This window comes from Betta splendens, chromosome 9 (assembly GCF_900634795.4).
Source record: "Betta splendens chromosome 9, fBetSpl5.4, whole genome shotgun sequence".
NCBI classification, from domain to species: domain Eukaryota; kingdom Metazoa; phylum Chordata; class Actinopteri; order Anabantiformes; family Osphronemidae; genus Betta; species Betta splendens.
The window spans coordinates 2508890-2724433 of NC_040889.2; the positions used below are offsets into that span (position 1 = coordinate 2508890).

At 43.7% G+C, this 215544-nt stretch overlaps 2 protein-coding genes and 1 long non-coding RNA gene across 16 annotated transcripts; all 3 read left to right on the plus strand.

Moving 5' to 3' along the window:
* Positions 1–404: 404 nt before the first annotated feature.
* LOC114861387 (uncharacterized) lies at positions 405–35593 on the plus strand. The gene is made up of 7 exons (XR_008695568.1): positions 405–7185; positions 7474–7511; positions 7590–7643; positions 13760–13827; positions 25384–25487; positions 25772–25842; positions 32212–35593. It is a non-coding gene; the product is annotated as an uncharacterized LOC114861387 (long non-coding RNA).
* Positions 35594–81391: 45798 nt separating this feature from the next.
* On the plus strand, positions 81392–210134 carry nav3 (neuron navigator 3). Of its 14 annotated transcripts, none has more exons than XM_055511339.1 (41): positions 81392–81534; positions 131641–131758; positions 133081–133133; positions 143203–143275; positions 146406–146574; positions 150212–150280; positions 153848–153990; positions 157944–159036; positions 161132–161247; positions 167239–167347; positions 171379–171612; positions 172572–172691; positions 180595–180718; positions 181382–181694; positions 181772–182498; positions 183634–184059; positions 184708–184749; positions 186166–186323; positions 186413–186610; positions 187025–187077; positions 187708–187731; positions 188855–188878; positions 189084–189161; positions 193354–193437; positions 194475–194586; positions 194875–194999; positions 196372–196395; positions 196800–196966; positions 197878–198031; positions 199203–199389; positions 201031–201128; positions 201209–201301; positions 201383–201551; positions 201686–201921; positions 202461–202615; positions 202756–202827; positions 203324–203520; positions 203656–203774; positions 203881–204084; positions 204693–208872; positions 209558–210134. In XM_055511339.1, exons 3-40 carry the CDS (start codon positions 133131–133133, stop codon positions 204810–204812), a joined length of 6612 nt encoding a protein of 2203 aa, XP_055367314.1. In that variant the 5' UTR covers positions 81392–81534; positions 131641–131758; positions 133081–133130; the 3' UTR covers positions 204813–208872; positions 209558–210134. The 14 variants fall into 14 exon arrangements, with proteins under 14 accessions (XP_055367314.1, XP_029016149.1, XP_029016150.1 ...); XM_029160316.3 differs by lacking the exon at positions 81392–81534 and adding an exon at positions 94944–95408; XM_029160323.3 differs by lacking the exon at positions 81392–81534 and adding an exon at positions 128505–128726.
* A 1280-nt stretch (positions 210135–211414) lies between these two features.
* On the plus strand, positions 211415–213552 carry LOC114861318 (zinc finger protein ZFP2-like). The gene is made up of 3 exons (XM_029160401.3): positions 211415–211602; positions 211692–211815; positions 211989–213552. The coding sequence occupies exons 1-3, from the start codon at positions 211534–211536 to the stop codon at positions 213464–213466; spliced, it is 1671 nt and encodes a 556-aa protein (XP_029016234.2). The 5' UTR covers positions 211415–211533; the 3' UTR covers positions 213467–213552.
* Positions 213553–215544: the final 1992 nt, after the last annotated feature.

A 215544-nucleotide genomic window follows, 5' to 3' on the forward strand; every position in this document is an offset into this window, starting at 1 on the left:
GTTTAGATTGTTTTGTCACTTTCAAGCTTTTACAGTACATACTGGTGTAAGCATAGTTGCACGGAACATGAGCCAAAGTGAAGGTAATGCAAACAAAAATAATAAAAATATTTTATCATCTGGATCTAAAGATCACTAGTGATTCATCCATCAGACTAATACAGTAACTGTCGTCTAAAAGAAAGAAAACCCCATTGAGAAAAACAAGACTGTCCTGCTGTATCTTACTTGTCATTTGTACTACAGGACTACTTGACTACTACTCGACTACTATAAGAAAAGCACCAGTCACACCACTCTTTTTGATTTAGGAAGCCTGGTGAAGCAGAGGCATCACCCTGTTGCCGGGCAACAGCAAAGCCAGCTACAGTACTGTCGATCTCCAGGTAATGGCATTAGATTTATTAGACACATGAAAGGCCACAGTTGCATGGTATATGAGTGGATGGGTAGAAATGCACTGTGATACACAATTTGTCTCTGTCAATAAAGGTCCTCTTCATTTTGTTCATGCCTTGAACAAACTGCGGCAGCTTAGAATGAAATTGGTCTTATTCTCGTTATTGCTGAAGATCTTTGATTGCTGATTTCATCCACTCGTTCCTCAGCACTTTTCCATATCCATTTAAACGGTAGAAGTATCCTATTACACGTCTTCGAGAGCAGCTCCTGTCATATCTCAGCGCGTTCCGCTCCGTTGCATCAGCAGATTTGGTCTTGCTTTTGTCGGAATGACAAGACAATGCACAACGTAAAAAAAAGATCATCCGTCTGTCTTTACAACAACTCGCTATTTAGCTGTGGCTGTTTGCTTTTATTCACTGTTGGCTCAGGAAGAGAAAAAGAAAAAGTCATTCTTTTTCTGTAACTGTGCGTTTTAGGCCCGTAATGACACGCTTTGACGTGACCGTTTTAAAACAGCTGTTTAAAGCAGAATGGCCTTTTGATTCCTCTAATTGCACGTTCTCGTTTGTACTCTGGCACACCGTTATTTCATAATTGACCTAATTGTAGGAGGGAAGAAACTAAAGAGCATTGCTGTTAATTAGAGTGATTACACATGAAAGTAAATGTCAAAAACATTGGCAATGAAATAGATAGAGATACAATACACAAAAACTGTGTTTTCTTGTTTGTGGTTACTTGTCAGCAGTCAGAGGTGGTGACTCAGACACTTTGTGCTGCTGTAGCACTGCACAGTGGTTCATTACAAATGTCACTTCTATTCAGCTTCGCTTTTGCTTTTTTGTGTTTCTGCCTCGCTGTCAGCCAGTCACGTCTAGTAAAGGTGGGCTGATTGCCACTGATGCAGAGCAGCGCAATTATTTTCCTTTTTTGCTGCAGGTATTGATGTTTTCCCCCATAGCAGCCAAGTCAGGTTAAGATGGATTAGCCGTCAGAATAAGTCCAGGGGTCTTTGGGAGGGTCGTTGAGGGAGTGAACATTTCTTTGTCTGTTTTCACTTCTGATTTTTGAAGTTGCCTTTTCCCCTAAAGAAAGCAAACATGTAAAAGGTTCTCAGAAAATTGACTTTATCTACAATTTTATCATCACCTGTAGTTTGTGGTCAGTCACTGGAGAGTTCTTTTTCAGTTTGAACATTTAAAATTGATAGAAGCGTAGTTTAGCAGTGTTTACTGCTTTTGTCTTTAAATGTGGGCAGAGGACGAGCTCCAGAATTCATCCAGATGTCGCCCTGTGAGTCAAGCGCTGGTGTCAAATCAAACAGTGTTTTAGTCATCAGTCTAGAGCAACAGGTAGATCCAACATATCAGCTGACTGTAGTTCCACTGAACTCAAGTTATAAAAAATCTATTACTTGCAATTTGAAGTTACAAAAGGAAAAAAAAAAACATTTTAACAGCTGCAGTACAAGTCTGTGGCATGTCCAGTCGACTCCCATATTAAGTCAGCACTCACATCTCCAGTTGTACCCTCATGCTGTACTTTTCAAGGACAAAATAAAGCCTGCGGCCTGGAGACACGCCCCCTCGTGTTCCCAGCTGTAGCTGTGATCAATGGGGATCAATTGGGATGTCCCTCCTCCAGCAATGACGTTTGCTTTACAGTCAGTGTAACTGACTTCCTTTATTAGATGCCTCTAATGTAATCCAATACACAGCTCAACATCAGTTCTAATTTGGTTGTACTGTAAAGTCAAAAATATGGGAACAAGTGCTTTTCTCGTTTCACTGTGTTAATGGGTTTTTTACTAGTTTAGTTTAAACTTTAACTTCCTCATTATAGCAAATGTCATCAGTATTGCTGGATTTGTTTTTGAAGCAAAAAGATCTTTGATCAGTGCCATGAAATATATTTTAGAGGCTTTAATGTAATGGCAGGATTCAATATTAACCTGGGCAAATTAAATGAAAAATGTAAAATGATTAGCTCTTAAATGAAATAGGACAAGCGCCATGAAGGACACGACAGAGAGACCTGTGGGTCTTAATGACACTATGCAGGAGTCAAAATGTCAGTTTGTCCGGAGAAATTAGCAACGGCTTCTCCACTATCTATTAACTGAGTTAACATTTCTTCTGCACCGGTGACCTTGAAACAGCCTAATGAATAGATATTTGCCTGGTTATCTCACTCTCGCAAACACCCCTGGTTTGAAATATCACAGACTCCCTCCATATGTTGCCTGTGACATTTCTCCGGCGCCAGCATTCACGGCCATGTCAGTTCATTTGTTCATTCAGAGGCCATTAGGTTTGATGGTGTTCGTCGCAATGTGGGCGTGCACATTTCAGCGAGCATGCTGCTGATTTGCGCCGCTGTCTCTCCAAGTAATTAAAAACCACAAGGAGAGGTGGAGCGTCTAATTGAGTTCTTTAACTGCATTCATGCTGAAAAAAGGCCAGAGCCGGATTCTTTTTGACATCAGTCCCACTCACCCACACACACACACAGACACACGCATGAACTTACGCACACCAGCTGCTCTCTGACCAGTCAAGAGGCTGTCAAACCATTAGTAGCTCTTGAGCTGGGGCCAGCTTCCACCTTTCCGTTCGAATCAAAGACAAGAAATTGTGAGAGCACCGAAAAATCTAAACCACCACCACCGCCGTCACGTAAAAGAGCCCATTCAACCGCCTAAGGCTCACACGCGTCCACTATCCTTACGTCTGTTGTGTCTCCCCGGCTTCTTTCTGGTGGAATTTGAAATGGTGCAAGACAGTCACCAGGGAACCAATTACTGTTTCAAAGATTGCCTGCTTTCATTTATTTTTTATAGGAGGTATAGTGAGAGGAAGTCCTCCACCAAAGCTGCTCTCAAGCTCCCAGAACATCCATTCAGAGTAAGCCTTGTTCTGTATCTAGTGCCATGTGGTACTTTAATAGTAAACACAATATTGTGAGTGTGCATCATTTTTCATCAGAATCTTTCAGATGTTACACTGCTGCATACAGTTTATGCATTCTCAAAACTATTTGCAGTTTTCAGTTTGTCACGTTTATTCTGCCTTTTCTTTTTGGGAGGGGGTTGTTTGTCAGACACCAGAATCAATTTGAAGAGCATCACACTCGACTCCCTAAAATCACGAAGGCCACTTATTTACAGATTATTTCCCAAATGACAACCCAAACAAATACAATCAAGAAAAGTAAGACTCCATCAACCGAAATCTAAACTGAAATATTATAATAGTCATATAATTCTATTACTGTAGGGAAATCCTCTAGGTACAGGGGGAAGTATAATGTTTGGTAATTCAATGAAATGCAGCTTTGCCACGCTGCAAACTCGGAACTAGCGCTGAGCAAGGGGAGGGAGAAGAAACACATGTCAGCAAAATGTTAATGCTGTTCCTCATTACTGCTGTGCTGCTGGAAATGGCACATGACATAAACCATCTCCCTCTATTGTCAACGCATTATGTATGAAGCACTGTTGTTGCAGAGCACAAGGGTGGGGAGTGGGAGGTGAGGGTGAGTTATGGGAATAATCCGGTGGTGCCGTACCGTAGGTAGTTGTGCTCAAGGCTCATGTCCCTTTGCTATATATTTCTGCCTCTTTCATCACAGTTTCACTGTGTGTGCCTCATACATGTAAAGCAGAATTTTGGACGGCGAGAGGGCGAAAGAGTCAAAAGAACGGAGGAAGGGCAGATGAGCGACGGTAGTGAAGGCAGTGAAACAGAAAGACTGTTTTTATTCTATTAAATCTTTATTTATTCTGTGAATGTTGACCAAGTGGGTGTGTGGGGCGCTTTTTCTCCAGCGTCCCTGTTCTTTTGTTGCTCCTTGACCAGTATGCAGCTCACTGGAACAACTGGAGCTTAACTGCTCTACAGCATCACCTTGACGACAGTATCTAAGGCAGCAGGTAGCGAATAATTCAAACCACATTTTTTGATTATTCGGTAACATTCATGTCACAGAGCAGCTTCATTCGACCATCACAACATCAGGTATCAGAAGAATGTTTGCACATTATGTTTCTAATGTTGAGAGATGTCAATTAAGTGGAACGTGTCTTCCTGAGTTGCCCCAAATGAACACATGCTGGGGTCAAACAGAAAATGGCTGCTTAGAATGTTTTCCTAATGCTTGCTTGTGATGGGTGAATGGGGGAAGATGGAGTCAGGCTGAGGGCGCCGGACACTGGTTATAATAATGGCTCAAACAAAGGTCACAGCCATATATGCCCGCTTCTAATGTGAGTGGAGGTGTGTAATTGAGATGTTAATGGGGAGGATAATGATCCACTGCACTGTTTCCATCGTTGTGCCCTCCCCCTATACACACACACGCACACCGCTACTCTCCCGTAAAGCCGCTACCGACAGACGCAGAAAAGTGAGACCATTATTACATGCAGAGTTAACAGGACCCCAAGCATATCATTATGGTGCGAGTGAAGGGAGTTATTACTATTTGTAGGCAGCAGCTGACAGGGCTCTTGGCCTGTGCTGTCAGACCACCAATTTACATTCAGGCGCTGGCCACCGCTCCCAGTGGCGCTGGTCTCAATTCTACGCTTTGTTGCATACGCATTTCCAGAAAAAAAGAGGGTCAAATATCCACGCTAGAATACAAAGTTTAGTCTTCTTGCTCATTGTCAAAACGTATGCTCTGGGGTAAAGGTCGAGGTTACTTCATAACCTGTTTAACATTAAAGCCAGCAGTTGTTGTCTCTTTAATTGATCACATTTTTAAAAATGTAGGTTTGGAATGAGAATCATGAATGTTTGTGAAAGTTAAATGTTTAATACTTTTTGTCCAAAACTTGATCTTTTTGTGTTCTTATTTCAATGTTATATAAATGCAAATGCTTTGAATATATTTGGCAGGTCTGGTTCTTTTTTTTTTTTTTTTTTTTTTGCAACCGATGCCATGACATAACCCGTAGACACTGCAGTTTCCTCCCATGAAATTGTGTGTAACAACATGTTGGCAGAAATGTGTTTGAATCAGATTATGGCCAAAGACCTTTACCTGTTCCTAACAGGCTCAGGTGAAGGAGGTGTGAACAGCCTACTGTTGTGGCCTCCTGTTAGCTGCGTCACACCACTCGGCTGGTCTCTTTCCAAGATATACTGTGCGTATTTTAGTAGTCTCTGTGCCGTGACTCATGTACATGATGATAACGGTGCACACTTTTATTGTCTCTTATGCATTCAGGGTCTTGTGTTTTTAAAACGAAGTAGTTGTGTGAGGGATGAAGCTTTATTTATTTAATTCTCAGAAATGTTATTATTTAATTTTGATATATCATAACTAGAGATATTGTTCAAAAAGACTAATCTGCTGTATGAATAGACATGAGATCCCTTGTAGACAGACCACCGAAGCAGCAAATGCATCATTCATAATGAGCTTTGACAGCCCCTTTCTAGTCAGAGGAAGTTCATGTCTTACTGGGACTACTGGTGCCTTGATCCACAACATGAGCGAGAAAGGAGGCGAAAAGTGTGCCACACACTGTTCGAATTAGCCCCTACCATCCTCCTGAAACCTGCTGGGTATGACAGCATGACACTATTTTTAAAAATGCCGTCATCTAGATCACACGCAAGTAAGCCCCCTCCCCCCAAACCCCCACTCCTCAGTGATCTCTGCGATCTGTGCCCCACCCTTCTACACTCAGTGGGGAGCCTCGCTTACGGTTGCATCAGAAAAGTAACTCTTCATGAATATTGAAAAGGCTTTTTAGCATGCAGTGTGTATTTTGCAGTTTGTCTTGAGATTTGGGCTGTTGAGAGACTCAGCTTCTATCCTTCAACTGCATCTAAATGCAAAATCTATAAAGGTGCTCACAATATACAAGGGTCAAAGTAATGTGATTCATCTGAAGGCGCCAAAATACTGCATGATGATGTATAATTAAATGAAATCAAATCTAGAAATGTATTTACTTTTTAATTATTTTTACTTCGTCCAAGTCAAAATATTCAGAAACAGTCCTCATTAGCTCTTGTTCCAGTTGATCAAGGATAAGAAACAGTGTGATAACTAATAAGCTATTTTCAGCATGAATGCACAAAGGGTAGTTTATGCAATAAATGGTAAATGGTCTGTACTTATTTACCGCTTTAACCACCATTCCAGGATCCAAAGCATTGTACACTACTTCTCATTCACCCATTAGCATTCACACACAGATGCCAGTGGCTGCCATGCACCGGCGCTCGTTTGAAACATCAGGGGCAAGGTAGGGTTCAGTTTCTTGCCCAAGGACCACTGCGAGGGCTCGAACTGCCAACCTTGCAGTTAGAGGACAAACTCCCTACTGACAATAATTTGGGTGTGTAATCCAGGATTAAAAATTGAACAGCAACTGCCATCCTAAATGCAAATAAGGTTTTGCTGTAGCGGAGGGTTTTATTGGCAAATAAATAACTTTCCTTTTGCTCAACAGACGTCGATCTGCCTATATGTATGATAACTGCTCTAATTATTACTTTTCAGTCTGATCAGTTCATGCTATGAGGAATGAACAGATGCAGTAGCAATAATGAAGCAGGAATAACTTATTAGAGTCGTCAGTATAGTTTTAGTATTCATCTTTGCTTGTGCTTTATATAATACTATTATCTTAATAACGTGGCGTCCATTTTGAAACGATCCTGAATCAAGTTACATTGTCTTCTTCTATGGTGTCTATGGCAGGCAGCAAAGGCGAAATCATGCTGGGTCACGAAGAAGAACAAGAAGACTGTGTGCGTTACGCAAGTACGTTTTCAGAACTATAATAATACCGGGGATGTTCTGAAAAACGCATATCAGCTCAGAATTATTTTACATTATACTATGTAATAGAGTGTTTTAGAAAGTTTGTGATTATTGCTCAATTTAACGTCGAAGAAGTTGTTTGCTAGCTTATTTGTTTATATTAGCTTGCTAACCCTACAAAACTATATTTAAATGTTGCATGTTCGCTTTTTTTAATTAGGTGAAAATGGGACAAGAATAAGTTCCTTTTAACTGTTCCAGTCTATTTCATGTCTGCGTTACTCTCAGGTCTCCGGCAGTTATTCAAGTGAATCTCTGAATTTACGGTACATCTGACAATTAACATAGTAATGAGTTTTATTAGATTATAAATTGGTAGTAAATGTTTGCCTTTTGGTTGACAGCACTGACAGGGAGAGATGAGACAAGGCAAGATAGAGTCAGAGAGCAGGAACCAGGTGAGAAACTGAAAGGAGGTGAAACACAAATGTGTACACACTATACTGCTTGTTAAAAAAATATCAATGTTTTAGAACATTCTGCTGATCAAATTTATAGGAACTATGGCTTTTGAAGCTTACAGAAATTCCCCAGTACAGTATTTATCAAGTCATATAACTGCAAGCTGCAAAAGAGCTTTGGAAAGAATTGTTATTTTGAGGTAAACAACAAGTGAAAAAGGCTGTGACTCCAGAGAAACAATCTGCCTCCTGGTGAAGCTTGGCTTTATTACAAAATGAAAGGCTTACAGTGATATAGTTGTTAGTCTTAAAGCTGCTGATTCATGTTTTGCTTGTTGAGCCAGTGAAGTTACTTGTCTCAGGGCCGATGCTTGTTTTCGTTGTCATTTCATTCATTTGTTTGCGGCGCCTGCAGAGATCTGCATGTGCTTTGAAATTCTTTTTAGTATCTAAACTATAGGAACTATAAGAAAGTGGCACTGCAAAGTAATGACATGATTCCCCTTGGAAACAGCACTTCTCTCCATTTATTTGTTTACGTTAAACCTGAAGCGATTAATAATGACTCGAAGAAAACTTATGAAATTCATCAAGTCAAGCGCATGCTGTAAAATCACCCAGTGAAAAACGACTTCAGTGGCCTACAGTACACTTTAACACACACACATGCATTGCAATAGATGGTGTTTCCATGGCAGGTGTGTATGAGCTTGTAATGATAGCCTGGCAGGCTAGCTCTGTTACAGGCATGGATGTGACTCCTTTCTCTATGACCTTCTACCAGAGCTGACGCAGCTGGTGCACAGGTGAGCTGCCTGATGGCTTCACACAAGAAGGAAGCTGAGTGTTGCTTCAAGTCTAGGGTTCAGAGCAGCATTTCCACAACAGCAACATTTTGGTCTTTGTGTGCACTTGTTTTCCTGGCAAGGGTTTTAAAGGCCACTGGATCATCTTATCATAAAATCCTTCATACTTTGCTGCTAAAATAAGACAAATCAAAACAGTTTACTTGATCTAACAGTAATCTGCATCTGATGTAGCCGGTGAGCCAGTGGAAACCTCTCATCCCGCTTCAGCCCAAACATAATGCCCCCCATCTCTGCTGTGTTCCTATTCACCTTCACCTCACTGCACAGATTAAGCTGTGTGCACAGTGTGGCCTCTCGTAATTCAATTCCAAATCAGCCCCCGATCCAGCAGAATTTACAGCTTCTGTGCGTCATCGGTTCAAATCATCAAAGGGTTCCCCTCCTACCTCTGTTCTTTTACTCCTCCTTCTCCTGAGGTTGAAGGCAATTGCAAAAACTCCTAGAGAAATTACATTTGGTTTTGGATCATCTGGGGGTATTGAGGGTTACAATGCAGTATCCACAAAGTGATGGACATGCTTCAATCAAAGGCAGCGCAGGGAGAGTAAAATTACTCTCCTGGATTTCAGTTTTAATCTCATTTACTATAAACATGTTCAGGAGGTGATCATCACTGTTTTGCTTTTTTCAAACACCCCTTCAGCAGTATGCTTGAAGTCTGCGTGTGGTGGAATGCCTATTTGTGGCATTTGCATGGTGTTGGCATGTAATTTAAGATACATGACCGTGGCCATGGCAATTTAATTAGATAGCTTTTTTTTAAATAATGTGAATGCACCCCTCGCTGGAATTTAATTTGCACCAAACAGCCCCTGGGTGGTTTAGGCTTTTTGTGTGACAGGCGAACTGACACACATTAGGTGTAGTTCCATGTAATACGCAATTCACGTCTGGCTTTTTCCCCATTGTGCATCGGCATCCTGATTTAATTTACCACCACTACACTGGCAATACCTTTTTAATGCAAGCATTAAATTTCAATTTCTCAGCACCACTGTTGTCGGCAAGTGCTTCAAATTGGGGGGTACTGTTTACAGTCTTCAATAATTTTTGTCTCATGCTGTTGTTCTTTCTTTCTCCGTACAGTTTTTTTATACCACTACAGTGCTAAATCTTCCTTTAGTGTGTTTGAATGCAACATACAACAGCTGCCTGCTTAATTTCACCTACAGTACATGTATTTAAGGCTCATTGACCAGGATCTCCCAAAGGAGCCAAAGATATTTCTTTTAGAATACTGATGTCTCTATGCCAGGCCTATAGCATCCACTGCTTTAAAATGATGCTACACGGAAAGCAACAGAATCCATCTTGCTTTCCTTCTGGCAGTTGATAGGTTTGGTTCATTTTTTAGTTACTGCTGTTTATCCATTTCTATGTTGGAACTAATCCTTGGAAATAATGATGGAATTACTGCAATATAACAGCTCACTCTCAAAATGCTTCGGTTGCTATTTATTACAGCACAAGTGAGCTTGAAAAAGAGAAAGAAGCTGCAAGGCTGAGATATTTTTACCTTCAGCTTTCAAGCACCAAAAAACACCAACATTTATTTGAATAAAATATTTATTTTTCAAATTAAACCTGTGCATTTTGTGGACATAAAATTTATATAACAAATTTGGACAGTCACCACATAATATGACCGATTTGCTAATCCTTTGGTATTTGTAATTAGGCTTCTCCCATTTTAACTGTTTTAGTGATAATTATGATAAACACATTTGGTTTCCACCTCCCTCGTTAATTAAGCTTTGAGTGACAGAGGAATCTGTGCGGATGATAAAGGGTGTTGTAGTGCCTTGTGAAATAGGTTCAGTAGTAGGGTGTGTTGTTTGTGTCACACACCTACAGTAAGACATGAACTTTCATACAGATTTGGAATATTGTAAAAACAGACTAACTAGAACCTGCGTGATAAACCAACCCTTAATATGCATTTAAAGTCCTGAGGTCAAAAACTGTTCCTAGATGCTTTTGAATTAAAATACACAGTGGTGAATTATGGTTCATGGTTATGTTCTACTGGAGAGGCCAATACACCCCCCCCCTTCCGGTATTTACACTGTGTCTTAAATTATTTATAGTAGCATTAATCCTCTTGATGTAGCATTTATTAGCTTGTCTTATTTATTGTTGTTTCGCTATGACTCCAGGGGAGGATTAGAAAAGATCCCTTTGTCATGCATCTACTGTACCGGATGATAGGTCCTGTGTAATTAGCTTTTCTTGTCTTTTCTACCTGTTTTCCAACAGTAGAGTAATTAACAATCAACTTCATTCCCCCCTGTTATTAGAGGCTTTTACACACATGGCTAAAGTTGACGCAACAGGAAATTGCTTGTATTTTTTTTAAATGTGTTCTGATGCTTACAGCAAAACAACCCTGATACAGTATGTAGCCCAGCCCAGTTTTCATTACCAGTTAACTGTAAAAAAACATAATTTTAATACAAAGGCAGTTTTCCATTTTCCTCTTCATTAAGTAAAGGGTGTAATACTTACACAACTGCTGAAGGAATTAACACAAATCCTATAATATCCCACTTTTTATTCTTTGTGTTGCATCACGTTAACCTTGCAATCCCACTGAAACACCAACTGGTCACCAGGGTGGTGAATATACCTCATGCATATGCATTCATGCACAAGGAAACTTGCTAGTGTTCTTATGCACAATAGTGACATCAAGGTTTTTGGAGAGGGGAGAGATGAGATGCTGGGCTGACTGGGAATTCTCCCTGTGTAGCAGACTGGCCATTCACTGGTCCTTACAGCTACTCAACATCTCTCTTCCCCCACGAACTACATCGCTCAGTCTTGTAATGTTTTCAAATATGCTATACAGTAGTAGTAAAAATGAATACACTTCATTATTTCCAATTGCATTTCAGTATTTCTTTATATAAGCAAAGCTGCTTAAACCCCAACTTTACATTAAACTTCCAGCACTTTTTTTCATCTTCAGTCAGCACTGTCTATTTCTAGCTGTGCTTCTGTTCTCAGGACCAACTTCACAGGTCCCTAACACTCTCGACAAGCTGTCTAATATGAAAATGGTGTCTACCACGTTGCTGATATAACGAACATATGTGATTGTCAGCAGAGTCGTGAAAAAGCAGATGGCAAACATAATCATTCTCCAGTTAGCAGCAAATATCCTCAACGTCAGAACAGGTCTTCTGCGTTGCGTATCTTCATCCATCTTGTAGACGTTAGATGTTGTACATACTGTATTTCCCCTCTGGTGGTGCTGAAATGCTTGGAAATCCAGCTTCATCATTTGGGGCCATGAACATCTGCATTACAGTCCATCCAGTAAACGTTGATTGAAAGAAGGCATTAGAATGACAGGCTAATACAACTGACTGACATTAGCATTTAAATAAAATCAACATTCTTGATTCATTTTGCAGGGCCCATTTATGGGAATCACTTACCTGCCCTTACACTGTTGACAGTAAGACGAGCAATCCATCGTCCTCGAGACGCTAATTCCATCATGTGCCCCTGACCTCGACCTGAGCGCATACTCACCAGTGTCGCCAAGATGGATTGGGAGAAAATGAGATGTAACAATACCCCAGGGAGGAAGGGGAGGGGCCATAAGGGACAGCAAGGGAGGTTGATGAGGTAGAAGATGGCTTGGTGTGGCTCAAGCTCAGTCGCCAGTCTCACCCTGCTATTGTAGCTTGCTTCAACTCCATGTTGTAGTTATTAATGCCCATCTAAAACCCGTTTTTTTAAAAAATGTTTGCATTTGACGTGGTTACATGCTTTATATATATTTGTCCCAGGAGAGCTGTGCCTCACACGGGTAGAAATCTGCCTATAAACCACATGGGCTGTGGTTCAAGTCGAATTCCTCCTTGTCACAAGTACACACCCTCCATTTAAGGTAACGAGGGACTCCTGAACCCTGCCCTCAATGTGAAAGTATTGCAAGACGGATTGTTTTATAGCATAATTAAGCTTTGTATGATTTTTGCATCTCTGAAATTTTATGGTTTGTCATTTGCCAAAAAGGCCATTAAGAATCTGTCACAATGCTGCATCAGCTATCATTTTAAATATTTATACGAAACCTAAATCCTCATCTTAACCCTCAAGTTGTCAATTGCCTAAGAGCAGCTTTACTGTAGTTTTACTAACTTTTAAGCGTGTGACAGCACTAATTTTGGAATTCGATATGCTATTTGTACATACTACTTCACTCTGCTGATTCATACCTGTTGTTTACAGGATCAACATCTAACCTAAATGTAGCACAATTTACCTCTGCACATAGCACATTTTGAAGTTACTGTTGTGTTTTGTCTCCCTGGAGGTTTACTAGCACTTACATACCAGACAGTACATAATAAATGTTCCATCATACCTCTGTCTAACTCAACTCCAAGGAATTTTGTTTTTAATAGCATAACTCTTGCATTGGAAGTAAAGCATGTTTGCGCTCAAGACAGTTTTAACCTTGTACACTGTTGTTTTTGCATGCTAGGATAGAGCCCGACTCACATGTCACACATCTAGACTATTCCCAATAAACCCCACTTGCCTTTTAAGTGCCTTTAAAGCTATGTCCCACTGGTATTCCCATCATTATTGACAGCTTTTTTAAGACTTGACTTTATTGTTTTCAGTCTTGTTTCAATTTTTTTAGTGCCGACTGAGAGCACACGGCACATACTGAACATTGTGTCTTCTTGACATTGTGTGTAAACATGGCCTTTTGGGAGTTGCTGGAAATGAAAGTGACTTAAAATATAACGTCTTCTGTTTTTCAGCGGTTGGAGGTGTACAATTTTCATAGGTAAATGACTTTCAAGAACTGTGCAGAGGTAGGATGGAACATCTTTGTGGGGAATATCGAGGATGAGGAAAAAATTCCACAGACCAAGAGAGTTGACTCAGAGTTTATGCCACTTTGTTATTCACAAGGAAAACCTTTCCAAAAACCTTCACAGCAACTTCGTGCACAAAGTTGCTTTAGTGTCCCGCTGCATGAGGTAAACTGTAGGTCACACCGTTTTAAAGGGATTTTATTGGAAGATGCAGTGAATTGCAGGTTGTAGCAGTCAGCATAAAAGAGAATGTAGCTGAACAAATCACTGGCAGGATCTGCTGTATGAGGCATCTTTAAGTTTATGCATGTATGGCAAATTGCAAGTGAGTTCATAACGTTTGCATTCCTAAAGTAGCTTTGGTGTGTCTGATTATAACAAACCTTTGTTGTCTTCTTTTTAGAATTGTTTTGGCAATGCTGATGTGGTGAGTGCAAATCCATGGTGGCGCCAGAGGACACCTGGTCTCATGTAGGTTTAAGATTATTTTACCCATTATCTCAAAATTGCCCCCCCTTGCTAGAGTGTTCTGTTAAGTTCCAGGCAGATTGCTGTCGTCTTGTAAAAATTTATAGTAAATATAGAAAGGTAAATCGTAGTTAGCTGCCACTGGAAGCCAACCTGAGTAGGTTCATGAAACCTGAAGTTACATACTATTACAGTACAGAGATTTTGTCAGGTTTCATAGTCATATTAAATACATGATTGGATTGTGTTGCTGCTCACATCAAGACTAAGTCTTATAATTAGTGCTGAAAAGAAAGAAAAGACACTCATTAAGTGATTAGTTAATTTGAATGAAAATTAATCAGGCGCAATTTCACAAATTGATTGCCTTGGTTACTGGTTTTTAAGCAAAGTTAACACAATATTCTGGTTTAAGCAAATAAAAGGTGCCACATCTGGGACTAAGAATAAATACTTTAGTCTTAACACTTAATTGATAATATTTTGATTTATTTTTGATCATAATTCAGCATTTTTCTATAATGTAAATAGATATGTTTAACTATATCAACCGGTGATTACTTATGTAGTTCAGAACTAACAGGAATGTAGATTTTGAAGCTGCTAAACATGTGGAAGTAGTTTCTTTCATAGTTGTGGGAGAATGAGAGCTATGTACAATGTGTCATCCGGTGGAAAGGACAGCAGGAACTGTGTTGTCATTGGTTGAGCAATGCTAGGAAATGGTGTTGGTGTGAGGGGATGATAGAAGTGATATGGTGTTGAAGAAGAGAAGAGGGGGGGGGGGACAAAGCCCAGAGTTGCACCTGTTGGGAGGTGAAAAACACTTTTAATATGTTCCTGGATAAGTATGATTGTCAACTGTTCTTGAGACGCAAGAGAACAGAAGGAGAAGGTCAAAGAGGTTATACAGAGATAGAAAATCCAACATATTTCAAGTCGTGATAGCACAGACACAGGCCTGTAATTGTACTAATGCTATATGTAAATTTATTTTCTCTTAATTTTGTTATTCCTTTTTCTCTACTACACCCCACAAAGCCATCGTAGAATCATGGTGTTTTCAAAGGTAGTGTCACGCTTCGAGTCTTCTCCTCCCATTGCGGTTTTCCTACTGATGTCTCCTCATTCTTTGTTCCAGTTCAGTGGGGTGTGTGCCCATGCGCTTTCGAATGCGAGCATGCACTGAGAGAGAGTGAAGGGTGGGTTGGATCTCTGTGTGTGCTCCCCCCACCCTATTTTTGTATGACAGGAGGAGTGTGTGTGTGTGTGTGTGTGTGTGTGTGTGTGTGTGTGTGTGTGTGTGTGTGTCAGCAGCAGTATTTGATGTTGCTAAGTGCAAGTCTGCATGGTATCTGTACGTCTTGTGTGCGTTTCTGCGTGGGGCATGCCAATGAAGAAAGAGGGGGCTATGTAAGTGAATCTGCAGGGTTGTTGTGCATGTGAGTAGGCATGTACTCAGGTGAATGTGTGTTAAGGAGAGAACAAGATCCAACGGAAAAAAAACACTTTGCGTGCCTCCTTAGGAGTGTGGGAGCAGCCCCTTACACACACTGTACACTCCTGGGACTAGCATGTTCATTATTCTTCCTAAAAGAACCATTAAAATTTCATCAGTGCAATGCAATCTGTAGCAGGGCGGGGGGTAGGATTGCGAGTGTAAGAGTAGGGGAGAGCGAGAGAGAGGGAGAGGAGGGAGCCTGCACACTCCACTCATTTGCGGCCGTCTGCCTCCTCGTGGCTCAATTTACCAACCGAGAGCATGCCGACGCACAGATTAGGACTTCCCTTGTGATGTGCCACCAGCATCCCTTCCCTCCCGCTTCCTCCATTCACCCCACCTTTCTCCACCGCTACACTAAGGGAGACTTTCCTCAGGCTACAGGAGGAAAGAGTTAGCATCAGGACGAAAGGAGTTAAAAAGGCGCTGCTGGATTTTTTTTCTTCTCGCTGCTGGCAGGTTTGGATTCTTGATCTACGGACTGCTGGATGGGTCACATTGAAAGCATTGATGGCTAAATCCTAAGTGGAATGTTATTTTAATTGGAACCCTACTTTAAACTTGTGTGGGAGTGGGGGATTTAAAGGTGAGCCATGGATTTGATGCCTACTAACTTGTTGAGTAGCATGGAAAAATAATGTATTGCCTTTTTTGATCAACTTTTCTGTTTTTATGTTGCATGTCATACTAGCATTTTTTTAAACGAGTGGTGCTTGTTGATGCTCTTGTTTGTCAGCTCTCATTAGAAACACAGGAAAATCAAAAGCAGCTTTTAACGACGTGTGGAATACCTTAAACTACAAACCTCCTTCACCCTACCCAACCTTCACCAATACTGCCACCCGCCCCAGCGTGTCACTTTGTTTTGCCAACATCGCCATCACTCAGGTAGAACTGATGGCGCTAATTGTGTTCTAATTAGGTTTCTCCCAAGCTGCGAATGGTTTTACCTTCCAAGCACATGAGAGAGTTTTTAGGGTGGAGCATGTGGTTTTGTATGAAAGAGAGATGATGCGTGTATGTGAATGAACAGAAAGGAATAGACTGTTACATTGAAAAGCTGTTTTCGATGTCTGTACGGTCTAGAGAGCGAGTTTAAACAGAAAGTGGGGGGCTGTGTGTGTGTGTGTGTGTGTGTGTGTGTGTGTGTGTGTGTGTGTGTGTGTGTGTGTGTGTGTGTGTGTGTGTGTGTGTGTGCGCCTGGTAGAGCTGAGGATGGATTGAATGGATGTTCTTTGCAGGCCCATCTGTGGAGGTCTTGATGGATAGTGACTTGCGGAGGGTGTGAGGCGTGTGAATTAGTAGGCGGAAGATGAAGAGGCACAGCGGAATGGGGGAGGGTGTCTGCAAGGGACTACGAAACAGATCTCCCATGAGTGTGTGTGCGCATGGGTTTGTGTGTGTGTGAATGTAAGTGGTGGAGGTGTGCTAGGATTCTGTGTAGTGTGAAATGCGTGATAGAGACTGACTTGGATTTGGAAGTTTTTTGTCCAGACTTTATCCAAACGTGTTTGCAAATAAATGCACTGATTTGCATTTGGCTAGAAGTTGGTTTTGGTGCCATTGGATTCAGTATTGATGGGTGGAAAGATATATCTGATTGCTTATTTATTTGTGCAGTCAATTGCACAGCAGCTCCTCTCAAATGTACAGTACATGATCTGCATGAGCCTGCATGCGTTCTACTCCGTAGATGCTCAACTGAGTGACATGTCTTATACAAAATACTGTAACAGCATTATTCAGGTCCTAATATTATGTGTGACTTTGACAGCATATAGCAGGGCTGCATTATTACCCACACCTACAGAACAGTATATACAGTACATGGGTGGCCCAACCAAGGCAACAAGGAAATTAGCTATACATGCAGGGCTGGCTCTAGCTAATTTCAGCTACACTGCATTAAAACCATGTCTTTTAAAATGCTTTTTAGATTACTTCTACTCGGTACATGAATTTCATACATTTTGCAAAATGTAGTGTATGTCTTACTTATTGTTCTTCTTGTTTTTACTATATATATCCTGTCCTTAGTAAGCCATTAGTGTTTTTAGCATTGCAATGCATTACACATTACAACACACACTACAAGGATGTCATGAAAGTGGACGGAAGGCAGAAAGGAGAGCAAAATAGAGAAGCTCAGTGTATTATGGAGCGTCTCCCAGCATTTAAATCTAAAGCAGCTAACTAAGAAATGGTTCTGAGTGACATGATCCTGCACTAACTGTAAGCTTTATCAGTAACTACACAAATGTAAGTACATGTAAAGGACTCTGTCACAAAGAAGTATTGGGACAAACACATTCAGTATTTTGATTTCAGAACAATGGAATCAAGACCATGTTTCTACATGGTATAATAAGCTTCAGTTTGTATGCATGTATGCATAATGTCCCTTATTCTCTCCCATCCCATGTAACCCTCTGGGAATTTGGGTGTATGTGTTGAAATATGATTTTGCCCTCCCAATCTGTTTTATTAAACAGGGCGAGGCAGTCCCCCAAACATCGCTTTGCAATGGCAGCGTTTCCAATGCAGCAAAATCGAGCCACATCCTGACGCCAGCTGTATATCACTGAGGCAATTACAACCGTTGCAGATCTGTTGGTAATAAAAGAAAGGTTTATGAAGCGGAGGGGTTGCCAGGCTGGGGGAAAAAGCTAATAGAGTGGAGATGTTTGGTGTGAGCGTTTGAGGCACGCTGAGCTAAAGGAGAGGACTGTTTAATCGGTGTTGTTTATTTTACAGTATGTCGACCTGACAGTTTATGTCGACTGTGTGCAGATTACATCGCCTGACTTCTAAAAAACAACACAAATACATATGTAACCTCAACTTCTAATCTTGCCTCCCTCATACCTCCCTTTTTTGTGATCCATGGCAGACATAATGAGATTTGATGTTAATCCCGGCACAATATCACAAGATTACATGCTGCAATAATGCTCCATGCAATGCAGGCACAGCTGAGGGTGGAGAATGGGCTTGGCACGTGCAGGGGACGCTTGGCGTCGAGAAAGCACATTAATGTAATCTATGTGTAATTGAGCAGTAATGCCGTTTGTATGTGGATGAATAGGGACAGTAGAAGACTCTTTTTTAACATTGTTCCGGAGAGACCGGCCAAAGAAGAGCAGGGACAATGTTATGCTAATGAAGCGAGAGCGTGAGTTATGCTGGAGTTGCCTTAGGTAGATTGAAGAAGAGACTGATCCTGTGAGGGTGAGGAATTGCCTTTGGAAGGAGGGGGAGAGGCGATTATTTATCTGTAAACCAGCGTCAAAGTCATAAAGTAACAGAATGTGATTAATGAACAGAGGCAGGCATGGTAGTGGGGCTTGCAGTAGTCCAGAGAATCTCTAGATGGGAAAGCGGCTTTGCAGTGTCATTGTGTGACTGCTGTGGTTTGAAATTAATTTAGTAAATGTTCTGATGCTAGAATAAAAGTGGTCATCCATCTGAAGTGATGAAGTGATGAAATATTCTAGATCTTGTGTGTATAGAAAAAGTTCTCCCAGAACAGTCCTTCCATAAATTTGCATTGAAATCTTAAAAAGTCGAGAAACACATTGTCCCTGCTCTTCTTTGGCCGGAGAGACCGGCCAAAGAAGAGCAGGGACAATGTTATGCTAATGAAGCGAGAGCGTGAGTTATGCTGGAGTTGCCTTAGGTAGATTGAAGAAGAGACTGATCCTGCGAGGGTGAGGAATTGCCTTTGGAAGGAGGGGGAGAGGCGATTATTTATCTGTAAACCAGCGTCAAAGTCATAAAGTAACAGAATGTGATTAATGAACAGAGGCAGGCATGGTAGTGGGGCTTGCAGTAGTCCAGAGAATCTCTAGATGGGAAAGCGGCTTTGCAGTGTCATTGTGTGACTGCTGTGGTTTGAAATTAATTTAGTAAATGTTCTGAGGCTAGAATAAAAGTGGTCATCCATCTGAAGTGATGAAGTGATGAAATATTCTAGATCTTGTGTGTATAGAAAAAGTTCTCCTAGAACAGTCCTTCCATAAATTTGCATTGAAATCTTAAAAAGTCGAGAAACACACACTGATCAGTCAATCACCCGGTGGTTTTAATGTGGTGGTATTGCAGGTGGGTGGTCAGCTTGGGAGGACTGCATTGAGAAATGGAAAGGCTTCTTATTATACAGTATAGTAGACAGTTCCCACAAACATTGGGCCAACTGACATCTACTTTATATACACAGTATCCCAACTAAACAAGACTTGCAGAGCTTCGTCATTATAATATGGCTTTCTCTCATAAGGGTTACAGGGGTGGTGGAGCAATCCTAGCTGTCATTGGGCAACAGGCGGAGTAAGACCCCAGACAGGTCGCCACACTCTCTAATGCTTTATAATCTACTGTTAATGCCAAAGCTCATACATTCATGCAGTGTCAAACTGGCAGTGCTTTGGTTCTGCTGCTACCAGCTGTGTCAATAGAGTATTTAATCAGGGGTATTGATCAGCCACACTGGATCATGAAACAGAGCGATTACATGCCAGCTTCATTCGCTGGGAAAACTAACCATGACATTGTGACACATATTTCATCCAAATCAATAATTCTGCTCCTGAGCTGTCACAGAATCAGAGCTGAATGTATAAAACTTCAAAACCTTGTGGCTGTCTTGCCACAATGAGGTTTTAGAAATGTGTTTATTTAATTTTTTTTCTTACGTGTAACTGAGTGTGAAATTTAATATCCTATGTTATTTTAAAGTACGATGTTATGCTTGAATCATTATTTGATGTCAGCAGGAAACACTGTGTCATGTCTCGTAAACGTGCGCACATTTAGGCTTTCCGCCGCCTCTCGGCCCTCGGTTACCATGGTAACAGAGAAAGCTCAGGTCACATTTGACACAGATTGTTTTCAACAGCAATTAAACATAAAGCTACCTGCAGCTGGCTGCTTGTTGCTCCAGTGATTCTTGATATGGAACATCATGTGAACGCTTGATGTAGTTTACAGAGCTACAAACAACACCATCCACGACGATCCTATAGATGAATAAACAGTTCTTACATCAAATGGTCATAGTTTCTTTTCCTAACAAATATCCAACAGTTTTGTTTTTTTTTCTATTAGTCTGATTTGCCTTTTGCAAACCCTGCTGTAAACAGTGAAGTATGAGGCTGATGAGAACTCAAACCCTTTGCTGACGCCTAGCTGACACTTAGCTAGTGCGCGTTTACCTGTGCCTGTCCCTGTATATAGTAAACAGGTTGCCGGAGGCTATTTTCCACCTTATTTGCCAAATTGGTTCAGCAGGGAATAGTATGTCTTTGAGCTGCACCAACAAAAGCCAAAGCAACAAGAAAGCACCAATAGTGACTCTCATTGTTTGATAATAATGATCTCTGTGACAGTACTTACTTTGTACTTAGTTGTCTTACTCAGCTGTAGTGTCAGCAATATTACAGGAAAAGTAGTGTTCAGAGTATTCAGTGGTCGATTTTAGCTTAGCTGAGGCAGCAAACTTGTCAGGAAACGGCATAGAGCGGACCCAAATGCACAGTGCCAGGACACGAGGTAGGTGGTGAAAAAATTAGGTTTATTCCAGTAATCGTTGTCACAAGCAGTCCAGGTCATACAAGATAGAGCGTAGGATTAACGTACAAATGGAGCAGGCTTAATCGGGTCAGAGACAGGCGTGGGTCAAAGGCTCAGATTTCCTAGTTTGAATCAGCAGGCTTAGACAGGTCCGGTAACAGGCAGAGTTCAGCAACAGAAACAAGAGTTTACAATACCGGTCGGGATAAGGCAAGAATCGGTGGTCAGGAATATGGAACTGGATAAGCTGAACGGGAAACTGCTGGAACGCGTAGACATAGATTCACTAACGATCTGGCGGCTTACTGTGGTTACTGGTGGGCGTTAAATACCCAGGTGACTAATGATTAATGCAGGACAGGTGCGAGTAATGACAACCGGAACGTGAAGCGGGAAATAACCAGATGAAAACAGAAACCGAAAGTACTACAAAATAAAACAGGAAATCAAAACATGACAAGTGAAACAGAGTCCTTCAGAATAAAACGGGAAATAAAATGTTGTAAACATCCTCACCTGCATAAGGACCTGCAGGCTTGTCTTAACCTTTTCATTCATAGTGGTCTATTAGCTATTCAAAAGCTGCAATTGCATTGGATTGTATTAGGCATGGAATAAGCCCAAAAGGAAATAAAAGCATTTTGTTCTTGCATGAAAGTGCTTATGTGACAAAAAACATTTTGCACATCGTTAATATTTACCATGGCATCTGGTTTCTTTTGTCCCCCATATGGTTCTCATACCAGAGCTGTGAATTTAATACACTGTTTAACAGTTATTGATCATTTTAAGCTTCCACTTTACTTTATGATGCATTTGTTTAGATTAGGCTGCATTTTATTTTAGGTGTTCTGCATATTTTGCTACTTCTTCGCCTGTCACATAATAGCCCTTTTGTCTAGCCCTCTAACTACATCCTTGTGGAAGCTTAATCGCAGCTATTTATTTTCACTAATTACTACAACTACTACAAGTGTCGAATATAAATTAATCACAAACAAAAATGGTATCTGATGAGCTGGTGAGGTGTCCTCTAAGTGATACAATATATAGCAATGGGTTCCTGTTGAATTTTTTTATTATTATTAATGAGCCACTGTGGAACCAAGTGATGTATAGTAGGACTTTTACAAATGTCCTAAAACCTAGGCCCTAACACCCTGTTGTTCTTTGACCAACACCACACAGTGGACACTTACTCACTGTTGTATGGACATAGCATTTTATTATTAGTTGTAGGAATTTAATAAAGTTTTCTATGTGATAACTTAATTGTTACACTTTGTGGTATATACAGTATCACTATCACTTTTAGTTCTTGTTTTGAAAACATAAAAGACCATTTGTGTTTTGTATAGCTGCAATTTTCTGATACTTATGTAGGGCTGCAACAACGAATTGAGCAATCTATAATAATCGATGACGAAAATTTATCGATAATGATTTGCCGTTATGGATTCGGGCTGTTCACTTTTATTGCTTAGCACTGCCTACGTATTTAGTTAGCCTATGTTAGACAGTGCTGTAGATTACTTCCTGGTTGTCTCATGTGAATGTCTTGTGTTAAATGTTTAGGTTTGTGTGCCCGTAGTCCTGCCTTGCAGTGAGTTTGTTTGTATTTAATAAATCATTAAACTGTAAATCCTGTGTTGGGTCGTGCATTTAGGGTCTCCCCTCTTCCCTGTTCCCCTGCGACCTGGTCAGCGGATGGTTGTAACAGGGTCCTGTCAAGTCCCGACGGTTCGGAACCGTACGGGGGGAGTTTGTAACACTACCTACCTACCTACCTATCTACCTTCCTTCCTTCCTTCCTTCCTTCCTTCCTTCCTTAAACAGCGCAGGCACTAAATGTAACAGCAGCATTAAAATATGACGACATTGTTTTTAGTGGTTGTCACTGTTGCCTCAGATCCAGAAGGAGCCCAGGAGTCTCTGTGGAGTTTACATATTCTCCCGCGAATTTGTGGGTTTTCTCTCACAGTCAGGTTGACTGGATCTGTTGACTGGAACATTGGAATAAAACTCTTGCTTCGTTTATTTATATCTTTGTTTGAGAAGAGTCAAAATCAAAATTTAGATTTAGTTTAGTTAGTCTAATAAGGAACTTCTAATAAGCAAAAAATAAAATAATAATTTTTATTTTTGTTCATCCGATTAATCGAAAAAATAATCAACAGATTAATTGATTAATCGAGAAAATAATCGACATATTAATTGATTAATCGAGAAAATAATCGACAGATTAATTGATTAGTTAGTTAGTTGCAGCCCTAGATTTACGTTACAATAATATCATTAGGGCTTTATCATGTTTTAATGCGATGGTGGGGCATTGTTTATGTCTGACCTCTGACCCAGTGAGGTGATAACTTATCCCCCCCGCCTGATACGCTTCCTACTAATATCACGCTGGATCAATGACCATCATTTACATCTCCTTGAATTAAAGCAGCAGTGTGTCGCAACGGCTTTGGGTCCCATGAATCACACTTTATTGACCATTTGGTGAGTTACAGACAACCGTTGAATACCAAGTGCTGGTGAAAGGCCAGTGGGTGGGGAAAAGTGTTGAAAAGCTGAGGCGAATGAAGGCGGCACTGTCAGCTCTAAACACCAAGCTGTGATAAAACTGCCACAGCTGCTGCTGCTCATAAAAATATGGATTCTGCCTTCAGTTGGATTTATTAGAACTGAGAGAGATTAAAGCACACACTCATCATCCATTTAAACTATTTTGTTTATCGAAGAAATGTTTCCTGATGTATTTAGGTATTTTCCCAAAGAGATGCTTTCATCAGCAGTAAATATTTTAATGCATGTTTGGTAAATTATGCACCATCCTTGCATCATTATCAAAAATGTTTGTTGTGTTTTTATGTATTAACGTAAAACACACCTCAATTGCTTTATCCACTTTTAATCAATTTATCATTTGGACAGCACAAGATTCTGTGCAATGCTCCTATCAGACAAGTTGTTTTACTTGAGGACAGTATGATGATCTTTCTTTCTTTATGAGGCTGCTCTTTACCTGTCAGACAAAACAGATGGAGGATGCCCTTTGATCCCGGTGGCCTACATCAGAGGCCGTCCTGTCACCCTTGACAGCAGGTGCCAGCTACCCTCCTCCTTATATCACAGGGAAAGCATGCCAAGACTTTCTTGGAATATTCAAGAAGAAAGAAGTGGGAAAATTAGCATTCATAAAGAATGCATGAGTTTAGAATACGCTTCATAAAATTACACTGCTGAGAGAAATGAGGAGGTCTTGGAGCAATACAGCTGTGCTTTTAGCAAGTTTAGCATTTACTGAGATCCAGTGTTATTGCTTGTACCAGCATGTGCGAAGTCTTGGGAGAGTGCTGGCTCCATTTTCTTTATCAGCTATTGCTGCTTGTTTGAGGCTACTACATAAAGTAATGGAACAACATCCCTATGGTACTTGAAAGAGCACCAGCTTATTGCTTGCAGCCTACACTTACTTTACAGTATGAATGCTTGAATCACAATCTCCCCTAAGAAGTAATCCTACATTTTTTAATTTTACATACATGTGAAAGTGTTTGTACGCAAAACTGGCCAGATCTGAAGTCACGTTCTGGTGGCCTGGTGGAGGTCGGTTAAGGAGGTGCCTTACCTAGAGCCGTCATCTGAGTATTTGACTGGTCACGTTGTGCTGATGGATGGTTGGTGGCTTGCAGTGAAATAATGATTTTAAGGATCAGTGAAGTCTTGCTTCTGCATGTGGAAAAACTATATAGGATTGCACCCAAAACAAAATTTTTAACTAGTTACCCACAATAAACTGTGATGCCTATAGCAAAGGCAAATTATGACAGTTTTTTTATAAAGACTAATAATAACAAAAGCATGTTTTACAGTATGAATTGCGTGTGGCAATTTGTATTCTAATGTACAGGTAAGCCTTTTAGACTTTTATACATTGGTAAAGCAGGGAACTCTCCCTTGCAGGTCAGAGATCCAAGCTACAATTATGCTCTTACTGCAGTGGTAAGACCTTTTGAATGGCAGAGGCTGTGTTATGCAAGATGCTAGTAAACCAAACAGACAAGTTGAACCCTTGTCAAGTCCGCAGAGGGGCCAGCTACTGAACCTGTGGCTATCTTTGCATGCTTGGAGTCTTCCTAGGTGGCACGTTTACCTAACCTGAGCGTGACTCAGTCTTTCCCCTGCTAGTTGTTGGAGTAAAATAGGTTTGGAAAAAACAGACAACAAGCAAAAACAATCACTTAGCGTGGCACAAGATGCATGTAGTATAAGCTTCTCCTTTCCTCTCCCTCTCAAAGCACCATGGCAACATTTACTTTGATATGCAGATACCCTTGCCATTTGTACGGTGCAGCACCAAGGGGAATATTGACTTTTCAGAGAAGCAGAGAGCTTTTGCATTAATTTTGAAGACCACTCTCTTGTTTGCCTTTTTGTTTATTTTAATCATGCATGCACATCTTTCTCTCTTCTTTCTCAAGATGTGGATGGAAGACAGCGTGCAGAAGCCAGGGGGTTCACTCTGAGGAGAAAGCTAGTGGCCCTGTTACCTTCATGTAGCGCCACACAACCTGCAAGCTCGGAGGTCAGCTTCACTGTTTTTGATTGCACCAGTCATCATAATGTCTCTTTTTTACTAAGGTTTTTCTAATGTGTTTGGAATTTGTCCACGTCCACCAACTCGTCTCATTGCTGACTGAGGAGAAAAATCTTACTTTAACTGAACTAAATGGCACCCACCATGGACTGCCTATGTCCTGGTCGAGGCGTGAGCCGGACACAGGGCCGTGTTGGCAAGCTGTAGATTTCTGGATCCTCTTCAGCTAATTTCCTGTGTTTTTATTCTGGAGTAATTCTTATTTGTACCAGGGATGGATGTACCAGACACCAGCAAACATGGCAAGAAGTCGACAAGTCAAAAACTGGAGGACCAAAAGAAGGTAGGACTGCCCCGTCTTTTGTTTACTTTCTTTCATTCTCTTCGATGAGTGTTGCCTTCTTAAAAGCTTGTTCTGTTTTCCAGTTCATTTTTGGCAAATTTTTGGTCCTCTTTACAACACAGGGGACGTGTTGATTTATTTGCTGCTGCTGTCTGAGTTCCGGGTAATTGTTTGGGCTTTTTATCTTCTAATGTCTATTTATAAAAGGGGGGTGGGTAGGTTTTCAAATTGTTTTGTCTTTGAGGTGCGTTGTATTATAACCTCATTGGGAATGAAGATAAATAAAGACAAATAGTTTTCTCTGAAGCAATATGATGTCGAATACAAGCTTTTCATTCTATTATGCAAAAAACTGAGATGGGTTAGATGTGATGAAGTTAACTGAGGGCATCTTTGAGTCTTACTTTCAGCACACTATTGTGAACTCAACTCAGGTTTGTCTTGGGGGCTGCATTGGCTGGATCGATTTAAATTAACTCAGGTTTCAGGCATAGCTCACACTGACTGCAGAATGTGAGATTTGACCAAAGCAATGCTAGCCTCTGCCTTTTTGGTCAGTTAAAAGTAATGAGCTCTCACCGGCAGGTCAGTGACCCTGGGTTCCAGGGTATATTGTATATGTAGAGTACATGTATTGAAAGCAAACATGTCTGTATATTGTACAGGAAGGCCTGAACTTAGTATACTAGGACTAGAAGACTATTAATACACAAATACAAGGACTTTTTTCTGTATAGCCACCTGCATACACTGTAGATATACACAGCAAAACAGGCTAAAACTCAGTTTAGATACATAGTCTCTTGCCTTTTGTCTGCCTCTGACCTGATTTCTCTAATGAAGTGCTTTCGATAAGTGTAATGATTGTCCAGGCGAAGCCCGGGGAACATCGGAGTGCAGTAAACACATAAGCATTTATCAAGTCTGACATTTGCGGCACTATTAGGATCTCATGAAAAAGATGATTGTACTGTATTATGCTCCTTGTAGACCTGAGAGTCATGGAAATGCTTTTTTTATTCTTTAAAGCCACATTGAGATGTGTTGCTGCTTGGGCTACCAGGCGACAGCATTCAATATTATTTTAGAGGCGGTAAAAGGATGGGTGGATGTGTTCTCAGTGATTCCAAAAGTCTGCAGCTACAGTTAGAACTAAAACCAGATATTTATAGTCCATAGATTTAAAAAATGTTGTGTATTATCTACGATTGTCGCTAAGCAAAGAGTGTCAAATTATCAAGTGGGAGGAGAATTGATTCTCTGTACTTCCACTACCTTTTTTTTATCTGCGTGACATGCCAAAAGATAATGTCTTCTTCTGAATCATCTGGAGTATTGCCTTCACCTGCAGAAGCAAATGGGATGTTTCTGGTGATATATTCGTGTTATAACTGGCTGACTTGATGGATGGTCCATCTGGGTTCCCACAGTTTATTTGATGTCAAGAGCAAAGTAGAGGCTGCGTGATGTGAAATTTGTGCACAAGAGGAAGTTGCAACTGAAGTTAAATTTCAGTAATATATAATAGTGTTTATTCTTTAGTTTCACTAAACTGTGAAAGGAAGGTGATATAACATGTCACTGTGTGTCAGAGGTCACACCTATACATGTAACTGCTCAACTCAAAGAAACCAAAGCCAGACTCTTTCAGACTAACATGGGTAAAGGCTTTGTCATCTGTGAAGGGTATCTAAATTCAACTCACACAATTCAAATTAAAATTGTAAAGTAAAGCAGTAGAATGCTGTATTTTGGCAGTACTGCTCCTTTCATCACAGTTGGAGTCTTTTTCTTTCCCTTCCTCTCTCTTGCTTTCCTCCCACTCCTTTCTCACTTTTCCTCCCGCTCCTATTTACAGCTGTCCCAGATGGAAGGTCCTACATTTTCATCTGCCTGCCTGTAAATGAGGAAGCCGTGATTACGACCACACTGTTCATCTGACCTCGAGGGAGAATTCAAACGTAGTGATTGGTTGAGTAAGGTCAGGCAGGGGCAGTGTTGCGAGGCCCTCTCTATAAAGCCTTTTTTATCATCAATTTTTTCATGCTTCGGGGAGGCTAGCTGGCAAAAAAACAAGCAAATAAAGCAAATAATGTAATATCTTGTTGGTTTGCGTTGCAGAGGTTCCCTGCGTAGCATCGTGTCATTGCTCTGATGTCAGGCCAGAGGCTACAGTAGCAGTTAGATTGTACACAGCATATGCTGATTAAAGAATTGACCATGCAAGTTTTTTTATAGATGTGCTCCACGCTGTTTAGAAATGTAAAAGGTCGCATTTGACAGCCTATAGATCTTCCTGAACACTTACTATTAATGTTGAATTGATTTGTCAAACATTTACAGTACATGTTTCAGTTAAGCTGTAGGTCTACAGTAGGTCTGTGTGCCATGTGAGTAACAATCAGGTTCATATTAAATCTTTAACAGGTGCTTTTATAAATGTTTGCTCCCTGTGTTGGAAAAACCTGACTGTCAAATCTAGTATATTTCTGTATAGATAATGTCTCCATGTGGCATGACTACTGTACATGATGAACAAACTTTGGGTGCAATTCAACAGTAACATTCTTGTAGAAAAAGGGATTATACTTTACTAAATTTGAAAATGATTTTTAACTGGGATGTGAATTGTTAAACCTGTAAAGCCACAGAAAGAAACAAAGTTGTTGATAATATGAATAATAGACAATTCGATTGTTATTCATTCTTTATAACATTGAGTTGACATTCTTACCTAAGTCCAGCCATTATATACAGTACAGTACATGTACAGATACTGTAACACAAGTAGCCAGTAATCAATAGCCTAATAAAGCATTATTGGGTTGAGGTTGAGGAGTTTTGAAGTCCCATAAAAAGTCCTCAGAGGCAGAGGGATGAGAGTAATGATGTCCAGGTCAGAGAAGGATTGGGGCATGGCATGGTTAAAGACAATAACAAAAAGGGGGAGGAAACGTTGAAAAAACAAATTGTCATCCAAGACTGAGGGAGACGACGGGGAAGGGACTGGAGTGGTAAACCCAAAGTCTGCAGTGGAATGCGATAGTCCAGGCAAAGGGTGAAATGAACCCAGTGACACTGTTAGAAAGCTGCTCCGTCTGCAGCTGACATCACTACAGGGTAAAGATATCTAGCCACACAATTACATCTGGGTGGAGAAGCCACATGTCTCCTTACAGCCTGCTGTCTGATGGTTCCTAAATACTTGCATCACAGTTGCCTTGCAGTGTAAACTATTCCTCTGTTCCTCATCTGCCTTCCTCCAAACTGTTCGTTAAACCTTATGGAAGTTGTTTAAGTCATCATAGAGCATACCAGTAATCTCAGAAATACTTGGCCTCCATCAGGGCTGCAATTCCCCAGTGTCTAGTAAAAGGCACGCTCTCCTAAACTGCATGCTACTGAGATTAGATTGCTACCCCTTGTTGACATTGCATCACTTTGACTTTTTTTGTGCAGGTACAAAGATCAGTCTGCTATATATTTATTAGGACCCTGTCTCCTATGATGACATGTTGGATGTGGTTACAGCCAGACAGGGAAATCGGATGGATTGCCTTCACTTACATGCAGCATATTTAAGCACGTTCGTGTCCGCTGTGAACGAATGTGGCATTCCTCTTTTCGCAGGGGCACATACAGTATCATTGTGTCGTAAAGAGGAGGGGAGGCCACAGAATCATGTGGGGTGTTCAAATGGATCCCTCTTATCCTGCTACAATGGGCAGCTCCCTTACAGTATCATTGTGTCGTAAAGAGGAGGGGAGGCCACAGAATCATGTGGGGTGTTCAAATGGATCCCTCTTATCCTGCTACAATGGGCAGCTCCCTTAATGTATACATCTTGTAAAGGATCCGGCTGTAAAAATGACAATCATCTCAGGACCTGGGATCTACTGTTAAGAATGGTTGGATTGTAACTCAAAACATGTTATGAAATGGACGTGACAGCTTGAAATTATTCAAATTTATTCAAAATACAACTCAGAGTACTCAAGCTGGGGCACAGGTAGGAGCTGATCTCCCAGCAGTTGCAAAGCGAAGCGTTTGACATGACGGCGGGTTTGTCTCGAACAGTGTTGTCGCGTGATAGCTCAGCTTGCTGGAATTGTTTTTACGTTGTAATCACGTGGGTGCATGCAGACCGTATGTTGATGGGAGATGTCTCATGCATTATTCATCCTGTATTCGCAGCATGTTGTCATGTGATGATGTTCCCTCCCCCCCCCCCCCCCTCCCTTCCCATGTCTGGATTGTGATCTCCGGAAGAAGCAATCTTTCAGCGATAACAATACCTGCGTGAGCACACCTGTATACACACAAGGTCGTGTAGAGAACATGCAAATGGGTTTGCTTAGATCTAATACTTATGTACAGTAACTGTGAGCATTAAACATGCAGGTGGGCTGTGCTGTGTTACCATGATGCTTTAGGTTGCCTGCGTCAACCATTTGGATCCTCCAACAAATTCTGCACTGTGTGAAGCCTTTAGCCCTTTTTCTAATCTTATTACACACGCTTTGTCTGTGTGATATGTTAGTTGGTGAGCACTGAACTGAATTCACTGAGCCAGTTCCTCTTCTGCCAAATGTGATCATACTAACAAAATTCCATTAAAGTGACATGTGCTCATAAAGACTTAAGTGAGAGGCAAGCACTGTTGATCACACGTAATCATGTCACCGTATAATGTGGTTAGGTTCTGAAACATGCATGGGTATGACCATTGCACTGTCTGTTTACAGCGCAAACGGCCTCTGTAGGCACAGCAAACCAACTTTTTCCTGTTTAACCTACTAGCATTTATTCCAAATCTAACTTTTTAGTCACGCATCAGGTTCAATTCCTGGAGGCGGACCTGTGTGGAGTTTGCATGTTCTCCACATGTTCGCGTGGGTTCTTCCCACGGTCCAAAAACATGTGTTAGGTGGATTGGTCACTCTAAATTGCCCATATGGGTGTGAATGGTTGTTTTTATATGTGTGGCCCTGTGATGGACTGATGACCTGTCCAAGGTGTACCCCGCTTCTTGCCCCCCGCAACCCCACGTACAGGATTAAGCGGAATAATAGAAAATGCTACATGAGCATTGAAATCACAAAGTCTCACTAGTTTGTATTCATTTCCAAAGGCAAGTCAGCAGACACTGTGCCAAACATCATGTCTCTCCTCACCTTCTCAGTCATATCTAATTAACAGCGATGGAGCAAACTTTATTAGAACTGTTATGAGGCTTTATAGATGCCTCAGTTGCTCTTGAACCGGTGACCTGTCTAGGTTGTACACTCCCGCATCAGATGACAGCTGCGATCGGCTACAGCATCCCGGTCCTCATGATAGTGGATTACTGTGTATTTTTTCTGACTTTTATGGTTGTTGGCTTATTTTTGTATTTTGCTATTTTGTGATCAATAGCATGCTTTAAATCATCATATTCATCCTGCATATTCATTAACACAGTGGTTTGTTTGCCTACAGTGTGTAAACTACACTAACTTTCACTACAAGTTTAGTGTCTTTAAATAAAATGCAAGTCTAAATACTGTAGCAGCCCATTTTGTTTGTTACAGTAGGTAAATCCTTATTTTCTTCCCCGCTTATATATTCTCAAACTTACTTCTACTTGAACATTGAACAAACATGCTAAAGACATGTCGGGGGAATGCATCAGCTCCATTTGACAGGCTGGCAGGTGGGGAATAGCTTTAATACCGACTTTGAGGGGCTCATTGTAAGAAGTTAGGCTGCGTGAAGCCAAGAGAGTGTTGCAGATGCTTTGAAAAGCAAATCTGTGTGTTATGACATTATAGGTAATGTTTTTTATTCAGCATCTGGGGTGCTGGCTCTTGTCTAACATTACAGAAGTACAGAATTAATACTAATAATAGTAGATGAACCTAGACACCCTCACTTCATTATAGGATATTTAAAGTCTATTCTCGTAAAGTCTCATACAGTATCTGTTCCAAACCTTGATTGCCCAATTACTTGCAGGAAGAAATTGTGTGATTTCATGTCTTTGGGTTATGTATGGATATAATAGAGTGTACACACACTTTTTACAATGTACATATTGTGACTAATAGCTTGCATAGGCCTCCTTGGCATTGCAGTGCTTTGTGGCAGCGTGAAAACAGAAAGTCTGCGCCACAGAAATGTTGTGGTGCTACAGAAAAAGCTGAGATGCACAGGATGAGATGAAAAAAAACAAAGATGAAAACGCAGGCTGGCAGAGCTAGACGTGATGTACAGTAACATAAGTAAGAATCCTACAGTATAACTCTGGTGAAGTGTTTGTATAAGCTGGACCAGAAGATGGGAGAAAATGCACACTTTGACAGTCTGGCTCCATTTCTTTTCCTTATCCAGGGTGGTTCCTGTGGTCATGCTTCTCATTTCGAGGACTCCCATTGCGCCATGGGAAGAGCCCTCAAGGTCACAACAAACAAGGCTTGTGTGCGACCACATAATGAGAGTTTCTTCCGCATCATGGCCCGACGGATCACAAAGACCATAGCTTGGCCTTGGATGGAAACGCTCTATCTGCCCCTTCAGATAAACATACTGTCTGGACGGAAAACAGTGTTTCTCATTTCTAATTTTGTTCCTATTTGTGGGACTGTTGCCTGAGGGGCCATATTACTCTGTTCTAGTCAGTTTAACAAGAATTTAATATAGAATACTTTATTTTTAATGATTGAGACCTCAGAGAATAATTCAAAAATCATTACAGAAAGGCAAGTTTGAATCTAATTTGTACCTTAACTCAGATTGAAATGGGGTCACCCTAGGATTAGGAGGTTCCTGTATGGACTTAGGTTAACCCCCTAACCCCTAATGGACCCACTCCTATTAGTCTTTACAGTATGATATTTTGCCCTGAGACTTGAATGTAGCTGAGTGGAATTTGGAGCACAAAATACTAATTTTCCTTCTTGATGACGTGACAAACCAGATTTTTTTCATTCCTTTTTAGTCAGAATACTGAAAGATACTTTTACTATAACAGGCTGTTAAAGGCCCTCTTGTGTTTTTATTTCAGAAAAAAATTGGATCCGTTAAACAATTTACTGAAGTGGTATTGTTGATTTGATCTTGAGACCCTGTCACTATGTGCAACCTGATGCTGCAGTGTTAACAAGATGGATTTTCTATTGTACGGTCTGAACCTTGCTGTCAGCCTCTTAACATCATTATTATTTTCATACTGCGAGGACGGCCTGGGAACTTAAACTTTAGCATCACTTATCTTAAGGTGGACTGTTGTCATTTACATGTACACTATTTGCACTTACGGAAGGAAGTAGCTGGCCTGTAGATACTCCAGGTTGTATTAAACACTCTCTGTTGCAGTAAGAGTAGTACACACTTCAAAAAACTGGGTAGACAGAAAACACAGAGGTTGAATAGTTGTTAAGGGATAGTGGGATTTAACTTTTTCTGCAGTGTGTCAAGAGGAAGGGCATTTTGGGGGTGAGGGAGGGAGGTGTTAATGAAAACTGCAAGAGTCAAATTCTGTGTACTGGAAATGAGAACTAAATCAGTAATGTACAAGTCTACCAGTCTCTACCAGTCTTAAAGGTACTGTACAGTATTTCATGGCAAGTTTGTACGATAATTGCTATGTGTATTAGAGCACTCCACCGCCACTAAAACCTGGTTGTTGTGACTTAATTGAACCACTTCCCTTCAACATGGAATGTGCCAGTTTGAAGTATGGTTGAACGGCACCTCAGACAATTCCAACATCTAGCTGCACTTGAGTGGTCATTTGCATCTGTACGAGAAGTGAGAGGAAAGTAAAGAGGCAGTGCATCACACTGACAACATACTGTAGACAGGATGAGATCAGCATGATTAAGTGTCACTGAGAACCGGGTTAACCTTCAAGTACAATTGCAGAAACTTGGAATCCACAGAAACTGTTCTTTGCCAAATCAAAGCAACACTAAGAAAAAGCTGATGAAGACTTAATTTCTAAGTGATAGCAATAACCATTTATTACTTGGCAAAGGCTAACAACAAGTTTGCCAAGGGCATGTGTTAAGGTATGTATTATAATGAATAAAAGGGTATCAGGCCTGCATGGTGTATTCCACATGGTAAACAGTACCTCACTATCTTAGCACCTCTTTGAAAACCACAGTACAGCGGCAACACAGAGCGCACGTGGTGGCAATAACAGAATAATCTCTGCTGAAGAACCAAAGCACTGAATTATTCAACAGATTCAGAACAAAATGTGTGCTGAACTGGCCAATTTACCTCAGCTCTGAATTTAAAGCTTTTTTTTCCTATAAACATAACAACAATGGATTTTTTAGATTACTGTTTGAGGCACTGTCCTGCCTACTTTGCACAAACTTTACATATATTATCAAAGAAACATCAGATATCTGTCACTTTAGAAGTTGTCAAGCATATCAGTGTAAATATAACATAACTGCTCTTGGGGATAGCGGAAGGATGTTTTCAGGTTCCTTTTATTTGCTGCACCATTACTGCGGTTAGTTCTTTAGCAGCGTCAGCTGTGTAAACCACTTTAGTTTTTGGCTGCAATATATATATATATTGAGGCAATAGGCCGTGAAATAACTGCAGTTTGGGTGGAAAGCGGCGCTTTGAGGGCTGGTTTAAGTGCCTTGTACGGGTTGGATCTCGATTTTGTGCTGCATTGTCGGCTGGATAACAAGAAGGTAAATGTTATTTGCTGAGGGCATGAGGTGAAATTGTCAAATACAATTTGCACCAGTGTTGCCAGGTGTTACCAGGTCACTGATACCAGGTCCAAAATACCAGGTCACTGATTACCATTGATTTTTATCAGCCCCTTTGCTCAAATCCAAAAGGCAGCTTGAGCGAAGAGTACGATGTGCCTTTTAATCTACGATGTTTCCTCTGCAGCCAAGTAGCCCACAAAGAACACAGACATTGATCCTGGGAGTATTTTTCTCTTTTCTGTTTTTTAAAAACAGAATGCCTCATTTTTGTTTTATCACCTGAATATTGACTTTGCTGGATCAACTGTCACCCAGCTGGCCTCACTCACCAGCCTCTGGATCGTCAGAGCTGTTTCCTACTTACTTCTGGAGCAGTCTGTCATGGGGGGGACCCATGGTAAAATGTCACCCGTGCCACCTTTCTGCACCTCGGCTCAGCTAAACAACCGCTGTGATATTTGTGGCAAGGTTGCATACTTTGACACCGTCTCCTTGGTTCACTGTCGGGATGTCGTTCCTTTCCTTGTGGTGTACGCGGTGCTGGCAGCGCATATGTGTGGGAGACAGACGTTGTTGACAGTGACCCACTTCCCAGCATGCTCTCCTGTGGTGGGTGACAGAGCAGCAGTTGGCTCGAAGAGTGAATAACGCTCACCTGCTGTCAGGGAGTGTGAGTGGGACTTGCTAAGGCTAAAACTACAGCACACAAAACCTTCTGTAACTCGCGTTCTGACTCGCAAAGTCCTTGTCCTTGTGTTCAGTTTCATTTGTGGTTTTGGTGATTGACAGGTCTGACATTTAGAAGTATGATCTATGATTTGATTTTATGATACATAAAATCTATCTAATAATAATTAATCTTAACTCAAGTTGTTAAAAGGCCTAAAATTATCAGAATAGTGGATATAGGGTAGTTTAAGCAATTAGAAAACTTTAAGCAAGTTAAAGCAAGAATGAATACACTACAGATAAAATATATTTATATAAGAGGGAATATTAGTGCACGGTTAGATGTCAGCAGTCAGCAACAGTTGTTTTTTGACAGTTATTTCCTCCTCTGTGGTCCCCTGCTGCAGGAGCCAGATGAGGAGCCAGGTTTTGGACTGGCAGGACACCTCATTAGTCTTTTCCTGCAGGTATTCGCTGTGTCACCTGTGTTTTGGCAAGCGAGGCTCACAAAGCTACTTGACTTCAGTGAAGACAGGCTGGAGGAGAAAGAAAACAAAGGACAATAAGAAGAGCTGGAGGAGAAAGACAACAGGACAAGTGCTGAGGGAGTCGTGTGTCCAATGTTTGTGGATGAATCTGGCTTACATGTACCTGTATGTTCAAGTGATGCACTTACACCAGCAAATGGTTTTATTTACTGTGAAAAAGAGAGACTAGAAACATTCACAGTGGTATTTTCTTGCGAAACCACCGTCTTACAACAAAACTCTCATCTAACCATGTGTCAAACAAATGTTGTAATAGTACTGTTTGCTTTCTATTCTCTAGTTAGCTGTGATTGTTTAGACAGTCATGGTGCAACAGTTAAAAACACACAAGCGACTGGAAATGCAGTCCTTTTTTTGTGTTTAACATGAGGTGCTGCTGAGAATATGAAATGTCCACATCTGTCTCCTTATTGTTTATTGGACTCATTTCCTGTAGTCATGTCGAATAAGTTTCCATGTGGTCGCAGTTCGCAGCAGATTTCTATCTGTGGTATCTTGGTGCTGCTATTTGAGGGTCCAGGCAACCAGTTAGAGCAATTGAACCAGGATGTCTGTGCTGTGTGACAGCAAAAACGCTACTGAGGCTGGATTTGACTAGTCTGAGTTGTTACTATACTGGAAGCTAGTAAACAGTAAAATAACGTGTTAACATGTCCTGGTAATCCAGCAGATAGGAAGTTGATTGAACAGTGTGCTGTGTGGCTAATTGAAAACTTTTAATGAACAGCACTCAGATGAAAAGCATCCAGTTATTAGAGCAGACAACCTGGCAGGCACGATGGAAATCATTTGGTATCTGCCAAAAATTTTACACCCCACAGGAAACCTTTGGAGGGCAGCAAAATTTACGCCAGCACACCTTTGCAATTTCACACTGCTCTCTTAACTGTGGAGAGATGCTAATCCTTCCTGTATAGGATCCAGGAGACACACGCTCGTTCCGTTGCTCTCAACCTGAGCCTCAGCCTCTTGTGAGAATAATCCCCGTCGACCCGTTTGGACTCGATCTTACCTTCGCCAGTCAACCTTCCTTGTCCTTTGCGTTTCTTCCCATTTAAAACAAGTGAATAAATTTAGAAGTTAATTATGCTTCAAAAGGCCATGGAGATGCACAGGAACCGTGTGTGGTCGGTGTATTAAAGCAGGTTGGTCATGCTCAAATAAATTGAATGTTCCACCTGACTTTCATGTCAGTAATATCAGAGTTTTAGATTTACATTGTACGTTTAATATATTCCGGGTCATGGGGTATTAGACTGTGTTCATATTTAAAGTCCTGGGCTCATCAACAATAAGCTGCTATTTTGTACTAATCCATCAATCCACTCTGCACGATCCCTCTGAATTAGTGTAGGATCTCTGTAAAATTACTGAAACTGTCTGCAAGAGTTCATATCACATGAAGTACAGTATCTACCTGTGGATTTTTGTTGGCCTTCTCTGTTAGTTGCTAAAAGAGAGCATATTCATATGACAGGCTTGTTGGCTTGTTGGCTGTTTAACCTGTTCAACAGCTCTCAAACGTGGGTCAGGGTGAAGGGAGCACCTCAGTTCTGGGATCTGGATCACAGATTGGAGTGCAGCAGGACAGATGGTCGGTGAGAGATGTGCCTTCATCTTGGCAGCTGGATTTACTTCATCCTCTTCTTTTCACTCAATGTAGAGACAGGGTTTCATTTTATTTTATCTCTCTCCTCAGTCTGTAGCACAGTCATACTGAAGGAATATTCCACAGCATTGTGCGTTCATAGCATCATGTACAGTATGTCCCAACCCTCATAATCTCAGTTGAGGGGGCGGGGATGTTATAATCTAAGCCAAGTAATTTTATGTTGAATGACTGCACCAGGCTGGGCTTGACCTTTCCCACTGATCCTGTTTTTAACGAGTTTCCAATGTGCTCCACAAGATGCCTCTCTGTTCATTGCGTGAGAGCCAATTCATTTTTCATCCGCTTTGTCCAGCAAAAAGCTGCACCCCCACCCTCCTGTCCTGCTGTTCGCAACATGATTGGAAGGGTTTGAGAGGTTTGTGCTACAGCTGCTGTCAAAAAATGGCTCTTAAATGCCATATTGTAGTACCTGAAGTCAACGTTGTCCGACAGAAGCAAATAACAGCTATATGATGTGACTTGTAAAGGTTAACGGTCATACAAATACTTAAAATTTGTTGTAATGGCTTGTCCTGAAAGCATTTCAGGTTACAGTACTTGCTTAATGTAATGATGTTTGTACATAATACTGAAGATGTTATGTGATAAACTATAAACTATTTTGTCCAACCTACATTCAGCCTTTCACATCCAATCTCTGGTAAAAAAAAAGGCCTCCCAAGAATGAGAAGTAGTTAATTTGACTTCTCAGTGAGGAATCTTGATCGTGGGTCGCTCCCAAAGTGAACATTTCCTATCATGCCACTTAAGTTGTGGAAATGCCTCCAAGATAAGTAGCATGATTCATTTCTCTTTCTTATTACTTCCATCCGTTTGCAATCAATTTTCCAGCAAGACTAAGAGCAGACTAATGGTTTGAACATCTCCGCCTCCCACCCGTCAGGTTCAGGGGTAGAGAAAAAAGCTGTGTGAAGACAAAGACAGAAAAAAATGTAGCTACAATAATATTATTTTTTCTGATGCTGATCTCTAGATGTGGTAGGTTTTCCAGAGAAGTGGGCGGAGAGATATAGAAGGCAGATTTCACCTATCGCAGAACAGTTTCAGACATTTTTTCATTGCAGCTGAAAGCTCAAATCATATTGAGAACAGAGGGGCAGTCACTGTTATGCTTCTTGCTTTCTTAATATGCAGCCATTGGTGAATGGCTAGGCTCCGTGTTCATTTAAGTATCGTCTCTCGCAATAGAAACTTAAACAATAGCAGTACTTCCATGTGTGAAACATCACTCAGTCTCTATTAAACCTAGGATATATAGTATGATCTTAATTGCTAGCTTATGCCAAGGCTTGTACAGTTTTCAAGTAGCCAACAAGTGTCTCTGCTGCTTTAATTGTAATCTGTGTGGCTCTGTACCTCCTCCGAAAGTAAACCTGTTTAAAAAATCTGTCACGCTTTCTGTGATTGTGAAGATAAAAATATATTTTTTTAAAAGGTGATGCTTAATTTCACGAAGCTTAATTTCACGTGATGATTACAAACCTATCTTGTTAAGCTGGTCGCTATTGATTGATGACAATATCATACCAGTGAACGAGTAGGCTATTGGTGCCCTCCCACTTATTGTTCTACATTTTGGGCTGGGAGCAATGTCACAAGCTCTGGGGCCCTACCATTAACGACTTTGAAACATGCCGGCTATTAAGATTCGCGCTAAATAACTGAATAAATAAAGACACTTCTCGTTTCCCTCTTTCTGCACTTTCCCACTCAACCGCATCCAACGGCAATTAATCACAACCTGCACCAGATTGTGTGGCAGATACACCACAAAGTCGAGGCTGCTGCTACTGTGAATATTGATAGTTGTTTTATACAGTACAGTAGTTTCTGGTATTACAGTAATAGGGGTTTTTTAACATGACAGTCTGGGAACTAGCTCCGTCAGTGAAATCGCTGTAGGTCAGCCACTTGAGGTGCTGCAATGACATTGTACCTCACTCATGTGCTGACAAGCTGGGAAATGGATCAGCAAATGGGCTGTCAGTCAGTCAGGCTGTTCCCACTGAAGTCAGACTTCAGCACACCCATGGTCTTTTCTTGCTACAGTACAGACATCGGCTCAGTCAGTGTTTATTGCTTATCGCCCTGTTTCCTACTTTGTTCTGACCAGTTTGCCAGAGCCTCCATAACCCACCTCAGCTCTTACTGTACCGTCCAGGATAATCAATGAGTGATACAGGTATCGGTTTCTTGGTATGTCAATTGTCTTATGGACCAGTGAATCAAAAGTCTGAATTTGCTCAGGGGTGTTAGTAAATCGCATTGAGTGTAAGACTCAAACTCTTACACAGTCTGAAACAACTCTGATGAAATTTTTAATGCAATGTATTAAAAATGTATTTTTTTGAAAAAAGTCTTGCACATTCTCTTCGTGTTTGCGTGGGTTCTCTCCGGGTTCTCCGGCTTCCTCCCACAGTCCAAAGACGTGCATTAGGTTAATTGGCCTCTCTCCATTGCCCATAGTGTGTGACTGTGTGTCTGAATGGTTGTATGTCCAGGGTGTACCCTGCCTCTCGCCCATAGCCAGCTGGGTTAGGCTCCAGCACCCCCGTGACCCCGCATCTTAAATATATATAACTATATGACAAATGTCTATAGTTTGGCAAGTGAAACACTTACTATTATTGATTTAATAATTATTAATTGAATTAATAATTACTTAATTTACGGGGCACCACCCTGTTTCCAGGGACCAATAACCGATTTGGAATAGCCAATACAGTCTCATTTGTATTTAAGTTAGTTGAAGGGTGAACTCCGTACCATAGCCGACTCAATTCACTAGTGCTGCAAAACCATATACAAATAATCACAAACAACGACCAATCAAATTATGAACTCTTTATTAAACAGTTAATATTAACTCTAGTGTCAACACTATCTTGAATAACTCAGCAAATCACAACTTAATCTTATGGTGTGTTCGTCTAGCGTTCTGTATGTGTATGCGCGTTACCTGAGATAAGAGGGGTGTGTGTGTGTGTGTGTGTGAGAGAGAGAGAGAGAGAAAGAGAGAAGAGGAGGAGAGCGCCCCCCTTTAGGGGCGTGGTGAGGTGGCACAGCTGCGCGCGTGTGCCGGTGAGCCCTTTGAATGGAGCGCGCGTGTCTGGCGCTCACAGGGAAAGAAGCGTGTAAAGGAGTGTGAAGTGGGACTAGCGTGGATAAGGCTTGTGGTCACACAAACACGTGGGACTATATTCTGCGATATAGTCACGTGATCGCGGAAGCGTGCAGTGGTTGAAACGTGCGCTTGGCGTGGTCGCAGCCGAAACAGAGCACTACACAGTAACACACTAAAGCACTTAAGCTAGTAAAATCACAGATTACAACACTTAAATGTGCACCTCTTAGATTCACGTAGATCTGTAACAGCGTTACAGTCACGTGATTGCGGAAATACACAGCGGTCAGATCGTGCGTGCAGGAAAAGAAACAACACAACAATAAAACAATTACTGATACCCTAAGAGTTCTACTCTGCTCAGACTTAAGAATGCCTCTGCCTTACTGCTCAATCCTGGTGAAAAGCTCCGGCGTTGCGTGCGTGCTTGCGCTGTTGCGGTCCGGTCCGGTCCAGGTGTGCGTCGCGGTGATCGCGTCGCGATCAGCTGATGCGGCGGCGAGTGAGGCGGTTACGCTGGCGGTTTCCTGCCGTGTGACTGGAAGTAGATGGGTGATCAGGCCCGTTCTCGGTGACGACGTCTCCGTTGGTTCAGCTGTTGGCTGCGGTGGAGGCTCCAGGCGGACGGAGAGAAGAAAGGTCTGCAGTGGTCTCGTGTGCGAGGAGAGAAGGGTCCGGGACGAAGTCGGAGAGAAGAAAGGAAGGAGAGATCGAAGAGAACAAGGGGAAACGGGACAGGGTCGGAAAGAACAAGGGAGGACGAGATCGAAGAGAACAAGGGAAACGGGACAGGGTCGGAAAGAACAAGGGGAAACGGGACAGGGTCGGAAAGAACAAGGGAGGACGAGATCGAAGAGAACAAGGGAAACGGGACAGGGTCGGAAAGAACAAGGGGAAACGGGACAGGGTCGGAAAGAACAAGGGAGGACGAGATCGAAGAGAACAAGGGAAACGGGACAGGGTCGGAAAGAACAAGGGGAAACGGGACAGGGTCGGAAAGAACAAGGGAGAGAACAAGGGACGAGTCTTGGGTCACGGCGACTTTTATAACCGTGTTTTTGGTCACGCCCGTCCTATTGTTTGGTCCAATCAGGACGGCTGACGTCCAAGTTCTTATGGCTGACCTCCACGTTTCTTCTCCGTTTGTCGCTTGTGCCAGCGGGAGTTGGATGTCAGCGGGGGAGCCAGGTATGGGTCCCCAGCCTGGCGCCTGGTTTTGGCGCTGAGATTTGAAATCTCTTTGTTCTCACTCACTACTATCAGGATGAAGACATTACATGCAGGCCGCAGTGCCTCCTTTGTCTGAGCATGTGGGACCTTAATAATAATTCTGTTAATAACAGATTATACATATGAGGTCCCCCAAGAATATACATACACACACATCTATACATACATACAACACACATGAATTTAATATTCCAAACTTTCAGTAGCATGTGCACATTCCACCTCACATCATGAACCAGTAACAGCATTTTACTCACCAGAGGCCCACGCATCGAACAAACACACACACTTTGGCACAACCACCGGTCACACAGCCCCTTAGCAATCCAGGTTTCGCTTTTAGAAGAAACAGGAACACAGGGGTTCAGCAATACATAGTGTCAAGCTATCGTTAGCAAAACCCATGTGGCTGCTAGTCCAAGCTAGCGCCATAGCAGCTAATAAGCGCAACTTACTTCTTTCCTCGTATCTTTAGCAGAACCCTTTGTCCACCAACACACTCGCAAGAGGCTTTATTCCCCACGCTGATTATGACTACAACCGGGAAGTGGAAACATTGTGCTCTCTTGAATGAAAAAACTAATACTGTCTGCAGCAAAAATTAATGCGCAGCCACCTTGATTTTGTCTTGGCAATGACCCGTATGTCATGACAACATCCAATCGCTCACACGATTTACGATCAAGTGAACCCCTCGTATTCCCGTTTCAAGTACACCCATTTAAAGTTGCCAACATGTCCGTTCTAAGAGACATAACAACCTTACATATTTGTGCATAAATATTGACTTATTTATTCACAAGTATTCACTAGTTATTACTTTTTCCATAAGTTTTTTTTTCCTAATTAACCTTATTGATCTATTTATTCCCCCCACCAATTAATTGGTAAACTTAACTGCTATTAAACCTGGTAACTTGGGTTACACCTCTCTCTTACCTTTGTAGCCATTATGCGAATAGTCAAGCCTCATGAGTCACCGCTTCCCCCAGCATGGTGGAAATGAGCTTGAGCCCCTGGTCTTTCATTATACGGACACCTGCCAAGCTTGGCTTCAATTTAATTAGGAAAGATACCAAGTGCTGAGCCAACCGGCATGATAAGGGCCCATCACAAGGGCATTGTAGCTCTGATGAGGTGACTGCCAAGCAACCCGAAGAAACTTGTTACAGGAACTTACAAGACTTTGACCACTGTTGAGGAATTTGCAACAGATGTCTGTATAAAACTGGGCGTGACTAAAGATAACCTGTCTCTTCTGACTATTTATTGCTTCTCCTGCAAGTCACTTTGAAGGACTTCGAATTAGATCAAGAGTGAGTGCTACAGTATCAAAAGAAAACTAGTTGGGGAACTGCTCTGATTAGCTCTTAATCTTTGTGTGGTATTCGGGTCAAATTAAAATTTTTACAAGAATAAAAACGGTACTAGGATAAATTTTGGCTACACGAAACTCCATGGTCTTAGCTTATTTTCTGTGAAAACATGTACTGTACAAACAAAATTATTTATTTTTAACACACTTGCTACTTAAGTTTGGACTTTAAGTTTGGATTAAAAACAATCAAACTTCCATTGTAAATTATATTCTAATAGGGGCTTGTTACAATAATATAACATATGTATTCTCTCTATTGTTTGTAATTGAGATAAAAGTCATAAATGTTAATGGTTTATGAAGTATATTTTTTACTTAATTGATTTTACACCCCAAAATGACCCAAGGGATACCAGAGGGTCTCAAAAGTGATTACCACACAAGGGTTAAGTAAGCAAGGCTCTTAACAGCACTGTCTCAACTGATGGAGGCTGGAAACTTGCTTTGCTCAAGGGCACGTCACTGACAATGGAGTACTAAAGAAGGGGAACGTTTTTCCCTTGTTAATGCTCCCCATTTGTCCAATCTTGTTTAATCATCACATTACAGTACAGGCCTCTGTCACTCCAGTGTTCATATGGGGGGTAAAGCGATTGCCACAGGGTTGTTAAGTCGCCAGTGTGTTGAGCAGTTATTAATCCTGTGCTATTTAAATTTAGTTAACCAATCGACAAATATCCGCTGTCTCTGCTTCGTTTTGCTGCCAAAAGGGCATCGGATGATTAGATCTTTTTTGCAATCTGTAACTCGAGCTATTGCCTTGTGTCGCAATGTGCTGACCTTTTGTGTTATTTTTTGTCGTTTTGAATTTATTGTCATGACGAATGAGCCAGTGGCATTGTGGTTGTATCTCCACAAAATGCTCTGGTATCACAGCCACATGGAACAACAACATCGGTCCTTTAATTTTGTCTCTCACAGTTCGTGTAAGCACACTTACATTGGTGCTGATTTCCTCCATGGTAAACATCAGGGAACATATTAGCATGCAACGTTATTACCTGGCTCACTGAGTATCACTGCTTCCACATGAGCTGATGTCATAATTTTAGCTCAGATGAAGTGATGCAATATGTTAAGTGGTCCTTTTACGCTGGCAATTTTCAGGCTTATGATTTTAATTAATTTAGAGTAGTTTGTGTTGTAGAGCCACTTGTAGTCATTTGCATTTATTCAGTCTACTATATTATGCCTTTTTACAGATAAACTATATTAAATATGCATATGTATGTGTATATATACGTAGATGCAACCAGAATACTGGAACAGACCAGAAACGTGCACAGCACGAGATTGGACTCGAGTAATTGTCTGTTTAATAATGACTGCTCCAAAAAGCGTCACGCAAAACTCAGGGTCAGGCAGGCAATGGTCAAAACAGTAAATTCGTAGTACGGGCTGAGGTACCGAAAAGGACTGGGCAAAAGCAAGATCAGGACAGGCAAAAACAGAACCGGTAGGACTTACTGAAACACTGGAATGTTTGCTGACAAAAAGTACTGGCTGACGTAAAAGTAAAGGCTGACGAAGTACAACAAATGAACACAGGAAGTGACTACAAAATAAAACAGGAAACAAGTAAGAAAACCGTTCATGAGTTCCAAGTTGTGACAATACTAAACAATTATCTAAAAGCTAAATCTTATTGTTTTGCACTGCAACTTGTTTTGTAACACTTTTTAGAACGGTTAAAAGTTAGTTTATTACTGCTTCCTGTACACAGCTATATACAAGTTAAGCATAAGGTAGACTGGGACCTTTCTGGAAAGGTTTAGCCTTGATCTTGGTTCATTTCCTTGCTTGGCCTGCAGCATAAGGTTCTAGGGCTTAATATGAGAAGAGCAGGACTAGCAGATACGCCTTTCCACTTAAGCTAATGCATTTCCATCGCTTTGGGGTAAAGAATGAAACCTTCGTGGCATAACTGTATGTCCGAAATTACTCCCACGAATCTATTTGGGGAGGGAAATGCTCATGTCGGCCGACGTCGGTGTACATTACACTTTCTGTGAGGAGGTGCCCAAGACGATTGAAGTCCACACTTCAGCACAACATAGGAAGGTGGAGGTTACCAGGACCCAGTCTGGGCTGCTGAGTAACAGATGTTTCTGGTCACGCATCGTTTCTGCTAACACTTCCAGTGGTTTCTGTAAAATGCACTGCTACTCTGCCAATTCCCCGAGAGGTTGGAGATAAAGAGTGTCTCTATTGCTCAGCCTCCTATCTTTCTCACCTGCATCTCTTACATGTAGGGCAAGTCAGTAGTTCCCTAGGAGACTCCTGTACGTGTGTTAGAACTTTAGTTTAATAATGCATAATAATGCCTATTTATGCACTTTCAGACAACTGTAATGGATCATGCACACGCAAGGCTACTCTTAGGCAGGTGACCTTGCACAATGAAAGTTGAAATATATTCCCTGCATGTTAATCCAAAGGGTTTACAGTATGTTCTCTTCTTAGGCCGGTTTGATCAAAGGTGCACGGTGTTTATGAAGTCATGTCTGCAAGGTCGGTAAGAGTTTCTCCCGCAACTGCTTAGGGATGATGATATCTGTGGATGTGGTGGAGCAGACTTTTTCACGTTTGTCTCAATGTAGATTAACCTGGCAACCAGCTTTTATGAATCTACACTAGATAATTTGGTGATCTGCGTCTGAACACTGGACCAGGTCCAATATTAGAGATTAGTTTACATTTAGATAGATAGATAAATAGATAGATAGATAGATGAAGGTCCAATTGTGCAATCAAAAAAATAACAATGTTGTGGTGGAGGCAGTGCAAATTTAAGAGAAGCAGAGTTCGGTAGAGAGACAGCTTTAGGGAAAAAGCTTTTCCTTAGTCTACTGGTTTGGTCCGGTGGTTCCTGAAGCGCCTGCCAGAAGGCAGGAGAGAAAACAGTCTATGGGCGGGTTGGTAGGACTCTGTGGAGATGCTGCGCGCACAGTGTTTCTTCTGGATGTCTTCAATAGCTGGAAGTGGTGACCTTATGACGTGTTGGGTGATTTTTACCACGTGCCACAGAACAGCTGCCGTACCAGACTATAACAAATTTGGTGAGGATGCTTTTTATAGTGCAGCGGTAGAAGTTCACCAGGATAGCTTAGGACAGCTGGTTCTTCAGAGTTCTTAGAGGCACTGGTGAGCTGGTGAAGTACACAATGACCTCCTTACAGTATATATGATATACAGTATATCCCAATATGAGAACAGCTCTAGAGTAAATTAATGACATTTTGCAATTTCATTCATGAGGTACCGTGATTATGATGTGACTGTGGCAGCTTATGCTGTAACTGCAGTGTGCACTAGAAAATGTTTATTTGGTATTTACTGTACTTTGTTTAGTGGCTTAGTCAACATTTCATTTCAAAAAGTCGCTATTACAGTACAACATCTGGAGTTTAACAATATGGGTTTAAACACAATACAAATGTATCACGCCAGGAATTCTGCTTAATGTTGGTGCTGTTCAGTCATAGAGTAACTCACAAAATCACCAATTTGACCAGTTGAGTTTTTGATCAGAGTGAGACACCTTGCTGCTTGCATACTTACGAAAACTGGGGATCGACTAGCAGCTGGAAGGAGGTTAAACGCACCATGTGCACCAGATGGTTGCTACTTGCGTTGTTGGTGATCATTCAAATTTTACCATTCTGAAACTAGTGTCTGAAACCAGCTTAGTGTGACAGTGCTCGCTACACCTGTGACATTGAGACAAAAAGAACTTTCCACCATTTTAGTTAAACTGAAATGGTGCAGACCGAACCCTGAAACTGTCTGAGCAGATAAGTAGTTATGTACATCCTTGACTTCCTACAGTAGCAAAATAGTTATTAGTACAAGTAATAGTTAAGTTATTTCAAGAAGCGGGGCAAGAGTGTAGTTCTAACAGAAGAACAATTCATTGGTTTCTAGGCATTTTTTGCATCTATAGTATATCACCTTAAGTCTGTGAATTGATTACTCCACGTCATTGCAACCCCTGTTTGTGTGTGGATGCAATAAACAAGCTTTGTTTTTTTTTTGTCCTTCTCTAGCGGGTGTAAATGTTTTGTTTAGTTTAGTTTAGTTTAGTTGGCTCCTGTGTGCAGTAACCTGTGAGGATTAACCTATCTGAACCTTCGCTCTAGTTGATGCTGTTGCTGTTATTGTCTTGTCTTGTCCTTCTCTTGGTGTTACACAGTAAATATGTTTTTCCAGATAAGCTCATTTGCAGAATTGACTTGGTGCTCACTTCAGATTACAGTCAAGGCCTGCAGCCGTCTTTGAACAGCTATGGAAGTTAGGAGACCACAGATGATGCAGAATACATAACAACAGGTATTTGGAGCTGAGTGTGGGTCTTCTTAAGGTAACCCTCTGCTTTCTGTTTGGACTTTGCCTCAACGCTTAATTTCCAGGTGGGCTTCATGCCTCTTTGTTCACCCAGCACCCCCAGCAGGGGACCACCCTCTGCCACCACGAATTAACCAGCGGCAGGATAAATCACAGGTCACACACGAGTGTATGTGACGGCTGCGTGCTGTAAAAAAGGTTAATGTCATGCTTGTAAGGTGATTAAAATGCTGATGGGGATGCAGAGACCAGAGGGAACGCGTAGGGTCACGGTGCCACGGATTTCGCACTAGCTGCTTTGCCGACATCCTGTTCCTTACAGTGCTACAAACTCAGAGACGCCAGAGTTTCCCTACGAATCACGTGGCAGAACTGGTGGAGAAGAAATGTTCCGCTTGTAAGCAGAGTTGGCAGGTGAAACGTTTTGATGTCGATTGGGAGGTGAAGGGGTCATGTTTAGCACAGCAGCATGCCCCAGGCAGAAAGTCATTCATGTGAGTAATCAGGAGACCTTTCACGCTGTTCAGTGCAGCTCACCTGGAAAATGGGCCTACTTTGGCACTTGGGGGGGGGATTACATGCCTCTACCTCAGCAGTCAATCTTGTGTCAAGTGTTGTGATTTGATCTCGTGTACCTGTACCAGTGGTGGACACCATAATAGCAACGTGTAATGCACTCCAATGAACCTGCTCTGCAATGTACAGAACCAGTAGCATTTGCATTGCCACAGATTGTCGTTGCTGTTGTTCTGTTTTGATGTATTTCTAGAGATTAGATTAGAGCAGTTGTAGTTGATTGTGTCGGCAAATCAAAAATCTGAATGTACTGTATTATAAAGAGACAAACAGACAATAAAAGCCACCTTTATCCATCTAAGGTTCCACTCAGTAGCACTAAAGTTGCAGGATTTGAGAAACATAGCTGAGTAATTTCACTGCGCTATACCACTTAAAGGAAATGATGAAACTCCTCTGCTGGGCTTCATATGCGTCTTGTATTAAATAAATCAGGGACCTCTGGCAGGGATGTAGCTATATTTCACATTCTTTTTTTTTTTTTTTTAACAGGCTTACCAACGTACGTGACACCAACTGACCTGTAAATGAACCTTCCACAAATCAATAAGCATACATACATCCACAGGTTTAACTTTCTTTACTTCACCAATCGTAATCTGTCCTTATTCCAGCATGTCTCTCTCTTTTAATGTCCAGGGTCAGTCAAAGATCTGCCAGGTTAAAGACTTTCAAGTGATCCCGACGCTGTCTGCAGGTCGTTAGTCACATCCTCCGTGCAGTTCATTAACGGCAGAGCTCATCAAGGTTATAGCGCACTGTGGCAGTGAATAGAGCTCCATCCTTGCCTTTAATTAACTTGTCACATATATTAGACCATCCACTAAAGTAGTTAGTCCACTGTGGGACATATAATTAGTCCTAGTTCTGAACAGTTCATCTGCCAATGCGTGTATACTGTATGTTTATTGTACTGAACATCTCCAAATGTCTCAGCAAATTACAGGTTAATTATCACAGCACTGGAAGCAGATATCAGTACTGTATGTACTGTACTGTAAGGGATTTGGTGCACATACTGTATAAACAATTACAAGATATCACATTTGAGTATATTGAATTATTCCCACTGCATCAAACATTTGTTGTATTGCTGTGTTAAATTTTATAATACTCCACAGGAGATAATTACACGTGTTTTTGAAACGGTCTTCGGTTTGTCTCATTGCTGGTAGCATGTTTCTCATCCTCGTAAGCTATACCAAAGCCTGGAACCGTTTTGATTTAGCATGTCTGCATGCAACGTGTTTTTCAGCAAAGCAGCACTTTGCAGGGGCTTTGGTGCAGTCACAAAGGGAAGGGCCTGGCAGACTGACAGCCATAGGAAATTGCGATGTGTTTCGGGCGCGGCGTATCGAATGGCGAGCCACGGGACTGTCTGCGTCTGTCGGAAAAGGTTTAAGGCGGCCCTCTTGAGCTGTCATTCCCCACAAAATGCCAAACAGGCGTCACCTGTGGGCCGCGTGGAGGTGAGCTGCCTTGGCATTTACTTCTGAGCATGTGTATGAGCGTCAGTGACACAAAGAGGCAAAAAAGACATGGACAAGGAAAGTAAACCAATTCTCAATCAATTTTCATTTTAAATCATGACAGCTTTATATATCCATTTCATGCAGTGCTTCATTATTCCATTGCCCATTTGTTTATATAGAGGGTAAAACAGTTGATTCAGACTATTCCTTCATCCAGTGTACCTTTGTTGTCTCACATCTTTACTTCGTGTTTTACACAAAGTAAAGATGTGAAGTAAAGATGTGAAAGAAGTAACACTTGCTTGCGAAGTAAAGAAGTAACACTTGCTTCGTTTGGCATTCACAGTTGACAGATTGACCGTAACTTCCATCTTTCAAGGTGTTTGCTGTACATTCATACGCATGTCTCCATCACCAAGGTTTTCACTTTCCAAATGATACCAAGTGGTTCCTTTTTTTCTACCCTTTTGCTAGCCTTTCACCCAGATGAGAGTTAGTGGTTCTGACAATGTTATTGCTTCCACCAGTCGTCCCGCTGTCTGCAACTCATATTATCAGGCATCAGCAACTGTCCAGCCTTGTCCTTTTCTCTAAATGTTTCATTATCCCCCACCTTTTTTAGTCATTTCCTCTTTTCTAGCCATATTGTCCTGAGCTTTTTGAAGCTGCTCACACTGACACTGGAAGAAGATTAGCTCTTTGTGATACACATGCAATTACATAGTTCTGTTTTCACTGTTACCATCTCATCAGAACAACAGGAAACACAAGCCTTTTCACATGAGCAGCATTGCACTCTCGCTGCCGTTCTCAAAGCTTATTTTTATTGCTTTAAGAGTTAATAGAAGTGATGTTTTTCCATCTCTAAATCTAGCCTGCGTGTGGTGCTCACTCTGCCAGGGCTCTTGGTTTGATTCGTCTTGGGAAGCCTCAATGGAGAAATTCATTTATTTCAACATTTAGATGTCAATCCAAACCAGACATCTGTTATGTGATCATATAATATATTATAATATATATGACTTGTGTTTTTTTCCAGTCCATCATCTTGCCGTGGACTCATGTATAGAATAATAAGAATAAGAATAAGAAAACCTTTAATAGTCCCGCAGTGGGGAAATTACCTCTCACAACAGCAGTACAGATTAGAGAGAATACAGCTACAGAACAGTTTGTGTTGGCACAGTACAAAGCAGTACAGTACAGTTAGAGTGAGCATGAGGTCATTGCAGGGTTATTGCACAGTAATGGGTATAAGATTTGTACCGGTAACAATATACTTGTTACAACAATATGATTGTTCACAGATTTACACAAATATTGTGCAGAGCAGGTTGCTATATAACCACTGATGCAGTGGGTGAGTGACTGTGGTGGGATGTGGTCAACAGTTCTGATTGTACAGTCTGACAGCAGCAGGTAGGAAGGATCTACGATATCTCTCCTTCACACAGCGAGGGTGGATCAGTCTGCTACTGAAGCTGCTCTCCAGAGCAGACAGTGAGTCCTCCAGTGGGTGAGAGACCTGGTCCATGATGGATGTCAGTTTAGCCAGGACCCTTCTCTCACCCACCTCCTGCACCGTGTCCAGAGTGCAGCCCAGGACAGAGCTGGACTTCTTGATGATCCTGTCCAGTCTCTTCCTGTCCCTCCCTGTGATGCTGCTGCCCCAGCAGACCACACCGTACAGGATGGCTGATGCCACCACAGAATCATAGAAGGTCTTCAGGAGTGGCCCCCTCACTCCAAAAGACCGCAGTCTCCTCAGCAGGTAGAGTCTGCTCTGACCCTTCCTGTACAGTGCATCCGTGTTATGAGTCCAGTCCAGTTTATTGTTCAGATGCACTCCCAGGTACTTGTAAGAGCCCACTCTCTCTATTTCCCTTCCCTGGATGTGCATCGGTGGTATGACAGCAGGCTGCTGTCTGCGGAAATCCACCACCATCTCCTTCGTTTTCCCTGCATTGATCAGGAGGTGGTTCCGCTGGCACCAGTCCACAAAGTTCTGCGTGAGTCCTCTGTACTTTGCATCGTATGGTGTTACACTTGAGCATCAAACAAGAATAAACCTACAGTAACAGTTCTGTAGTACATAAAAGAAGAGTGAGGGAGAGCTGCTAATTTTCTCACTGCTGTGCTTTAGGTGTAAACACTAGATTGTCAGTTTCAGAAGGTTATAGAGATTGCTAAGTCGGTTTTAGACAGAAATGTCAAAAATGATCTAAACAGGCCACAGAGAATAAACTGAACTATCTCTTGATCCCTTCGTCACCCAGCAGGTGTTGACAGTGTTGGTTCTGGATGCCAATAGAATTCAAATAGCAGCACCGCATCAGGGTGTTAATTTGTGTGTGCTTGTGTAGTTACCCAGAGGCAGCACCATAAGATAAAAAAGTGCATGATTTGTGCTGACACATCTGGTTGACCCTCAGATAGGACCAATGGCGCCCCCAAAACCTGGTGAGAACCATCTAAACAAGACTACGAAGTCTCATACTAACGAAAAAAAATAGGTAGTCCTTGTGGAGGTAAAGCCAATAATACATTGTTAAGAATCACATTTACCCATATATCTAACCTACACACACACACACACACACACACACACACACACACACACACACACACACACACACACACACACACACACACACACACACATACGTGCAATGTCTCTTGACAGCTTCATATTTCATCTAATGCTGCTTCAATGGGCTATTTCGCCATGGTCATGGACTGCACAAAGGGCTTTGCTTCTGCAGTTATGCTATAGCTGTCTGGGGACACAGGTGGCGCAAGGCCACATTGTGTTTAATAAAACCATATGAAAACATTGTCTCACCTTTAACAGCCCTGCAGGAAGTACTATAGACAGGGATAAATCAGAGAGAGGACTTTCTGGCAGCGCTATCTGCCTGGCCTAATGCTTCTTTATGCTTCTTTTCCCTCGAAAAAGGATCAACGGGCAAAGTGATGATGTTTAATTAATACGTTTCAATTGGGCTTGATTTACAGAGCTTCTTCTTTGTCAGTATCCACCCCTCGTACTTCTCACATCATCTGTTTCTTTTTCAAAATCTATTTTTTGGGAAACTGAGAAGCTTCATCCTGCTCTGGCTCCCAGCAGGTTTGTGCAACATGAACTCAGGCACCGCGTGTGTGAGAAATGTCCACATCCCAAAAATAACTGCATCAGTTACACTCTATCCTGTACAGTATGTGACGTAAAGAAGATCTGGAATCGATTCCAACCCCCCCGCAGCAACGAGGAGCCGCAGCACTGTGGTTTCCTTAAATGCGTCTATCCTGTTATACAGCGTTTGTTCTACAGGTACAGTGTCGCATGGCAGCAGTAACCAAAGTATAGAAAAAAAAATTATGAATGAATTACACTTGCATTCCCTCTCTATTATGAAAATACAGAGGGGCCAGCATGAATCAATGAACTAAAGAAGTGTGCCAGTGCGATAGCATCCCATCTGTGCCACACAGCGGACTGCTTCTTTCTCGGGGTGTCTCCCATGACGGGGTCCAGATTGGTAGTGCCAGTCGCCAAAAGACTGGGCCAAGCTTCACACGAGGCGGCAGTCTGTCACTTTCACCTAGGGCTGCCTTTTTTTGTTAGTTTTTTAGGAAAGCGGAAGCAAGCAAATTGGCTTGAACACAGAAAAAATGTTGAATTTAAATTATGGGTGCCCTTACCGCTAACCAGGAGACGTAATCGACTTGCAAAAAGTAAATAACTGAAACTTGTTGCAAGGCTGAAATCACACTGTAATGTCTGCCCCAACTCTCATACATCCTTAGAAGATACACAAGCAAATTTAAAGACGCACACACCCCGGAACGCAAACAAACAGGCAGCGGGGCAAGTCTCAATTAAGAAATGCAGGAAGGGAAGCAGCGCTGCGCAGCGAAACCGGAGAGTTAAGTGGTCAGAAGGATCTCCATGGCCTTGGTCAGAGGAGGTTTTCCGGCACCTCCTCTATTCTTAAAGACCAAGGAAAATAACCCAATGGATCTGCTATTTGAGTTTTTTTCCCAGTGGCATACAGCCGCTGTAAATTACACACTCTTATTTTCCCCTTATTTCTTTGATAGCCTTAATGAAACTGCCCTTGGAAACTGTTCTTTTTTTCTTGTAATTGCAACAAGTTTACTATGTGCTTTGTGGCATCTCAGTGTGACTGAAATAACAGAAAAGAAAAGCTCAAAGAGCAGTCAAACATATGCCTGCCAAATTAGAGGCAACACAAAGACCCTCTTGTTGAGAAGGCGGTGGGGTGGGGGGGGTCATGAACTTGGGATTAGAAGGAGACCACAGTGTTAATTTACTCACGCAGCCCCCCTTTTTGCTCTCCATCCACCACCTTCCAAAAACTCCAAGACGTCAAGGCAACCGAAAGAAATACATGCAGGTCTTTCTTCAGCCTGTCAGCGACCATCCGTCTCTCTTATGTGTCCTTAATAGCATGTGACCACAGCAGCCAGAGGAGGGAGCAGCGGTGCAGCCGCAGGCTCACATCTGACCAGGCTGGAAAACTCTTTATTACGTCTAACTCAATTTGCCCTGTTCTTATTTTGCCCCGTGTCTCTGCATTACCTTCAAGGATGATGGGGAATTCAAAGCTTTAGCGATCAGTATTGAGGCCCTTTCAAATCACCCAATTTGTTGGTTGTCATAACCTCTGACCTCTGAGTCTACATGTGGGGACGAGACATTATGCACATTCGGATGGCTCCCTTCAACCAGTTCACCTCTCAGTGGTCCGTTCTGCCTTTTTCATCAGGGGTGTGCGTGCACTGATTTGTATTCATAAATCATCTGAATTTTTTTGCTTGTGCATCTGACAAAGTGTCATTGCAGTACAGGAAGTGTATTCAGGAAGTGTTTTGCTTCAGATTAAGACATCTAAGTACTGTATGAAGTTTCTGGATATGTCGCAGCGAGTACGAGGACTGGCCTGGTTTTGTTTAAGACTCTAAGTGAAGGTCTTGTTATTACTCCTTTCACAATAATTGCTTTTCAGGCGGGAAGGTAGTGATTCACATCTTGCCCTACGAAGCAGAAGGGAGACAGGGTGGAGAGGAGAAACAATAAAAGGTTTTGATTCATTTTGGGAGCAAGCTGCTCTCAGATTTGTCAGGCAATACTGTGCTTCAGTACAGTATGTAGTGATACAGGGCAAGTTAAGGGTGTTAAGTCTACTGTAGACTACTGTAAAAACACACTGTATTTGACTAAGAGTTAAGAGTTAAAAAAAGTCAGTTTGAATTTAATGCAGATCTTAGATGAGGTTGTTTATCAATTATAACTGCAGTTAGGAGTTGACTACTAATGAGTCTGTTGAATGTGCTTTGGACTGGTGAGGTTTTTTGTTGACCCACATCCTTTATTACAAGCAGTCACAGCTCAGATGAGGGGGAAGTGTCTCCCCCTCGGGCCCTTTCTCTCACCTTTTCCAGTAGTTGACAGTTATGAAACTGTTGAAGAATGGGACGTCAGCAGAAAAGCTCTGTGAAAGCTTAGCGTGAGCTGCATTTTTTTTTTCTTTTTCTCTCTGTGGCAGAGTTTGAGAATGTGGTTTTGGCATTGGGTGGCTGAACCACTAGAAGACCCTATCATAAGCAGTTTTCAGCATTATGTTATCGTACTAGGGGGGATAGGACTGTGGTTACTGCTGGAATAACCCAAATATTTACTATCGGCTTTCAGTGTGTGGCGAGCGGGTACTGCTGATAGTGGGTTTAATGCTGGTGCGAGGGCACAGCAGGAGAGGTGGTGGGATGCAAGGGAGGATAAGGGAGCGCACTCAGATGTCCAAACAGTAATCGACTGCAGTGCTTCCAAACTAGTACTAAGATCTGAAATTAGTAATTACCTTCTGTAAATACTACTGAACCTCAGTAAATAAAGACAAAGGAGGATTGATCCAGGCATCTCTTCTGCAGTAGTTAATCAAGGAGAAGTGCTGAAGAGGTAGTTGACCTTTTCTCTGGCGTTCCCAATCTGCAGAACTCTCACTTCCTACTTCTTGTCCCACTCCTGCCTCATCCTACCAGCCTTTTTTCTCCTCTCTTCTCTTTTGTTCGCTGTAGTCTTTCTGTGATAGCAGGCACATATGTTCTTGAGGTCACTTCACACACGAAATACGAGATGACTTCAGTGGCTCAACACTTGTTGGAGGTCGACTGTGTCTAACTACCGACTGAAACTCACGCATTGCTACTGCATTGGTGCTGTAAATAGCAGTAATGACAGCATAAAACAATGATAATCTTCATCTCATCAGGGAAGTGGGGGGTGCATCTCCCAGTCTCTGCCTCTCGCTACTGACGCTTGCACATTGGCAGCCTCGTGTTAGTCTCTCAAGGTTAGATCTGTCATTAAAGCTGCCGCCCTCTTTGCAGGGGTCTGCTTTGCCTCGCCTCGCCTACCTCCCCATCACAGACAGAACACTGCCATCTGTTGACGGGTGGGGCAGTCACACGTCTAGGGTTTATTTTAGGCTGATGAACTGTACTGTAAAAGGTGCCAGTTCTCAACTGGTTGAAACGTAGCATTCAGTTTTCAACATTTAACCTAGTTTTATTTAAAAATAATAGTAGCATTAGTGGGCCGTTTAGCATTTTTGTCAACGAAAGCAGGTTTAAGTACAAGCCGCAAACTTGTACAAACTTGATACCTTGTTTATATTGCAGATCGAGGTGTGGAGGAGATACAGTACTTTTGAGGCCAATCGATCACCCAGCAACACACAGCAGCATTAGCACCATTCATTCCCTGTGGTGTTTGTTATAATAATCTCTTTTCTCAACGCTTATACAGTGCAGTTCTTTCCACGTCCCTCTGTTCAAACGCCACGAATGTGTGTTGCATATGTTTTTTGTCAACGCGATTTACAACTCCTACTCTTCACTTAACTTCTCTTGCTTTTTCTCCTCCTCTAAGGTTCTCTGCAAGTGGCTGAGAATACATTAGGCACGTTGGCCAAATCCTTTTGTGTAAAACACAGGCTGCCGATATTAAGAGGTTTTGGCAGGAGACAAGTGTTCTGATTCCAGGCCGACAATGGGCTGTGAGCAGCTTTGGCACAGCCCGGCGTCCTTTTCTTTTTTCCTCTTCTCGGCTCGTGCTGGGTGCTGCTTGGGCCACACACAGGTCGGATGGGCGTACCAGCTTTGACCGATCAGCCCAACACCTCGTTAAAGACGTGGCTTCCAAAAACCCACATGTCTTCCTTCGCTGAGCTTGCTGCTTTAGCTCCTGATCTGGTTTCGCCACAGTACGAAGGGCGCAAACATCCAGGGGTTGTTTTTAATACAACCACCAAAAGAGTAAAGCGCCAGGGAGGCTTGAGTCACAAGTTGTGTTATTCATCTCAAGTTATGAAGGCATTCAATTCAGTCTTTCTATTCTGCCACCCTCCTTGTGTTAACAGGATGTGGACCTGAGCACGTAAACTGTGGTACAGTATGTACACAGACTTCTCTGTCTGGCTTTGACCTACAGTTGTTCTGCTCTGGTTAACTTCTGTCCCACTGGACATGGCTTCCATCCATCTTTCTGTCCTTTTCCCACCCAGAACCTTTAGCTGCCATCTCCCTCTCTCTGCGCCTCGCCTGCATTGCCCCAAGCCCAGACAGTGGCCCCGCGTTGGCCCCAGATCTGTTCAGGGTTGTTTCGGGGTCACCCTCGGCGTCATAGGCCAGCACTTTGCCAAGTCTGTGATAGACTGTACCTATGAGCTACAGGGGGAAACCTGCACTTTACATCTGTCTCTCTTCTATTATAAACGAGCTGCTGTGTGTATATAAGCTGCAGTTTTAGCAAAAGGGCCAGCCAGACACATTTATCATTTTATTGTCTTTTTGGAAAGTATATGATATTAGTTAATCAATCACAGTTTTTTTTTTCACGAAGCCAGTTACGTCCCTTCAGGTTTTAGGGGATTATATTTTTAGTGACACATGTCTGTCTGTTTCTGTTCCCCCCTTGCCTCTCCTCTCCTCCTCGTGCACCTCCTAACACTTATCCTGTCACTCTTCTCATAGAACAAAACGCATGCCTGATGATGCTCTTCTCTCTCCTTTGTGCATTTCTCTCTTTGTTCTTCTGTTCTAGTCTGCAGTGTTTTTTTTATTGCCGCCAGAGAGCTACTGCGTTTGAGTGCCGAACGCTTTTAATTCCGTTTGGTTACGTGAGGACCAGAGTAGTCGCTTTGCTCCTTGATCCCGACTGTTTTAGCCTTGATGCAATTGATGCAATTTCATGCATCGAACACCTTTTTTTGAGCAATCAAGATTGTTGTAGTTGCCTCTCACCTCCACTTTCATGTTGTTTTATGTTATATGATATTTGATTTTAATTAAATAAACTTCAACATCCTTTTAATGTACATTCAGTTTTGCTCATTTATCAGGTTGTTCAATCAGTCAAATGTGACTAGAACCTCACTATGAATTCCAGAGAACACCAATAAGAGTGATATTTTACCTATTCTATTTTACCTATTGATTCTGTGGCCAAACATAATATAAAAGCTGTTATAGTTGAGTGTGGGAACCGTTCATTCATAAAAAAACGCTTTTGCTAAAATTGGCCAATGAACATACAAGTTGTCCAGTTAATACAATCTGTCAGAGATGCGTCATTGCACTGTGAAGGAAAGAAAGAGGAAACGGTTTGGGCCACATGTAACGCAATGCTAAAAAAACATTTTCCTCAACAAAGTGCTGTGTGAGTAATACAGGGAGGTGTTGAAGTGGACAACAATCACAAGGATCTTGGAGAACAGGAGAAATAGGTGTTGCACTGCCAAGTGTTATAACAGGAGGATTTGAACTGGAGGGAGACCAGAACAAAGAGCCTGAGGCAGCAAGATGAGGAGGAGAACTCCTGCTTTTCTTGAATTTTAACTGCCAAAAAGTTGAAAAACTTTACAGTAAGTTCACAGGCCAAGATGATAATCATGTGGTTAAAGCACAACATTTTAGCATTAACTTTGTTGTAATCATTTGCAATTAATCAGATTTAAGTCTGTGTGTGACAAACCGCCAGTTTGTTTCCCACTGAGCAGCCCCGGACTGTGCGCACACACAAACACACACACACGCACCAGCTGATTGGCCGCAGAGAGCGGGTGCACACGCAATCGTGCGGCCATTTGGACATTTCACCACCATTACATCTTGTTACGCCGTTAGACTAACCACATACACTTGTCACTTTTGTTGGTTTTGGTTTCTTGTGTCAGTACTTACGTGTCGGGAGTAGTCGGACTCCCGCGTCGCGCCGGCAAAACCGGACAGCTGGGCGACGCTCACTTTTGACGTCATTGCAGTGTCGCCTCGGTGCGAGGCGCGGGTCCGACGAAACCACTTTTGTTTGTTGTTATTATTTGGTCCTAGTCATTATTTGTGGGGTATTCTTGTGTTATGAATCTGAGAATTATTGTGGGAATATGGGTGATTGATTTATACTTGTTTAAAGGTGAATATTGGGATTATAAATGTTTAGTTTCCAGAACGTTCTGGAGAATGGTTCCACCCAGTTGAAGGGGGCGGGGCCAGGCCTTTAAGAAGAGTGGCCAAACTCCCTTGTGGGGGAGAGTGGACTGGACGGAGAGCGAGTTGGTTGGTGAGAGAGTGTTGACGAAGAGAAGAGACATTCCTTTTATCTGAGCAGGTTTTTTTTTCAGGTTGATTTCCTCATCCATAGTTGTCCTTATCATTCTGTTTTTCTTTTTTTTTGTCTGTTGCACCCGCGGGGTTTTTGGAGCAACTGTAAATACTGCACCTGATTCTTTTCTGCACTATACTTTTGGACTGAATAAACTCACCATCTGCGAGCAAGCCATCTTTTTTTTGGTTGTTTTTTGCACGGCGTTCCACGTCTCGAGTGAGCAGCAGAGCTCACTCACCACAGTTGGTGTCAGAAGTGGGATGGCTACTCGCAAGACAGCACCGAAAGGCAGAAAACCTGGACCTAGGCTGCGGTCGCAGGGGAAGGTGACAGCTGTGATGCAGGATGATGAGGACTGGAAGTCGGACGGGAGTGCAGAGTCGGTGATTCCCGGTGCCAAACCTGAGGAGGGAATGGTCTCTTTGATGCAACACTTCTTGAACGCACAGCAGCGCAGAGAAGAGCGGTTTCTGCTGGAGCTCCGGGGCCTACGGGAGTCCATTGTGGAGGCAGCTAGGCCGGACTCAGATGGAGAGAGTCCACGTTTGGAGCTGCCAACGCCAGCTGCTTCGAGGGTAGCTAGTCAGCGCAGAGCGGGCTACCACAGAGACTCCCCAGGTGTGCCAGTGCTGAGAGGGCCGCCCCAGCGGATGGAACGATGCCATCTCTCCAACCTGGCGATGACATCGAGAACTACCTTCGACGGTTTGAGCGCCTAGCCAGGACCTGGAGGTGGCCTGAGGAGGAGTGGAGTTGTCGGCTAGTTCCACTGCTAACAGGACGAGCATTGGAGGCTTACCTGGCGATGGACGAGGAGCAGGCAAAGGTGTACGATGAGCTGAAGAAGGCTTTACTTGAGAAGTACGACATTTCACCTGAGACGTACCGACAGAGGTTCCGATCAGCCACAGTTCCGGCAGGGGAATCGCCGACGGAGACCTACCACCGCCTGAAGAACCTGTACGAGCGTTGGGTTCGACCGAGGGAACACTCCAAGGAGGAGATTGGAGAGGCCATAATCCTGGAGCAGCTCCTAAGGGTTCTTCCGGTTGAGACACGCACCTGGGTTCGCGAGCATGAGCCAACGGCAGGAGTGGCGGCAGCGAAACTGGCTCAACAGTACCTGAACGCTCATCGCGGGACTCTTCGCACTCAACCACCATCAGGTACTGGGCGCACCCACCCGGGGGTGGAACGGAGAGGTGCGATGCCAGCAGACTCTGCACCAGGCTGGAATCCGCCAGGAGGAAGGCCCAAAGAACTGGTGTGCTTTTACTGTCAGCAGACAGGGCATAAAGCATCTGTGTGTCCAGCGCGCAAAGCTAAACTGTCGGGGTACTGCTATGTCCCAAGAGAAGGGGATGTCGAGCTGCGCAGGGGCCGTGAGAGTCTCTCAGCATGTCATGTGACTGTGAATGGATGCTGCCTACAGGCTTTATTGGACACGGGGAGTGCATTATCAATGGTCAAATCAGGTTTTGGGTCAAATGTAGACTATGTGAATACAGTTGGGGTGCAGTGTGTTCACGGGGATGTGAAGCGGTATCCGCAGGCCGAAGTACTATTAGAAGTACAAGGGCAGACATACCTGCTAATGGTGGCTGTAGTGGCTAGTCTACCGACAGACATGATTTTGGGCCGTGATTTGCCAGTGTTGTGTGACTTATTACAAAGCACCGAGAGGAGCACGGGAAATGTTGACTCTGTGTTACCAGGTCATCTGTCATGTCCGGCCTTTACGCGGGCACAAGCCAGGGCAGGACTCCAACCTCTACCAGACATGGATGAAAGTCTGTTGCAGGGTGGAGACAGAGGCCCAAAAAAATCGCGCAGACTGAAACGTCTGGAGAAGTACCTGGGCACACCAACCTCGGAGGTTGCTGCAGAGCACCCGGAGGGTATTGGTTGGCAAGAACCAGAAAATATAGCGGAGCTACAGAAAGGGGATGTGACGTTAAAAGCTATGTTTGAAAAAGCAATGTCTGATCAACCCTCTAACCTGTGTGAAGAAAAATGTGTGGTTAAGAATGACATTTTGTATGTACAAGCTGGGGATAAATCTCGCCTTGTTGTCCCGGCTAGCTGCCGCCCACTCGTTTTACACCTAGCACACTCTGTCCCGTGGGCTGGTCACCTGGGCCAACAGAAAACATTTGCACGTGTTAGCTCTCGGTTTCATTGGCCAACATTGTATGCTGATGTTCGCACCTACTGCAACTCTTGCCCAACCTGTCAGAAGACCAGTGCTGTGCCGCGGCAGCACAGGGCCCCATTGCACCCTCTCCCTGTGCTCTCTGAGCCCTTTAGGCGGATCGCCATGGACATTGTGGGACCGCTGGAGAAAAGCAGTGCGGGACATCGCTACATCCTGGTCATCAGTGATTACGCAACAAGATATCCGGAAGCTTTTCCACTGCGCACAGCAACTTCATCAAACATCGTCCGTGCCCTGGTACAACTTTTCTCCCGAGTGGGAATACCTGAAGAGATCCTGACAGACCAAGGCACCAACTTTACATCGCGGCTGATGGGGCAGTTGTACCGGCAACTGGGCATCACTGCCATCAAGACAACCCCATACCATCCACAGACAGACGGACTAGTAGAAAGGTTCAACCAGACACTGAAAAACATGCTACGGAAATTTGTGGTGGATACTGGAAAAGACTGGGACAAACGGCTGCCATTTGTCCTTTTCGCTTACCGAGAAGTCCCCCAAGCATCCACCGGGTTCTCACCATTCGAGCTTCTCTATGGTTGGCAGGTACGGGGACCGCTGGATCTGCTGAGGGAAAGCTGGGAAGAGGGTACGACAGCCAAGCCAGAGGAGAGAGGCATCGTGCAATATGTACTGGAGATGAGGGAGCGACTCGAGCAGTACAGAGACCAGGCAAGGGAGAACCTGCAGGCAACACAACGATACCAGAAGCGGTGGTATGATCAGCATGCACGACTACGGCAATACCAACCAGGCCAGAGAGTGCTACTTTTGCTACCTACCTCAACGAGCAAACTTCTGGCAAAATGGCAAGGCCCATATACCGTGGTACGCAAGATGGGGCCAGTAACATACGAGGTCCATCACCCAGACAAGGGAAAGGCAAAGCAGACATATCATGTCAATCTTTTGAAGGAGTGGAAGGAGTCACCGGAGAAGAAACCTGCGTCAGCCATGCTGGTACGGAAGGTGACGGGTGAAGAGGAAGAGGACGGTGTGGAAGGTGCGGAAAGAAAGATGTCTGTGTTGGATTTGAATCACCTAGACGACATCAAGCGCCAGGAGTTGCAGGGTCTATTAGACCAGTTTCCAGCGTTGCTTCGTCAGAGGCCGGGGCGAACAGCGCTGATCCACCATGCCATCCACCTCACAGATAACACGCCGTCCAGGCAGAGGCCGTATCGGGTGCCGGAACGTTTGGTGGCTCCATTGAAGGAAGAAATTAGGATGATGAAGGAGCTGGGAGTGATTGAGCCATCTACAAGCGAGTGGTGCAGCCCAGTGGTGATTGTCCCGAAGAAAGACGGGTCTATCCGTGTCTGCATCGACTTTCGGAAGCTCAACGCCCAATCCCAGTTCGACGCCTACCCGATGCCACGGGTAGATGACCTCTTGGAAAGAGTGGGAAGGGCAAAATTTATAACTACCTTGGACCTCTGCAAGGGCTACTGGCAGGTTCCCTTGGATACAGCATCGAGGCCTTACACAGCTTTCAGGACTCCGGCGGGCCTTTACCAATTCACGGTCCTACCGTTTGGGCTGCACGGGGCCCCAGCCACGTTCCAGAGGCTGATGGACAGGGTCCTACAAGGATGTGAGGAGTGGGCCGCTGCCTATCTGGACGACGTTGTCGTCCACAGTAGCTCATGGGAGGAGCATCTGTCCCACCTGCAACAAGTGCTGCAGAAGATTGCTGAGGCTGACCTGACCCTAAACATGGGGAAATGTGAATGGGCAAAACAGGAGGCACAATACCTGGGGTACCATCTGGGCAATGGACAGCTACGACCCCAGGTCAATAAGGTGGAATCCATCTGCCAGAGCCCAAGGCCGAAGACCAAGGAGGTGAGGTCATTTCTGGGCCTGGTGGGATGGTACCGGAGGTTCATCCCAGACTTCGCCTCCATAGCAGCACCCCTAACAGATCTGCTGGGTAAGGGGGTACCAAACCCCATTCGGTGGACTGAGAACTGCGAGGCAGCATTTAGGGCCCTGAAGGAGAAGATGTGTTCCAGGCCAGTGTTGCAGAGCCCGGACTTCTCCCAAGGTTTCCTGGTCCAAGTAGACGCGTCAGCGGTGGGTCTAGGAGCCGTGTTGGTCCAGGGGCCCAAGGGAGAAGAAAAACCGATAGCTTACCTCAGTCGTAAGCTATTACAGAGAGAGACCCGCTATTCAGCGGTAGAGAAGGAGTGCCTGGCCATCAAGTGGGCCTTGGAAAGCTTGAGGTACTACCTCTTGGGAAGGACATTCGACCTTGAAACGGACCACAGAGCGTTGACTTGGCTGCATTCCACAAAGGACCACAATGCCAGGGTCATGAGATGGTACCTGTCGTTGCAGCCGTTCAACTTTAAAATTCGGCACAGACCTGGACGCCTGAATGTGGTAGCAGACTACCTGTCAAGGAACCCGACAGGCACTCTGCTAGGAGAGGGGGAAGGTGGTGTGACAAACCGCCAGTTTGTTTCCCACTGAGCAGCCCCGGACTGTGCGCACACACAAACACACACACACGCACCAGCTGATTGGCCGCAGAGAGCGGGTGCACACGCAATCGTGCGGCCATTTGGACATTTCACCACCATTACATCTTGTTACGCCGTTAGACTAACCACATACACTTGTCACTTTTGTTGGTTTTGGTTTCTTGTGTCAGTACTTACGTGTCGGGAGTAGTCGGACTCCCGCGTCGCGCCGGCAAAACCGGACAGCTGGGCGACGCTCACTTTTGACGTCATTGCAGTGTCGCCTCGGCGCGAGGCGCGGGTCCGACGAAACCACTTTTGTTTGTTGTTATTATTTGGTCCTAGTCATTATTTGTGGGGTATTCTTGTGTTATGAATCTGAGAATTATTGTGGGAATATGGGTGATTGATTTATACTTGTTTAAAGGTGAATATTGGGATTATAAATGTTTAGTTTCCAGAACGTTCTGGAGAATGGTTCCACCCAGTTGAAGGGGGCGGGGCCAGGCCTTTAAGAAGAGTGGCCAAACTCCCTTGTGGGGGAGAGTGGACTGGACGGAGAGCGAGTTGGTTGGTGAGAGAGTGTTGACGAAGAGAAGAGACATTCCTTTTATTTGAGCAGGGTTTTTTTTTCAGGTTGATTTCCTCATCCATAGTTGTCCTTATCATTCTGTTTTTCTTTTTTTTTTGTCTGTTGCACCCGCGGGGTTTTTGGAGCAACTGTAAATACTGCACCTGATTTTTTTCTGCACTATACTTTTGGACTGAATAAACTCACCATCTGCGAGCAAGCCATCTTTTTTTTGGTTGTTTTTTGCACGGCGTTCCACGTCTCGAGTGAGCAGCAGAGCTCACTCACCACACTGTGTTGAATTTAAACCTCAGCTTAATCCAGACAGCGCCAACTTGCTGTAACTGTACAGTGCATTCGGTTAGGTCACAAATACAGACAGTATCCCCCGCTGCAATCTCATTGTCTGTTTTTTATGATTTACTGTAAGTGCAGCTAGACCATAGATTGTATAGACCATTCAAAGAAGCGGACAGGGATAAATAGCTTAGTACTTACAGTATGGGATTTTTTTGCCATTCAATAAATCAAACGTTATTCCACCGTTTACAGTGCATTTGGTTCCTTGGCTTTAAACTCTGTATTTGTTTCCAGAAAGCTTGGCGTAGTTTTTGAAATCCTGTAAAACTTTCAGAAACATCTGACGTTGGTGATTCAAGTCCTGTTATTTTTAATGATGGAGCACGGCTAAATCGTGTTCTCCTCCTGTAATTGCCAGCAGCTTGGACCACTGTTTCTGTTTGTGTTAGTGAGGCAACTTCACAAATTTTGACCAAATTGCTCAAATACCTTTGGAGGTATTTCCAATGTTTTTTTTTAATATTACTTTATTGTTTACAGCTTTGAACCACTTTGTGTAACACTTCATGTTGTGGTTGTATACTTTCTTTATTTCTTAGATGAGTCGTCCTTTTGACCTACAGTAAACTAGCTGCTGTCCTAAAACAGACCTGATAACAATTCCAATAATGCAGCATTATTCACAAAGTAGCAGCGGTTTTACAAGCCCTCTTCATCCATTTCTTTTGCTTGCTTTTCACTTTAATGCTGTTGACAGTTTTAATGCTTTTCATTAGGTCACAAACTACTAAACTGTTACTGCCATAATATAAAACTAATAGGCTGAAATGGCTAATGTGAAAAATAAACACCACGGTCGAGTAGTTTCCTCAGATTAAGATCCACTGGAGTAGCAACTGAGTACAGTATGTCTGTACCTTATCTATCATCTTATCTAGTATCTAAACATGGATCCAGCATCATTAGATTTGTTATCCTATGTACAAGCTTATCATTCTTCTCTTCTATTGCTAAGATATTGTCAGAGTTACTGACTGCTTTAGGCGCACTTGCTTCCAAAGCACAGAGTCTGAAAGTCGTCTGCTACGAGCATCAGCCGTAATTTGCATGGAGGATGTGCGCATTGACGCAATGTCCAACCGACCAGGCGACCACAATTTATGAACTGCTTCTCTGTGGCAGCGAGCTGCACTGCCAAAGGAAAAAAAGGGAGAGCTTCTTAATCTGAAAATAACCACGTACATAAACTGAAGAAGTAAAACATAAACCTTGCAGCCCACAGGAGCCGAACCCCCTTCAAATTAGGGCCATACTGTCAGGAGGCTTTCTTAAACCTGTGACCTGCACCTTCCAAGGAGGTGAGAGCACAGTGCTTGAGCTGCTATCTCTGCATGCGAATTGATTTGCTTTTATTTTTCCACGTTTTCTTGTCCACACAGGTTTGCCTGCTTGTCCCTATTGAATGGTGTCAACAAAGCCCCCAGAGGCAAATGCAACACCCACTTTTTCCATTACTCTGTCCTTCATTGGCCGCTATAACACCTCCCCGTCCCCTAATCCCAACCTTGTGGAATTCTATCCTATACAAACAGTGTGTCCTTCTCTATCTACATGTTTATGATCTCATCACCATTCAATGCAAACATGCAGGTGTGTGAAAGACTCTTTGTTCGCTGTGTGTTAAGCCATTGTCCTCCCATCAAGCACACTCTCAGAAGAAGAAAGAGGCCACCTCTCCCAGATCTCTACAAATCTTCCTCTCATTTTTATCACTTTGGCTTTTAGACTCCTCTCCATCTGGCCACACTGAATCCTCATGCGTGGCGGCTCAGGAGGAAATCCCGCCTTGACATTGGCCTTGCTGTCGAAGTTCACCCGTGAATCACTGTTGTAAATTCAATCAGCGCTGAACTATGCCAGACATTAACGTTTTTAATCAGGATATCTTTGAACGACAGGCCTAGTCTCTAATTTCTGCAGTGCAATTGCTACATATTGGAAATTGTAAAGTCATGGTCATTCTGTTCAACTGCTAAACACATGCATTAGATGAGCAAAACATAGTTATTAGTGGGCTGCTGCAGCTGTCACGATGACACTTTTATTTGCATGTAGGTGTATTTTACAAGTTGTTGCTATTCTCTCAAATATTCAAGTGTGCACTGGAAAGAGATCTTGTTACGGTTGTACAGAACCAGGAGGCTGGCTGATTTTTATCAGTCAGTCTTGTGTAGAAATGAGACATGGCTACATGTTGCTGTGCTCAGTGTGTCTAAAGGGTTGAGATAACACAAAGTACACCACATGCACACACACATCGACATTCTCCCCCTGCTGAGGTGTCTGGTCCAGCTTTAGCTTTCATCTGCTCCAAATGAACACGGCGGACAATGATGACGAGCTTTGTTTGCTTATCAAAATCAAACGGTTTCTTGCTTTAGCTGCGTTCGTCTTGGGCTCCTACTTGGCAAATCGAATTGGAAGCAGGACAAAGGACAGGAGATGCGCACGGAACAAAACATGAAGACAACTAGGAAATTAAATGGTAGATTGTGGTTTATTATCTCTAGTGGAATGGGATAGGAAGTGTGCCAGACTGATCACGCATATTAAACATGCCAATCAGCGATTCATGTGTCTAACACAGTGAGGCTGCCCGGGACCCTTTTGAATGGAGGATTACTGTATCTCCCTCAACACATTTGTTATGCACACCGACCTCGGCGATGGAAGAGTACAACATTTGATCTGACAGTTTTTATGAGATAATCCAGATGATCCTTGAACCTGCTAATAAAAGAAAAAAGAAAAGACAGAAACATCACCCATGTGAAATGAATAGTGCATTCCCTCTAATAAAGGCCCAGAGACGTGTGCAATCTACTGTATCTATATCAAAATCACAGCCGAAATGTTTTACTTTTGTAAAGTTTACTGTCAGAGTTGGAGGATGTTCCTCTTATCTCCTACTAGCTTGCCCCGAAGCTTCGGGGTTAAACATTAATTCTGTTTTGACACTTCCTCTTCACCTGCCCCCAGTTAATTTTCCTGGCTGTTCCTCACCACCAAACAAATATTCTCCCTCTGCACTTCGGGCTGCACTTTTTTATTATTTTTTTGGACTGATATGAAGGGGTAAGCTGAGCTGGAAGAGCCCATCAGCCTAGGAGCTTTTTCTCTGGTGTTCATGTGTCTGTTTGCTTCTCCTCTCTTTTTTTTTTCGTTATTTTATTTCCAGCAAAACGCAGAAATCATACACTGTTTAAATTGAGATAATGAACCAGTTGCAATAATTACAGTTGACATCCACAGTGGACACAGTCTGCAGTTTGTCAAAAAAGCAAGGTTCACAACAATAAGAACATGATTCAGACATGTTGACATCTTCATTAGGCCAAAATTAATTTAGTATGATCTGTAGTAAAAACTGTTCTATGGTCAGACAAATGAGAATTTGCCCTTTTTTTCTATTTAGAAACCTCCCTTTGGTGACCTGATTTTAAACAGGCAGCCACAAGAGGGGGACCTGGGCAGGTGAAAGGCTACTGACCATTAGCAGTGGAAACAGTAGACACTCATGTCTACTTATGGATACATACTGGTTTTTAAATGAATTACATGTTTGCTGAAGTCAACCAACATTAGTGCAGTCGTTCAGATGCAGGGGGTGATGTGAGAAAGAGAGAAACACAGAGTTGCATGTTACCAATACATTTGTTTTCCTGTTTCCTGGATATATTTCTCTGTGATCGCAGCCCCTGGACCACTGCCTAAGCTTTGATTTCTTTTGCTTTAACATTGAGCCAGCTAAGCTTTGCTTCATGTTTCTATATCATTTTACACATACATGTATTCTTTATCCTGTTTTTTACAGTGTAAAGGTTTGGGGACCTCGGAATGGGAGTAAGCTAAATAATAGAACCTGCAACCGAAATACCCTCCAAACGCTGTTGCTGTCATCAACAGAATCACTGAACCATGCATGTGTTTTAAATAGGTGACCATCCACCTGCAGTGGCGTGTTTGCTCTGCTCCCATTCATCAAACAGCTTCGTTCAGGCAGCTCTCAGTTCCCTCTTTTCTCCCTGATCCCGTTAATCTGCCACCTGTCCGATCCCAGGAGCAGGCAGCTGCACTGGCCCTGAGTAATGTCGGTGCTTAATGACAGTGTAGAGAGAACAGTCAGAGGAAGTGACAACCATGAGCATCTTGGTGTCAGCAGGCTTCCCACTCAGGAGGTAAAATGACAGTTCAAGTGCATCGCTTACAAGGATCCTGTCTGCCTTTGGATGGGCGAGAGCCCACTGACAGCTCTGAGCAGACATGATGGTATTCTTTGAGCGTAGTGTATAACTAAGAACATGGTGACAGGTGTAAAGAAGAGCAGTTAAAGCAGTGAGAGCAAGCACATCTTGGCCAACCTTACAGATGTGTTTGGCAAGGTGAGATCAGACTTCACTATAAAGAAACTTTACAGTATGTAGGCTGATTATCACAGTAATCAGCTAGTAGTTAATGATGCAGTAAGAATAGTTTTTCACTCCTGCTGGATATGTTGCTGATAGGACACTAGGCTACACTTCTACTGTATCTACCCTGCGCATATTATACCTTACTTATTGTAGATGGCAGTGAATTACAGTAGAGGAAACGACATCCACTCTTGCAGGTCTGAGCCTCGCCCAGTGACAATTGGGAGCAGTTACTGCAGGATAATGAATGGACAGATTAATTTCCCATTGTATGCAAATTAATCAACTTTTGTTTACTGCTCTGCGTCATGGCTTTTTTTGGCTCGTCCTAAACATTGACGCATAAAAAAAACAAACAACAAAAAAAAACTAAGTTGTCTGTTCAAGCAGCTTATGATGACTTACAGCGGCATCATACTGCGGGCCAGCCTCCAGCCGTTATAGTAATGACGACAGACACAAGGCCAGGCAGAGAGTGTTCTTCCAAGGGCAAAGCTTATAAACATTTGTCACAGTGTGTAGTTGGATGGGAAGCTGTGATGTGATGATGAGGAAAAAGTGAGATTTGTGAGATGGTTATAGAAAAAAAACACATTATACATAAGTACTTACTGTTTTCAGTTCTTACTGTCTTATTGTCTGGACAATTACTTTTTTGTTCAAATGATCAGAGACGTTGTTCTGTGGTTTTCCAGAGGCATTGCAGGGAGATGGGCAGCGACACGTTTAGAAAAATAAAATAAACAAGGCAGTTGCACAGTTTCACACAAAAGTTAAGTACCTGGGGTTTGAACATAATTCCCATGCTTGTAAAAATTTATAGCACTTCAATTAAGGGATTTTAAAAATGACTCCAAAAAGCCTCAGGGACTAATAAAACACTGTTTTTGAATTCAGAGAAGAAGAAGGAAAAAAAACAACAACTTTCAATTTATTTTCCAGGAGAGAGTCCTATTACTCCTGTCAGCATCGCCTCCCCGCTCTTGCACAACCAACCATCAGGAATGACTCTGCTCAGTGTTTTGTCCATGGTCCCCCCCCCTTCTTTTTTTTAACGAAACCAAAGCTGATCGGGTCCAAACGATGCATTAGCAAAGCAGTGCGGTGACCTCCAGCCACAAAATGAGCGAGTAACAAACCACGGATAAGTGCTGACAAAAGAAGTGGAGGAAGCCGGAGGGGAGGAAAGCACGGCTGAAATCATCCTTTGCCGGACAGAAGCCTCCTTGCCATATGTCAGGCTGCTGGCAGAGCACTATAAACATTTAGGCTCCCAGATGGTTTTTCCATCTTTGTTTGTATGTTGCTGAATTAGTGTTTTGGGCGTGCAGTTTAAGTATTTCTTCGAGGAATCCAGTGCGTGTGATTTTTGGCATGCAGAAGGCCCAGATGGGCTGTTTCCATGTCACTTCAGGGTCAGCATCCACTTTCCCTTGCTCCCTGACGATTAAGCAAACGTGGGTTAGAGTACACTGGAGTACACAGGGGCGGCACAGGGCAGTGGGCAAATCTGTGTGTGTGTGTGTATGGTTATAACAGGTGTTAATATCAACATACTGTACCTCACTGGTGAGTGTCACTCCACAAAAAATACTGAAATACATGCAAGGAATTAGCTTCAATGCAACAACCCTGGAGCGCTAAAAATTCCTCCTGGCCGGCGAACTAAGACGCAAGTATCGCTGCATCAATAATGTACTTGTTCTTCCTTTTTCCTCACACACAACCTGGCAAGATGAGCGTTTCTCCTGGGACTCAGCAGGTACTGACGGTACCTGCTGAATTATTGAACTTGTTTACTGGAGTTAGTAGGAAAAGAATCGAGGAGGAAGGATGCATCGGGCCTCTAAGGTACTGTGTATCGAGACGTTTTTAAAGCAACACCAAATGCAAGTGCGGATCTACGTATGTGTGAAGAAAGCATCTTATTATAATAATTTACAGCGTGGGGGCTGGAATCTACTCCCGCTAAACGCAGGAGGTGGTAGTTTGCCCACTGAGGCTGTGAGCTGTCATCAACTGCCAAACAGCATTGTTTTGGCGAATTACTCAAACCAAATGTTTATATGACTTTCTTGTTTCGACTTGTACTTTATACCCAGATTAGTTCCAACTGTTGATTGTTCTCACAAAGCCCAATTAGTCATGCTTCTATATTACTTAGAATAAAACACTATTTGCAGTGAACTATAACATAAACATCTACGACATAGTCTGTCTCATACATAAATGATGTTTAGTCCATTTCTGGATGATTTCAAGATTCACAGGTCTGTTTGTGGCATTTTAATTTTGGCACACGTGTTGGAGGCAGTTTAGGTTCAGTCTTGCCCTCAGGTTGAGAACAGCCCATCTAACCACAAGGCAGTAAACCACAGTGGACCTATTCTGGCACATCCTGCTTCCACTGCCACATTAACTGCACCGGCGTCTTCATTGGCATGTGATGGATGGAACCTCGCCTTCCTCCCCAGCCCAAACCAAAGCTGCTTAGCTCTCCCCCCATAGTTTAGCTGTGATACCAACGTTTGACCTCAGCATTGTGCTCAGCATGAAATATATGATGCTATGTCAAGTCAAGAAGTGGCTCACATTGTGACAGAGTAACACATTGGTTTGTTACAGTATCGCACTTGGACAGGTTTTAGATGGTTTAGGAGATTGAAGGCTACAGTATTTCAGTCTCTGATCTCCTTATCCAACTAACCGAGAAATGTGTTTTCATGCTAGTATTGATCCACAAATTTCACCCCTTACACGATGGGAACATTGTGTTAGAATTTTCAAGCTTTTCCGAGAGCCAAGCCCCCACGTCTTCTTTGGGACAGACTCATCCCTTGATATCTGTTTGACACGTTGCGGTGCTTTCGGATGCCAAGTGTGTGTTTAGTTTGCATGTAGTCCTCCTTCCCGGAGCTGCAGATTCGACAGATATAATGATGGTGTCCGGTTTCCTCAGTTGGAAGAATTATGAGCGGTAGGTTCCCGTGGATCAGCCCTGCTGATAGTTGTCCTCTACTTGCCTCCAACTTTCCGTTTGAGTGTGTTTCTGTACAGGCAAGCAGATTTTGTTTATCCAGATTATAATTATGATTTTTTTTGTTTTCTATCTCGGCACCGAGTACGACCATTTACGGTTGCTATAAAAGGTTGGGAGTTTGCTTTGAGGGCCGACTCGGTGCTCCTTTGCCAAAACCACAGCAGATGTGCCGCTTTTGTTCCTTATTACCGATTGGCAGCAACCCGACGCTCAGGGCCGGCCCGAAACATTGCAGGCACACAATGCACAAGTGAAAGGTCACCCCATCAATTGTGTAAATGATGAAAATTTCATTCCTTGTGTCAGAAAAAAACTGAAAATTTATGTTTTTGAATAAAATGAATCTGTTCCTGATGTCCTGGTGATATAAGGGGAAAAACCTGATGACTGATTTAGGAACAATGGGCTAATTAGATCTTTGGTGCGTTCACATTGCCAAGGACTGAAACGCGAAACATGGAAGCACAGTCTGACTCAGACGCTCTGTCATTGAGTCAAATTCCTGCTGCGACTGATGAGCTTTACTGTGGTTTTCGGCAGTGGCACGGGACCTTGTTGCCTGTTTGTCTCACAGACCTTTGCAGGAACACGGCAACACAGAAAGTGAACCAGGGACCACACGTGCTCCGATCTGCCCGTTAAATGTTTCAGAAGACGGGTAAACCACTAGGTTGGGTCAGAATGAATGATACTGGCTCTTTTCTGGCTCTAGGTTATTTGCGTTTAGTTTAAAATTGTCACTTGATTTGTTAAAAACTGTACATGACACAGCTGGGGTGAAAACCTATAGTAAAACTGCCTGTTGTTCATAATACTCTAAAAAGTAATAGGCATGATTAATGCTGAGAAATCTGCAGCATCCATGCTTTTAAACACTGCACATCTTTAAAGTTACCACAAACGTGTTCTTCTCTTGTCATCCTTTGTTGACAATGCTTCTTGTACAGGACTTCTTGTAAGAGAAACACAAATTTTTGTTGCAGGATAATATAAGAATAAACCAGACAAAATGCCAATTTTGGGCAAACAAGCCTTTCGCCTTGCTTTTCCTGAGGTAAGCAGTGATTTTACCCGGAGCGGACAATGCCTAAATCTGTTTAAACCAAGTTTAAACTTTGGCAGGGGATTTCGTTTCCTCTTCCGCCACCTCCTCCAGGCCAGGGGTTAAACAGAAAACTTTTTGCCGAACGTGAACTGACGTGACTGAAACTCAGTTTGGTTCTCACTCTTATCACGTTGCAAATGGGCAGGATGCAGTATTGTGCCTTTACACCGCCGCAGATTCCAGTAGAATCTTGTAATGCATTCTCTGCGATGCGACGAGGAGACGGACCTGTTCGGCAACACGTCAAAGCTTTATAAGCGGACGAGATTTACAATTGAGTGTTAATGGGAGTGATGGAACCAGTCCAGTTGGCAGTGAAACAATGCAGTAGTGTTGTTCACCTTCTGTTTTGACACATCTCCTGCTGTTGCCACTCACCGAGTTGCCTGCAGCTCAAACTGTGATGTTCTGTGGTTTCATAGGTTGCTTCAGTACACACACACGTTCTGATGTTAAAGTTCTGGTATGTGTCCTTCATCTCTAGCTGCCTTTTAGCTTCTCCAGGCACACACCTACTGCCGAGAACAAAGCATGCAATGGTCATCATTTTGCATGTGCGCACTTGTCATGCCTGTTGTCCCTTGCTGGACCTCATGACCGTTTTGTTCAAGCTTTCCCTGCCCTATTGTGTTATAATGCGGCCAGGCAGCATTTCTACCCTATAATGCCCCATCTGTTTTTTTTATAACACACACATTCGAAGGAGCTCCTGTTTACTAGAGATTTTGTATTTGGCATCAACTTCCCTGCCTGATTTTAGAGGGGGAAGCATGGATAAATTATTCAGTGTGGAGATTCATTACCCAAAATCTATTCCGGGAGTGCGTTGTGCTCAGTAGCCACTTAAGGAGATGAAAGAACTTCCTTTTTTTGTTTTTTTATAACCTCTGTATATTTAGGGAATGTTGACCGCATACAGTATGTACAAAAAAAGCGAGGCACTTACTTGATTTCACAGCTATGGTGAACTGCTCTGGGCAATCATAGTGTTTGTTTAACTTTTAGGTTTGCTTGGATCCCAAGTCAAATTGCTGAATGAACTGGATTTACACCTAGATGTGTTTTTATAACTAAAAAATGCCTGCTTCCCTTGTAACACCTGATTCTCATGACTCGTACTGTAATTCCTTCTTTCTTTGAGGTTTGATGTTGTGACATTTTTAACCTCCTCAGTTCTCTATTTTTCTCATTTCTTCAAATTTCAAATTTCTTTTGTCTCATTTCTTTTCCCTTCTGAGTTAACAGAAACCCCCACGTGAGGAGAAATCACAGATTCTGACTGTTTTCACTGGGACATGTCAAAGCGCACAAGTACTCCTGAGTCAGACTACTGAAAATGTGACACTCTAAAAACATTTCTGCCTTTTCATTCCTTCTAACAAATTTCAAAACTCTGGAGATGAATTTCGGCTAATCCTTCTCAGTTCCCTCTCCGTCATAAGCGTTTTGCTTTAATTATTGTTTACATGTGTCTCATTCCAAAAAAAGCTAGTGCTGCTGCAGAAATAAATAAATAAAAGGAAAAACGCTCCAAAAAGCGCCTCGTGTCCCTGCTGGCCCCTGGATCATTTGGCTGAGGATAAGAGAAGCTGTCCAGAGCTCCAGCCAAGCAGCGCTGCACTGCAGCAACACAAGGACTCATACTTGAAATGAAGCGGCCTCATCAAGGTCATTACTTGCTTTTTAAAGACTATAACTGGCATCCAGACACACAACATATAACTCTCCGTTTAGATCCACCTGCTGAGGGCGTTTTATCACTTTGTCTCTGCCATAAATAAACAGTGGGTACTGTAGGAAAGTTAAGGACTTTACTCAAGGTGACGTGGTTGATTTATAGCCCATTAGGTTAACTGGGGAACTGGAGAACGCTGCTGTTCACGCTCAGATAGAGAAGTTGAATGTCTCTAAAAGCATCAACTCCAGACACGAGTGTGGTTGTTTCGGGAAATGTGTGGACAAACACGAATGTCATAGCACAATGTTGAGTAATGCGTCACACCAACATGGCCTGTGTAACCACACCGCATATTACCAGTGAACGCACTTGGATAACTCTCCTTTTCCCAGCACCCGCTTGTATTTCTCATCTTCCTGTTGCTCTTTCATCCCTTGTTTTTTCAGCTCCTTAGTCCTTGAGTGTGGCTGCACCACAGCCTGATACTGTAGGTACCGTCAGCCGCAAAGAGGCTAAAGAAACAACCCCTAGTCTCAGTCTCATGGCTATTTTGATGATTGTAATAAAAAAAAGGATGGTTAGGACATTTAGAGATATTTTAACCTTGTGCAAACTTGTCATCAACGCAGTGTGTGACGGTGGAGTTCCTGGTGTTCTTTGCCGCTTTGGAAAAGCCCTCCTCTGTCTTCAGGGAGTTAGTTTTAATGCCTCCCTCACACCCAGACATTTATAGGCCTCTTGATTTTCTCCCGGGCCGCTTGGAACCGGATAAAAGCAGCCATCTCCACTGGGGCAATTCAGCATGGAGCGAGCGCTCGAAACATGGGAGGGATGTGGGAGCGAGATGGAATGTGGAGGAGTTCCAACGCTCGCCTTTTTCGAACTGTTGGGACTCCTCCCCTCTCAGTATCAATTAAATCTGCTGTCCCTCTTTGGCAGAACTCTAAAGCTTAAACCGATGTGTTGCCTGTCCTTAACTCAATATCTTCTCATTCTCCATCCTTATCCTCTTGTGGTTTACCTTGAAAACAAGGAATGTTTGGAACAAAATCTTGTGTCTCTCTGTCTGGAGTCCAGTGTGTTAGTTGTTAAAACTTTTTTTCCAAGATAAAATGCATCTTTGAGTCACTTGTAGACAGCCTTGTAGCTATAAACTGCTTTTTTCATACCACAGCTACTTTGGCTTACCTTTGCTGACACCTGTGTCAAAGCTGTCCATCAAATCGTCAATTAGTTCCCATCTGTTTGTCCTCTGTATTTGTTTATTCTTCTAGTGAAAGTATAACTTGACTGCTGTCGATATTTCTCTGTTGCCTCCACACATTTTATAATGTCTTCATTCACAAACCACAGCTGACACCATGCTGTTATTTCCCGCTCTTCCGCCCAATCACCAAAACAGTTACTAGCTCTGCCTTGCGGTTGTGTTAGTTGCTGGGGCCATTGTTGGGTTTTGCTTCATCTGAAGTCTAATTGTACCCTTCCCTGTGTGTAATATTGAACTCATTACAGCAACAGGGAATTTTCATTACAAATCAAAGCGTGAAAGCCGAGTGCCTTGCAGAGGAGCCCTGCTCAGTGACACGCTTTGCATGATTCAGTGTTTGTTGCTCGAAATATCTACAGAGTCGATGTCTCCCTGAAGGGAAAGTTCCTTGTTTGGAGAGAGACACATGCACACACAGAGATGAATAAACACACACTCAGCCGTGATTCACCAGCCTTCAGAAGTAGGCTACGCTTGTCACTTCAGATTCCTGAGCTGCTCAGATGCATTAGTTCTCCTTCCTCTGTCACAAAGCTCGCTTTTGTCTGAATGACAGTCGAAACTGAAGGTGCGGCCGATTGCACAGCACCATGTGTAATGCCACACTGAGACGGGGGGGATTAAGAGATGAGTTAAGTTGGCGCTTTAGCCATATCCGCACTGGCATTGAGCAGACACCAGCAGCGATGGACACCCGGCCTCCTCATATGGTCGCGATCCTCCCAGCCAGGGTGCGAGGCCCAGCTGGACACACACCAGCACAAATCTGCAATTGGATTAACACACTTTCAACCTGTGTGTTTAGTCTGGTGGGCGTCTTCCAGCCAGCAATAACACCATCCAACCCCTGCTAAAGCCCTGCGAGGGATTATCCTCCTTCAAATTGTACAACACGGTGACATTTATTACCCTGCCCTGCTACTCTGATCTGTAGGATTGTCGCTTCAAAAGCATGAAGGGCTGTCATGTGGGCTCACACCGCGTTTTTCATACAGTACCAGCCCAGTTGTACGGACTTAAATATGTGCATGAATGACGCCACAGCCTCATAGCCTGTGAAGTAATTTCACATCTTTCTCTCTCTCTCTCTCTCTCTCTCTCTCTCTCTCTCTCTCTCTCTCTCTCTCTCTCTCTCTCTTACGTATCTCTTTCAGTCTTCATCATTCGATGCCACGTGTTGTGCAGCGGGCGAAGGCCTTGCTCCAGGTCTGGGTCTGGGCTTTGATGTGTTTCTCTCTGTCATTAATACAGTTTGAGTTAAATCCTCGAACATCTTTTGTTTGCTTGGAGTTCTCCTCCTGTTCCCAGTGCTAGTGCGACTGTACAGTAGATAAAAGCCATTTGTCATAATTCAATCAAACACTGTACATGTAAAAAAGTCTATACTACTGCGTGTTACTTTACAACCAGGTGACTGTTTTTTGGCAGGAATTCCATGTATTCATACAGTATATCCCTACATCTGTCTGTCACTCCTTCCATCACAGATGGATGTACATCTCAGCCTGTAAAGCACTAATGATGGACTAATACCAGCTGCCCATTACTTGATTTGTCTGATAGCCTGGCAACACAGCAGGAGGTGTGTTGGGGCTAAAGCGCTGTATCCGGGCAGCATGGGGATAGAGGGAAAGTGACAGATGGTGACAGAGAGATTGGGGGGTTAGGGTTGTCCCTTAGGTAGTAGTGTGTAAGGGGGGGGGGGGGGGGGGGGGGGGGGGGTGGGTTTGGGGGGGGGGGGGGGGGGGGGGGGGTTCTCGGTTAGATTAGTGTTATAGTGTTTGTGTGACATGTTCGGTGATGATGCCAGGGGATAAATGGGACAGAGCGAGGTATGGTATGTGGAGCAGGAGTTGGTCACACCGTCGCCAGGGAACTGAAGCACCAGTTGTACCACCAGGCTTTGTCGATTTACCTTGATCTCCTCACGGAATACTTTTTCTGGAGCACATCCAAGCAAAGCCCTCGTGGTTTGCCATGAAGTGGCTGGCGTCCATGCGGGCAGTGTTTGCCGGGGGCAGCCGCAGCGCCCCTGTGACCCCTGCCGCCAGCCCCAACACGCCCTCCAAGACAGATCTGCTCAGCAAACAGGTACCGTAAGCTGCACACAGCAACGAGGACAGGTATTCAATCAATAACCTTTGCTTCGTTTTCCTCCTGGCTTGGTGAACAGTTCCATCATGCATCAGTTAGAGTTTGTGTTTTTGGGACCCATTTAATTGCTCTTGGATGTTAATCAGATGAAAATAAATGCTGTGTGTGTGGTGGGTGGTGTTCGTGCGCAACCTGCGCAAAATCACTGTCCAGGAATGTGCTCAAGAAGCCATGAATGAGATTGAATTTATTTTGCTTGGATCTGCCGCTTTCCTGTACCAAATCTCCCGTTATGTCCAAGCATAATAATAATACAATCATTGACATGTTCTTGAGGTGAACTATACGACTTGTGCTGGGGAGGAAGTGCGAGGCAACTTTAGAGAAAATTGGATCACTGGTGTTTTCGTTGGTTATACTAATCCCTCACCCTGACCTCATGCCGCTCTGATCCTGAAACTGTGCTTCGGTATCAGATCCACTCGAGTTGAGTTGAACATTGAAAAATAAATATTACAAGCTTCAAACTTGATCTTGCCCAGCAGGGGTGGAGCAGTTCAGAGAAGGTGCAACAAGACTCGACATGGGGGGGTCAACCACAGACTGTACACAGCTGGAGGTGAGACTACACTCAGTTTGTTATGAATATTAATGAGCGAGGGCCCTCCATTCAGAATGCACCGGGGGGCAGCAAACTCATTACACAGCAATGACTGGCTGCTAAGGTTGTCCCCACTGTGTGTGTGTGTGTGTGTGTGTGTGTGTGTGTGTGTGTGTGTGTGTGTGTGTGTGTGTGTGTGTGTGTGTGTGTGTGTGTGTGTGAGTGTGTGTGAGTGTGTGTGTGTGTGTGTGTGTGGGGCTACAGGCTGAGTTGTAGTACTGTACATCTGGTTCATACCACCCACATCCATTTTGGTTACTTATTACATCTCCATCCTTAGTTTCACTGCTGCTGCTTCTGAGACAACCCAAACTAAACTCGGCATCTTTTCAGGTGGCACTAAATTACCTGATAGTCTTGACCTTTAAAGAAAAACGCAAAGACGAAAAAGAGAGGAGCGACTCTAACTAAAGACCCTTAAATATAAGCATTTATGTGCTTAGGTCTGTTTACTAGTAATCCAGTAGTTCATATCTGGCTCATTTAAACAAAGCAAACTGAACATACAAAGCATACAAAGCAGACTGCTCATACTGTACAAATGCAATTTTTTTCAAACAGTTGCATTGATGTTGTAGCTAATCATCCTCAAACATTGAAGCAGGAAAATTATAATTAAAACCTTTTGGGCTCTGGAGCACCAACCTTGGTACTGGTTGTTCAGGTGTGAATGGCTTAATACAATAGACTACACAATAGAATTGAATAGGATTGAGCCTCACCTGTTTAGACCACATCCCAAGTGCTGGGGCAATTAATTAATCATTAATATTCACACAAAGCTAAAAAACAGTGAATTAAAAGCAGCAGGTGAAGAAGTTTTAGGTGAGAAGATCTGGGAGAGGAGGAAACAGCATCTCGACCTTCAGCCGCCCCTTTGATTTTCTTATCAGGTTAGCGGCTGATAAGGCAGGAAGTGTTTGCAGCAACTATGAGCTGGTGACAGAGAGAGAGCAGGTCTCTTTACCACCGTAAGCCTCTTCGTCTTCATCATTCTTGAAATAATTACTCAAATACCCATGAGCTAATGTTTGTCCGCTCTGTGTCCAGTCAGGTGATACAGTACAAACTCCAACACTCTTTGGTGTCTCTCTTGCCCTTCGCTGTTTCCTCTTTATTGATAAGCTCATCTGTCTCCTCTTGTGTCCACTTACTGTATGTCGCTCGGCTACCAACACAGCAGAATGCTAACAAGGATCAGGCTTAACATGGTCTTCTAGGCACAAAGGTTTACTTCATCGGGTGACTCCCGTTCTCGTGCGCTCATCATCTCCCTGTGAATCCTCATTACTCGCACATTGTGACTGCCCCATCGCTGTACTGGATTAACACTGTCTCTCTTAAATTCCTCTCATCACCCTTCTGTGAAAGTCTGTTACAGCTGCATCGTGTTGGCCGCTCTCTGTCAGTCTGACTTCCTCTGTGCTAATCAGTGGCGCTGGTGTGAGTTCTCAACACTTTAAAGACACATGAATGCACAGTAGAAGCAGAAAACACAGCTGTATCATTTTTGCTTCACTTGCACACCTCCTACAACCAGGGCTTTGTTACAGTCATTTTGTTGCTACCTTATCATGTCAGACATCTCCCAGAGGAAATGCTGGATTTTCTTTCTGGCATGAACCTGTGTGAAATTGTTGGCATTTGAGGCCTGTCTTGATAAAGAGCCAGGTTCTTCTAGCCACAGTGTCCCTGGAGGTTCTGTGTACTGGTGTTGTTCTGTAGGATATAAACTGTGTGTGTGTGTGTGTGTGTGTGTGTGTGTGTGTGTGTGTGTGTGTGTGTGTGTGTGTGTGTGTGTGTGTGTGTGTGTGTGTGAGACAGCTGTTGAAAACTAGATGCAAACTCCTAATGTCACCTTGTCACTACTGAATTATATCTCTCCTCTCCACATTCCTCTGCTTTAATTTCCTCCTCACCTTGAAAAACCTTCTCTCTCATAGCTGAACTTGTGACTCTTGTGAGAAACTTCCCGAAGAAGTGTGTCTGTAATTCCTATCACTTTCATTGTTATCATTGCAGTACAGTTCTCTTGAGTGAGATCAGTGCAAGCCTGAATCAACCCACATATAAGGAAGGGGCCTTTCAGCAGAGGAACGTGTGCTCACGTGCTGCGTTTTCCTACAAAGATGACATTGTGCTGTGTCACTGAGGCAAAGGTTTCAACAGGTCTAACTGGTCTACCATACATTTTTTGCCGCATGCCTCTTTGGTAGCCTCTTACCTCATTGAGCCAACATAGCAGATGCATTTTGTGTTTCTTTCTGAGGACTAGTGCCTGTGTATAGAAACCTGTCACTAAACATTGGCTCTATTGAATCCATTTACAAAACAACAAAAATGAAACCAAAGATGATCCGGATTCTTTAATTTAGGAGCATCTAAGGCACCAATATTTTCCAAGTAAGTCTCTAAATGTAATTTTAAGAAGAAAGGGGGGGGGGCACATCAGTTATAGGCTAAAACACAACGTTCTCGTGCCGCATTATTCAACCAGAATGGACATTATTTAAGCTGGCAAATGCAGTATTGGCTGGGATGAACATCAAAAACACAGAGCAGCATCCAAACGCCATAATCTGGATCATATACGAGTCGGCCAACGTGTCATTATAAAATACTTACAGCTTGAGCGTTCCAGGGCAAAGCCAAAGAACAAGAAGAATCACTTAAAGTTGTGTCTCCTGCTCTGACAGCAGAGGATTTGTCGAGCAGGACGGATAGACGGGCTTTATGAGCAAACTGTAGCCCATGTCCTGCTCCTGACCCCTTGATCTTAAAAAATCAGAGCAGGGCATTTGGAAAATGTCATTTTTTGGACGTCACAAGTCTTTTTGTTTGATAAAGGAAGTGTCAGGTCCTTTAACCTTCAGCTGTCTTTGACTGCGTGCGTGCGTGCGTGCGTGCCGGCGGGCAGGAAGAACTTTTTGACTCAGGAATTCATCAGTCGCCTGCAATAATGAGTTTCATGGCTGAGTGATTTATGCATTTAAAGTGTGGTCCTGTTATGCTTTAAGAATATACAATACAGCCCTGCTCTGCACAGAGGACAGTCCCTCTCACCCACTGGTGATTACGCCACATCTTCAGGTGTCGAACCAACTTGTTCAGATGGGATTGTGAATGTAAAAGAAAGGAGTCGCAGATGCAGCAAGACATTGTTTGTTTTTAGGTTCGTAAACATAGATCCGACACCAGAGTGGAGGCAGCATACATGACATACATTCTGTCTTTTTTATTCTATAACAGTAGCCTCTATAATGAATTCCAGGCTGATCCAAAATCATCCAACTGAGACTAATCCATTTATTCCGTCCTCATCTCTAGGTTTGTCTGCTACAGCATAAGGAAACAGCATGTTTTAATGACCAGTTGTTTAGTCTCATAAAATAAGTTGTACGTTGCCCAACCCAATTTGCTGATATGAATTTATTGTAAGCAACTAAAAGGCACAGAGATCCTTTACAGTACATACAAATCATGCTTATGGAGGAAATAGTTGGAAGCTACTTCTGATGCATCTTTACCTTTTGTTGTTACCTTATATACTTTGACTTCTCTGGAGTGAAACCATCTGAGGGAAGAATAAAAGGCAGTAGCAAGGAGCAAAATCCACTCTGTGCAAAGAATAGCAGGACAGTCTATGCACACAGTGACTTTACAAAAAAAGAAGCTTAGGGCGGCACTGTTTTGATGTGCCGGGCTTCGCCGCGGGTCCCTCTGGACGGCCCCTGGCTACGACTCTCCGAACCGGCTTTTCTGCGACACCTCTGCTGGCCACTGAGAGCAGCTAACATGGACCCAGGGGAGTTTAGCTCCCATTGCAGCCAATAGTGACAGTTCATTCTGCTCTGCTGAGGCTGCGCTAGAGTTTTTAAGAGTGTCCCAGTCAGTTTTGATTTTCAGCAGGGGGGTGAGAATTTCATTACATACATCCTCACATTATTGCCATATTAATTGTTTTCCTTAACATATCCTAGTGAAAAATATCTGTAATCATTTTCCTTTTGTACAATTCTAAAATTTGATTTAAAACTTTGAAATTAATGATTTGAGAAGTCAGTCAAAAGAAAGACGAACTTCGTGACCTTTGCTTTCCCCTCGGCTCTACTCCACCGCAGACATTTGTCCATTCATCCGCTTTTAAACGCTGGGAATTACTATAATGAGTAGGTGTGCTCCATGCCCATTTGAAGAAAGCTTCGGGAGCTTATCGCCTGCCGCCTCGGGCCAACGGCGCTCGTTCCTCTCACCCCCTCCAATCCTCATCTTGGGGCTGTCGGGGCCCATTTCACAGAGTGGCTCCAATGGGTATTAACCATAAAGAGAGAAATGGTTTTCCACCGTCCCCACAGCGAAACACTCGGCCAAACCTGGCCTCTTTCACTGCCTGACCTCACGCTCAAGTGGGCGTGCAGAGAATATGTCTTGGAGCAGGACGAAAAAACAACAAGATTTTAAACCCCCCCAGAAGGGCAAATAAAAAAAAATATATTGGACATGCATTTAATTACAGCTCGTGTGTTAGTTTGAGCCTCCTGGCTGTCCAACATGTACAGTACTCCACAAGCTCTGTCTAATGACAAACCCTCTTTGTTTATTTATTCTCTTTGTCTATTAATTCTGATTGTCAGCTCCTGACTCAGCCGCATATGCCCCCCTCACACTTTTCCCCCTCTGTTATCTCCATCAAGCCCCGGCTGTGTTTTACAATTGCCCTCTTTAAATCCATCTTTTTAAGGGCATGAGGTTAATTTATTTGTTTTGTGTCCCTGCGCAGAAACCACAGAAAGGCCAGCGCTCCAATCTCAGTACTGCAGAATCTGAGAGAGAGAGAGAGAGAGAGAGAGAGAGAGAGAGTTTTGTTGGTGAAATAAACATTCCTGGCCCTCAGTATAGAGGCAGTGAAATATGCGACTACAGTTTAGTAGTCGTGGGAGCACTTTCTAGTTTGCTTGCTTTCCATAGCGGGGTGTACTGTACTTTTTTTCCCAACCAATCAGATTGAGGGAACACAAAGGAAGGAGAGAGCTCATTAACTCCGCCCAGTAAGTTTTTTTCTAAATTTTTCCAGAGCGTAAGACACATTAAATTAAATCTGACAAACCTAGTGATGAATGTTCACCCTGGTTTTCAAACTGGTTTTGCTGAATTGAGGTAGGAATGTAATTCCCTCTCTTCATCCTCCATGCACAGAGTTATTACCAAGCCATTAAAGCTTATGAACTGGTACTGTGCAGCAAGTGGCAGCGCCCAAGACAAGAAAACATAGATATAAATGCATATGATCCACAACTCTAATAAACCCCCCAACCACTCACCCTCACAGAAGCACCGTTTTTTCAAGTCATTGAGCAGTAGCTCAGGCCTAAATGTGACTCAGCTAGGCCGATGTTCAGTGTCATAAAGTCTTTCATTCCACTCCGAAAAACTCCATAATCAACTTGTCGCCAACTCAGGTGCTTATCTACATTCAGCCTTGGCTTTAATTTTATGCTATTACAGTCTGGATGCTTCAGTAGCTGCCTTTGCGTTGCTTGAATTTCAAGCATTTACTGCACCTTCAAGTGTTTAGCAGCACTACTTGAACATGTTCTCCCTAAGTAATGTTTCTGCATCTGCAGGGGTCTTCCTGTCTGTCTAAAAGCAGGATGAGCTGGTATAAATAACAGATGAAGGGATAAACGTGCTCAGCGCTTCTTGCTATTGATGAGTCCCTATTTATATTTGTGTAAACCGTCATGATTTGCGTTTGATTATTAACTTTGCTCTTTATACTCTCCTGGCTCTCCTTGATGGACATCATAGGGCCACTCTGCTCCCTCACTCTGTGCTTCAGTATTTGTTCTGACAGGTGTTGTGACATGTGGCTAGAAAAATGGATCTTGGGCTACTAGTGTGATCTAGTCTCTTGTCTTCCCTCCGTACTCTGCCACGAAAGCCTGATTCACCCCTGCTTATGAAACGATAAAATCACAAGCAGGCTACGCTTAGAGGCTTGGTAATGACTTCTTCAGGCCATGTTGAGCTCTAGACTCTACATTTGAGGTTAGGGGAAAATTCATGCATGTACTGTATTCATTCAGGCACACTCGAATTCTTGTCATCTCTGCTGTTAATCTAATTACAGTGACTGCAGGAAACTGTAGCACTAGACTGTAACTTACCCCTGTCACTGTTGGGAAGTTCTTTGCCTGCATTGCCCTGCAGTTTCCCCTCGATAAATATGAAAGGACGTTGGTGGCTGAGAACTTAGCCGTGACTCGGTCTTGCCCTGTGCTTTTTGGTTATTGGCTGATCTAGTCTGTTTCCTGGTTTTCACAGTTTTGGGAAAATTCAAATTAAAAAAAGGCCGACATGGATCAGTGTGGGGTCTGACGGTATCATCGAGTCAACAGCATCGACTTGAGCTCAGACAGAATGATTCTGAAGCTTCCATGCGGGGCTTGTATTGGTCTCGCTGGAACTGCCACTGTGCATCACGACAACCATCCAACCAAGCCAATGGGCTTCCTTCTGTTTTATCCTAAACAGGTCAGGATGTCAATAATAAGAACTCATATAAAGTCTAAATCTATTTTTGGAACACAAGGTAATCTAGGCCCTCCACATGTCTTTAAATTACAGTTGCATTGTGCATTTTTGCTGGGCTCTTGCCCACAGATGTTAAAGGTAGCCGGTGTCAGGTCTGGTAAAAAAATGGAGCAGAAATTTACTCCGGTCACCTCAATCCAACGTCAGTCTCACTGAGGGGCACAAAGAATATTTGCATATTCTTTGTTATCGTGAGGAGATGCGGTAATAAACACAATTAAAAAAAAATATAGATTCACATCAACAGTGTAATGCCTCAGTTGATGCTTCTCATTTCTAAATATCTACAACGTGATCGTAAACTTTAGCATCTGCTTATTGTGGTCCCACAGTACGCCAGGGCCACACTGTCATACTGTACAGGGAATAACCGAGATTTGCAGTCCTGTGCATTTTAGGTTTGAGCTTTGTGAATGTTTTATTACCATTTTATATTGTTTTGATTAATTTTCATTTGGACTTTATAGTCAAATAACTGGCGGAGACATTTTATGATGAATGCCATATAAACAGATCCACAAACATATTGTTGATTACCATAACTGTCAGACCTAATCATTTTACATCTGTGACAGTACTGATGGGTTGACTTGCCGGTGAGCTGCTTAATGGCTCTTTGCTCTTTGTGTAATGTGAAATAGTTCAGGAGCAGCCTTATCCATGCACTATTATACATCAGACTTTAGCAGGCTGGAAACACTGCTACTTTACGCCGGCACGACATTTCATCTAAAGTGAAGTTATGCCCAGTGTTATGGTTCACTGCCAGGAATCTGCTATACAGTACAGTACTCCATTGCAGCCGGTGTAAAGTCTAGACTCTAGGGCACACATACAGTACAAACACCTTCACACACACTCATCAGGCTGTCACTTGGTCCAAACACGGTGGTGGGACGGGTGGGGGGTAGGGGATCGGGCTCCACCAAGCCTTTTATAGCCTTGTGCCCACGCGCCACTGCCCACCCACTGATGATGAAGTGTCAGAGCAGAGCAGGAATCACACACCGTGGTGTGTCGGGGCCCAGAGAACAAGATTAACATCCCCGGCCAGACTGTTTGGAGGATTGGCAGCGGGTGGCAGTCTGCCTGGGCACAGCGCTGAGAGTAGAAGACCTTAATTGGACAATGCGCATGTTGTGGCCAGGGAGGTGGGCGGTGGGGAGCAAGGAGACTATACTGGCAGGCTGGCCTTTCTTAGCCTGCTGTTTGGTTTTCATCAGAACTGTTTGAGGAAGACAAATAAGCTTCGTTCTCAAAGCTCTCAGCACTTACAGTAACCACATGTTTAGCTCTTTAATAAAGCCCAAATGCAGCCAGAGAGGCCAAAAGCTTCTCCACTGCATAACGACTGGTTAAAATGATTTGCCTGTGGGACATGCACTGCGTGTGCATGTGTCTGCTTCAAAACGTCCCCTTGCATCCTCTGAGAACTATTTTAGAGCCGAGTTACTGTAGTTGTAACACAGCCACAATATACTGTACAGACACACTGGGAACTGTTAGATGTGGCAGTGATCCCACAATAATCCACCTTTGGCATATGCTGAGGACTGTGTCTGCTTTAGAAGGCTGAAAGAAGCCCAGCACCCACAGCTGTTGAGTCAACTTACAGAAAATGCTGTGAGTGAATCACATTTCTCTAATGTTTGATAAGGTGTGCTAGCAACCTGAAAAGGGGGATCGTGAATCTCACAAGTCACATGAGTCAGATGCCCACTGAACTCCCAGCGTAATCAGGAGTCTAATCTTTGACGGAGCCAAACCGACGGATCTGCACATGGCGATTTTTGCTCCGACTGTTTGTCTGGAGGCAAGGAGCCAATAAAAGGCAAGTAGGAAGGAATTAGACGGTTTTTGGCAGTGCTGCAATTCGCTCTTTCCCTCCTCAGTTTGATTTACTTCCACTCCCACAAGACGAAAACAACGTCTGTGTTACTCTGGGCTAGGATTTCGCTTTAAGGCACTTCAATCACATGACAACAAAATGACTCTTACGTGTACAGTAAGTGCCTGTGTGAAGGACTATTGGCTGCGACACTGAAGGTGATCTGCAAAGCGTGGCCTTGATTGTAGCGTCAGCTGTTCCACCACAGTTTTATCGCTTCAGCTAAAGACTCGACTCAAAGACATTCGATTTAACATTGCAGTACTTTGGCCCTGCTCTAAAACCTGCAATGAAGACAAAATGTGCAGTAAGAATATTGTGTGTAATATAATATAATAATATACTGTAATATAATAATAATAATATACTGAATACACATCCAATACCGAAGGGTGAGACTCTTGGGCTTAACACTAACTAACTAACTTAGTTTTGATCTTCAAACGCACACACACACTTTTTGCACCATATTGCCATCAAGGCTTTCGTAGCATCTCCCTTAGCGATTGAGACAGCAGGTGAAGGAAGAGCAGCGACATAGTGTCGGGACTCTTTTTGCAGCTTTTGTTAGCATCAGTAATAGTTTTGCTTACTTTCTAATATATTCACCTCATATTTTGGATGCTTCAGCTTGACTTTAGTAGTAACAGACAGCTATCAAGTCATACATGCAAGATGCTGTCGATAAAAGATGTCCAAATATCATTAAAATGTTTTTTTAGGTGCATTAAAAAATGTATATCTTTAGTAAAGTAGCCGTGAAGCACAGGCCCAAGCCATCTAACAGGATGTACAGTCAATGTGTTTGTGCCATTGGAGTTGGTTCTCTCAACACCAACAGTGTCTTGTCACGCACACGCGGTCGTATGTACTGTAGACAAACTTCCTGTTCATCCTCACTCAGTCTAGGATGGGGGGGGCGGGTTGAGTCTCTCAGAAAGCCCCTAAGTTGTTTCTCTGCGGGTCAGAGTGCACCAATTACACATCTGTCCTCACTCTCCTCTCCTCCTCCTTTCTCATCGCGTCGTAAATCAAAACAGAGCAGGAACGCCTGCCAGCTGCCGCTTTTTTGTCCAGCCTTGTGTAATGACTGTACGCAGCTTACAAGACAGCGAACAAGTCCAGCGTCAGAGCCAAGGGAAGTGTTTAGGGGCATCCTTAAAAAGCTACGGCTGTCACATATACATGCACATTAAATATAATGAGACGTTGTGCAGAGAATGCAGCTTAGATCACTCAGCAGATCAGCGTCCACAATTTCAGGATGTGCTTTAAAGGCCGAGGGCCCGTCACGTCACACCTGGGCCTACTGACAGCGCGCCAGCTTCCAGAGGCACACAGCTGAAGGCAAGCGGGGCGTTTTTAAGTCACTTCTTTAATCAGGCGCCGCTCTCAAAAGATGAGCCTCAGCACTAATGAGGCTGACTCAGAGCAACCCTGGGCCAGCCACACATGACACCAATATGTGTTTATCAGATGAATAAACAAGAAGCCTTCCCCTCATTAATGCTAAGAGGGTGGAGGTTAAAAGCCGCCTGTGCCCGAGCACGAGGTTGAAAGCAATGAGGCTTAAAGGAGTTGCGGAAGGGATACAGAATATATTGCCTGTTGTTTGGGAAGCTTTGGCTGAAACAGGCCATCTTTGTTGACGTTATAAAGGTGTTAACAGCAGCTCACTACTGTTGTTTGGCTACGCTGTGATGTCCCTTGTGAGGTACAGTAATTGCGGCAGAGGTGCTGAGATGACATCCCGTTTCCTGTAGTCTGTTAACACACCTGACTTTTGACTCCTAACTTCTGATTAAGCATTGTAGTAAAAGAAAATTCCAAAATACAAAACCATGTATATGATTGTCAGTGTTGGACTGACTGCACTCTGATTTCTATGTGACGATTGTTGTGCACTCTTAACTCTCGGTACAGCATGACATATTCTCACCAACTTGATGTTTGGGGGTGGGCTGGGGGTGCAGTACACTTCCAGATTTTATCAGCTCCAGCTGTGAAGTCCTCGAATCACCAAGGACGCAAGGCTTTTGCAAAGAAGGAAAACCTGGATGCGCTGCACAGGGTACATGCGGGGGGAAAAAGGAATTTGACGGTCGTAAATGGGATTGATTTATAGCAACCCCGCTGCAGGGAGCGAAAGTCATATGCTTCGTAATTTGTCGAGTGTAAAATCCGATGGAAGTGAGAAAAGTTTCGACAGCTGGGCAAAGCGACGGCTTTATGATGGAAGGGTAGCTGGGTGCGTTGATGGGACAAAGAGGTACATAATAGGGGAAGTGCTCACTTCTTCTGCTAAAAATGTCACCCAGAAGATTTTTCTGTATGGCAGATATAGTGTATGCTCTATAATAGAAACCCGTTACTGAAGGACTGGAGAGCAGTGGCCTGCAGTTATATGTAAGAGAACCTACATTAAAATGATGTATCATTATAGCTTTCTGGTCCCTCATTCCCATAGTGCTGTAACATCCTTTACATCCTTGTGTCATACAGAAATTATGTGGGATTTGTTTGGTTTTCACTGCTTCAGCACAATTGGCTGACACTTAAATATGCGTGTTGAACATGCTCACCATAAATCGGATGCACAGTACACATAATCGGGGGTGTTGTTTCAGCTGGCCTGTAACTTAGACTGGGGAACTATGATAAGATTGTCGGGCAGGAAGATAAAGCAACAGAGGAGGAAGCTATCCAAGTGAAAGGATAAACGGTGGGAGGGAGTTACTGTAAGATGTGAATGCAATAGGAAGCATACAAGTTAGCCACTGAGAATAAATATCCTCATTATCAAAATGATGGCGGAAGCAACAACTAGACAAGGACAGCTTTCGCTAAACAAAAACTTGGGCTTAGAACATGCTGATCATTTAACAGAGGGAGCACTAAAGGAACAGGAAGAGCTTGAATTGAGCGCTGGGGAAATCCTGCAGCCGGAGTCCAAATTCCTTCTTTTGATTCATTGTAGTAGAGCTATTAGCCCACCGCATGGTGTTTCCACAGGCACGACAGAGCCAGTAATACAGCAAGCTTTAATTACTCTTAATTAATCAATCTTGGAATCAGTGTTTTGTTGGTGAGTATAGTCACAGTGGAACTGAACATGTTTCAGATTCCTTTCATCCCTGAAACGTGCCCACTCCCAAAACCTTAAGCTTTTACCAATGAGCTGCTGAAGTACGGACACGCAGAGGAACCGAGGTGCCACAGTGATTAGTTAAAGTACTTCTACTTATCTTGCTTAAATCATCTCAGACTAATACATGTGGGTTGTATGCGACTATGTCCTACAGTGTTTGAGTCGAATTAAGAACTCTAAACAAGTACTTACAAAATAAAATCCCAATAAAGTGATCCATAACAGTAAAATGAATAAGTCTTGTAGTATGTTTAGTTAGAATCTTTCGCAGAAAAACTTAAAATAAAAATAACAATACTTTTTAGTACTTACCTGTACTATGCCGAATTCCATTCATCCACCCATGTTACAGAATACATACAGTAACTTCCTCACAGTAGTTTACCAATCACGATGATGAAATACTACTTTAATATGATACCACTTGGTTTACTGCAGTAAAGAAAGCAGAATGGAATAAAGTGGCAACATTTTGATTAGTAAATTTTGATCTAATACGTTTGAGGTGCATGTTGCTGCTTTAAGGTCAGATTAGATGTCTGTTAAAACCAAGCTAAAGGTTGACTGAGGAGCAGGAATCTTTGTGAAGCGGAGAAGCAGCGGCATGATAACAGTGAAAGTGTGTTTACATCCTCCCAGGTCGCGCTCAGTGCATGTTATTGCTTGTGTTTACCGAACCACTGCGTGTACCTCTATATACTTGGACACCTCTTTGTTGCCTATGCTAGAAGGACTGAGCGTGTGTTTGTTTTATTTTCCCCTATTGTGTGACGTGCGGTTGAATGATAGCGTGCTCAGTGATGGCAGGGCCAGGTGCATGACTATCTATCCAGCCTCCCAGGAGACTAAAGGGAGGGGAATTGTGTGTTTAGACCCTGTGTGTGTGCAGGGGTGGAAGTTGTTTGACCCCGCTTATCTTCAGCACCCCGGCGTGTTTGTTTTCACAGCCCCACAGAGCAAACGGCGTCCTGACGTCATGCAAGCCACATGCACCACACATCACCCGGAGCAGGTTACGGGCCGTCCACTTACTGACTGGAACAGATAATAAACATGTTATTACCCATTCCCTAAATCTCTTACATTGGTGTTATTTTTACTCCCTGAAGCTGTGTCAGACTTGTTTTGTTTTCCAACAGCGAATCACAGAACACGGACATGAGTTCATTTTCAGGCGATGCATACTCTTACTTGGTCATAGGAACCTGAGGCTTGAGGTCAAAAGAAGCCACATTGTGCTTGATGCTCAATAACACAACACGTTGCTTTAAGGTGAAGCTCGTGCGTGGACAGAGCTTGTACAGTTAGCCTCACCAGCTTTCATCCTTCCCTCTCCACCAGATATTTAGTGGTAGCTTTGCTGGAAGCCAAGAACGGGGGACGCTAGGCAGCCTGAACGCAAATAGTCACCGGAGCTTAAATTTAGATGCGGTGGAAATGTTTTTTATGTCTGTGTCAAAATAGAATGAAGGCATTTTAACGACACTTTATGTTCAGTTGTGCAAATGTCTTTGTATTTAGTTTTTACAACTGAACTTCAAGACAGAGGACAGTGCAATAAATCCTATTGCTACTTAGATTGTTTATGCTTGATATGCATATAACTTTCTATCCGCTTTACTTTCACGCTTCTTTGATTGTGACCAGTTGTTCCAGCTGAGGAGACTCACCCGTGGTGGTTGTTACTTTAACTCCATTGATGACTTCGCAGTCTGGCTCCCATTAACTTTGAAATATGACTCAAAGGTGACAACAGAAGTTGATGGATTCAACATGCTGTATGAACATCTATTCCTCCTTTGTGATCCATTCCATCCTTCACCTCAGCCCGTCCCTCACATCTCAACCGTCACACAGTTGGCTGTCGAGCTATTTTTAGAGAAGCGGTCGGCTCTGGTAGCCAAACATGAGGGTGTTGACCTGCCCGAGTCGGTTCCTGTGGGTGGAAATGAACCTGAGATCTTCTTTGGTCAGGTTGACTTTGGAACGTTTTGCTGTTTTTATAACGAGGAACTTCCAGGACTGTATTACAGCGGTGGCCTTTTCACCTGCAGGCACCGCAGACACTCTCATTCCCACAAAGCAATCACCCTGCAGCATAAGATGATTATCTCCAAGAAACAGGAGGGAGTGAAAAGGTTCTTTGAGGTTTTGGTGTAAGCTTGCTTCGACTCGACACCTCCGGGACCAGACCTAGTGAGAGATGGGTTTCCCAGCATTTCCAAGCAGATCTGGGAAGCTGGTCACCGGCCAAGTCTACTCCAATTCGTGCAACTCGGCAGGCAGTCGAAGTGGTTGGACTCGCGCCGTTCATTCACGTGGTATCCTGTTGTTTTAGGCGGTGCTTTTGATTGAGAATGTGCTGGGAGTCGCTGGTGCTATTCTGGGGCAGAGGGAAGCGGCGTCCATATTAGGGCAATTGACTGTCAAACACACTTAGGCAGCATGAAAGTGAGTAAGTAAAATATTCAAGTCGTACTTAACAGATGAAGGAAGCAAAAAAAAAGAAAGAACAAACTCTACAGGTGTTTTGGACAAAAGTATGTTTTGAAGTATGTTCTATTTGCCTGTCTTCCTTTATTGGATAGTAGCGTGTTAAAAGGTTCCGGTTCTGCCATGACACCCCATTGTGCCCCTCTCACTCCTGCACATCTTCTCGCCTCTCTAAATGAAGCCAGATGAAGTCTTTCCATATAAAACTTTCTCTCTCCTTCATGTGTCGCACGGAGCGGCGAGCCCCTAAGGGAACAATGCATTATATTCCTGTAAAAAATGCCACTGCTTGATATCTGCTCCGGCGTCCGAGCTGTTTTGTCTCTGAGTCTTACCTGCGGCCAGTCGCTGTAACACCGAAGTATGGCTGCAGTCAAAATCTCGGGGTCAAGGGTCACAAGCAAAAAGCGCAGAGCTGGTTGTCATGTTGAGCAATTCACTTCGATGCAGCTTCTGTATTTTGTCACAGATAAGCTGCCTCAAACCAAGTTTTAGTCCTGTAGCATTTCTCCTGTGTCGTCACTGCAACTACTGTAGTTGTAACCTCAACTTTCACACTCCAACATCAACTGTCCATAATATACATATTAATAACTTCATCTCTAACCTTGTCTTAATTAAGACAAAAGTATATGTCTGATTTTTACCCTAAAGGAAACAGCACCATAAACTAAATCCAATCAATGAGTATTTAAAGTACTATACACTGTCTGTACTCAACTCCATCAAGGTGGTGCTATTGTTACGTGAATATGAATATGAAGAATGTGTGAATCAGCAAGAATCTAATTGTCCCATTTTGGTTTCTGGTTAACTTGTTTCATGTGCATCCAGCACAATAAGTGAGCTTTTCAAGACCCAGTTTATGTTCCGTAACTTTTCATTTCTCAGCAGCCCGGCTGAAGGCCAGCAATTGACTCAACCATGCCACGTGGTTTAAAAATTTATGGACTCTCCGAAAAAAATCATTGTGATGTTAATACTCAGGTCAAAACATTGTCTTTGTTATGGGATTGGGGATCAACAGTATGATGGCGTTAAATTCTGGCACCTGGCATTAATTTGCAAAGTCGTTGAAGGTTGTTATGATCAATACACTGTGTCTGTGGCTTCCGGTTAGGAAGAGTCATAACCAGAGGGAAAGCTCAGCCACCAGTTTAGCAGTAGGAACAAACAACACCAAAAACCAGCTGTCTTCACCGGAAACCCTATTTCTCTTCCTCCCAATTAGACTTTTTTGATCATTATGGTAAACTCTTAGGACTTTTTTTCCCCCTTCTCACATTTTAACAATTTCAGGAAGGGCAGTTCCAGATGTAGACCAAGAGAGTGCGTCTATTTGCAGAGTTCAGCGTTAGCGTGTGAGAAGAAAAAAAGAGGGACGCTGAAAGGAAGCTGTTTTGACAGTTGTGTGTGTTTGTGTGTGTGTGCTATATGCGTGCATGCGTGTTGGGGGGGCGCACACGGTCCGTCTGTGTAATCACAGTTTCATCAAAACAGTGGTTATACCTTCCAAAAAAGAGTTCACACCCCCTTCAATTGCTTTGGCCGACTTGAATACAGTAGATGTTACTCCGGTGGTGAGAAGGCAAGAGAGAGAGACACAGAGAGAGAGGAAAGGGGAGGGAGCAGTGTCAGAGGAGTAGGAGGAGGGATTGAAAGAGAGGAAGGAGACTTCTCTGTTTCTGAGTCCTGCTTGCTGTAGGCAACAGAATGAGCGCAGTTGCGTTCCTCTCAGTTTGAGAGCCAATTGCTGTTGGCTTCTTTTTTTATATATATATACATATATATATTTGAAGTTTTTCCTTCAGTTCAGCTGCTAGACAACAGCAGGAGTCTCCCTTTCCTCACAGGGCTTACAACTTTTCTCCAACTCCTGTGGCATTATTGCTCTGGTGCCTGAAAAGTGTCATGCCGGTGGTCGGCGTGGCCTCCAAGCTGAGGCAGCCCTCCACGGTGGGCACCAGGCCGGTGCACACGGCCCTCCCCATCCCCAGCGCGGTCAGGGCGGCCGCCTCGCAGGGCTACACGGCCCGGCAGCAGGAGCTAAAGGCGCAAGAGGGCTGTCAGCTGTCAATCAAAGCCGGGTACCAGCGGGAGAGGACACCCGAGGAGAAAGCCAGGGCTGACACGGAGGAAAGCAAGATCTGCAAGGTTGGTGGAGACGCACAGACTGTCTCATGTATAGCGCGTCTTAGCGAAGGTGGCGTGGCAGCTTGACTTGCTACAGGTGTCTGTCCTGCTGATGAGTCATGGGCTGCATGATGTGGCTGCTCTGTAGTCATCACCTAAGTTGGATTAGATGAGTAATGTGGCATTGCATTACCTCATGCTTTTGCTCAGTCAGCCTTTGCATTATTTACTAACCCGTGTATATGTGTGTGTGTGCCCAGCATTTTGACTTTGTCTGTTGAAATTTTATTAATATTAAGTAAGTAAGTAAGTAAGATTACAGAAACCTGCAGCTCCTTTCAGTCAGGATGCACAGATTATCCTTCACTTTACAAAACTTTGTACTCTACGATAAGCTTTTTGCCATTTGGAATAATGTTCGGGTCACGTTGCTCAGGCCAGAACAGAGGAGGTGGGGTTGGGGTTGTTTCCCAAGGAGAAAGGAGTTTTCAAATGTACCCGCCAATAGTTCCCTGTGCCAGTCCCAGTTCCAGAGCACAAACTAAACCGGTTGATCCCCCTCCTGCTCTCTTCCCCCCCACCTGTGATGCTTTTAACCATTATAAAAGCAGACAAAAAAAGATTCCACAGTCCAGAAAGTTTCACTTTCCTCACACTGAACAAAGCCGCCGCTTTTCCTCATGACCTGGAGGAAACGCAGGCAGCGGACATCAAAGCCCAGGTCAATGTTCTCCTGCCTGTAAATCCTCCCAGCTTGTCTGCTCCTCGGTCGCCTGCAGGGTGACTCTGTGTGTGTGTGTGTGTGTGTGTGTGTGTGTGTGTGTGTGTGTGTGTGTGTGTGTGTGTGTGTGTGTGTGTGTGTGTGTGTGTGTGTGGTGCTGGGGAGGGCCAGTGTATTTCATCCAAAACCTGCCTCTGATCTGGCAACAGCAGCTTGATGTTTAGCTTGTGACCACAACCATTTAAAGGCTTTTGTAACAGCTGAATGATGCAGCTACAGTTTGACTCTGATGGTGGTTAAGCCATGCTCTCATTTCCCTGTTCTTTAGGAATAGAAATGTCTTGCCTGCCCCAGCTTGTCAGTGTGGGTGAGGAAAGGGTGGTATGAAGGGGGGGTAATTAGCCTGTCTAATTTTGCTGTGTAGTTCCCTAAGAGCTTCACTTTAAGGGGTATAAAGGGAAAAAAGGTGGGGTAAAAACTGCACACCGTGCATTGCTCCATGGCTGTACATACAATAGTGGCAGCAAGTGTTGGCTTGTTTTCCCAGGGTCACCTACATCTTGAAGCGTGTTGTGTTTTTTATTAGTATTTGAACGAGATAGTAAGAGATAGTACATGTACTTTAACTGTACGCTGTATGATAGACATGCAAGAATCAGCCACATTGCACATTCCTTGAGCTGAAGAGTTTTGGGGTTTGCAGAAGACAGCAGGCCTGATGTTGTTTTGGTGCAAAGATAACGAGGAAGTAATTCTGAGCGGATCCTGCGCCAAAGCTTCCAGTAAAACAAATCTGATCTGCAGCTCAGCCCGGAGCTAGAGGCCCTCTGCTGTGTTTGGATTCAGACGCCTTGTACTGTACTGGACGATGTGTAACCTCTTACTAGGTAACTCATGCAAGAGGACGGGTGTGCAAAGAACGCAATTAAGCAGCATAAACAAGATTCATTTTGGACACAAGTTGTGCTTAGTCTCTGAATGTGTTGCACAATAGATAATCCCACTATATAATACACTACAGTACTGTAAGTCTGGTTTCATAGAAGTCAGGCTTGTGTAGTGTTACTTACTGTACAATGTGGAGCTGAAAGCACCTCTTGTGATGATCTTTGTTCGCCTTTACTTCAGACCGGTGTTCTTACCTGCATCTGTTTACGCCGTGAAATGCATTAGTGGTGTTGTGCAACACCTGCACCCCTTCAGAGGCCTCTCTTCCTAATCCATTCATGATACCGGGCTGTCAGAGGCTCCCGCTCCCCCCACTGCGACGGAGATGAGAACTAGGCGAGACACTCACTCTTCCTGCTGCACTCCCTGCACTGACAGCTCCCATCAGTCACCGCCTTCAGCTCCGCAGGAGTGACGGGCTGGAATGAAGAGCTCCTCGGAGTCAACCGGACTTCGGCGCCGCAGCCAATTGAGGATCAATTCGCGTGTTCAGACTTTTCACATCCGTCCAAATCACATGGGAGTTTGTTCCTGGGCTGTTTCTTGAAAACTGCACCACAGCTGTCATTAAACCTGCAGCATGGCTGAACAAATGATGCTGATTAGTTTCATCGCTATTCATGCTCGGATAACAGGTTTATCTCAAGTTACACGCATCCATCCATTCCCTTATGTTCCATGGCCCTCATGTGCAGTGGCCTGTCTCCTCTGATTGAACCAGATTTATTTAATAACCTGTGTTGCATTCACATTCCAGATACAGTATTTAGGTGCTAAGCTAACAGGGTCCAGCAGATCTGACGTTTTGTTCAGCTCACTAATTAGTTTATTTGAACAGGCCAGCCTTTTATTGTGACTTGCCTGTAGTTTTTGTTCTGGAAAAAAAAAACTGTAAATGACTGTAAATTAGTTGGGAAACTCAGGTTGCACCTTTCCTTTAAAGGTACTGCAAACAGCTTGTATGAACAGTATAATGGCTACATACTGTGGCTGTACAGCCTTTAGCAATTAAGTGCTGTAAGTACAATTATTGGGAGCAGGATAAATACAAAATCTTCCATACTATAAACTCAATATAGTTGACTTTATCTGCCCCAGAGCACACTATCCATGATGTCACGGAGCAGATATCCTGGAATGTTGTTCCTCGTGTATAAGTGTTTGCCGGAAGTGCAGACGAGTGCCAGGCACGCTCGGCCACTTTGAAAAACAACAACACATCCTGTTGATCCCGTCTCTCTGCGGCGACTGCATGTGGCGTGTGCGACAAGGGCTGAGGGGAATAATTAGGATGCGTTGTTGTTGTTGTTGCTGCTGCTGCTGCTGTCGCTGGATTGACACAGCTCTTGCGCTGGTTTGATGTCGCTCTGAGTAACAACATAGGTGGTTAGTGGTCAGTTATATTCTTGCTTAATGAACCAATGTTGGATTTTGAGTGATGTGTGTGTGAATGAAATATGTTTCTCTTTAAGAAGTGACGCGTACAGTATATGGGCATACAGCACATTGGTGGCATCAGGCTTTCTGGCATTCGTACTTCGCCCTCTCGTGGGTCTCACGCTGCTAAAACAACACAGGGAACACGAGGAGTGAGACAGAGGTGATAGGGGGGTGGGGAGGGGTTGATTTGTTCCAGGAGAGGGACGGGAGATGAATAGAACAGACTGTGGAAGGTGTTTCTGAACACGTCCTGGTCATGGGTGGTCTGCCTTGCTGTTCGTCTCCATATCTGGAAGTGTTCGCTGTAAGGACGGTGTGACAGTTAATGAGCATTGTCAATGAACTTGAGAACTACATGCATATTGGTCCCAGTTTTTAGTAGAATCAAATGTTGTCGCAGCTTATTACGCAGCAGTTTTTTCTAGTACTGTAGTTGAAGGTCACAACCAGGCTGTGATAAGGAATAATAGGTTGACAGATGCCACCCAAGTTAGAGACTGTACATGTGCTGCAGGTAATGACTACATGCGATGTTTTGCTTTCCAGTTGGCTTGTGGCCTCCTGCCCCTTGCACCTATTTGTTTCACTCAAAGTGTTTCATTGCCTCTGCGTGCGATGGGGAGTCTGCCGTCGGCCGTGGCGTTGGAACGTTGGAGAGCGAACACACAGGGTGGCTGGTGTTTACAGTACAGTCACACTGGTTAGAAACAAAAAAACCCAGCTGGAAGTGCAGAAACTACACTTGTTCCCGAACACAAAGGTCTCTGCTGAAGAACATAAATTACGTTGAGAAACCTACAGTACTGTATGTGTGGAAGAAATAAGAATTCTTATTGAAAAGAACTGTTGAATTAGCAAATACCTGCTTGTTTTTGCCAGGTTTCCCTCATATAAATGAAAAGATCAACCGTTATGACATTTCACTGAAATAGACAATAAAGATATTCGGTGCCTTTGTAAGATAATTGAACAAAAAAAAAAAGATTAAAGGGAAACAGTGTCCCACTGCCATGTTAGTATCTTATCATATCCCCAGCTCCCTCTCTGATGCTTAAACTGATGTTTCGTGTGTACAGCCAGGCATCGTGGCACTGATTAGACACAGGCGAAAAGAAAAGAAGAAAAAGTGTGAGCATGTGTACGCGCGGGAACGAGAGGAACCCTGCTGTCATGCAGAGGCAGGCGTGGCGCATACAAACGCACGCTCCAGGCCTCCAGCTAGTCCAAAGATTGGCTTTTGTGTTGTTTAGGGCCATAAAAGATGAAACATGTTTAACTCTTACATGTTGTGTGCTTCGCTGCATCTGATGCTGTGGGGAATGGTTAGCGGGGTGTTTGAAGTGCAGCCGAACCAATTTGATGTATGCTACAGTACAGTAACCTGCACCGCGGGTCACTGTGAGGTCAGTAGAGTGAGACATATACACCTACATAAACACACGTTTAGGATCCAGGGAGGCGTGAGTGTAGTCGACTCACATTCCCCTCATTTGTCTCCTTTCAGCCGTCTGTCAGCCATGTTTTCTTAATACCCTCTTCTCTCCTCTTCTCTATTCTCCCTTCATCTTCTTTCTTTTCATCCCCCCCCCCCTTCGTCTCCTGTCACTGTCTTTTCTGCTCTCTCTCCCATTCCCAGCATTCCTCCTAGAGTCCTGGCCTCGTTTGTCTGTCTCTCCTTACCCTTATTCCACTCCCTGCGACTCACTTACTGGTATTTTCCTCTGACCTTTACCCCTCCGCTCCCCCCACCGCCACCCCCAAGCCTCTTCTGTCGTTATTCTCTTTCCATCGCTTTTTAGCGTCAAAGCCTTTTTTATTTTTTCTACCTCTCTCTACCGCTCTTCCTTTTACTCCGTGTTATATTAATAAAATATATATAATGAGAAAAGCAGCAGGACGGAGTTAATTAACCACACCTGGCCCAGCTCTGTCTCACCAGCTGTCACTGATAACCTTTTCCTGTAATGATCATATAGGTCACATTCTCTACTCCTCGCTCCCACTTTGGCAGCCATCATTTGGCAAAGCCACAACAGTCGCTCCGATAGATGTCAGGCACAAATATGCTTACACCAGTTATCCTGTGTCCCCTGTTTTTAGACAAACAAAGGTTTTGTGAGACAGATGTAAGGTCGCTGTGGTGTTATACTTACTACTTGACATGTTCAGAAATAGAAATAAACACTGTTTTTATTTTTTGAAACTACATGACGTCAGTGGTGTCCTCATCGTTGAGAATAGTGATATGTCAGGCCTGTTCAAAAACTTGAAGCCTTTGGATTTTAGGCCCCGTGTGGAAAGTGCTATTAAAGACGAGACACTCATCTTCCAGCACATTTTTCCTGCTTTTTTTTTTCCTGAAAGCTGCTGAAAAAATGGCATCAATAATTCCACCTCGGGTTACGTTTAAGGGACTGCCCTGGGATGGTTGTGGCAAAGAAACAGAAGACGCAAATCAGTGTTCAGATGCACATGCTAAGAGGTCGGTTCTAGTGGGATACTGGGTGGCGGTTTGTTGCTGTACACTCCCTTTGGCTCAAGCTTTTATAGACCACTTAACTAAGCGAGCGCACATGTTTATTTAGTTTTAGTTTTTTGGAGGGTATGGAGCGGTTAGCCCCCACATTTGGACTCATCGTTACCCATGCACCACTTTTTTTTTTTGCAATTGAGACATGTAGTAATTTCTCTGTGTGACTTTTCATTAAGGCTTTTATTGAAATATTATATTCATATGGCCTTATGGAACAAGAACGGCACGCATAGACAAAGGTAGCCACCGTGGGATCCAAGCATTGACCTTTGCTCAAAAGCATTTAGATGCTGACAGTTGCAGAAAGCCCTGCAGGTTTAGGCAGCCTCAGTCAGTCGTGACCCTTCCAGTTTTTGGACAGGCCATTACGCACTGTGGCATATCGTAGTACAGTATGTCGTTCTCCTGGCCTGCTGTTTGCCCCCATATTGCCCTTCTTTTGCAGGTGGGTCTCTTTCCCACAAAGCGGCAGAAGACTTAAAAGGCAATTTTCTGCCTGACATTAGCCTTATTGCCGCACCAGTTACACTGTATTAAGTTTGCCCATAAAGTGTGTTAACTCTGCCATTAATGAGTGTTGAACATGAACCACTGGCCCTTGACAGCATCTCTAGAAGTCTTAATTCTGCCCTACCTGTTCTTTTTTGTTTTAATCTTTTTTTCCCCTCACGGCCAACACAGCTCACTGTCTGGTGAGAGAGTATGGTTTCTCACAGTGTAAGTCTCCAGTGAGGAGAGTGGCATTGCCATGCTCAGTACAAGGTCAGCTAATCTGCGATTGCCTTACCCACCTCATAAGAAATACATGTTAAACACTTCTCTCTAATAATCCCTTTATGATGAGAAAGGGGCGTGTCGTCAGAGCCAAAGTCAGCTGCCCTTCAAGGTATCAACTGGCTTTTGTACTGTAATATGCTCACTACAGCACATGTAATGTATTCACAGTTTGACCTGAAGCCTTTTTACAAAGCGCCTGATGATTTTTTTTTTCTTTTTTGTGCACTTTTTTCATAGTGACTCTCTATTACATTTAGCAGTTTTGAGCGTCTGAAGATACCAACAATTTTAAAATACACTTATTTTGAAAAGCTTAGCGATTATTGAATGGAATGATTCCGAAGCTGGTGCAGTCAAGGTTGGAGAAGCCATGTTTTGCAAAGTAGAACCTAAATGACAAGAATGGTACTGTAGGCGTTCAGGGCAGCATGGTGGTGCGGTGGGTAGCACCGTCGCCTCACAGCAAGAAGGTTCTGGGTTTGATTCCTGGAGGCGGCCCTGGTGCCTGGTGTTTGCAAAATACAAACCCCCGTGTTTGCGTGGGTTCTCTTCTCTTGGAAAATGGATGGATGGATGGTAGGTGTTTACTTGCTGAAGGACTGAACACAGATGCAGGCAATTCAAGCTTAATTGCTATCTGTATCTGCTTTTGAGTGTGGGCTGAGCACAGTAACATGCACAATGACGACTCGATCGCAAATTCCCCCCACCTGGCAATTCATCTATCTCCCCTTGGAGAGTTAAGTGTATAGACATTTCTTGAGCATAAGTAGGTTTATGGGAGTAGAAGGACCAGCAAACACTGGCCCCGCTTCCCTTGCTGTCGTCAGAATGGCGCTGGCTGATATTAATTTCCAGGAGCTTGACAGGGGCCATTAGTCTTGCAGAAGGAAGCTTAAGTTACAGCATTTAGAGGCTAAGGATTCTCTAGCACATGCAGCAAACATATACAGTATGTGTTATAGAATAGCTCAGACCACAGTGGGTGAGGAGAGGGAGAAGGTTCAGTGAAGGAACAACTGGAGTGTGAAAAAGACGAGTATGAGTCTCCAAAGAGTATGATTTTGTAACCTGCCACCAGATGCAGCTATATTAGCTTTAAAAATAATGGTCATTAGGATGTACAGTAGTTAAGAATAGTATGATGATACATTTATACATACAGTAACTGAAACTAACTGCATAGTGTAGGGATCCATCATTCTCAAACCCTTTAAAGATATTTGGACACTTTTTAATTTGAGTTACACCAAATCCCGGAACATCACTGACACAACTCTGTAAACTTGTGAATTCTGCACGTGTAATCAAAGCCTGTATTTGCCCTTTTGTGTGTGTGTGTGTGTGTGTGTGTGTGTGTGTGTGTGTGTGTGTGTGTGTGTGTGTGTGTGTGTGTGTGTGTGTGTGTGTGTGTGTGTGTGTGTGTGTATTTAAGCATTTCATGAGTGTGAGAGCTTCATTTTCCCAGCCCTCCTCTCCAGAGTAGCACTTGGCGCCATAACACTTTTAACAGCCGAGCTGTTTACTCTTTATCCCTCTTCAACATCATTTTGGGAGGGTTCCTTTGAGCTTGCCGTACGCAGCATGTGGACGTTTTTTTTTTTTTTTTTACAGCTTAGCATGCTCAACACCACCTTCCTAACAGATTTTACAGCCCAGTAGTTCAGAGCAAGCATGTGTGTGTGTCTGTAGGTTATGCAATCAAAGTCTGAAAAAAGACTTGCCAAAGGCCTGATTATAATGATTTGCATCCTTCTATGCTTTGCCACAGTATTTTATAGTGGTAAGTCACTTTCTGATGTCAATTAAAATTATAAATAAAAATCATGACCAGTGATTCACTCGGTAGCTACAGTCATTTCTTGTCATAATATTCATCCCCACAAAACCACAAAGTGCAAGTGGTCACAGCGGTATATAATGACCAGCTTGCTGCATATTAGCCATGTATACACATGTATACTCCGAGTGTCCGCTGGAACCGCAAGTATACTTCGAAAGCCTTAGTCCAAAAACTGAGACAGATCTGAAGATTATCCTGTTCAATGTCATTTTCACAGGTGCTCCAGAGAAAAGGGCTTGTGTGTCCTGAAACGTCCTGCCCTGCCTGATCCTTATCCTGGTCTGGTTTTTAGAAAACATTTATTCGGATGTATTGAAGCATCTTTCATTTTTATTTCGCTTCAACATTATTGAAGCTGTTGTTACTGCTAAGAGACGTGCACTGATAGAAGTAAAAAGAGGCACTTTAGCTTAAATGAGTCATTTTGTCAGCAGACAGTCAGTTTATCAAGAGGTGGGGTGGGGGGGGATTGTGTTAGGAGGGCAATATGGGTACTTTTTCCACCACTGTCCTTAAAACTCGGAGATGCAATGGCAGCCGGCTTTACGTAGCGGCTGTGAGTGTGTTTGCCTTGGATGTGGCGGCAGAGCCCCGGTCGAGAGCTGCCGTCCAACCTGAAGGCCCTGCGGTCGTTTCAACGCGAGCTGGTGGCGGTCGACCGAGTGGCAGGGGTCAACAATTATAGGAAAGGTCTGTTTAAATACATTCATTGATGGGCTGTGACATGTGGAAGGATACCCCTCTCATGTCACGTCTGCTCAGCTCAGGCTTTCGATTCGCTTCCTATTTGTCCTCCACTCCACCTTCGCTTTCCACTGCTCCTCAGTCACACGCACACACTTTCCACAGTCAGTCTGTTCACACACTCACTCAGGCCCAGGAGGAAAAGCCAATTCATGTGTCACGGACGTACTGTGGCTTTAAGTGGGGCTAGAGAATTCAAATAAGAGAGCTCTCAAATCTGTCCAGTACACCTTTCTTTGAGCAAGGCACTAGACCTCTTGCAGAAAGTGCTCTTCAGTGGCCTAGCAACTCTCTGAATCAAATTTTAAAAATTCTACATTTATTTCCTTTAGTGTCCAAAAGCCACTGTTTGTGGTGTAACAACGTCTTTGCTCTCACATTCTCTCAAAACAGCTCAGGGGTGGTCGCCTGCCCTCTGCTGTGACAGGCCGGGGTCAGCTGACGGGGGATGCTTACATCAGTCAGCTGCCGGGAGAACCCCAAGTGGCGCAGCGTTGCAAACATAGCACGGATTATCTGGAAGTCGTCCGTTTGGCTGTCTTTCACACTGACCCAGGACCGCCACTGACTCATCCATTATCCCTGCTTCAGTTGCTCAGAGGACTCTCTCTGGTTTGTGTCCCTGTTGGAGACAGACACTGGAAATATTTAGCCAGGAGCTCATAATTACAGCTTCTTGATGTAAACGAGCAGGGAAAAAACAGACATCTGCAGGAATTCCTTTAAATGAAAAAGAAAAGCACTTTATTCCAGGGATATTTAGGAAACACTTGCTGGCTTGACTAAACTGAGTTTGGAATTAGGCTACATTTATTAATATAAACATGTAATAAATAATGGTGGCCTTTGCAGGCGTTGACAAGCGATTTGAGGAAAGTTGGGGTGGAGAAACTTTCCTGGGCTCCTTCTCTGTGTTATTCATTACAGGGCGTCAGAATTTCCGAGATCCTCTCCTATCGATTACACAGGCTCAAATAGGACGCGACAGTGAGATGCTGCACATGAAGAGGGGAAAATCAATTGTTTTGTTGTTTACTTCATGCTCGGCACTCCTGCTCTGGTTCTGCCAACGCTGTAAGGTCACTGGAAGTTTCCTCCGGACCGGACGGGGACAGTGCAGTGTTTGGACGCGCCCTTACTCTTCACCACTTCAGGTTTCAGACAGAGGCACATTTTACACAGTGCAGCACTTGGAGACAGTTTCATAGCAGCATAATAAACAGCAACAGTTGACTGAGCACATATCATAAAGCGTACAAGCGCCTACAGCATCGCTCATACAGTACATCAGGCTGCAGAGTTCTTCATTGGACTGTTTCACTTTGATTTGTGTCATTTAAATTGGAATATTTTGGGAGGACATGTACTGCATGGGCAAATGTGGGAAGATTGCACAAAGCAAAGCGATGTCTGAGGAAACACAGGATGCAGCTCTGCCTTTGCGTTTCTTGATGGGCTGTGTTTTTTTTCAGAGAGGCTCATTTAAACACAGTCGTAATTGTTTTAGTTTTTATGGTCGGAATATACTGTAAGAGAGCTTTGTTGCCCATTAACGCATTGTTGGCATGTAAAGAACTTCCCACATCACTTCTTTGATCAAGTTGACAGATCGGTTCAACCGCGAACGAGGATCATTAGTCGTCAGATTCGATAAAAAGCAAGGCCGTAAAAACCTCAATAAAGTCAGATGACAAAACGCAAGTTGATGAGAGCAGATGGAGGATAAAAAAGGGGTTATAGTGCAATAAAACATTTGCCTGTGAGTAGTGTTAATATTCACACACAAAAACAAGCGGTGTGACTTTATGTGCAAGCAGCAAAGCAATCACACATTCATTATCGCTGCAGAGACCAAGAGTCCCAGATTTGACTTTAAAAACCTGGCTACAGACGACAATAACTGTAGTTATGATCCAAACAAGTCATTTAAGTGTAGTACAGGTTCCCTGCTACAGTACAACTTTCATCTGCTTACAGTATACTGTAATTGTGATTATAATAAGTATCATGGTACAGTATAATCAAATCTAGCATTTACATTCTGATCAGCCCACCCCTTAAGACTTCATCCAAGTTAAACTAACATAGGTATTCATCAACTACTGGTTGTCTAACTGTTTGTCTCTGTTCTTGGCCAAAGGTTCTGGCCAGCACTATCTTTATGACAACAATTCCCCCTCTACGAGGGAAGAAGGTACAATTACAGTAAAATAGGTAATCTGAAGCCCTTGTCTTAGTTTAAGTTGCTTTATCAGTGGTAATGATTTAAGGAAGTGAAACTGGGGGTTGTTTATTTGCTCTTCTGTAAGGTTAATCCTTTGAACAGTTAATATCAAGTGGGTGCCTGTGGGCGGCTTTAGTGGTGGTTGACTGTTTTTGGCACGCGTGAAGGGAATAACTTCCCTGTGGAGAGGACCTCATCTGGCTGACGGAGAACGAGAAGTAGACACTCCTAGAAGTGACCTGTATCGGTTCATCTTCTTACGTCAGATATGGCTCAAAGATAATATTCTACATACTCTTATGTCTGAGGAGGGCAACAGGAGGTATAATTTTATGTTTTAATTATGCAGTTGTTAAAGTTCTGCACAGTTTAGTTAAAAAAGAAAGAAGAGAGCTGCCTAATGCATGTGTTTGAAGTGACACTGTGATGCTACCTACGTTTACAGGCAGATGGTCCCAAACCCTTAAAAAAAAGTCTTTTTTCATTTTCTGTCAAGAGTCTCCGGTGTGTGTGTGTGTGTGTGTGTGTGTGTGTGTGTGTGTGTGTGTGTGTGTGTGTGTGTGTGTGTGTGTGTGTGTGTGTGTGTGTGTGTGTGTGTGTGTGTGTATGAGACCTAAGACAAGAAATAGGATATGTTACTAAGGCAAATGCAACAGCTGAAGCCATCCATGTGCTAACAGGCGAAATGAGATATTCTACAAAGGCGATGGTGTCTGATTGTACGCGTGTCACAAGGGGGCCATGTGCTGCGCTCGCAGACAAAATAAGATACACCTCAAAGACAATGCAGGCACTTGGAGTCATTGTTGGGGTCCGAGTCTGCTGACAGCGACGGAACCCTGTTAAACATCAAAGGCCGGAGTAGGACTGCTTGCATGTATGTGTGTGTGTTTCTGGGAAGAGTTTGGAGTCTTCTGCTCGGGTTCCTCAGAATCCCACCTGCGCGTTGCTTCAGCAATACCTGACTTATCCATACTTGCCCACGTCTGCAGGCGCTGTGCGGTCTGTGTCCTGGCCGTCTTTATACCGTCCCGACTTTATATTTATGTGTAGCGGTGCTCTCAAAGCCCCTATGATCCAGCAAAAGTGATGTCATCAAAGAAAACATCCAGCATTGTCACGTTACCATCCTGATGCCAGCGTTTACAGTACCGTAGCTCAAACCTCGCTTGCTTACACAGAGCTGCCGAGTATCAGGTGTTGCAGAATGTTGCTGCAACTGCCCGATTTGACTCCAGATGGGAATTCCTCGTGCATGTCACTGCCATCTCTGTCAACAAACAGTAGCAGCTGTCAAAACACCGGCTCCATGTGGCTCATGTAAATACAGAGGAAACAGAAATGATGCTGGCAATAAACTACACCGATTCATGACTGAGTCAGGCTTTTGCCTCCAACCTAGACAGTAGCTGATTTTTGTATTTCGATCTTTTTCTTCCATTACATTTCATCCAATTGTTATTGTTAGTAGGCCACATTTATCTTTGTAACTCTGGACCCCCCCCCCCCCCCCCCCCCCCCCCCAGCAGGAAGCAGAAGATGAGGGCCAGCTCCCAGGAGGATAAGATAATACAATAACCAATAACCCCCACCCCCCCAGTAGACACACACACACACACACACACACACACACACACACACACACACACACACACACACACACACACACACACACACACACACACACACGCCTGCCTCACCTCACCTGCAGTACGGCAATGTACAACCTTCCGCTGGGCTGCCGGCAGTAGCAGCACCTGTTTGGATCCGCTCCAACTCGTGTCTCTCTTCAAATCGCCTCACGTACTGTTGCCTTTTCGTAGGTTTGCACAGGCTTGCATCCAGCTCAGTGCTGGCCAAACCGGACACAGTACAGCACCTGCTTATACCTGGTTAGGGTTGTTTTGTTTAAAAGATGATTCACTGAAAGCACATGCGGCACACGCTTTTACAATAAAACAACGCAGCATGCTTTTTTGGACATTAACAGAAGGAAATAAGCACAGAGCGAGTATCAGTGTCACATGCTTTGAAGAGGTTGCGTTAAAAGCTCCTTGTGGCTTAAAGGCTACAAATCAGCCAGATACAGTATCCTTTGCATGGAGCACATCCCCGTCAGGCCTCCAGATTCGGCCGTTAAGCACATTCCCAAGGTAGGCTTTCAGCATCGGCGTCTCACTAGTGCTGAGATTAATTCCAGGAGGGACTGGTTTGGTCAGCACAGTTTGCTGTGTTGCAACTGTTCATGCAAAAGCCAATTTTTCACAAGGAAGAGGAGGAGGGGGAGGCTCCGGGGAGAGGCAATGGTTGACACTGTCGGAGTTCATGAGAAAGGAAACGTGGGGAATGGACTGGCAAAGATCAGTGTGTTAGTGATGCGAGTCCTTTTTATTCTAGTGAAAGTAAAGAAAAAAAGGAAGAAGAAGAAAAATCCTTACACAGTTGGTCTGTAACATGATTTACTACATTGTTCCACTTTGCCATTAGTGTCCTTGTCTTCAAGATTGCACAACAATTAAATGCATTAACACCAATTTTCTTAGACATACAGTGAACATGTTTTGTAATAGAGGCGGATTTGAGAAGCAATTTTCCCTATATAGAAGCGTTCATGCCGACAGTCCCTCCGACCGCACGTTGTTGTTCTGGTCAGTGGATGGCGACGCTCCAGGCAGCCGCCCCGGCTTTAGATCGGAGACCTTCAGGAGCGGTCGTGTTGCGTGTCACCGCAGTGGCCCGATCTTTACAGTGCTGATCTCAGCGGGCCACATAATTGTGCGTCAAAGGCACCGTTGCCACGTTTTCAATGTCTTTGGCAAAAGAGAAGCTGCCAGAAGCCACTGCAGAGAAGTGGATGCTTACTGTATGTGCGCTGGAACGGGAAACAACATCCGTATGAAAGCTTCACACAGACGAGCAAAACTGGTTGTTTTTGTACCCAATTAAAAGTTCAAGTCCAAGCTAAAAATGACCTGGCTCATGAGTCGCTGCTTCAGGTCTCGCTTCCTGTTTGATGCCAACAGGGAGTTGAACAAAGATCTCAGGAAGGAAACATTATTAGGCTGATATTGAGCGATGGAGCGTCAGAGTCACTTGGAAACAAGAACACCCCCCCTCCAATAAAGCACCTTCCGCTGTCCTCCTGCGTTACTACAGCGACGGGCCCTACTAATCTACTGACACGCTCACTAGATGACTATCGGCTATGGATTCAATTAGCCGAGCCTAGTTGGGAGCAGAAGAACCGCCTTTATTAAGGCTTCAGTATTGTAACGAGAGAGGGATCGGACGTGCATGTCGAGATGAGAGATACAGTGGAGGGAACTTATCAGTGACGCTGAGGAAAGGAGATTAGTCTCGGAGCATTAGTGTAACATGATACAGTGTTTAATGATGTGTAACCAACATGCTTACGCTTACATTACTTGCTGTATTTCCTGTGAAGGAAGAAAACAGAGAAAACTGGCAGATTTTTGCACACATTTCTCCATTTTGCTCCGAGGACATTATTCCTTTTGTCAGCTACACAGACATACAGACACATCTTTGTGGCACGCTACAGTAATTGTGTTTGCCTGTTTTGTCTTGTTTATCAGTGTTCTGCTGTCACTGCACCCACAATGAGACCGGTCGTTCAATCCTTGTGGTGTCCTGAGGTACATGGGGTGAAAGGGGTAAAAGGTCTAGTTAAACTGCAGCTATAGAGGAATCATTTCCTCTAGAGGAATCATTATAAACTACTAGCCAGCCAGAATTGCTTTTCAAACATTCCTGTACAAATGCCGGCAAGACAAGTTGTCCTCTTTTCATTCCCCTCACTTTTGGGAGAGCAAAGTGATTCTGACAGAGGCCAAACGTTTAAGACGTCTTTTACAGACACCTGTACTTTCATGTTTTTTCTCCTTTCTTGTCTCTTCACTGTGACCGAGTCATCGGTTCATCGATTACCTCTAGCTAGAAATGCTGTTTCGCGGTTGACTTGTGCCAGTGGAGCGATCAGGCGTAAAAACACACTGGAAAATTCTGAGAATTCTGCTTCATTAATCAGCCTGTTACACAATTCTCTTTGTCGCCGGATGGTTGCATGACAGTAACTAATTTCCCACGGAATCCACTGAAATGCCACCAAACCCCTGTGTGCAACAACCAGCAGCTTCGTTCCCCCTCTAAGCCTTTCGAGGCTTTGCAGGTGTATTTGACCCTGTCGGCGTTTGATGTTCTTCACTGTTGCACGGCCTTCCGACATGCTGGCCGCCGCATTCCTCCGGGGTGCTGAGTCAACCAGATACCTTTCCACTCCCACAAATGCTCTACTGCTAGTTTGTTTGACAAATGGTTCGGGGTCAGGGTTGACCCCTCAGGACTGGCTTCAGACATGGTTTTGTCTGAGTGTGTCTGAAAGTGTGTGTCAGACAAAACCGTTGACTGACAGCTCAGCCCTGACAGGGCGACGGATGAGGGGCTTGATTCATACCAAACTGACAGCTTATTCCCTTATATATTCCCTTATTCCTTATAGATGTCTGTGGGAGTCTGGTTTTACCTTTCTTTAAGATTGCTCAGAACTTCCATTATTCCTCCTCTGTGTTTATCACACCCACCCTTTCAGCCAAAGGTGCATTTCAAAGGTGTGTGCATATGCATTAGGACTCCCATGTATAGGAAGGGTGTGTTTTCTAAGGGATGGGGTCTGGAGATAAGGACGGAACCTGAAGAGACTTGTGTTCACCAAACAGCCACCTTTGTTTGCTCAAAGGTCACTTGGTGTTTACCTGCCCACAGCAAGGTCATTCCAACTGTGGGAACCACCTCCAGCAACCGGTTACACATTGCATGACCTGGAGGTGATGCACATTCCTGGCAGCGTCGGCATCCAGAGGCATAAAACCACCATCTAGCTGTTATACCTTTACAGCGAAGACCTGCATGTATTGGTGCCCGATGTGGACACAAATACAGCATTGCGTGCAGTGCGCTGATGCTGCGAGCCACATGTGTGGACTTAAGAGTGTAAATGCGGTGTAAGAGCCGGTATGGCAGTGAGGTTTTTGCATAACAGGCGTATAGTTACAGTTCTATTAGGTTTCTCGTCGGCTGGAGTCTGAATGGTTTGCAGATGCAGCGTAGCGGCCGCACATTTAAGCACTTGGATGTGGAGTACTTGCTCAGGAGTGGTACGAACAGCGGTAGCTGTCAGAGTAAATGCACTGTACAGCATAGTGATTCCAAAAGTGTTGTTTTAGCACAGGGCAGAACCAGTCCGGCCTGAGGTCACTTCCCTGGACTCTACTGTCACCGGGTGGAGCAGCCAATTGATCTGTGACCCGTCATAAAAGATGTCTTTTATAATTCCACATCTTTCTGCACTGCCCTTCTGGAAAATATTTTTTGTAATAGAGATGGGGACAGTTGCCCTGTGGCTATAAAATATCACTTTCTCCCTGTGGGGGGAGGGGGGTTGCTAAGCCGCACCACACACACCAAGTGGCTCAGGGTCTAAGGTTTCAGGGCCCTGCGCGTTTCAGAACCATCTCGGAGAAGAGCGGATCGTTTACAAAGCACTTTTTTATTGGTGAAAATGACTCACTGTTTCTTGATGATTTAGGCTCATTTTAAACAGTGAGACGTCTCAATGTAATCCGGCCTCAAAGCCATGTGGAACATTGAGGGTTTCAGTGATAATTAGGGGGTTGCCCACTTTTTTTTTCTTCAAAAAAAAAAGATCATCACGGTTTTGCTAAAGCAGACTTTTTCCTCATTTATAGTCCCATCAAAGCCAGTTCAGTACAGCCCACATGAATGTTTTCTTTTTTTTATGGAACTAAGAAGATTTCAGTCTCTAGGTTGCAGAGACCTCAGTTGACTGATTGATGGCATGAAGCAGGCCACAACAGAGATGAATAAAAGGAGAGAATCCTTTTTTTTTTCACACAGACGGTTCATAAAATCATAAAGACTTTAATTTGAATCAGTTGGAAAATAGACACATGCTGTTTAAGTATTGTTCAAGTAGGGCTTTAAAACTTTGTATTCCTGCTTGTTTAAATATAGATTAAATAATAACTGTATTCAAGTTATTTATAATGTTTTACATATTTAGAAAATAAGATTGTATGGTCTTGTGAATCTAAACAGTTACTGTAGGCTGACTGATTGTATGCCAAATTATCTGTTAATTGTGACACAAGCTTCTATTTCTTTGTGTATATCAGAAGTGTGTCAGAAATAGAAATGACTTGGACAAGAATCCTTTCACTCCACAGTGAACCCTCCCCCCCTAGAAGCAAAGACTAATATGAACAGATACAGGCACAAAATCTATTCTTAGAAGTTGTAAGTTGCTTCTTGAGTCACATTATGTAATCCAAAGCACCTGATTCTCTTCATGTCAACCTTACAGCTGCACCAGTTGTTTCTTAGAGAATTTGAACTTGAGGATTCGCCTGTAAATTGCATGAATGACGTTTTTCTGAAAGATTTTCCAATCTAACCTCTAAAGAAATATGACAGTGGGCAAATAAAAAACAAACCCTGGAATCTCTCTCCCAGACTTTCTGTAGGACTGTGCCTTTAGGCAGATAAGTCACAAATGAAGATTAAAAAAGAGATTGATTCTAAAAAGGTTAGGATGTGAAAAAAAGGAAAGACTAATATTAACAGATACTGGCACAGAATAGGTTCTGGTAAGTTGGAAGTTGCTTCTTGAGTTGCATTACTGTATTTAATCCAGACAAAGCACCTGATTCTCTCATAATCTTCCTTTGTCTTATAGACAGGACTAGACCTCTATCCCACCTTTCTCTCTTTCTGTCTTTTTCTTTCTTTCTCTTCATGGTTTTGTGATAACTTGTGTGAGTGAAGAGCAAAAGGAGGAGGACGGGATAAAGAGAAGATAGCAAAACATGTACAGTAGGCCAGAAAATAAAAGCAAGAAATATACAGTAGTAGAAAGAAAGTGGATAATAGGGGGTCGGTGTGGATATGCTGTCCTCACAACACGTCCAATTTATTGCTAGGCAGCCAGTGTTAATAAAAAAAAATACAAGGCTTGCTTTTCTTGTACCTTTTACTTTGTAACTGAAACAAACAGACAAAAGCTAAATGAGCAAAATATACATACTGTAACGTCGGACATCGTGCTACACCAACTAGCTAGCATACACACGGCTATCATGTTATTGATAAGTTTGATATTGCTCTAAATTAAACATGTTTACAGTTACAGAGACAAATATTTCTCAAGGTGCAAGCGTTTAGCGCACTTTCATTGCATTTATGAGCTTTATGAGTTTCCTTCTGAAGCCGGGATAAATACAGGCACACAGGACTTCAAATACAAAATTTTCGTGGGGTCTTTGTTTCCCGTATTTATTTATTTTTTTGGTATTTACTTTTTTTAAAGTATATGATTTACAAAGAATAGAAATGTAAAATAAAAAATGAACTCAAGGCAAGAAAATAAGATGCAACAGTACAATACTCTAATAGTATACGGCAGTGGCACCGAACACATGTAACACTCCAGCAAACATGAGCTTCGTAGCTACTCCATACACATTCACTGTCCGCTCATGTCGCCAGCCATTTTCCCAGAGTGCGTTTCATTGCGTCTCCTACTTCTACTCTCAGCGTGTCCTCTAACCTCGCTGATCACCGCTACTCAGACCGCATTGCGCCCTCTGCTGTTCCACCGCAATAGTAACCACTGGACTTGTCAAACTGGTTTGTATGAATAATAATTAATTGGATTTCGCCAGCAAACAATATGTTTATACCACCTGGTTACATTCTCCCCTGCTCAATTGTCACCGTCCTCGGTGACAGCATAGATACTTTTAACCTCATGAAGAGCCTCTCTGAAGAACGCGGTTCCCAAACTAGCGATAATCTGAGATAACGTTGATGGATTTACCGACGACTTCTGCAACACTGATCTTGGCTCATGATGAGGATTTGAGTGATTTCCCGCAGTTCCTCTTTTACTTCGGCGAGGAGCCGGCACTGGCAGCTGAACCTGTGATACAAGACTATGTTTTTGTCTGGGAGACACACTTGGAACAGCAGTCTGAACATTAGCCTTTTCCACCCCCTCCGACTCTGTCTCTCTCTGATTAACCAAAGACAGGGTACTTCCTACCCCTTCAAACACAGGGCGTACCTCAGACTCAACACTAAGGGACTCACACTCAGTGTTCCCGACAACGGAGCTTTCAGCGCCAATAGTTGGGTGTAGAGTCAAAGAAACCTCCTCTACAATCACTCCTTCTGTTTCCTCATCCGAGTCTTGTGTTTCTGCGTCATCATCCTCGACAACCTGAAGCTCACATACAGGTTCTGTGATGTTTTTTGGTTCCACCATAGGCGGATTAACACATACTCTGATGTCCACCCTGTTTACTCTCTTAGCAGGTCCTCCCTCTACCGGCTGCACTGTGTAAGTAGTTCCCACCATGTCTATAACTTGATATACAGTTGCACTCCAGGCATCCTGTATTTTGTTGCGACCTGTAGGTCTGTGCCTGAGATATACATATTGACCTACATCTATTTCAGGACAATACACCTTTTCAGTGTGACGAGCAACACGTTCAGCAGCTTTCTGCTCTGCATATTCCTGGGCCCTCGCATGTGCATCTTTCAGCCTTTGCTGATGAACAACAAGCCAGTCATGCTTCTGGTCTCTGGGATGATCACCCGACAGAAGTGCATCAACTGGAAGATGTGGTTCCACTCCATACAGCAAATAATATGGAGAATAGCCGGTGGTTGCATGTGGAGTCACATTGTAAGCATACAGTAACTCTGGTAAATGTTCAGGCCAACGTCTCTTTTTTTCAGCTGGAAGTGTTCGCAACAACTCATGTAGAGTGCGGTTAAAACGTTCACATTGAGCATTGCCTGTGGGATGGTGGGGTGTTTTACGGGACTTCTTTACTCCATACAGTTTACAGAGTTCAGCTATCACTTCTGATTCAAAATTCCGACCTTGATCAGAATGCAACCTCTCAGGAATCCCATATTTCATAAACCATTCCCTCAACAACACTTTTGCTGTTGTCTCTGCTTTTTGGTCCCGAGTTGGAAAAGCCTGAGTAAACTTTGTAAACACATCTGTGATCACCAAAACATTTTCTCTCCCATCTGTGGCTGGCTCCAGCACAGTGAAATCCACTGCCACTACCTCCAATGGTCTGGAAGCAAGAAACGACTTCATCGGGGGGTGAATTTTGGGATGGGGCATCTTTGTCAGGATACACCTCTGACAATTTTTCACCCAATGTTCAACATCTTTGTACATTCCGACCCAAAAAGCTCTCTGTTTTAGCAACTGCAGAGTCCTCTCTATGCCTTGATGACCCATAGAGTCATGTACACTTTCCATCACCTGTTTCTGCAAACAATGGGGCACCAGTAGCTGAAAACAGGTTCCATGGTGGACATCCTCCACCACCCGGTACAATAATCCATCCCTTTCACTGATATATTTCCACTGTTTAAACAGAAACATAACAGCTTTAGGGAGACCTTTCCTCTCCCGGGGACCTGGTTTCCGCTTTTGACTCCAAAAGGACTTAAAAACACTAAGCACAGAGTCCTGGCTCTGAAATGTTCTTAGTTCTCCTTTTGTATAGCCTGGAAAAGTAGCTGTAGCTTCTAGAGCTAAAGACTTAACAGCACCAGCTTCTGAAGTCCTGATATGATTGACTTGGTAACATTTAGTGCCTTTGGAGACCAATTCATACTCAAGGATTGTCCCTCTGCAGATCACATTACAAATAGCAACGCAGTCGTCAAACTGCTCATCATCTATGTCTGGATCCGGCTCCCCTGCTAACGGGTGTCGTGATAGCGCGTCAGCTGCAGAGTTACACCGTCCTGGGCGATACTGCACATCAAAATCAAAAGCAGCCAACTGAGCCACCCATCTTTGCTCAATGGCTCCCAGCTTTGCAGTCTTGAGGTAACATAACGGGTTATTGTCAGTTACAACTGTGAATTTTGAGCCAAGTAAGTAACCGCGAAATTTCTCAGCTATGGCCCACTTGAGTGCCAATAGCTCCAACTTCATGCTGCTGTAGTTCTTGTCATTTTGTTCTGCAGCCCTGAGTCGCCTACTCGCATATGCAATCACTCTTTTTCTGTCACCTTGCTGCTGATACAAAATGGCTCCAAGACCCTGCCCACTTGCATCAGTTTCCACAATGAAAGGACGAGTGAAATCTGCATAACCTAAAACAGGGGCTGTCACAAGTTTTTCCTTCAACGTGTCAAGTGCCCTTTGACAGTCTGTATCCCATAATTCACTTAACTTTTGGCTTGCTCGTGTTATCGTACAGGTGGTGTTGCACTGATTCACCACATCATGCAAAGGGGCGGCAATTTTCGAGAACCCCTCAACATACCGTCTGTAATAACTGCAGAGGCCCAGGAAAGACTGCAACTCCTTCACACTGGATGGCACAGGCCATTCCTTAACAGCATTTACCTTAGATGGATCTGTTGCGATGCCATCTGCAGAAACCTGATGTCCTAAAAACCTCACCTCTTTCTGAAGAAAATGGCACTTTTCCCACTTCACTTTAAGGCCTGTATGCTTGAGGCGCTTAAACACTGTGTTGAGTCTTTCTAAGTGAGATTGAAATGAGGGAGAATACACCAGGATATCGTCAAGATATACAAGCATTATCTCAAATATCAAGTCACTCATGGCAACCTGCATTAACCTTTGAAAAGTTGCAGGATCATTACAAACACCCATGGGCATACGCAGATACTCGAAAAGCCCGAACGGCGTCGTGAAAGCAGTTTTTTGTCTGTCGTGCTCATCCACTGCCACCTGGTGGTAACTACTTGCAAGGTCAATGGTAGAAAAGTATTTGGCGCCTTTTAGAGCGTCAAAACTCTCGTCAATACGTGGCAATGGGAATGCATCTTTCTTAGTTTTCAGATTCAGTTTACGATAGTCTACACAAAGACGGATGCTACCATCTTTTTTCCGTACCACCACCACAGGTGAAGTATATGAGCTCTCACTCTTCTGGATGATACCCTTTTTCAACAACGTTGAGATGTGCTCCTGAACTTCCTTATACTGGTTAGGTGGAATACGTCTATATGGTTGTGTCACTGGTACACCATCATCCAACTTGATTTCATGCCTTACTTTGTCAGTAAATCCCAGATCATCATCATCACCTGCAAAGACATCAACATACTGAGCGAGTAGTGCATGCAGAGCGGCTCGCTCTTCATCAGTGCCCCCAATGTCCAGGTTGTCTAAGAGTGATTGCACTTTACTATCAGACGGAGCATCCGGAGAATCAACAAAGACTTGCTCTACATCAGCAGAAATGCGATGAAATTTAACATCACACGTCTTGTCACTTTCCACACATTCAACTACAGATATAATACCCAGCCTGGTTCTTGGGCATAACCACACATCTTCAGATAAAAAGTTTACAATCTTGTAATTCAAGTGACCCTTAACCATCACTGTTGCCATTGAAGCTGCTGGCACACGCACTTTGTCTCTACCTGCAACTCTGACAATTCTTTTCTTTTCAACAGTGCAAGTCTGAATTTTCTGGAAAACACTTCTCCAGCCTGAGTCCAAAGAACCCCCCATGACAGTGTCAAACTCTGCTGTTATCAGTTGTTGACATTTGCTTATGATATTCATGCCAATGATACAATCTTCTGACCCAGTGGCCAGATTTGGGGCTTTAAAGACTAAGAAAACACAATTTGGGATCTTCAAACCCATCGTTTCAACCTGTAGTTTGACACAACCCTGATATGGAATGTCAAGACCATTTGCAGCACTTATCTTAAGCCAACTAGCAGTGGAAAGCATAGAATTGTCATCCCCAAACAATTTACTTCTGAAAAATTCATCTGTGATGGTACTAACTTGGCTGCCCGTGTCCAGCAAACAGTGTGCTGGTGTGCCATTCAGCTTGAGATTAACTACTGGACATTTTCCTATGGCCCGATCAATCAGTTGTTCTCGTGACATTTCAGATTCGGTTGAGTCTGTCTTATTCCCCTGCATTGTTCGACTCACTGCAACCAGGGGCTCCCGTTTCCCTGCTGACCTGACATTGAAGAGTTCTCTGTAGCTTTGCGCCTTCTCTGTGGACATTGTCTTGCAATATGACCTTCGGTTTGACATCGGTAGCATATGGGTTTACCATCAGCGGTGAACTTCAGTGCAGCCTGAGCCCTATCTGGTACTAGGACACTGTTTTGGTTATGAGTAGTCAAATCCTTCACAGCCTTGGTAAGTTCAGTTATAACCTTGCCTTGTTCTGCAAGAAGCTTTACAACATCATCTAGGGAGACAGACTTCTCATTACACTGTTGGGATGTGCTGACCTGCCCTTGGTTTGGAGAACTGATGATGCTGTCCACATGCACTGGTTTCTCTCTAGCATTTACAGCTGTACAGTGCATTGTGCATCTGTATAAATGTAACTACCAGACCTCACTTTGCTCTTCACTCCTTTTGTGCCCGCTGTCAGGTCTTCTGAGGCCCACAGGTAGGCTTCTTCACGCACTTCTATCAGAGATGAGTCAGGGTGAGCTCTGACATATCGGCGGAGGTCCCTTCTCAAGGAAGAATCTATCAAACCTTCTACAAACTGATCCCTTAGTGCTACCCTCTCATTTGCAAGTGAGTTGGGACAGCGTTTAAGTACAGAGCTTAGTGTTTGGGATAAATCATGAGAGAAGTCACGTATATTTTGACCATCAGTCTGTTTACAGCTATAGAAGTTCTTTAGCAGCTGAGAAGCACTGCGTTTATCTCCAAACGCTTCCTGAAGGTAATGAAACAAATCACTTGTCTGATCAGATCCCTCATCTTTTCGTAGGCGCACCTCCTCTAATGCTGAACCTCTCAAGAGAGACATCACAAAGTCAAACTGCTCAGGTGGGGACTGGTTTCTAGCAGAAAGCAAACGTTCCACCTCTTCAATGAATTCATCCACAGAAATTCCATCTTTATCAATATCCCCACTAAATGGTGCAACATGACGCTCTCTCGGTACATAAACATAAGACCTAGAAGGTACAGTATTCAACAAGGATATAGCTGCCATGACTTCCTGTTGTCGTCTAGTGAGTTCACTTATTTTTGCTTGTACATCAGTTCGTTCTTCATCCTCGGATTCACTGTTCTGGTTATATTCTGTCCCATGGTCATCCCCTATTGAGACTGTGTTACCTTGAACTGACATTTTAACATATAATCTTGTTTTGTTTTTTTGTTTGGTTTTTTTTTTAGTTACACACTTCAGTATTTAGTCTCTTTATCACAACAAAGGATAAATTTACTGCAGACGTCAGCGTCGTTCCTGGAGTCCTTCCCCCTCTGGTGGCCACTTATTCAGCCTCCTTCGCTCTGTTCCACGCTGTCAACAACACCAGAATCCTCAAGGTGCCATCTCGGTTCTCTTCTGCAGCAAAGATCTCTGTCCCAGGATCTTCAGCCAGATCCCTCTCCACCACTGCCGTACACTGTACTGTGCCAGATAAAGTTGGGCCCAAAAAAAAAAAAGAAAACCCCACTCCTGGTACCAAGATTTGAAGCCGGGATAAATACAGGCACACAGGACTTCAAATACAAAATTTTCGTGGGGTCTTTGTTTCCCGTATTTATTTATTTTTTTTGGTATTTACTTTTTTTAAAGTATATGATTTACAAAGAATAGAAATGTAAAATAAAAAATGAACTCAAGGCAAGAAAATAAGATGCAACAGTACAATACTCTAATAGTATACGGCAGTGGCACCGAACACATGTAACACTCCAGCAAACATGAGCTTCGTAGCTACTCCATACACATTCACTGTCCGCTCATGTCGCCAGCCATTTTCTCAGAGTGCGTTTCACTGCGTCTCCTACTTCTACTCTCAGCGTGTCCTCTAACCTCGCTGATCACCGCTACTCAGACCGCATTGCGCCCTCTGCTGTTCCACCGCAATAGTAACCACTGGACTTGTCAAACTGGTTTGTATAAATAATAATTAATTGGATTTCGCCAGCAAACAATATGTTTATACCACCTGGTTACACTTCTTTACTTCAGATAGACCTTACATACATACTTACATACTTTGCCGTCGGAGAAATGCATCAAAGTTACTCTACTACACAAAGCAGAAGGGAAACTCACTCTTGAGGATCCCTGAAAGTGCAGAACTGTCATTCTGCCAAGTTTTTTGGAACTAATACTTGTTAACAGCCTTTAAGGCTTCCTTATCTCTTTTTACCTTAAGGCATCACTGTGGAATATTAAAGCAGAGGAGTTGCTGTTGTGTGATCTGTGGCAATACAGCCGAGCATACAGCCATTTTGATACAGTACTGTACATTCATTTCCAAATCAAATAAGGGTTTAATTATTGTGATCATTCTTGTCTTTGCAGTACAATGCGATTGCTAAACTTCAAGTTCATGGTCACAAACACTAGCAGGGCATAACATCTCCTTAAATTGACTCGGCTGCAGCTTGATATTTTCCCTAAGTAACAAATTTGAGATCATGGCTTTTTTTAGTTTTGAAACCTTTCATCTGGCAGGTTTTTACACACTTACTGGCTGCCTCTACGTTGTTCCTCCTCCGACGGATCTCGACTGATGGGCAGTTATTTTCTGCAGATCGCTGCTGTTGACTCAAAACGTACAGTAACGGCCGCCATTGCCATCTCTTACCCGCTCAGTAAGATAAGAGTGATAGAGGACTTGTCGCTCCTTTTATCAACTCTCCATCTTTCTGCCACATCCATTTGCCTATGTTTGCTGATTTGGCTTTAGTCGTGGTTCATTTATAGCATGTAAACCTTGTGTACATGCTGTATAGTGACGGTACAAGGACAAGTCAAGTCGAAAGAAGTTAAGTCTGAGCATGATGTCAGGTGAAGAGTCAACTGAAACAAAAAGGGTCATATCTATTTCGGACCCAGAAACACTGAAATTTTATTTTACATTAGCAAGTAGCAATCAAGTGTAAAGCATGATTTAATATCTATTTTCTCGCTTTGTTAGATTGTGTAATCGACATTTTGATGGCAGTCAATTACACATTGTTGTCTCTTCTCTCCATCTGCCACCAGCACATGCTTCCTTGCATCTTCTGCTGCCTGATAAGAAGAAATGTTTTTTTAGAGTGAAAAACACTTTTCAAGGTCCTTCTGTTTGCTGGGGTGTATCTTGTCCTCTCTCTTTCTCCCCAGGGCCTTATATTTATTAAGCCTTTACACCGCACACTGCTGTTAATGAAAACCTTTGGCAAACTTCCATTTTAAGTGCACGAAAGCCACTGCTGCATTGGTAGACGTCCACCAGATCTAATAGATTCTTTATGTACAGTAATAAAGGCGGGTTGGCATGAAGGCAGCGGAGGACGCATTTTTACAGCCACACGCAAACGCACAGCAGTAACGTGCTCTCTCTGCAGGGCAAACAGCTGATTTACAATGCTGCCGAAACCCTGAGGTCTGCAGGCAGCGCATGCTGCTGTGCTCCGTGGCCGACTTGAGGAGCATGACTAAGATTGCTTAGTTTGCGTCTGCTCAGGGCACGGCACCTCTTGGGGGCTTTTTCGGCTAAATAAGGAAAAACAAATCAATCAGTGTTTAGAGCGGCTGGCCCACTGTGCTGAGCAGCCGTGGCCTGGCAGGTGTGTTTTTTTTTGTCTTCCTGGGGTTTAACAATTGGAACTATCCTTTTTTAACTTCATATATTATTTAACACAAATATTATCTAAATAGTACCTGCTTTGATCATTGGACACTCAGTTTCATGTACAATAATCACAGACTGCATAGTTCAACTCTCGCCTACATCAAAGACTCTGAAATGATAATTTGATCATCATTGCCCAAATTTGATGTTTAATTTATGTATTTATCCCTTGGAACTGAGTCTGTGTCTTTATTTCTTGTGCGCGTGCGAGGCGAGTCGTCTGATTGCCCTACTTAATGGTAGCTGATGGAGGAAAGAGAGGCCGACTGTTTACTGTACCGGAGCTATTGTTAGCGCCCATTGCTACAGTGCGTTCCCCAGAGTGCATTCTTTCTGCTGAGCTGTCGAATTCATCCACGGCTGTTGTTGCTAGCTTTTCATTTTCAGTGTCAATCCGTCTGCCGGGCTTTGTGCGTCATGTTCGTCGACGAATCAGCTCGAGTTCGGTGTCCTCAGCTACTCCCACAGTGCAGCCTGTCTGTGTTTTTGGACTCAGACTCTTACCCTGTCTCTGCTCTCTAATATCCAGCCTTTTTTATTGGGATGTCCCATTGACTCTGGGTCTAGACGCAGGACAAATAGACTGGAAAAACGCTCACTGTCTCATCCCAGACACGTCTCTCTCCATCACTCTCACTCCTCAGAGAGAAGAAAAAGTTTTCCTTGCGCCACCCCCCACCATTCCTTCATCCCTCTTCATCTCAGTCCTTTCCCACTTCCCTCCAACACCTGACCTAACGAGAGATGGGTCAGTTACAAAGCTGACTGTCGTCCTCGTGGGTGTTAGTGTTTCTTCATCTACCCCTTTTGACCCCTGCCAGTGGACTGAAACTGCTGTCAGTTTAAATCCATTAGGAATGGGTCATAAATAATGTTGTCAGCCACTGGGTTCTTGTAACCCGATCAGACTGGGTCCTATCTGCTCCCCTCTCCTTTTTGAAAGATCTGCAGTAATTAGGGAAGCTAATAGGAGCCTTGCTTAAACAGAGCAGCAACAAAGGGGAGGGGGTGCTGTTGCCTTTTAAGCTTTTAAAAGGCCTGTGCTAAAGGCCCTTGAGGTTTCCAAGCACGATAAGATCTTTTTTTAAAAAACGTCTCTCGATCCCTCCTTCAACACAATGTTTCAAAAATTTTCCCTTCTGACGGGAAGACTAAGGGGGAAAAAAGGCTCAGTGTCTTGCTGGATCTTAAGAAGTCTGTCGTCAGCCTGCGGTGTCTCTGGTGCAAGGCTTTTTAATGCACGTGAAGTTGCATGTGAGCAAATCGCCAGGACGCACACCAGAACTTGTGGCCCGTGTCAGTGCCAAACAACAGAAATCAGGTGCATGAGGAATAAAATTACGGGGGAACGGAAAAGTCTGAGACATTTGTCAGCTTGACTCGAAGATTCACTCGTGTGAACATGAGTCTCTTCAACCCGTCTGGGGAGCAGGTGTTCGCACCAAGCCCTGCACATGTGCCCGGATTCTGTAGCACATTATGGCGTGGATGTCGTCCACAAGCCGCTTGGACTCTCAGAACTTTCTTATTAAAGCCATGCTTTTGAAGCCATCGCAGAAAAGCCTTTTTTCCACCCCAAGCAAATCCGCTGGCAAGTTTAACTGCACCCAGTGCCCTATTTTCATCCATGCTCCTCATCCTTCCTTTGTCTGGACATTGTTTTCGTAGCTGCTTTGGGGGTAAGCAGACACACATGCTGCGAAGGGACCCCTCTCGTTGCTCTACGTCAGAAGGGCCAGTGAGGAAATCCTAAACACGGCTTTGGTAGAAGTATGCATGCTTTTTGGCAAGGTCCAGTCTCCTTTCGTCTGTCAAGTAGGGGCTATTTCCAACCTACTGTATCTGAGAGGAGCTCTCAGGTCATTTGATAAAAAAAAAGAAGCAGAGAGAGGAAATCCTGACAGAGCACAGAGGCAGTTCCCACTAAAGTTTTGTTGTAACAGCTGTATACTGCTGACTGTTCTGTCAGCTGGAAGAAAAACGGGAAAAGAATAAAAACAAGATATAATCATGCTTTTTTAATAGTTTAGAGAGCAAACCGTCACAGCTGGATGCCTCTGCAAAGTCACTTTGGACTCATACTGTAAGTACAGTACAATGTCTTGAACAACGTCCAGAAAGAAAAAGGTTCATCATTACAGGTGGACTGTAGGTGGATATAAACATTTTAAAGACATTCACTCTTGGAATACAATTCTGGAATTTCTAGGAGGAAGATGGATACCCAGAATGTGGGACCAGACGTAATACAGTGGAGGGAAAACATTAGAGAGTGAGCGACTCACACCCTGTTGACGCGCAAATGCAACCTCACGCTACAGACTCAGTGACTCAGCAGCAGTCACCTGTGAGCTGGGGCCGAGTCACTCACAGACCCAGATGTTTAACACATGCACTCACTGCATTTACAGTAAATGTCACTGCTGACGGGTACAAGCAGCGAAGCTGGAAGTTAGAGCTGGAAGTAGCTGGCATCATATAACTCGTTGTTTTTACACACTTTGGCTGCAGGGTACATAAGCTGCACTTGTGGTTGATTCCCTGTTAGTCAACTTTTCCTCAGTCCATTGAATGAAATCATAGTCATTCTGATCTGCAGGTCCCTCTACTGGTGCCGGCACAAAACTGACAACCCAGCGTCTGGAGGTTAAACTTGTGAGAGTATATTTACAAATGAGTGTGGGAGTCTTGTAGCATACCCAACCACTTGGTCTAATAATAATATTACACTTTATTATTTATTACACTATTAATAAGACACATTGTTGTAAATACAGCAATGCATCCTGTTTCCTCTTGTATTTGTCTTTAAGACAAATACTAGGGTGATTTTAAATTAAATACAAATTTAATTGTTTTATTAATGAAAGCTAAGGTTGTTGTCACTTATAATGGGGAGAATCTTTTATTACCTTCACCCTTTCTAAAAAAACTTTCACTCATAAACAGTATTTGGCAGGTGATCCTTGAATGCCTCGTTCCGTTCATTTGTACTGACCATGGCCACTTTTGCAGCAGCACAGCTGCTCTGCAAAGGCCGGGTTCTTGTTTATTCTCCTACATGAGCAATTGTGTGTGGGTCAGTGTGGTGAAGCCCTCTGCTGGTGACTCTGCAGAACACGCTGGGCTTAGAGCAGTCTACAGTGAGTAGAAAAACTTCCTTCTGTTTTATGCTCACTAATGATTTACTATAGCAAAGACAATGTCTCTGTGTAGGTCAAAGAAACCACTTGATGTAATTAATTCCGTCATCTTGTCATATTTCATGTGTAGAAAACTCTCAGGCATTTTAAAAGTCCGGGCAGATCTCTAAGTGGCCTGGCGTAGTGTCGCTGTCCTGTCCTCATCCCCCTGAGACGCTTGTTAATAAAAGCCGGCCCTGGTTCCTGGCAGACTGGCCAGCGCCCAATCAAAAACCCATTAATCTAGCGCTCTACATTAATCTGTTTTTCAACAGACAGATGGCTCCGTCAATTGAAACCACACAGACACAAGCTGTGCAGCGCATATAAATGGGTTTACAAAGGGGCCTTGTACGCAAGCAACAAAGGCAGGATACATTTATTGGAGCTGATACCTGATCACAGTCTTAGCAGTTGGTGGGATGCTGATAGCCTTACGGGATGAGAACATGTTTATCATAAGCTTGGGGAAGTAAATACAGTAAGAGTATTTGTTTACAAAGCAACATCTTGCCCTCCCATCTGCACAAGCCTGATGTCAAACCCATTGTGTTGTTGTCATTTACACTTCCGGAGTTCCTGAAACTAAAAGGAGAGACAAAGCCTGAACTGACACGAGCAACAGTTGCTACCGTATAAGCTGCAATCAGTGAACCTCGACAGCTGACCCATCCTGACTTACCGATCTGTGAGCTAGTCAGATGCTACAAGGAGGTACAGTATGACTAACGTCGCCAGCAGTGAATCACGGTAACACGGATCATGAGGTTTTGTCATTCTGAGTCGGATTGGGGCACAATCTGAACCCTCCGGGAGGAACGACTGGGCGCGATCGCTAAAGTCTGGCTGTTATCGCAAAATAGATGTTTGTGTGTGTCTGTAACCAGCCATTTCTGGTAGTGGCCCGTTTGCCTCTTAATTTACTGTATTGTGATTATTGAGCCCGAAGGCATCCCAGAATAGATGTGTGTCAGCCGAAAGCTTGTTAATGCCACCAGCGCCTCTGCACTTTAGGGGCAGAGATGATGAAGTTTATTTATGGAATTTTTCATCTCCATCATAAAATGTACAGTGGGCTGGAGGGCAGCAAATAAAACAACTTAAAAAATGTATGTTACTGTACATGATTCAACTTTATACATGTGAAATCTAAATGAAGTGCATGTAGGAAGATTGAAAGTCAATCTGTTAAAATTTACTTATCATTGTTATAGTAGATGTTCTAATGTAGCGAAGACGTACAATGATTGCTGGCAAATGAGCAACAATTAAGTCATCTATCATTAAGCTGTCTCAAGAAAAATTCAGAATGTGACTAGTAGTCTGTCTCTCTTCGGGTTGTCCTCTGCTTCTGCTTCAACAACTCTTTTATTATTATAATAAACTATCGACCCTTGTGTTTCATACAGTGGTTGTGTAAACAGAATGACCTGTTGGTACGATTGGCTTCAGTGGTTTAGGGTCAGGGTTTGCTGGTAAGGGCAGAGGAAGTGGGTTTGTGCAGGATGTGTGTTAGGAAGTCGTCTAAAGCTACTTCGCCAGGATTTAGTGAACTTTTACCATAGAAGCAGTGACTGAGGTCACATTGGGGACTTTGGGCTCCTGGTCTCTCTTGTCTGTTTTGCATACATTTTTCATGTGAAGGTCAGAGATGAGCAGAAAGCGTCACCATTAATGTTCACAGGTATATAACTATATTAAGCTCAATTATTGGATGGTCACAATTTACATTTCCCTTTGTCTTGAATCACACAAGACATTCAGCACTTGCTATGCATGCAGCTAATGGAAGCTGTTACACATAAAGTAAGAGCTTAGTGCATCCAGCATCGGTTGTGTCTCCAGATTTTTCCCAGCTGTGCATTTATCTGTTGTGTCTGTTCTCTGCTCCGGATTTTCCCCCCGAAGTTGCTGTCTGCTGATTGGAGTTAGGTCATTCAGATTTAGCACCAGCCAGGAAGTTGGTGCTGAGTAATCTGGATATTACTGTATGTATATAAATGCAGTTTCCCGTGTCCGTGAACAAAGCACCATGGTGTTGAACTCGAACTGGATCTGTGTCTACAACCAAACCGAGCCTTGGTTCTGATTGACAGTTATACTCTGACACATAAATAGCTCATTATCTATGATCTCCCATTGAACCCAGAGTTTACAATTTGCATCTTGCCGACTTACAGTAAACTCCCCGCTTGTGTATTGAATCAAAGCCGTGTTGGAAAGCTACCAGGCACATTTACCTCTGGGTTAGGTGGGTTCTTAAGAGGCCTCTCTGTCCCAGTCCCAGGACTCTCATAATGATGGTTTCAGAAGAAACAAGACTCCATCAAACTTCATTGTGAAAAGCCGGGTACAGGGTGTCACCTCCTGCGAGCCGGTCAACTGAACACCCGGCTAATTTTAGTGGTATACACCTACATGTACGATCTTTAAACCATGGTGTGGGAACCCAATGCTCAACACAATGCACAACATCCTTCCATTGCTCGTGAGGCAGCGCCGTTACATCCCAGCTCCATCGAGTCCATCTGCTCGTCGCTCGTTTAGTTAATGCAGCTTTATGTTGTGTTTAATTACATTTAGGGCCTCTGTGGAAGTGGCGCACATGACTGGCTGAAGCCAGGGAGGAGATGGCCTGTCTCGCTGGTCTGCTTCAGACAGCAAAACGCAGAGCTAAATGTCCTCCAAGTGACTGTATATGAGCTTAAACCGCTCAAATGCAATTAAGCTCTTAATTTACTCGACAGCGCTGGAATGATGCCCTGATTAAAGAGCCCATACGTTAACGTTCATCCAGTGGAGGTGCTTTAGGGGAACAGTGAGTTTGATTTCCTTTCCTCCTCTCCCTCCATCATTTTATCTCATTCTGCCCAGCTCCCCCAGGAGGCCGCACTGCGCCACTGCAGGCTTTCCAATAATACCTGCGTAGCTGTAGTCACTGCATTGTGATCAGGACTGTTGAAGGCAGTTTGTCTGCTCCGGGTAAGAGCCACCCGTTTCTCCGCACCGCGTGGGATGCAAGGTGTTGAGGGGACACGTCTGCAGCGCAAGATAGGGGAGGAGGAGGATGAAGATACTTCATGAGGTGTCAATGAGGATAACGTCACCAGAGAGACTGGACTTCTGCTGATTGTTGCTGCTTGCCGGAGAGCGGGAGAAAGGAGGGGAGGGGCTTAAGTGCGTATGAGTAGCTGAGTAATGTGAAAATTGCATGTGAGCGTGTGCGCTCCTATCCAGCCAGTGTGTGCGTGTGTGTGTGTTTGTGCGTCTCTGTGATGTCAGTAGTCACAGGCTGGCTGTGTGGTACAGCAGCACCAATGCTATAGGGAGGCTAACGAGCGCTGGAGGCTGACAGACTCAAACTCCGAGCGCCAAAGTGAGGAGTCGTGGAAGTGAGCGGATCAGTGAGTCTGTGCTCGCGCACACACACACACACACACACACACACACACACACACATGGGCGCGCTGGAGATGCGCTTTGTGCCAACCGTCTCTCTGTCGTTGGTGCGTTGGCAGAAATGTCATAGGAGGAGAGGGGGGAAAGCGAGGAAGAGGGGATGCTGCAGAGGTGCCAGGCCAGGACGCAATGTGCATCGCCGTCAGACCCCGAACATGAAGTTTTCTCTCTTGTCTCTTGGCTTTGTAGTTTCTCCTGTGCTGATCTGCCGAGAGGCTAGATCCGCAGCACTAGTTTTGACTGAGTGATGATGATGATTATGATGCTGTAGTGCCAGAAACTACTGCGGCCATTCCTGCAGTAGAAAAAGCTGCAGGAGGCTCAGAGTGTCAAATGTTTCTTATCTGTATTGTTAAACTATAAGAAACAAGCAGAATATTTGGGCTGGAAACTTTATGTCACCATGGAGGCACTGAGAAAGTGTTGATGGCTAAAAACAGGCCGAGGAGTAATTGGAGGAAGCGTTCAGGTTCAAATTATCTGTGTGGGTTTTCCCTCCATGCCCTTGACAGGACACCCTGTCTACATCCAGCAGCCTTCCCACTCACTGCAGCTCACCTGGCTTTAATTCACCACAGGGCTTCGGCGTGAGCAGCAGAGCCTCTGGGCTGTTCAAATTAAACTGAAGCCTTTGTTTAGCCTCAGCCGGCTCGTTTGATGGCTCATAGGTCCTTTTGTCCCGTCCGTTTGTACAGAGAAAAGGAGTGTTTGCACAGAGCGTTATCTGCGAGTCGCTTGACTTTGATGTGATTGTAATCCTGCGTGGAGCCCGCTGAGGTAAACGCAGCTAATCCACTGCTCTGCTCAGCCTGAAGCAAACACTGCAAATAAAATGCAAATACGCTTCATTGTTTGGCTATTAAACTACGTATCTCTATGAGGTGTAACTTTTAATATACACAGACCCCATGTGACTTGCATCAAAGCTTCACCATTTTGGATGTGATGTGTTCAGAGCTGATTTTTGAGCTACACTACCACAGCAGCTGCTTTGTCTGCGTGAATTTCTGTACCCTTAATCAGCAGCAGATAGAAACTCACAGTTTTTCCTTATCACAGTTTGAAAACGTGGTTAGGTTGTTTTAGAGTAAAGTGTTTCTAATGAGAAACAAAACAACAATAGAATGGTTTCACAAAGACACACACACACACACACACACACACACACACACACACACACACACACACACACACACACACACACACACACACACACACACACAGACAAAGTGCTTCTTTTTTCCGCCCTTTAACTCTTAAGGCTTCTCATTGCTGAGAAGGTCTGAGAGGAACCGAATCAGGCGCAACCTTGTGAGAGGAGGCATCTATAAAGAAGCAGACATCCGAAAGAGCGTGAGGGAAAACACTTTTAATTGGGAGCGAGTGGTGTGTCAGAAAAATGGAGGGAAATTTAGGGATTATTCATCATCAGAAGCTTTATAGCAGAATTCCTTAACCAACGTCTGCCATTCAGAATGAGTCAGAATGAAGGGAGGCTTATTACACTTCCATAAACTTCATCTCCAAATATAATGTTAGAATTATGTCTTGTTTAGACTGACAAGAAATGCAATGCAGACAAATCCATCTATTGCATTTAATGTGTCAATTAGTTTGGCCTTTTGAAATTTAGAACTCTTTGGAACCCCCCATCTTTTTTTGAGAGGATTTTCACCATTCAGACTCCTTTCATGCTGCTTAGGGCCCGTTTTATTATTATAATCCAGAGGATAACACGGAAAAGTTTGAGTCAGTGCAGCAGTCAACGTCTTTCTATGGGCTGCTGCAGATAGTTTCTGTCCCAGAATCTCACTTCAGGCCTAGCGGGGGGAGTAAAAAAAGAGTCATTTCTACACGTCTGTCTGCGGAAACGCGCATCAAACGCACCCTCCGCTCTGCCGGAAGAATCAGAGCTCCTCTTCTTCAGATCCAGTTACTGTACTCAAGCGCTGTCTGGGAGAAAAATCTGGAAAGTCTAGTGAGAGAACTCACAAGTGGGTGAAGTAAGAAAAACTGCTTGGGGTGTTTGAGGCACAGTCCTTTTCCTCCCTTATGAGGTGGGTTCATAATCTAGGAACTTAGTGAGCCACAGCTAAACTTCAGTTCGCTTCAGTTCAGTGTGCTGTTTTGTGGCCAGGACAGGTGGAGGCCAAATGTGACCCACATCCTTCGTCTTCAAGGGTAACGCCGCACCCGCGGCAGCTGCCGAGCTCGGTCTGCACAAAGCTCATGCTTATCAGCCGGCTTATGGTGTGTAATGAAAGACAAAGCGACTGTTAAGTGATTTAGGTGACAATACAAAAAGCCTGCTCTTCCGGAGTGAGAGCCAGTGGGGAAAGTGAATCCACCTGTTGGCGTCGTAATCATCTCCGGATTCTTCTCTTCTAGACAGTCAGACACAGCAAATCCAGAACAAAACCTCCGTAAACCGTGTAGACCTCCGCTCGCTCCCAAGTGCTTGATGAAATGTTTGCGTTTGAGCGGTGGGGTGGGGGGGTCGCCGAGGACGTAGCCCCAAGGGATCCATCCCGCTCAAGTGGGATCGCCGTTATATTCGCTGTTTAATGGTCAGGGTTCTCCACAGTGTTTTTCTCACACAGTGACTAATATCATGCGCATTCTGTCGTTGCAGATTTACACAGACTGGGCCAACCACTACCTGGCCAAGTCTGGATGCCCGCGCCTCATCAAGGACCTGAGCCAGGACGTCACGGATGGAGTCCTGCTGGCACAGATCATCCAGATCATAGGTAGGTGGGAGTCCAGCCGGAGACTTGAATCACCTGGTTAACAGCTTGATTTATGTCATACAATCAAAATAGTGTCTTGATTTAGGCTTTTAAAAAGAGGAATATCATTTATGTGTGGATAAATAAAACCATCTGCCTCCATAATTCATTCTGTCTGGTAGAAGCGACCACCCACACACACACACACACACACACACACACACACACACACACACACACACACACACACACACACACACACACACACACACACACACACACACTGCTGCTGTTCAGTCTTTATTGTGGTGAGTTGGAAGGAAGCTGTGTCTCAGACTGATATTAGGGCCAAATCACAGCAGCTCTCTCTTGTTTTGGGTGCTGGGTGAGCTGCTGCAACAGAGATCTGTGACTTTGACACCCTAGGGTGCAGAGGCATCCAATTCCTATTAGAGTCTCTCCAGCTTTCTTTCTTTCTATTTTCTATCTCTGCGTGTCTCTTCCTCTCCGGCTCTGCTCCTTCCACATGTCTCGCTCTCTGTTTGTCAGTCCTTCAAAACTTTATCTAGGTCTCCCTCTCTTTGTCTCTCTCTCTCTCTCACCCCTCATGACTCTTAGATTATTACTCGCTCCTTTGCCTTCCTTTCTCCTACTTCTGCAACTGTTAGCCACAGGATGAGCAGTGTCTCCCAAAACAGAAAGCTGCTTTAAAAGATCCCTTTAAATGCTCCAAACAGAGCATTCATTCCTCTTCACCATCATAGGAAGGAAAATCAGAGATTACCATGTGTGGTCCCTAGAGCTTGTTTGGACGAATTACCTAAAGTTTTACACTTACACAATACAAGAGTAAATTTTTTGTTCCAGTGTTGCCCAACATTGGCAACATAAGTGTTACATAAGTGACTCTGTTGACTCTTTTCTTTCTCTTTCTACACGTCTTTATTCTTGTTCTGAACTTTTCTCTCACTGAGTCTCTCTCTCCCTCACAAGCACATTTTTCTCACTGATGCTGTCTGTCTCCCAAATCTAACTCTGGCACACTCCCTCTCCGCTGTATTGAAACTTTACCCTCCCCGCTCGCCCAATCAGACAATGAGGCCAAGCTACTAGCCTGTCAGTAATTCTCTGGCGGCAGCTGACAAATTAGGCAGCTTTGCTTCCCAGACCTCTCCTGCGTTGCTCAGAATGCACACATCCACACACACACGCCCTCCATGCTTGAGCTCAACAGTTGTCTGCTATCGGATTTGCACACGTGAACTCCAAAGCCATCCGACATGGGGATGTTAAAGTGCAGCACAGACTGAGAACCGGTCTTTTTTATTTCCTCTGTCACGCAGCTAACGAAAAGGTGGACGATATCAATGGTAGCCCCAGGAGCCAGTCGCAAATGGTAAGCCTGATTTTTTCTTCACCTTCATCAATGCTTTAGTGCACTGTTGCATAAGTACTGATTTTTGCTGATCTGCCACTGAGCTGTATACCTGTAATTTAGCATATACCTGCTGATATTTGGGCAGCATCTCAGCAGATCTGCTTAATTACAGTTCATACAGTAGGCAGTTTTCAAACACAACGTAACCAAAAAATGCAACAGAGCCTTGAAAAAGTTCAAACCCTAACTTATTTCCTTTAATCTGCCACTTTCAATCATCTGCATATTTTGTCCCAGCGATGCCAGCAGCGTCGTTCCCAACCCCCTTCTGTTAATTAGATGACAGGGACGTATGACTGCTCATTGTCGTCACTCTGACATAATTACCCCTCACTGGAGTTGACTAAGTGTTGATGCAGCGCTGGTTTGGCCTGGCATCTGCCCTCCTGCCATTAAAAGTGACTAACGCAGTTAAACTACTGTGGCGTGTGTTCTCCGTGAGACGCTGTGGGCGAGGAGAATCTTTGGTCCTGAGTGTGTGCCTTTCATGTGTGAGTTTATATGCCTTGGGTTTTTTTTAATACATGTAGCACGCTGCACAGCATTTTTGCGTTTGGAGTGATATAGGACACATGTTTCCGCTGTTTGCGTTTAACAGGTGACTTCCAGACGGAGGAAGTGAATGTGGATGCGTATTAAGGATCAATGCATCTTTCCAGCAATGGGTCCCATTGCTATTACATAACTACAGTACTTTCACACACTCAGCTGTTTTATTTTTTCTTTTCTCTTCGTGGTGCACTGTGTAAGAAAAACTATGAAAGAACAAGGAAGGAAGGCAAAGCTGAGGTCACGCAAACCCTGCTGACCCTGATGCAACTGCATGAGCTCGCTGTGTTAGGAGTTGTTCTGGTGGTAGCGTCGGCCTCCATTTGTTTTCCTTATTGGTGGGAAGCGATTCTGGTCCTGGCTTCCTGGCTTCCTCACAGCTGAGCCCAGTGTTCGACTCCGGTCACTACGAGTGAACTTCTGCAGCACCGAAAGCATGTGACTCCATACGCCAACGACGTGTGTGTGTGTGTGTGTGTGTGTGTGTGTGTGTGTGTGTGTGTGTGTGTGTGTGTGTGTGTGTGTGTGTGTGTGTGTGTGTGTGTGTGTGTGTGTGTGTGTGTGTGTGTGTTAGCCCTTTGTCTCAGTCACTTACTAAGCCCATTGATCTACCACCTGCTCCGACCAAAGGGTCCGGCCACGTTGGGAAAAATTAAGTTTGAGGAAGCATGGTTTCTAATAGTGTGGGCATTGAGAGGAAAGAAATATCTGACACATACAAATGCTCTGCAGTCAATTATTGCCGGCCTGGAGGAAAACTGGTTGGAAAGGTTAAGCTTTACAAAGTGGCAGGTGACATGAACAGGATTAGTGCAATGGTCGTCCTCCACACGACATTCAAGAAAATAAAGTTTATGTCTTTACAGACAAAACTACAGCTCTATAGGATATCCAATGAATCCAATTTTTTATGCAGCATCAGGGCACAGTGGAGAAAAAATACACACTTCTTCCAGCAAATGAAGACTTAGGGGTGGGATGTGTTGGATGTACGTAAGATCCGCTTAAGAAAGGAGAGCAGATACACAGTGGCTGTGCCATGAGATGAACCCTTAACCACACTTCAGATGCAAGATTAGGAAGGTGGGACATTCTGTAGAAAGCCCAGTGAGTGTAGTGGCATCGTCAACAGATGTTCATTTACATCTTATCATTCTTACTGTCCCCATCAATGCCTCTGGAAGGGACTGAATGAAATCAGCTACCCCAAGAGATTATGGTGATGAGTCTTTGGTTTGTGTCTCCTATGAGCTTGGACAGTGATATACAGTACTGTAAGTCTGAGCCTTAAATTACACGCTGACAGCCTTTCTCTCCTCGAGAGAAAATGTTAAATTAGCTCTTAGCTGCTTATTGACATAACAGGCTGTGAATGTTGGAATCTTGCCACCGGGCCACCTACTGCACTGTAGCACCTGGAGTTTAAACTCCTTGGCCAGCGGCATCACAGTAGCAGCAGCTGTTAGCAGAAGGGGCAGATGATCCTGATTGACCTCCTCTGCACCCATTTTCTCCTGTTCGGGGCCCAAAACGATGATCCCTCCGTCGCAGGCCCGCCACTCCGATCGGTAGGTCGCCGTCAGCCAAGTGAGCAGCTGTTGGAAGCCACGCAGCAGCATCTGCATCTGCATGCGTAATGTGTTTTTCTCTGGACCCGCGCTCGGTTATCGGACGATCGTTTCCTATAGAGCTAATCCAAAAAGAACTTGTCAGGTGCCATGAACATTTTCCTGCAATTTCTTTATTTTACCTCAATTGCAACTCAAGCACCATGATCTCTAGAAGTCCCGCCTTCAGCTGCTGTGCCTTCAGTGGCTTTCCGGGTTCATATAAGGCTATGTATGCTAATATTACCGTTGTTTCTTAGTTCTCCTTCCTCTCCTTGCTCTAATTTGCTCCTATCAAGAGCAATATGTAAAAGAGTCTGACCTTTGCTCTCCTCGCTCTAACTGAGTGTAACCATACATGCCAAGTGTACACGAAAAGGTCACATTCTGCTCTGTTAAAGGTTTAATATGCTGTCCTGTAACTTTCCTTGGACTTAGGCTGAACAAAAAGGCGATGAAGTGGGAGCTGCAGTTGCACATCGAGCAGTTAACTAATAGCTTATTGATTCTTTCTTAGATTCCCCTAAACCCTAGGCTTTATTGCTTTTAATACTGCAGACACTTTTTGTTGTTTGCGCTTTCGTTTCCCCTCCTCACAGTCTGTGTGAGTATAGTGATACTGCACTAAATGAGTTGCCTTCTGCAATAGGAGATTAAGTATTTTCCTGTTCCTGTCCAAATTGGCTTCCTCTCACACAAAACCTGTCCTTGACCCCAGACTGGTCAGTGCTCCTTACATTCCCGGGTTTCTTCCCACTCGCGACTGCTGTGTTCTGAGGACCTGTTTTAATTGGAATACTTGGCAGGGCACCTAATGATTGCTGGGAATCTGTTTCTGTGACAGGGGAGTGGGGCTCGTATACAGAACCAATACCCCCCCTCCCATTTACCCTACACCACCCCGACTGCATTTTTGGTCCCAAACTGTATCATCTGCAGCCGCTGAGCAGAGCCAATGCAGATGACGGGAAGCAGAAATGACAATGAGTGTGGTACGTGGGAGAATCGAAGAGATTTGAGTGCGGGTCTGTTTCTTTCCACTGTGTTTAATACATCAGTGCAGTGTTTGTGTGTGTGATTCACTGGCTAGAGATTCCACACCCCCCTTTAAAATTATATCAGGTTCATTTTGTAACCTTTCTCCTTTCACTACATACATACTCATGTCCCCCACACGTATTCTTGCAGTATGTGCACCTCTCCCTCTGCCCATTTTGGTGTCAGTTAAAATAACCGGAATGTAAATCTACAAATACACTGTGGATGAAGGAATCCCCCCCCCCCCCCCCAACAATACATTTCCTACTAATTGTACAAAAATCTAAAGGGTATGAAGGATTTTTGTTCCATTCCTCATGAGAAAGGCCACACTCAGCAGAAAATATTAAAGCCTTGCGATGCTAATCCTCCTCGTTATAGACAGACATCATTAGCAAAGCGCACAGCGCTTCCCTGCAATATGGATGACTGTGCAGTTTCACTGTGTGTGTGTGTGTGTGTGTGTGTGTGTGTGTGTGTGTGTGTGTGTGTGTGTGTGTGTGTGTGTGTGTGCGTGTGCGTGTGCGTGTGCGTGCGACATCAGCAAAGGATTTCAGGGGAAAAAACAAACACTTGGCAGAATCCTGCTTGAATGTGAAGATGTGGAGATGCAACATCTGTCAGCAGATGGCTTAGGGTGTGAGAGCTCACGTCAAAGATCTCACTCCTTTTGAGTCAGCGTTTGGTTGCTAATCATTCGAGATTATGGATTTAAACTGTGTCACGGATAATAGTTGCAGCGATTTGACCTTGTTTTATTTGACAAGGCATAGGGTCGGCTGTGGTGCATTTTAGCTTAGCGCTATGTAAGTAAGTGATGGGAAACTAGGACATGATGACTGTGGCGTTTGAAATATTAGGCCTTGAAGCACAGGAGAATAGATTTGTGTAATGCCAGATTAATGTGTAGACACACAATGTTACAGGCTGAATCCCTGGACCCTATAATAACTAAACTAGAAAAGTTCTGTTCAGTAATTTGGCTTAAACCCCACATTTGAACTGGTTCGTCTGCATCTTAAATGACTGTTCAGCTTGTTGGAGATGATAAAAATTAAGCAGTTCTAGTATCATCTTCTTTGGCCTAACACGTCATCGTCAGCACATTTCAACCATTCATCCCTTCTAATCTTCTAATATCTTCTGGCTCAGGTTCCACCTACACCTGCGCGACACTACTTATCAGGTCGTTGATTTGATGTGATTATACCGATCTCGGCTGTGAGGCCTCTCATCTATTACGAAAGTCAGGAAATGCACCAAGAAAATGGACGATGAGATCTCAGGGCCTCTGAAATGGCCCTGATGTCGTTGTGGATGGCCAGCGACTGGCAGACCCAGCAAGGGCTCAGGCAGATGGCCACTTCAGACTGTTGGTTTGATATGATGCTTGCATGGGGACCATGATCCATGCTTCCTTCAAATTCACAATCTGGACATCTCACCAGAGAGGTGAGGCTCTGATCGGAGCGGAGTATCATGTGTTGGGTGGAAAATTTGCATCTGGTTGCTGACAACTTAGATAGTTTCTACTGCAAATTTTAAATTGTTATGTGTCTAACACACATTTATCTTGCAATAACAAGGAATCTTGGCAAAATCTGCTGTTCTTAGTGCAAGTCTTGAGAGCAGTGTGTGCGATCACATTTGGTTTTGAACCGGTACCAAGAGCTGGGATCCAGCATTTAACGTATGGCTGCTCAAGTGTCCCAGCAGCTGTTGCGCTAAAGCCCCCTCTCTCATGCAGTGTAAACATTCCTGCCCTCGCTCTCAGACTCTTGTGAGTCTTTTTGCTCGGTCCAGTTTCAGCAACTGCGAGTTCTCTTGTTTTTTTTTGTTTCTTCAGAGTGCGTTCTGGAGCAGAGAACGACCCTCTCGCACCATCCGCCACTTCGGCGGCGGAAGACCAAGCGCCCAGGGACTCGTTGCTCCACTTGTAGCTTCATTGGAAGCTTTTAATCGCTCATATACAGCAACGACATCGACACGTGTTCCGCTGAGGGAGCAAAGGGCTGGATCGTTAAATGAGAGCAGTGACAGAATACTAACCTTTGATCTAACTTTGATATGTTTGACTGCAACTCAGCAGCTGCAGCTTCTTTGAGCGCTTCCAAACCGTGGTGGCTGTTACAGCATGGGAGCAATAAAGAATAGAATCAACGGCCCTTTCGCTGAATCCCTCGACCCCCTCCCAGCTGTGTCTTCTGCTTGATTCTTCTACACAAATACATTAGAAATCAAATAGGCTTCTTTATCCCGTGAGAACATGTTGATACAGTATCTTTCTGGCTACTTTTAGTCCTCACAGTCCTCAGTGCCTAGATTAAAAGACACTGGTGTCTTCCAAAACGAACAAGCAAGAATTTAGATTGTTCGAAAAGCCAAAGTTCATGACCTTGTTAGATTTTTCTCTTGTAGCACTCACTGCATGTGCACCAACAGATGCTGCCCTCCTTCACAAAACACTGAACTCCAACTCCATGTGAATAGAGGGAAGTTAAGGTTCATAGCAGCATATTGTGTTCACCCTTAATTACTAAAGGTCATGCTTAGATTCAACAAAGAATCATCACACATTATTGGTTTCACTGTTCAGAATAATACAAGGAGAGAATGTAAATTCATACAAATAGGGTGCTGCACCAAATTTATCACCACACACTGACCGTTGCAGCAGAGCAAACTGGATCTGACAGTTAACGTCTGGAAAAAGACAGTGTTCGTCGTTTGCCTGAATGCACCGAATTGCCAGCGTTATACAAGAATGCAACAGTGTCACAGTCAAAGTCAAAGACCTCTCTGCTAAATTTGAATCATGTCTTATAAAGACGCTCGTCTTTTTCACACAATCACACAGTAACAGATTACCGTTACTCTGCATTTCTGTGTTCTGGAACAAAGACATGTCACACACAAGTAAAGCAGGGATCAAAGTGGTGGTTGTTTGGATAACTCTGTGCCACTCACTCACATGAAATACAGTACAACGCACACACACATGTGGCCACACCCTGTCTGTGCAGCAGATGCATAAAGCCACATGGAAGCCTTCCAAGTCATTTGATGCTGTAAACAATTGAAAATGAACCACCATATATAATTGAGACATTTCGTGGATCTGGGCTTGTGTTGCCTGGCAGATCGTATTGATTATACATCATGTGTGTGTACGCACCGGCAGAGACACAGACATGTGCTGGTCACAAAACCTCACTTCTGCAATGCTGTCTTTTTAGGAGATTTTAGGGAGGGCACATCTTTGGCTGTGAGGTGTCAGGGTGAGGAGTAACATCACATAAAGCTGTTCCTCAGCCTGATGCCATATAAGAAGTTGTTTCTGTAGTTTGGGCTTTGACGTGACAAACAATGATCCCTGGATTATGAGACAGGATCCTTTTAACCCGGCCTCCCCACTGCCCATCAGCTGCTCCGTAAATCATAGTGTGTCCGCAGCTGCCTGCTTCGGCCCTCCTAGAGGGTGAGCGGTCGCTCCGTGGAGGCACAAGTCTTGAGTGGCTTCAGATTATGATGATGTAGTTACTGTACAATATGTTCACCTACTGTAGTTGCTCCCTTCCTTTCCGGTTCTGTCTCTTCATTCACACAGTTCTCCCCTTCTGTGTTCAAAAGCTTTAGGTTGCAACTCAGATGGGGATTTAACTCTGTCTGCCTAAATGTTTGAATTTCAGAGCAGTTAAACTCAATGTCCGTAAAAAGCTTCCCAGTCATCTGTCACTCATGCTTCATTAAGTTTCAGGGGATTCAATAGACACAGCCCAAAATGTGTGTTTATCTATGCAACAGTCAAAGTCATAGCAAATGTGTCTTCAGGCAAATCTAATTTTCACCTCCCATAGCTCCTATCGATCTCGATTCTCCGGGAGAAAAGCTGAAACCACCAATTGTATGTGAAGTCCTTGTGTGTCATGTTGTCTCTATTGACAATCCCTGACCTTGCTGCTTCCAACAACGAGGACAGACATTTAAGTTTTGGCTTCATGTGATAAAGTATGTGATCAAGTCTATAGGAACTACTACTTACTACTACTATAGGAAACACTGGGCTGTGAAACAGGTTGAAAAAAGGGATTGTATGTCAGATGACTCATAAGATCGCTCTGTTAGTCATCTATGTTTTGAAATACTGATTTAGGGATTTGATGTACCATTTAATTTCCAGTGGATATGTACAGTAGCATTTTGTAGTAAAACCCTTCAATTATCGTGCTGGGCTCATGTGCCTTAAAGTGCTAACTCTTGGTTTTCTAGTCATGCCTTAAAGGAGTCCCGCAGGAAGTGATAATTGATGTGTTGCATCTGAGGTAAAACACTTTCCAATTCTAGCCATCACACACACACGAGTCACTCCAAGAGGCCCAAACTCCCCAGCACAGCAAAGCTGAGCAAAGAGAAAAATTAGGATGTCATCATTGGAGAGGTATTCTCTTGTCACTGGTTTTACTTGCTTTACCACAGTCTTGGAGAGACTTAATCCCAGACTATTGCAAACATCTGACTCTGTTAGTTGTCCAAACCTGGGGAGAGTAACGGCAGTAATTAATGGAGATGTCCTGATTGGTGCACGCTCGCTCTCTCTTTTTTAAGGGAAGGGTGCCAAACACTGGTCCCTGAGGCCCACAACTCTCCTTCCTTTGGCTTCTGGCTTTCACCTGTTTGCTGTACCTTTGGTTAATCACCTTACTCCTTTTTAATAATTAATAATCCTTCTCAGTTTCATGGCCAATTCAGATGTATAGTTGGGCTCAGGCTCTCAAAGCACTTATATTGCCAGGAAGAGATTGTCAGCTGGCTTAGTAAAGAGGATTAACAAATGTACTGCCTCATTAATTTGGAAAATGACGCATCATAATCAGAAAATAATTCATTTGTTCTAAAAGCTAAACCACATTTGCGCTTTACTTACATAGAAACGTACTTTTTTGGAGAAAGCTTGTGTTGAGTCCGCTTCCCGCTGCGGCCAATGTACGTGGGCCCCGCTGTCACTCCTCCAAACGCGCTCCCCGCTCTTAAGCAGTCGTGATTAGGCGGAGTGTGGGCCTCATCAAAATGTCCTTTTCAAATTGCTTTTAATGGCCCCGTGATGCCAGCCTGCGTCGGAAAAGTAAACGATGTTGGTTTCTTGAGGAGCTGTTAGAGGACGCCGCAAAGCCAAACCGCCCACCAAACTAGTTAAACATCACCAGAGCCCTGCATCCACAATTAAGATGATTGACTGTGTGTTCATGCGATTATTCAGTTTTGCCATTAGCGGTTATTAAGCCCCAGTTCACACACACACACATGCAGATATTGTTGATTGCATGTCATGCATGTACATATGCTGTTGACGTAGGCAGAATACGCTCACCTTACATGCCCACATCCTCCTTATGCTCAGCAGCAGGCCTCTTCATCTACACACGTTTCTGAGAGCATGTGGTATAAATCCAACAAACCGACGCCTGGGAACACATGTCAGTTTGTGTGTTCAGCATGTGGGTAGACAGGGCGGAGGCCCACATATGAGTGGGGTTTGGTACCAGTGTGTGATCTTATGTTGGGGGTCTTGTGTCAGGCAGATGGAGAAGGTCTTTGTGTGGCTTCTTGCCGCGTACGGCTCCATACAGTATGATAAAGCCAATGTACTGTAAGCATCTCCATCTGTAAGGAGAGAGGGGGACCTAATATAAGGTTTCAGCTTGTAAGTGGAGTAGAAATGCATGTGAATACAAGTGTGCACAGAACTTTGGCTGAGGTTGAACTTTGGTAGCCATCACCTCCTGTAAAAATTTTAGGATGCAATTCCTTGATGACCAGTATGAGCAGACTGAATTAATCAATTCAATTATTCAAACAATTCTATAAGAGGGAACACAACCTTAATTCAGGTATTATCTTCTGGAGAAATATTAAGAGTATTAGATTTTATTAGATGGCAAATGGTTTGTGAGGTACCATTTTTCTTGGGTGGACACACACAAGCACACTCATATACTGTATATGTTTATCTATAAACTGCATTACTCAAGAGAACGGAAGCTGAAATCACTTGTATTTTTATTTACTCATAATTTATTCACTCAGCTGGACGAAATGCTACTAAGTACCTCATTATTACACCGGTGAGGACAATGATGTTTGTCTCAGCGAGAGTAAGAGAAGATGCATTGCAGATCTGAGTCATTACCCTGTTTCTACAAAGTCCCGCTCTGGCTAATAAAGCAATGCAGCCGAACTGAGTGAATCGTTGTTGCCCGTCTGGCCGAGTTGCCTGACGTGCCCTTTGTGTGGCACTGGCCCACTGCGTCCGACCTTTGACCTCATCATAAAGGGGGCTGAGGTGCCAACGGTGGCTGACTGCCATGCTAATGAGGCTAGTGTTAATGAAGGCATGTGAAAATCCCCCTAAAAACTGCCAGGTCACTAGGTCTTTGTGAAACTGACACCGGTCCGGCAAGGCGACACTTGTGACTGTGTTGTGTGTATTGGCCTAGACGTGCGCCTCCCGCTACTGGCTGGGATTGTGCGAACAGTACAGTATAATGCATATAAACAGTGAATGCGCGTGGAATCCCCCGGGTCGTGTAGGAGGCAATACACTGCGGTCACTGTGCACAGTGACGGGAGGACTCAGGGTCAAGCTGGGTGGGTGGGGGGTGGGGGGGTTGAGTAATAACAAACACAATGATGTTCTTTATGGGCGATAATGCCGATCATCTTCCTACCCCTCAGCCCTCTGCCCTCCAGACATTTAGGCTCGCTGAATGTTAAGCATCGTCACATTCCTGCTGCGTCTGTCCCTTTGTGCTGACTGTCTGACGTCTTCCCGACAGATCGGAAATGTGGACGCCTGCCTCAGTTTTCTGGATGCTAGAGGAGTGAATGTACAAGGGCTTTCAGCAGAAGGTAAGAAAAACACAGGATTCAGGTCCCAGTCACTACAAACAGATCAAAGACAGATCTTACTATCCTATTTATGATTTCTAGAGCATATATACATATGGCATCCATATCATCCATCCTTCTCTGGGTTGCTTTCCACTTCTGGTTAAGGTCTATTGGCCAAAGCAAAACTAATACATCTCACAGCAATGGAATCCACCATGTTGGTAACACGTTAGGGCCGTCTCCAGCAGTGTAGGCAGTCATTAGGGCATCACAGTGATTAGTGGGAGGATAAAAAAGTGCAGCGAGGGATTTGCTATCCAGCCTTCAGTTGTCTAGCACACGTCTTATATGATAGCAATGACTACAATGTTTCTCTGTTCTCAACAAGTTCTGGCCAAAGTGGAGCATATGATGAAATTACCCCACGAGGGCAGGGTTAAGATCACATTCAATTTTCCAACTAAGTGTTATGTGGATTGCGCACAAGCCAAGAAGGTCAAGATCCCCTCAAGGATCATGAGCATGAGTCGTTTTGTGGCACCAGATGTGTTGTCTAAACTAGTTCTGTGTGGACATGTTCTGTAAATAATTATAATAATCCATCCACCCATCACCAATAAGAACAAACATTATAACTACAATCAAACCCCAAGTAACTGCTTTCAAATTAAATAAAGATTCATTACATTTTGTTTAAAATATTTCTGATTTAATCAATACTCATAAAACAAAAATGACTGGAAAATATATTTACTTTTAATTTCTACCATCTCGAATTGTTGTAGCTCATCTAATTGTGAGCTCAAAACATCAACTAAGTTCCACAGACTCATTCCTTATGTCACCACAACAAAGGCTTTTGACTGAGGGTCGGTGCTCCCCAACCAGACCTCATGTTGTTTCTGTTCCTCTTCAAACGTATGATGTTTGTGTGCCCTTGACCTCTCCAGTGGCAGAAATAGTCCGACAGCCTGACACACTGACCGACAGCTCTAAATCCTTGCCCCCCCCCTCCCCAGGCTGCGGCACTAAAAACAGCAACATGACTCAGATTTAAACGTGGCTCTGGAAAAAAGACTGTCCTACTGGGTTACTCTGCCCGTTGCTGCTGCGTTTCATTCACCCAGGCCACCGACTCACTATCTGCCTTATTCTCAAGACCTACTGCGAGTTTGCGATGTGTGTTTGAGAATTGAATTACGTGTCCGCTTGCCCTCTTACGTCTAATTGAATTCTGCCCACGCCTTTCCAGATTCACTTGCCTGCCATGCCATATATAGTTTGTATTATCTGTGCTAGGTTTGCCAACGTCTGATTAAGTTTTGAATGAGGAATCCACTTACTGTAATGACCTATATATATATATAGAATAAGAATAATTATAATTCTAAATATTAGCCTGTCATTGTAATGCTCGGCTTTAGAACACTGCTTTTGGTCTTGTTATGAAGTAAAAAATCTGCACCTTCTTAACTTCTAACTCCCACTTTACCTCCTTAACCCCAAAGCACCTATGAAAAGCAGCAACATGAAAGTGTTTTACTGCCACATAAAAAGTGACAATTAGCTGCAGGAAGTTCACTCTACTGTTTCCAGTCCTAAAATTGAAGGGGTAAAGTTCAGTATGCACGTTTCCTGCACCTGATAATGGCTGGCAGCGAAGGGGGGTCCTCGCCTCGGAGGATGAATGTGTGGTGCTAGCAGGCAAACCGCCATATGACCCTATGAGCCACACTAACCTTCCTCCACTTGCTTGATCTCATTGGGTGCTTTTCAAATGAGTCTACCTGCATACGTGCTCCAATTAACCCCAATGGGATCAGAGGCTCAAATACATTAAACTACTTTTACTAGTGGAGTTGTGGGCATACTGTGAATAGGCAAAAATAGAACATACTGTACTGTGGTCTTTGTATAGCTTAGTGATGCTAAAGCATTTTAGTCGTTGCCATAAACATCACCTTACACACTGTTACTGCTTTCAGCGGATGAAAAAGCTGCATGTTTAAGTGACTGTAATGTCTCCTGAATGTTTTTCTTAATGTCCTAACAATGTTCACAGGTTCCAGCTATTGTTTCCGCTATCTAATAAATGGCTGCAACTTGTGGTCATATCACTAAGGCTTTTTTCTCTGCTAGTTCTCTGCCTTTGCTTGCAATTTGGTGGATATGTGCCACCAACACACAATTCTCATATTGAATATTATACCAGATTATAAATAAGGCCACCAACTCTGAAACTCTTGGACCTTATTTAGTTGGAGAACTTGGCAAAATAGCCTTGAACCTCTGTTTTCAGTATTTAAAATACTCAAATGTGCAATTCTTGACATATACAAGTCAGTTTCTCTTTGGCCACACAGTAAATTACATTATTACTCATCATTAGGATTTCTGTAACTTTTACCAGTTGCCAAAGGTCTTATTACACTGCAGCTCTGCAGCGGCTGAATCTTCGTCCCCCTAAGACGCAGAAACCGCCGCTGTTCATGTTCTCAAAGACAACACTATACTGTAAAAAGCCATCCTCTGGGTGTTAGGAAATGGAAAGACCCCCTCCTACAAGATTAATCTCCTCCAACACAGTCTCCAAACAGCCACACCATGGATGGGGTGGGGTGGGGGGGTTGTTGCAACTCACCAGACTGAAAAACGGAGTAAAAAGCCCCGCGTCAGCCGCTGAGCCGCTGCCATCCTTCCTGCGGCTTCGCGTGCCAGCTCTTGCCGAGGGGTCTGATATCAAAATTCGATTTCACAAATGGATGCGCTGGCCGCGCCAATCGATTCTTCTTCCTCCTGTGGCTATTGAATCGTATCCCTGGCCTTTGTGTGCGGGAGAGAATGCAAGATGGATTTGTTTGAGTTTTGTCTCAGATGAACTCAGGAGCTGTTGAGGATAAAATCAACACGCCAGACAAAGCTGCTTATTGATTGGGGGGCTTGTTGTTGCTATTGCCAACACAGGATATTTAAAAGGCGACTTAATCTGCAGGACTGCGGCTTTTTGCAGGAGTCATATCCTCAACATCTCTTTTCATTCTCATGCAGCTTTATTTAAAATAATCTAGCAGTTCTAGACAAATTGTTTTGATGCCAAGACCTCACCCTGTACTGTTTTTCACTGTTTTTTTTTCTTTTGTTTCTTCAGAGATAAGAAATGGCAACCTGAAGAGTATCCTGGGCCTTTTCTTCATCCTCTCCCGCTTCAAGCAACAGCAGCAGCAACAGCAGCAGTACTACCAGTCCCTGGTGGAGCTCAGCCAGCAGACCAGCAGCGCCACCCCATCCGCCGGCAAGACGCAAGAGATGCAGTCCAGGTACAGCATGTGTGCAGAAGCTCCAGGTGTTTACCATTCCGCCTGGTGTGGTTCTCATTAGGGGCACAGGTAGGCGAGAGGTCACAGAGGCAAGCTTACTGTAAAACAGTAGGTTTCAATTAGCAGTTCTGGAACACAGGTCAAAGAATTTATCGCTTTTGGATGCTTAATTGGTTCAAGTTAGAGCTTTTGGACAGGAAATGATGTATACGACATTAAAAATGAGGTACAGGCTTCGTGGAGGATGATTCTCCATAAACGCTCATGGGAATTTTTGCAGCATCAGCTATATGCACATACAATGAGGAACGTTTTGTCAAGAAACAACTGACCTTCAACGTTAAAATATGGTTGAAATTATGTCACTTATTGTTGTGACGTTGATGCACATTGAAACAACGTTGAATGCTGATGGAATGCTGGGATGTTCTTACTGTAGGTTCTAGTACAATTATTACAATATGAAAAAGCTGTTAATTTACCATATAGAGGTTTTAAATTCTACTGAGACATGAAGCAGTAAAAGGTCTGTCCCTCTGTGATGCAAATAGACAAAGTGAAGGCCTGACATGCGCACACAGATCAGGTTACTCCATGGCCACTCTGGTGTGTGTGTGTGTGTGTGTGTGTGTGTGTGTGTGTGTGTGTGTGTGTGTGTGTGTGTGTGTGTGTGTGTGTGTGTGTGTGTGTGTGAATGGTTGGTTGGGGGGGGGGGGGGACTGACAAGGCCACAGCTGCCGCCAGTTCAACCCCCCCCCCCCCCCCCCCACACACACACACACACACATACACACACTCAACAGTCACTCACAACAAAAAGTTACATTTATACTTTTGAAGTGAATTTTGGAATAGAACCAGAAGTACAGTTTGATAATATTCACATCTGGGAGATATTAATAGAATAAAATATGAGAGTCTCGGATATGGCTCAGTTAATTGCCAAATTGGGCACTGTGCTCCGGCCCCTCTCCTCTGGTGCTAAGTTTATTATGCCTGAGTTTCGAAGGGCACGCTGGAGGCCAAGGACTCAATACATGTACGCCAGCGATAAGTTGAACCGTCATCCTGTGAGTTCAGTGACGACTGGACTGTTAAGCCACCCTCTTAAAATTTAAGAAGACCTTGGAAGGTGGTGAGAAGTGGATCATTGTAGAAGGAGGTTGATGCTTCCTCATGATTTGCTTTCTGTTCCTGCAAACAAGTAAAATGATGTCAGGTGCACAGTTGTATAAATACAGTGACATTCAGTCTGTTGTCTTATTGTTAAGATATAAAAGAGATAGAAATATTTGGTGGCTTCTTTTCACTCAGCTCAATTATTTAAATCTATTCTGAAAAATCTTTCCAAATGCAATTTTACACAATAATGAATTCCTGTAAGCTCTGGTCAACCCTAGATTAAGATTCACCAAGATTCAACGTGTCCAAACACCTTCATAAATATACATATGCCAGAAGAATGTGTTCTTAAAGTGAAAAAAATTCTTATTTTTTAGATGATTTACTTATCTGTGTAGCGCACGCACGCACGCACGCACGCACGCACGCACGCACGCACGCACGCACGCACGCACGCACGCGTCCACATTCTTATGCACTCACACATTTAGTCTGCGGCTCATCTACAGTTGGGAGCTTTCTATAGACAGCACCTGCTGGCCTCATGGGTGTCTCTGAGGCAGGGGGACACATAGGGATATATGTGACTGTGCGAGTGGGTGCGTGTGTGGTGAAAGGGTGGAACTCCCCATTGGCCTGAGCGAACACAAGCCGTGAAGGCACGTAGGCTTGTCAAAGCTTCAGAAGGCAGCGGGGGCCGAACCAAACCCATGTCCTGGGGGGAACGAGCTGACCCCGTGGTGTGGCGCTCCTCGCGCCTGCCCACCGCCGCATCCCGCGACCGGAAGAGCCGTTTGCCGTATGGGAGAGCCAGCGGCCTGGCCAAGCCCGACTCACCTCCTGGGTACAGTCTGAACTTGTGTGTTGTGGTTTCAGGAAACTAGGTTTTCATTGTGAGAAGAATGGCTTTAGCATTAGTGGCACCATGACCTGCTTTAATACTTTGGTTACACTTGCTTGTTATTCCAGCCTGTATACATTGCTGCTATACATTACTGTAATACATTGGACTGTTTCATTATCTATATATCTATAAAGCAAGATGTCTGTAACAACCCCCCGCCTTTGAAGATGACCCTTGCTCCTTAGGACCATATGTTTCCAACTTGAATGTGAACAGGATAAGCAAAAAATATCAAAATGCTAAATATCGGAGGATGATCTGATATGTACTGATAGAGTAAAGGAAGAACATTTAGCTGCTTAACATCATTATATATGCTTCACTAATAAGGTCAAATGAACATTCTCGTACTGTAGCTACAGTATAATGGGAAACCGAAAACCTGTGAGGCCAATTCATGTAGCGATGTACAGTGACTATGCACTTACTGTAGGGAGAGATGTAAATAGAAAGAGCCTGTGCATTGGTATGAGTGCGATAAAGCTGGAAGACTCAATTTTAGGCATTTCGACAGGTAATTAAAATTTTGCTCACTCTGATTCAATTTATTCCACACGCTGACTGAAATCTGTCAACTCAGCAAAGTTTGAAACGTCCGCTGCGTCTCCTTTTTTTTAATGTTGTTCTTGTGCTGCGTAAAAGAAAATGATGAATGGCTGAGATATGTCTGCTGGGCAGAGAATTAGACGCGATGACTTCAGCGGCATGGGCACAAAACAGAGAGCCGTTGTCGATCCCATCGGGAAAGAAGCTCGTCCCAAACAGACGAGTGATGCCGCTCTTTCAGACTATACAGTAGCTGGAACTGTCTTTGTTCAGGCCTGTGGAGGCGGTGAGGAAAGACTTGATGGTTTCTGTTGGTTTTTATGTGTGTAACACATATGATACATGACATGTAATAAAGAGCGATTAAGCTTTGAATTACTGGCAGTCAGTAGCTTTTTAGTTTTATTTGTACATTCATTCCTCCTGTATTTATTATTTTGTGTATCAGAGTCTGAATGAACAGAAACCCTTTCTCTGGTACTTATGACAGCCACCCTCAACGGCACGTTGTAGAGCTCACACAGGATGTGACACAGGGGAGCAAACAGCTCTGCCACCTGTTATTCGACTTCTCATTCTTTATGCGTGAGGGTTCGAGCTGTGTCTTTGTTTGGGTTTGTGCTTTGTTACTCTGCGTGTAACTTAACTGCTTCCTGACAAACATGACTTGAGCAGGCGGCTTGTTAACAGCCGTCGCTGAGTGTGAGTAACAGAGTGTTGGTCTGTAAACTGTGCCCAATGCTGTGACCATTTCTTTTATCTCAGTGCCACAACAAGATTTATTGTTAAAGTGTGTCCTGCCTTTTTTCTTCAGCCGCGCTTTAAGTGGATGATCCTGGCTTAGTCATACAAATGTGGTGCTGTAATAAACATATTTAAGTCGTGATGAGTCTGCTGTTGGCCTCCTCTCGTGTTTGTCTCCCTCTGCTTCTGTCTGAACACTTCCTCTTCACTCACGTTATTGCATTAAGTCATGCATTAAGCTAATTCCAGTGGCGTGCTGCTCCCATTGCTCATCCAACCACAGTAACAGGCTGCCTGTCGTCTGCTCTGCTCTCTTCGCAGTCTCACAGCTAGATATGCAAGTCCTCCGGGCCACAGTGGACTAGGGTCACCACAGAAGAAAAACACAAGGTAAATATGGAATATGCTGACTGTCACATAGTTAGTGCTGCCAAAGCCTGAATAACACATTACACATTAGCCGATTTGGGGAAAAATTGGGCTTGTTCTCAATGTGATTCTCTAACTACAGTACAAGGGGGTCAAAGGTCAGGGGAACATACAGTCAAATGCCTAAGACAACGCAGATGCTACATATTTATGTTCACATGAGACGTCCACAAACATATTGCATCCTCCTAGCGTCCATTTGTCTGACTCGTCAAGAGGCGGTGGGAACCAGCATGCCTTGCAAATACCTCTGCAGCCACCACTGTGCAATGCTGCAGAAAAAATGGCACAGCCGGCAGCTCAGACCCTTTTGGTAACAAAGCTGCCTTCTCGCCTCACCTCGCTGCTGCAACTGTGCACAAATAGCACCAGCATCCTCATACACAGTCCCTGTGATCCTCAAACCAGATCATCATGTTTATTAGGTAAAAATCTGGAAGTTGATTTGCCATTTGTCTTCTTTTCTAATCTCAGGTACAGATACAGTAATAGACAGTTGATGAGCTCAACGTAGACCGTTGCCCTGGAGATGTTGATGGTGTTTTCAGGTCTTTTGCTCAATAATTGAGGAAGCGAAGGAACTTTCTGTTTTGTTTTGCCACTGCAGTTTTTATTCCAGCTTCACGTCCATGTATTCCCATCGAGTGAACAAAGACATACACTGTGTTGAAGGCTTTGTTTACACCAACGTGATCTCCTCTGCAGCTTTAAGTCAAATTAATATCACTCTGCCAACAGCTCATCATGACTGATAAATGATGTAGTGGTTTATAAGGTAGATACAGTAACTGATGTGTGATCTGTCCATTGGCATGACCCCTAAAGTTCATCTGTGTCACAGCAGTCACCACCCACCTGTGGTGTCTTTCAATCATTATGATGAGCCTGACATGACTTTACCGGGCAGGTGGTCCAAAATACATACTTGCTATATTTGGACCCAAACAGCTTGGAGGAGCTGTTTGACTCTCTAGCTCTACTGACTAAATCTAGGGGGTAACATATAGGAAAGGCTCCAGAATCCTCAAGGGTCTTTGTTAGAGTTTGTTAATGACAGACTGAATGATGTGATGTCCAGCTCTTTTCATCTCATTCCTCACCAGATCGTTCCCGCGTCTGATTTTTCTTCCCCCAAGTCCTAAAACAAAACCAGTGTCCAGTATCTACATCACATTTCCTTCTCAAGCTTCATTTTGCTGATGTAGTATCCAGTGTGTATTATTTTGGAAGATGAAAGAGTCTGATGATAAAAGGGGGCTACCACTGATTTCCATCCCCAATCTCTTTCTCATTTCCCACTGTTTACCTCTCATTTTCTCTCGTGTGCATTTACAGCTGCATTTTCTTTCTCTCTCCCTATGTGCTACTGTCTGACTCATTCCCTTTCTTCTTATCAATGATTGTTGACATGTTCTTTAATCAGTACATTCGTATTTGTGTGTGTTCTCACAAATGTGTCTTTGTTTCGTATCTTTTCCTATACTTTGCATCTGAAGACATATTATTAATATTATTATTATTATTATTATTATTATTATTATTATTATTATTATTATTATTATTATTATTAGTAGTAGTAGTAGTAGTAGTAGTAGTAGTAGTAGTAGTAGTAGTAGTAGTAGTAGTACTGGTGGTAGTGGTAGTAATAGTAGTATTACAATTGAACAATAGTCTGGATATTTTGATGATTGCACTGCTGAGCACTTTAACTGATTGTTTAAGCAGTAGTGTTTAGGTTGTTGTTGTTTTTTTGTTGTTGTTTTTAATTTTTGCAGTTGTACTCTATTCAAGTCTCTCTGGTCCATCAGTGGAACTACTGAATTCTCCGTGTGGGTATATGTGTGTTTCTTATTGCAACAGTAAGTGCAGCAGATTAGTTAGAAAGCAGATTAGTTAGAAAGTTGTCAGTCAAGCTCAAAAGCTTAAAGGCATCAAAAAGGAACATGAAGGCCATGCATGATTTCAGCTACATCTCAATATTTTGCCTGTTTTTGTGCGCATCAGTTCCCATAATTTCATTTGGTTCCTGAAGAAGAACCAGCTGGTTCCCCAACAGTTTTGACTTCAGATTTGCAGAACACTACTATCCTAACACACACAGAATCAAAGCGGCAACCCAAAAATCAAGTTGGCCCAGCGTAAGCCAAAAGCAGGAAAAATTGACTGATTGTGTGTTTGCCTGGGGAAGTTCATTATCGTTGCCTTTGTGAGACAGAGAAATGCGTGCAGAATACATGTTGATCTGCTCATGTATTTGTTTATTTTAACTAATTAGAGACCATAGGAAGCTGAAACATATGTATTCCAATACCATATGTGTTTGTCCACTACAAATATTTCCCCCCTGAAATCTTCAGCTCCAGCTGCAACCCAGACTCAAGTGTAGTGTAGTCAGTGTTGAAGATCAATTATGGTTGTGAAAGGAAGTCAGGGCAGCTTTCATGCAGCAAGTTAATGGAATTCATTCAAAGGTTTTACAGTATCTTATTGACAAAGGTCAACTATGAATGAACCACAATATGTGTATTTACATTTATTTTACTTGACCCTGAGTGTAAAACTGTATATAGATCACACTACTGTACAATAAAATGTGATCTTTGTTGGTCACGCAAACAATGAAAATCGATAATGAATTTATAGATCTGATAAATCAATAAACCAGTTCTCAAGTCTTTTTTTAGATATCTTTCTGACAAACAAATGTGAGAAAACATCTGGTTAAAGGCATCAAAAAGGAACATGAAGTTAGTGTATAATATGTATACAGTATAACAACAGGTTTCTGATGAGATAATTCCAGCCTACTGGGAGTCCTGAAAATCCTCCAGCTGCAGCGTGGCAAATCAACATTCGACATTGACAGTTTTGGCTCTGACAGGAGAAACAAGATCGTGTTTGAGCAACTGACTAAAAACACAAACCTCCCAGTAGATGCAAGGCTTTGTTTTCTTATTCAGTGACAGAGGGAATAAAAGAGGTAAGAGCTGCTCAGTGTAGCTTCGCATGTAGGTGGACGAGAAAGGCAGGGAACAAACAGACACATCACATTGGACCTGCTGTGAGACAAAAGTGTTGGTTTTAGACAAAACTCAAGGTTCACCTCACGCTTTATAAAGCTCCACCTGAGATGGAACACGTACACTTTGCCTCGTGCATTGCACAGTTAAATTCTCCGTGTCTCACACGGTGACTCATAATGAGCTCGGGGTCTTTCAGAGCAGAAATGGATAGACTCTCAGTAGTGATGCAGACTTCATCAGATTCACAGAAGCGCTTTAAAAAGGGCAGACACCTCTGTGATTTTTCAGATTGTTGAAGTCTCAAATTTACTTTAACTAACCAGACATAATTATATTACTGAACTGCATTTTCTCTCCCATCACTTGCACTGAAATTGCTTTAAGAACACTTGGTTCCATGGGTATTGTAAAATGGACATGAGAGACTCAAGAAGTTGGGACCTGTTCTTTGTTCGTTAGCACAGATTTGTTCCAACATTAAAAAGTGTTAAATCTGTCCTTGCAGGTTACCAGGGCCCTCCAGAGTTCCTGCTGCAGGCAGCGGGGCCTCCAGGAGTCCGGGTTCATCCAACCTCAACCGCCGCAGCCAGAGCTTCAACAGCATCGACAAAAACAAGCCTCTTCAGTACGCCAGTGGCAACGATCGAGGTGAGGTGGAATTGCTTTGGTGTGATGGGGGGGCTGACTTTACATTATCCTTCCTAGCCACTTGGTGGCACCACTGCCACAGTCAGGTGGCACAGGAGATCCCAGTCTCACATTTTACCTATCTTAACCAGCCTATGTGAACCCCTAGCTTTTCATTCTGACAGTGTTATAATTTATGCAACTAAGCACAAACGATGAAAATGGTTCACATTGTGTCAGGAGCCATTTGAAACTGCAGGGGGCGAATTCTGAATTCTGGAACCTGCTCTTTCCAGCAAGCAAGCAAGCTTATAGGAGCGATTACAGTTTTAAAGCAGCGTCTGGCAGGGTCTTTAGTGTAACGTCAAAGTGCTGGGACACGCCAAGTCAAAATTTATTATAGGTAAATAGTTGTTTTACTGTAACTGCCTACATGTGGAGAATAAAAAAGGAATCATTTTGTGCGTATTGCTTTAATTACTTAGAATCTATTGGCTATAAGCTATAAGCTTTGGCCCACTCACTTTATTTATAATAGCTTTAAGATTTCATTTTTGGCTCCTTCAGGAGATTTATCTTGACGCCTTGGCCGATACAATAAAACAAATAGTAATGAAAATGTTTTCCATATGCTAGAGTCATTATAGGAATTCAAACCAGTTTGTTGTACGACAGTCTTTGCAACCATTAATATAAATTCTGCTAATGAGACATTTCTCCTCACTTTTAAGCTTTATTCAGTTGCTGAGATTTTGGTTTTTGGTTCTTTCACATTTAGTCCAGAGGTTCTTATGTAAACTCCCCATTTTATATTTATTTATAAAAACTCAAACTAAAGAGCAGAACAGTAGTGACAGCATGATTAAATATCTAACATTACTTTTATACCTAAAATTGTAACTTTGCAGGTAAGGTATCAGACTTGTCAATGCAGCTGAGATCTGCCAGAAAGACAAATCTTCAGTTTGCTGAGATAAGACACTGAGCACCAGAGCATCACTGTGAGAAAGATGAAACAGTGTTTTGGTCTAAAGTAAAAGGAGAAAGGGGTAAAAAGAAAAATCAATTTTGAGGAAATGTCAGCAGTGCAGCCAGAACCTTTTGGGCAAAAGCAGGTAGCAGAGAAACAGATACAGGAAGTGGCTGCCACGAGCAATTTTCTTCATTTTTTTTGAGTTTGTTTTCTTTTCCCAGCTAGTTTCATTAACCATGCCACGTTGCACAACCTCCTATTTTATATCCCTTAAATGTTGTTTTGTCTTCATCTTCACAGATCTGTACAGCTGGAGGAAGTATTTTTAATTTCCTTTTTAATGGTAATTTTGACCTATTCATAACAATAAAAACAAGTAGTACTATTCTCTGGGTTTATCCTCAATGATTTATCACCAGATTTACTATGCAGTGCAGGATACAGCTTGACATGTGTTTAACCTGTGGCCTCAGCAATTAGATACCTAATGTGAGTTTATGAACTACTTTTTGTCAGCAGCCGTCTCATTTAAAACGACAGACACATTTTATATCACTACAGAAAATAAAGATGCAGATATCTGTGTGTGTGTGTGTGTGTGTGTGTGTGTGTGTGTGTGTGTGTGTGTGTGTGTGTGTGTGTCTTTGTGAAACCATTCTATTGTTGTTTTGTTTCTCATTAGAAAAAAACAAGAATTTAAAGGGCATGAGGAGTTTTGCATCATTCTTGTTGCCATGCAACTATCTAAGTTATGCCAACTAAACTGAGGCATGAAAGAGCCTGTCTTCTATGTAGTAAGACTCAACATTTGGTCTGAGAAAGTTGGCAATTGTTGTCCCTGTTCCTAAAGGTTAAAGACGATAGTGAAGTTTGTTAAAGGTGAGTGAGGAGGGGTTAGTTAATAGATATTACGATGTGTCAGACAGTGATGTGCAGAGCAGTTGAATGACAAACATCACATACGCGCTGCGTCAGTTTGTGTGTATTTGTTAGCAGACAGTTTACCACCGCCCAGAAGAACTGACATTTCATTTCTCGGCCGCTGAGGACAAAAAAAATGACGTCTGTTGCCATGGAAATGGCAAGTCACTGCACGGTGAAAAGTGTGGTGGTGCTGTGAAACAGCCTCCAGAGAGGAAAAAGGAGAAGGTAGATTTCTAAAGATGGGGTTAATTGACTGGACACACGGACTGAATCACAAATGTTTTTAATAGCTTTTAATTCACATTTACCTAAAAATGTAATAATTGCAAAATAAAGGTCCTGTCAGTTAGGTGCGGTTTAAACCACAATACCTCAGCTGGTTTGAGGTCAGGACCTTTTCTATGTTGGACTTACTATTTCTGAACATGCAGACTCAAAGCCAGCTGGAATGTGTTTTAATTATTACAGCTTAACATTTATTACTTTAAGGCATGGTAAATAATGCAGACAACAGATATGACTTGATTTTGCTGAAAAATGAATGTGGGGGTCAATAATGGCCTCATCATGAATCGATCGTATAGAGTCTGGTCCCATGTATACACAGCCATTTAGGAGGAGTCTCAAACGTAGCCTGGCACATTGCACCTTTCACTCCAGCGCTGACACAAGGCATTGAGGCTATGCTGAGAACTTTAAGCCGGTTAAACTGCCTTGGCCACAGCTGAAACTGCCCCCCCACTCCCTGCCTGCCTGAAGGAGCCTTAAACTGCAGACTAGAGGTGACTCACAGCCAGATGACCCCCCCCACACACACACAAACACTCACTGGGCTGACTGACAGCCAGACAGACAGTCTAAAGGGGCATAACTTCATGCTGTCACCGCATCACCAACTGCTCTTTATTCCCGGCGCATGTCTACTGTTTTTGTGGACGTTCACTTTATCGCCCTCTCTTTTCCACCAGGAGCTGCATTTCTGCATGTCTCTGCCTCCTTGTCTTGTGTTGGGTTATTTTAAAGCTGATACTTCATCTACTACATAGTTCAGGCAGTGAATGTGTGTACGTTGTATGTATGTATGATGTTGTGCAGTACTGGTGGCAGGCAGCCAGGCACATTACACCTTTTGCTCCAGGCTCACCAGATGATTATGAAATATTTATTTTACATGAATGATTAAGGTTCATGGTGTCTTTATTGCCTCTCGCCTTTAGGAGCCACAAGTTGACCAGCACTCTGAGGACAAAGTGTGAATAATATTTTTAATATATGATGTTTGATCATTAAGTAAAGGAGAAGGATTTTCAGTTGCTGTTCTTTGTTTTATTTTGAACCAGTGGGGATAATGTGGAAGAAATAATTCCAGTGAGACCTGTCTAGGTCTTGCAGCATTTTACATTGACTGCAGGCCTTTTGAAGGAGTTACTGGTATAGTAAAGAGATATAGTAGACTAGAACAAATGCATCACTTCAACACTGACACAGTCCCTGTGGTTCCTTTACTTCAGGGAGCTGAGAATATGCAAAATACATAATATCAAAGGGTCTGATCACTCCTAGGGCCAATTAGGATTCTTTAGCAGCTCCCTATCTTTCATACGTCTGTATGGTGCTGCGTGGTAGTACTGTATGTATCAATAGGACGTTAGCACACTCAAGGGCAGACACCTTTGAGACCTCTTTTTTTCCCATAGTCCCAAACTGATGTTGAAATTCTACCCATTGGGACTAAGTTTATAATAACTTTTTGTATTATGTGCAACATTGAAATATCCAGAAAGTTTTTCAGCGTTTTGAGCTCAGTGTATGTTTAAAAAAAGTGTTTTGTTTTGTTTTGGCAAATTTTTAACCACCAGAGTCAAGATCAATGTGATTCTTTGTAAACGATATACACACAGTATACAATATTACACAGTACATGTTATTAAAATAATTTTAGCTGGTTGTGGTTGTACCAGTTCACGCTCCAAGCGTGAACTGAGATGGCTCTATCACCCCAGGATAAGCGGCTCAGATGCAGGATGGATGGTTGTGTATTAAAAATTCCCTCTATCTCTCTCCTTCACTTGTTTAGAAGCGGTAAGGGCTATCCAGATACCTGGCGGCATGAACGGAAGTGGCAACGGTGGAACAGTCCCCACAAGCGTCAGTGGGCAGCAGCTGGCCTCTGCCATTCCCTCACCCACTGTGGGCAAGTCCTGGCGCAGCAAGTCCATGAACCTAAAGCACAGCGCCACCTCGTCCATGCTGGCCAGTCCCACGCACCCCAGCGCCCCTTCTCCTCAGGCCTGTGAAGGTCTCCAGCCGCCGGGCGGCGATGGGTTAAAAGTGGGGTCAGCTGTCGGTGGCGGGTCCCAGAGGTCAATGCTGGAGAAGTTCCGGCTGATTAACCCTAGATCAGCTTCCCGAGGATCACCATCTGTAGCAGAGATGGCGCTGCAAGAGGAGGACGACCTGTCGGAGTATAGTGAGGATGGATCAACATCCATGGGTCCGGTGTGCCGCAGCAGCAGCGCTACAGCAAAGCCAATGGCTGCTAAGAACCACCCATCATCCCTGACTGCACCCACTAAGACTTCCCCTTCATTTTCAAAATCTTCTTCCAATGGTCGATCCATGGGCCAGTCCAAAGACAAGGAGGACAAAAGTAAGTCTGGGAAGTCTTTTAAGGACAGCTCACCGCCGAAAGAGGAGTCCTTCGCCGAATCCACAAAGAAGACCTCCAAAATTGCCAGCCTCATCCCCAAGGGAGGCAAGCCGTCATCAGGGAAGAAAGACGGCAACGCCCCTGCAGCGTCGACTGGCATCCCAAAGCCAGGACTCAAAGTCCCCTCGGCATCAACAGCAAAGCCTCAGAGCCAGGCCCAGACCCAAAGTCAGGCTGCCCTGAACAGCAGCGGCAACATGCGGGGCGGAGAGGGGGAGAGGGGCAAACTGACGAAAGGCGGGCAGGGTGGGAGCTTCTACATCCAGCGCACCATCACGGGCCCAGAGGGCAAACGGACCAGCATGACCTCTTCCACCAGCACCTCAGCCCTCTCTGGATCCGGCGGTATGCTGGGAGGAGTAGGAGGAGGAGCACTCGGAGGGAATGGAGTAGTCCAGCTTCCTCAGCAGCAGCAGCACAACCACCCCAACACGGCCACTGTGGCTCCCTTCATGTACAGGTGAATATATAACTATAACTATATTTATCTTACAGTATACCTGCACATATCCAGATACACGTGCCTGCGCCCAGGAGTTCTCCCAGTGATCCTCCTCATCACTCCTCTTGCTCTCACTTCCACATCTCTTCAGTCATTACTGAACAAATTACCATCCCCAGCCTCTTTCTGTTGCCAAAGCCTTTTTATTTATCTGTCTGCGTTTCATCTTTGATGTGAGGCTCCAGACACTGTTAGCAACCATTGAACCCCCCTCCTCCCTTATATCAGCTGGCATTGTTTTGATGCACGCAGCTAGAGTATCCGCTGATGTTACACTCGTATACAAGCGAGTGGGGAAACCTGCCCAGCAGGGCCGAATTACTTTTACGACAGCAGAGGTAATCCAAAGGGGAGGAACTGCCAAAGTTGGATGCCTTTTATGCTTGTAGAGAAGAGACTTAGGAATCCCATTAAACAAGGCTTAATCCCTCATCCCTCTCTCTCCCCCTTCGCACCTACCCTCTTCGTTGTGCACAGTCAGCTCCGCCACATTCCTTCTGCCTCTTTCGAGGCATCGGCATTAGTTTAATTCTGCACATTTTACGCAGGTTCACCCGGAGCTTTCATTATTCCCCAGGATAGTTAGGAAACCTAAACAGCCTTCGCTCATTGTCCTTGGAGCACACTAGCTAATAGCGAGATGCTTTTGTGAGCGCGGTTTTCCTAGTCTTCAACTTTGCCCCCTCTTCTCTTGCTATAAATGTGGTTCCTCACCAGCAGGCCTCACCCACAGCCTTCAGAACACAGATGGAAGGTGTCAAGAGCCTCTCGCTGTGCTGCAGTTGACTAGCATTTTCAGCCCAGTTAGGCGTCTTTGCCTTGTTTGCTTTTACGCCCACTTTACCTTGTGTTTGGCTTATTTTTGCTAAGACTTTCAGACCCGTCTGGTTGTTGGACTGCATGCTTACCGCCGAGCTGGGTTGATGAATGACAACTTGGTGTGGGATGTATCTATGTGTGTTCCTATAATCCTTCTGACAAAACCAGTTCTAGAGAGAATTTAAAGACACGCTCTGGGTAAACATACTGTTCTTCATGAGCTTCATTAAAACTATTACTCAGTGCTGATGGCTGTTTGTGTGCTTAGCTTTTCCACAGCCAAGCTGTCAATCAAACAGTGAGGAGGGTGCTGTGAAATCCGGCTTCTTAGATAATCTGATCTTGAATCAACAAATTATAATTCAGTTCACCATGCAACAAGACATGGAACAAAGCCACACTATTAGTGGAGTCTCATAATATTCACTCTATGCAGCAGTCATCTGTTTCCCATATAGACTATTCCTTCTCTTATTTCGGGTCCAAATGTTTGCGTGCAGCAGTGGAAGTGAATATCTGCGAAATCCACTGAACTGAATGAAACCTGCGAAGAAGAAAATGCTTTCTCCCATGAGTTACCCCATGAGTTAAGGTGCGGGCAGAGTGATACTGTTGTCACAATTGGTAGCCTTTTTATCTGCGCTTCCGCAGGTAGTGGTGTGTGCGCCCTGGCGATCATGTATGGGAAAAGCCAGGCGTCGGCTCAGGAGTGAGTGCATTCCATGGCTTTGTGCGTGCACACATTAATTTGTCTGTGTGTACGCAAGACTATTATCTCATGTAGGGACTTGTTTCTTCAGATCAACAGACGGCTCAGGTGAAGCGTGATGCGGCTCGGGCTTGTGGAGGAGACAGATTTACGGCACATTCACGCACTCTCCCACACAAACACACACACACACCATCCAAACCCTTTTCTTGCTTAATGTTGCAGAAACACAGTAAATGTGAGGGGAAATTGTTAATATCTCTCTAAGCCTTTTAAATTATGAGTGTTGGTGCCCTGGTCTTAATTCAATTCCTTTTATATGTTTTGATTGCACCAAACACCACCTGTCATCATGTGATTGTGCTTGTACTGTAGCTGGAGCATCTTTCAACTGCTTTGAGTTCTTCGTGCATGACCGATTTGAAAGGACTATAGCAAGTGTTGTCCAGCTCAGGCTTAATAATATATTTGACATTTCAGTCGTTTGTAAAACTGCCGTGTGTTATTTGCTCCTCGTACCTTTAGGACATTCTCAGAAAATGACTGCACCATGGTGGCCCCGGCTGACCCCTGCCTCAGCCCCACCAAGGGAGAGTTAGTCTACAGCAAGACAGCCAAACAGTGCCTTGAGGAGATATCAGGTACAGCACATCAACACATGCTCCGTATTTTTAATGCAGTTTCAGCACATTTTTGTGGATTGTGGTAATAGAAACTTCAGCTGCCGTTTTGTAGATCTTTAGGTCATTTACTGTATGTACGGTTGCATTTCTGCACCACATGCGAAGGGGAATAGGCATTGAACATACCCTCTATAATAAATGGAGACATGTACAGTGAAGATGAATGTTGTCATCAACCAGTGTTAAAGGGAATTACCAGTACAGTAGGTGTGCATGGACGGATGCAAGGATTTTTACAGTATGTAAACTGGAGGATCCCAGTTCTGCACTGGTTTCACCTCATGAAAGGAAAAGGTCAGTCCTGACAGGCGGACACAGGGAGCATCTGTAGCTCTTTGTTTACATGTACATCCCTGCGGGCTGCCGTCATCTGTTACTGTCCCCAGCACCGTGTCACAGCCAGTGACATGAACCTTCATCATCGTACATACTTTATGCCTTATTTGGTTGCTCGTCTTTTAAGTTTAACAGCGGGGCACCCTTTGAAAATCGTTGCTTGACATTTGATGGCTACTTAAATCCAAAGCTCTTACAGTACAGTGATATCTGAGCCATTTCTAGGGGAGGAGTGCCTCTAAACTGCCTTGATGGCTGCTGGGCTACACACGCAAATAAATCAATTCAGTGACGCTTTATTGTCTAAAGAGGTGGAAGTTTAGATATTTTTGTCGTCTTTTAATTACAGTCAGTAGACATCTGTGCAGTAGAGCTTCTTTAGCTGAGAGGTCAAGCGATTCTTACCACAAGCCCAAATTCTTGACAAAGAGCAGGATGAAAGGTTAAACGAGGTGACACGCCATTAAAACACAAACGGCTGGCACAGAAAATACCATTGTTGTCATTGTATTTAGACAGCCGGTGATCCTTCTGATGAATGTCTGTGAATGACTAGAATTGAAGATTTTAGATTAAATACGAGTCAAACAGTGGCTCTGATGATTTCTATTTCTATAGAGGTCAGTGGCCAAACAGCTAACTGTAAAAAATGAGATGTCAACCTCGTGAGTAAAAGCCAGAAAGATTTAAAGCGGCAACACAAGTTGCGGCGTGTGATTACAGGTTTGGTGGATGTCAGGTTGGCGGGAACATTCCGGACGTTGCGCTTTGGTTGTGGCTTTTTCATTCCCCGTCATTTCAAGGATAAAATAAGACTGCGCAGCTGACCAGTCTCTTTGTTTGGAGTCCATGTCAAACACTTGCCTTTTGTTGTCCCTTGTTTGACAGTCATTTGGTGTCCACCTTTCTTTCCAGCTGTTTATCCATAGAGGGGCAAGAAAATCTTTGCAAAAGTGCATGTTTGCCTAAATGCCACTTAAAACTTGCATTTATGACAAATGTTATCAGTGATATTAGTGAATACATTTTTGAGAAAATATGAAATGATCGTTAATCATTTGGATGTTTGTACACTTTGTAGGCATGAAATGTAAAAAGGCAGAAGAAGTAATTGTCTTTCTCATATTTTGGATAATTAAAAGTATTGGCATCCATGATGAAACCCCTACTATCAGTCGCTCAATGAGATTAGTACAGTATTACCTTAATGATGGTTCTGGGGGCGAGCGCCTCCATTGTCTTCCAGCTGTCGTTCATAATATGTCACAGAGTGAGTGAGCGAGCTGGACAAGCACGGAGGGAGATCGCAAAAGTGAGTGTGGAAAGATAAGAACCGGTAAGAGGCGGGTGGTGAACAGAAAGTGAGCAAATGATGAGGATTAAGGGAAAGAGAGAGAGAGCAGTGAATACAGAGAAGGAGGGTTCAGAGAGAGAGAGAGAGAGAGAGCACTGCAGGCTGCATGCTGGAAGGAGCCCACTCGCCAGCTTCACCGCTCTTGCATTCTGTGCAGCGAGGAGAGGGGGACCGTCACAGAGGCAGAGGGGAGCCGGCAGGAGTGTGGCAGGGAGATGGTAATTAAGGAATAGACAGAAGGCGCCGGCGGAGAGATACAATAAGAGTGATTGAAAGGAGGGCCGAGGTTTATTAGGAGAAACGATCCAGAGTGTGCGTGAGCGCAAGGCGGGAGAGAGGCGAGTAAGTGAGGAATGGAGCGGTGGCGACTCATTCATCCACACCCCTGACTGTGGTGAAGCAACAGAAAGGAGCCAAGGAAACAGAAAGGCAGCATGAGGACCGGAGAAGGAGTGGAAGGCAGAAGTGTTTGTGTCCAGCTCAGCATCAGACCATGAGTATGGGCTGGGTCAAGGATGGATTTGGATTCTACCTGTATGCCTAGGCGGGAGGTTATTTTCGAAGCCGAAGCCTGGACACATGGGGACACATCTTTCTTCATGTACTGTACTCCGTGCACAGGTAGAGCCACTTGCATGGTCTCTGAGCCACCAAAGGTAGAGCAGTAAGCTGTGAAGAGGGCCGGGAGCAGAGATGAAGAGAGGAGCAGAGTTCTCCGTGTATCAGGGAGGCAGCCCTGCCCGACGGCCTCCCCAGCCTCTCCCCGATAACCTCAACCTGCGCCTCAAGCAGCGCTCGCTCACTAACCTGACCCTCCTCAATGATGGCGACCAGCGGGTCTATTCCTTCGAGCTGGACGAGCCGCCGTCTCGCCTCTCCCGGCCACAGAGCTCTCCATCGCACTCCACCTGCATGCAGAGGGCGGGCGGGAGCCTCCAAGGAAGCCCAAGGAAAGAGGCCACGGCGAGGGAGGGAGGCGTGCGGGGCACCAGGGCTCGGTCCCTGTCGCTTTCCCTCACAAAGGTGCTGTCTCAGTCCGAGCACTCCCTCATCCCGGTGCCATGGCGATGTGCCGGCGCGACCGGCCGTCCACAGCGGGCGTCATACGGCAGCCACCCAAGGATCGACCCGCAGCGGAGGTCTAGAGGGGAGGTGGGAACGGACGAAGAGGGCGGCAGCGGGCGTCCGGATGAGGCGCCGGCGGCAGGCAGGGGTGGCGCACAGCGGGAGGGCAAGGAAAAGGACGCTGGGTATTGGGCAGAGGAGGAAGTTTCAGGGGGAGGTCCTCGCGAGGGGACAGCTCAGCTGGATAAGGAGGTGATCCTCACCATGCTCGGCGACCTGGAGCAGGTGCTTCACAAGCAACCTCGCCCACGTAAGTCAACACAGTCTGCAACTGAGAGACTGTGAACATTAATTGCATGAAGAAGCCAATTTCTCTGAGCACATCCTCAAATCTTTAGACAGGAATCTCACCTACAGTATTCTTTACATGCTGCCTAAACAGCAGCATGTCAGTGAACTCACCATGCATAACGCTCATGCATCGTGCCTTCAGCCTCAATGCAAGAGGGAAGGTAGGTTTGCTTGATAAGCGAGACACAGCGGTGGCGGTGTGGAAAATTAAATGGAGACGGGTGCGGGCACAGCAAGGTGAGCTTCGATCGTGGAGGATGTCTAGCAAGTAGGGGGAAGCATGATGCAGCATAAAGCAAAAGTACCTCGAGATACGGCCGATGGAAAATCAACACCTCCTACACTGACAAAGCACAGCTTTTATTATTTGCACCTCTCTCGCCGCCTGTAATTCACATGGCCAATGAGATCAATAGCCTATTATTACATTGCATGAGTGAGCGGTGCCAGCTTCTCCGCTCTGTGGATGTGCACACAGGTCATTTTATTTATCCTTGTTTCTCAGTGTTTTGGAGAAGCGTGTACCAAAGGTTTATCCAGTTGGAAGCCTTTTATATTTGTAGAGAACCATAGCTGTTGCTAATAGATGTGTTATCAAGCTTGTCATGGCCAGGGCTATAAAATGACATGAGGATGTGTTTGTGTGCCTGTGCATGTGAGCTGCCTCAGTAAATCTTATTTAAGCTAATACTGTATGCGGTCCAGCTGTCCATTAAGGCTGCAACTACCTGACAGGTACATCTACTGTAGGAGCAGAATTCAGGGTACAAAGTCAAATCCACAGTGAGGACCTGGTTGAACTGAATGCATGGGTGTGTCTGTATATATAGATGTAATAGGAGGATAGAGAGGGAGAAACCGATAGATGGACAGGTACAGAGGCTCCCTCTCTGGCTGTGGGTGTGTGTGTTTGTGCTAGAACGTATCGGTCTGGAACTGCAGTCATTGGCATTATTTTGTGTCCACTATAATAAATGTATGAGAATGCGGGTGTGTACCTTCCTGTTTTGCCCTTTTGCCAAAGACCAGACCCCCCCTCCATCTATTCTGTTGGCTTGCTCTCAGTTTGGCTTCTTAAAAGCTTCACCAGGCCAAGAGTTGGATACTGTAGCAGCTTTACTACAAATAAAGGCTTTGTGGCTCCTCATCTCTCATGGAGGACACAGCAAGCCGCTGTAGCTACTGGAGTAGCTTTTGTTTTTTTTAACCCACATGTCCTGGTCCATGGACCGAAATGAACTGCTTTTCACGCTCGCATGTGGAAAAAACATACTGTACATTAGTACTGTGTGAAGTGTTTTTTCATGATGGAGACTATGTGGCCAGGTTTGCTTGATGTCATTTTATAACAGCCTGTAGTTGGATCTTTCTTGGGAGCAGAAGAGTACAGTAGATGTCGTGTGAGATTTTATTTTAACTGAGAAACTACATTGTTCATATTTTTTGTCAAGTCTTCCCTTACCTGGGTTAAAACATAAAAAAACATTTTTAAAGTGTTAGATTTAGTTCTTCATCAAAGTAAACCTGACCTGAATAAATTAGACTCCTGTATGAAAAACTACCACATTTATTGTACCTTGTAGACAAACATAGCATCACATAGCCACATACAGTAGCATACACCAAGACAGGAAGATGGGTGTCAGCGCATAAGGTCAGAAACATATTGCAATATCATATTCTTCTGTTCAAATGATATTTTTTCAGTTTGGGGAAAATGAAAAATACCAAAGACACAAAACAGTATTTTTTTTAATTTAAATGTAATATACGTAAAGTTTGTGTGTGTCTGTGCTAGAAAGCTTAGAGTATGTGAAATGCTCCATGGTTGCCCCCCAAATGGATTTTGCAAATCTATTGTTATTCAAGGAAACTGCCTCAGCCATTCTGCTTATCTTTTCCCACCAACCTGCTTCTCGAACGCTTTCCTCCTCCTGGCACTGAGCTTTTGCCACAAGAGTCACCTTTTCTACCCTCCTCCATTTGCCCTTTTGCTAAGCTCAGACCCCTCTCACCACTGGGATCAGCATACAGTGACTGAGCATATCGTCTCACACTTATTACTGTCTCATACATCACTGCTGCAAAGATGCTTTTCCTTTAAAATCACATTACACAAGTAACTTCATTTCACTTAGTAACCTCCGATAGATACAAGCTAGTTAGACGACAAGTCCACAGTGAGGCTTACGGTAATTGTCCCCCATCCTCTACATATAGTAGAAGAAGGAAGCAAGGCACTAAGCAGAACATAAAACAAACATTTTCATAGCTACATTCGGCTCAAAGGCAGGGTTAAGACCACGTTAGATTCAAGTGGCAGTGATTTCCGACAGGCCTGACAGAGAAACACTGAAAGAGCTCGCTTTTGCTGGCACGACCGCATCCCGGGCCTAACTGACAGACCGTGGGGTGTCATGACGTGACATTTCTTCATCGGCCCGAAGGAAAACTGTCAATACCGCGTAAAGAGAATGTGTGCGCTTTTTTTTTCCCGAGGGGAAAAAAACCTGCATGTGTTTTCATCCCGGCAGTGCCGAGTTGTTGGGCAAAACTGGCCGTCACCCTGACCAGTCGTCGTTCTGTTTCCTTTCATGAGATGTTGAGCGGGCCCTGCGATGGACTGGCGACCTGTCCAGGGTGTACCCTGCCTCTCGCCCGTAGCCAGCTGGGATAGGCTCCAGCACCCCCGTGACCCCGCACTAGGGAGTAAGCAGTTAGGAAAATGGATGGATGGAGATGTTGAGCGGCGTCCAGCGAAATGACGTTTCCGTGTGTGGTCGTCGTTGTTTCCTTTTTGTGTGTTTGTGTTAGTCAAATGCGAGTCATCTGTTCTCTCTTAGGGGAGGACCCTGAGACGAGACGCATGAGGACAGTGAAGAACATTGCTGACCTGCGGCAAAACCTGGAGGAAACCATGTCCAGTCTTCGAGGCACACAGATCAGTCACAGGTAGGTGCACGGAGGATGTATTATGGACCTTTTTTGTAGGGATATGGAAGGAAATGTCTCAAATTGCCCTTCCATATTTTCTTGGGAAGAATTATTAATTTAGACCTCCTGACTTTTCTAGTATGAAGTAAGTTTGTTGTGCATTCCATGGTGCCATTAAACAACATATAGTGTAATATAGCACTTAAATAATTGTAGAATCACTTTGTTTAGCCTTGCTTAGTTGCCTTTTATGATGTGATCAGTAAAACCGCAAACTCTACAGACCAGACTAGCAACTTCTAGCAAGCATCTTGGCTGTCAACACAGAATCGGAGCGAACCAGAAGCTTTCACCAGCTGTCCTGCTATGGTGTTTGGTGTGGATGGTTTAATGCTGATGCACGTTGCACGTTGCACACCATGACACGTTTGCTGGATTTAATTAAAAACGGGCGTCGCCTTTGCCACCAGCTGGGCACACGCGATGGACGATCGAGACCCTACAAGACTCTTGCATCTGTGAGCCACGGGTAACATAAAGGACTGTGACTCAAGCAAAGCACTCTATCTCTCACTCAGTCTATTATTTGGCTGCGTTTTTGCCCCATTTGCGGAGGAAGGGGGCGGCCGGGCTGCCGACAGCCGTGACAGATGGCTCTGTGCCTCTCCCTGCGTGTTCGTTTCCTGCTTCTTTTATTCCTCAGAGGTGCGGCACGATCGATACGGAGCCATTGTCTTTGGCACCACATTAACTTCAGCAGTGTGCACAGGATTGGGCTTTGAGGACAAGGTATCACTTGCGTGCATCTGACACGCAAGGAAAGTCAGTTTGAAATATGTGGCTAATCATGGAAAAGCAGTAAGCAGTGGTATGTGAAGGCAGCATGTGACAGCATATGGGTGGCTGCACTTGTCTTCACTTACAATTAGAAAACAGGCCAAAGTCAGTTGTACGTGCTTATATTCTGAATGAGATGATAGTGTATTCTGTTTGTGGCAAAATCCCGGCCAGCCCATCCTAATCTCCCATACGTATAAGAAATGGCCGTAATCACCACGAGGCTTTGAAATCACCGAAAGCAATTAATCACTGTTAGGGTTGAGTTGACAGGATATATTTATAGGACATATTTTATAGTCATCACTGTCCCCCTCCTCCTCTCTTCTCTTGCGGGATTCTCCCTTTGTATCAGTTTGAACCCTGACACTGATAATGGTGTTCAGTACCTTTCAAAAGAATAATCAAAATAATAATCTGACTCAATAACTATATATGTTATATTATTATTATTATTATTATTATTATTATTATTATTATTATTATTATTATTATTATTATTATTATTATTATTATTATTATTATTATTATTATTATTATTATTATTATTATTATAGCAGTTGATGCAGTGTTTAAATTCTAGAGATCTTGGAACTCTAGTCTTGTTCCATTTCCCAGTTTCTTTGAACTGACCTTGACATGTTGTTATCATTCAATCTTCAAAAAAAAATCCTTCACATACTTAGAGAAAGGGAATCTCGACTGCCTCCCTGTTCCCGCATCTCGGCAAACCCTCACAGATCCATGCCTCTTCCCTAGGGAAACATAGCTCAGCAAATGATGTTGTCTTTCAAAGTAATCCCAGCAACCGAATGCGTTTAAATATTATAATATTATAAACAGCTGTGGGTAGATTATGTAGATGCTATATAATTTATTATATTGTTTTCAGGCTATTTTTAATACAGGGCCAGAAGTGCAGTAAAAGTGTCCTAAAGCTGCCACATTACAAAGACTTAAAATGGTTTATACAGTAGACAACGTTCTTGGACTTGGAACAAAAGTAAGAGTGTACAATGTGTTTGAAGCAAACATACCGCAGTGGTGCTGGCCATTGTAAGGCCAAACCAATGGAGACAATGACAGCTTTCCCTGTTCCTACTGAAGGAGCTGATTCCTGGCTACTGATGACAGATGTAGGCTGTTTGACTGCTCTGACGTCCAAATCTGAGCCATGAAGTCTGCAGCTTTTTTGCTGTCCTTTCATATTCCTGCATCGCCAGGGTTTAAAAGCTACTGTACATTTGTGCACGGGCTTTAAAGCAATATCAAAACTTGCCAAGCTCATTGCATCCATCTTTAATTGGAGCAAATGTGAAAAAGTAAAAACTCTCGCACCTCATTAGCAGCAGCAATGGAAGGCAGCGCCATATTTATATCTAGCATTGCTCAGCAATAAGCAGTTCCCCGCTGTCAACAGGGATTCTTCCCCTACTGAGCTCTTGTCTGAACACTGAATAATCTCCATCTATTAGGCTTTATTAAAGTTCTGAATGTGCTTTATAGCAGATAATGAAACAGAGATCACATGTAATATTTTGAGAAATATTTAATAATATCTTTACAGACTGACAAGTAGTTTATTGTGTAGTAGTTATTACAGAAAGTCTGACATCAACTCCTTTTCCTCTTTCTGTTTCCTTTTGCTTATCACACAATTCATATATAATATAGTAGGTTAGATATATGAAATATCACAACCCCTTTCTAATCTCCTGCCCGCCCCCTCTCGTTGCTGCCTGGAGATAAAGATAAGCTGTTTTAGCCAAGTGCATTGTGTGCAGAGGTGTAAATCATTTCGATTCCCGTACTGAAGCAAATTGATTTACTGTATGTATTTCCATATTTGCCCGAATTGCTTGTCAGATAAACTACTCGCCCCAGTAACATACTGCACATGTGTGTGTCATCGGCTCCGCACAGTGTGTGTGCGCGTTGGTCGCAGGAGGTGTTGATCGAGATGTGTTGCGAATATGGCTGCCATCGCTGCCCCTCTCATGTTGGTACTTGGAATCAGAGACTGCAGTGTTCTGCCCTTTCTCACTCCCGTACACACACACACACACACACACACACACACACACACACACACACACACACACACACACACACACACACACACACACACAAGCTTGCCCTCACACCTCTCTCACTGCTACGTGTGAGATTGTGCTTTACGACGTGATTGCTTTTGTCACCTAATGAGGCGAGGCAAGCATACCGAGGCAGGCATCCAAGAAAAAAAGGTGTCTCATCCTACACATCGAGCTATTGTCCTCCGCTTCAACTCCATCATCTGCCACAGCCAGAGTCTTTTTTTTATCAGTATCATAAATTTATCAATTTATGATGATATAAAGCTCCTAGAGCCTTAATTCTACTTACAAAAGTGTTATAACAGTGTCTAAGGCCCATTGTATGTGATGTAGCAAACCTTTAGTTTGTTTACTTGGCATGTTTGTGACTATTCTACCTTTGAGGAGCTTATACCTGACGGCAGAATCCAGAGCACCTGTCTCTCGTGTTTGTTCTGTGTCGGATCTGCGTGAAGATGCAGTGCAACCTTTTTCCCAGCAGAGAGAGCTCAAGCTAGGTGCCACTGTTGCTGGGCTTGGTCATCTGTGGTCCTGAATATTTTGTCATCAGTTCACAAGAGATATTTACTCCATGCGGTGCAGTTGACATTTTAGGTTTCCATCCAGTATATCCAGTATCTCCCTCCACTGGTTTTTATTCTTTTAACTAATATACAAGATTGTATTTATTACTTTCTGTAGCCTTGCTCATGATTTAAGTGTAATTTAAGTGTGTAAAATCCACCTTAGAATTTGCATGAAATATGACCATTGTCTCTTTGTTTTCATCTCCTACCTTCTATGTTCTCTTCGGAAAGCTTTCGCTCTCTACCCTTCCTTTCTCAGAGTTAAAACACCGGAAGAAGTAGCACTTTTGCAAGGTCTCACACGCAGACGTGAGGCAACATTCTGGTCAACCTGCATGTTATTGGAAGGGAGCGTCACATGTAGACAGCTTTTTAGTGATTTGTCCTTCACACGGGACTGCACTTATCTGACAGTCTGCGCTTTTACTCAATTTAGGGCACTTTGCTTAAGAACACTTTTCAATGAGAGTAGTTAGAGAGTAGTTGAGAAAAAAACACGGACGATTGTCAACTAATTTCCTCCCTCTCTTTCTACTCTACGTGTTTACAGTACGCTGGAAACGACTTTCGACACAACGGTAACCACCGAGGTCAACGGGCGGAGCATGCCAGGCCTCGCTGCACGCTCCTCCCCCATGGCCTGGCGCCTGGGCCCGACCCAGACTCCGCGTCTACAGGCGGGCGATGCCCCGTCGCTGCCCGGCGGCTACGGGGCCCCTAGAGCGAGCTCCACAAGCACCGGCACCAGCACGGGGCGCTACAGTGGGCACACCGACCCCTCTAGGTGTGTGTACGGCACGAGCAGCGGCATTGTTGGGGGGCGGATGGATGATACTATGTTACAGATGTCATCAGTTTTAATGAACAGTGGACTGCTCTTTGGCAACATTTATACAAGTGCCTCTTCAAGACGCAATTTTTCATGATTATCAGTACAACTGACAGGTTTTTGTGTGTCTTATAGTTTGAAAAAGTACAGAAATCCATGGTTCTCTGTGTAGTTATATTGTTGCCAAGGCCTTCCTAATCTTTCTTTATATCATTATAAATAATCCGCTGACATCCACCAAGGCTGTCACTGGAAAGGAAATGTTCGAATAATTCATCATGGTAAACCTTGAGCGTTCGCAACACCATGAAAGGAAATGCCATCACCGACTTTCACAAAAAACATCACACAACACAGTGTGTGTGTGTGTGTGTGTGTGTGTGTGTGTGTGTGTGTGTGTGTGTGTGTGTGTGTGTGTGTGTGTGTGTGTGTGTGTGTGTGTGTGTGTTTGAATGTTAAGTGCATACACTTCTATTTGGCAAGTTTGAATTTCCTAAATAAAAGAGTCTGGGGGTGGGGGGTGAGGCTAAGGAGTACTAGGACAGGAAGATGAGTGTCTGAAGGATTAAGGAAGCGTCAAAACTGGAATTGTTGTCAACTGGTGTTGAGGTAATTAGCTAAATTATTGTCATAATTAGCTCAACGCTAATGATCTCCATGTCCTATCAGGCGTGTTTGATACCTATGTGGCAGTAGCTTTAAATCTTGCCATCAACAGTACACAGTAGTTCAACTATTCAGCTGTTTTTATAAGTTTGGAAAACTGAAAGTCAAAACTATATTTCTTAATGAAGTTACTGTGTCCATCCATCACTGTCCTCTGTCTGTTTTGATTTAATTGTTATACATATATATATACATACGTATTCTAATTGACTTTTTTTGCTGTCCTCTAATAAACCATCCTCTGACAGGTACCTTACAGACGGGGGTCTCCATTTGTATGCACGGAACGCCGGCCGGGCCTCAGACGCGGCTTCTCCGCGGGAAACATCCCAGAGAGGAGGCAAAGAGATGCAGGGTGACGTAGACAGGTAAGGATGGAGTCCGTCATTAATGCTGCACTGTTGACGTGCAACGGTCTGCGGCCGGAGCCAAATGAGGTTTCTCGCTTTTAGGATTCATCCAAGCGCATTTTGCATTCAGAGTCTGCATTTTACATCTCGATTTTCCTTTCAAACGGACATTTCCTTTTGCAGAGGAAATGTAGAGTTCAGGCTCCATTAGGTTCGCTTGTTGCCAGTCACTTTTCAGCTGCAGCCAGGTTGATTAGATAGGTTAGGTAAGGCAAAATGAGTTAGGTAAATAAAGGAGAAGATGTGTTTTGCAGGTAGTGTATGTACAGTACACTGCAATAAGGATGGCACTAAGGTTTAAATTAATGTAAAAATGTCTTACATTTATTGTCTTATATGTGTCTTATATTTTTTACCTAATTTATAATATACTGCAGCATCAGTCACTACTGGTGAATCAGCCAGTCAGACCAGTAAGCCAGGGGTGAGTGCGATCGTATCTGGGATTAGGTCATAGTCAGACCATGCCAGACCTGACCGAAGGTTCAGAATATACCACTAAGCAGCCCCCTGTCAGTCAGATGAATCTGCTTGTCAGACTTTGACGCTGACCCAGTGGGATGGGTTGGTTAAGAATAAACATGAATCCTTTTAAGTGTCGCTTCTATTTGCATTTCATGTCAGTATTAGTTTTTTTTTGTCTCTGCCTAAATTTGAAAACTGTAGAGCTGTTCTCAGCGAAATTCTGTTTTGGCATATGGGCCTCAGGGGCTCCAAGGAAATATTGATGCCACCTTTTCTTTAAGTTGCCTGAGGCAATAGAATCCCAGTAGGATAAAGGAAGATCCCCTGAGTTCCTCTGGATTCTTATCCTTTTTTTCTTGCTTCACCATTTTGAATCACATTCACACACAATTCAAAAATAAAGGGGGTGCCCCCCCCCCATTGCCTCTCTGTGGGATGTTTCATTGTCAAAGCTAAAGGAAAGACATCCATCACCAGGTTACACTTCTTCTGCCCGGCTTCGGCTTCCTCCTCAGAATTAGATGTTGCTTCCACGATCGGTTCCTTTTCTGTCTCAGAGCGTCTGTCGTCGGAATGAGAGCGATGAGTGGCAGATAGGGCCCAAGTTCAAACAGTCTGTTCCATTGCTTTAAAGAACTCTTCACCTCTCCAAATGGACAAACACTCGAAGAACAAATACAAGCAAAGCTGTAGGCAGATTTTTTAGGTTACAATACAATTATGCAGCAGTAAATAGGATGATACGCTTACAGTACACAGCAACATGCATGTGCTCTATTGCTATCGACTGTAAACACACAGTTGAACTAGTGCACGTCCCTCGATCCCCAATTCTCCCAGCACCCTGGCAGCAGCAGAGAGGGTCCCTGGGAGGCGGAGGTGGCCCCCGTACGTTCGTTGAGCTCTCTCAAGGCTCATTATGCTCCATGCTTTTTTTCCGTCCACAGCCACTCCCCTGGCTGCCACCCAGGACCAGCTTTATCCCAAACCCACAGAGCCCCAGAGGACATTCGTCTAAATGACTCATCAGATTAAGACTTGGGGCCAGCAGGTGAATGCAACCATCTGGGGCTGGACCCGCATGGAGCCCTTGTTTTTGCTGCAGTAAACCTTCCATGAGAGTGCTACAGTAGGAACTGGGCGGTGTTACATACTGCTCACACCCGGTCCTTGATCTTTGTTTACCAAGTAGGAAATGCTGTGCTGTACAAGCGGTGGTGGCTGTTTGCTTGGAAATTGAAGGAAAAGGTTAGATGTCAATTTTAGTGGCTTTACTTTGATGGGAATCCACCTGTGCGCAGGTTGAATGTTGAAATAGAATTTCCTGTAAGCGATCATCTACCCCCAAAGCGACTGAACAAAACCAGCTTGGATCCCTCTTCTGATCTGTCTATTTCAAAACAATGCCTCGGCTAAAAGCCACTGTCTAAAAATACCTCCCTGCCATGCAGTATAAATGAGCGCGTGCTTGTGGCTCTACTGTCAGGAAAAGATGCCCAAGGAGAGTGTTTTGACACCGACAAGCTTCCCTGTTCTTAGCAGAGACATGAATAAGTAACAGGGCCTCGCTTTTAGCACCCGGTGTCTCATGTGCATGAGGCCGAATGTCTCTCTATCACTCTTGCTCACTTACTGTACGCTCCAGTCAGACTCTGGCAGCTGACTCTGCAGTTTTTTTTTTTGTTTGTTTAAAGCTGGGAAGGACCGGAAAACATGTCAGCGCATCTGAACTGTGTGATTGTGGTTGGATTGTCCGCACTTCTCCTGGTCTATGCAGCATGCGTGCTTTGCCGAGCAGCAGGGTCTCGGCTGTCACTCCGCAGAATCGCACAGCTCGTCAGTGCTGCCATAAGCAGCGAGCAGATTTGGAGAAGAGTTTTTTGCCATCAGTGACGAAGCTAGTCATTATATAAAAATGTAGCTCATCTCTGCCAAGGGCACCTCTTTAGATGGAAACACTCTTGCTCACATCGCACCTGAAAACTTCAGCTCTCAACATCTCTCCTTCCTAGATTTCAAAAGTCTTTCTCTCTGACACGTGTTTGTCTTTTTCACTCTATCTATCTTTGTCAGACACACACACACAGATACGTTTAAACTAAAGTTAGCACACTGTGGTTTGCTGGTAATTGGAATAAGTTCTCCCGCAGATTTGAAGACCCAGCTGCGACTTGCTCTCGTGTGTGTGCTGGGGCGAATGCGCGTCCCCGTTCATGCAGGTGTTTGCTTTTCACTGAAAAAACAGCGCATCAATCAACTGTTCGTTCGATAGAGGGCGGATGGGAAAGCTTTTGCAGAACAGGAACAATAGGAATAGATTGTGTTTAGCACCTTCTCCACTTGAAGCTGGTGTAATAATTTCCACGCAAAAGACATTTGACTGTAAATGGCAGAAATAAAAAACTTTAATAATTGAAAGATCATGCAGTGAAAGTTGGATAATGACAATATAACTTTTTAATATGGAACCAATTGACAAAAAATGAAATCTCGTGCACTGCTTAATCCCTAAAACACTCCCATGACCTCTTTCCCCTGACTCTATTCATCATCTGACAGGCCTAATGAGTTTGTTAAGATAAGAATCGACCAAGCTCTTATCATTGCTGATTCATTTTCCTGCCATGGCGCCTGTTTCTGTTGTGGATTAGGTAAATGTAATCTTGTTAACGGTTTATGGGATAATCACGGCAGTCCAAAGATTGATGCAATAATTGTGTGTTTCCCAACAAGTCAGACTCTCTGTTGTTGGTTTAGTAAGTGTCTTTCATTCGAGGCCCGGATCTGGCATTGTGCTGGCTATCGAGCTATGGGCGCGTACTGTAAGTGGCCTTTGCTTTGTTTGCCAGCTGTGACTCCAACAAACCTCTCTGCTGGGACGTATTAGCGTTCAGTCCTGACTGCATTGCAGCAGGAAGCCGGGATGTCTTCACCGGCCTGTCACTGCTTGGCAACAGATGCGTTTGCAGCCCGTCACCCCAAGGTCGCACTGTTCCTTCCCTTTAATTGAGTTGTTCTGAGATAAAGTGCATTCCACAATCAGGGACACATTTAATTAGGTTTTTTTTTGTAAACATTCACTTGACTGTGCCTCACAATTATGTGGACAAATGACGAATCTCTACATCCTTGCCCTAGATCATCCTTTTGTTTTTGATGTATACAGAAAGCTATACAGACGTAGTTTCCCGAGACATCTGCGCATTATGCATGAGATTACTTCCAGTCAGAGGAAGATGATTCCATTCAGTCAAGCACTTCCTTCGTGATTCAACTCGATTCGGCATTGTCATCCTCTGCTAATTAACCCATGGTAACCCGCTGCTGACGACAAGTCTGATCACTCCGAGGACCGAGGCCCAAACTTGGCAAGAAGGGGAGGGGAGTTGAAGAGCCAACCCCCCCCCCCCCTCCACCCCCACCGGCAAGCGACAGCACAGGGTGAAAGTGGAGGAAGTGAGGCAGTCCTTTCCTCCTCTCTCTCTCGTTCCCATTTCCTCTCTGTACTCCTTCCCCCTTCGAGGTGTGGCTTTGCCTCCCGCGGCAGCAGGCGTGGTAGGAAACCCAACCAAAGCCAAACACACAGCATCCATCCCTCTTTGGAGGGGAGTTGAGTTGAGTCTACATCCTAATCTTCTGTTTGGAGCCTCCATCCGATGTGTGTGTGGGACAGGAAGTTCGAGGTGAATTGCACAGATGTAAAGCGTAATTGCAGGAGCTCAGTGGCGTTAACTGGGATTATAGCACAGACAAACAAGGGTGAGTGCCTTCCTTTTTATGTTGCAGAGCCTCGTCCTTGACGTGCGCGTCCGTCTTTGCATTTAAAAAATGTCTTCATGCGACAGATCTTCAGGTCTTTGCTACGTTATTCTCAAAGCACTTAATCTTCCTGTGTGTATTAATACACACTCATAGACAGTACTGCTGGCTACACGAGTTTTGGTCTCACAATTTATATCACATGTTTTATTTTAGAGGCAATGTCTATATTGTCATACAGCCCACACACACATACCCTTTACTGTCAATCAAGCAATAGCAAAAACTTCTTTTGCTTACCAGATCAAATAATGGGGATTTATCTTGCATGTCAATGTAATTTCTAGACGTTCTTATATAAGTAAGTAAGACAGATGTCATACAAGTAAGCCCAAACTGGTTGGGCTGTATATGTGCAGTGCCGTGGGTTACGTAAGATAAAGTATCCTACGAGTAAGCTTTGCCCCATTGTAGCACACACAAAATTCCCCCCGTAAATATTTTTAATCGCTTCCTCAATTTCTAATTCATCTTCACGGCATAAAATAGCCACTGGTGTTCATTGGTCACTGTTTTGGTTCGATCTTGATTCTCAATTCCTGTCGTGTCCATGGGAAGAACAAGACCCTGTGCGTTTAATATTGCATGGGATAATGCAATGGTTGAATAGAGCCACAGCAGCAGGCGAGCAGGTATGTCCTGCAACACCACAGGGGAAAATCAAGGTTTTATTATAATATATGCAAAGGAAATGCAAGATGTTTTGCAGATAGATGTTTATTTCTTTTTTGCTCTATTTTTTTAATTTTTAAAACAAGGGATTTTAAAACAGCTCAAACCTATTTATAGCATTGTACTGTTCCACACATTCCATATGTAGGATATTATGGCCTAAGGCTACACAATTGTGTTTGCCCAAATGACAGATCCATTACAGTTTCATTTTGAAGGGGAGACTTTGACTTTCCCATTTCCCTGCTTTGCTCAAGAAACCTGAAGAAAAGCCCTACATCCTGCACCGTGGCATACAGCCAAGCTTTCTGTGCTGTACTTTGTCGCTCATTGTTAATTTAAGAAGTTATGACACAAAAGTTGGACTCATCCACCCCCTTGCTTGTGGGGTTACTGAGTTTGCATGTGCTGTTTTAAAGGATGCCCCCCACCCTCATGTAGGAGAAGTAGTGACGTGAAAGCAAATGTGCAGGGGTTTGAAGGGAGGAGGTTGGGCAGAACCTCTGGAGGAGCCAATTTATTCATGTGATTCATCATGACACTGAGAATCCCAGGCAGGTGCTAGAAGCTGTGGAAGCTTCTTCTAGGTGGCTTCTTCGTTGTTTGCAGTCTCATTCAGCAAGTTAATTTTATTTGTTACTGTGTTTTCGTAGGTCAATTTGGTAATTAGATTAAGTTTGCTTCCAAAATATTCATAGCATATTCACTGAAGTAAATGGAAAAGCTAAAGGGCATCTTTATCCTTTGTGATTATGACTCAAATATCCACTGATTATGTTAATTAAGCAAGAATCTCCTTTTTTTAATCATTACCCGCAGTTCCAACTAATGCTCCAGTGAAGAGATTTAATTCTGTATCATAGGGAGCACCCCAGGAAGAAAAGGGTGAAATGCTGCAAACAGGGGAAACCTCACATCTTTAGATAAAGATTAGAAGTCATCATCAGCCATCTGCCTTCTCTGGACGCGTTACGAGATCGGACCTCTTGACTGACCAGGCATTTAACCACATAAGTGTGCCGCACTTGCGTTTATCATCTTCAATTTGTCTCAGGCTTAATAATTATCGTTAACAGTGATGTGGAAAAAGTGGGCTTACTTCTGCCTTAAAAGAAGCGTGAATAAAAGTATAGGGGTGCCGGTAGGCAGAAGGAGCGATCAGCGCTCACAAATAGCCATCTGTGCCTTTACTCTCTCCAAATCCTAATCTTTAAAGCGTGTTTCTCCATGAGCGGTTTATGCTTGCAGGAACCAATATTTTTATTTCAAATAAAAACAAAGACAGAGATTTCAGTGTGTACTGTTAGAAGGCACCTGAGGTTTCAGTTGCTGGCTTGTCAGGTTTGGCTGTCACTGCCTCACTTTTGGTTTCCCTTCGTTGCTCGTGACGCAAGTAAAGTCGAGCAGTAGGCTGACTCTAAGTTAGTTTGTCAAGGTGACCCTTTAACTTCTGTCACTGTCGCAACTCAAAACCCAAAGAACATTCATAGTCAAGTCAGAAGCATCAGGCTGCTGACAGAGGGTGCTCCTCCGATTCAAAACCAAGTACTAAGATGTCAGACAGAGAGTTAAATGCCTATCACAGGAAGCGATTAAAGGGATAAAAGCTGGGCATGTTTTAAAGCCGGCTATTTCCAAAGGCTTTCTGTGCTAGAGAAATCCGTTCAGCACAGTAAACAGAATCCAGTGCTTTTATTAGAGACCCATGGCGAGGCTGGAGATACAGCTCAAAGCTCCGTCAACAGCAAGGGTGTCTTTTATTCTTTGTGAGACGAGACCCTCGGTGTGTTTAATGTCAGTCTACGAGACAGGAAAATCAAATGGGTTGGGATGTTTAGCAAAAGACAAGGGGCTGTTATCTGTTTTCGCTGCACAAAAGAATCATGTCAGACTAAATGTTTTATTTAATGTTTAGCATATTGTTCTCAGCTATATATTTTCTATTCTAGAAGACATCAGAGATGGATGCATATATGAGTCAGTGTCCAATTTGACAAATGCTGCTCATTCAGAATGTGACATTAGGGGAAAATCGATTTTGCTCTGCAACAGTGGACAACTGGGCCACAAGGTGTCGGGCACTGCACTGCATTAATTATGACCCATTACTAGGTGTCGTCTTTATAGAAGCTGTCTATTCATTAAAATGTCCTTAAGTGTTTTGGACCAGTATTTATCAAAAAATGCTGAATGATTGTTTCGAGCACAGAATCCCGTGGAGTTATCAACTTCATCCCCCCAGGCAACTCCTGTACGCCTTCTCGGGTCTGCAGCTCGCCCACATTTCCCTCGTTTTCCTTGTTGTCAGCCTTTTAAAAATGAGTCATTATTTCGTTCATTTCCAGGCTGTCTTCAGTTTTCATCCTAAACCCTGGTGATTTACACTGTAGGTAGTGTATCATGTCTTGTCGAAGCTATTTACATTTTTATTTTAAAAAAGGGCTTTAAGAAATTGCAGGTTGTGTTTGGGATTAGTCAGATGGAAGTAATTAAACATCTGTTGTGAATTTCTGCCTACCTAAGTTTTTGTTCACTCATTTTTGAACGCTAATTTTGTTCTCATTGATCAATCTCATTCTGAAGGGTTGGTTCTATTTGATATGCAGATTAACAGCGGGTGTCCTGTGTAGACACACGTCTATAAAGGCAAACAGCACAACACGAGATGTGATGCGTTGGCATGGAAACCAATAATATCTGTGTCTGCTGTACGCATATGTGCGTGTATGTGTTTAAGAGAGAATGTGATTTATTATGTCTGAGACCAGAAAGTTCACTTGCAGATTGGAGAGTGTGCAAACTCGAATACTGTGTCTTTGTGGGCTCCAAAGCTGGAGGACAGGTGTTTGCATTGAATGAATTACATACATTTACATTTATCAATCCTTTGCCTCTCCTACTGTAGTTGGGACGACAGCAGCTCCGTAAGCAGCGGCCTGAGCGACACATTGGACAACATCAGTACTGATGATCTAAACACGCCTGCTTACTCCACTGTCAGCTCCTCACGGAAAAGCAAGGGGGTCCAGGTAAGGAGACAGGCTCAGACCTCTGAGCACTGCTTCAGCACCTCATATGTCATAGTTAGTTAATTAGTTAAATCTGGCCTAATAAAGCTAGGATTTGAGACTCCCTTGCCTCAAATTACTTGACATATTAACTCAACTGATTTAATCATTTACATGTTAAGCTACATGAATGTTAATTTTGCATAAAACCAAGGCCAGCCTGTGTGTGAGCTCCACAATCACAGCCGAGGGAATTATGAGTGCATTAAAGGCCACTGCTCATCTCAGCTATCCACAGAGGCTTTCTGCTGTATTCTGCCAAGTTTCTTTGGCCCCTTATGAACAGACTGAGATCTTAAGAGACTTTACTGTTACTAAGGAGACCAGCCATCTGTCAAGGTGGGCTAGTTATCACGGCTGTGTGTGTTATGGGTGTGGGCTTGCTAGTGCTCTATGTGTCCCAAAAGTGGAGTGCTGGGCACCGGTGATTCCAAAGATAGCTATGACTTCACACATAGACACACACCGTGCTGCTATTAGACAAGGGCGCGAGGTGACTGTGAGTAATCTTACCTATTAAAAAGTAGTACCACAATTTCTGGTCAATTTAAGGATATTTTCTTCTATTATTTACACTGAAACATCCACTAATTTGCCCTTTTCGACATCTATCAATTTATCCAGTCCCAGAGAGGAAGCAGATCCAAGCATGCAGAGCAAGAGGTGAGCAGCAGCTGGGCCGGAGCTGAGGACCTAAAGAAGGTAGAGGAGGAGCTGGACGCAAGCATGGACCACAGTAGCGGATCTTCTCGATGGAAGCCATCATCGTCATCCTCTTCGTCTCAAGCTCAGGGCCAGTATGAGGATTCTGGTCAGAAGGCCGCTGCTCTGGCCCAGATGTCCCAGACAGGCTCATGGAGGAGGGGCATGACAGCCCAGGTGGGCATTACACCGCCCAGGACCAAGGGTTCATCATCTGCTGCCCTCAAAACACCAGGTAGGTGTTTGATCAGAATAGTAACATAACATAGTAAAGTATCATTAAAGAGTGCTAATACATATTTATGCTACTAGGTAAAACCGATGATGCTAAGGCCTCAGAGAAAGGCAAAACACCTTCTAAGAGTTCAGCTGGCATCCAGCGCTCACCCTCAGATGCTGGGAAGAGTAGTGGAGATGAAGGCAAGAAACCCCCCTCTGGGATTGCCCGCCCCCCCACCACAGGCTCATTTGGATACAAAAAGATCCCTGGTCCCACCGGCACCCTCATCACCTCTAGTGGTGCGACGCTCTCGAGCGGCTCCGCCACCCTCGGCAAAGTGCCCAAATCCTCAGCAGCCCTCAATAAAGGCACTGGCATCAGTGGCGTGCGGAAGACGAGCCTGGACGGCTCGCAGCCCCAAGACGACGGCGTTCTGCTCGGCTGCGGAGCTTCCAAAGTGCCGCTGCAGTATCGCTCGCTGCCCAGACCGGCCAAATCCTCCAGCGGGGCGGCAGCGGGGCGCAGCGGGCACCGCTCCAGCTCCAGCAGCATTGACTCGAACGTCAGCGGGAAGTCAGCGTGTGGGGCTGCCACGCAAGCGGGCACCAAACGCCGAGAGGGAAAGGTGGGTTCGGACCGCTCCAGCCCAATAACCGTACATCAGGCAGACAAGGAGAAAGTGGCGGGCTCGGACCAGGACACCACAGCAGGACTGTCTACCTCCCCGAAGTCTAGCCCCACCTCCACTTCAGCCGGCCAGTCAGGCCTCAGGCAACCAGGCTCCAAGTACCCCGACATCGCCTCGCCTACACTACGCAGGTCAGATACACCGAACACGGCCACTGTTCTCATTTCGTCTTTTGTCCCTCACTATGTATGTTCACACGTGAATCAAGCATTTCACAACATTTCAGCCCCTCAATAAAGGCACTAAGTGGAGTTATATACAGTAAAGCCAGCATTTAGGCCACGTCTTCAGCCTGCCTGCCTGCCTGCCTGCCTGTCTGTCTGTCTGTCTGTCTGTCTGTCTGTCTGTCTGTCTGTCTGTCTGTCTGTCTGTCTGTCTGTCTGTCTGTCTGTCTGTCTGTCTGTCCCTCTGTACGTTTGCCAAAAAGATAAACAAGGCTTTCATTCGTGCCCAGGGAGCCAAGATTGATGTTGCTCAACTGTGTTTTCTCCCAATGCCGACTATTCTCGCGACTCCCATGACCAATACAGCAATTTATTGAAGATGGCATCTGTAGTGGTAAAATTTTACCACAGCCTGAAAGAGGCCTCTGTCGCGCATCTATCAATTCTACCCACGTTTGCTTTTGCTATAAAACATAATCTTCTTTTTCAGCACCTTCATAAAAGAAAATTGATAGGAGTATACCAGACTGCTCAGCCAAGGGGACTGCAGCTACAATACACAGACGCTACTGTGGTTTATGTAATAAGCAACTGCCGATCAGACAAATTCTGTTTAACAGTTTTTATTAAAACAGACAGGATCTTATTCGAGGCATTCGTTCATCAGCAGCCGTGTCCAAACATCGGTCCCATTTCAATCTGTCGCCCATTTCATTTGCATGTCTTCAAGATTTTTTTTAATGCCAAGGGAGGGTCTAGTATCTGTTTCAGTTAGTTGAAACAGGTGAAACTGTTAAAGCACGTGTTGACGTAAATTACTAAAAGTTCATGTCAGATTTAAAGTAAAGCTTCTTCCTCGGGACAAATATGATAATTCATCCTCACTTTAAATTTGGTGATTCTATAGTGACAAAACTCTTTTACCAACAACCTCTTTACTTTTTGTGGCTGATGTAGAATTATATCATACACAATATGTAATAAAATCTGTGACTTCAATGCAATCTATTTTTTCAAACTCAAAAAGTCAGGTCCTTTCCAGCATTGATCTTGCAAGTTGCTCATCGCTTGTCATTTGAACATCTCTAACCCCCCCCCCCAGATTGTTTGGCACCAAAGCCAGCAGCAAGGCCAGCTCCCCGGGCACGCCCGACTCTGGCAAGTGCCCCTCAATTCTGGGCAGCCCCCATGGCACGCTGGCAAGGCAGGCCAGTCTGGACTCACCCTCCTCTGGCACAGGGAGCCTGGGTAGCGCCGGCGGCATGAGCGGCGGCAGCAGTCCGCTCTACGGCAAAACCCCGGACTTGTGCGCCGACTCCCCGGCCTCCAGCCCGGCCTCTTGCCTCTCCTTGCCCTCCAACTCCCGGCCCTGGCCCGCCTGCAGCTCATCAGCTGGCAGCAAAGACACACTGAGCTGCCAAAGCATGACCAGTCTGCACACCAGCTCTGAGTCCATTGATCTGCCGCTGGGCCACCACGGGCCTAAGGTTACGCGAACCGGCAGTGTCAAGTCCACCCTGTCTGAAGGGTGAGTAACAGAAAATACGATTGGGTTGAATCGTATTTATTGTTTCATTTGAGAAAAGAGACAAAAGTTATTATCTTACCAATGTAGGGTCAGCAAAATAACCACTAGAGTAAAGCAATTTGTGTCCTAATACATTAAATTATAGTTTTAGTTATATTATATATTCTACCTGAAGAGTCAAGACACATAATTAAAACATATTTCTTAAATTACAGCAATGATAAAAGGCGACCACAATGATTTTTTTCGGACTTTCATTCCCATTAGTGTTTATTACTATTGTTTATTATTCATTGTTTTGTCCACACAATGTGCATGCAACACCTCGCAGAACTCGAAAAAAGGAGCGCAGCTTCATTTTAGGTACATGTCTCAAAAATGAAACAATCGAATTGATATAGTGTTTTATATTTGTTTTCTGTTCTTGCCTAAGAGTACATCTGTTTATTCTGTGTGTGTGTGTGTGTGTGTGTGTGTGTGTGTGTGTGTGTGTGTGTGTGTGTGTGTGTGTGTGTGTGTGTGTGTGTGTCAGAATTGAAGTTTGTAAACGTGACAAACGTACAGTACTGTATATATGTTGTCATGCACTGTCTCATAAAGTCGTTTTACAGCCTTCATCTAATCCACTCATCCTCTGTGTTTTAACAGCATGCCTCTTGACAGAAACACGCTTCCCAAAAAGGGACTGAGGTACGACACATCTACAGACGTACTTCTTTGCGAAATAATCGTCCGCTTTGTCAGGTTTTTGTTCATGTTGTGAACATGTGTGTGGCATCGTTTGACATCTATAATGTTTCTGTCATTTAGCCCATCCCCATTTAAATTAATGGACTTAATAATAAACTATAATAGTGTTAAACCTTAGCGGCAACAATAACCCATACATGCTTGAATACTAAGTCAAATTGATTAAGTCAGCATTAACAAAGCAATAACAACGGATGAGATTTTATAGACAGTATCGAGCAGCGTGATTTGTCCGTCTGTTCTCTCAGGTGATCCTCATGCTTTTCTCATCCCGTGCACTTTCACTGTACAAATGCGGCAAATGCAGCTGGCATGACTCGGCAGTTCTTCCTCAGTTTTCCCACGTGGCCTGAGTCCTCCTGATACTGTTTGCTCAGGTAGCAAACAGGGGTGGGTTGAATGGATATTTGGGATGTAGATGGGGCTAAAAGAGGAGGTACAGAAATACCATAGCCCATTCATCATTGTGGCACAACCTTTGCTGGGAACAGCTTCTCCAGCCAATTATAAAAGTCTGCTGCAGAGAGGCCGAGTGGAACACGCTGTTTTCAAGCTGTTCTTTCATTCTTTCATTGACTGCATTTGATGTCTTCTAGGAGCTGAAGAGTATCTGATCTTATACTATACGTTACGTGGGCTGGGAGTGTTCTGGACACGCCGGGCACATTTTTTTACACAGCTCAGACCCTATGGCACATTTTTTTCTGTAATCACCAAAGTTCTAAAAGGAGCGCTACCACTAATAATTGCATATTGGTCCTTCGCATGGGTGTTTTGTAATACTCAGTCAAATGCTGATCCTTGGACAGATCAGGCTATTTCATTACATCTCTCGTCAGGGGATGAATTTGCTGTGTCACGCTATTCAACGCCGCTTTAGACGCCCAATCCTGGCTGGAAAAGAAACAGAACAGAGGCACGGGAGGACCGAGGAGCGGGGTCAGATGTGACAAGCGTAGTAATGGGGTTGTGGGAAGGGAGACAGCAGTAAAAAGGGATGAGCGCAAACTCAATTATCATCCTCGGAGGATTAAATATGGCCGATTGTCACGCCTGCGATAAGAGGGCCTTCTGCCGCTGAGCCACTTCTGGAGCTGGGGGAGAGAAAAGATGAGCAGCAAGCTTCCAGCCAAAGCTGCATTTGTATACAATACATGACTGCTATGTGTGGCGTGTAAACATCTGTGTGGTGTCACTGCATGTTTTTCGGGGTAGTTTTTTTGCTAATATTCACTCAAATCTTCACCAGGTGCTATAACTTGTGCTGCTATTTGAACTTTTATTTCTACCTTATGTGACGGCAGTTGCTCTCTGCAACAGTCTTTGCCATTTCACTCTTGTCTCTGTGCGATTCAGGTACCCTCCGTCATCCCGTCAGACATCACATGAAGACGGAAAAGAGTGGTTGAGGTCCCATTCGACAGGGGGGCTTCAGGACACAGGCAACCAGTCCCCGCTTTCCCCTCCAGGCACTTCTTGCACAACTGCTGGGAAATACCACTACTCTAACCTGTGTACGTCTATAGTAATGACTTTATATTGTAGCATATCTGGAATAAACAGCCAAATTAAATATGAAGCGGTTTTGTTTTCCTCCGCGCAGTGAGCCCCACCAACATCAGCCAGTATAACCTCCCGCCGAGCAGCAACAGCAGCATGAGCCGCTCCAACAGCATACCCGCCCAGGATTCCTTTGACCTGTACGGAGAGGGTCACCCACTGGGCGGCAGCGCCACCTCCCTGGAAGACCGACCCCGGGCCATTAGCCGCTCCGGTTCCTTCAGGGACAGCACAGACGAAGGTTAGGCACACTCTCTTGCTATACTAAATGTGCCCAGGTTCCCAAGAAAGAAGGCGTTGGGACTCACATGTGCCTGATTAATGCCAGATTTAATGAGTGCTCGGGGTTGCTTTGGTGGGTGATTTAAGAAGCTGTGAGTGCATCAATGCAGAGGTCAGCTTTTCAATGGACTATTTAATGAGTCCAGACTACATTTATATTCATGTTCGACAAGACAGTCATTGCTGATTGCTGAAATTGTGATGTTGCTCTTAGTGCCAGGACATACGTGTCGATGCAGCAATAGCATTGCTCCATTGTGCTTTTATTATATTGTAGTCTGAGCCATTAACAAGCTGTCAACGTCACATTAGCTCCCTTAAGGTCAGATCCAACTACGCCTTGTTTCTCGCTCATTAATGCCTCTGCTTGCAGTTCACGGATCTTCTTTGTCTCTGGTCTCAAGTACATCCTCGCTGTACTCTGCAGTAAGTAGCCTGAGCTTCAGTTTCTGCATTTAATGCACTTTATGGTCAGCCATACAGCCCAGTGACGTACTGTGATCTGAAACTAAATAAATTATTTTGTACGATGTATTTAAGTACGATGAGGATGAGGTGGTGCAGCTCATAGAGGAGTAAATACACTTTTATACTAGAAATATGTTGCAGCATGTTGCTTTATGTAATTTAAGTCTTTCCCTTAATGAAAATATGCTAATGTTTGCTTTCTGTTTTGATGAAGTCACATTGTCAGTTAGTAAAAACCTAAATGCTTCAAAAAAGTCGGCACAGCTCAGTCAACAGTATTTATGAACAGTTGAACTTACATTGCTAATCTAATACAAGTGGCTCACAGGAGCCCTTGATAGAGATGCAGAGTAGCATTAAATCTCTCATGCCCTCTTCTGAAATATTGCAGTCTGATTCTACTGTAGTCTACTTTGATGGATTATCCTCCAACCCTCCTCATGTTCAGCGAGGTGGCAGATTAGTTTTTAGCAGTATAAGCAACGTCTGGTCCTTTTTTGTACTCTCAACTCATTATTGAACATTGCTTGTTCCAAACACACGACATGGCCGATAATCTGTACTTTACATAATGTGACTCTCTCGCAGACGGAGGAGAAAGCACACTCCGAGGTAAGGACGAACGGCACCGCCAAGCACTTCTGTTGAGTTTGCGTGCATGCTTGTGTGTTAGCGCCGTCCTCCTTGAACACCTCGCCTTTTTTTTTTATTATTTGCTTCGCCCGATCCGATCCGTCCCCTTCCCTTTAGCTGACCCCTGGCTGTTTGTGTCTGTGCGTCCTGCTGTTGCACTGCGGCCTGTTGTTGTTGTTGAGATGTGTGTCAGTGCCAATCAAAGCACAAACAGTGATATTTGTCAAGCTCAATTTTAAGTCTTTTATCGGCTTCTGTTGACAAAATGCTGACATGCAGCCAGATAGATGGTGAAAAGAATTGCATCAAGTTCTATGAGCAAACAATTTGACTCTATGTTGCATTGCTTCTCGTATTCATTTCATTTTAATCATAATTAACCCCACATCCCAACTGTTCACACAAAAGAACATAACCAGACATATGTAATGCATGATCTGTCCATTGGCTCTTGTATCACTGATTTATCGTTGTTTGTCATTATGTTTGTCTTCTGAATTCTTGGACTTTTACTCTCTCTCTGTCCTTGTTTATTAGTGCTTCAGAATGTTGTATCAGTCAAACAGTAATGGCAAATATGCTGTTGTTTTACCTGCCAAATAGGTGGAATTTATTTTGGGAAGGATCTCTAACCTATGCTGACAATAATTGCCAGTAGCTGCTCTCCCCCAGGAAAATTTCTAAAAAATTTAAGGAAAATCCCAAACCTTATAAGTATCATTGTTATGTTATTATGTCAACTTTACTTAAAGAGATTTTTTATTTTTTTTATTTTTGTGATTTTCGAATGTCTCTTATTTCTTGAAATTTCATGATGACTAATCTGAGAATCGATAGGCAGAGTATTGTGTGTAGCAACGCACAGCAGCGTTGGGGAGACGAAGACGCTTATAAGAAGCAGTGTGGGGTATTTGCAAATACTGTTTGACGTCGGTTAGGAGATTCTTACCCGTAGCTCCTTGCTTTGCTGCTCACCAAGTCTAACCACTAGAAGAGCAGTGCTGTGTGATAACCCCCCTGTCTCTCCAGCCACATCATGACACCATGTTTGATGGAGAAATGCAACATAGTGTTAATTTTCACTCTTCTCTTTTCAATCAAGGGTCAAACTGTGCAAAATTCTACGGTAATCCCCCACACTATATGTTCACACCTCACCCAGTGTCTTTTTAATTTTTACTCAGCATTACCATGTGCAGTTACACAGTTCTGACATCAAAGTTATCAACAAGGAGTAGCAAGTTCAGCGTCTCTCTGCATTACAATCTCGTCTGTTGTCCAGGGTTTTTAACTGTGTGTGTGCCTGTTTCTTCTTTTTTCTGCCCGAGCAGCAAATCCGGAAGCTGCGTCGCGAGCTGGACGCCTCTCAGGAGAAGGTGGCGACACTCACGTCGCAACTGGCTGCCAACGTAAGTTTATTTACTTCGTCAGACCTCATCGGAACAGCCGGCTTTTTTGTGCAGTGAGCGTTCGCAGGCAGCTGAAGCTCTGCAAGCTAGATAATTCTTTAGCACACCCACAAATTCCTTTTGTCTTCAAAAGACAAAGATGCTCTGCATACTTTCGAGATTTCCCAGCAGGCATTTCAACGTTGAGACAACGTTGAGGCAACATTATAATTATGGTTTAATAACCATTGGATTATATTTAGATTTTAAAAAGTGAATCAATGTTGATGGGGCAACGTTATTTCAATGTTGCATTTACGCTGATTTATGGTAATTCATCAATGTTACATTTACGTAGATTTATGGTCAATTATCAACATTACGGTTGCTCTGATTTATGTTTTTTTATCAACGTTACGTTTTTGTTGATTTATGTTTTTTTTTATCAACCTTGCATTCATGTTCATTTATGTTTTTTTTTTTTTTTATCAACCTTGCATTTATGTTGAACTAACTGTGAATTTTGAAAGATGAAAACGTTGAAATTGCAGCACAACCTGTTAAAACATGGCTGTGTACCAAACTGTGAGTGAGCAGACTCAGACCCAGAGACTGGTTGCATAACAGACAATATGTATTGCTGGAGTACAGAGGTGAAATACGGTCTATGAAGCTCAGATCAGGGAGCTAAGGAGTACAGAGGAGAGAGATGAGAGGAGCTGCTGGGAGTCCGGGGCTAACTCAAACTAACTTACCAAACTAATCCCACATGTGAAACAAGTTACAGCCATTGCAAATTAGAACCAAACATGGAAAGCACATGACACCACAAATGAACAAACAGGGCTAACACTGACCGTCGCCACCTGGCTGCTGAAAGACAAAGTGGACAAAAATCAAAACACAGATTTAGATACAGTAATTTTCAGAAAATTTTAACCAATGTAAGAAAATTCCATTAAGTTCAAACATAAGGATGGACTAACAGTCTATTAATTTTTTTAAATCAATATAACTTACCTTTTAAAAAAAGCTGCTACGTCACCGTGCTCTTTCCAAACAGTTGCTGGGTGTCTCTGCTGCAGCACACACTTTATCATCACCGTTGGAATTACGTTATCAAGATTATAGTCTAGATAGTGCATATATTATGAGAACCATATACAATCTATGAGGAGATAATAAAACTCAATAAAACAGCTACAGTACAAATGGAATGCATGATGACCAAAACTTAAAAAAATAAAATAAAATAAAAATTAAAAAATAACATAATTAAATAAATAATAATTTTAAAAATGATTTACATCTAAAGTAAATAAGGTCTGGCTAATAATTTATGTTAGTCATTTTAACATTAATATTTTTTTAATTTCAAGTTAGGTTTTTTTTTTTGCTCTTTGCAACCATTAGCATTAAACGTTGTTTCAACTTTCCATTAACATTAACTGACATTATTTCCACCATATCTCAACATTGATTTATAAGCATTTTGTCAACCTTTTTACAACCGTTAGCATTAAACATTGTTTCAGCGATTTATCAATGTCACGAAAACAACTGACACTATTTTAACCATATGTCAACGTTGATTTTTTAGTATTTTGTTAACCTTCCTACAACAATTAGCGTTAACGTTGTTTCAACATTACATCAACACATCAACAACTGACATTATTTTAAGCTTATTTTAACGTTGAAGGTCGGTTGTGTGCCTGCTGGGTTAGCTTGTTTGATGTTATGTGTGTGATGTCGCCTCACACAGCGTGGATACTTGTTTTTGTCTCCTCAACAAGAACAGGAGCCTTTCCTGAATTCAGCCAAGCACAGAGATTCAGATAGATGGATGAGGATAAGTGCATCTAGACTCGCATGCGTCATGCGTGGGTGAAACAGAGTGAGATCCAGAGACCTCCAACCCCTCCAACGAAGCCTGTTTTTTGAGCTGGGATGCAGATACAGTAGATTGACAGGCTCCAGCGTCTGCCTGGGTCAGCTCAGCTCGGCCCCACCACCCCCCATGCCAAGTGCTTGATGAAGCGTGGAGGCAGACAGGGGTCTCGCTTTGGTCCAATGCCTCGAACGCAAAGTTGTATAGAGCTGCAAGTAAGGGCTAAACAGCAGGAAAAGTTGACAAATACCAGAGGAAGACTTATTTCATGCAGTGACACCAGAACACAGCTCCGGTTTACTGGGTATTCTCAACATTCTCACTACTGTGCTTCATTTTATCAGTGAGAAATGCTGCAGTTGGGAATGGACAAAATGATTTAAAATGCTGAAAAATGCTACCGGTCTAATGACTTTAATCATATGCTAAAGCATAAATGACCTTCATATGTGCTCTTTCAAAAGCTTGGGATTACACAAGAAAGAAAACACATTCTCCGTGGTCGTACTGGTTCTGGCACTGCATCACACTGTATCGACCTGACAGTGCGGTGGGTTAGGGGTAGGCTGTAAGCTCATCTTCTCCTCCCCGGTGAGGAACTCGACTCCATGGAAATGTCAAACTCACATGCAACTCACTCTCTACCCATGGGAGACGTGATTTAATTGCCTTCTTATTTCCCCCTTGCACAGTAATAGAGTGGGGACAGATGCTTTTACAGCCCACAAAACTGTTCCTGTCTTCATTTATTTCATTCTATGGTGTGTTAATAAAGGGGCACTTCCATTTGGTCATGACTTTTACTCAATGCTTATTATCTTACTGGCTCAAAAAGAGCTTCAAGCATCAACAATTTAAGAAATTTATACAGAGAAGCGTATCATTTATCCATGGCAATGACTTAAATTCAAGTCTGGAATGTTGATGTGCCTCTAGTGCCTGTTTTCACTTCATTTTCTGTGTTTGCGCCAGAGACCTACATACACAATATGCAGGCTTTCAGATTAGCTAATCACGAGGGCATCTGCTTTGTGTTCCTGTTTTCAAAATAACAAAAAACAAAAAAAACATTAGTATTGTTCTCTGCACACCAAATTTGGTTCTTACCTGTGCCTCACACATGTATAAAATGTCCCCCAAGAAGCTGGACAGATGGTCCAACTATGGGGCGCAGTAGAATCTGATCAACACCACCTTCAGTGTGGACAGGTGGGGACTGATGAGCTAGAACTCACGCGTGGAGCTGGAAAGAGACGTAGATCTGGAGAGGCGTGATGGAGCAGTTGGCATTTACTAAAGGTCAAGGTCTTCGCTGATTCAGCTTGGGACAGAGGGTGGGAGAGGCAGCACAGGCCGCTCGCGCGTGTGTGTGTGTGTGTGTGTGTGTGTGTGTGTGTGTGTGTGTGTGTGTGTGTGTGTGTGTGTGTGTGTGTGTGTGTGTGTGTGTGTGTGTGTGTGTGTGTGTGTTTATTTCTAGGCTTATACATACATATATAGGGAATTGTCTTGTTTTGTCAGGAAAGTAAATTTATCCTACGTAAGGCCTTAAAAGTGTTATAAGTGTGCGTCTGTGAGATTGTCTACTCCATCTGGGCTTGCTGCCCACCTCTCTGTGACACACCAGGCCTGACAGGTGTCTCAGGGTCTCTAAGTCAGAACGCAGGGATGAGCTTGCAGTGCCCACACACATGCACACGCACACACGCGGCTTCAGAGCCACACAGGGACACAACGATGAACATAAGGCTCCAGCAGACATTCGTACGCAAACATGCATACAAATAGCACATGCTCAAACACACACACGACAGGTTCAGTGGAGCAGTTGGCCTGATGTGACTAAACATTTGCCGTTCCTTCGGTGTATTGCCACTGTGTCTGTAGGTGACAGATGAAGTCGGAGAGAGGAGTCCACTACAGATCCGTGCGTGCTTGAGCAATAGCCAATTTCTCTCCATGCTGATTTTTTTTTCTACCTATTGGAGTGTGCATATCAATAACAGGCATTAGTGAAGTCATGTGGAACACTCAAACTAACAAACTTCAATTGGAGCTTTCCCAGCGTGCTTCACGTGAGCTCACCCTTGAAATTTGCAGCTGATAAAACGTAAAAGTCAACATTTTTTCTAGTTTCAAACGGGAAACTCTTTCGCTACAGCTCCAGTGTCAAGCCTTGTATGTGTCTGGCTTATGCACCTCATGGCACGGCTCATGTTGCAGCTCTGACCTGGTCTGGGAGCTTAAAATGTTCTCCTATAATATAAAAATTTGTGCTGATGTCCATGTGACCAAATGACATATCATTCATTCTTTTTTTTGCAGGCTCACCTGGTGGCAGCCTTCGAGAAGAGCCTGAGTAACATGACATGTCGCTTGCAGAGTCTCACCATGACAGCTGAACAAAAGGTCCTGAATGTGAAAATGCAGCACATATAAACTACTCAGTGAAAGGATTACAGGGGAGCAGAAATGATTAGTAACAGTCAGGCATGTGACATTGAAACGGCGCAGTAGGAAGTAACAATGCGGCAGTTGGCGGTTGCGGATTAGTGGGTAATTTTTTTTTTTATCTTCAAAGTTCAGCTTCTGACTTGTGTGAGCTTTTTATGTTCACAGACAATTTTTTATAGTTGAGGTTGCCTAATTTTTTTGTAACTTTAATTTACCCTCTACCAAAGTCGTTTGTTTGTGCAAACCTCTCTGCTCCACAGGTAACGGTGTTCCCTTTCAAACAGGCAAAGTTCAGAATATTCCGTGAACCTATGCTGCAAAAACTCAATTTCAAAGCAGCTCCCATTTGAAAAAACTTCTCCACGATGTATCGACACTCAGCTCGATTTGTCTCCAGCTTCTTACAAGTTTTTTTTTATAATTTCTTTCAGAGAGGAGCTTGAATAGTGCTGAAACACTGATCACACAGCAGCAGCAGCAATATGTTCAGAGATACCCCCCTACAAACACACACACAAAAGGCCTTGGTGGCTTTTTAATCCTCTATAAATTAAAGCAGGCTCAGATCTAGTGGGATGTCTTTGTTAACCAAGGCCGTCCCAACTTTTAATTAAAGCGGAAACCCTATCTGCAGCCCTCAGTGGCATTTTAGGAAACGCTGAATGGGAGGCTTGCTCTATCTGATGGTTCAACAGAGAGGATTTCTTTTCATGTAAAGCAGGTGGAGCTGGTTTTGGGGCAAATCCATTCTCCTGCTCATGTCTTCTTAAAAATATTTGTCTCTTATTCACGTCCACTAAAAACTTACAAAGGCAATGTGTTGATGGAACCACATTTATCATTAGCATTTTGAAAATAATATAATCTGGCCGTTGGTTCTAGTGGTGGTCCATCTGTTTTATCTGGTACCACAGAATTGCATTTATAGAATTCGAAAGCACTCCACTAAAAATATCACCTCCTGTATCTCTCTGACTCTTCTCTCTCTGCAGGAGTCTGAGTTGGCTGAGCTAAGGGAGACGATAGAGACACTGAAGACACAGAACACCGATGCCCAGACGGCGATCCAGGTGGCTCTCAATGGCCCCGACCACCTCCACAAAGGTAACTAAGGAACCAGCAGGAGGCATTGGACCAAAGAACTCTGAAATCATCTGATATTTCGGGGAGGCTTTGAAACCCTGGCCATTCCATTAGAGGGGAGGTATTTTCAGCATGACTGGCCCCAGTGGGGGAAAGTACCCTTCATCTTTAAAGTGCCCATACCGTATGGACCAGTTTGGCAAAGCCTTTTGCTTAGTCATAGGAAATGGCAGACCTGTAATTGTGACAGCTGAGGTACAATTCAACTTCACAGATGAAAGTAAAAAAATTGTTTGTTGTCACTCCCAGACCTGCGCATTAGACGCCAGCACTCGTCAGAAAGTATGTCCAGCATAAACAGCGCGGCCAGTCACTCCAGCATGGGCAGTTTAGGAAAGGACACTGAAGACAAAAAGAAGAAGAAGAAGAGCTGGGTAGGTGGACAACTACACGAAAAGAATGTTGATATATACCGTATGTGCAGTACATTCCATCTGATACATAGTATATAGCAATTAAAGTTAGAGTTGGAGAGTATAGGAGTATAGTATCAGAGAGTATAGGAATTAGTGCAACATAATGTGAAAAGATCCATTCATCATGGGTCTTGATAAGATATTCAAGAGTGTTTGGATAAATCCTTAATCTATGTCTACCTTCGAAACATTTTGTTGCTAGGCTATTGCTGTGAAATGGTGTCAGCTGAGTGCCTGGGGTACCATCTAGTGGTGAGAGCTTAACAGAGGGTCAAGCAGGGGCGTTAACCACCCTGCAATTATTGCCGGAGAGGTACTTGGCATTTCCTGTCCAGGGACAGCGAATTATCGTGTCATCAGTGTCACAGCCACTGAAATCCGTCTTAAACCACAGATGACGGTCGCCCAAAGGTCAGCCAACACTGACATCAAGTCAGAAATAGCAAAACAAGCATCTACTTTGCTCTGCAGTAGCAGCTCAGGATTGCTGGTTGAGAGGCTGCTGTTTGCTGCAGCCCCACGAGTCAGACAGATGACATATAGGAAGGGCTGTCCCAGCCAAGTAGCTGAGCCAGTTTTCAGTCTGCACTGCAATGCAAAACCGCTTGCCCTTGCAAAAGCCCAAAAGTTCAACCCCCCTTCACAGAAAACATTAAACTCGGGCTCATGAATACAAATCACTCCTCTATTTAAGCAGCAATTATTTATTCATTTGCATCACTACTGCTTTGGTTCACTCATGGGAGCAGATGACGACAGAGTTGAACTAAGGGCAGTGTATCAGACCTGCAGAAGAGAATGTCTCTAAGGTGGACATAGTTTCTGGGTTGCATGCCTGTAGATGTCTGAGCTCCATGAGGGAGGTGGCAAACAGGCCCTATCTATCCATCAGCTGGAGACAGTCATCCTCCCACAGGTTGCAGCCTGCTGTGTTGTAAAAAATTTCATTTATTTTCTGTTCCTGTTTGATTATCAATATCATGTCCTTGTCACTCTGATTCGACTGACATGAGAACTGAGAATTGTCGTGTTTTGGAAAAGTAGTCAGTCATCTGTTGTTGGTTTTTTAACATCTTTTCCTTCCCAGAGTGTCAAATGAATAATCAGGATTGTGACTCTGTGTGATTGCTGACAAATAAACAGATGAATTTGATGCTCCGAAGGTGATGATGGCAGCTGTCGTCGTGGCTGCAATCAGTCCTGCGACAGTGATGACTTTCCTCTTGTGCTCTCTTTAATCACTAGAGAGTTTGTTGTAGCTGGGTGACGTGAGCAGAAATGCATGTTGGTGTTGGTGTGACTTAATATTGGGTATGCTCTGCGTCTTCAGGTGGCGGATTCCATCCCGGCACAGGTCAGTAGTTTCCGGTGTCTTCTGTATGTGTGCAGTGGTTCTCCTCAATATCTCCAGAGCATAATTTGCTTCTCTGCTTCTGGAAACATCGGCATGGATACGACAACCCTCCTCTTTCCCCACTTCTTTCCTTGTTTTTTCCTCCTGTCGTGTTCATTTTAATTGCCTGTTTGTCCCCAATATCTAGGGGTCATTAATAAAAGCCTCATTGCCCTACTTCCTTCCACTTTCATTTCCATCTCTACTTACGGGCCTTGCTCTTTGTCTCCCTCTTTACTTAAACCAGACAGTGAAGAGTGCACAGGGGTGACTTACTTGTCTATGGGATCTGATGTCGGCCAAGGATGAACTCACAATAACACCCATTATAAGTATTTCCCCCCGTGTGTGTTTGTGTTGTGCAGTTGCGCAGCTCCTTCAAGCAGGCGTTCAGCAAGAAGAAAACCAAATCCCAGTCGGCCCATGACGAGATAGAGGAGATGAGCGACTCGCTGCCTTCCTCGCCCAAACTGCAGCACGACAATCGTCAAGGCAGCATCGCCACCCTGCGCTCGTCACCCTCCACCACAGAGTGAGTTCATAGTCACCAAAAACGTAAATTTGACACTTCTACATAATAAAAGACTTTCAACCAACACACTATATAACGGTTAAATTGTACCTGATGATACTCCTCTCGCCTTCTCCCTGCTTTCTGTTCACCCCCTTTGTTGAACATCTTTCCACATGTCATAGCAAGTGTGTTTGTGATAGCAAATCCTCCCCCATTTGGACGCCAACGAAAAAGCAAAACGGTCACGTGGTCTACAAGCACAGATCTCGGTAACAGGCGCTGTGTGGCATGCTCCCAGCCAGTGTATGTGCAGTGGAGTGTGTTGGTGTGACTTTGGAGCTGCATCTAATGTAAAAAGAATCTCTGACTCTGCATGTTAGAGGTGATTTCTCTGGCATATAAACTGAACCGGAGCCTCACACACGCGCAGATGTCGGTCGAACAAAGAGGAGGTCCAATTACCAAGGATACTCATGCTGCTGCGTATAAGCTCAGTGGTATCAAAGAGGTGGTTCCCCAACCAGTGAGGAGCCTGCAAGTGTATGCAACTGTGCCGCTCTGCAGATATACAGTAGCCGGTGATAAGTCCTAAGCATGTGGGGGATGAAACCACGTGAGTGTGTCTGTTGTGATTGTGGCTTTCGGTGCTGATGACAGAAAGAACTGAATCTATTCTATTGTTGAGATGTTAACAGCTTCTCATCTAAAGGACTGGCTGGCAGAAAGATTAATGGCCCAGACTCTCACTGCCCCCCACCTCCATGTACCTGCCTAAGCAGCTGACCCCGGCTGCCCTCTGACCTGTCTTATTTCCTGTAGAATGTACTTTTTCTCTCCAGAATGCACCTGTATTTGTTGGTATAGCCTCTTATTGTGACCCCCCACTCCCCCACCTCCTCCCCGCTCCCTCTTTGTGACCTCAATTTCAGGCTGTGCGAGTGCACCGAGGCTGAGGCCGAAATCATCCTACAGCTGAAGAATGAGCTGAGGGAGAAAGAGCTCAAGTTGACGGACATCCGCTTGGAGGCGCTCAGCTCTGCCCACCACCTGGACCAGATCAGAGAAGCCATGAACCGCATGCAGGTGAGCACAGGTCAGGTGGTTATGGAGCAGACACAAATAAATCTAATTACCGTATGGTATTTAACGTAGTCATGAAGTAAATTTATGAGATCTATTCACGGGAGATTTTGTCTCCTGAGTCTCAGATGAAGGAATATCACAGAGTTGTTGTACCATACTGTCTTAACAGTGCATCACACGTCACACTGTCTGTCCACGTTACCTCCCCTGAGGTGCTGTAGCATGGCAGCTACCAGTTAGGAGCGGGGCACCAGGAGGGCCAAGGCTCTAGCTGATGACCTGATGTCATCCTCTCTCTCTCTCTCTCTCTCTCTCTCTCTCTCTCTCTCTGCCTCTCCCCCTGCGCAGTTACCTTGCAACCTGTTATAAACACAAATGGATTTTGTTAAACCAAGGATGAATGTTTCCCCCTTTTTCCAGTCTTTGTGCTAAACTAAGCAAAGCAGCTATTGGCTGCTATTACAAGTCAAATAAATATAAGATTCCAAAGGTGCTGGACCTGCTTTAGATGTATCAGTTCTGACTGACTGGCCGTAGCAGCTTTGTCGTCTGTAAGTCAGCAATGCTTTATCGATCAAGGTTATTTATTGTTTCTGACTGTTTCACAGAGAGCAACCGAGCCCACACCAAATATTACAAACACTAAAAGCAAGTCTGGTTGCTACTGAGCAGCACCTTTGGGATAAACATCACCTGGATGACAGACATTTACAGATATAACAAATTTCCTTTTCAACTGTCTCTAAGGCAAATAACATATTAACTAAATGTCATTCCTTCAAGCTTTACCTGTGACAGTACCCAATATCAAACACAGAAACAGATGCACTGAGTCACCATGCTGTGTCCAAAACAGAAAAATAGTTTAATTTCATTATTGATCATCTGCAATAAAAAATGTGAATTAAAGAACATCACCATAAATGTCTGAGTTGAGTGAATCTTTGTGGATTTATTCATCTGTAGAAGCCGATATTCTCTCCTCAGATCTGTGGATCATGTTAGTTTGCTTATCTGAGACTTAACCTTCTGTACAAAGAGAGATTAATAGGTTTCTCAGACTCATGATTTTAATAATACTGATTTAGGAAAAAAGGGGAGTTAAAAGAAGAAAAAAGACTTTTTCCACCCGTGTATCTACTCGAGCTTGTCCTTTTTCTCTAATCACCAGAACGAGATCGAGACACTCAAAGCGGAGAACGATCGCCTCAAGTCCAGCGGCAATGCCACGCCGACAGCCACGCCCGTCAAAACAGCCCGTCCGCCCTCTGAGACCTCCAGCACCTCCTCGTCCTCCTCGCGCCAGTCCCTGGGGCTGTCGCTTAATAACCTCAACATCACAGACACCATCATGTCAGGTCAGTTCAGTGTGAGTCTTGGGTGTCCACACATATTAATGTTCACAGTTCACAGTGAGCGTGAGGGCAGTTGAAGTGAGTGAAATCAACTTTGGGTCTTGACAAACTAATAGTAGTACCACTTGTGGGAGTTAGTTCTGTGTGTTAGGGAAATTGTTAGTTCCCTTCGTAAATCTTAAATAAAACAGACACAATCAGTTGAGACCTTCTTCAGGATTTTACTTGCAAGGAGTGAGCAGTTTACAGCAAAGGCAACTTCCTCTCACTGAAGAGAAGACAGGGATTCAGCTCATAATATGTATTGCATTCTGGGAGGTGCATAGTCACACAGTACGTAGGAAATATTCTCTGCACAAAGCAAGCATTGGGCTCATCAGATAAGGATGCTACACACTGGTACTCCCTATTTCTTGCAGAGCAGAAGGGAGAAAACTTCAAGGCTATAGCACAGCTAACAAGGCTTGAGCAGATCAGCAAAATAAATTCCAACAATGTTTCAATGATTAAATGCAGTATTTCTCCAACACTGTGTGTATGTAAATGCTGGGCAGCAGCTGCTCTACCACGAGGACTTGAAGCACAGCGGGAGAAACACACACATACAGGCCCTCCATCTGAGCAGCAGAGTTCGGTCTGTCTCACTGTAACTAAGACAGAAGGCGTCTTCCTCTGAGGAGTCTGTCCCCTTTAATTGACGGCGGGATGAGCTGCGAGCAGGCCAGCAGGTTGTTACCACACTAGCACCAAGTCCTGAGCTTAAGGAGGCCAGCTGCATATGAAACAACGTCCACCTGCAGCACACAGGCTGGATAAGAGAGGGAGAGAGTCCCACAGTACGGTGGGAGTTAACGGTCAGAAGTGACCGTGGCCATTTCAGGACATTTTAGTGCCCTAAGCAACACATTGCAGCCCTGAGGCTGAGCATAATGATTTCACACTCTCTGTCATCGTCTTCATCTGTCGTCATGTACCTCTACAACTACATTAGTCCCTTTTATGTGTTATCTGCTCTTTGGTCATGTTCAGGATTTGGAATTGATCCTAACACCCCTTTATGATTCTAGCATTATCCAGGTTACTTTCATTTGTCTAGGGCCTTTGCTTGATAACTGCTTCTCAAAGTCTTTGTCATCAAAGGGCTGAAGAGCTGAGTTATGTGCATGACTGCTTCTCTTAGCTTACAGCGGCACCTGCCATTTGTTGAGCACTTCAACATTGTAGTAAACATGGTCTTCATTCTGTTTTATGTAGATTTGAAACATATTTGTTTCCCCGTCTCGGCTGCTTGGTGATTACTGCACCTGCATCTTCCCTTGCAGACTAAACTTTTAGCTCATTAACAAATGCCTCAAATGAACTTCTTATAAAAAAGATTTTCCATTTTAACTTTTCCATTGCTCAATATGCTCGATTTCATTTCTTGTTATTACTCGCTCTCGCAAACCCAGCATGTCAGATGATTGATTAAACGTAAAAGTAATTATAGCATTACTTGGTGTCTGTTTGTCCATTCCATGACGTAATTTCCCGGCAGGCGGAGAGAGGGCGTTTATTTGAAAGCGGATGAGCAAACGAGAGCTCTGATCCATAGCTGATAGCTGTGACTTTTTTTTTAACTGGAAGTTTTGGCTTTTTTTTTAGATATTCTGCTTGATGACAGCTTTGAGGGCAATCTGCGCAAAGAGGGCCGTAGTGTGCGAATCGTGGTGACTATCAGCAGCGGGATGAAAAACACCAAGGTTAGTGAATAGAGATGTATCATTTCCTCCGACTGAAGCCACTGCAATGTGATTTATCTGTGATCTGGTTATTTTGACAGGCGACCCAGTGCCAGTACTTGATTGGATCTATAGGTGTGAGTGGGAAAACCAAGTGGGACGTCCTGGATGGAGTAATCCGACGGCTTTTCAAGGTAAACTTGAAACAGATATAACCAGAGGTAGTGTACATGTCACTGATTTAAGCATCTAAAAGCCAATCCCCCCCCCCGCAGGAGTATGTGTTCCGGGTGGACCCACTCAGCAGCCTGGGCCTTAGCTCAGACAGTATCGTCTGCTACAGGATGGGCGAGGTGATTCGCTCCCACACTTCTGAAGTGCCTGAGCTGCTGCCCTGCGGCTACTTGGTGGGCGACAGCAACGTCATCAAGGTCAACCTCAAAGGTAGAGCAGTGAGACAACAAAGAGTATTTTTTAATTGTAAAACTTTTGCGTCATTATTTATTACAGTACTTACTTTTCTCTTCTTTTTCTACATTCCTCTTCTATGTCTCTTCCCCCTCCCTCGCTCCTCCCAGGCGTGAAGGAGAACAGCATTGACAGCCTGGTGTTTGACACACTCATCCCAAAGCCCATCATCCAGCGGTACCTCAACCTGTTGATGGAGCACCGCCGCATCATTCTCTCAGGACCCAGCGGCACCGGCAAATCCTTCCTGGCTGCCAAACTGGCCGAGTACATCATTTCCCAGATGGGGCAGGAGGTGACGGAGCACAATGTAGCCAGTTTCAACGTGGACCAGAACTCCAGCAAGGTAGAAAAAAGAGAAGAATTGTTTAGATACTTTACTTTAGGCATGTTACTGCTGTTTGTTTGTGCAGTGTTTGTGTATACAGTAAATATCGACAGATCTGTAATGGCTACATTGTGGTCTGTTTTCTGATGTGGCTGATTTGTCTGTGTTATTACTGAATGCTGGTAAAATATTGCACCTCCAGAAGAGTTGGAGCCACTGGGTTTGTATCTACTGATTTTTTTTTTATAGTTCCTGGCCCTAAGCAATATATATTACCATTTAAATAACATCACTATTAACTATTTTGAGATGTGTTAATAGCAGTCTTCCATATTAAAGGATTGTCCAGAAGCAAGTAAATGTCAAGTGGTCCCTGTTTTTTTACATGTGCAGGCATTTCTAGCTGTGAATGAGGTAATATCAGTTCAAAAATTACTCATGACAGTTAAGGAACTGGAATATTAGTAAGAATAATCCTAACATTTATTGCAAAAGGTTCAATCCAAATCATTCCTGCCTCTGAAGGAGTGCTCACATGTTATACCTCTTTTCCCCAGGACCTACGTCAGTACCTCTCCAGCCTGGCAAAACAGTGTAACTCTGCGGAGACGGTCACAGAGCTCCCCACTGTGGTCATCTTGGACAACCTCCACCACATCGGCTCCCTCAGTGACATCTTTAACGGTTTCCTCAACTGCAAGTACCACAAATGGTGGGCCCCCCCCCCCCAGTCACAGTGACTTCAACATTTTCATATATTTCAGCCTTGTTTTGTTGTTGACATAGAAGCTTTATAATGCATCAGCCGCAGTTTTTAAAGGCTAATTCTGTGTTTTGTCTTGTCTCCATTAGCCCATATGTTATTGGGACCATGAACCAGGGTGTCTCCTCTTCTCCAAATCTTGAGCTACACCACAACTTCAGGTTTGGGATGAAACCACAATATGAATTCTGTAAAATATACAGCTGTTCTTAAATGTAGTGTTTTATGTTTTATGGTTTTGTTTGCCTTTGTCTCCTTTGTCATCTGAGATAATTGGTTTCAGGTCTTCATCAATGTTGTTTTTCACAGATTGTAAACTTTGAGATGAAGAATGATGTGATTATGTTCGCATAATTAGCTTTTATAAATGAAAGCGAACAGACTATTCTGCATGTTCTTAGCAAGGCTCATTTCTGCTTGGCATGTTCTACAAGCTGGTGATTTGGCAAATGCGAGAGTGATTAGGAGAAGCTTATGATGAGCCAAACGTTAATTTAATGTGACTCCATTATATTGAAGTAACATAAGCCAAAATGTCTGGGACAGCACAAGTCACACCATGTGTAATGTGCTGCCTTGATGAGAATTTCAGTTCGATGCTGCTTAATTAGCCAAATGGGTTTTTTGCTTCACCGTTTGTGATCTGTCCTGATGTAGGTGGGTGCTGTGCACCAACCACACTGAGCCAGTCAAAGGTTTCCTGGGCCGGTTCCTGCGGCGGAAGCTGATAGAGACAGAAATCGACAAGAACATGCGCAGCAACGACCTGATTAAGATCATCGACTGGATCCCCAAGACCTGGCATCACCTCAATGGCTTCCTGGAGGCCCACAGCTCCTCGGATGTCACTATAGGTCTATTCAGACACACATTTCATACAGTCTGAGAAATATTGAAGCCTTGTTACTTCAGCTGTAGCCTGTCCATACACTAATAATCAGTCTTTAAATGTTAGTAATGAATACTCGTCTTTCCTTTTTTTTTCACAGGTCCCCGTCTCCTCTTATCCTGTCCAATGGATGTAGAAGGCTCTCGGGTTTGGTTCACTGACCTGTGGAACTACTCCTTGGTACCTTACCTGTTGGAGGCTGTTAGGGAAGGGCTTCAGGTGCGCACAATAATCCAAACAAATTGCTTATACCTTATGGCTCAGACAATAAATACCATTAGTAGCTTACCTTATCATATCATCGTACCTCTTTAATTTTCTGCAGCTTTATGGAAAACGAGCAGCATGGGAGGATCCATCCAAGTGGGTGAACGACACATACCCATGGAATGCCACCTCTCTGCAGCAGGAAGGCCAGTCGCTACTCCAGCTGAGGCCGGAGGACGTTGGGTACGATGGCTACAGCTCGACAAAGGAGGGGGCCGCATCCAAACAGGTGTCTCAGAGTGACACTGAAGGAGACCCACTGGTGAGGAATCTTGCTGCAGCTGGATTTTCCTGACTTGTACTCACTTCCAGTTGCAAGTGTCACTATTAACAAGTGCAACAAATTTCTGTTAAATCAGATATGCGTGCCAGTTCAAAGATGCTTGGTAGTGTAGGCTCCTGAGCATATTTATGCCCCCATAACTCACACACACACACACACACACACACACACACACACACACACACACACACACACACACACACACACACACACACACACACACACACACACACACACAGGATCAGCTACACACAGTCAATTAATTTCCATTTGGTGGATGATTGCAACCCAAGAGGAATAAAGAAATGAAGTGTGTGTGTCCAGGCATGGTCAGTTTGAGAGCAGGTGGGGGAAAGCTCATTTTAGGAACCGCAGAAGCAGTGCACCAGATGCAGCAGTGCAACTGTACATGTAGCAGTGGACTATTAGCTGTGCTGATAGCTCCAGGTTCTGCTGAATAAATGTTGTAATTTACGAGTTTGGCCATTAAACATGGGTGTTTGTAGTAGATTAAAATAGTACAGCAGCACAAAAAAAAGAAAGCTCGACTTGTGAGTCCCAACATTTATATGTTGGTGTCTTTGCAGATGAACATGCTGCTACGGCTGCAGGAGGCAGCCAACTATTCGAGCACGCAGAGCTGTGACAGCGACAGCACCAGTCACCATGACGACCAACTCGACTCCTCGTTGGAGTCGGCTCTATGAGACCGGGAGCTGCGCCGAGAGTCACCGAACCCCTCAGAACCCTTTGAACGTTCATCACTACCACACACACCCAACCCTATGTAGTGCATGTGACAAGTTTTATTACTCAAAATGGCAAAACCCCTCTATTTGAAACCAAACACCTATTTTTAAAATGAGGATGGTGCAATATCAAATGAAATTATTTTATGTTTTAAACAGTGGCTGCCAACTTGAACAAATGATAAAACAATTAGACTGGTTGGAATATTCATGGTTTACTTAAGTGAAAGTCCAACTTTGCTGCAGGATGTGCCGGATAAGTCACCACTTTTGCTCGGTCATCATGAGCCACAGTGATTCAGTTAAAGAAACTTGGTGCATGGGGATTTGAAAGAAAACTGGATTTTTTTTTTACCCCAGTTCTATCTTCAGAAGTTTACAATGGGGGGAAGGGCAGTTTTGTTTATGTGTTTTGTTGTTTACAGAGGTGCTTCTCATACACACATGGACACACACACACATATAAATGCACTTAGACACGGCAGCAGGAGACCTTCTAATTGGAGGCTTTAACAAGTTCAGGTCCTCAGGTGCCCAACACTCCAGCCTGCCAAAGTGTCCTTAAACAAGACACTGCATCTTTACCACCTCTAGGGTACCTGACCACTTTTACTGAAGGAGGCAGAAGCCTGTAGTGTTTTGGGGTGATGTAATGCCCTCTGGTGGCCGTGTTGGAGGTTGCCAGCCCATGGAAAACTGCTGACGGATTATTCACTTACAAAATGTGCTCGACCAAACTGACACCTCACTGTTATGGTCTGGAGTTTAAAGAGCACTTTTTTGTCTAGCTGTTTACCACTATATCAACCTATTGAGTGTATTTATTTTATTGAAGCATAACAGTTCTGCATCTCCGTCACGGCACCGGATGCGGTTGATTCGAAACCTCCACAGCTCAACTGGAATCACAAGCTTTGCATTACTGTAACACACTTGATGCACGGCCCTCTTGGTGCTGGTCTCCTGCTCTGAGCCTTCCTCAGTGTCAGGCACTGCCAAGCAGCTCCTCGCTGCCCCGTTGGCCCAAGGATAGTGCATTGTCTGTGTGTCATGCAGCCACATTGCTACTGTGAATGAAAAAAAATGGACAAGTGCCAATGTTTCCCTTTGTTTTACTGCCAAATTGTGCACACGAACACAGACACACACACACACACACACACACACACACACATGCACACAGACTTCCCATCACAATGCAGAACTGACCATGATTGTAGACTTAGATAAACTTTTGTTTGGCCTTTCGCAATCTGAAGCTTGTGGTCACTCCTTACTTTTGAATGCACCATGAATGCCAAGCAGTTCTCTCTTTGGTAAATTACAGAAAGTCAGCTGACGGTCCAGAAAGTTTCTTCACCTGTTAGACTGTCACGTCATGTCTTCAAGCTTCCGTTTCATCACTTTTGCATTACTTGATTTGGGCAGTGCAATAGGAATAATTTAATAATGGACACCGCAATGGCCGAGCAGTGTTGATCCACATCTACTATGTGTACTGTTTGTGTAGTCTGGGGCCTGCTCTTTTAAAACCTAAATAGAAAGTCATGCGAAGGTGAAAGAAAACAAAGCTTGACAGGCAACAGTTACTAACAGGGAGGTGACTTATGGGGCTACCAGTTGCCAACAATTCCTGTAGCATTTTGTTTCTTGAATGGAGAAAATAAAGTTCAAGTAGGAGGAACAGTCAGGCAGAAACAGAAAGATAGTGGACAGAATTTTTCCTGGCTTTTAGTTCAACAGAAATAATATGGCTTTGACAGGTCCCCAAACCCATCTGGGGGGTCCACAGTCTACCAAAAGAAGATTCAGAAGATCAGATCAGCCTGTGAGCTAAACAAGCACTTTGTCACTGCCTTAAATGTGCAACCGTTTGGGCATCTCCTCCCATTAGTGAGAAATCGACAGAGGATGTTAAAGATCTGCTTCCTGCTCCATCAAAGATGCTGCTCATAGTGAAAACATACACTTAAACAAAGAAGATTCAAAGCTGTATTTGAGTTTAAAACCGACCAATATTGTAAAAACATTTTAAAAATGGGGAGGGGGGGGTATTTTTTTAGTTGTCGTTTTGCGCCTAGTTGAGCTGGGCTCACTTGAACTGACAGGAGCACAACCAAACAGTTTGGGGTTTTCTAGCCTGACAAGCATGTTTTGAAGCTTTCTTAAAGGGGGTTGCATTATGAAGAGACCTTTACCTTTACGTATGCGTGTACTGGACGGAAGCCATTTTGAATTTTGATTGTCCTCTCTTTGTTTAGCAGGTGGGTTGGTTTTGCACACTCTGAGGTCGGGGTGGGTTGTAAATACTTCAGTCTTGCACAGTAAATCAAAGATGCATTCTGCCATCTTGATGTTACAGTATGCTTAACCCCGCTGAGTAAATTATTGTCCTTTGAAAACAGAAAGAAAAAAAAATTAAATGCAAAACCTCAACACTCAGAAACAGAAACAGGTGTGTGTCATGTGGTGATTGGATGTTTTGCCTATGCAGGAGGCTACAGTGTACAGTAAGAAAAACGTTTTTTAACTCACTGAAATCACAGTATAAAGAAAAAAGAGGCACTTTTCCAGTTTCCCGACCTTGACATTACATTCTCCGGATTGTGTCTGTGTTTAGGAATGCTCTTTGTTCCTTAGAAGCACTTCCTCTCTGGACGTTTGAAACCCAAGCTTACCGCCACGTAAGGCTTGCCCGCCGTGTGAGGCACTGAAGCTGACCTGACTGTACTGTATTCACTGACCTACAAACCCAACCGGTGCTACTAGTCAAGGCCCGTCAGAGACCCACAGGTCACGTTGTCACAACCTCAGGACAATCCCACCTATAATCCTACACGTGTTCAGCTTCTGACGTCTCTGCAGCCAAGCCTCCGATGACGGTCTGCTCAAATATCTGGCTGCATTAGCCAACAAGAGTGTGTAGTTGCATGTGAAGGGTGTAGTTACCATGGCAACAGATGCCCTTCTCCCACATTTCACCCTCTCAGCTGCTCTACACTCTTGTTGTAGGCCATTAGTTCCCGAGCTATAAACAGTGTACACCATAGTGTTCATAATCAACTGGTCCTCTATCCCACTTTGCGCTTTCCAGTTAAATCTCAGTTGAAAACCATAGCATTTACTCTGGTTTGAGAGAGAGTTTTCTTCTTTTTGGGTGAAACATTTGTCCTTAAATGTTTTATATTTTGTACATTTGTATGTAACATATCATGTAAATAGACAGAGACAGTGATTTAATTCATCTGGAGGATTTTGTAGTCTTTGTAAAGCCCTAATAAATGGTATTTGGTGTCACAGAAACAAAAAGGCTTTTGTCTTTTGTCTCCATTTGAAATGTGTTTGTGTGGTTTCAATAGTTTTGAAATGAAGTGCAAAGTCATCAGACATGAGCACACAAAATATTAAGTAAGTTAAAGTGCAAGTATAATGCGATACTTGGGTGAACTAATCAAGACAAAAAATAAACCATTAATCAAGTGGAGTATAAATATTTCTTGTACTCCTCTTGAAACATCAAAACTGTCACATGACATTCAGCTTAATACATGCTTGTTGAACTGTCGGACAGGACAAAAAAAGTGCAAATAATAATTTTAAAAAGTTTAACATATATTTTCAGATTTAATAAATGGACTGATTGAGACTAGTAATTTGGTGATCTGTGTCTTACAAACAAAAATAAATGAAGACATATTAGTCAAACGTAATGGAAGAAAGCCCAACTGATTAAAAGTCATCATCGCTACATTATCGCGTTAATGAGACTTTTATTTCTGAATGCTTACGTGACACCTTCAACGTCCGCTTCCGGTTTGTGACGCGGACCTCTATTGACGCTGAAGCAAAGATGGGGCGAGCAGTGTCTGTAACAGAGTCAGAAGGAGCCCCCAAAACATCTATGTGTAATGGAGGCGGCATGGTTTTACCGAAACATTCCTACTGGTTTGATTTTTGGGTGTTTGTCGTCTTTGACTTGGTGTTACTTTTCGTTATTTATTTCATAGTTCCTTAAAAGGTAAGCGGGATCATGCTAATAAGTTTGCAGCTAGCGCTGAGTTGCTAAACTAGTGAGCCAATGCCAAGTGGGAGTAGCTGTAGTATTATCACAGATGGTTTGATTTTGTGAAATTCTTGTGTCGAATGTCGTGTCAACTTTAAGAAATCTATGTCTGTAGGTTGCCGAAGCTAAGACTGAAAGCGTGTTAGTTACACTGTGGGCTCTGTTGCTTTAGGAAGTGTCGTGATCCACCCATCTCATGATTGAGAGCTAAAGGAAATTTGCACTACTTAATACCGACGTGACTATAACGCAGTACTAACGTTTGAAACGCCAAAGATCATCGTATGAGATCATCCAGTTAATTAAAACACAACCACAAAAAAACTTTTTGCTTGATCCTACTTAGTTTGATTGGGCATTTTGTTTGGACATTTTGTGGAACTACTCCCCAGTAGGTACAAACGGCACCGCCCTTTAATAACAACGTAGCCAAATTATATGTTGCATAGTGGTGTAGGTGTGTTGTCAAGTGTTGTAATACAAATATACAGATACATACTATGTTTAGACTTTTGCTTAATGCTTAAAAACATGGGTTTATATGATACATGATCAGACTCAGAATACTTGGTATGTACATGTTTTGTGTTGGCTGGTGTACAGTGGTTTATATTTTTAATGTGATTTATTGTTCTTAAAGGTCAGAGTGTGGGTCCGTGCCCTGCCTTCAGGAATACTAACCAGGCGTTGACTGAAATTAACATGATGTTACTGGATATCACATCCCAACTCTCAATGGATTGGAACATGGAACTACAAGTTTTGTACGTGTGGTTTCGTGCTTTGATATCTGAGATCTGAACCACAGAATCATTCCTACTTTGACTTCTTGTCTCTCTGGACTGAGTTACTTCCTCAATGGACCAGTGATGTTGCTATGAAAGAGAGTACATGATAGAGAGAAGAGAGTGTATAAATGAAATCTGATAAATATTTCTTTTTTATTAAAAGTAGGAGTGGTGTAACAGAAATGTTATCTTTAATAATGTTACTAAGGAAAGCAGATTTGCCTGTTCTCACATCTGGAAAATCAACTTGATTCTAATACACCTGAACTGTGATCACACTAACAAAACAAAAATCTGCTTACACACAATGAACAACAATGTGTTGGTGAAGAATATGGTCCCAACCTACTAAAATTGTTGATGTTTGCACATGGAAATCAGGCAAATAAAGTGTTTAACTTCTTTGATAAATAAAGTGTATGCACTGTTGTCATGTCTTGTGATAAATGTCCTGGTTAATACCTTGCAAATATAACTAGTTTATTTTGAGGTTTTTATGTTTCGTTCATTTCAATTCACGTTTATAATTAGGACTGATATGCTTTTACTTTGTTGAACGGAACGTTTAATGTACGTGCTTCCGGGTTGTCATGCGCTCAAATGAAAGTTTGCCTCATTTGTACTTTGATATTTGTTTCCAAAGCGTAGTCTTCATTTAGTTAATCATGGAAACCGATGTGAGTTCATGTCCAGAAGAAAACGCAGGTCTGTTTTACTGCAGTCTTTAATAATGTTGCAGATAAAAGGTTTACATCGCTCGATTAGCGTCGTTAGCTCGTAGCCGAAGCTAACTCTAATGGCTATGATGAGGTTGGCTAACGTGCAACTAACAGCAGCTCAACACGTTATTACACTGTAAGAGAAGTGAAGACTGTTTATGTTAAACCAGCCTGTGAATAAATGAGCTTTTGGGTTTAAGCAGCCCGGGCACCTCTGCTGTGTAGCTAATGTTAGCTTTCTATTCTATTCTGTGTATTGCAAAATAATCTGTGCGGTCACTGATCAGTAAATCTACATTTATACAGGGACATTTATCACTTCATCAAACAATTGTGTCTCTATAGATATATTCCTGCCACTCTCATCCTTGCGGCTGCTGGTCCCTCCTCTTCGGCTGCTTTCTGCAGCGATGTGGCAGGTGGCTCAGCGCAGAGATGTCCTCGATTATGAAAAACTGAGTGAGTTTGTGACACTGGTGACGGACACGGTCCCAGACCTGCTCAGTCCAAAGCAAAAAGGCAAACTACTTCTACGACTGCGATCCAAAGTGAGTGACTGGATTTCAAATAAATTCAAGTAAAAAATGTATATTGTACAATAACGTTAACAGGTCACAGCTCTGTTTTATTCCTGCGTCCGTCCCTCCAGATTATTCTTGAGTTGTGTAGAAATGAAGGAACAGCCACTGCCTTGTGTCTGCAACCACACTTGGATCGGATCCGCCCATCAGGATACACAGGGGTCAGTAACAGCAATGCTTCACAAATGCCTTATTACAGTGCCTATTTCAGCACTGGTAATATTAACCACACGTAATGTCTGTTTGATCAGATGCTTATGTTGCTTCGATACAGCCTCAATAACAGTGACACTGTGTTTCAGAGTGGCGATGCAGAGGTAGATGCAGAGACAGCCATTTTTGTAGAGCTCATCCAAAAACTTGTTCGGGAGCCAGCAGAGAGGGAACATTTCTACCAGGTGAATCCAGCTGTGTGTCCCAACTGTCTTTATGCAGAAATTGCACTTGGTGTGTGTATTTTGTAATTAAAACTCCTGTCCATCCCAGGAGGTTTTTCCAACAGAATATGGTCTCAGCTACGACACAGACATGCAGCTCCTTGTGTGGGAGTTTCTCTCCAAACTGGAGAAACTCCTGCCAATACCAGATCTCGGTCAGGTAGGACAAGACATTACAGATTAATATTAAAAAAAATACTACCACCTTGTGACATACATTTTTGCTGACCAGTTTGTGTCCATAAACAGACTGTTTCCTGGCTGACCTCTGCCCCCTCCATACTGACAGACTGCTTAGAGGCGCTCTCCAATCCTGACAACCTGAGGTCTCTCTTGCAACACCACAAATGCCTTGAGAACCTTGGCACACAAGGTAAAACAAAAATGTTTTTTATAGATTTAACCGCAAATGAAGTTCAACATAATCAGCAGCAGCACTAAAAAATAAGAGTCATTTTCAGCTGTCTGTTTCAGCTGCAAACTGAAACTGCATTGGAATCATTTTTGTTGAGTGTATATATATGTACACATTTATTTTCTGTGTAGGTACCACTGTGGAGATGTCCACTCAGGTTTTCGCCTGCTCAGAGTGTCCGTTTTTTCACATGCAAGAGTCGTACCTGCTGCAACACATTGAGCACAGTCACCCAGAACACTACAGCAAATTGCAGAAGGCCGCAGAGACAGCTAACGTCCCCCAGCAGAAGGTTGATCGCCCCGTGTTCCCAAAGCCTTTCCCCATTCACGACAGGCCTGACCCTTACACGTGCCAGGAGTGTGGCAAGACATTCACGCGTGTTTCTGACGTGACTCGTCATCAACGAACCCACACAGGTGAGCGCCCGTACACTTGCCAGGAATGTAACAAGGGCTTTAAGAATTCATGGGATCTGACCAGACACCAACGCATCCACACTGGGGAGAGGCCGTTCCTCTGCTCACAATGCGGCAAACGCTTCACACAGATGGGTCTGCTCAAGCTTCACTTTGAAAGGTCCACCTGTGGCCAGAGTGTGTCGTGCAGCCTCGCCCTAGACCTGGCAACGGAGGTTGTGGTAGCAGAGGAGAAAGGCGATGGTAAGTACAAATGCCAGAAATGTGGCGAAAGCTTCACCAGCATCCTGGAGCGAATGAGGCACAGGCAGAGGCATGTGGTGCGGCGCCAGTACAAATGCTCCCTGTGTGAGAAGATATACAGCCGGGCATCAGACTTGAAGCGGCACCAGATGAAACACACGGACGAGCGGCCGTTTGCCTGCGAGTGTGGCAAAAGCTTCACGCATGTGTGGCTGCTGAATAAGCACCGGCAGGTCCACACCAGGGAGCGGCGTTACCCCTGCACAGAGTGTGACAAGAGCTTTACTCAACTCCAGATCCTCAACAGGCACCTGCTGACTCACAGTGGCCAGCGGCCTTTCCAGTGCTCCTACTGTGAGAAGAACTTCACCCAGCTGGCCAGCCTCACCCGCCACGAGAGGATTCACACGGGTGAGCGGCCGTACCTCTGCACCACCTGCGAGAAGACGTTCCTCACACATGGAGAGCTGGTGAGACACCAACGCAGCCACAGTAACCTCAGGCCATTCAGGTGCCCGCAGTGCCCGAAAAGCTTTAAAACCAAGCGCGCTCAGGGCGAACACCTCAACACGCACACGGGCGAGCGTCCATTTGCCTGTGCGTGTTGCGAGAAGAGATTCTCCAAGTCGACCTCGCTCGTCCGACATAACCTGACGCACACAGGGGAGCGGCCCCACCAGTGCATTCAGTGCGGGAAGACTTTCCTCACGTCCGGTGAGCTGCTCCTCCATAAACGAGTCCACACGGGGGAACGGCCTTATCCCTGCTCATACTGTGACAGGAAGTTCAGGTGCTCATCTGATCTCAACATGCACGTCCGAACGCACACCGGGGAGAAACCGCACAGCTGTGTATTCTGTAAGAAGGGCTTCTCTACGTCTACGAGGCTTAAGAGACACATGCACATTCACATGGAGGGGAGCATAGTGGAATCCTTTAGTCTTTGAATTATCGCATTGACAAGTCCCATCACAAGAATCTTGCCACATGAAATGTCGCAATTACCAAAAAAGAATAAACTGCATAAAAATTTGTCCCGGTAAAAAACTTTGTTGTGATTTTCAGATTTTATCTCTGTGCACAAGGTCTACACATTTATAAACACAATAGAAATTCCTAAGAATATATGATGATAAAACTAAAAGAGGTTTGACCATTATATCTACCGTGGGTTCCAGTTGGAAGAATGATCACTAAGTACTTTTCTTAGCTGTGACCTACTGACTTTAAAATTTAACGTAAATTAAAGTTAAGAAGGCAAGTAGTGAAATATCTCACTACTCTACTACTAACACGAACACTGTTTGAAAAAAGGACAAAACCTTTACTTCCTAAGAAGACTGGCGTCCTTTTACATCCGCTGATGCTACAGTTGTTCTACCAGTCTGTTGTGGAAACCCCCCTCTTCCTCACGGTGGTGTGCTGGGAAAGCAGCATCGAAAAGAAGGACTCCTTGCTACTGGATAAGCTGGCCAGGTAGGCAGGCTCTGTCACTGGCACAGACTTGGGCATTTTAACTCCTGTGTGTGCGACATGCTGAACAGATTTCAGTGTCTTCATGGACAATCCTCTGCATCCACTCCACAACCTATTCACCATGCAGAAGAGCTTCTTCAGTAGCACTACCTCTGCTTCGCACCTTACACCACCTTACATCTTACACCTAACACATTCACACCTTAACAGTGGGACTTGCACCTTAGCCACCTTTTATTGTTTATGTTTTATCTGTAAGCATTATGCTGCTGGAGATTTAAATTTCCCTCTTGAATGAAAAAACCTGTATAACCTGTACAGAATATTTATGATTATGACATAACTTGGTAGATTTAGCTGCTTTTGATCTGAAGGGAAAGCTTTTCCTTCTGCAGCTGCAACTAGTCAATCGCAAATGTGTATGTGTGTGGTTGTGTTACTGCAAAATGAACAAAACGTATATTTCATATGTAACCTGGTGTTAAGTAGGTAGATCATAGGTCACGATATATCATTAAAATGGTACAGACGTGTGTAATTAGTGCGTCACAATAAGGTAGTATCAAGATCAGTTGAACCACTTTAACCTTATTTTAGGTTTTGCATATGCAATAAATAATCAGTTCTACAAGCCCACAGCAGCACTTCATCTGGAGTCCCTGGCACAAACCCAGGGATATAGCTCAATGAGGTGGTGGTTGAAATGGAAGTGTTTAAGAAACACTTTAGCCTTTTTTTAAAATAAAATATGACATACAATGTATTGTGAATTCAACGGCAAGTCTACACTTTGATTGATACACTTTGATTAAATCAGCCCAGAAACGGAAACCAAGTATCTGGGAACAAGGTGAGACTCACGTGAAGGCGACAAGCTCATCGTTTCCATCTTAGGTTAGAAACGTGAAATGTTGACTTTTCTGTTGTGGCAGCATCGTAGCTGCTAAATGCTGCTCTGTAATTTTATGTAACAGAATATGGTGAGTTTTGTAAGTAAGCGTGTCTTTAACTGGCGTTTTTTTGGGGTTTTCTAGCTAGAATCTGATGGTGACCCATGAAGTATCCTTATGCAGTTGGTACCTGCTACAAAGGAGACACTATTACCATGTGGCCACAAGCTCTGATCTGTGAGCTGATGTCGTGCTCTTGGTTTGTTGCTGTATGTTATGTTGTGGAACTAAAACTTTGTCTTTTCGCTTTATACCGGAGCCAATTGCCCTGTGAGCAGCAAGGTCCTCCATCCTCAGTGTTTGCTGGATCATCCAGGCCAGGTAAGACTTATTTAAATATTATATTACTGTTTATTTTAAGTTTACTTCTAGTCATAGTCTAGTCTTTATCATGTTCTGTAGTTGTGTAGTAGTTTATATCTTAGGTTACTTAGTGCTTTGTTTGTAGTATATCTACAGTAGTACTTGGTGTATTGCAATCTGTTATTACTAATAAAAACTTTTATTATTTAAAATACTTGTTTTTCTTGACTTGAAACTTGTAGTACTTTGCATGTAATATATACTATTTGGCATCTGATGCTTGTAGTCCCTTGTAA

Bases quoted from the DNA above. Each gene is read 5' to 3' on its own strand.
- LOC114861318 (XM_029160401.3), top strand. From the start codon at position 211,534: ATGCAGCTCCTTGTGTGGGAGTTTCTCTCCAAACTGGAGAAACTCCTG. The intron at 211,603-211,691 runs GTAGGACAAGAC...GTCCATAAACAG, and splicing joins CAATACCAGATCTCGGTCAG to ACTGTTTCCTGGCTGACCTC. The intron at 211,816-211,988 runs GTAAAACAAAAA...TTTTCTGTGTAG, and splicing joins TGAGAACCTTGGCACACAAG to GTACCACTGTGGAGATGTCC.
- nav3 (XM_029160316.3), top strand. From the start codon at position 95,166: ATGCCGGTGGTCGGCGTGGCCTCCAAGCTGAGGCAGCCCTCCACGGTG. The intron at 182,499-183,633 runs GTCAGATACACC...CCCCCCCCCCAG, and splicing joins GCCTCGCCTACACTACGCAG to ATTGTTTGGCACCAAAGCCA. The intron at 187,732-188,854 runs GTAAGGACGAAC...TTTTCAATCAAG, and splicing joins AGGAGAAAGCACACTCCGAG to GGTCAAACTGTGCAAAATTC.